General features: G+C 37.3%; 1 protein-coding gene across 2 annotated transcripts; it reads left to right on the top strand.

Moving 5' to 3' along the window:
• The first annotated feature begins 91,933 nt into the window (after positions 1-91,933).
• On the top strand, positions 91,934-245,040 carry lrfn1 (leucine rich repeat and fibronectin type III domain containing 1). 2 transcript variants are annotated; one of them, XM_034310385.2, is made up of 6 exons: positions 91,934-92,937; positions 161,372-161,504; positions 184,200-184,242; positions 202,963-203,042; positions 233,391-234,786; positions 240,782-245,040. In XM_034310385.2, the coding sequence occupies exons 5-6, from the start codon at positions 233,411-233,413 to the stop codon at positions 241,638-241,640; spliced, it is 2,235 nt and encodes a 744-aa protein (XP_034166276.2). In that variant the 5' UTR covers positions 91,934-92,937; positions 161,372-161,504; positions 184,200-184,242; positions 202,963-203,042; positions 233,391-233,410; the 3' UTR covers positions 241,641-245,040. The 2 variants fall into 2 exon arrangements, with proteins under 2 accessions (XP_034166276.2, XP_026799095.2); XM_026943294.3 differs by lacking the exon at positions 184,200-184,242.
• The last annotated feature ends 43,318 nt before the right edge of the window (positions 245,041-288,358 follow it).

Raw genomic sequence — 288,358 nt, 5'->3', positions numbered from 1 at the left:
AGTGTGTAATGTTTAGTTCATTAATATTCATTAGTTTATTAATCTTCATACTGTTTTTGTGTATATTGTGTAATACTTATTTCATTAATATTCATACTGTTTTGTGTATAGTGTGTAATGCCTTGCTCACTAATATTCATTAGTTTATTAATATTCATACTGTTTTTGTGTATATTGTGTAATACTTATTTCATTAATATTCATACTGTTTTGTGTATAGTGTGTAATGCTTAGTTCATTCATATTCATACTGTTTTGTGTAGTGTGTAATGCTTAGTTCATTAATATTCATACTGTTTTGTCTATAGTGTGTAATGCTTAGTTCATTCATATTCATACTGTTTTGTGTATAGTGTGTAATGCTTAGTTCATTAATATTCATACTGTTTTGTGTATAGTGTGTAATGCTTAGTTCATTAATATTCATACTGTTTTGTGTATAGTGTGTAATGCTTAGTTCATTCATATTCATACTGTTTTGTGTAGTGTGTAATGCTTAGTTCATTAATATTCATACTGTTTTGTCTATAGTGTGTAATGCTTAGTTCATTAATATTCATACTGTTTTGTCTATAGTGTGTAATGCTTAGTTCATTAATATTCATACTGTTTTGTGTGTAGTGTGTAATGCTTAGTTCATTAATATTCATACTGTTTTTGTGTATATTGTGTAATGCTTATTTCATTCATATTCATACTGTTTTGTGTATAGTGTGTAATGCTTAGTTCATTAATATTCATACTGTTTTGTGTACAGTGTGTAATGCTTATTTCATTAATATTCATACTGTTTTGTGTATAGTGTGTAATGCTTAGTTCATTAATATTCATACTGTTTTGTGTATAGTGTGTAATGCTTAGTTCATTAATATTCATACTGTTTTGTGTACAGTGTGTAATGCTTATTTCATTAATATTCATACTGTTTTTGTGTATATTGTGTAATGCTTATTTCATTAATATTCATACTGTTTTTGTGTATATTGTGTAATGCTTATTTCATTAATATTCATACTCTTTTGTGTATAGTGTGTAATGCTTAGTTCATTAATATTCATACTGTTTTGTGTATAGTGTGTAATGCTTAGTTCATTAATATTCATACTGTTTTGTGTATAGTGTGTAATGCTTATTTCATTCATATTCATTAGTTCATGAAGGAATGACTGGAGAGACGGAGGAATAAGAAAAGTTATGAGTAGGTGATGAGTCGGATCCATCGATAGCTACATTAGCGAGGCTGCGGCATGGCGAGTGGCTGTTCTGCTCTTTATCTCCCAGAAAGCAATTAGAGGAGTAAAGGTTCTGTGTCCGCTCGGCTTGCTCTCGACGTCACGGGTGCTGAGAATCCCTTCCCGGTTCTAGCACAAAGTGAGACGTCATCACTGGATTTTTTTGGATTGAATCTTGCATTTCTTCACAAACAGAAAACCCTTAAAGGTTCTTCAGCTGAAACTCTGGAGGAAACTCTAAAGGTTCTACGCAGAGAGAGGTTCTTCAATGGCTCTTTAAGGTTTCATGGGGTAATTAATGATAACAAAGAAGGGTTCTATTTGGAACACATTATTAGGAAAACACTTAATTGTTCTTTGGATGCCCCTCTGGAGGAAACCTTAAAAGTTCTATTACAAAGAGTAAAGAGCGCCTGAGGACACACACTTAGAAAATGTAAGGGTTCTTTGCTTCCCCCTTTGGAGTAAACCTTAAAGGTTTTCTGCAGAACCCTAAAACGGAGTGTTTCCCTATCATTTTCAAGTAGAACCAAATTTAGTTAGAACCTCTATAAGAAAAGAACAGTCCTTCAGTGGTTCTTTAAGATTTCATTAGATAATTAAGGATTGCAAGAAAGGGGTTCAACTTAGAACCAATTATGATAACATTTTGTTGTAGGGTTCTACATAGAGGTAGAGACCAAAGAAACTCTGATTGTACACTGTTAGTAAATTTCGTTCTTCAGTGTGAGTTCTCCATGACAAAACAAACCATGATGTTTATGTAAGATGGAACGTATTCCGCAGTCATCTGGCGGACATTGTGTTCTTCGTGTTCTTCGCTTATTGGTAAATTTAGCGCGCTAGAACACCACGGCGTGACAGGTAGTGTGTGTAGATAGCAGGCTGTATCAGTCAGCGCACTGTCATAAGGGAGCTCCAGCGTGATGCACCATGACACGGAAGAACGTCCCGTATATAATCTCCTACAGTTCCTGCGATTCCTTGTCAGTTACCTTCAAAAGTACCTTTTGCCTCCAGACCGCACGAACATCATCATACATGTTTCACATAATGAAAGGAATTTAGAAGTAGAATCTAATAAATAAAAAAAAGCCTTTTTCACATCTGAGAGCTCTCAAAGGAATGTCGGCTGGAACTGAGAACCTTTTTTCTCTGCAACTTCCAAAAGAACAAAGGTTTTTTTTATCACTGAGAATATATATTTTTTTCAGGCAAACTTTCTTCAGAGAGAAAACAAGAAGTCCAAGGAATGCATTCTTAGAAAAAAAATGCTCTTCAAGGGCTATTTAAGGGTTCATTTGATATTTAAGCTTCCAAAAAATTGGGTCTACTTGCAACCATGATAGGAAAAGCATTCCCCCTAAGAGAGACAAACCAAAGAGCGTTTAGAGTAAACTCTTCAGGGTTCTTTAGTTGTCCTTCTGAGGGAACCTTTAAAGGTTCTATTTAGAGCCCTACAATGGAGCGTTTCCATTTCAGCTCCAAGAAGAACCCTTTTAGGAGGCTATGTATTGTAGCTAAATGTTAAACTCCTGACTATAGTTCTACGTAGAACCTTTCATGGTTTCTCCAGAGAGCCAATTGAAGAACACTTAAGATTGCTACATTTTTTGTAAGACTGCGGGTCAAACACTACGTGTCCAGCAACCTCAGTTCTGTTTTTAACAAGATATAATTATGTTACATTCTTACACAAAAAATTGTAACTCTAGAACCTAAAGCATTTTGCAGTTTGTCCCTTTGGGGGATCCCTTAAAGGATCCTATTACGTAAGGTTCCCTTGTCACAAAGAAGCTGAGAACTCAACTATCCAAAGAAGATCCACTTTGTTTTCTTTTGTACAAACAGAGAACTGAGAAACGGTTCTAGCTCTAGCCCCGCCCCCGTGCTTTAATATTTTGTCATGTGTGATTTTTAATCAGAACCCCATGTTTTGGGTTTTGCATTTGTGAATGTTCAGATGATGTTGTTCCGGCTCTACCTTCTAGACCAGATATTCTCATGGGAATCTGAAACATGCAGCTGTGTTGAGGCACAACAACATTAGTCAGTAATGTGTGGGTGTGTATGTGTGTGTGTGTTTTATAATTTTATAACCTTGAAGGTTCTATGTAAAACCCTACAAATGACTTTCCCTATCAGAAATGGTTTCAAGTAGAACCTCTTACGATTCCTCAAAGAAGCTAAATGTTAAAACTCCTGAAGCTAAACTCCTGACAGATAATCCTCTAATAATTTGGAGTTCTTCAGGGGTTCTTTAAGGGTTCATTTGAGTAATTTCCCTCCCAAAAGTGTCCCATTTAAACCTTTTTGTTAGGAAAATACTTCTACATAAAAAGCTTTAAGGGCTCCCACAGGAGGCACAAACCAAAGAGCCCCTTTAGGGCAAACTCTTAGAAAATTTAGAGCATTTCTAATGTATGACTCTACAACAAAGTGTTTTCCTATCATGATGTGTTGGAGGTAAAAACCCTTTTTTGGACGCTGAGAACCTTTAATAATCCAAGGAGGAACCTTTGAAGAACCATTTGTTCTAAGTATGTACCAAAAGTACCAAAAAGCTAACTGTTCAACTCCTGACAGGTTCTAGATATTAAGAACCAGTCTGAGCTTCCAAAAACAGGTTCTACTTGCAACCTATTTAAGGATTCTGCTTAGATTCTTTATAAGGGTTCCTCCAAAGGGACAACTGAAGAACCCTTTAGCAATGATTTTAGCAATTCTATTTTTCATCCTTGAGGAAGAAGAACGCTTGTTGGATTTCGTGCAAATGGGGAACTGAGAAACGGTCTCAAGTAGAACCTCACTGGAAGCTACGAACTTTAAAGTAACCCATGAATCCTTAAAGAGTGAAAAATGGGTTCCTCAAGAGTTCTTTAACAATTCACTGGAAAATAAAGAGCTCTTAGCTTCCAAAAAACAGGTTCTTCTTGCAACCTAGTCTGGTAGTTGAAGGATTCTACTGTACATAGAACCTTTAAGCGTTCCTCCAAAGGGACAACCGTTACACTCTTAGAAGAAAAGGTAAAACATGAACACAAAAGGGTTCTTCACGTGTAAGCATTCTATGTAGGAACCTATTACCTATTAAAGGTTTTCTTGTTAGAAAGAGTTCCAAGAAGCTTAGAACCCTAAACCATCCATTAAGGAAAGCAGATCTATTTTGTACAGACAGGGAACTGAGAGAAGGTACGAGCTCCAGCCCTGCCTTCTCGCCTTAATCTGATTTGTTGGTAATTTTGAATAGGAACCCGACAGCATGGGTTCTTTGTGAATCGTGTTGTTTTCAGAGCGCTGTGTAGCTGCGCCTCACTCGGCCTGCCGTGCATAAATAAAATAAAAACACAGGAACACCACCGCATTCATTACATTCGCCTGGCGCTGGAGATCACAGTGTGTACCGCCCCGGGACTTTTCACTGCAGCTAGCGCTTCCATTAACATTAATGTCAAACGGAGTCCTCACATCCCTCTCCTTCTCCACCCGTCTCACTCTCTCACTGTCTCGCTCGCTCTCTGTCTCTCTGTCTCTCTGTCTGTGCTTTTTTGCGTGCAGAACAAACACAAAAACCTTAGTGCTGTTTGTTTAGTTCACGATTTCAGCTCTCTGGATCAGAATCGAATTGAGGTGAGTCGTTTTAGTGAATCATTTAAATGAATCTTTTTTAAAATATTATAATACCACAGAGCTACTAACTTTCTACTTGGTACAAAAGGGCTCCTCAAGGGGTTCTTTAAGAGTTCATTGGGTTCTTAGTTCCCTTTGTTCTAGGGAAACACTTGTTTTAGGGTTCTACATGAAACCTTTATGGGTTCCTCTAGAGGGACAACTGAAGAACCCTTTTTTTTATAAGAGTGTACATAATACCAAGAATGTTAAACATCTGATAGTATTAAGAAGAAAATAATTACATTTTGTTGTACTTTTCTACATAGCAACATCTTCAAAGGTTCTTCCAAAAGGCACAAACTGAAGAACCCTTTAGGATACACGCTTAGAAACCTGTCAGGCTTCTTAGGTTGTCCATCTTAGAGATCCCTTAAAAGTTCTATGTAGAAGGTTCTTCAAGGGTTCTTTAAGAGTTGATTATGGAATTGGATAATTAAGCTTCCAAAAAGGGTTCCGCATGAAATCTTTTCTAATAGGAAAAACAATGTGATGGAGGGTTCTACATTGAACATTTGAGCGTTCCCCCAAGAGACACAAACCAAAGAACACCTTAGGGTGCACTAAAAAAGGTAAAACACTTAAGGGTTCTTCAGTTATCCCTCTGTGAGAACCTTTAAAGGTTGTGTGCTGAACCTTAAAGTTGACATGGTAGCCTGTTAATTCCAAGTAGAACCCTTTTAGGAGGCTGAGTACCTTGAATTATCCAATGAAATGGATAATTTCACTTAAAGGAACCCTAGAAGAACAATTTCCTAAGAGTGTGTGTATTAACTGGATATGTGTTGGGTACAAACTCCAAATAATTGCTCGTTTAACATGTTTATTGGGTAATTAAGGGTTCTTAACCTCCTAAATGGGTTCTGCACACACTTATACTGTTATTACATACTGTCTTTTCTTAGAATATTGGCTTTCTCTTAGAAAAAAAAAGGGTTCTTCTTGGGTTTGTTAAGAATTTGGTGGATAATTAAGGGTTCTTAGCTTCTAAAGAAAGGGTTCTACTTAGAATCCTTTCTAAATGGAAACCGGGTTTTTGTCAGGTTCTGCGTAGAACATTTAAGGCAAATAAATAAATAAATAAATAATTTTTTTAAAGAAAATTCATATTAACTATGAGCAGAGATTTATCTTTAAAATAGGCACATTAATTAATAATACGTTCCACAGCAAAAATGTAACAATAAAAGGATAAAAAGAATGATGTGTCATTCTTTAAGAAATAAATAAATGAGAATAAAACACTCCAGAATGTTCATTTATTAGAAAATAATTGCAGTTGATTCATTTCCTATAACAGCATCCTCTACACCATGTTTTATTTTTCTACCTAATGCCAGGGAGTTTTGGCTAACCTCATCCTCCAGGGCATGGAACAAATATCAGAGTGATTTAAACCCTCTGTGCTGCAGGTTCTAATCCGGTTCCGTTCATTATCTCCTCTTAGTGCCGGTCGCTTCACAGTGGCTCCTTGCGCTGTTCGGGTGTGTGTAAAGCGCTGCAGTAGGCAAACACTACGCTTTATTAGGCAGGCTAATTGCACATAGCTGTGACCGCTAGCAGAATAAATTGCTGTATCGTTAGCTGGAAGCGGCTTAATCGAATGATTGTTAATCTGATGATTAGAGGCTGTGATTTAGCATCGTACGTTCCCTGAACACACAAAAATACCAAAACGTGTGTGTGGAGCTGATGCGGCGGTGCTTTAATGCGGTTTGGAGGAATCGTGGAATGTTTTTCCTGTCTCCTGTGCAGAATTCTGTTGGTTTCTCTAATGACACTATGGCTCGAGGTGATGTGTGTGTGTGTGTGTGTGTGTGTGTGTGTGTGAAAGGATTTAATGGAAAATTGCTTCATATCAAAGAGAATCCATTGTGGAACCAACCTGCCATGGCATGAGCATTTAATTTTCCTTGTCAGAGAGAAAGAAAATCATGAATGCACCTTTTAAAAGAAAATGTCATGATGGTGAAGAGAAACTTTTAAGAGATTTTGATGCATTTTTAAGCTTTACTGCATCCTGAAATCATAAAAAGAATTACTTTCCCAGGTCTGAAGCTACTATGGAATATACAAATTCTGGATTCTGATGACGTTCATGTAGAATACACAATAACACTCAAGCACACACACACACTCACACACTCACTCACACACATACGCACGGTCTGATATTGTGCTGTACAATCTCAGCTCTTGATCTACGCCCTCAGAGAGTAGGCTTTATATTCCCATTCATACAAAATGCATTACAATACTCGGACTCCCATTATACATCCTCGTCTATTTTTCTTCCTTATGAAGCTATATTTCCAGAGTGCGAGTTCACGTCCTTTAGCATTCATGCTATCCTATGCACAGTCATAGATGTAATCTATGCTGTGATCTGTGCTGCTGGAGAGGATTTTTTTTTGTCTTCATATTTGCAGAAATATGAAACATTTAGAGAAACGCACAAATCGATCATACATAGCACTGTCTAGACGCCGGGTCATGTTACACTTCAGACACGGCCTACTGTGTAACGTTAGCCGTTTATTGTAGTGATAAAGGTTTGTATATTTGGAGCGTGTAGATACCAAAAAACTCATATTCAGTGTGAAATAAAATAGTATTGATGCATCATACAAATGTAAAATTCATACTATTGTATTCGGGCTATTCAACAGGATGAGAAACAACACAATGAACTTATATGAGGTGCCAATATTTATGATTTAAAAAAAAAATTTAGAATAGACAAAGTCTAGAGTGCTCAGAAGATGTCTCGTTGCATATACATGTTCTTACATCTTGCACAGACACGAGCTCTTGTGAGCTTACATATGTGCTCTCACACACACACAATCATAACACACGCAATCACACGCAATCATACAATCTTGATTCATAGCGTGCAACACCTGCCAGGGCTGATGAGCGTCTCGCTGGCTCGTTCTCTCTATCTCCTCATCATCACACACTGCGGCGGAGCTTTTCATTAACCTCCGCTGATCCTCATACACTCCAGCAGCCACACGGCGTGTTGCTACACACACACACGCACACACACACACACCACAGAACACATGTGGTTCTAATTTCATTTGTATGGAGATAAAAGTCAGTCAGTTATTAATTAAGGTGAAATATCGTTCTTCCTCAAATGTGCTTAAATCAGATACAGAGTTTTCATTTAAACATCATCATCTCACAAACCAGATTTCAGGACATTCAAGACTTAATTTTTTTTTTTTTTTCAAATATCTAAGAGCTAATCTGAGCGATCATCGTATTTACTCACCACACAACAGGAAGTGGTTTAAACCACTAAACCAGAAAAGTTAAAGCAACTAGTGATCTCAAATGCTAAACCAGGAAGTGTGTTTAAATGCTAAAGCAGGAAGTTCACTAAAACACCAATCCAGAAAGTTTTCTAAAACACTAAACCAAGAAGTGCTCTAAAAAAACACTAAACCAGGAAGTGCTCTAATAAAACACTAAACCAGGAAGTGCTCTAATAAAACACTAAACCAGGAAGTGCAGAAATAAAACACTAAACCAGGAAGTGCTCTAAAAAAAACACTAAACCAGGAAGTGCTCTAATACAACACTAAACCAGGAAGTGCTCTAAAAAAACACTAAACCAGGAAGTGCGGAAATAAAACACTAAACCAGGAAGTGCTCTAATAAAACACTAAACCAGGAAGTGCTCTAAAAAAACACTAAACCAGGAAGTGTGGAAATAAAACACTAAACCAGGAAGTGCTCTAATAAAACACTAAATCAGGAAGTGCTCTAATACAACACTAAACCAGGAAGTGCTCTAATACAACACTAAACCAGGATGTGCTCTAATAAAACACTAAACCAGGATGTGCTCTAATAAAACACTAAACCAGGAAGTGCTCTAATAAAACACTAAACCAGGAAGTGCGGAAATAAAACACTAAACCAGGAAGTGCAGAAATAAAACACTAAACCAGGAAGTGCTCTAAAAAAACACTAAACCAGGAAGTGCTCTAATAAAACACTAAACCAGGAAGTGCGGAAATAAAACACTAAACCAGGATGTGCTCTAATAAAACACTAAACCAGGAAGTGCTCTAAAAAAACACTAAACCAGGAAGTGCTCTAATAAAACACTAAACCAGGAAGTGCAGAAATAAAACACTAAACCAGGATGTGCTCTAATAAAACACTAAACCAGGAAGTGCTCTAAAAAAACACTAAACCAGGAAGTGCTCTAATACAACACTAAACCAGGAAGTGCAGAAATAAAACACTAAACCAGGATGTGCTCTAATAAAACACTAAACCAGGAAGTGCTCTAAAAAAAAACACTAAACCAGGAAGTGCTCTAATACAACACTAAGCCAGGAAGTGCTCTAATAAAACACTAAACCAGGAAGTGCCCTAAAACCAACACACAACCATTATACATACATATATAATCATACATTACCATTATGGATGATCAAATAAAAATTATTTAATAAGGTTATTGTGTGCAAACTCACTTTAGGAATAAATTCACATATTTACAGTATTATTTATTTTGATTTAATTTAATTTGAATGTATTTATTTCTGTAAAGCTGCTTTGTGACAATGTCACTTGTGAATTGAATTGAATTTCCATGCATCAAGATTGACAGGAGTGTTTATTAAAGTTGCATCTCTTACCAAAGAAGGGGGAGGGGTTAGGGTGGGCGTGGCAAATGAAAATGCATATGAAACTTCTACATTGCCTCAGTTCGTCACATGGTGCTTGGACCCCTTAATTTTCTCCTATATTTAATAATTGGTAATGAGCTTTAGATGTAAGGAATAAATAAATAAAATAAGCACATTAATATAAACCTGCGATGTGCAGATGCACTACTCTCAGAGCTGCTGTTATAGAGAATTAATCAAGAACTTCTGACCAATCAGAATCCAGAACTCAAGGCGCTCTGGTATAAGGCAACAATGTGGGATTTTAAAACGTGATACAGTGTGTATCACAATATTTAGCTAAAGTTTTGCTAACATCGCTGCCATCTGGACATATTATTATTATCAGTGGCAGAAAGTGCATGCGTCTGATTATTATCCTCTCCATCTATTCACACACACACACACACACACACAAATGTAAGAGAGGATTGCATGGAGCTATTCTATATTTAATATTCAATACTTGTGTAATATTATGTTGAATATTTATTCGTTTCTGCTCTCGTTCAGTCTCCATACTGCTGTAAAGAGAGCAATAAACACTGCAATGTGGGGGTCACAAAAGTGTTCATTAAATATTCTTTTATGTAATTCTACCCCACAGTGCTAGATATAAAACTTTTCATTTAAAAAGGAAAATAATTCACACTGTGACGACTCGTCTATACAAGTCTTCTTAATTAAATTTAAAGATACAGCTTTATCTCTGACTGTTACAAAGCACTGGCACTGGAGACTCCTTCCATAAATGTTAAATAATCTCCTTAACCGTGGAGAAAACTGCCCCTTGTTGCCCCTTGTTGCCCCTGGGTCGCCTTGGGCGTGTTTGTGTTGGGGTGAAACAGCAGGAAAGCTGAGTTAATTAGCGTTCATGCACAAATGCACAAAATAAATAAATAAATAAATAAATCTTGCTGAACCACTGACAGCAGGTACAGATTCATATCTCGTGCATTGTTCCATAACAGCAGTGTTGATGTTTTTATCACGTTAGCTGGAACACCTAGCACACGCCGCTATTATTCCTCCACTCCAAAAGCTCAAAGCTTTACATGTGCTCTTAGCGGTTGCTTTGGCCCTGGAGCGAATCGTGTTAGCCAACACAAACAGGTGTGCGCCGGGATCCGAGATGTGTTTCCCACTGTAAATATATTCTCCCCTTTTTTCATATTTTCTCTGGTAATGTACGTGTAAATAATTTAGGGCGTTTCTCCAGGAGTGTTGTGTTCAGACTCGCAGTCTGGATGCTTTGACGGCACGCCCTATCAACACAGCGTAATTGAAATGGCTAAATTATTCATGCTCACAGAAAGACGAGACCTCACATAGCAGCACTGCAGCTCCCAGTGGCCTCATTACTTTCAATAACACTGCCAAAAATATAGCCGCATTCTACTTCGAAATGGAAAGAGCTACAGCTAATTTGCATGGGAATTAAAGGAATCGCAAGAACTCGCATCGTACGATCAGCTCCATGAGGTCACGGCGTGGAATTTCAGAACGAAGCGGCGTGCTTTGGGTTAAACATATCGGATCAAAAAAACACGCCTTTTCTAATAAATGAAAAATATTTACTGTATAATTTGCTAGGTTATTTAACGCTGTGGGTCTATGATGTAAAATCAGAGGATTTTATTTTATTTATATATTTATTCACTTCCTGGAGTTATAACTCTTACAGTTACCTGTTATTACAGTTTCCAGTCGCACTGCTGTGATGTTTATTTCCTATTTACACCACAGCGCTGTTGATTCTGATTGGTTGATTCATTTTCTATAACATTATCATTACCGTTTCTATAGTAACAGCTCATTCAAAGGGACTTATACGGATGACGTTCCACTAATAATAAACGGATTTGGTGAAGTTGTCAGCAGGGTAAGGAGATGTTTATTTAAACATTTATGGAAGGAGTCTCCAGTGTCAGTGCTTTATAACAGTCAGAGGTAAAAGCTGCGTTACCTCAGGTAGCTACAATAGCAGGCTAATGTTAGCACAGTGCAGCTTTAAGCAGCCGGCTAGTTTAATATTACTAAGCTAATGTGCTTAATTAGGGGTCCAAGCACTTTGTATTGTGGACAGGAATATTTTTGTTAGGATTTTTCTTTTTATTATTCATTCGTTCAGCTGTAAATCATTGATACATGAAACTCAGTCAAGTAAGATGAGCCAGATTGGCCTCATGGTGGTGCTATAGAGCAGTTGTTTTGCATGATCTGTCAGTCCTACACACCAAAAACAATTCCCCAGATTCCATAACTTGCGCCAAACATATATCATTTTTAGCCATTTAGCTCCGCCCACTAAGATTCTGAGCTGCTACAAATGTTATTGAAAGTTCGTGAAAAATGCCTGAAAGCATCTTCAGACCTTGTAGAAGGTTACTGGATTATCAGAACCGTTCTCCTGTGACATGCCTAGAACCTTTCGAACTTTTCGAGTTGTCCTTCTGATTTGAGTTTCTGAAGCTTGACATTATATTTAATTCGAAATATTCAAAAATGCTCTGTCACAAAACACCAAGAAATCACAAATATGAAAGATGAAAAAGAATTCCTGGATATGGTTCTAGCTCTCTGATGACATTTTTTGTGGCTTTACTGCTTTAGGAAAGATTAAAGCGTACAAATTTAGCATTATTATTTTCTTGGTCATGGCCTCGGTAGTTTGCAACGACTTCCCAGGACCTGGAGCTCATTTCAGTTAAATGACACAAACATCAAACATCTTCCAATGAAAATTCCAATTAGCTTAGAAAGAAATTGATCAAAAGTGTGAAGTTTGTTTTGAATTTTCACAGCACACCTTCGCTACAGGTTAGCGTGATTAGCAGCAAAGCTAAATCAGGTCACAATTCACGCACATAGCGTTGTTTGTTGGAGTAATAGCATCCGTAACGCAGTTTACGTCACGCTAGTGATTAGATTAGTTTTGCTAATCGACTCTAAGTCATGTAGGCTAGCAGTATCAGCTGGAGCGAGCGCCTCAAAGGGTGAAACACTTCCCGAGTCTCGAGCTATCTTTGTCTTTGTTTTTCTTCAGTGTGCCAGACTGAATATGAAGTGCATTTCATTTACATTTGGTGATGCAAATTAAATATGAGGAGCTCTCAAGGTTTTCTGCGCTAATTGCCGATAATGAAAACGTGTATGTTTTACATGTTCTGTTGTGTGCAATCCAGTAAAGACTATAATACTACTACGACTAATAATAATAATTGAAAATGAATAAATAAATAGATGAAATAAAAAGACGAAGGCTGGGTTTCCTTAACAAAGCTTTGAAGACTGCGGTGGCATTGAAAGAAAGACTGTGTCTGCATGTGTGGGCTGTTTAGATAAGACTATTATTGGACTCCAACAGCGTGCACTCTTTTATAATAATTATACAGACATGCAAATCGAACAGGAGAACAATTACTAATTAGTCAAATCAGATCCAAGGTTATTCGTTTTTCTTTATGTTTTAGGAATATTCCATTTGAATGGGTAATAAGAGATGAACGAGGATTTTTCTTGGCAGGCTTTGAACTTGCACGACAAAATATTAATGAGAAAATAGATGGAAAGAAGTAAAAAGTAAAAAAAGAGAGAAGAAGTAATGAGCAGAGACATCTTCAGACACTCAGGAAGATGCTAATGCAGTAGCAGTGTGAGGAAGTGAGAATATAGAGGAATACTGATATTATGAAACAGAACTAAATCTGAATTATAAATTATCGAATTATTCTAGCACAGCGTGGGTGAAATCTGGATTCTGATTGGTTGATTAATTTCCTACATTAACATACAGTATATTAATGCACTTACTGTGATGTTTTATTGTTTCTATGGTAACAGCTCATTCACAAGGAGGTAAAGCTGTAACTTTTTCCAACATAGGAAAATAATAAACTTTGGAGTAGTAAGAGTAGCTTTGATGCTACATCATTGATTATTTTTCCTTAAGCAGCATGTCGTAAAGTATTTTAATTCTCTTATACTTCAGCAGTTTTGCCAACGATTACAATTTTTTTATTTATTAAAGGACAGCTTTTCCTTACAGCATGTTTCCTGTCATAGATGATCCCATACATCTATACAGAAATAATAGAAAGTCCTTGAATAAGTGCTCAGAGTTTTGTAATTTATTCCCAGCAGATGTCTTTGTATTGCCTTCATCTACACGCCGTATAAAAGTGCTGCCTCTCACCCACGCATTTACATACATTAGACGTGACCTTTTCATTTAGACTAGCTCTTCCATTAAGCATGTCATGTGTGTACGTTCTATAGACATTGTTGTGCACATACACACACGCACATGTTTTTCATATCGGAACAGATCCTCAAGGGTTTCCTCGAATAATTAAGGGTTCTTTATTTTCTAAAGGGGTTCTACTTGGAAACCCTGTCTGCAGATGTACTGTCCTGTCTCCATGCATAATATTTTTATGAAGATTGACAGCAAGTTAAACTCCATTCACCATGGAATCAGGAAACGTGTGTTCCAGTATTTATTGTATCTTAAAGATACAACTCTACAATGAATCAGAGTGAAACTTAAAAAAAAAAAAAAAACGAGATACTGTATAAACAATCTCCAGCAGTCTCTTGACTATATATAGCTTCTGAAAAAACACCAACTGTATAGATTACTATAAGAATTCTGGATTTATGCATATTATCATATTAAAATAGTAACTTAAAATAAATATCTTTAAGAGTATTTATTTGAGTATTGTTATGAATGGCTATGGTAACATGCTACATACGCATAAGTGACAACATCTTAAATATAATTACTTCACACATTAATATATCAGAAATATTCCAATATTTGATACATAGAACACGTAAAGAACATAAACTTACAGCTATTACTTGTCTGAGTGGCAGATGTACTGGCCATGTGCTCAGCTACCTGCTTCCTGTTATACAACTACTTGCAGTTTCTCTAAGCATCCTCTAGATGGCAATAAACCCAAACCAACTTTACCTTTAACGATAGCTGTGAAACAGGATACAAAACAGTAGAGGTGTCAACATTGCTAACAAGAAATGTATCATATGTTGGTGGACGAGACAGCAATTAAAAAAAAATTGACAGAAAGAAAACAGCGAGGCAAAAGTGTAGTGTTGCAATACTTAATAATAAACAGCTCCTCCATTTTGAGGCCACAGCCCCGTCTTCTTGTTTCTTGGTCAAAGTTCACCTAGATAAAGTTAGTGAGTAGGAGTTAATGCACATTACCAGAAGGAAATGCATGGCGTATCTGGTGGTCTAGTGGCTAAGGGTTCCTCACTCTCACTGCCTCAGCCTCGGTTTGATTCCCAGGTAGGGAACCAACCCAGCCATTGGGAGTGTACTCTCAGTGCCGGTCCCAAGCCCGGATAAAATGGTTGTGTCAGGAAGGGCATCCAGAGTAAAACCTGTGCCAAATTAAACATGCGGACCAATGATCTGCTGTGGTGACCCCTAAGGGTAGCAGCCAAAAGAACAACAACAACCAGAAGTTAATGCATGTTTTTCACGTCCTGTGTCCTTTCCCCTTCGGTGAACTGGCTTGTGTCCACTGCTGTCCACTGCTTTACTGGTGTTCTCAAGTGTTTCCTGTTTATTGCCAAAAACAACAGGTCAAATATTTGAAATGCTACAGCTAGATTATAAATTGTGATAGTGATAATGGAGTTGGGCGGTATGGTGATGCAATGGGTAAGGTTGATGTCTCACAGTTCCAGGGTTCCTGGCTCGATCCAGAGCTCAGGTTACTGACTGTGTGGAGTTCCACATGTTCATCCCATGTCCACATGAGTTTCCTCCAGGTTCTCCGGTTCCTCATTCGAAAGATCATCTCTCACCAAAACCAAACCAAAACCCAAATGCAGAACTATAAAATATATATGATGTTTAGAAGAATGTCTCCAAGAAGTGATGCCCCAGGTAGAGTTCTAATTAAGTTATTAACAGGTACAGCCTACAGATATGTTATGGTTATGTGACCTATTAATGATCAAGCATGGCCACACCTCCTACAACAAGGACTTATGATCAAAACAGTCAGTTTTTATTAGAATCATGGGTGTGTTGTATGTATAGGCGTGACAAGCATGTGCACATCATGAAGACATGCCCAACTGAGATCACCAGAAACATTACTTGACATTACATTACACATGTCTGGAAAACTAATCCCTTAAAAAGTGTGAATGTGTGTGAATGATGCCCTGAGATTGACTGGGTCTATGCCCCAGTGTTCCCAGGATAGACTTCGGATCCACCATGATCCTAAACAGGATGAAGTGTTTTATCCAACTGAGATCCTTGAAGGATCCAAAGAACTACAAGTTTAGCATCCAGCTGGCATTCTGGAGGTATGCCTGTTCTCTTTAGAGATGAGCAACCATGGCCTCATCGATCCATTCTGTTGGAGAACTCTTGGTCCACATTAGCACCATCAATCAAGTGCTATAACACCAAGGGAGGTGACGATGTCTTCCATCAAGTCTATAAACAAATTGTAAGCAGTGTCTTTGGGAATTCTGAACAGATTGAATAGTCGGAAAAGCCAGGTGGGAAATCCCATGGGATCACTGGTATCAGCATGCGTGATTTTTACAACTGGTCTATGACCACCGAGAGAGATTGCAATAGGACAGCGAGGAGATCTATGGAGCGGTATAATTATGCCGTGGAACAAGAAGCTGCTCTTCTCAAATATCCAGGGATTAATCGCATTGATTTTGTTTTATGGATCAGAGTTGACTTTACATCAAAGCTCAGAGCATGTCAAAGCAAATTTTGCCCTGAGGACAGCAATGGCAGCATTCTTGGTCTAGTAGAGATAGTAATTTTCTGTGTGTATGTGTGTGTGTGTTTTAGAGGGATATCCACTCTCCTTTCACATGGCTGTCACTACAACACTGAGAGGGATTTTTAGATGATCCACTGGAAATCTTTCCGTCTCAGTCCTCACATAATAAAATCCGTGCTATATGTAAGGAATAAAACACTGGGTATGGTGCAGCTATAGGAAAAGAACCAATGAGGGGAGCTACTGTTGCCACAGTGCCAAAGTAGATTCTTATATAACAGCACATCTCCAGATGTTTTATTCCTCTTACACCACAGCAATCTGCCAACAGTTACAAATTTTAATTTATTAAAGCATGACATCATACTTTTTTCTTTTTTATCTGTTTATAGTTACAATTAATGTTTGTGAAACAACATTCTTAGCTCCTGTTCTCACTTATGTTATAGCAGCTATAAATAGTTGTTCCCTCACCAGCCTCTCTTTATTTCTTAAAGTTAATAAGACAAAAATATAAAACTCAGCTTGTCATGTTACCAAGAAACCACAAATCGTAAACTCTTCTGTCCTGAAGATGTGGGAAAGCTTAAAGCTACAGCTTTACCTCTGACCGTTACAAAGCACTGACACTGGAGACTCCTTCCCTAAATGTTACATAAACCTCTCCTTACAGAAAACTTCACCATTTGAAAGATTACACACATTTTTAAATCCATTTACATGGAGTATCTGCCGTACATGCCACTGTGAATGAGCTGTTACCATAGAAACAGATATACAGCAGATTTTTTTTCGCTAATCCAGCTGGCTTTCATCTTTTAGGCCCTAGCCATGGGAGGTCTGATTGTTTTCGCTGTGTATATTCCCTTTGCTCTGTGCCGGTTCTACGTGCTCTGTTTCTGTTGTCACTGCTGGTGTGAAGGGATTGTTCTACTTTGGAGCTTCGGTTCTTTGACACGCTGATCCGTGTCGCTGTTGTCCACAGTCCAGGCAGCTTCAATGCAGCTCAGAGGCAGAGTATGTGGTGCTTCATGTGGCTCTGGCACTTTACAGGGCAGCATTTGTGGCACTGCTGAGCGGTTCTGCTTTGGGCATTTGTTTAATCTCTGCCTTTTTCTGAATAAATGAATGATAGTTATTTTATTATTTTACTCATCTTCAGTAAGCGCTTTTTCCTGGTCAAGAATTTTTGAGTTTTGTTTCCATGGTCATATAAAGTGGCTAAGGTTGATGCATCACAGCTCCAGGGTTCCTGGCTCGATCCTGAGCTCAGGTTACTGACTGTGTGAGTTCCACATGTTCATCCCATGTCCACGTGGGTTTCCTCCAGGTTCTCCGGTTCCTCATTCAAAAGATCATCTCTCACCAAAGGAGTTAGTGTGTGTGTGTCTTGGGTAGTTGACACACTGCAATGGATGCATCACTGTAACATTTAGCGCATGCCATGCTTAGGAGGTGCTCTTTCACTGTTTAGTTTTTCTGTGAGCTTTGTCTTTTATGATGTTTGTGGGCATGGGTATGTGTAAATCAGCTAACTTTTGGCTAATTAGCATTTTTATCTCCTTCCACACAAGAGTAAACAAAGGTTGTAAATGTGTCGGTAATTTTTATTTTGGTTTGGCCACAAAAACATTGACACACAACTTTGCTGAGAGATTGATAAATGAGGCCCAGTGTCATTAAATGGACCACCCTTATTGCTCATCGCTGGTTTCTGTCATTCCAAGCTGAGTCTATGGAAAACATATTTTGATTAATATAATATAAGAAAATATCTGTCTCCAGCAGTTGTTTGTTAGTCACGTTATATGAATCATACAGAGAGAAGGGGGCATATAAGCTGAGAAAATCTGTGCTGGTGGTGGGAATGATGATGATAACGATGATGATTATAATGATGATAATGATGATGATGAAGAAGTGGTGTTGACAGTGATGGGGGAATGGGGTGAGAGCTCGAGTCAGTGAATGACAGGCCATATAACATATGTTCACGTTATCGATGGCAGATTTACTGCCACTGCAGCCAGTTCATTTTAATGAGAAATATTCTCAAAAATTAAATAGAACTGAAATCATACAATGTAAAAAAAAAAAAACAGCTTTAAACTCATTGGTACAGTTGTATAATTAACTATTTTTTGTTCAATTATGGTTGAATCTCAACTAAAGTAGAGCTTATTACATTGTCATTTTTTTGATGTTTGACTCATCTCTGTTTCCTCTGTAAGAGTTTACATCAAATCTGTTCTGTTTTTAGACCTGTCACATCACTCATCCCTGAAATTCAGCTTGGCATTCAGTGTGAGAATTCACACAGTGTTAGATAGATAGATAGATAGATAGATAGAGAGAGAGAGAGAGAGAGAGAGAGAGAGAGAGAGATTGGTTAGTCATGGCTATATGAAGGGATGTGCAGGACTTTTCTGCAGTTGGTCCAGGAATGGCACTGCTTACCCACTTCCCATCTGGCCTGGGATAAATATATCACTCGAATGCATGTATTTTTCAGCAGTGTGGGATTCTTTAACAAATTATTGTTAAATCCATTGACAAGAGGCATGGATGTATTGTTGTACAAGTGTGTTAGAGCCTGCCCTTTTAGTAGTGTACATTTACTCACAAATTCTTGACAAGATCTCCAGAACTGCCTCAAGGTCCAAGTTTTTTTAGGCTTTGTTTCTTTTCCTATTTGACATGCAGTAACCTTTTATAAACCAAATGTCAGAAATGTGAATCTGTAAGAAACCAAAAGAAACCTTGTGGATTTTGGACAGATTGCCAGTACACTTGTACTCCGTTCACATTTTTAAGCTAGTCCTCAAGCTCTTGCTGTTGCCCCTTCCTGATATTTTCCTCTTTTGCATTTCCTGTCCATTTTTTTTTTACTTATGCTTGCCGCTGGGACAAGATTACTCTGAGACCAGTCTAAAAGTGCAGCCAGGCTCTTTCCATTACAAATGAACTATTGGCAGGATTCAGGAGTGTGTTGTTGCACAAGTGTGTGATGAAGTGTAGATTTTTTTGAGAGCTTTCTCTTATGTCTTGTTCTGTAACATGGAGTACCCTTTCAGAGCGGAGCATCTCACAAACCGAACGACAGAACTACGCATTCAAACAAACCCTGGCAAATCGTTAAGACTTTTAGCTCGAGATTCTTCTCTTCATTTGTCCCCCTCTCTTGCTCTTGACCTTTCTGGGTTGTTGTGAGCACAAGAACATGCCGAGTATGCTTGTTAGTTTTTCCATTTTGTATTTCTGGTTGATGGTAAAACTATTTTCCATCATCCATTTTGACGTCAGAACTCTGGGTATTAATGTAACTTGATTTAATAACCAATCAGACTCTTTGCAAGCTTCTGCTATTCAGTTATGTGAAACATTATGAAACATCAGAATCATGATGGCAATGGGTTTGTTCTCTAGGACTCAAATAAAATTTCGTAAAGACTATCGTCTTTTTGACAAAACATATTTAAAGACAACTTGATGGCACAACATTCTATTGTCATGATGTTATAGTAAAATAATCAACAACAGAGTGGTGTGAAAAACACAATACAATAAACAGAGAACATTAATGCTTGGTGGTAAATGACATGGTATAAAAACATGGAAGCAAATGAGCATTAATAGGAAACAGGTGAGGATAATGGGCAGGCATGTCAGCGTGAGTTAATGTCCAAACTGGATTCGATTACGTATCTCTGCAGCCTGGAGCAAGCTCCAAATAGGTGGAACTAGCTCCAAATGGATGAGACTAGTTCCAAATGGGTGGAACTAGCTCCAAATGGGCTACATATGGGATTGGTTAGGGATAGGATTAGGAAGGATAGCCCATAGAATCTTCTGCTAACAAGACATGCTATCACATGTTATCATTCTCATCTGTTTGGAGCTGTAAGACCTGTTTGGAGCTGTAGGGCCTGTTTGGGGCTGTAGGGCCTGTTTGGGGCTGTAGGGCCTGTTTGGAACTGTAAGGCCTGTTTGGAGCTGTAAGGCCTGTTTGGAGCTGTAGGACCTGTTTGGAGCTGTAGGGCCTGTTTGGAGCTGTAAGGCCTGTTTGGAACTGTAAGGCCTGTTTGGAGCTGTAGGGCCTGTTTGGAGCTGTAAGGCCTGTTTGGAGCTGTAGGACCTGTTTGGAGCTGTAGGGCCTGTTTGGAACTGTAAGGCCTGTTTGGAACTGTAAGGCCTGTTTGGGGCTGTAGGGCCTGTTTGGAGCTGTAGCGCCTGTTTGGGCTGTAGAATCCATTTTGAGCTGTAGCACCCGTTTGGAGCTGTAGGGCCTGTTTGGAGCTATAATGCCTGTTTGGAGCTGTAGGGCGTGCTTGTAGTTGTAGCACTCTTTTGGATCTGTTGCGCCTGTTTGTAGCTGTAGCACTCTTTTGGATCTGTTGCGCCTGTTTGGAGCTGTAGCACTCTTTTGGATCTGTTGCGCCTGTTTGGAGCTGGCTCTAGGCTGCAGAGATATGTCTCCTTGGATTGGCGATGGAGTCAGATGTGTAACACTGGACATCAAACACTGTAAAATACAAAGCTGACAGAATAAAATATATGAAAGATATCTCAAATCCAATCCCTTAATTATCCAGCATTTCAGGCCTGTACCAGATCCTAACCCCAGACTATCATACGCGCCACACGAGCTGAATTTTTCTCCAAAGCTTTACCCTGGTGCCATTTACAGGCCTCGGTCAGAGTTCTGGCTTTAGTTCTGCTCTTGTTTGATGTGCAGTAACCTTTTAGAGTGGAGTAACTCTCACACTGACTGGCAGAACTGCAAGTGCAAAGTGTAAAGGAAACCTGCAGACTGTGGAAGGCTCTTCACTTTTACTCTTTTCATCTTCTTCCACTCTCAGTCATCGTATCTCGCAGTTCTGTCTCACTCTCCATTTCAGTTTCTTTATCCTCCACTTCCTTTCTGCATTTTTCTCTATCATTCTTGCCCTCTTTGTCTCCCCTCTGTAGAAGTTATAAGAGAGTTATATAAAGAATACGCATAAATAAGAATAAACATATGGTAAATGTAAAGAAAACCTTTTCAAATCTATGGAACCAAATATGGAACCAACTATTTTTTGGCTATATTTTCAAGAACCTATCTTTATTTTGAGGGAAATAATGTTATGAAAAATGTAACATACTATTGGTTATTAAAAATGGTATTAATAATAGTAAGCAATTTTGTAAATTTAATACTTGCTTAGCGTTTGTATTCCTTTGTATTAATCTCTGTTCCCGAACTGATTTTAGTCTGAAGCAAATCACACTGCAGGCAATCAATTAATCTATTTGCGTTGACTCCACCCACTTTTTTTTTTTTTTTTTTTACATTTTCAAGCAGAAATGCCAAATATGTAGAACATGCAAATCTGAAAAAAAAAAAAAAAGTGCTGTTCTGCTTGTGTACAGCTGCTTTCACACTTATTTTTTGTGCTGATATAAAAAAAGCAGCTGATGTGACACACACTGTAACCATAGCAATGCTTTTGCCACTCCTACTTTGGGGCGTTTCTATATAAAAGTGTAAAAGAGTGGGCGGAGTCAGAATTCACATTTCTGTAGGATTGCCGTGTGTGCAAAACGTTTGCTTGTGATTGAGAAAAAGATTACAGAATTCTCCATAAAAATTCTGCTAGCAAACCAGTTTACAGATGTTTTTTGCAGATGTTATCCAGTTTTTACACACAAGATTTTTTTTTAACAAATTATGCTCTCACTGTCCACAAAGTAGTTTATTATGACTGAGACATATTTTGCTGTAATTTGGAACTCACTGTACATTCCTGAGATTTAGTGTCTCTCTGAACAGACGTCTTTCTTTCAAAGCTAAATGATGAAGGATTGCTAACACCATCTACTCGTGTTTATTCGCCGCTCCGTGTTTGCAAACTGCTTGTGCTTTCTATTCATCGAAGCACTCACCGTGTTAGCAAACACACTTTTCGCGACGTGGCGAAATGGACTGAAATTGCATCACAAATGCACCAGCAATTTAGCTTATAAAAATGCAAAAACACCTGCTCACTTCATCATCAGCGAAACGACACCTCGGCTCAGTTATGCCACTGCAGATTTTCTTCTACAGCAGCGAGCTGGAGGGTGCTAGTGATTGAGGTTGACATTTGGTATTACAGAATCTCGCAGTAAAACAATAAGAGTACTTCTTTTGCGTAGTGTGGCGTTGGCGTGTGAATTAAAAAGCTTCATGGCTTGTTGAGAACTATCATTCCTGGCTAGTGAGTGTGTGAGTTTAGCGAAAATACAGCGGCACGGATGGAATCAAATTAGCAGAAAGTGTATCTTGAAATGTCCTTGATTTTAAACACAGAAAAAACTATTCACACCACAACATAAAAGAGTGTAGACGTGAGTGTGTGTCTGAGCATGAGCATGTAAATGTGGACAAAACGCGACGGTACGAACGTGAATATGAACTTTACCGTAGCTATAAATTCGAGAAACATCATTATTTTGGGGACATGATTTTGAGAAAAATTAATATAATACAGGTTTTAAATAATGCTATTAAGCACAATAAGCAATTTTGCAAATTTAATACCTGCCCGTCATTCATATTCATTTGTGTTATTTTGGATTAAATGTTTTTTCCACCTGCAAAATATCATACAGCAGGGGATCAACCAGCAAAGCGGTGTCTTAAAAACCCCTCGCATTATGCATTAAAAAAAAAAGAGCCAAATTCTCTCTGCTCCTGCTGGTTTCCCAAAACGCACTTTTTTGAGGAAATGAAAATATAATAATGTGGTTGAGAGAATGGAGACCACCAGCTGCTCTATTCACTCAGCTAGCAGCGGCCTCTTGAGCTTTAAAAAGCTCCGGGTCCTGGGTAGGTCCATTCGAGGCTCACTCCAGGTGAAATGAAATGTCCACTACTTCAGAGAAATGGATCTGGATAGAATACAGTGGGAAACACACACACACACACACACACAGGCTATGCTGAGTGTCAGAGCTATTTTCTTCAGTCCTAAAAGCACACACAAGAATCCCTGAGATATTTATTTGCCATCTTGTGATTGAATGTAGATAGGGTTAGACAGATTATCCTCAAAACCAGTGAAGCGTGATAAGACGGAGACAGGAAATGAGAGAGAACAAAGAAAAAGTCAAGGCTCTCTGACGCATTTTAAACCTTTTCTCAAACTTTTTTGAGCGTAAACAACCCCAAACCGGCACTATGAATTTTCTATACTCCTGAATCATCCTATATATATATTTTTGAAATTCCAGATTTATAATTTAGGTTGAATGAACGCCGACTGGTAAATCAACATTCAATAAACGTTTCTGCGTATTTTCATTACTTCTGTTGTTCCATTGACTCAGAGTCACTCAACGTTGCGGAGGAAGTAGTGGAGGTAGATAGACGGAGAAGTCTGTTCAGATTTAATTGCTGAACTCGTACGCTAGCACAGCGTATCAGGATCACCGCCATAAAACTTCAAGCAGACTTTTCAATCAAATGTGGCTTCTTTTAATGTGATGTTCAGTAACATTTCAAAATATTAGCACACAAAAAAACATTCATAAAACAAAAGAAGAGATGAGGCCAGTTATAAAGCGAGTAGCGGCTCGGCAGCTAGCGCTGTGTGAAGTGAAGAGAAAGGATTTGGATGTTCTCTTGTTCCTCACGGTTCTGAATTCACGCTCAGTGATTACAGATTTACTTAACACACATTACGCTTATTATTTAACACAGATCACGCTCTGAAAGACCCGGAAAGGAGAAATCTGGCGTGAGTGAACACTGCTGAACACGCTCAGCTTTATTAGCTTGGATTTAGCCGTGGAAAGACGATGTCATGGCCTGAAAGGTTAGAAACAAAATAAAAGACCGAGTGATGAAATAGAGTTTATTATTTTCCTACAACAGCTAATCCTTAAGTGTTTTATTTTTTTGTTTATAGTTACGAGATACACGTGAGTTCCTGTTCTCGCTTACGTTATAGCAGCTCTAAACACGCGTTCTCTTTAAGTTACAGCTTCACCTCTGACTGTGACAAAGAGCTGACACTGGAGACTCCTTCCGTAACTGTGAAATAAACATCTCCTTACCCTGAACAAACTTCACCGATTTGTAATCTGTTTATTATTAGTGAAGCGTTCGCTGTACAAGTCTCTGTGAATGAGCTGTTACTATGGAAACCATAACGTTTTCGAACACGTGCATTGATATAAACCTTCTGACCAATCAGAATCCAGAACTCAACAGCACTGTGGTTTCATATTTTACATTCATATTTTACAGAATCATTTCTTGATTTCTTGTCAATAAACATATTTATTTATTAAGTGCTGTTTTTTTCCCCCCAGTTTCTAGGTCACTACGTCTCCAGATTTAATGACAAGCTGCTGCTGATTTTTTTTTTCCAACCATTTTTTAATGGTTAGAGTCTCGGACCTGTAACCCGAAGGTGAACCTGAAGGTCGTGGGTTCGAGTCTCGGGTCCGGCAGGGATTGTAGGTGGGGGGGGGAGTGGATGACCAGCGCTCTCTTCCACCCTCAATACCACGACTGAGGTGAGACCCTTGAGCAAGGCACCGAACCCCGGAAAAGGCCACCCACTGCTCCGGGTGTGTGTTCATTACTATGTGTGTGTGTGTGTGTGTGTGTGTGCACTTGGATGGGTTAAATGCAGAGCACAAATTCCGAGCATGGGTCACCATTACTTGGCTACACGTCACTTCACTTCACATTGAAGCTGTAGAAGAAAAGAAAGGGTGGGTTTTTTTTGACAGCGACTGAAGAGCGCTGCTCCTCCTAACCACTCGGCTCACGAGGGTTCCGCAGGTTCTATTTTTATCCTGTTCTAGCTACTGTCGAAAATCAGTCTGATATCTGACCAGAAAAAAAAAAAATTGGAGGTCTGAAAGCCTGGAAATAAAAAAAAGAAAAAAACCTCTGGTTTGGTGTTCGAACACTGGTACTCGATGAATCATTAATAAGCACGACGGATGCTGGGGCCTCGCTGATATCTGACCAGCGAAAGAAAAGGAGTAGAGAGAAGAAATCATTATATCATTATTATTCAAGCACTGTATTCATGCTCTGTGCTTTCTTAGCTTTTGAGACGTATACATTAATGATATGTATATGATAAGATTTTCTTTTTCGTTGTAAAGCAGATTTTTTTATTATTTATTTTTTATTAAGACATTTTTTATGCCTTTAAATGATTAAATCTGTTTGGGATACAGCGCTAAATAAATATATTTATTTTATTCTCTAAAACTAGATTTCACTATTTATTATTTACTGTTTTTTTAGAATTATTTCACTATTATTATTTCTGTTTTTATATTTTAATTAGACAGAAATACAAAATAAAAAGAGAAGAGGTGGAAAATAAGGGCGTGGCAATGCGACGTATCCTGGTGTGAACTGATATTTACACGGAATTCGGTTTTGTAGATAAACTCTAGTGGAGTTTTTTTTTGCTCTTTTACATTTTTTATTTGTTTTTCATAAACAAAGGAGGATGCACCTTAAAGTGATGCTCGGAGAATGAATTATGGAGCTGATTTGCATTAAAAGTTTGAGGACAGAGTTTCATGTTACGTCGTGATGAGATTTTGAGATTTTTTTTTTTTTTTGATTTAACGAGAGCTTGATTTCTTCCTCGCAGTGAGGATTCGGAGACTGCAGATGTTTCATATGTGTTTTAGGAAATACAAAGCTGACGGGAGAAACAGGACACACACACACACACACACACACACAATCATGGACTGTTCAACAAAGAGCTTCACTTCACATGTCATCTCGAGAGAGAGAGAGAGAGAGAGAGAGAGAGAGAGAGAGGAATTTTTGGCTTTAGAGATGTTCTTATATGCCCAGGAGAGCTTATGCGAGCTTTAGACGAAAAGAAAGAAAGAAAAGGAATAAAGCCACCATCTTCATCCTCCATCCTGCTGCGAAGTCTCTCTTTATCTCTCCCTTTCTCACCGCCTCATGATCTTTATCTCTCTGCCTTCTCCCTTTTTCTTTCTGCTCTCTTTGAATAGCAAACACGTACACACGGACCGAACAATCTGGATCCTTTTTTAAAAAAAAACAAAAAAAAAACATTGTATTATATTATATTGTATTATATTGTATTGTATTGTTGGTCACATGAACAAAATTCTCTCAGTTATAATCCTTTTTTTTTTAAATTACTGCTAACATGCCTGCACATCTGGAAGTGATTTATTCCTCTTATACCACAGCAATTGATTAAAGAATGTCATACTTTTTATCCGTTTATAGTTACATTCAATGTCGTGGAAGCTCTCATTTATGTTACAGCAGCTCATTTTTTTCTCTCTTGAAATTAATTAGACAAAAAAATGCTGTTACTATGGCAACCGTAACATATTAGAACGAGCACATTAATATAAACCTGCACTATTGTCAGAGCTGCTGTTATAGAAAATGAATCAACATCTTCTGACCAATCAGAATCCAGAATTCAATAGCACTGTGGGATAGAAAGAGATGAAATGCACCACTGTAAACCAAATCTATGATAATTAAACCTATTTCTTGACATTTTTAACTCATTTCAAGCTTAAATCATCTTGTTCTGTCTTATAATATGAAATTTTAGATCAATTTGCTCAATTTCAAGATATTTTCGCTTCTTAAGATATCGTCTTTTACAGTGAGGAACTGCAGATCTACACACGCGAGCTCTTGTGCTTGTGTTAAAAATGCGCCGTTTGCTTTTCGTGAGTGTTTTAATGAAACGTGTGATGTGTTCAGCATTTCATCATGACCTCTACATTGCTCTCTTCCTCAGGAGAAAGCAATGATCAAATCCTCCGCTCCAAATCGCAGCACGTCCGCGTCACTCTGAGGTTCTGAAGCGCAAGAGATCGCTGTGCCAATTAACCCGAACGAGCGATTCATCCTCCGGCATTTGTACAAAGTCTGACATGGTTAAACGAGGTTATATTGGATCCATTAAGTAAAAAAAAATACATGTTTAATTTCCCTATTTATTATTCAGAATGAACAGATAATATGCACATTTAACAGACATTTATACAGAAACGAACAGCAGGAGAACTACTTGTGGGTTTTTTTTTTTTTCAGAGAGTCTGATCGAAAGTACACACGTGCATCAGGACTCGATTCTGCGGGATGTAACAAGAAACTCACGTGAGCGGGAGGTTTTTACTTTCATGCAGGCGCAAATGAGGGACAAAGACTAACACAAACATTAACACGAACATTAACACAAACACACAACATAAAAATGAATGTCTACCTTAACACACATGAACATTGTCAACATTAACACACAACATGAACATTAATGTCAACATTAACATGAACATTAACATTAATACACAACATGAAAATTAATGTCTACCTTAACACACAACATGAAAATTAATGTCTACCTTAACACACAACATGGAAATTAATGTCTACCTTAACACACAACATGAAAATTAGTGTCTACCTTAACACACAACATGAATATTAATGTCTACCTTAACACACAACATGAAAATTAATGTCTACCTTAACACACAACATGGAAATTAATGTCAACTTTAACACACAGGAACATTGTCAACATTAACACACAACATGAACATTAATGTCAACATTAACATGAACATTAACACACAACATGAAAAATAATGTCTACATTAACACACAACATGAACATTAATGTCAATATTAACACACAACATGAAAATTAATGTCTACCTTAACACACAGGAACATTGTCAAAATTAACACACAACATGAAAAATAATGTCTACATTAACACACAACATGAAAATTAGTGTCTACCTTAACACATAACATGAAAATAAATCAACATTAACACATAACATGAACATTAATGTCTTCTTTAACGCACAACATGAAAATGAATGTCTACCTTAACACACAGGAACATTAATGTCAACATTAACACACAATATGAAAATTAGTGTCTACCTTAACACACAACATGAAAATTAATGTCAACATTAACACACAATATGAAAAGTAGTGTCTACCTTAACACACAACATGAAAATTAGTGTCTACCTTAACACACAACATGAAAATTAATGTCTACCTTAACACACAACATGAAAATTAATGTCAACATTAACACACAACATGAACATTAATGTCAACATTAACACACAACATGAAAATTAATGTCAACATTAACACACAACATGAACATTAATGTCAACATTAACACACAATATGAACATTAATGTCAACATTAACACACAACATGAACATTAATGTCAACATTAACACACAATATGAAAATTAATGTCAACATTAACACACAATATGAACATTAATGTCAACATTAACACACAATATGAACATTAATGTCAACATTAACACACAACATGAACATTAATGTCAACATTAAAACACAATATGAACATTAATGTCAACATTAACACACAACATGAACATTAATGTCAACATTAAAACACAACATGAACATTAATGTCAACATTAACACACAACATGAAAATTAATGTCTACCTTAACACACATGAACATTGTCAACATTAACACACAACATGGAAATTAATGTCTACCTTAACACACATGAACATTGTCAACATTAACACACAACATGAAAATTAATGTCTACCTTAACACACATGAACATTGTCAACATTAACACACAACATGGAAATTAATGTCTACCTTAACACACAACATGAACATTAATGTCAACATTAACACACAATATGAACATTAATGTCAACATTAACACACAATATGAACATTAATGTCAACATTAACACACAATATGAAAATTAATGTCAACATTAATATGAACATTAATATACAAGATGAAAATTAATACATTAACACATACCATGAAAATGAATGTTTACCTTTAGCATCTTTAGTAACTGCCTGGTCAGAATCATGCTGGTTGAAATTAAGCTACTAGTTTGTTTATATTTTGGGAAACAGAAACTAAATTCATTAGAAAACATTGCAGACAGATACAAACAAAGTGCAGTCGGGATTCCGTAAGAAGATGTTTATTTAACATTTATGGAAGGAGTCTCCAGTGTCAGAGAGGCTGGCGAGGGAACGAACGTTTATAGCTGCTATAATATACATGACAACTGGAACTAACTTGTTTCACTGACATTAAATGTATCTGTAAACTAACTATAAAGTGTGACATGTTGTTTAATAAATAAAAATTGTAAATGTTGGCAAATTGCTGGGATATAAGAGGAATAAAACAATAATCATCTTCATGGTGTAACAGATTTTCCTCGAGCTTCATCACAGTGTTTATTCCTTACTTAATGTTGTCTAGGGTTAAGTCTAAATCTATAGCAGTGACCACACCCAGACATTTTTCTATAAACTCAGAAGTGAAACTAAACGCATAGAAGTAGCGAAACACAAAAGAAACGCAATATTCGCGTAAGATTAAGATAGCTGAGACAAAGAAATATTAAACGCCCTGAGATTTTGCAAACACAGACCCCTGAGAAAGTGTAAGTCTTCACAGCTCCTTTACAAACGCCTGTGTGTGTGTGTGTGTGGGAAGCAGGTGTTAGTAATCAGGAGAGGCGGAGCTCGGGTTCACGGTGCGCTAACAACATCGGAATTGTCCTGATAATCAAACCTCTTTTCACGAAACAGGATCAGAATGATCTCGCTGATTTTTAATCAGGTTTATTATTCGCTCGTATAATGTTCATCCAGATAGCGCAAGATAAACATTTCGAACCCTGAGTGTTAGCATTATCACTCTCACTATGTTAGCACACAAACACACTGATTATAAAAAGCTGATTTAAAATAAACAAAATGCAAAATCTCTCCATGTGTAGCTTTGTTTAGATTAGGGTGGGGGTGTGGCAAGGGAAGGCATCTCAAACGCTATTGGCTGTTCAAGCACTTCAATACGGTGTCACTCTGACTTCTTGTTTCAGAAGGAAATACGGATTCAATTCACGCCTCTCAGTAGGAAGGTAGCATCTGAGAGGGTTTGAGATCGAGTCTTAGGATAAGTCCAGTTTAAGACAAGCCACGCCCAGAAAAAGGGGACCAGGAACTCGGAAAAAGAAGTTCAAGCACCAGGTTCAGCCCACAATGGAAATCTTACTTGTTAGCATAAATAACTAGCTAAGTATGCTAAGTAACTCTAGAGTCATTACAATGCTAGATTCATAAGGTCAATCTAAATTGCTTTAAAAAAATATAATGGCAGCCACTACCATCTTTTTGGGGGTAATCTATCTCCGTAAAATAATCACAGTGCCTCTGTGGAATATTTTGTAATTCCCCAATTAACACGCAGTCAGAGAGCGAGAAAGATAACAGCTACTTGGCAAATTAAAACAAGCGAGGGTCATTAACTAGGATGATCTACACAGAGAAATGTCAACTCCGCTGTTGGTGTGAGTGTGTGTGTGTGTGTGTGTGTGTGTTTGAGCCGGCGGTGATTCTTAAAGACATTCTGCTAAGTGTGCACCGTGCATGGCGTATATATCAACCCCTCCAGCCCTAAAATGCTAATTTGAAAGCTGATTTCTGCTCAGCGGTGAGAGCTAGGGGCTAAACGAGTCAGCAGATCACTCTGCTGCAGTGTTCAGGACATAGCAGCGGTGGATGAAAGCATTTACGCATCTGTACACATCTGTACACATGCGGATGCCTGTGAAGAACATTTTCTTCGTGCTAGTGTGTGGTAAAGCTCTCTATTTCCTCATGTTGTAACTCAATTAATGCAATGTGTTACTCAAAATACAGATTTCAATGTAATAACTAAAGAAAAAAAACTGTGTAGTGAAATACTGAGCGACGGGGTGGTGTGATGAAAGGTAGTTGATTATTTTTCTACAAAAGCACATCCAGTGGTGTTTTATTCCTCATATACAATGGCAATTTGCCAAAGATTACAATTTTTTACTTATTAATGAACAGTATGTTGTCCTTACAATCTACATGATACTTTGTGTTGACTGTGTGCTTGATTGTGCTTTATATAGTGTGTGTGTGTGTGTGTGTGTGAAGGTGTGGTTGGTCAGGTGGTCAGTATTCAGGTGAGCTTGAGCATGTGTTTTGGGAGTTGGAGTCCTTGGCGGCCATGGTTTTAGGCCGCAGTGTCTCTTGGGAGATGTAGTTGGATGGCGATTCCATTGACATGACACCTGAACACTTTCTCACGGCGGAAACCATCAACAGCCAATGGTAATTCACGATGTTGTGTCTTCGTGTCATTAACCTAAATCTAAATCATAGTTTCTTGAGACGTAGTAAGTCATGGAAATGAGATCTTTATGTTTATCAAACATCATGATCATGAAGTCATAGGAACAGGATCGTTAAATCACAGGAATGAGATTGTTAAGGTGCGGGAATAAAAGCTGATGAAGTTGCAGGAATGAGATTGTTAAGTCATGGGAACAAGATGATGAAGTCGTGAGAACGAGATCGTTAATTTGTGGGAAGTTCACTGTGACAATTCTGAATATTTTGTGAGGACGAATCGAAGTCTTCAGTCTTCATAGAGCGATACTTCATATAGAGAGTCTATAGAGAGATACTTCATATAGAGAGTCTATAGAGAGATACTTCATATAGAGAGTCTATAGAGAGATACTTCATATAGAGAGTCTATAGAGAGATACTTTATGTAGAGATACTTCATATAGAGAGTCCATAGAGAGATATTTCATATAGAGATACTTCATATAGAGAGTCTATAGAGAGATACTTCATATAGAGATACTTCATATAGAGAGTCCATAGAGAGATATTTCATATAGAGAAACTTCATATAGAGAGTTTATAGAGAGATACTTCATATAGAGAAACTTCATATAGAAAGTCTATAGAGAGATACTTCATATAGAGATACTTCATATAGAGAGTCTATAGAGAGATACTTCATATAGAGATACTTCATATAGAGAGTCCATAGAGAGATATTTCATATAGAGATACTTCATATAGAGAGTTTATAGAGAGATACTTCATATAGAGAAACTTCATATAGAGAGTCTATAGAGAGATACTTCATATAGAGAGTCTATAGAGAGATACTTCATATAGAGAGTCTATAGAGAGATACTTCATTTAGACAGTCTATAGAGAGATACTTCATATAGAGAGTCTATAGAGAGATACTTCATATAGAGAGTCTATAGAGAGATACTTCATTTAGACAGTCTATAGAGAGATACTTCATATAGAGAGTTTATAGAGAGATACTTCATATAGAGATACTTCATTTAGACAGTCTATAGAGAGATACTTCATATAGAGAGTTTATAGAGAGATACTTCATATAGAGATACTTCATATAGAGAGTCTATAGAGAGATACTTCATATAGAGATACTTCATATAGAGAGTCTTCAGTTTTCAGGCTGATAAAAAGTTTCAGAAAGATTTCAACATGATTTCATGAAAAGAAAAACAGCGTAGAGATATTACCTTCACTATATCATCTATTTTTTTTATCTAGTTACTGTAAATTGTAGAACTCAGATGTTCAAGAGTTTGTATATTATATGCTATTTATATAAAAATGGATTGTTTTAGTTAAAAAAAATTACAAAATGAACATTCTATTATGTTCTTTACAGTAATTAATAAGAAAATGTGTGTAAACCCTGTATATACAGTACACACACTCCAGTTTGGGACAATGATTAACATGTGGCTCTTTCCCTTGTGTTACACGGTCATGGATACGTCGTGGCCACACATTACTTTGTTTAAGCAGGGGTGTCAATGTAGAAAAAAGTAGCAGCAGAACGTTCTGTAACTCCTGTGAATCGCTGAAACCTAGGAGACACATTTCAACCTTCTTCAGAACATCACAAACATTTCCATTTGATTATTCCAGAGCCACTTTAACTTTCACGATCATTCCTCTTTTCATTTCTTATGTAGTGGAATTTATTTCAGAGTACATTCTGCAGTCAGGCCTGGCCTGCTTCAGTCTCACACACGCACACCCACCCACACACTCTGTCACACACACACAGACACACACTCAATACAGTAGAAGGATCTGATTCATTCAGGTACTTCTCTCTGTAGAACAACTCCATACCCCCATCACACGACACAATGATGTATTCTGTATTCGATATGACCTTTAGAGATCTTACAGGGATTAAAAAAATGATCACGTCGAACGCAGGGAAGATATTTTTGAGCATGAGATTATTCTGATGTAGCATTAAGCTGTAATAATTGTATCAAATATAACAGCACGTCCCTGACTGTTTTATTTCTCACACATAAAAGAGTAACAGTTTTTATTTATTACATTAGGGGGAAAAATATGTATAGAGGTAAATATATATTACTTTCCAATATATGATTTTATTATATCAGTTGCATATCTTCAGTGGAGGTGGCTGGTTTCCTAACATACTCACAAACTCTATGACAAACCAGAGAAATGTACAGATAATGAATTCCAATCTGAGAAGTGAATTCTGCCGAAATGAGATTTTTATCCCTTTATAATGGGTTATGCTTTAGGAAATGCCTCACCGTTTACCATTAAAGCACCATTAAGAAGCATTTGAAAAGGTCCTCCATGGTCATACTGACCTATTTGTCATCATCTGAGTTTAGAGAAACTATTTCACTTCCACTCCTGTAGTGAAAAAGGAATTATGGTGCAGACCTGGCAACCTTGAGGACCAATAATGCATAAACCCATCTCGGGGAAAAAATGCAGTGTATTGTCGAGATTATTCTGGAGCGTGTGTATGTACGGGGTTTTACACTAAACACCAGGTGCTTGAGGGGAAAAGGCTACTGCTAACTAAAACAGATGTTTTAGTTAAGATGTAGTTGACACTTGAAAAGTTTCCATGCAGGAAAGCAGGACTAAAAACAGACACTTTTACTTCCCCAAGCACCTGGTGGTTAGCATAAAAACCCCACATATACCCTATATACACACACTCCAGTTTCTATACTGATGCATTTGCAATCACTTTCTAATTATATCTATATCTATCTATCTATATCTATCTATCTATCTATCTATATATATATATATATATATATATATATATATATATATATATATATATATATATATATATACATTTCCTCTTGAAGCGGAAAAAAATCAAGACAAGAGAGTGCTAACATGACACCCACTTACGCCATTATCAATATTCTAAATTGACATATCAATCTGCTATATCAAGAAGGCTGCTCTTTTGGGGTATTTGGTGATATACAGTATAAGTGATAACTTGTACGGTGATGTTAAAATCGCATAAAACTTTACAGGTCTGCTAGTGTCACGTTTATAGAGTGGACTACTGTTATGTCTTTTTTTCTGAGCCACTAAGGGAAATGAAAAAGCTCGGAATGGCTGAGTGGGACTGTGGAGCGAGGTGAATATTAATAATTCATACAGAAGCCCTGGAGAGTGAGAGATATTATATAGAGAATTCTATGTCACATGTATTTTACTGTTAAACACAGTGAGGGGAAAATATCTAGTCACAGCACTTACACTCCTGGGCAAAAAAAAAAAAAAAAAAAAAATGGGCCAAGCCCAAAATGGCAAATATTAAAGTTTTAATGGGCTTAACAACAAATCATTGGTCAGAAATTAAACAAATGCACTCCTGAGAGCTCCTGTGCCACCATTTGCTCATTTACTGCAGTGAACTGTTTGAGGAAAAGCTACAAACAGGGAAATTCACTTATATAGTCTTCTTGTATGCAAAGGTAAAATCATGATAATGATTCAAATGTTTGATGTAAAATACAAACTAACACATTTAAATTTTCTGGGTGTATAAAGTTTTCCAAAAAATATCTTCTGGGATTTTTTTCTTAAAAGACTGGACATTATTTGGTTATCTGCCACACCTGATGCTTAAACATTTAAAGAAATCAAAGGGAAAGGCTATCCCATACTAAGTTCCTTTATCCATTTATTTAATTCTTGCAAATTTCCTGACCAATGATTTGTTGTTAAGACCATTAAACCATTTTTTTGCCCAGCAGTGTACACCATCAAATTAGTTTTTAATAAGTTATTTGTTTAGTTAATTAGCTAACTATAACTAAATACTGTGCTCTTTTTACTGTGTCTTTTACTACACAAGTAAACATTCATTCGGCTAATGACGTAGCTAAGTTTAGCTAGCCGGCTTCCTTGACTCTACAGTGGCATTTTCTGGTCAATGACAAGAACAATTTTCTTTCCCAAGTTAGTTAACTCAACTGATATTTTGGGGAGTTAAAATTGGTATTAAAGAAAGTATTCTTGTCTGGCTGGTGTTAGACCAGTTTACCTCCCAGCTAGAACCAGCCTGTACCTTCCCCAAACCCCTCTACAGCCATCAAACCTGACCAGTTAGTACCAGTCTGACCAGTAAGAAGTATCCTGACCAGTTACCTGATAGCATCTCCTCTGCTCACAATGGATGTCATATGGAATAAACAACTGAGGGACCACTCAAATTCTTCAGTCCTCAAATATACCATCCACAATCTTTATGATCATGCATTAACATTAAAAATTATCTTATTCTGTTTCAGTTTTCTGTCAACTTTTCTTCCTCTTTATTATCTGTATTTATTCAGCTTTTTTTTTTTAGAGTAACACTAACTTAGGGGTGAGGATAGACTACCGTGATCCCCTGACTGTACCCATGGGGATTATTCTGCACCATTAACCTGGGTCGGTCACTAATCTAGCCTATAAATTCAGGCATACAGGAGGTCACCGCTCTCTTGTAGGATATCGGAGATCTGAAGGAACATTAGCCTTACTGTCCTTCAGTGGTGAATTTGTTGCAGGTGTTGAAGCAAAGGAAGGTGTCTTGATCCTCCAAGAGAATCTCCAAGAGGCAGCTCCGTAGGCACTAGTGGTGTCTGTAGGGGTTGATCAACATGTTTTCTCCAGACACCATAAGCAGTTTGGACAGTATAGGACGCTAGTCCAGTTTGTACAATAACAGTGGCAGGAACACTTAGTTTCGTTGCGGTAGCTCCTCGCCAACACAGATTCTCCTGAGGTGAAAACTCTGTCTTTTCCAGTCATTCTCTGTGTGTAATATGTTTTTCCTGTTGACGTTGAACCATGTCCTTCACCACTGAGGGCTTTAATATATCAAAGGTGATGCGCAGGTCTCTCTTTAGCATCAGACTAGCAGGAGATGTCTTTGTGGTTGCATGTGGGCTGTTGCAGCAGTTTAGCAAAAAGTTGTGCAGTCTCTGACGTAGTGTTCCGTGCCCTTATGATGATTTCAATGCATGTTTCATGGTCTGAACAAACCTTTCAGCAAGAACATTTGTTGCAGGGTGGTATGGAGATGACTTAATGTGTTGCAATCCAGTAGCTTGTAGAAATCCAGTCATTTCCTGTTAGACAAGTTGAAGTCAATTGTCAGAGACTAGCTGCAAAGGAGATCCAAAGCGACTAAACATTTCTCCTAGCTTCTCGATTGTCTTCTCTGTGATGGTTGATCTCATGATAGCCACCTCAGGCCATTTACTGTATGCATCAACAGCAACAAGAAACATTCTGTCCTCAAATGGTCCCGCGAAATCAATGTGCACACGATGCCATGGCTCCTGTGGGAACTCCCGGGGTGAAGAGGAGCTAGTGGCAGGTTGTTTCGGCCTTTGTGGCAAGAAGAACAGCTTTTGGCCATATCTTCAATCTGTATATCCATGCCTGGCCACCAAAAGTAGATTCTCGCTATTTCCTTCATTCTTAATATTCCAGTTTGTCCTGAATGAAGTTGCTGCAACACGTGACAAGTGACAGTGGAATAATCACCCTCCTCCCACACAGCAAACACCCAGACTGGACAGACAGGGAGTGGTAATCTGGATAAACCATCCTCATTACTTGCAATACTTGATGTCATACTAATATGCTGACAACAGCAAAGCCCACCTCTGCAGTCAGGACACATCAAGAGGCGGTATTCCAGTGTGTGGAACGAGGACCGTCGTGAGAGATCGGTGGTCGGTTAGGAGTGTAAACTTCCTTCCATAAAAGTACTGATGAAATTTTCTGACTTCAAAAACAATGCTCAGTGCCTCTCGTTCTAATTGAGCATAACTAGTTTCTGCCTTGTTCAGTGTCCTTGATGTGATTGGCTTTTCCTCACCATCTGGCAGTACATGAGAGATAACCACCCCCACTCCTTAAGGAGAGGCATCACTGGCAAGCTGAAGTGGAAGTGATGGGTCGAAGTAAGTGAGGACCTCTGATGTAGTCAGCACATCTTTTGCCTTTTTGAAAGCCTCCTGAGAGTTTTCAGTGCCGGGTCCGATGTGATGCCAAAAGGCAGTTTGAAGTATCTGAGAAGTCCCTTATGTGTGTTAGTGGTCAGCATTTTGTATGACTGTTCTTCTACATGCACTTGTAGGTAAGCCTGACTATCTTGATCTATCTTGCTGAATTTTTGTCCCCAACTAGGTCCAGCAAACAAGTCTTCAGTTAGGGGAAATGGATATTGCTCTGCTGCTAGCACAGGGTTAAGTGTTACCTTAAAGTCCAGATTCCCCCAACCTTTTGGGGTAGCAGAACGATGGGCATGGCCCACTCACTGATCATCACAGGCTCCAAAACCCCATTCTTGATCAGAGTGTCCAGGTCAGCTTCCACCTTGATTCTGATAGCACATGGCACTGGTCTAGCTTTCATGAACACAGGCTTGCTACCAGGTTTGACATGCAGCTATACTGTAATATCTTTCATGCTGCCTAATTCTTCACAGGAAATTTCTTCGTGTTTTTCCAATATGGACTGAAGGTGAGTGGAACCGTGTGACAGCTTTTTTACTGCTTGCCAATGAAGCCAGATTTTCTTTAACCATGCACGCCCCAGGATATAGCAGGATAATTTCTCTTAACATAAACTGGAAGAGTTGCAGTTTGGCCATTGCACTGAACAGTCACATTTGTCATTCAATGTCACAGGCATTCGATGTCCTGTATATGCCCTAAAAACTGTGTCTGAAGGACATAGCGGAAAGTGCCTCATGAATTTCCTGTAAATTTGGTGTGATACTAATGATGCCTTCGATCCAATGTCTATCTGCATTTTCCCCGAATGTCCTTCCAGCTTGGGTTTAGCCCAATAGCCTTCTGAGCTCTCATCCACACTCCGCACAGTATATACTGAAGCAGGCAATTCTTCCTCTAAAGAATCACTAGGTCTCTTATTACCATGATCAACTGTACGAACACGTCTTTTCTTTTTGTGTCACATGACAGTCCATATCCTAACACCAGCATACAGATGCAAGATGTCCAGATTTACCTCAGCGAAAACATGTGCCTTTAGTTTACTGCTGCTGATTTTATGCACTCTCCCTATTGCATTTAGCTGCTGGGTCTCTTTTGATGCCATTTCCATTGTTACATTAATATCAATGGCTTTTTCAAGATTCAAGTCACTTTATGTAAGTAATGTCTTCTGCTCTGCTTCATTCCTTAATCCACACACAAGCCTGTCTCTCAATGTGTCATTTAAAGTATCCTTAAATTCATATTGTTCAGCTAACTTGCATGATGCTACAACAAACATGGTGACAGCCTCACCCTCTTCCTGGTTGTGTCTGTGAAATCGGAATCTTTCTGCGATCACAAGAGGCTTGAGTGAAAAATGGTTTGTCAGTGTGACCACAATTTCTTTGTATGTTTTATTGCCTGGCTTTTTTGGCTGTATTACAGAAGATTGTGAAGCAGGTTAAAAGTCTTTGGGCCTATTATGCTAAAAAAATTGGGCACTATCTTCTCATTGTTTATTCCATTAGCCGTGACGAAGTAGTCAAAGTGCTAAGTTTAAGAGCTTCATTGCTCTATGCTCTCGTCGAAGGGGCTGATTGAGCCAGTAACTCGAGCCTTTTTAAAGCTCCTGGTTGTATGGTACTGCTTTTCCCTCACAGACGACTCCCTTTTGTACACTTTTTTAAAAGTTCTGACTGGCTCGAACTAGTCTGGCCAGTAAGAAGTATCCTGACCAGTTAAACTAGTCTGACCAGTAAAAAATACCCTGACCAGCTAGAACCAGTCTGACCAGAATGAAGTACCCTGACCAATTAGAACCAATCTGACCAGTTAGAAGTATTCTGACCTGTTAGAACCAGTCTGACGAATAAGAAGTACCCTTACCAGTTAGAACCAGTCTGACCAGTAAGTAGTATCTTGACCTATTAGAACCAGTCTGACCAGTAAGAAGTATCCTGACCAGTTAGAACTAGACTGACCAGTAAGGAGCATCTTGTCCAGTTAGAAGCATTCTGACCAGTAAGATGTACACTGACCATTTAAAACTAGTCTGACCAGTAAAAAATATCCTGACCTGTTAGAACCAGTCTGACCAGTAAGGCATACCCTGACCAGTTAGAACCAGTCTGACCAGTTAGAAGTATTCTGACCTGTTAGAACCAGTCTGACCAGTAAGACATACCCTGACCAGGTAGAACCAGTTGGACTAGTAAGAAGTATCTTGACCAATTAGAACCAGTCTGACCAGTAAGAAGTATCCTGACCAATTAGAACCAGTCTGACCAGTAAGAAGTATCCTGACCAATTAGAACCAGTTTGACCAGTAAGAAGTATCCTGACCAGTTAGAACCAGTTTGACCAGTATGATAGTATCTTGACCAGTTAGAATTAGCCTCACCAACTACAACTAGCTTACCTGGTTAAAAACAGCCTGGTCAACGAAATTGTTCATGGTTTATATTTTGCTGCTTATTCTTTGCAATAAATAAAACAAAATAACTTTGAGTCTCTTTCCTCTCAGTTTTATTAAGTGAAACACAGGATGAAAGTTAACAGGATTTTTTTTTTTTTTTTTTTTAAATATACATCACCTCACATGTCTCAGTCTGTGTGAAAAGCACACACTTTACTCTAAATAGGCAAATCATACCAACTGAAATTACGGAACTGCATAATCAGGAAATGGATAAGTACACGTTTCTTCATGAATGAACTCTTTACAAATGAAATGTAAATTATAAGCTTTTCAGACAAATTGTGGCGTTTAGCATGAGTGCATTCAGAAAAGAGCTTTACAGTGAACTTCAGCATGAAGCAGTGAAATATACTGCACATATATAACAACGCTGAGACGACTTTAGCGCAGGCTTTTAAATCAAAACAGAACACGTGATGAGAGAGGGAGAGAGAGAGAGAGAGCTACCTGTATCTGGAGAATGAAAAATAAAATTCAATTGCTTGAAAGAAGTTCGGCAAGATGAAGTTTCTTTTTCATAGTAAAACCTCATTTCAATTTTATACCTCAGCTGTGACCAGATAGAGAGATTTCTTCTAACTGCTCAAAAAAATTACTGTATGAATCATAAAGTTATTACTGAGCACCATAAATATGACACGGTAGCACAGCAGGAGTGAAAGGTCTTCTGAGCTGAGACCAACCAGAAGCGAGAGTCGAGTCTCGAGACTGCAAAGTTGATCCAGAGTCTCTAATTTCTGAGAAAACAGTGAATCTAAAGCATTATTTGAGATTCGTGTAGGACTGAAAACTTAAAACTCTTTCATTGATTCATCAAAATTGCCGTGATGGAAATGAAGTGTGTGAAGACATCACAAAAATCACCTGAGCATGGAGCTCATGGAGCTAGCACTAAATAAATGATGCAATAAATATACAAAATAATTGTATAAATAAAATCCTATGTTTAGTTTCTCCAAATCTCCAGAACATACGGCATTTCTGTAGAGCTAAAGAAAGAAAGAAAGAAACATAAAACCTATGCTTTGCATGATTCAGTTCCTGCAAGCGAGTTCATTCATTCATTCATTCATAAAGAAAGAAAGAAAGAAGGAACGACAGAAAGAAAGAAAGAAAGAAAGAAAGAAAGAACATAAAACATAAAACCTATGCTTTGTATGATTCAGTTCCTGCAAGCGAGTTCATTCATTCATTCATTCATAAAGAAAGAAAGAAAGAAGGAACGACAGAAAGAAAGAAAGAAAGAAAGAAAGAAAGAAAGAACATAAAACATAAAACCTATGCTTTGTATGATTCAGTTCCTGCAAGCGAGTTCATTCATTCATTCATTCATAAAGAAACAAAGACAGACAGAAAGAAAGAAAGAAAGAAACATAAAACCTATGCTTTGTATGATTCAGTTCCTGCAATCGAGTTCATTCATTCATTCATTCATAAAGAAAGAAAGAAAGAAAGAAGAAAAGACAGACAGAAAGAAAGAAAGAAAGAAGGAAAGAAAGAAAGAAACATAAAACCTATGCTTTGTATGATTTAGTTCCTGCAACAGAGTTCATTCATTCATTCATTCATTCATTTATTCATTCATTCATAAAGAAACAAAGAAAGAAAGAAAGAAAGAAAAGAAAACACATGGCATGTTTGGTTCGCTTCCTGCAGTCGAGTCAATTCATTCCTTTATCTCAAGTGTTTTTCTTTCTTTCTTTCTTTCTTTCTTTCTGAATGAATGAATGAATGAATGAATTGGCCTGACTGTAGGAAGTGAATCAAACATGGCGAACAAGAAAACACACAGCCTGTTTGATTCACTTCCTGCAGGTGAGTCGATTTACAGTTGAATCAGTGAATAATTCAGTAAGTGAGTCGTTTTCTGATCTGGGTCTCAGAGCGATCCTGGTGTCGTACAGATCCCTCACTGTGTTTCTCACTCTTCTTCTGCATCTTTTCTTATCAGGTACGTGTGATAACCATCTCCAAACGTCGGCGCGTTCAGCTCGGCCAGCGTTCCCACTCGCTGATACGCCGATTCGCCCAGCGGCGCTGCTCGGGCGAACACCTCCAGTGTAAATAGCTTCGTATGGAAAGCTGTCAAAACGTGTTGTAATTGCCCGAGCCTTACATGAATAAACATTCACCGCATGCTAATTGGCAGCTAATCTCACAGTTTATGGATTTGTTTGCCAGAGTCTCGTGTACAGAGGTAAGAGAGCAGCGTGGCAGCCTCCTCAGCAAAAAACCTGATGCAGCCGTCTAATCCGTGCAGAGGAATGCAGAAAAACAAATCCGACGCTGAAGAAAAAGAGAGAGAGAGATCGTTTACTAGGAAACTGCTGAATTCCTTTTTTTGTAGCACAAGCATAAAAACCGCAGGGAAATATAAAATAACACAATAAAAATAGAACGGTCGAAGAGTGCAGATATGCTGTAAAATTCCAAATATTATTTATAAAAAATGTTATGTTGATGGAAATTAGAAACGTTTCTGAATTAGATTCACCCCAGAGTTCCGTGTTGAGGACATCGTCATCGTCATCGTCACTCGGCTTCATTAGCGAGATGAAAACCCCGTCGCTATTCCGTGAGGCCTTCGCTGCATTTTTCGCTGGATTTGATGCGCAAACAGAGTTAGCCTGATGATTCAATTTCACTGATTCATGATTAGGAATTAATTTAGGCCAGAGTGGATGGTTTGGCATGTGTGTGTTTGTGTGTGTGTGTGTGTGTGTACGTGCGTGCCAAAAACAGAGAGAAAATTGAGCATCCAGCAGCACTGATTTAATAAACCTCAGCAAATCTTGCGATGCTAAATGGATGAAAACAACTCGTTTTATTCATTTTTTGACCTGATCAATGTGCTAAACGTATTTACTCTACAGCACACAAATAAAAATGGTATGTTTATTACCTTGTATTTGAAGTTAAACAATTTAAATTAAACAGTTTTTTTCCATGGATTTGGGTTGATGTCATAAAAACTACTAACTACCCAGTTAATTCGCTACGTCTTTTCTTTTTTTTTGCTATTAATGTAATGCATTTTTTTCACAAAACTGTATATTCTTACATTCCGTGATGATTAGATTATTTTGAGTGTGATCTACACCAACAAAATGGAAATGAATGCTGAAATGAATGGAAATGGATGGATGGATGGATGAACAAATAGATCTGACTGCAGGAAGTGAACCAAACAAGAAAGAAAACACACAGCATGTTTGGTTCATTTCCTCCACCTGGGTCAATTCATTCATTCATTCATTCATTAAGAAAGAAAGAAAGAAAGAAAGAAAGAAAGAAACACAGTGTGTTTGGTTTACTTCCTGCAGTCAAATATGTCATTCATTCATTCACTCATTCATAAAGAAAGAAAGAAAGAAGAAAGAAGGAAAGAAACAAGGAAGAAAGAAGGAAAGTTACTTCCTGCAGTCAAATATGTCATTCATTCATTCATTCATTCAGAAAGAAAGAAAGAAAGAAAGAAAGAAAGAAAGAAAGAAACAGTGTGTTTGGTTTAACTTCCTGCAGTCAAATATGTCATTCATTCATTCATTCATTCAGAAAGAAAGAAAGAAAGAAACAGTGTGTTTGGTTTACTTCCTGCAGTCAAATATGTCATTCATTCATTCATTCATTCATTCATAAAGAAAGAAAGAAAGAAAGAAACACAGTGTGTTTGGTTTAACTTCCTGCAGTCAAATATGTCATTCATTCATTCATTCATTCATAAAGAAAGAAAGAAAGAAAGAAAGAAAGAAACACAGTGTGTTTGGTTTACTTCCTGCAGTCAAATATGTCATTCATTCATTCATTCATTCATAAAGAAAGAAAGAAAGAAAGAAAGAAAGAAAGAAACACAGTGTGTTTGGTTTAACTTCCTGCAGTCAAATATGTCATTCATTCATTCATTCATTCATAAAGAAAGAAAGAAAGAAAGAAACACAGTGTGTTTAGTTTACTTCCTGCAGTCAAATATGTCATTCATTCATTCATTCATTCATAAAGAAAGAAAGAAAGAAAGAAAGAAAGAAACACAGTGTGTTTAGTTTACTTCCTGCAGTCAAATATGTCATTCAATCATTTATTCATTCATAAAGAAAGAAAGAAAGAAAGAAAGAAAGAAAGCCCATGGCGTGTTTGGGTCACTTCTTGTATTCTGATTGATCGACTGATTCATACGTTTATTACGAAAGGAAAAACGAAAGAAATTCCTGTAATTGGATGCAGTTGGACTTTCTGCAGTCGGATGCATTATTCATTCGTTCATTTATTCATTCAGAAATATAGATTATGCAGTTTATTTTTTTCCACAGTGATAGGGTTCATATTTAATTGAAAAAAAAAAAACAACGGGTTTAGGCCACGCCCACTTCATGTTTAAATGAAAAAGCACACACACACACACACACACACACAGAGCGTCTGATTTCTCTGTGTTCAATGGTTCACAGGAATGTGATAACTTCAGCGAGTGTGACCCGTGCAGTCCGACTCCCCACTTTCAAACGACCCGATAAAGAATTCCTGATCCCTCTGCTCCACCTCTCTCTCTCTCTCTCTCTCTCTCTCTCACAGACACACACACACACACACACACACAGAGCGTCTGATTTCTCTCTGTTCAGTGGTTCACAGGAATGTGATAACTTCAGCGAGTGTGACCCGTGCAGTCCGACTCCCCACTTTCAAACGACCCGATAAAGAATTCCTGATCCCTCTGCTCCACCTCTCTCTCTCTCTTTCACACACACACACACACACACATACACCCTATACACTGCTGCTTTGATTCACTAGTCCTTTTACATTCACACACTCACTTGATTTTCACTTGAAAAAAAAAAAAAAAAGAAAAGAAAATCCTTGACTGGTTCAGAGGACAAAAAAAAAGTCCTCCAGCGCGAGTGTGTGTAATGTGGGGACGTTCGTGTAATTGAAGTGCTGCTGGCTGAGATGGGGAACTCCAGCTGAGCTGCTCCTCATTATAACAGCGACATAATGAAATATCTCGTAACGTCTGCCGGAAGTCGCCTGCTAATGAGCACACACCCCTCACATCAAGAAATCTCGGGCAAGGACAGAGTGTGTGTGTGCTGTGAAAAGTCATTCAGGGTCAAATACCAACTAAACATGAAGATTTTATACAATGACCCTGTATTAAACATTAGAATTAATTAGTTTGCAACATCTTTGTGATGATATACCTTACTACATAACCCCTACATAAGCCCTTTATTAAAACTGACATAAACCTACATGACCATTTATAAATCATTGACCGTTGATATCTAGACAGTTGATCAGTCTTTTAGACAGTCGATGTCTGTTAAAATACGCCTTTCTACATGTTTATGTAGGTTTATGTCAATTGTCATGAAGTGCTTAAGTAGGTCTAACGTAGCCCTATGAACACTACCCTTAAGTAAAGTGTTACCCCAGCCTTTATAACAGTTGATTCTTGTTAAATTTAGCCTTTATAAATGTTTATGTAGATTTATATAGGTTGTTTGGTAACTTGACTACATAACACCTACATAAGCCCTTCATAATAACTGACATAAACCTACATAAGAATTTATAAAGGCTTGTTTTAAGAAGCTGTCAAGCTGACACCCACTGAAATAATCCCTTCTAATTTTTTGTCAGTTGTCATGAAGGGCTCAGATAGGTGTAATGTAGCCTTATGAACACTGCCCTTATAAGCCTTTATAGCCTTTATAAGTAGGTTGAAGTCAACATTATCTATGTAGGTTAACATCAACTGTCACTGTAATTACGTAGGCGTAATGTAGCCCTATGAATGGTCACCACAGCCTTTATAACAGTTGAAATGTGTTAAAATACACCTCTATATATGTTAATGTAGATTTATAAACGTTGTCATAAAGAGTTTATATAGGTGTAAAGTAGCCCTATGAACACTAGCGCTAAGTAGTGTTACCTCAATCATTACGGCAGTTAACACCTGTTAGAATCAGCTTGTTTGAATGTTTATATGGGTTTATTTCAGTGATCATCAAGTGCTTATGTAGGTGTTATGTAGCCCTTAAGTAAAGTGTTACTTCATTCACATTCTCATTCGCTTCATTTATAACAGTTGTACAGTTAACAGTCTTCATGTAGGTTTATGTCTTTTGTCATAAAGGGCTTACTGAAGTAAACTGTTATCTGTTAGAAAAAGCCTTTCTATATGTTTATGAATGCCATGAAAGGCTAATATAGGTGTTATGTAGCCTTATGCTCACCGCCCCTTAAGTATAGTGTTACGCACTGTAATTTTTTTGCGTTGGATTTGTTAACTTTTTAAAATGGTACCTTATTCGCGGCAACCTTCAAATCAATAATTTTTATTGCTTAATATTATGGAAATGCAGAGACATTGTCAGTATTAATGCTATGGTCTTTAGCAAAATTCATAGAATAAGAAGGGTTTTGTTGTATTCTGTAAGTTTATTCAGTAACCCTTTATTTAAAAAAACGCTTTATTGAAAAAAAAAACACTTCCACAATAAAATATTTGGCACTAAATACTGTATCTGGACCCTGCAGACCTTTAGTGCAGACTCATAAACCATAGGGGTTTTTATGATGGGATTCTGAAGTGTCACTGAGGGCAAAGGGCTAATGTAAACGGATAAACTATTCCACAATCTTGTTCGTAAGGTCAGTCATGCTGAATCGTTATGCGGGAACTATGGAATAAAAAAAAAAACCTGAGGAGATTAGAAATCTAAAGCAGTGCCAGGTCATGTAGAGCTTTATAAACCAATAACAAAAGCTAAAAATCAATTCTGTGTTTAATATGAAGCCGGTGGAGTGAGTCGAATGGAGGAGAGATATCACGCCTCCTTGCAGCCACAGGCAGGAGGCGTCCTGACTGCCACGCTCTCACGTACTGAGAATCAGAACAGTCAAGATGGGAAGACGGAGAAGTGTGCATGACTATTTACACGTCCTCAAACCAAAGGGAAAAATGTAATATAACAAGCTGTGAAGTGTAAGGAGCTACAGCAGAAGGTATGGTTTAGGATTGAAGAGTTTTAGGAACATCAGCAAGGAGAACTGCCAACAAGTTTAGTGTTTCTTACTAAGTTTACTAATGTGTATGCCTGAAATACTCCTTAAATATAATTCAGATAGAAAGGAAGCTATTGAAGAAAAACCATTTCAAACATTTGACCTTGAAGTGAACTTGACCCTGTTTGGATCAGTTCCAAAATCTGATCAGTTCATCTGCTGGTTAGAGTGATAGCTCGATATAAATCCTACAAACGTTCAAGTAATTGTTCTTGGGATGTGACGTTACAGAGAATATCGGATGGACGGACAGATGGATGGACAGACAACCAGGAAACATAATGCCTTCTCTTGTTTCTATCTCTTAAAATAATAAGACAAAAAAGAAAAAATGCAGAAACCGAGAAGCTGCAAAGAAGAGTACACTCCACTGTCCTGAAGATGTTGGAAAACCACAGAGAATGCCACTTGAATGCCACTTTCGAAAAAGGAATAGCGTAGACAAGTGTAGCAAAACGAACACTTCTGTCCAGGCTGAGTGATATTTTCATGTAAGAGAAAAGAAAGCTGAGAAAGTTTTCTCCAGGAACTTTGATAAAAGCACCAATTTAGAGAATTGAAGTTGTTGGACCTGGGATCGGCTTTTTGATAAGTGCCTCCATCACTACATGTTTAAGACACGAATAGACCATACCACTCAACGACGATTTGAAAAAAAAAAAAATACAGAAAATGACAGCTGTCATGACATGCATTTTTAGGTGTGTTCAAAAAAAGCAAGACAAAAGTGTGCCGAAAGAGAAAGACAAAATTCAAAGAAAAATATCTGGGAATAAATATCTCCACCTAATAGAGCATTTGTAAGTAATAATTTCGATATAAAATTGTAATTTCACATTAATCATTCGTTTACTTTGAGAAAATGGCTTCCACACATATTACTCAGCCGCACATAGAATAGCACTTGATCCAGCGCACCCTGGTATTTTACGTTTCATTATTTTTTTCTATCGTTCTCCATCAGATACTCATGTGCAGGACTGAATGAAGCCACAAGATACTAAACTGAAGTCAGGAAATAGTGATACGACATTTTATCATGTTTTCGTTCACTATTTTTATTTGTTAAATTAATAAACTAGCGTCATTGTGTTAATTCAGGAAAGTAAACATGTCCATGGTGTGAAGGATGATCTGATCTGCTATGCTTACAGAGAAACTTTAACTTCATTTACCATTTTATCTATAAAATATTCACTCCCCGAGATAAGCCATGTCTCTGATTAAGATGCGATAAAGGGACGATATTATTAACGGATGAATAGCGTCATTTTTATGTATGGCATTCCGTCGTATGCTTTTGAATGAATTTGAATTTTAAAACAAACGTAAATTTTTGTGTGACATATTGCGGTTATATCAAACTGTGCATAAATGAGACACGCCTCTGTTTTACACAAACTCCGCCCAGTGTGCGTGACTCTCACGTAACTCCTGAAGGGCGCTTAAGCCTTAAGATATTGTGTACAATATCAGTATTAACTCAACTCTTAATTGCGTAGCATTTATAGAAGAGTAAAGTCGGGACGGCTGAGTTTTGAGTCTGAGATGTCTGTAAAGTTGACCGTAAACACAACGACCAACTTCTAGACGTGGAGAAAAGGCAGTATAAGGCTCAATATCATGAAGAAACACGATGTGGATGTATGATTTAACCTGACACAGAAATATAAGGACAGAAAACTATGAGGAAGTGTATGTCTGTGCTAAGATATAAAAACTCGAAAAGGTGCATGGAAAACAAACATGATTGTAAAATTATTCAGAGAATTTGTTGGCAGCTTTTTCCCAATAAAAAAAAAAAAAAAAAAAAAAAAGTTTGTAGATGCAGGATAAGAAGATTTTGCAGAACTATAAAACTAGCTGCACTCCTCCTAGGGTCGCCTTTGGGGAAGTAAAAACACTAAGCTTATTTAAATGAGATTGCTTGTTTTGATGAAATCTTTCACTAATCCATGGTGGAGTAAATTTGAAAGAATTGAGTTGACCGTGGTGGTGGTGGTGGTGTGTAGCAGCAGATAGACATAGCAGAAAGTCAAGAAGAAATGGAAATGAATGGCGCAGTCTACTAGGGACAGTTGCCAAAAAAACCAAAGCATAGCGTTCTTAGATCTAGAAGTTGCAAAAACGCCTACGTTAGAAATACGCCTCCTCACTTGTCGCATTTTTTTGAAATCTATGAAGGGTGAAGAAGTGTAGGCGACCAGAGCGCACATTCCGTCGGCTGGGATATTTACTGTACATCTAAAACACGGCTTCATTTTTTCGAAGGAGACGAGACGTTTTGGAGGGAGAAGCTCTTGGTAGCTCTTATGTGAATCGCTGCAAATGTGTAAATGTGAGATCTCTTTGGATATGGATTCGGATTTACGTTATGATCCTTTGCTTTGCTTTGCTTTCCCAACGATCTGATCGGGTGGCTGAGGTGCGACTGGAGCGCTTGAATGTTGAGAAATGGCCGACGAGGGAAATTAACGGCATATTACAGCCCAGGGATGGAGTGAGGCCTCGGTAATAATGAAACTATGGGAACTCAATACACCCTCTAGCCAAAACACAGCCAGAGACTGTGCACATACACATATATACACCCACACTGCAGACATTTTACACACACACACACACACGCACACGCACGCACAGGGTATTGAAGTTCTCAGCTGCACACTTCCTTGCTCAAGGATCTGTTTTTCTGTTTCTAACTACATTCACATTAGCAAGAGACTAGTCACTTGTCTCGCTTGTGGGCGTGTAGCTCCTGCTCGTGTTGTCGCTTGTGGGTGTGGTCTGTCTAGTGTTTTTTTTTTTTTTAATTTTATTTCTGATGAGAAACAGTGGTAAAAGTTTACAAGTTAAACACAAACTAAATTATCTGCTAATCAGCCCAGCTTCATACTAGCTTCATTCTCAGATTGCTAGATTGCTAGATTAGCAAAGCAAGCTAAGCACACTAGCTACGTACGCTCACCTGAGGCACCAGAGATCTCTACAACTTCGATGTTAGATTTCTCACTGGAAAATGGTGAGGGAAAAAACAAAAGCGTGCAGATGAGGCAAGGATGCAGATGTGTAAAATCGTCATGTGGTTTATTTTATTTGGGGAAATCCAACAATCATAGTGACGTTTTTAGCCTCACATGTAATAAACTTAATAAGACTTTGTGACGGTATATGAAGGAACATAAGGTTTAATTAAAGACAAACTAATCAAGGACTGAACTCAGAACAGGTGCACACATTAGGTAACAGACCAATGAAAAGACAGGGGGCGGAGACATTTATGTTGGAGATCGTCGAAATGTTTTCTCTTATTCTAACTGTGTTAGCAAAAACAATGTCCAGTTGTGACATCAGTGAGACACACAAATGCAAACTTCACACAGGAAGTACGAAAATGTAGCAACAAGCAACAAGTTAGCTCCAGAATCACTAACAATTAATCACGAATATTTCACTATAAACAGATTTAATGTTTAGTTTTTTTTTTTTTTTTTTTTTTTTTTTTTTTTTTAACTTAGAACAATAAGAACAAAATGAAGCTAGTTGTGGTAAAAGGATGATGGCATCGCAGCAGGGTCGTAATTGCCGAATCCTTGCAGCAAGTGAGGAAGTAAAGACAGATATCAGGAGAGAGAGAGAGAGAGAGAGAGAGAGAGAGAGAGAGAGAGAGAGAGAGAATGTGTTTTAGTGTTTTTTATTTTTCGGTAGAAAACTGCAGAACATCTTGTTATTTGCACTGTTCCCAAGTGTCTGGAGAAAAGTTGACATGTTTTCAAAGCCACAGTTGTCTAGAACTGTGGTTCTCAAACTAAAGCATAGCCAGGGGTTTGTGATTTTTATTTTTTTTATTTTTTATTTTTTTGAACCCACCTTTATTAACGTTATTATATTTATTATTGCATTGTTAGAGTTATTCACCTGTTCATCTGGTTAAAGGGGTTTGATCCCATCGTAAATTTCCCTTTGGGATTAATAGTCTATCTATCTATCTATCTATCTATCTATCCCAAACTTCAATCTTTTAATCTAATAGGAGTTAAATCTAATGATGCCTGGAAGCCCCGCCCCCTTCCCCCATCTCACATTAGCTGAACTGGACTTGCATGACGCTCTCGATTTCTGGAGCATGCCTTGAGTTTATTAATGTGAAATATCTATCATTAGATATCATTAGAAATGCTTTTACATATTTAGTATAGTTAAGTACACTATACAGCCAAAAGTATGTGCACCCCTGACCATCACACCCATATGTGGTTCTTAACCAAACGGTTACCACAAATTTAGAAGCACACAACTGTATAGAAAGTCTTTGTATGCTGTAGCTTTACAATTTCCCTTCACTGGAACTAAGAGACCCAAACCTGTCACAGCATAACAATGCTTTTGTGCACAAAGCGAGCTCCGTGAAGACATGGTGTGTTAAGGTTGGAGTAGAAGAACTCCAGTGTCTATCTATCAGAGCCCTGACCTCAACCCCACCGAACACCTTTGGGATGAACTGGAACGCTGACTGTGCCCCAGGCCTCCTCACCCATCATCATCTCACTAATGCTCTTGTAGCTGAATGAACACGAATCCCCACAGCCACACTCCAAAATCTAGTAGAAAGCCTTCCCAGAAGAGTGGAGCTTATTATAACAGCAAAGAGAGAATAAGTCTGGACTGAGATGTTCAACAAGCACATATGGGTGTGATGGTCAGGAGTGCACATACTTTTGGTATAGTATATATAGTTATCTGTTAATTTTATATATATATATATAATAAGTATACAATGAAGTATGAAATCTAACACTTGTTGATGATAATTAGAAAGTGATTAAATATCATTTTTTTATTCGTTTGTTTGTTTTCCTGATCCAGTCAGCATTCAGATACATTCAGACATTTTAAGAGGCAGATGAACAGTGAAAATTTTCGGCCATGTGGACATTAGACAACTGATTTGTAAAAGGATTATATAGAAAATGCACTGTTTGTTTTTGGCAATGGTACAACACGAGCAGTGAATAATCAATATCGCACAAGCCTACAGTACACACATAAACAATACGCTGAATATTTAAATCGTTAGAGTGTGTTCATAAAATAAATCTGTACTTAGAGGCTCTTTTCTCTCAAACTAGACTGAGATCAGAGAAGTGTTTCTAATCAATATTTTTTGCTACTACTCAAGGAGAACGATTTTTAAAAAAAAAATAAATAACATTTCTTGTTTTGTCACCATCTGGACCTTCTGTTCCTGGGATTTGACACCAAGGTTCCTGCTTCTGTCCAATCAGGAACACAGAACCGTGAAAGAGAACCGTTCCGTGTTTTGACTGATCAGCTTGGTGGAGCTTGGAGATGACGTTTTCTCATGAGACACTACAGATGTGGGACTATAGGAGATCTTTAAAAGACGCATTGTTTTCTGAGATTCTTAGATTAATTCATTTCTAACTTCAGATGGAGGATGAGAAGACATTTTTTATGATATTTAAAAAAAAAAAAAATTTTAAACTTTCCCCTTAAGCACTGAAACGTGTTAATTAATTGAATCTTAATTGTAGAAATAACAACACACACATGCACACTTGACTTTTCATGACCTAATGAGTAACATTCAAAATGGTGGTTTAATTAAATGAAACTTGGCACCTTGGAACAAATGAATTTAATCAATTAACTATGTAATAATCCACACTGTGTGTGTTGTGCTGTTATAGTGAAATGATCAACAATGGGGTGATGTGATGAAGCAGAGTTACGGGGTACTATACAGCACGTCCCTGAGTGTTTTATTCCTCTTATACCGCAGTAACCTCCCAACATTAACACATTTTTTAAAGGACGGACACATTATATCTTTTTATCTGTTTATAGTTACACAAAACAGGTTAGTTCCTGTTCTCACTTACGTTATAGCAGCTATAAATATTCGCCCCAACGCCAGCCTCTCTTGAGGTGAATAAGAGAAAAAAAAAAAAAACGCAAAAATTGCAAAGCGTAAACTCCTTTGTCCTGAAGATGTCAAAAAAACATAAAGTTGCAGCTTTCACTCTGACACTACAGACTCCTTCCATAAATGTTAAATTAACGTCTCCTTACCCTGGAGAAAACTTCACCATATCCGCGATTACACACATTTTTTTCATCAGTTTATTATTAGTAGAGTTTTCACCATACAAGTCCCTGTGAATTATTATAGAAACGATAACGTATTAGAACGAGTGCATTAATACTGTAAAAACCGGTGATTTGTAGCTGCAGAGCTGTCAGAGCTGCTGTTATAGAAACACCTTCTGACCAATCAGAATGCAGAATTCAGCAGGGGGCCGCGGTGTAAGGCTGTGTACTTGTCTTCTCTCGGGGAAAAAGTTCTACCACTCTGTACAGCAGTAACAGAGTATAGTTGAAAATCTTTTGCCTGAGGGATCAGGGCTTTGTCAGGTAAGTGCAGCATGGATACGCATCATCTCCGGCAGACATGAAAGGTAGCGCAGCACTCGAGCTCGGCAGCAGCTGCGGAATTTGGCAGTGGAAGTGCAGAAGTTCATGGTCTGGTTCACTCTTTCCAGTTCTCTCTAGAGCGTTCCTCCCCGCCATACTGACATCCGTAACTGGAGTTTACAAGCGCCATCATCGGGACATTTAGACTTCCATGCGGTGCTCCTGATGTTCGGTGATGAATTAATAAAAATCTCACATTAATGATGGAACTAGTACTTTTTCACGTATATCATGACATCATAATATATATATATATATATATATATATATATATATATATATATATATATATATATATATATATATATATATTATATTATGTATATATAACAATGGCAATCAGAAAACAGTACTGATCAAAGGCACACACAATGTAAAAGTACTCTCAAAGGTACCACTTTGGTCCTACTAACTAAACCGTTTATTAGATTATTGCTTACTTCAGGAAAGCTTTATGTTTTATTAGAACATTAGAAATGAAAGAAAAGAATTTATATCATGTTCTGTAAGGAAATGTTTCTTATGATTCTTCCTCATTTTGCCTCATTGAGTTTTTCCTTGCCACCATCAGCCTCTGGCTTGCTCATTACGGATAAATTCACATATTTACAATATATTTTTTGTGAATCCATTTATTTCTGTATAAAGCTGCTTTGTGACAATGTCCATTGTTAAAAGCGCTATACAAATAAAAGTGAATTGAATATACAACCTGGAAGTGCTATATATTTTTTCCCATTATTCCATTAAAATAAAATATTATTATTATAAATATTATTTGTATTCAAATGTATCGAGGTATATTTGAATTCTTTTTCCATTCAACAACAGTGACGAGATGCAAACCTTGAACTCGGCTGTATTCCAGGTTGACTTTATGCTCTCGTTGCTCTGTGAATACGAATATTTATGGCTTACGTTTATCGCTTAGAAATACTCTATGCAATGTCAGACGACTGCCCCACGTCTGCCCCTCCATTTAACACAGTCTAGGACCATCACTTTACAGAGAAACAGCTTTGAGGAATTCTTTATCAAGTCCACACATTCATTTCCAGGAAATTAAATAGGATTTCCAGCTTTGGGTATAATTTTGGATACGGACACGTCGTCTCAGACATCTCTGCTCGAGTAGAATGTTCTTATATTGAGTGGAAAGTTTCTATTTCCTTAAAATAAGTGATTTTTTCCCCCCACAGCCTGGACTGATGTAAGGATTATGGCTCAGCACTTGCAGCTCCAGGATGAAATGATTTGCATGTTTTCAGTCCAGATGGTGTTGAAATGACTAATGCTAACATCTGGACTTCAGCATTTGAGTCAGAACCAGCAGATTAGACACAGCGTGTGCAGGAAAAAAAAAAAAAATCACTGATTTGCGTTTTTAAAAAAAAAAAATATTTGAACAGCTTGTTTAAAGGCTGGTAGAAAGCTGGAAGAAACGTTGAAGAAAGAGGTACTTTACATTTTAAGGAAATTTTTCTTTTCTTTTTTTTTTTAATGGACAAAGTAATTAAGTTTGAAACCTCAGGCTGGCGTCTTGATGAAGCGTTCTCCTGTTTGTTTACGCTGCGTTTGTTTTTAAACCACTTCAAAAATGGCACGGCTTTGCTCCAACAATCCTCGTATTGAACGGAATAAATGAAGCGCCGCCGCACACCTCCGTCATTACAATCTGCACGGCGGCTGTGCGGATGCTTATGATAAAGGACGACGCTAATTAATAACACAGTGCTGCGGAATTCTGATTCCTGATTGGACAGAAGGTTTTCCATAGGTTTGTATTCATTTGTTCGAATATGTCATCATTTCTATAGTAACAGCTCAGTCACAGGGACTTGGGTTTAAAAAAAAAAAACGTAAAAAAAAGTGTATAATCTGAATATGGTGAAGTTTTCTGTATTTATGGAAGGAGTCTCCAGTGTCAGCGCTAAAGCTGTAACTTTAAGTTTTCCGACATCTTCCGGACAGAAGAGTTCACGATATTTTGTGATTTTTCAGTTTTTGTGTTTGTTTTTTCTCTTATTAACTTTAAGAGAGGCTGGCGAGGGAACGCTGCCATAACGGAAGAGAGAATTGTTTACGCAACATTAAATGTAACTATAAATGGATAAAAAGTATCCAAGTATCCAAGGCATGTTGTTCTTTAATCCATAAAAATTGTAATCTTTGGCACATGGCTGTGGCGTAAGAGGAAAAAAATCATTTCACGATGGTAACAGTAACCCCGCTCCATCACACCACCACGTCGTGCTTTATTCTTTATTCGTTATCCCGTATTTTCTTGATGATGCAGCGGGTCAATCTGGGAAATGTTTTATGTAAAATGGTAAAGCAGAGCTGTCAGTTGATTTGCTAAATAAATAAACTCCCATATTTGCCATGTTTCTGGACGAGCTCCACGCTGTAATAACAGCTGACAATTTTTCTATTAGGATTGGTTTAATACTGTAAAGTGAGGAACAGTGTGAGAGATGTTGATAAGCGTGATTAAATGAGATGTCTTACTCAATTCAACTCACGGAATTTCTCTCCACACACACACACACACACACACACCCCAAATGACTCATTTCCATCCAACATTTCCTTGAGTTCTGCAGCGCATTAATCTTCCAGCGAGTTTTTCTCACTCTTGTATTAATCATGTTTGGAACATCCTCTGATGGAAAATCTATTTGCATATCGACGGAGAACTGGTGGATTTTATTTATCTTAAATATCATAAATAATGAAAGTGGGCTTGAAACGTAAACAGGAACGATAAAACGCATACACATGAATAAACTAGTACGGTTTTATTATTGGTTTGATTATTTTCCTATAAAACCAAGTCCCAAAATTCTTTTATTCCACTTTTACCACAGCAAATTGTCAACGATTACAATTTTTAATAACTATATGTATATATATATATATATTTTTTTTTTTGATTTAGTTATAATTATACATAGTTAGTTTCCAAGTCAGTTCCTTTTCTCACTTACACTATAGCAGCTATAAACATTCGCTCCCTCACCAGCCTCTCTTTTTTTCTCTCTTGAACGCCCCTTGTGTTGCTAATTCAGGTTCTGTTCTGTTTCTTACATATTTTTTCTACATATTTTAATATTTTATTAGCTCTCTCTCTCTCTCTCTCTCTGCATTAGTTGTAGATTTTGGCGTCTATTCAAAAAGCATTTTAATAGAAGAGAACTTTCTTCACCTTATAAGACCTTTAAAACTTTCAGAACTCAAAAAGTCTTTGAGTCTGAGTCCTTATTATTTTTATTATTACATTTATTATTACATTCTCTCTCTCTCTCGCTCTCTCTCTCTCTCGCTCTCTCTCTCTCTCTCTCTCTCTCTCTCTGGTACCTCATGCTTTAGAGACTATAATTGGGTCACCACCGAGTGCCTTTTAGTAATAAAAGGTTTCTTTCTTATTAAAACTCTTTATCCTACAGCTCTGTTTAATTCTGGATTCCGATTGGTCAGAAGGTGTTGATTAATTCTCGATAACACCAGTTTATATAAATGCGCTCGTTCTAAAACGTTATCATTTCCATATGAACAGCTCATTCACAGCGACTTGTACTGCAGACGCTCCACTAATAACAAACTGCTTTTTTAAAAATCGTTGATATGGTGAAGTTTTTTATGGAAGGAGTCTCCAGTGTCAACTCCGTGTTAAAATACTGTGAGGAATAAAACATGAACTGTTAGAGGAAAATAATTAGAAATAATTATTAGGGGTTCAAACATGAAGTGCTATTATTTTTGTAGGGATTATTATTATTATTATGATTATTATTATTATTATTATTACTATTATTATTATTATTCTGCCCTAACTCTTGAACGGAATGAGATATTTTCACTCACTTATTTATAATACACACTTATATATGGGCTCAATCTGAGGACACATAAAAAATTACTTAGCATAACCAGTTGGTGGCGCTCCAACAGGCAAAAACATGAAATTGACTCTAACTATGGAAGCACTGGTCCAATTGACGTGAAAATTTGCATGCAGTGTCTTTGTCAAAGGTGCCATGAATATTTATGAGGACAGTCGCGTATGTCAAAAACCATGTCCGCCATCGGCCAATTAATTTTCAGCCGCTATTAGACAAGGTTAGCAAAGGCAGATCGGAACGAAACTTGGTGGACTTGCTTGACGCTTGGCTCCAGAGATCTGTGAGAAATTTGAAACTAATCAGCCACCTGGGGGGGGGGGGGGGGGGGGGGGGGGGGGGGGGGGGGGGCTATCAAGTTTTTCATGCGCGTAAAAAGGTTTTATATACTGCAGGGTTTCAAACAAACACAAGTAATTCATACCGTTTGAACTCTGCCTGAAGAACCATTGGATTCAGTCAAATTGTTCATTAAATATTTGTGATTACTTAAAAAACTACTAAAACACTTTTGCAAACTAGTCCTAGGTTTTTCACTCAACCAAAATAAAACCAGAATAGGACAATTGGATGGACTTCTTAGATCAATAATTACATAAAAAAAAACTTTCAATTCATCGCCATGACGGCAGGCAAAAATGTTTAAAGAGGGTGTGGCCACTTTTACTGAAATGGCTGTAACTCTTGAACAGAATGAGATATTTTCACCAAATTTGGCACACTTGTGCATGGCCTCAATCTGAGGTCATATGCACAAAATGATGGAGCTTAGCCATGTGGTGGCGCTATAACAGGACAAAGCATGAAACTGGTGCTAAATGTGGAACCACTGGTCCAGTCGACTTGAAATCTTGCACAAAGTGTCTTTGTCCAAGGTCCCATCAGTGTCTATGAGGACAGTTGGGAATATTGAAAAAAATTACCTCCATCAGATAATCAATGTTCAGAAGACATTAGACAATGTTAATGAAGACCAACCAGAACAAACTTTTTTGAACTTTGTTGATAGTCATAACAGGGTTATTTAAAAATGAGTCCTTCAGGAAAACTCAACACTGCATGAAATTAAGTAAGTACATGCTACATATATGATTCATAAGAAGCATGCAACATTTTTATGGAGATTGTAAATAGATGTCAATTGAAAATAGTTGGCCCTACAACAGTTTAAATGTTTAAAAATGCTATTTCTTTATGGTAAATTACCATATATTTCTTAAAATGATCTTGCTTTTTCTCTGATTTTGGTGCTTATAGGCTTGCACAATATTAAGTAATATCTTTTTATGCATGTCCTTAAAAGCCCTCATGTGCTTGAACCCCTGATAATCGCTGCTTGCAGCTACATTTATAAATCTTTCGAAAAATGACTACAAAAAAATGAAACGCTACTTTAACAAGATCATGGATGATGATGATGATGATGGTGGTTCTGGTGAATTCTAATTTATTATTTATTTATTTATTTTAAAATAAATAAATAAATAAACTAACCAATGTGAGCATTTGAAACATCAATATGAATGTGCATATTGTTACTAAAGTGCCAATCTCAGCTGTCATACAATAGTAGAGTTATTGTGGAGGGGGCGTGGCTAGTTCAATAAACATCCATAGCAACAGCCTACATATAATTAGCATATATAATTAGCTACCCAGAATGCCTTAGTCATACAGAACAGATGACATGTAACTACAACCTCAAATACTGTAAATAATGTAATTAGCATCTAGCTGCATAGAAAATATATTGAAACCTAACATGAAGAAGATGAAGGAGAAACAGGAGCATTTCTACTTCAGGAATAGAGCTGTGTGTGTGTGTGTGTGTGTGTGTGTGTGTGTGTGTGTTATATAGATAGAAAGTTTTGTTTTTTTTTCTCCGATGTGTCTCACAGTTGCATCACCAGCTCCATCTCCATTTTCACCGCAGGTGTTTGAAGGAATCTCCGCTTTAGAAGTTTCCAGAACAATCCAGATGACAGATGTTCTGTAACTCCTGATTGGATGACAAACTCAGGCTCCTCCCACACCAGTCACAGGGTAATTAACACCTCCACCTGTTCCCTGTTGGCTGACAGCACATATTTAGCTTGTGTTCTGTTTCTGTGTGCTCAAGACACATCATATGGGTTTAACTCGGATTTTAGCGGTGAATCAGACACAGGCTAGCATTGTGCTAATCTGCGTTCGTTTTTTTTTTTTTCGAAGACGTACGAAGTCAGAGAAAATCAAATCTTTTTATTAGAGTCAGAGTGTTTATATACATATATATATATATATATATATATATATATATATATATATATATATATATATATATATATATACATATATGTTGAAAGATAATTAGTGGGTTCACCTGTTGGGAAAAATGGGTTGCCATGTCAAGGCAACAGTGGTTTGGGGAAATAAGTGCAGTCACTTGCCAACTAAATAAGTGAGTTGAGATGTTGAAAAAAAAATGTTAGCCATGTTAGGCAGTTTAAAAGTGAGTTCATATGTTGTGGAAAAAGTGGATCCCAGAGTGAGGAAAAAGTTAGTAACCATATTGAAAAAAAACAGCGTTGCCATGTTGAGTGGAAAAAAGTTGGATTCTATTCTGAGAGGAAAAAGTGTTGTCATGTTGGGTGGAAAATCGTAAGTGGATCCCCACACCTGGGTTTAACGAAGCAGGTTGCCATGTTGAGGGGATACATTGAGGTCACACACCAAAGTTGTTTTGTTAGAAGGAAATAAATGGGTTGCCAAGTTGGAACGAAATAAGCCGTACCCATATTGGGGAAAATTAGTGGGTTCCTATTTCATGGAAAAATGGCTCCCTATGTTATGTAAAATGGGTTGCCATGTTGGGAAAAATGAGTTGCCATGTTAGGGAGAAAATAATTGGGATTCTCTGTCAGGGGGAAAAAAAAGCTTGTTGCCATGTTGAGAGGAAGTAATGGGGTTGCATACAAAGAAAATAAGTGGGTTGCTGTGTTAGGAGGAAAATGATTGGGTTCCTATTTTATAGGAAAATGTCTCTTCATCTATTCATGTTTTCAGTAACCACTTTATCATGAGCAGCGTTGCAGTGGTTCTGGAGGCAATCCTGGCAACACTGGACACAAGGCAGGTCATGGAAAGTGGGTTGCCATGTGGGGTGAAATAAATGTGAACTAATTTCCTAGAAAATGAAGTAGTAGGTTGCAGTGTTGGGTGAAAAACACGGTGCCCCATATAAAGGACAGTGGGTTGCCTGCGGGGTTCGAATCCCAAAAATACTACACTTATCTGTAACCGAGCGTCCTAGAGGACATAACTATCCTGCTCTGTGGATGGGAGAGATGTTTGTCTGTTGATTTGTGTTACACTAGCCAGTCATATGTGTGTGTGTGTGTGTGTGTGTGTGTGTGTGTTCACATTAGTGATCTCCTCCAAACATGTTTAGCAAACAAGAGCAACTTCCTTTACTTTCAACTCTCATGTCAGCTTGTTAACGAGCGAGCATTCTGACAGAATACACTCACAGTGTGAAAATGACTCCATCCGACGCTCTACGATTTAATCCGATGCAGATTCTCGTGTATTTTTGACATATGTGACACTGTTTTGGAAAAACGTCCAAACAGGATGAGAGCAGATCTGCCCCATGTGTGCTAATTTGTGATATACACAGTGTCTATGTCGCTAGAACTTCAGTGTGTCTGTCACATCTGCTCCAGTTTGCTGGGCTCTGGATTCTAATAGCCACCACAGGAGGAGAAAGCTGTGTGTGTGTGTGTGTGTGTGTGTGTGTGTTGGCCGTGGAGGTGTTAGAGGATGTGTTATGAGGCAAATTGGTTGCACACTCCCGTTCTGTTTGGGCAGCTACTCACCGCTAAGCACAGCTGGTAAAATGTCAGATGTTTTTTTTTTCATCTCTCACAATTTTTCCTCTCTCACTCTCATTTCTTTAAACATTTCATCCACAGACATCCTCCATCACCTCCTGCCGTGATCCTGCTGCATTCGCCCCCTGCAGTTCCAGACCCTGTTCCCTCCTGCAGTGATGTATGTACTTTTTTTTTTTCAAGACGAGCATCGATCCATTTTTTATTCCACTTAATATTTGCTATATACACTCTCGTACTATAGTGTGAGCTAAACACCAGTTAATTAACACTAACACAAAATGTTACTTTAACAGGTTATGTAAACACGCAAACACATCAGTAACCTATTACTTGTTTACTAAACCGTTGTTAAATATATTTTATTTAAATATTAATTGTTGCAAGAGGCCACACCTTCTTTACCGAGACTGACACAGAAGCCACACCTCCTTCACTGAGACTGACCCAGAGGCCACGCCTTCTTTACCATGACAGACACAGAGGTCACACATTCTTCATTGAGACTGATACAGAGGTCACGCCTTCTTTACCGAGACTGACACAGAGGTCACGCCTTCTTTACCGAGACTGACAAAGAGGCCACACCTTCTTTACCAAGACTAACATAGGAGACCACGCCTGCTTTACCGAGACTGACAAAGAGGCCACGCCTTCTTTACTGAGACTGACACAGAGGTCACCCCATTCATCACCGAGATAGCCACAGAGGACACGCCTTCTTTACCAAGACTGACAGAGAGGTCACGCCTTCTTCACTGAGACAGACACAGAGGCCACGCCTTCTTCACCGAGACTGACACAGAGGCCATGCCTCCTTTACTAAGACAGAGGCCGCACCTTCTTAACAGAGGCCACACCTCCACCACTGGGAGTGAAATGTACAAAGGACTTCTTGTTTGAGTGGCCACGCCTCCTCCATTGGGACTGATGGAAACCGAGGCCACACCTCCTTCACTGAGGCCACACGTCCTTCATTGGCACTGGAAGGCAAAGAGGGTATGTCTTCATCACTGAAACAGGGACAGAAGCCACACCTCCTTCACCAAAAAATGACACATAGGAACCACACCTCCTTCACCAAAAAATGATACATTGGAGCCACACCTCCTTCACCAAAAATGACACACAGAGGACAATTTATTCCAGAGTTTATTTCTGACTTTATTCCAGAGTTTATTCCGGAGTGTACGCTGGCAGTTCCTGAGCAGCTGCCCATAAATCCGAGGTCGCAGGAATGTGCAGGATTTCTCAGTAATCAGGAAACCTCTGTGTCCTCCATCCTGCTGCTGCAGCTTAATGACTGTCTGAGTCTAGTGTGTTAACAATCACCTGTACACACACACACACACACACACACACACACACAAACACACACCTGTACCCACACAGTTCGGTGACCCAGGGTGCTAATTTCTATCTTCTCAGACAAGCCTGCTGATCTCTGCAGTGTGACTGACAGGCTGGTCAGTGTCCTACATGGCCACACACACACACACACACACACATACACACACACACAAACACACACACACACACACAGAACCTCTTTGTTCTAAGAGTATGTGTATTAGCTGGGTAAGTGTGCGGTACAAGCTCCAAATTATTGCTCATTATTTTCAGGAGTTGAACATTCTCGGTACTTAGGGTCCTTCAAGGGTCCTTTAAGCATTCTTAACTTCCCCAAATGGTTCTACTTGGTTCTACCCAATCTTTACAACTGAAGGATATGTAATGATTCAGTGTATCCTAAAGGGTTCTTTTAGTTTGTACCTCTTGGGCAAATGCTCGAAGTGTCATTATTTTCTTCTTAATACTTAGAACCTGTCAGGAGTATAACATTTAGCTCACGGTTCTTGGTAAATTATTTACAAAAACACTTTCCAAGGGTTCCTTAAGAGTTCATTGGAAGGTCTCTGGAGGACTAGTGGTCAGGCCATGGCACTCTTGCCGCCATAGCCTGGGTTTGATTCCCAGCCAGGGAACCTACCCCAGCCACTGGGGTTGCACATGACAGTGCCAAATGAAATATATGGACCAATGATCTGCTGTGTTGACCCCTAACGGGAGGAGCCAGAAGAAGAAGAACAACAACAACAACAACTTTATGAGTTCATTGGATAATTAAGGGTTGTTAACCTCCTGAAAGGGTTGCACTTGGTCCAAGACTTGGGCTTGATGGGTTCTCTATGATGGACACTTGGGGAAAAAAAAAAAAACACTTCAGGGTTCTAAATTTTCTAAGAGTGTGTACTTTAAAAGGCTCTCAGTTTATGCCTCTTAGGTGTGTTTAACATGTATTCTAACATGTATCTTGGTACATAGAGAGAGGGAACCCTTAAAGACTTTATGTAGAAACCTACATCTGATTAATTCCCTATGAAGAACAACCAAAGAACCGGGATAAGTGTTCTAAATTCTCTAAAAGTGTACTCTAAAGGGTTCTTCAGTTTGTACCTCCCTTAAAGCTTCTATGCAAAATGCTACAACTATGTGTTTTCGTATAAGAAAGCGTTCCAAGCAGAGCCCTTTTCGGGTTCTAAGCTAGAAAAAAACAGCTACATTTTCACAAAAAAGATTTTTTTAAAAAAAAAATATAGTTTGGGTTTTAGTAAAAAAAACAAAAACTGTCAATAATGTTTTCTTCCTGATCACCGTGGCTCTTCAGTTTCTGCTCAGAGTGTGTGTTATGCTGTCCTCATGTGTATACGTGTATATGTGTGTGTGTGTGTGTGTGTGTGTGTAAGTGGATTATCTCATAGTTTTACTCTGCTGACTGGCAAAGATAAGCAGCTGCCCTTCCATTTTTTTCTTGATCGATATCTGAAAATGAGAGGCGAATCGAATTAACCTCTCTTCACTCTGAGACCTTGGCACTAGCTAAAAACCACCTAGCACACACACACACACACACACACACACACAAACACACACATGCTTCCCGTCATTTAGCGGAGGGACTTAGCCGCTTAGTGCTCAGGGGTGATGGAGAGGGCAGGGCTGCAGCGAGGGAGAAAAAGAAAATCAGATAAATTGAGAGAGAACAAAAAAAAACAGAGAAATGAACAGGAAAAGTCACAAAAGACAGGAAGATTAAAAGAAAAATCATTATTATTATTATTATTATTATTATTATTATTATTATTATTATTTACAGTATCAACAGCAATAAAATCAGAAAAAAAAACAGATTTTTAAATAGATTTAAAGATTACAATGAGAGACTTCGAGAGATTTTATTTAAAAAACAAACATTATGGCATCAGTTTATTCTATAATTTGTTTTTTTTTGTTTTTAATGCATTAATAACTATTAGGGCACAATCATTTTGTGTCACTCTGATTTTAATTTAGACATTTCTAGACATTTCTACAAAAGTTTACATCCACGCTTTCTTACTAAATGCTTCATTTTCATCTTTTTATGCTTCCATTTAAACTAAAACAGACGAGTGGCTGCTTTTTTTCTCTCCAAGTGCCTGGTGGTTACCTTAAAACCCTGTATACACACACACACACACACACACACATATATATATATACACACTTCATTTTCTACCTTACACAAGGGATTAGTGAAAAGACTACATCGAAACTGCCCATAAATCTCACACTAATAGAATAATAATCACTTATACTTTGGCGATTATAGAAACCAAAAAAGGAAAAAAAAACAGGCAGAGCTTCATGTTTTATTTAATCAGCGCTGGTTTGTACAGGACGTGTTTTTTTTTTTTGTTTTTAACCTCCACTCTGGTCCATCAGCGTTTCCATTTAGTGTTGATTTATTCACCACTTTAACACAACGTTTCCACAAAGCCATTCTCTCTCCTGCGTCTAAATTTAAGTCCTGAAGCTTGCTCCGATCCAATAATGGATTGTCGGTGCAGAGACACACGGCGTCAGGTTAAAGCCCATTGCACATTTATCTGCTACACTCAAGCATGCAAGTTTAATCAATGCTGCTCCAACAACAAAACATCAGAGGATTTTCTTTTCTTTTCAGCGTTCACAGCTTGACTAGTCGCCATATTTATTCACAAATCCATGTGAGGAAAAGCCGAGCCGTATCGAGCCGTAACCCCTCCACCCTCAGCTGCGAAGTAATTCTGGGCCTGTCAGGAATTTTTCAATAAACTGGTAAACCAGACCTTGTAAACACCCTTTTAGTGGATCTCAGTGGGTTCTTTGTTTAAAAAAAAAAAAAAAAACCTCCGCCATGGTGGGCTCGAACTGACAGACCAATCACAGATGAATCATTAGCACAGATTCGCATCCAACTGTGGAGAAATTTCCATCATGCTAATCTGGATAGCTGCTCAACCTTTCCACATTCTCATCACCAAGATGTACTCGTGCACTCTTACGGGTTCTTCAGTTGTCTGTTAAAGGTTCTATGTAGAACTCTACAATTCAGAAGCGTTCCCAGGGTTCATGCATGGATACTTTTTCCCGCGGGAATTTTCCAATAAAATGGAAAACCAGACTTTAGCCTTGTTTCTTTATTGGGAACCAACACCTTAGTGGATCTCAGTGGGTTCTATCCCAAAAAAAAAAAAATTCACCAAGGTGGGCTCTAACTGAGGGAGAAACTCTCCAAGGGTTCTTTGTTTCTAAGAAGTAGAACACTTTTAGAAAGCTAAGAACCCTTAATTATCCAATGATCCCTTCAAGATTCCTTAAAGAACCCTTTTGGGTTATAAGACTAGAGCTAATCATCTTAAACATCTGACAGGTTCTAGATATTAAGCAGAAAATAATACCATTTTTTCCAGCTGGAACAGAGTGAAAAAAGCTGCAATAGAGAGCAAGTGCATGTTTTTTTTTATTTCTAGGTAGCTAAGAACCTTTAATTATTCAATAAACCCTTAAAGAACTCTTAAAGAACTCTTAAAGAACGCTTTTTGTATGTAAGTACAAGACAGTTTAGCTAAATGTTAACTGCCTGACAGGTTCTAATTACTAACAAGACAATAATTACACCTTGTTCTGGAGCTCTACGTTAGAACCGTTAAGTGTTTCCCCAAGAACCCTTATTTATCCAATGAACCTTTAAAGAACCCTTGAAAAAAACCTTTTTTTCTCAATGTTCCAAATAGCAAGAACTAAATATTGAAAAGTTCTAGGTATTCAAAAGAAAATAACTGCAATAATTTGGAATCTGCACTGTACACATACCCGGTTAATACTACGGAGCCCCTGAGGGGACGTGGTGATGGAAAAAATATGACACGGGAGGAAAATTTATATTTCAATGCTCGCAAAACTCGCAAAACTTTTGGGTTTCCCCAAGAAACTTTCCGTTTGCTTGCATTTTTTTGCGTTCTCACGCAATTTTTTGCGATCTCTCGCAAAACTTTTGCGTTTTCCAGTCTTTGAGTTCTTAGAAACAGTACTTCAGGTGTTCTGGAGAATTCAGTTCCCCTGTTTCCCCTTCAGCGTGCATGTGCGAAATCATGACGTTTTCTCCATCGCACGTGTTAGTTTATAGCGTTATTATTTTTCTTTTCATCAGCATAAGGTCAATTTCACATTGTTTGTTCGATAGCTTGCAATTAAATACATACTACAAAGTATAGAATGTATCAGTGTCAGAGATTTTATTACTCAATTGTTAGTCAGATAGACTTCTAATGATCCCTTAGAAGGGTGCTATACAAGTAAAACTTCTTCTTCTTCTTCTATAATTCTAGCTTTCGCCCTGTTTTAAGAGTCTCTGTGTAACAGCTAGAATTAATGCATCAAGGTTAATTAATTAATATATCCCAATTAGAACTGTAATTGTGTAGTTCTTCAGGGGGATTCTCTTGTTCGGACAGTAGTTTATATTTGTGTGTGTGTGTGTGTGTGTGTCTCTTTTTTGTCACACAACCTGAAGTTTTGTTGCAGACACAAATTAACTATATTGCACAGCACAATAAGTAGTCTGTGTTACTCTTTTAGGTTACTCATCTCAGTTACACACCAGGCTTTTCTCTTGAGAAGTGCACCTAGAAAAGTGGTTTCATTCAGCAAGTTTCATACGTCATTCCTTCACACTAGACCGCACGGAGAACTGGATTACCTGGTATTGGCGGAAAGGAGGTTTCCCACAAAAATTACAATATATTACAATTGAAATAGCTTTGAAATACTACAGTGATTATGGTAATCTCTATATCTCTTAAAATGGTACAGCGATGCTAGTACAGCAAACCCACAGAGCATTCGTTTCCACTGAGAACACACGGGGGGAACAGATTTACCTGGAGGTCTGAGAAAAGTGGTCTCCCTGTATATTACAGAGTGAGGATTTATAACACACTATCGTGCTTGTAATGTATTTTACAGTCATCATTATGTATAACTAGTTATTACAGGATTGTTAACTCACAGCAGCTCATGTTTTTTTAGGGTCCAAGCACCAAGTGTGCAAAGGACTCGCTTGTTTTGACGTGATTGTTATTTTTTAACATTTATGATGCTCAGGATGCTCAAAAACCCCACAAAACCTGGCACAAAGATGAGAAATGGTGGTCCTCAGGTTCTGGTAAAAGCTCGGATCCAGATGTGGCCCCGGGGACTCAATAGCGCCCTCGTGTGATTTTTTCTTATCCAGTTTCATCAACATGCACCAAATTTGGTAGATATACAAAACTTCTAAAGACAGACACATTTCACATTCACATCCATTAATTCTGTTCAACAGGAAGTCGGCCATTTTGGTTTTTTTGTGCATTTTGAGAGGTATCAATCTTTTAAATATTCCTCCTAGCAGATTCATCAGATTCAAACCAACTTTGGTCAGCTTGACGTCAGGTTGTTCAACTGATGCTAAATTGTGAAAGAATTTATGATAGCTTAAATGGTGTTGCCATGGCGATGCAATCAATTCACATGTTACAAACAGGAAGTGTGGCATAATTCAACTTTTTAGATTTAGTAAATGTTTAGTGAATTAAAATAAAATATTCGTTTTTGCACGCAATTCCTGAACAGGCTTTCGGGCTGTAGATCATATTGTTAGTATGATTGAATCGATCCTGTCCTCTACAGACCCTGTGAGTACACCAGCTTGGATTTTTTATTATTATTGAGTTTAGCTTTTCAGATGTATTTGTTTAGGAGTGTAGCAGTGTGTTCTTAAAATAATATAAACCTTAAGCAGATCCCAAAAAGCTGACGAGCTTACCGACGGGGTCTAGAGAATGAAGGCTGCTATTAAATTCCTGAAAAATCAGAGACATCCTCAAGGTACATGCGCATTTTGGATAATACGATGGACCTGCTGGGTAAAAGACAGGAACTTCCTTTAGCCAGAATTTTGAAGAGAAGCACCACACAAGAGACATGCCAGTTTTTAATTTCCTGTAACTCACTTTTATTGGGCTGCAGGATGAAAAAAAGAAAAAGAAAAATCCCCTCAAAGGTGGAGAACCATCATCCAAGCTGTAATTAAGTACAGCCAACACATCCTCGTCCAGCGCTGTGCAAAAGTGGTTTTTTTTTTTTTTTTTTTAATGAACTCTGCCGGGAGTCCAGCGTTACCTGGGGCTTTGGCGCAACAACTGAAGCAGCAGCAGTGAGGAGTTCCTGCTCAGATGCAGATTCTTCTTGGAGAGACAACAATATTTATCCAGAGAGCTGTTCTTTTAGATGTGAGAACCTCAGTATATTTTTGATCTCTCAATCTTGTATGCTTTGCTGTCTTCACAATGAAAAACCTAGTAGTGTATTTATTATAAAACACCCACTAAAGCCAACAGTGACAGTATTCTAATCAATAATACTCATAAGTAAAGTATAAGTAGTAGTAGTAGTAAAGTTCTTGGTTCTTGGATGTACTTGATAACACAGTCATAAAACATAAAACATCTTTTTTAATCATACAAAATATTCCGTTCGACATCATATTCTCTCCACATGAAAGTATTCATTAAGCGTCTATGTGAGGAAGTTTTAATCTCCTGATTAAGTAATAATATGTATTCGGAGAAGATATTTCACACACTTAAATTATGGCCGCCTCCTTTTACCTCTTTCATATTAACTTAAGTATAATTGAAATAAAATATGAATATATTAAATAAAAATAGATTAATATATTTGGGTTTTTATTACATATTTGTATTTAATCACTTAAAAGGTTTTTTTCCCCATTTTTCCTGTGTGTATCTGTATTTTCCACCATGTTCACACATGGTACCTTCCAATTTCTTTATTAAAACCCCATTCTATCATCATACAATATATTGAAAATTAATAAAACACATTAAATACGTGTCCTCTTTAAGACATCATGGATAAATTCTCTTTTCTTCATGAATTATTAATTTTAATTTAGCTGGGTTACATGGAGTTTTCTTTAAACTGTCAGTATGTAGTACTTTAATGTTATGGTTTAATAAATTAAACCCCGCCCACTTTGACATCACTGACTTCATATATATCAAGCGTGAACTGTTGGACAGAGTCACTTTATCTCAATTTGATTTTATTTGTCATCGCAAAATAACAGGAAACGTTTGTTAAAAAGTCACTAGTTTTTTGTTTTTTTTTGTTTTTTTACGGGTGACACATAAACCAATCAAATTTATCCATTTTCATCAGAGATACACTTTTCCTCCCTTTCTATGCACACACACGAACCTCACATTTTAATTCAGTTCTCTCTGAATACATCACACACACACATACACATACACATGCTGTGTGTCTCCATTAGCTGCAGCAGTGTGTGATGAAATATGAGTCTCTGTGTTGTTTCTGTCACTTAATATGGAATTGAAATCACCCATCAGAAAAGATGTACTTCAAACTCTCCAGATCTGCCGAGCCGAGTTTTTACGCTTTTTCAGAAACTCCAGCAGCACCACACGCTGAAGCGGAACCATTTATAAAAACAAGAACGACCCATCTGCAAGTCTCTTACAGAGAACCCTGGTGCGTCTCTGCAGGTCTGGGGTAAATATTTCTAAAGAAAAATGATCTATAAAAAATCTATACACGCTGCACACCAAATACTCCACACATCTATTGTACATACACGGCATATGGGACGACACACTCATTAAACACTTCTGCTGAAACAACCCCATCACTCTGTCTGCTCGGAGACACAGCAGAAATCAACGTCATGGAGTAAAACTCCAGAGTTCTTCTTAGAGCGATAACCAAAAAAAAAAAAAAACCAAAACAAAACAAAAAAATTCTGATGAATTGGAAATGAAAGAACACTCAGACTCACACACTGGGAAAATGTAATAATCAACTACATAGCAATCTGCCTTGATCAAAAAACATTAAAAAAATGCGGATTCAAGTGGCTTATGAGGGAAAACTGAAATGGGTCTGAATCTCAATGCAAAAAAAAAATGCTTGCTCTGACTACAACCAATTCATTCAACAAGGTAAGTTTACTTCTTTTAGGAAATGTCTGATTATTAACTCTTAATCCAGACTTTTGTAATCGGCCCCTATACAGATGCACCTAGGAATCACTTTAAGTGGTCAAACCTTTTCTATTACTCTGCTGTCAGAATCATTCATGAGCTAAATATGAACACTTTATACAGTTTTATACACTTGAATATAATTGCAATGTATTTGTTCCTACCTTTTAGCTTCTGCCAAGTCCAACCCGCCATATGGAACCAGTGTGGTCCTGAAAGACTCTGCAGGAGTTGTTGTAGATTCAGATATTTTTGACAAGTTAGTGAGATCATCGAATATGTCTTTCCAAATTTTTGATGATGATAAGTCTGGTAAGAAATCCAAACAACCTGCTGTCATGTTTTATGTGAAATACATTCAAGGTTGTATTTTGAAATGTTTTAATGTTTGTACTGTCTTGTTGAGTGCACTACATTTTTTATTTTTATTTTTTTCCAATATAATGTTCTCTCAGTGAAGAACGAGCGCTCTGAGGAATCTTACTCTGAGTCATCATTTTCATCAGTGAAATCATGCAGTTCAGAATCCACAATAATCCCTCGGCCTGCAAAGGTATGCAGAGCACAGCTGTTTGAAGGACCTCTGGACTGTAATGTGTCAAGAGATGTAAGTTTTTTTTCTCTTGTGTAGGTTGTGCATAGAATGATCACATTTTAAGGGTATGAAGCAGGGTTCTTTGCATTATATTACAGCTGGTTTTTGCAGCTCTGCAATCAAAACCAGGCATTTTGAAAGAGTACAACCACACACGAAGGAAGCTGGTCAACATCCTTGTGGCGAACATGGTAGAGAGTTACGGGTAAATAATCAATAAAATAATCTACAGTCTAGTTCATAAAATAATACATCCACCAGTTGTTAAATTCCTGGTCTATTTTTTTCATGAATTTCAACTAATAAAATTAGGTCCGGAAGTATTTGGACAATGAAAGAGTTTTTGTCATTTTGCCTTTATACACCACCACAATGGATTTGAAATAAAATAATCAAGATGTGATCAAAGTGTAGACTTTCAGCTTTATTTTAAGAGGTTCCACAAAAATATGGCATTTACCCTTTAGGAATTACAGCCATTTTCAACAAAGTACCTCCATTTTCAGGGGCTCAAAGGTATTTGGACAATTGACTGACAAGAAGTTAATTGACCAGGTGCGGTCCATTCCCTCATTACTTCAAGACATATGATGCAGATAAAAGGTCTGGAGATGATATCAGGTATTGAGTTGGCATTTGGCAGCTGTTCGAATGGAGCTACCAATATGAAGTCCAAGGAGATCTCCATGCAAGTGAAGGAGGCCATCATTAGGCTGAAACAACAACATAAATCTATAAGAGAGACAGCAAAAAGCTTAGGTGTGGCCAAATCAACAGTTGGGTACATTCTTAAAAAGAAAGAAAGCATTGGTGAGCTCAACAACATCGAAAGGCCTGGAAGACCACGGAAGACAACTAAAGTGGATGATCACAGAATCCTTTCCTTGGTAAAAAAAAAAACCCTTCACAACATCAGCAGAAGTTAAGAATACTCTGGAGAAGGTAGGCATATCATTGTCAAAATCTACAATCAAGAGACGCCTTCATGAATGTAAATACAGAGGGTTTACAACAAGGTGCAAACCACGGGTAACATTCAAGTACAGGAAAGCCAGATTAGACTTTGCCAGAAAATATCTAAAAAAGCCTCCCATGTTCTGGAATAAGATTCTTTAGACTGATGAAACCAAGATTAACTTATATTTACAATTATGTCACTTTGTCCAAATACCTTTGAGTCCCTGGAAATGGAGGTACTTTGTTTAAAATGGCTGTAATTCCTAAAGGGTAAATGCTATATTTTTGTGGAACTTCTTAAAATAAAGCTGAAAGTCTACACTTTGTTCACATCTTGATTGTTTTATTTCAAATCTATTGTGGTGGTGTATAAAGACAAAATGACAAAAACTCTGTCATTGTCCAAATACTTCTGGACCTAACTGTATAAATATGTCAACAGTAAAATACCAAAAAGCAATTATTATGAAATGCTACAGATAAAAACAAATTGTAACTACATTACATTTCAGAACTATCATCAATCCTTGTCTTGCTGTGATATAGGAGAGTCCCACCAGTTGATACCGCATAGCCTATGCTCTTGGAATTGGGACTTTTTCCCCCAATTTGAAGAATAAGTGCTCACCAACTGGTTAAGCGAGTATTAAGTAAATCGACACACTATACATGGTCTATTTTTTTTTTTTATAAAGCAGCATGAATGCCACATTTATTTGGTTCGCATTATACTGAGATGAATTATTGATGCATATAAAACTTTTGACAGGAACAGTACTATGATCCACTCAGTGGCCAGGGTTACCTTGTCTGTAGATTGAAAACCTTTCAGAACAACTCAGGAAAGAACTTGAAGAGGAGCTCAAAGTTGGTTTACCAAGATGGCGCCAAGGCTCTGCGTGAGACAAGTTTGACAGCTGAGCAGCTGTCGGATGACGAATGCAGAGAAGCGATATCCATGATGAAGCATTCAACAGAAAAAACAATCGTTACGGAGAAAATAAAGGCAACATTCAAGCACAGATAGAATATGATACATGATCCAGACAAGTTTTCGCTCATCCTGGATTATTTTCCTCGATTCTTGGATACATCAGGTTTGGTAAGAAATATTGAGATCTTGATGTTCTAATTACTGTGTTATGTAATTGTGATTGACTTGATTTGTCTGTGTGCTAGATTGACCAAGACTTCAGACTACTCTTTGTAGCGGAAATCTCAGGCAAGTTCATTGCAAAATGGCCAATATTCTACAAACCTAAGATAATTGCTGACTTCAAAAACCTATGCCCTGGTGCACATTTGGATGACCTCCTGTCTGCTCAGCAGGAGTCTGATTACGGTAAGTGTACATGGATATGTGTGTTTGTTTACTGGTGGGTTGGGGGTGTTGAAATTCTATGCCACTAGGATGGGACAGCGATGTGGCAGCTATCCTCCTGCTCATTTATCTCTTGCCTCCAACCATTAAAGGGCAGAAGACTGGGAAAATCAGTACCACTCAAGGTGTTGACCATGTGGTCAAGTTCATGAAAGTATGTCCTAGAAATCTTCTAACTTTATTTTAGCATTGCTTGATAGTCTTGTCAGGCAACATTTAATGTAGTCTAGAAATGCCTTTGAGAATACATGAGTCGGAGTACTGAAGTGTAACAGGATAAAGATGTGCCACATACTATACAAATTGCCATGCGCACTCTATCGCCATTCAACACTCACTGACAATAGGTAAGTCATCTCGGGAAGGCTAGCAAAAAATCAACTGTCTTGCTTTAGCAGAAAGAATTTTCCTATGCAGTAAAAGCCATGATCTTTTTTATGTTTACAAATTGAAGCAAACCTTTGAGCCAAAAGGGAATCATACCATCCATCTCTCAAAGTGGTGTCTGTTGGGTTATACTGAACACAGATTTCTCCTGTCTTACTCTTAAGTTGGAACGAGCATGCATGGGATGTTCCTTGACCGAGTTGGATAAACACAACCCTTCCTCTTCTGTGTTGGGGAAAAGAGGAGTAGTATCCAGAAGTTTTACATCATCATGGACCAGAGGGCCATTCCCTTGCATGATGCAGACAGCCTTTGACGAACTTTTTAAGGCACACTTTGTGTATCCTACAATGAGGCCTTGTGCACCTTCTACACATTCATCCAAACAACTGTCTATGGAATTAATATAGGCATTACCAAGGAGAGTCCAAAGGTCAAGGAAGTCCGAGTGAGAATTGATAACACTGAATATTTTTGGTGTCTTGCTGAAAAATGTACTTTTGCAAGGTACACCACAGAAGTTGTTCAACTTTATTTCAGCATCTGAAGTTTTGTCATGGTTTGTACCAAGGATGTTCATTGCATTTGAAATGTGGTGAGTATCTTACAAATTCAAGAAACATTTAAAGGTGCATGGAGAATGTGCAGCCTCCAGTACTATTGAAGATTTGGGCAGTGGTGAGATTTCTGTTTCTGACTCACTACCAAGTGCGGATCCTCCCGTCACTTTCCCAGCTCCTGTTGAAAATAGGCATCTATTAGATATGTCCAGCTCTATTATTGCTCAGTTACAAGCATCTGGAGTCACCGAAAGTATTGTGCAATGCTTAGTTGGTTCAATGGAGGAACTTGTAAGTGACATTTATGCTCAAGCACAAGATGCTGTTCTTAAACAACTTTCACTGAGGTACCTGGATGAACCCTAGACAAAGTTAAAGATTGTTTTCAGCAGCATGAAAATACCTTCTCACTCGTCAATATTGAAACAAAGAGGCAGAAACATTTTGAGAAACGATGGAAAATTATTGAACCAGTAGAGTATGTTCATGGTGTGCTCTAATATAAAACTACTGGCAAATTGCAGTCAATGACAAATTTATTTATGTGTCCATTTTAGGAACTCTCGAGTCCATGTTTACCAATTCTGAACTGTGCATCTGTTTCCAGCAAGTAAAGATTCATCAAGATGGCATTTACAAAGACATGAATGATGGTTCATACTTCAGAAATCATACATTATTTGCACACCAAGGACATGCTCTTCAGATTCAACTATATTATGACAATTTTGAAATAGAGAATCTGCTAGGATCTGAAAAGGGAAATACACAAACTTGGCTGTGTTTACTTTATTTTAAGAAATTTGAGACCCAAGCTCAATTCTGTTTTAATCACCATTCATTTTGTGGCCCTTTCCATTCAGAGGACTTGGTTTTGGTCCAATCCTTCAGCCTCTTGTTGATGACTTAAAAAATATTGGATGACAAAGGGAATCTGTGTACCCTTTTCAGACACTGCATTGAAAGGTTCTGTGATTTAGGTCACTGGTGACAACTTAGGTATACATGGCCTTTTTGGTATGGTTGAGTCTTTCTTGCTTTTGCTTGTGATTTTGCTTACTTTACAAAACAAAGTTGCAGTCAGTCTTCAGTGAGGATGACCCAGAACTGATTCTTCACACAAAGGAGCACAAAGGAAAGTTGCAATGCAGAAGACCCCACTCTAGTTTGAGTATTTGGTGTTAAGAGAACTCGTCCACCCAATTCATTACAGTTTTTCCCTTCATTGGACAATTATGCTGTTGATTTTATGCATAATTTACTTGAAGGGGTTGTATAGTACGAGCTAAAACGTACTTGGTTGCAGACTGCGTTTATTTAAACAACCTTTCAGAAAGGATTCAGAACTTTAAATATGGATATAGTGAGAGAAAGAACAGGCCAAGTGGAGTCAAAGTTGATGATAGTGTAAAGACCTTGGCCTCAATGCCATTGAAGCATGGTGCCTCCTGTGCAATACTCCCTTGATTATTGGAGATCAAGTTGATCTACTCTTCTCTGTTCTGGCACCAAGCTAGTGGAATGAACTTCCCCTAGATGTCCAAACAGATGAGTCACTGGCAGTCTTCAAACAACGTCTAAAGACTTACCTCTTCATAAAATACTTAAATTAGCACTTTCACCAAAAAAAAAAAAACAAAAAAACAAAAGCACCTCCCCAACAGAGTTTTGGACTGATGGTATTCCTAGTTTGTGACCTAGCAAGCCAATATCAGAATGTATTTTTGATAGAGTTCAAAGCACTATTGTAAGTCGCTCTGGATAAGGGCGTCTACCAAATGCCATAAATTTCAAATTTCAAATTTAGTTGAGAGGGACAACAGTTATTGGAATGTCAGACTGTGAATGTTGTATTCTCAGCAACTGTAGCAAATGGTATGACATTTTTTTGAAGCGTTTAATTTCTGACCCTCACAAACTTTTTAAGTCTGTGTTTCCAGAAAGACGGCTGATCCCAAAGCATCATGTGATGATTCATTATCCTAGGTGTATTAGGAAAATAGGTCCACTTATACTTGTGTGGTGTATGAGGTATGAAGGGATATATAATGTCTTCAAGAAGTGTGTAAAATATGTTAAAAATATAACCAAAAACCTTGGTAAAGAAACATTAGAATCAGTTGACTTTTCATTGGGAAAATTTTTATTTTAAAAGATTTCAGTTTGGTCTTGTTAACAAAGTCTAGACTAGCAGTCTGAAGGGCAGTAAGATTTTAACTGAAACTTTCAATGAGTTAACTTTCTCCACTGCATCCTGGGTAAAAAGCTATGGAATTGAATACCAAATGTATGTTTGCTCTACTATTGAAAATGAAATGCCTGTTTTCAATAAGATAAGCAATATTATTGTGTTGGATGAGCAAGCAATCCTTTTCACTAGTAAGGTTATTACAGTGTATTTAGATGAGCATTTGAATGCAGTCTGTGTTGAGGAGGTGGATGATGTTTTCACTGCCATATGTGTGTTATATTATAAACCTTATGACAGGCAGTTTTCACACAACGATAATGAGAGAACCTACATTGCTTAATTGCTGTTTTGTTTGAGTGCAACTAAATAAGTCTGAAAAAAATAAATGTGGGAAGAGTGTGCAACTTTTGTTTGAAATGTTGAATGTGATAAATGCAGTGTACTTGAATAAAGTGTTTTTACAACAGTTCTGCCATTTAGGGAGTAATTCCAGAAGTAACAACCAAAATTGGTGTTAACAACCAACAGTGCTAATATTAATTGGTATTAACACCCAACAGTGCTATTATTAATTGGTATTAACACGCAACAGTGCTATTATTAATTGGTATTAACACTCAACAGTGCTATTATTAATTGGTATTAACACCCAACAGTGCTATAATTAATTGGTATTAACGCCCAACAATGCTATTATTAATTGGTATTAACGCCCAACAGTGCTATTATTAATTGGTATTAACGCCCAACAGTGCTATTATTAATTGGTATTAACGCCCAACAGTGCTATTATTAATTGGTATTAACACCCAACAGTGCTATTATTAATTGGTATTAACGCCCAACAGTGCTATTATTAATTGGTATTAACGCTCAACAGTGCTATTATTAATTGGTATTAACACCCAACAGTGCTATTACTAATTGGTATTAATGCTCAACAGTGCTATTATTAATTGGTATTAACACCCAACAGTGCTATTATTAATTGGTATTAACGCCCAACAGTGCTATTATTAATTGGTATTAACACCCAACAGTGCTATTATTAATTGGTATTAACGCCCAACAGTGCTATTATTAACTGGTATTAACAATCAACAGTGCTATTATTAATTGGTATTAACATGCAACAGTGCTATTATTAATTGGTATTAACACTCAACAGTGCTATTATTAATTGGTATTAACGCCCAACAGTGCTATTATTAATTGGTATTAACGCTCAACAGTGCTATTATTAATTGGTATTAACACCCAACAGTGCTATTACTAATTGGTATTAACGCCCAACAGTGCTATTATTAATTGGTATTAACACCCAACAGTGCTATTATTAATTGGTATTAACGCCCAACAGTGCTATTATTAATTGGTATTAACACCCAACAGTGCTATTATTAATTGGTATTAACACCCAACAGTGCTATTATTAATTGGTATTAACGCCCAACAGTGCTATTATTAATTGGTATTAACACTCAACAGTGCTATTATTAATTGGTATTAACGCTCAACAGTGCTATTATTAATTGGTATTAACGCCCAACAGTGCTATTATTAATTGGTATTAACACTCAACAGTGCTATTATTAATTGGTATTAACACTCAACAGTGCTATTATTAATTGGTATTAACGCTCAACAGTGCTATTATTAATTGGTATTAACACCCAACAGTGCTATTATTAATTGGTATTAACACTCAACAGTGCTATTATTAATTGGTATTAACGCTCAACAGTGCTATTATTAATTGGTATTAACACCCAACAGTGCTATTATTAATTGGTATTAACAATCAACAGTGCTATAATTAATTGGTATTAACACCCAACAGTGCTATTATTAATTGGTATTAACAATCAACAGTGCTATTATTAATTGGTATTAACATGCAACAGTGCTATTATTAATTGGTATTAACGCCCAACAGTGCTATTATTAATTGGTATTAACAATCAACAGTGCTATTATTAATTGGTATTAACATGCAACAGTGCTATTATTAATTGGTATTAACGCCCAACAGTGCTATTATTAATTGGTATTAACGCCCAACAGTGCTATTATTAATTGGTATTAACGCCCAACAGTGCTATTATTAATTGGTATTAACGCCCAACAGTGCTATTATTAATTGGTATTAACGCCCAACAGTGCTATTATTAATTGGTATTAACGCCCAACAGTGCTATTATTAATTGGTATTAACGCTCAACAGTGCTATTATTAATTGGTATTAACATGCAACAGTGCTATTATTAATTGGTATTAACGCCCAACAGTGCTATTATTAATTGGTATTAACAATCAACAGTGCTATTATTAATTGGTATTAACATGCAACAGTGCTATTATTAATTGGTATTAACGCCCAACAGTGCTATTATTAATTGGTATTAACGCCCAACAGTGCTATTATTAATTGGTATTAACGCCCAACAGTGCTATTATTAATTGGTATTAACACGCAACAGTGCTATTATTAATTGGTATTAGCACATTATTAACAAATTTAAACATGTAACATTAACACTGCATAGTGTGGACACACACAGACACTTTGCTGGTGTTCAATTTGACACTGTGGGTGTTAATTTAACACTGGCGATTTGGTGTGCAGCAGGACTGTGGTTTAATTAGGTTTTATTAGACATTTTATTGAATATGTAAATTGTATGACATTCCATGCATAATGCCTCATTAACTGCTTGATTCACATTTCATGGATTTTTTTTTTCCCTGAGCATCAAAATAGCAACTGAGCACAAACTAAACCCTTAAACTGAACACAAACCACTATAACACTTCCACCTGCACCTAAATCAATCCCTTATTTTAGAAATGATTGACAGCTCAGTATCTATGAAGTGAAGAAACTCTCATGGCCAGAGGTGTGTGAATAATCAGTGCAGTAAATCATATAATTATTAGCCAGGTCCCTTAGGTGCTTCACTTTTAATAACAAGCATAAAATCTCTAAACCCCCGGCCAAACAAGACGCTTTACAGCACCATCGGCTTCGCTTTATCTGAAAAATGGGCAAATGGGCATGCAAAATGGCCTTTATAGGGACCATGAGATTTTCATTCGTTTAGTTTCAGTGATTAGTTGGGTGATGTCACTTATTTATATGTTAAAATGTGCTGACTCAAAAAGTGAACACCCATAAAACTGGATTGTAGGAAATAGCTTAAGTGAGAAAAATATTTTAGCGTTGTGTCTGCGTTATGAGATTCTCCACAGGTGAATTTTGGACAACACTGTATGACTGCGCTGTTTTAAACGTCACACCTCCTGTTGCGATGATTCACCCAGATGCAGTCATTTATAATCACGAAATAGCAACTGGGTGCAAATGAGAAAAATACAAGGAGGAAATAGCAGGTTTAGATGCGCCTTTGCTCAACAGTGTTCCATACGATTTCCCGAAGTGCTAATATCATTACCCAGGGTTGCCAGTTTTCAGCAAACTTAAGCCCAGCTACATTTCAGAAGCTACACAGAAGCACCAAAATTAGCCCAAAGAATTTGGAAAATGGGGCCACTTTTTTTCCCCCTCTCCTTTTGCATGGGGAAACCACATCACCGTGGTGTGCACGCATTTCTGATATGCCGATATTATCCACTCTATAATCCCCCTTTTCCCTCTCTCAATTTTTACAATCTTTACAAAATTTTACAGTAGAAATAACCTTGTACATCATAGACACACTACCTGCACTTACACTTTTTGTTTGCAGAAATGTATTAGAAATGTATTTTTTTTTTTGCTATAAGACAAGATAAGACAAGCTCTGAAATATTATTAAACTAGTCCAATTTGGAGTAAAAACATATGACCGTGGCAACCCTGTGATTATCTATCCTGCCCAGTACCACTACAGTGAGCACTGGGCAATGTGATTCCTGCCCTAATGGGCCTTGTTAGCACTTGTTCCCATGCAGTTCCCATGTTTGACCACTAGGTGCAATAATAACTCTATGGAGCTGAATGGGGCAGTGAGCAAATCAACAGCACATCTGCTTATTTTCTGTATTTTACATAAATACAGAATAAATACATTAGCATTTCAATTTCAGGAATTTCTAATGTATGGAGCTGTGAATAAGGACTTTGTGAAGAGGTCTTCATCATTTGCCCCTATGGGTGAGCCACCACTGATAAAACATCTTATAGACAACAAACACTTCACAATCAGAAGCGTTCATTTCAAATGCATGAGAGAGATTATCCACTTCCTCTTTAGTGGAGGTCATGTGATTAAAAATAAACTCATGTCCTTTAATTGAGTGAATACGATTAACGCAATCAGAGTGTGTTTCCTGAACAAACACCACCGCAATATCTCTCTGTTTGATCAGCTCTCTGTTTGATCTTGTTTAGACATTATATATATATATATATATATATATATATATATATATATATATATATTTATTCTCTGTAACCAGGAACAGAATTTAAGGTTGCAAATCGGCACCAGAAACCTCTGAAAATAATTTCTCCAAGCTTTCTGGACATGTTATTCTCTCAAAAATATTAATCAAGGTGGGTGCCAATACTTTTGCAAGCAGTCTTTTTGCAGTGCTGAAAAAATATTATGTTATGATTATACAAGTATACAAAACTATACAATGGCAACTTGTGTTTAAGCACGAAATAATAATAAAATATATCAAATAAAATAACAATAATATATAATAAAATAATATACAATATAATTTATTTATAATTTAATATACATTTTAAATAATTTTTACCTTTATTTTTAATTTTTATTAATTTTTTTATGACTAATTCTGGGGACAACTTTATGGAGAGAGGGGTGGAAAGAGAGATAAAGAGAGAGGTCGAGAGACAGGTAGAAGGAGACAAAAAAGGAAAAAAAGAAGAGAGATGGAAGTGAGAGAACGGGAAAGAAAAGAAAAAAGAAGAGTCGAACAAAGAGAGAGGGAGCTAGAGATAGAAAAAGAAAGGAAAAGAGAACATGGAAAATGGAAAGAAATGAGAAAGGGATGGAAAGAAAGAGAGCAAGGAAGGGAATGAGATGAGAGAAAAAAGAATATGAAGTAGTGAGGGATGAATAAACGAGTGCACTGCTGCAGCGTCCCTACTCACACATGCGCACTTCCTCTAGTGCCCTTACGTTAGCACACTCATCCTGTACACTCAGCTTTTATTCATAATCTCACCGTTTTTCTTATTTATTCTCTCACTAACCTCAGTCCCTCCTGTGTGTGTGTGTGTGTGTGTGTGTATGTGTTTGCACTCCAATGCAATCAGACTTGCTTCCTTCTTTGAATGGGCTAACAAATTGTCTTCCTTGTCATCAGCCGTCTCTCTCTCTCTCTCTCTCTCTCTCTCTTAATCAAAATTCTTGCGAATGCGCTGTTGCCATGGCAGCAGTAGAGACTTCTCCACTCTGATAGCGATTCTTTCTCTCTCTCCCTCTCTATCCCTCTTCCTGTGTCTCTCACTCTCTCTCTCTTTCTATCACTTTCTGTCTCTGTCTGTCTCTCTATCTCTCATATCTCACTTCTTATCTATCATCTTCTACATCCCTCTGTCTCTGTCCTTCTCCATCTCCATTTATCTCTTCCATCCCTCTGTCTCTCTCTCCCGGTATCTCTCAGTCACTCCGTCGCTTTATACATCTCTCTGTTTCTATCTCTTTCTCTCTGTCTGTCTCTTTCTGTTTGTCTGTCTCTCTCTCTCTCCCTGTTTCTCACTTTCTCTGTTTTTCTCTCCATCTCCCTATCTGTTTGTCTTTCCTTCTATTTCTCTGTCTACATTTGACTCTCTCTTTCAATCTTTTTTCTTCTCTCTCTATCTCTCTATCTCTCTCTGTATCTGTTTCTCTGTTTTTCCCTTTATCTTTCTGTCCATCGGTCTCTCTCTCTTTCTCTCGGTCTATCTGTTTTTTCAACTTCCATCTCCCTCTCCCATTCCGTCACTCTCTCTCTCTCTCTCTCTCTCTCTCTCTCTGTCTCTCTCTTTCTCTCTCTCTCTCTGTGGTTTTGTACACATTATTAGATAATCAAGCTATAAATTGAGTTATAGTGTAAAAAAAAACAAAAAAAAAACAAAACAGAATACACATATTGAAAAGTGTGTGTGTGTGTGTGTGTATACACCCCAGACCAAGAGCACAGACAGAGAAATGACTTTGTTAATAATAAAAGAATAAAAGTTTTTTCATTTGTTTTCTAAATTGCCTCATCTGTAAACTTTCAGGGGAAAAAGTTTCAGTTTTTTTTCCCTCACAGCTGTTTAAAATGGAGGAAAGTAAAAGCAGGTCTCACCGCCATCTTGGAGTTGTTATACAGGTAAGGAATAACCCACTGTGTGTCATGCTGTTATAGTTAAACAATCAATGATGGTCTGATGTGATAAAGAATGGTTACTGTTTCCACACCAGAGTGAATTATTTTCCCATAACAGCACTTCCTGGTTGTAATCTTTTAGGAATTAAAGAATGAACCTATTATCATTTATGATATAGCAGCTATAAACAGTAATAACCACAATATGGCACTCTAAATGTATATTTTGGCTGGAAATCCACTCATCATTTATCTTTATTTATTTTTGAATAAATTATGTATTATAAAACTATACACCGTCCCTGTGTTTAGGCTGAAAAAAAAAAAAACTTGATTATATGAAATTAATGTTCAGGAAGGGTGCCAATAATTTTGAAAACAGGGATTTGAAGAAAGAAGATGCAAAAAATATATTGTGGTAAATGTTAAACAATGTGTCACATGGGGGAAAAATCTCATATGACATACGATTTATTGCTTGCAATTATAATTATAATTTTCCTGAAGGGTGCCAATATTTCTGGAGACAACTGTAATGCGGAAATTTAAGTTTCGGCTGAAAATACACTCATAAATAAAATGATGGCATGTCATTCCAAACCAATATTAAATATATAGATTTGACACAATCCATTAATCTATGTATTGTCCCTTTAAAGTGCATTAAAATGTTATTTTATTTTATTTTATTTTATTTCCTATGAAGGACATTGAAGGAGACGCGTCTTAATCAGAGACATCAGTTATCTCGAGCAGTGAATTTTTCATGGATAAACTTATAAATGAAATTAAAGTTTCTCTGTAAGCGAAACAGATGAGCGCTTGGTCAGATTATCCTTCACACCATGAGCACATCAAATAAACCCAAACACTTGTGTTATTTTATTAATTTAACAAATCAAAATAGTGAATTAAAAGCATGATGAAATCACCTTTTATGATTTCATGACCTCGATAATTATCTTGTGACTTCATTAAGTGCACAAAAGTAACTCTTAGGGCACGATAAAATAAATAAATAAATAAAATGTAAAATAACAGGCTGTGCTGGATCAAGTGCTATTCTATATTCACGTGCTATTCTATATTCTATGTGCTGCTGAATAATGAATGTAGAAGCCATTTTGTGAAACTAAATCATTGATTAATAGGCAGGAGTATATTGATGATATACGAGGCACCTATTAGAATTATTATAACACTCGCCATCTTCTCATTCCTATATCATCATATTAGTCTTGCTTGTATGTTACATCGCAGCCTCCATTTTCTATCCCTGATTTTTTTTTTTCAGGTGTAAAGGTGAGTGATTGCGTTTAAAGATTGTGGTCTAGAGACGATTGAAAAACTTGCTTCTACTCAAGAAAAATCCAGCGACCTCGGAGGTGTGAACTACACGCAGCTGATTTTAATAATCTGAATGTAGAGCTCAGAAAATCGACTTACGCCGCTGCGTAACCCGGCTCTGAATACCTGGAATTTTCCCTGCGTAAATATTTGACTTTCGTCAGAAGCTGAAAGTTACTTAAATCTTTTTTTTTTTAACCTCTGTGCATTTGAGCTACAAACTGGGGGAAAAAAACCATGGATGCCTCCTTTTGTTAGCAACAAGCTAGCAAGATAACTGTGATAGGTATAACTCATTTAAAGGTAAGAAGTGCTGCTTTGTTTACTGCTGATGCTGGGAGCAGCCATGTTGATTTGACGTCGCTTGCTGAACTCAGGGCTGAGGAGATCCTGAGTAGGAATTCCGAGTTAAGGGTTTTTTTTCTGAGTCGAAAGTTGGAAATTACGAGTTACGTTCTTTAGTTGAACGCAGCACGAGTCTCTGACTCTGTAATTAGTGCTGCTGGGACTAAATTTATTATTTATTAATGCTTGAATGTTCCATATTTCTGATGTCTTTGGTGTTTTTGTGCCATTTTTGTTTTTTTTCCAAGAGGAGCAGATGATGTGAGATGGCCTGGCACTACTTGTTAATTATCACCCATGAACTCCATCTGTGTTTAAATAACTCGCTTTCCTAGCTGCCCAAAAAAACTGTGTTTGTGTTTCATTCTATAAAAGTGTGTGTAGTTTAGTTTTTCAGTCCCGCACTTCCCACTCCTGCTGATTTCCCCTGGTGATTTAGTCTATCGGTCAGTTTGAGTATACTTGCCTTGGAGACTCCTCAGGGCTTTTTCTCCTAATTGGCCCTCACTCGCTCTGGTTCCACCCAGAAAATACCTCCTAATTACCTCCTGTCAGCCTCAGCGGTGGTTAAACACCTCACGTTCTCATTGGCTTTTCCCGCTTTCCGAAAAATGTGGATTAATTTCATGAAAGGTTGGACTACCTATGAAGAAACAGGGTTTAAACGAGTTGAACGTTTAATGTACTTACCCTAAGGCATTTTTTTTTTCCACTTCTGTGTTTACTAATTCCGCATGGTGGATTTTCTGTTTCTGAAGAAAACCATCTCATATGAACTGCAACACAGATTTTAAATAAATTGTAAAGATTTTAATTTTTTTTCCTTCTACGTGCAGTTTCTTTATGTCTAAAAAACATAGAATAGGAAAATAAAATGTTATTTTATTTTATGTTTATGAATTTTTACCACTTTTTTGCCCATGTATATGTCCCCATGTCCCCATTAATGTATAAATAAATAAATAAATAAATAAATTCTCCTAGTTAGAACATCTTCAACAAGTTCTACTTTTTGTATTAATTGTGATAGAATTTTTTTTAATGAATTTCACTAGTAATTTTTGCTTCTTTATTTAGTCATTTCATTATAAAACACAAATATACAGTATTAATGTATTTTTTTTTTATTTCCTGCATTTTTACCACTTTTGTCTGTATCTATATGTTTTCCTCATGTCTCCATAAAATATATAATTAAAAAAAAACCTCACTCAATTCTCTTAATTAAAACATCTTCAGTAAGTTTTCTTTTTATCCTTTTCATGAACATTTTGTTTCGTTGTGTTTTTTTTTACTCTCCCAAATGTTACTTTTCTCCCTGTTAGTTGTGTTAAGAAATGAACTCCGCTCACTTTTACACCATTTTCATGAGAAAACATTACACACAGACGTGCTAAGCTGGATAATTCTTCTCCTCTTTCTCTTTATCTTCTCTCTTTTGGCGCTTTGTATGTTCCACTTTACACATGTTCTACCCTGTTAGGCGAAATGAATAAATCAATTCATTTGAATCATTTTTCAGTGGGAGTTCTAGCATAAAGGCTAATCTTGCTGAAAGCAGAGCTAATCTTGGCTCTGTATTTCCATCCTGTTATCTTCCTGTAACAGACTGCAATAAACACATGACATGTATATGTTCAGATCCTCAGATATAATACCTCAGATTAAGTGCACCATAAATTCATGAACTCGTTTTCAGCGACGAATTACATTATCAGATACATTCATCTCCATGTGTTTTGATGCTGTAGCTTTATAAACTTGTATGAAAACGTGTAAACGTGACTTATTTTTAGTTCGGCTTTTCCATGACTCAGATAAATTCATACTCAACACCAGGACAGCAGCCAGGAGACGAGTGAAACCGGGACACTATGAAAACAAACTTGGCTTGTGAACGCAGCTTTGTATTACAGTACCATTCCTGCAGAGACGGAAAAGAAACAATCAGTGCAGAATTATGATAATTATAAAGAATAAGTGAAGAATGATCAAAGCTGAGAAGTAAACAGGAAGATTGTGTGACAGTGTGGTGTGTAGGGATGAAAGCGAGTACGAGTAAATTATTCAGAATGAACAGACAGACGTAGAGATACGAATAGGAGGAGCACTAGTCAGTGTTTTTGGGTATTGTTTTCACCAGGCATCTGACTGAGACTAGAGGTGAGCATCGGGACCATGAATTCTGCAGGACGCAACAAAAATGAAAGGTTACGAGACTTAGTTACTAGTTTGTTTATATTTTAGGAAATTGAACTAAATTTGTTAGAAAATATTGCAAGAAGGTGCAAACAAAAAGTGATAAGAATAAAAATGTGAGCGGGATTAAAAAAAAAAAGTCTCTAGTTGAGAGCGATTATGAACTGGAATGATGTAGCTGAGGTCAAGGAACTGTCTGAGCCAGAATTCACACACCACTGATATTTCTACTGCTGGGGATATTTCAGTGTTAGCAAGGGCAGAGTGGTTCATATTTAATAAAAAAAAAAATCGTGCTTTAGTGTAAAAATGTTCAAGACGCTAGACTTAACACACATCGCTTTATAATCGCTTTATAACACACATCGCTTTATATTATAGCTTTTAAGATTTCTTTAAAAAATGGTTGGATTCTTTATTATTGTGTACGATTTTTTTTTAATGACCTTTGAAACCACTAAGTACTGGAGAAATGTCTTATCCCACATGCCAGCAGAGGTTTCTGAAGACATTTAAATAATATTCCTTAATTATTTTAATGTCAAATATGTAAATATGCCTTTAATAATATAAATTAAAAAAAGAACATTTGTCCCGGCATTGCTGTTTTAAATATTTTGAAATCACAGAAGTAGACCAGTAGAGTCTATTTTTTCTTGTGGATAATTTAGATGTGTCACTGGAGTTACATCTTTCAATCTTCCAGTAAAGTTTTTAACAGTTTTAAAGTTTTAAAAATTCTATTTAATAAATTTTTTATTGATGCTGGTGTGATTAATGATATGTGCTTTGAGACGCCATCTTGGAAAATAAAACTTTAATGTTAATTTGTGACTGGTGTAACCATCACTGGCGTTACCGTCCTGGTGGAACCGTCACTGGTGTAACCGTCACTGGTGTAACTATCACTGGTGTTACCGTCCTGGTGCAACTGTCACTGGCGTTACCGTCACCGGTGTAACCCTCACTGGTGCAACCGTCACTGGTGTTACTGTCATTGGTGTTACCGTCACTGGTGTAACTGTCATTGGTGTAACCGTCACTGGTGTTACCGTCATTGGTGTAACCGTCACTGGTGTAACTGTCATTGGTGTTACCGTCACTGGTGTAACTGTCATTGGTGTAACCGTCACTGGTGTTACCGTCATTGGTGTAACCGTCACTGGTGTAACTGTCATTGGTGTTACCGTCACTGGTGTAACCGTCATTGGTGTTACCGTCACTGGTGTAACCATCATTGGTGTTACCGTCACTGGTGTATCCTTGACTGGTGCAACCATCACTGGTGTAACCGTCACTGGTGTAACTGTCACTGGTGTTACCGTCACCGGTGTAACCCTCACTGGTGTTACCGTCATTAGTGTAACCGTCACTGGTGTAACCGTCACTGGTGTTACCGTCACTGGTGTTACGGTCACTATTGCAACCTTCACTGGTGTTACCGTCACTTGTGTAACTGTCATTGGTGTAACAGCCTTTGCTTGTGCCACAAGCGACAATTAATAACTCCAGTGATTTAAAGTAATGGCACCCCATTAAACATCCATAATATTGATAATTCATTCAAAAGGAATTTCATTAAAGCTAATGAAGCAGTACACAAAAAAGAAAGTAATCGTAAAACATAATAATAATAATAATAATAATAATAATAATAATAATAATAATGACCATAGTCAGGGGGCAGATTGTTTGATACAAATCCCTTTCAATTCATAACAATTTGCATTGCTTAATTACTATAAAGAGATACATAAAAAGAGACAGGGTTAGGGGTGGGGTTATGGGTGGAGTTATGCGCAGGGTTAGTGTTCATACCTTTTTTCACAACTTCATTTGTACAAAATCTAACCAACTCCAGCCACACACTCTCCCTCGTTCACATTCCTAAGAATTCCCTCCATCATCCTTCATCTGATCATTCATCCATCATTTTTATGAGATCAGGTTCCATCTACGGAACATGACGCCAGACAGCTTGTGTGTGTGTGTGTGTGTGTGTGTGCGTGTGTGTGTTTTACATGTATATCATGGCAGTTCAGCAGCACAGCAATCAGTCACAGATCTGCATTCAGTAAAAGCTCAGCTGTGCTCGTTTGCACAGCTGTGTGTGTGCATGTGTGTGTGTGTACTAATAAAGCCGGCTGAGGGAAGAAAAATCTCAGATACACAGTGTGTTTCCTCCAAACTTCACTTTACTCCACTCGCTACATCACTCACACGCCGACACACTGCCATCAGGATCCCCTGTCTGTCTGTCTGTCTCTGTCTGTCTGTCTGCCTGTCTGTCTGTCTGTCTGTCTATAAAAAGTTTGCACTGGGGTTCTTGGGTAATTAAGGTTTCTTTGCATTCTTCAAGAATTCTTCTTGAAGCCCTCTCTGAAAAGTACAAAGAACATCACTGCAGAACATCACTACAGGTTCCACACAGCACATTTCTTTTATGATTCTTCTTCTTCTTCTTTTTTAAAAAAAGCTTTTTGTACCATTTCATGAGAGAGAGAGAGAGAGAGAGAGAGAGAGAGAGGGAGGCACTATTGGCACCTTTCAAGGGAAGGAAAGGAAAGAAGTTAGGAAGAAAAAAAGTTCCACCCAGAACATAATAAGGGGTTTGTTTGTCCCTCAGGTGGAAGAGTTATAGATTGTAAGTGAAACTGTAAAACTGAGAGTTTTCTTCTGAGAAAGAGCTCCAACTAGAACACTTTAAGGAAGCAAAGAACCCTAAACTATCCAAAAAAAACAAACAAACAAACAAACATTTTTCCCCTAATGCTGGAGATGGATGAGGAAAAAAAAATAAAAATATACAACGAGGAGAAAAAAAAATATATGAAGAGGACAGAGAGTAAATGGAAAAAAGACAGTTAAACAGGTAGACAGACAGACAGTTAAACAGACAGACAGACAAACAGATTGACAGACAGTTAAACAGATAGACAGACAGACAGATGGTTAAACAGATAGACAGACAGACAAACAGACAGATAATTTTACAGATAGCCAGAGAGTTAAACAGGTAGACAGACAAACAGACAGACAGACAGACAGACAGTTAAACAGACAGACAGCCACACAGCTACAAGGACAGACAATTAAACAGACAGACAGACAGTTAAACAGATAGACAGACAGACAGACAGACAGATGGTTAAACAGATAGACAGACAGACAAACAGACAGATAATTTTACAGATAGCCAGAGAGTTAAACAGGTAGACAGACAAACAGACAGACAGACAGACAGACAGACAGTTAAACAGACAGACAGCCACACAGCTACAAGGACAGACAATTAAACAGACAGACAGACAGTTAAGCAGATAGAAAGACAGATAAACAAACAGACAGACAGTTAAACAGGCAGACAGACAGACAGATGGTTAAACGGATAGACAGACAGACAGACAATTTTACAGCTAGCCAGAGAGTTAAACAGGTAGACAGACAGACAATTACACAGAAAGACAGACAGTTAAACAGACAGACAGACAGACAAACAGGTAGACAGACTGAGAATGAGAAAAAAAACAAAAATATACAACGAGGAGAAAAAAATATATGAAGAGGACAGACAGTAAATGGAAAAAAGACAGTTAAACAGGTAGACAGACAGACAGTTAAACAGACAGACAGACAAACAGATTGACAGACAGTTAAACAGATAGACAGACAGACAGATGGTTAAATGGATAGACAGACAGACAAACAGACAGATAATTTTACAGATAGCCAGAGAGTTAAACAGGTAGACAGACAGACAGTTAAACAGATAGAAAGACAGTTAAACAGACAGTTAAACAGATAGACAGACAGACAGTTAAACAGATAGAAAGACAGTTAAACAGCCAGTTAAACAGATAGAAAGACAGTTAAACAGACAGTTAAACAGATAGAAAGACAGTTAAACAGACAGTTAAACAGATAGACAGACAGACAGTTAAACAGATACAGACAGTTAAACAGATAGAAAGACAGTTAAACAGATAGACAGACAGACAGTTAAACAGATACAGACAGTTAAACAGATAGAAAGACAGTTAAACAGATAGACAGACAGTTAAACAGATACAGACAGTTAAACAGACAGTTAAACAGACAGACAGACAGTTAAACAGATACAGACAGTTAAACAGACAGTTAAACAGACAGACAGACAGTTAAACAGATACAGACATTTAAACAGACAAACAGACAGTTAAACAACAAAATGTGAAAAAGTTTAAGGGGTTGAATACTTATGCAATTCTATAATGAAGAAAGTAGATTTATTTATTTATTTATTTAACTCTGCAGTGATGAATCAGCATGTAGGCGTTACTGAACTGATTATTTCAGTATTTGAGAGTGTTGATTTAACACAATTAACACTCAGTGTATTACACAAACAAACAAACAAACAAATCATATTATTCAGGAAGGTTAGTGAAAGTCAGAGGTAGACAGCTGTACAGTTGTGAGTGTGGAGCGAGTCTGATCTGCTAACAGCTAACAGGAAGCTAATTAAAGGGTTAATGAACACTTCCGGTGATAAATGGACACCTACTTTATTAATGGACCTCCTGCAGTAAGAGATTAACACACACAGTATGTGTACAAATAACATCTTACTGAATGAAGACGTGCACGCGCAATTAACTTTGTGTTGTTTCGAATCCCCCCCACACCCCCCCTCCCCCTCCAACCCCATTTCTCGGTGTCGCGCACGTGCACGCGCGTCATCACTTCGGGACACGACAGGAGATGCGCGTGCGTGCGTGCGCGCGGACGCTCGGCTCCGGTATCCGTGCTCGGGCAGAGCTGCACGGAGAGGAATGAAGAGAACAGAAAAGAAGAAAACATTTGCATGAGAAATCATAATAATAATAATAATAATAATAATAAAAAAGAAGAGACGAATCTGCTGCGTTACTGAGATCTGAGCTTGGCGCGTGCGTGCACGGATCGCCCTTATCGAAGAGCAGAAGAATAAATAAATAAATAAATAAATAAATAGTAATAATAATAATAATAGAAAAAACAGTAGAGACGTCCTGCTCTCCGCGTGCACGGGGATACATGAGAATTGGGGACAGGATGGAGCGCGAGGGATGACGGGCGGAGAGCGGAGGGCGACGGCACGCGCGTGTTCGGATGCGTTTCTGCGCAGGTTCTCCCGCGTGCTCATCTCCTGCACGGAGTTTTTCCTGCTGTAGACTACCGCAGAATCGCTCGAGCACATCCGGTCCATAGTCTCGCGCTGCACACGGACCGTTTTGGTGTTTTTTTTTTTTTTTTTTTTTGGGATTTGGCTTCTCCTAAATCACACACACACACACACACACACACCGCTGTCTCGTCTCAGAATCACTGGATCACATTCTTTTTTTCTCACACTGATTAGGATCGATTAAGGATTCTGGATTAAGGAGCGCGCACTGGTTTTTTTTTTTTTTTATTTGATTGTGTTTTTTTGTTAATGCAGAAGGAATTCATCTCTCCATCTCTCCATCTCTTCATCTCTCCGTCTCTCCGTTACGAGTTTAGAAGTCGCGAGGGGAAGATCCGGTGCGCATTTCTGCGTCTCTGCGGTGGAGAACTCCAGCGGATTTGTGCGGTTGCGTCTTTTTGATCTTCCTGATTGATGCGGTCCGGTTCTGTTTGGAAAATAATAATTACAAATCAGCATCAGGAGAGGAGGAAGAGGAAGAGGAGGAGGAGGAGGAGGACGAGAATCGGAACTTCAGCGGCGGAGACCGGCCTGGAGAGGTGAGTCGCGTTCTGTCTGTCTATCCACCTACCTCTTCGGGGTGCCAATAGTTTTGGGGTCTATCCATTTATCTAACCATCTATCTCTGGGAGGGTGCCAATAGTTCTGCATCCATAGATCTCGCTCTGGAAGGGTGCCAATATTTTTGAACCATCAAGCGCTCACTTCAAAGGTGCCAGTATTTCTGGATCTATCTATCTATCTATCTATCTATTTCTTGAATGGTAACAACTACTTATTTATTTATTTATTAGTTTGTTTCCATCTTTGGGCGATTATTATTATTATTATTATTATTATTATTATTATTGGGGGGGAGGGGATACCTATATCCCTGTGTGTGCACAGTTATGTTTTGGCACTCTTATAGCTAACGCTCTCTCTCTCGGGCTCACGCAGTAAATCAGGTAATGAACGGCTGAATCTCTGAGAGATATAAATCGCTCAACTTCTCCGAGGGTTGATGAAGTAATCAGGGTGGCGTATCGCGGGGTGGTGCTCTGCTCCCTAACGCTCATCATGTGCAAGCCGCTCTGACCTTGGAAATATAATCCCGAACGCTCAGCATGTCTTAGTCACACCTCTGGAATCTGATCCGGAGAGAAAATGGCATGAACATGAGGGAATCAGTGACAGTGTGTGGAATGAACGCAGCTTGTTGTTGCTTTTTATACTTCAGTATTCAGTACGATGCTTTTATACTACAAAATGTGGATATATATAAAAACACACACACACACACACACACACACACACACAAATACAAATGATCAGCTATAATTTTAAAACCGCTGACAGGTGAAATGAATAACATTGATTATCTCGTTACAGTGGCACCTGTCATGGGGTGGGATATATTAGGCAGCATGTGTGACAATCAGATCTCGAAGTTGATGTGTTGAAAGCAGGAAAAATGGGCAAGCGTAACGATCTGTGCCACTTGAGACGACTGGGTCAGGGCACCTCCAAAATGGCAGGTCTTGTGGGGTGTTCCTTATGTGCAGTGCTTAGTATCTACCAAAAGTAGTCCAAGGAAGGACAACCAGTGAACCGGCGACAGGGTCATGGGCACCCAAGGCTCACTGATGCACATGGGGAGCGAAGGCTAGTCCGTCTGATCAGAAGAGCTACTGTAGCACAAATGGCTGAAAAAGTTGACGCTGGCTATGACAGAAAGGTGTCAGAACACACAGTGCATCGCAGCTTGCTGTGTATGGAGCTGCGTAGCTGCAGACCGGTCAGAGTGCCCATGCTGACCCCTGTCCACCACCTAAAGCACCTACAATGGGCACGTGAGCATCAGAACTGGACCATGGAGCAATGGAAGAAGGTGGCCTGGTCTGATGAATCATGTTTTCTTTTACATCATGTGGATGGCTGGGTGCGTGTGCAGTGCTTACCTGGGGTAGAGATGGCACCAGGATGCACTATGGGAAGAACACAAGCCGGTGGAGGCAGTGTGATGCTCTGCACAATGTTCTGCTGGGAAACCTTGGGTCCTGGCATCCATGTGGATGTTACTTTGACACGTACCACCTACCTGAACATTGTCGCAGACCGAGTACACCCCTTCATGGCAACGATATTCCCTAATGGCAGTGGCCTCTTTCAGCAGGATAATGCGCCCTGCTACACTGCAAACATTGTTCAGGAATGGTTTGAGGAACATGATAAAGAATTCAAGGTGGTGACTTGGCCTCCAAATTTCCCAGATCTCAATCCAATCGAGCATCTGTGGGACAAAAAAGTATGATCCATGGAGGCTTCACCTCACAACTTACAGGACTTCAAGTATCTGCTTGCTAACGTCTTGGTGCCAGATACCACAGCACACCTTCAGAGGTCTAGTGGAGTCCATCCTTCAATGGGTCTGAGCTGTTTGGAGGCACAAGGGGGACCTATAAACAATATTAGGCAGGTGCTTTTAATTTTACATAATATTTATATTTTTTGCTAATTTATCTTTATAGAAGGACATTTTATAGACAAAACGTAAAATTAAAAATTCATTCATTTAAATTAAACAAAATTAAGTAATAAATTACAAGATATCATGATACAATATCTTTAAAACTTTTTTTTTTTTTTAAAAAAACAACTTTTAACAATAATTACAAACTCTGGAAGCAGCTGATTTTACATTCAAATTTTAAAAATGTAAATTGAATTAATTTGTTAGGAACCCTATCATGATGCATGTCGTGTATCGTAGAAACGTCATTAAATATTGTGATGAGAAATATGGGTCATATCATCCACCACTAAGTTCTTCAATTCTGGGGAAGCAATTCAGTTGTTTTCAGTTCCTCATCCTGTACTAGTATTATATTCATCCAATTCAATGCTTTCAAGAATGCATATGCCCCGCCTCCAGGGGCATGTCTTGCTACTCTACAGTAGCAGCTCGTTAGCAGTTAACATGGCTCGTCTGTATGTTTTCGGCTGTATGTTTTCCCGCACAATATTCTCTTTTCTAATGGAGAATAAATGTTTGGAGGTTGGACATGGGCGGAGTTTGTGTCAGGGATAAAGTGGGTGAGAAATGTGTTATAAATATAAACTCGTTACTATTCTCCATATTTAGTTAGCTCACTAAATTAAATTGGGCAGTTGCGTAGCAAAGACACTATTGGCTGTTCAAGCACGTCAACATGCCATCATTGTGACTTTCTTCTTCAAAAAGAAATATGACAAGATACAGAATCAAATCAGGAAGATAGTTCATGGTGACTTTAAGGATTGCTATGCTACTGTAAAAACTAATAGAAAACGTGCATCCGAGAAACAAGGGTGCCTTTATTTCTGAGAGCGTGCTAATTCAGCCCTGGAATATTTGTTGTGTGGATAATCACGGTCTCATGGGAGAGACACATCACAGCACTGATCCTGCTGCTGTTCAGAAACTGTGATTTACCCCCAAGCAGCTAATTCCCTGCAGACTCCTCCTGCATGGACGTCAATATCTTTTCGGTATCGTTGGAGTTTTATAGTCGTCACGTTAGAGGGTTACCGTGGACAGATGGTGTGTAGTGTTTATCTGGATCAGCTGCTTTAAGCCAGATTTACAGTGTACGTTTTTCAGCATGATGTTGCTGTCACCGACAAAAATTGCACATTGTAACTCTTTGGTAGCGTCTCTTAGGACGCGACTAAAGACAGCCACTAACAACGTTTTGCCAGTGTGAGAAGTTTGTGCTACAGCTCCCGTCTAGAATCCACCAATAGGAGGACGCTAAACTCACAGGACAGCTACAGATACGCTAGCGGTGATGAAGAAATGTAGGATTTAATAGAACAGCACTTATTGTCTCAGTATTTCATATAAATACACCTGTTCCTGGAAGAACCCAGTGTGTGTTAGATACCTAATCCAACAGCATCATGAAGACCAAGGAGCGATCAAAATCAAGTCAGGGACAACATTATGGGATATAAAACATATACTCATACTTTGAAGCATTTAATCCATTATTTACAAAAAATAATGGAAAGAATACATCACCAAAAGTCAGTGACCAGGTAAAGACGGCATTACATAGAGAACCAAGAGGCTAAGGGTAACGTTAACATGATGCTACCACCACCATGCTTCACACTCCCACTCAATTCAACTTATTTGACTTCTGATGGTAACTCGATGCATCAGAACTAATTCAGGGGATTCACAGGAAAGGAAGGGGGTTGAAAACTTATGCAAGCACAATTTTTTTTTGTAAATAATTATGCAAACTGTATATTCATTTTTCCCTCCACTTTAACATTATAGAATATTCTGTGTAGCTCCACGGCATGTAATCCCAATAAAGGGGTGAATACTTACGGAAGGTACTTTTCAGTCAGAGTGCTAAAATAATGTATTGGTGCTGCACAGTATTGGTATCGACTGCGTTTTGCATTACCTCATGCACTACTATCAGCTTTGCTCTGCGCAGTATTGATTTTTTTTTCTGCAACAGTACAGTACGAGTCATAGTAGTGATATCAGACGGCGAATGCACCGATATCAATATCAGCCGTGTGTCATCACCACGTACCAGTTTATCAGTCGATCATGCTGCACTGTTTATTATACACCAGTTAGGAAACGCCCACGCAGTCTGCAAATCATTCTAGCTTCAAATCCATCATTCGGCTGAACACGGGTTGCTAAGTAGCTGTCACGGTCACATCATAGATTTTTGTGAAATCATTTTAATAATGTAATAAATATTATATTATTATTAATAATATTGTGACAATTTATCATAATATCAGTATCATCATATAGTCCAGGCCTACGTATATGGTGCAAATTCATTTGCCGAGTTTCCAAAAAATGGTGCAAAATTTAACATCTGAAAGTTTGAGTGTGTGTGAGAGAGAAAGAGAGAGAGAGAGAGTTCTATGTGATGCTCTCTCGACCATCGACAATGGGCTTCTGGGAAAGTCGCTTATAAATGGTAACAGTCGTCACGCAAACAAAATCGAGGTATTCATAAACATTTCATAAACAGACGTGACTGCGTTTGGCGAACAGCAAACAAACCAATAGCACGACTTGGCATCGATCTCGGTTTGCTAGTTTTCGTTGTGTTTGCTTCACATCGCCTGGGAGGAGAGATTTAGCGCTCCAGCAGCTCATAGCAGGGATTCCAGCCAAGTGTCACCTGAAAACATGATTTGTTTTCTTCATCTTGTGTGTAAAGGGCATGTTGCTGTTGATTTTTTTCCCCCCTTTTCTTTCTTTAGGAAACTAACTTGAACCTGTGTAGCTGGATGAGAGGCTCAGAGCTAATCCGGACAGACAGAATAGGGTCTGAACTGGAGAGCACTGTTCGGATGATGAATTAAAAAACAGAAAACAAGAAATCGGGACAGACACAGATGAAGAACTTAAGAAGAAATTTCAATTTAGGGTGCCAATATTAATTGACTCTGCATCGTGATGGATCACGGTGTTCGAGCCTATATTGTGATTTTTATCCCAGTTGCTTGAAACCATATATCCATCATTTAAAAAAAAAAAAACACACACACACACACACAAGCTTTTGGCTTAATTAGCACTGGGTGATACAATGATATGCTACTGATTTGACAATAAATCAGGATACTTTTCTGAGAATATCGCTCCCATTGTTACATCCCAACTATCTCATGTTTGAGGTTTTGAGGTTATTGTTTTTTTCTTTCACCAGAAATGTTGCGATTTTGTTGTACAAGCCTGTGTAAAAGTCTGATCATAATGAATTGATCATTTTGCCCTTCCATATTAGAACTTCGGTGCTAATTCCATCAATCAAGACCTAGCAAAGAACACAGGAAGGCTCCGTTAACTCACGTAACCACTCTTTACAACCGTGATGAGCAGAAAAGCATCTCAGATACTTCAGCACAACACGTCAGAGATGGATGAGCTACAGCAGCGGAAGACATGTTCTTTGGTTGAGAAGAGCGGAACTTGATGTGGTCTTCTGCTGTTGTAGCTCAGTTAGATGTATTGAGATGCTTTTCTGCTCACCACGGTTGTACAGAGTGGTTCTTTGAGTCACTGTAGCCTTCCTATAGGGTTAAACTAGTATGGACATTCTCCTCTGATCTCTCTCATCAACAAGGTGTTTCTGCCTGCAGAACTAGATGTGTTTTTTTTTTTTTTTTTTTTTTTTACTGTTGTGTTTGTAAATCCCAGGAGATTTTCTGAAATACTCAAACCAGCACCAGCAACCTTACCACAGGTCTGATATTTGATGTGAAAATTAACTGATGCTCTTGACCTGAATCTGCTGCCACATGATCGGCTGATGGGATAATACAGGTGTATAGGTGTTCCTAATAATGTGGCCACTGAGCATACATAGACAAATGACGAGACAAATTATGAGGGCAGGTGATCAGGGGTGTGTTCTTCAGGGTGGAGCTGGAAAACAGGAAGCAAACTAGAAGAGTGACATCAGTACTATTATTATTATTATTATTATTATTATTATTAATATCACTATTTACATCAGCACGTGTGGATGGTGTGTCTGAACATGTGAGCATAGATCAATTTTCACTTCCTCGTGAGCTGAGTCAGTGTGTGAGTGTGTGTGAGTGTGTGTGAGTAACGTCAGACTCAAGGGTGTTAGCTGTGTCGCTAAATGCAGACAGCAGACTGATGCGCTAAAAGGTGGCGACCCGTGTGTTTCTGCCCACCGAACATGACGCACACACACACACACACACACACACACACAACATCCAATGTGTGTGCTAATGCACTGTTTCCTGCCTTAAACAGCATCATAATTTTAGGTCATGATGCAAGTTTCCATGTTTTTTAGCAACACAGGGTTAGCGTCCTTACATAAAGACTAAAGTATAGAAAGTTTGAGCTCCATGTTGTTTGATGCAATGTAAAGAAAGTGATTAGTATCTGATCTACTACTAGACACATTGCTAATAAAAAGGTAAAAGATATGCTAATGCTAAGTTTTTGTTGTATGCAAATGGATTTAATAACCCAGTGGCGTTTGATGTAACTGAAAAACAAAGAGTGTTTGTGTGCTGTTAGTGGCTTTCGCTTCACTAAAAAACAACTTGATGATGAATTCTGGATTGTGATTGGTCAGAAGGTGTTGAATAATTTTCTAGAACAGCAGCTCTGACATTAGCGCAGTTGCAAATCACAGGTTTATATTAATTCGCTCGTTCTAATGTTATCGTTTCTATAGTAACAGCTCATTCACGGTGGACGCTCGACATAAACAGATTAAAAATACGTAACCAAAAAAAAAAAAAAGTTGATTGTTGAGGAGATGTTTGTTTAACATCTATGGAAGGAGTCTCCAGTGTCAGCGCTTTGTAACACTCAGAGGTAAAGCTGTAAGTTTAAGTTTTACGACATCTTCAGGACAGAGTTGTTTACGCTTTGTGCTTTCTCGGTAACAATACGTTTTTGTCGTATTAACTTCAAGAGAGAGAAAAAAGAGAGGTTGATGAGGGAACGACTGTTTATAGCTGCTATAACGCAAGTGACAACAGGAACTAACGTGTTTTTGTTCTTTAATAAGTACAAGAAATTGCTGTGGTATAAAAGGAATAAACACACATTTATAGGAAACACATTTATATTCAACTTCTTAACAGTAACTGGTGTGAAAATTAGCCCCTCCCCTTAGTGTAACAGAGCTCCTTGGCTCCACCCCTTTTCCAGTCAATGTTTAGTTCAAAAATTAGCTGATTAACTGCTCCTTTAATTTCCGAAGTGAAAGCGTGTGAGAGTCCTCTACTTGAAAGGAAAATCGATTTCCACTTCGTGCGATGATTTCTCAGTTTACAAAGTTAGATTTGTCTCAGCTGTAAATAAAGCATTGTGGGTACTTTGTGATAATTGATGACCTTAACTGACTTTTGGATCCCCATTGAGATGAAACTTAGCTGTCAATCATGTAAAACAGCTCAAAAACAATCATTAACAAACATGAACGCTAATCTCAGGACAACAGCGGACACGAGCACAACATGACTGGGAAAACCCGCGAGTCCTCTAAAGTCCATCAGCTCAGCTTTGCTCTGACGTGATGAGAAATAAAACGTGGTCCCTGACCGTCCGTGACGAACGCCTGCTGACTGCCGAGAGGTTCCGAATTCGTCCCAACCTCTTTATTATACACGACAGGTCGATAATAAGCGCAGCCTCCCTGCGTGTTAAGCAGCTCACACGCCGTTTATGAAATCCAGACAGCCGGGTGCCATCACGCTCATCAACGCTACACCAAGATCAATATCCCTGAGACCGGGAAGTCCAAAATTCACACTCTATTTCCCAAGGATGAGATTTGAAGGTTGCGATAGTTATGGCACTGTAATTTCCAGATCAGGACTACTTCTATAAATAGATGATGATGATGATGATGGGAACAAGCACATCAGTCGTGTTAGGATATTATACAGTACAGGTAGAAAATCCGTACATCTATAAGCAATTTTTTTTTAGTATTTTGGGAACACAATTTAAAACCTTATTGTTCCAGAGAGAAAACTTTGAACCAAACACATGAACAAAGAAGCCAGAATAAACTACGAAAACAAAACCTCACAAAGAAACAAACGCGTGAAAGCGCTATAAATAGCCAGAATGACTGAAATTCAACCAGAAACAGGCGTTTTAGTGTTCAGGTGATTGTGAGATTCGTAATGTCCGGACCGGATTGGTATCAGGAGCGGGAGCTACTGGCTCAGTGGTGGAATTGAATGTGACAGTTGTTGTCTTCTTGCAGGATAAATTTCATTTTTAATTAATTTCAGTTTTACTCATTTGTAGATAATTTGTATTAAAAAAAAAAAAAAAAAAAAAGGATACATTTTCCTTTTTTCCCCATTCAAAAACCATGGGGGGTGCAAACTTTCGCACTCAGTTGAAGCAGGGCAGATGCTCAGACAGGGGTTAATGGTTAAAATAGAGTTTTGATTAAAGTGTTTTAGAAATTTTAACATTATGATTAGATTTTAAAGACTAAGCTTTGACCGGAAGTTATTATATTATTGTTGTTCCTGTTCGGATCATTTCTATCCTTGATGTGTTCATATTCAAAAGCGAGTACTTTTGTTTAAAGGTGGAGGTCTAGCCGCTGTTATCACGGACATTTCTACTGAAAACAGAAAATCTGGCAACCTCTGAGGCGTGCGCCACATGCTGGAGATTTTAATAATATGAATGTGGAGCTCAGAATATCCATTTAAGCATGTGCGTAACCCGACTCTGAATACACGTAACTTTCCCTATAAATGTTGAAGTAACTTTTACGTCCTCTTCCTCCTTTCAGCACCTCCTTCATCACCTCTGTATGTGAGTCGAGGCACAGAGCGTCTGGCCATGTGTGTGGGTCCTGTATCACAGCACAGATTGTACCGTAGCATGAATAATCACACAGAATCGAACCCCATCCATTTCGATCAGCAGAGATTAGGGCTGGAGACGCAGCGGTGATTTAGGACAAGGCCCGTAATCCCTTAGCTTAGCCGCTGATTGTGCACGAGCTGCGCGGTTGTGACTTGAAATGATACAGAGCAATTATCGCTGCTGATATTCGGCTGATGAGGATAATGAGGCAGGTGCTGAGCAGCTTTCAGATCAGAAAGAAAAAAAATATATATTTTTAAGATAATTAAATCCCTGAAGGGTTAAGCATGTTAGAGGGGTAACGTTAGCATTTGCAAATACTCACCACAGGACATTTGAGAGAGAGACAGAAAAAGAGAAAGACAGACAAAAAACAGGGGCAGAGAGAGTGAGAGACAGAGAGATAATGAGATAGGGACGGAGAGAGAGAGACAGATAGAGACCTGGAAAAAGAGAGAGAAACAAACGGAGAAACAAACTTCTTCATTTGTCTGTTTGTTTGCTTCCTTATTTATTTATTTATGTTTATTTATTTTAATTTATCTCATTATCTAATTATTAATTTATTTCAGTTGTAGTATTTTTTATACGTATATTCCATTATCATCCTTGCTATCTTGTTCTTTTTTGTGTCTTTATCCCACTCGATGCTTTGGCAACAGTCATTAACTACAATTCATGCCAATAAAGCTGCTTGGAATTTGAATTTGAGAGACAGAGAGAGAGAGAGAGAGAGAGGGAGAGTCTTTGCTCAGTAAAGAAGAGGAATTTTAATTAAGATGAAGAAGATGAAACAGGAGGAAAGAAAAGAAGCAGAAGGAAGAAGGGCAGGTTAATAATGACGGCTGGGAGGTAATGGCCACCCGCCAGCGTCGCGCTAAAGTGAACCAAGCACACAAAACCAGTGTTTAACCTCCACTTCCTCTGTGTACAGGAAGTTCAGAAGCCGTGCAACCTCACGGCTATGAATTAATCAGCAGTGAGTCAGTGTGAGACCCGAGTGTGCTCCTTTACCCTGTCAGTATACCTCCTGACTCCGAAAAGTAACCTGATCTCACGACCTGCTACTCCATTTAAGCGTAAGAATGCGAGACACGCTACGAGCTCTAACTCCGCCCCTCGCCATAATCTTAAGAGCTCAGTATTTATGCGTAATTTTGTTGACGCAGTCCTGCCGACGTTCACGCATTTTATACACAAACTCTGCATTTTAACATCAAAGTACGCTGCTACTCACTCAAAAATACGCCAGTCTGCTTTCGCTTTTTTTTTTAAAATAAAAGAACAGCAGATGAGCCAATCAACATATGAATCTGAAATGACTTACAGTTAACTGTCCCTCTGGAAGCTCCGCCCCCTTCCACCCATCTCACATTGGATGGTGGTATAGAGAGAGATCGAAAGATAGACTAAGCGGAGATATAGAAAGAGAGGCAGAGCGACAGACAGAGAAACAGAGACAGTGAGAGAGACACAGACAGAAAGAGGGTGAGAGATAGACAGAGAAAGAGAGACAGATGTAGAGAGAGTGAACGAAGGAGAAGCGTTTGGCTGTGATATGACTGGACAGAGAGAGACACAGACAGACAGGAAGAGAGAGAGAGAAAGACAGAGAGGGAGACAGACAGAGAGAAAGAAAGTGAGTGAAGGAGAAGTGTTGTGGTGTGATGTGACAGGATAGAGACAGACAGACAGGAAGTGAGAGACAGAGAGAAAGAGAGAGAGACAGAGAGAAAGAAGGTGAATGAAGGAGAACTGTTGTGCTGTGATGTGACAGAAAGAGAGAGGCAGACAGAGAGAGAATGAAGGAGAGAGAATGTTTGGCTATGATGATAGGACAGAGGCAGGCAGAGAGAAAGAGAGAGAGAGAGAGAATGAAAGAGAAGTGTTGTGCTGTGATATGACAGGACAGAGAGGTTTACAGAAGCTTTCACGCCTGTCAGAAGTGCCATTCGTGGGAAAATCGGCGTGAAAAAGAAGGAAAAAACTGCTCAGGCTTTGTCCACACAAGGGCCTGTTTTCTCCCGGCAAGGTAGAGAACGAGAGAGAGAGAGAGAGAGAGAGAGAGGGAGAGAGAGAGAGAGGCTCCATTAGATCAGAACGCCGAGATCAGAGATTCCTCCACACAGAGGAAAATGAGATGGAAGATACAGCAATGCTGTTGGAGAGAAGGAAGGAGAGAGAGAAATGGAGAGATACAGAGAGATGGGGCTAACACACAAGGGATAGAGCGAGAGAAGGAGAAGGACAGAAAGCTGAGAGAGAAGAAAGATGGAAAGAGGGAAAGACGAGGGAAATGGAGAGGAGGAAGAAAAATGGAGAAAAACGAGTAAAAAATAGATAGAGAAACGAGAGGCAGATCGATGGAAGGGTGAAATATAGAGCTGGACAGAGAATAGGAGGGAAAAAGGGAGACAGAGAGACAACGATGGAGGGAGAGTAAAGAGATGGAAATGGAGCAGGAGGAGAAAAGGGGAGTGATAACAGAGGCAGGGAAACAGAAAGATAGAAATGAAGGGAGGACAAGGAATAACAGATGGCAGACAGAAAGAAGAAGAGGGAGAGACAGATGGAGGGGGGAAATGAGAGGGAGGAAGAAAAAGTAGAGAGACAGATGGAGAGAAACAGAGAAGGAGGGACAGGATGAAAGAGAAAGATGGAGGGAGGAGAGAGAGACAGAAGCTAGGAGAGAGCTAGAGGGAGAAAAAGAAAGACAGAGACAGAAACAGAGACAGACAGACAGACATAAACAGAGAAAGACAAAGACAGACAGAGAGAGAAACAGACAGGGGGGGAGGGAGAGATAAGAAAAAAGAGCAATCGTAAAACAGAAGAAAATGATGGAGGGAAAGAGATAGAAATAGGAAGAAAGGGGGGAGAAATAAAAAAGAAATTGGTAAGAGGGAAGAAGGGAAATAGAGACAGAAATACTGACAGAGACAGGCAGACAGATAGAGAGAGGCAGGCAGATAGGAAGAGAGACAGATAAAGTGAGATAGACAGAGAGACAGACAGAAAGAGAGACATATAGACCGAAAGAGAGAGGGAAAATATAAAGAGGGAGAAAGACAGAGAAAGAGGGAAAGAGATAAAAATGAGGGAGAACAAAATGAAATGAGAGAGGAAGAGAGTCAAAGGGCAGTTGAAAAACAGAAGAAAAGGATGGAGAGGAAAGAAAGACAAATTGTTATAAAGGGGAGAAATGGAAAAGGAAAATCGGTAAGAAAGAAGGGGGGATAAAAATGGAGAGAAAATCAAACAGAGGAGGCGAGACAGAGAGAGAGAGAGAGAGAGAGAGAGAGAGAGAAAGAGAATATGACTCAGGAAATCTGACACACTGGCATGTTTTATGTTTCCTCTTTCATCACAATTCCTTCCTGTGTACATTTGAGCCTCGGGTGACCTCGACCTCCTCATCCTCTCTTCATCTCCTCCTCATCCTCTCTTCATCACCTCCTCATCCTCTCTTCATCTCCTCCTCATCCTCTCTTCATCACCTCCTCATCCTCTCTTCATCTCCTCCTCATCCTCTCTTCATCTCCTCCTCATCCTCTCTTCATCACCGCCTCATTCTCCCTCATCACCTCCTCATCCTCTCTTCATCTCCTCCTCATCCTCTCTTCATCACCGCCTCATTCTCCCTCATCACCTCCTCATCCTCTCTTCATCTCCTCCTCATCCTCTCTTCATCACCTCCTCATCCTCTCTTCATCACCTCCTTATCCTCTCTTCATCACCTCCTCATCCTCTCTTCATCACCTCCTCATCCTCTCTTCATCACCTCCTTATCCTCTCTTTATCACCTTCTCATCCTCTCTTCATCTCCTCCTCATCCTCTCTTCATCTCCTCCTCATCCTCTCTTCATCACCGCCTCATTCTCCCTCATCACCTCCTCATCCTCTCTTCATCACCTCCTCATCCTCTCTTCATCACCTCCTCATCCTCTCTTCATCACCTCCTTATCCTCTCTTTATCACCTTCTCATCCTCTCTTCATCTCCTCCTCATCCTCTCTTCATCACCTTCTCATCCTCTCTTCATCACCTCCTTATCCTCTCTTTATCACCTCCTTATCCTCTCTTTATCACCTCCTCATCCTCTCTTCTTCACCTCCTCATCCTCTCTTCATCACCTCCTTATCCTCTCTTTATCACCTCCTTATCCTCTCTTTATCACCTCCTCATCCTCTCTTCATCACCTCCTTATCCTCTCTTTATCACCTTCTCATCCTCTCTTCATCTCCTCCTCATCCTCTCTTCATCTCCTCCTCATCCTCTCTTCATCACCTCCTCATCCTCTCTTCATCACCTCCTTATCCTCTCTTTATCACCTCCTTATCCTCTCTTTATCACCTCCTCATCCTCTCTTCATCACCTCCTTATCCTCTCTTTATCACCTTCTCATCCTCTCTTCATCTCCTCCTCATCCTCTCTTCATCACCTCCTTATCCTCTCTTCATCACCTCCTTATCCTCTCTTTATCACCTCCTCATCCTCTCTTTATCACCTCCTCATCCTCTCTTCATCACCTCCTCATCCTCTCTTCTTCACCTCCTCATCCTCTCTTCATCACCTCCTCATCCTCTCTTCATCTCCTCCTCATCCTCTCTTCATCACCTCCTCATCCTCTCTTTATCACCTCCTCATCCTCCCTCATCAACTCCTTATCCTCTCTTCATCACCTTCTCATCCTCTCTTCATCACCTCCTCATCCTCTCTTCATCACCTTCTCATCCTCTCTTCATCTCCTCCTCATCCTCTCTTCATCACCTCCTCATCCTCTCTTTATCACCTCCTCATCCTCCCTCATCAACTCCTTATCCTCTCTTCATCACCTTCTCATCCTCTCTTCATCACCTCCTCATCCTCTCTTCATCACCTCCTCATCCTCTCTTCATCTCCTCCTCATCCTCTCTTCATCACCTCCTCATCCTCCCTCATCAACTCCTTATCCTCTCTTCATCACCTTCTCATCCTCTCTTCATCACCTCCTCATCCTCTCTTCATCACCTCCTCATCCTCTCTTTATCACCTCCTCATCCTCCCTCATCAACTCCTTATCCTCTCTTCATCACCTTCTCATCCTCTCTTCATCACCTCCTCATCCTCTCTTCTTCACCTCTTCATCATCTCATCACCTTCTCATCCTCTCTTCTTCACCTCTTCATCATCTCATCACCTCCTCATCCTCCTTCATCACCTCCTCACCCTCTGATCACCTCCTCATCCTCTCTTATTCACCTCCTCATCCTCTCTTCTTCACCTCCTCAGTCTCTGATCACCTCCTCATCCTCTCTTATTGACCTCCTCATCTTCCCTCATCACCTCCTCACCCTCTGATCACCTCCTCATCCTCTCTTCATCACCTCCTCATCCTCTCTTCTTCACCTCTTCATCATCTCATCACCTTCTCATCCTCTCTTCTTCACCTCTTCATCATCTCATCACCTCCTCATCCTCCTTCATCACCTCCTCACCCTCTTATTCACCTCCTCATCCTCTCTTCTTCACCTCCTCAGTCTCTGATCACCTCCTCATCCTCTCTTATTGACCTCCTCATCTTCCCTCATCACCTCCTCATCCTCTCTTCATCACCTTCTCATCTTCCCTCTTCACCTCCTCATCCTCCCTCATCATTTCCTTCATCATCCTCGTTTTCACAGAAGCGAATACATACATTACATCTCATAAACACTGAATTATTTCTGCACTGTTTATTATGGAGGCTAACGAGTGTATAAAAATGTCAATACAGCAGTAAAAGTGTTACCATCTTGTGTATTGAACGCCACAGGGGCTGAAGGAGCAGCTAGCTCTGTTAATAATGTCATCAGTGTGTAAGTGTGTTGTGGACACGCAGAGAGATCTGTCCCAAGGGTGTGTGTGTGTGCGTCTGTGTATAAGTGTGCGTGTGCATGCACGCTGTTATGAAGTGTGAAAGCTCTGTGTGTGAAGCCTCCATCTGTCAGACTGGAACTGCTAATTCACCAAACTGACCAATCCCGCTGCTGCTAATTCACAAAAATGACCAATCCTGCATCTGCTAATTCACCAAACTGACCAATCCCACTTCTGCTAATTCACCAATCTTACCAAACCTGCGTCTGCTAATTCACCAAACTGACCAATCCCACTTCTGCTAATTCACCAATCTGACCAATCCTGCATCTGCTAATTCACCAAACTGACCAATCCCACTTCTGCTAATTCACCAATCTTACCAATCCTGCATCTGCTAATTCACCAAACTGACCAATCCCACTTCTGCTAATTCACCAATCTGACCAAACCTGCGTCTGCTAATTCACCAAACTAACCAAACCTGCTTCTGCTAATTCACCAAACTGACCAATCCCGCTGCTGCTAATTCACAAAAATGACCAATCCCGCTTCTGCTAATTCACCAATCTGACCAATCCTGCTTCTGCTAATTCACCAAACTGACCAAACCTGCTTCTGCTAATTCACCAAAATGACCAGTCCCGCTTCTGCTAATTCACCAATCTGACCAATCCCACTTCTGCTAATTCACCAATCTGACCAATCCCACTTCTGCTAATTCACCAATCTGACCAATCCCACTTCTACTAATTCACCAAACTGACCAATCCCACTTCTGCTAATTCACCAATCTGACCAAACCTGCTTCTGCTAATTCACCAAAATGACCAATTCCACTTCTCCTCATTCACCAATTTGAGTAATACTGCTTCTTCTAATTAACTAAACTGAGTAATCGCACTTCTGCTAATTCATACGTGTTACCAGTGTTAAGTCATCTAACTAACACGCCCATTGCTAACTCATCCCACTATCTAATGTTATTAGTCTTACAACTAATCCCGCTAATGTGAATATATCCAAGTAATCTAACTGACCAGTCCCACTTCTGCTTATATCATCCAAACCACACATCCTGACATTCAAGTGACTAATCCAGCCTCTGATTTCTCAAACTGCTTTATCCTAGTGGTGTTCATTATCCAACCAACTAAGCCTGCTAATCTTTGTGATGCTACGGCATTCTGCTACGTAGGCCCTTTTTCACCTTTCCAAGTTTTTAACACAATTTACCGGTGTTAAATTTCTAAATAATTTACCACTATGTCATCTTTATGGCTTTATAGCCTTTGCACTGATGATGAGCAGAAGAAAAATGGGCTTGTGCAATCAGGAGGGAGGAAAAATGTAAATTATATTTAACTGTTATACGCAGTTAAAGTAGGTCATGTGTAATGTCTCATTTTTGTTGACTACACTGAAGTTTGGTGCTATTGTCAGCACTTTCCATTTACATCTTGAAAAGCTGATGCTATCTGAGAGGGTGAGAGCTCAGTGGAGAACAGATGTTTATCCTGTGGAGGTGTTTGTTAAAGACAACGCCCATGGCCAAGTCCTGAAACGGCACGTGTGCATTTTTACAGAATAGAGTTGGAAAGCGAATGCAAGCAACACACAGAAGCTAGCCTTTTCTGCCAAGTTTTATGGAAAGAAACAATAATGCAGCTGACTTTAGCTGTTTAAAGGTCTATATGAAGCTAATCTGGCAGGCCTTTAAGCCAGTCAGCAGACTAACGAAGTAAACTAATCACTAAGAGTATTGTTTAGCTAGCTAACTAGGAACACATCCATCTAACGTTAGCAATAGTATGCTATCAGTGAAATATATCCCCTATTTTATGCTTCACTATTTTATCATTCTTTAAGGAGGACAATGCAAATGAGTTGAAAACGATAAAATATAAAATATAAAATATAATACATGAACTACATCAAGTAACTACAACGCTTGGTATCATCAATGCTAACGTAACCTGATGTTTCCTTACCTAATAGCTGTGAAGAAAATCTTTTGCAAAGAATTTATATTATTTATTCAGGTTGGAGCCATGTGAGCTGAGGATCCTAATGTATTCCTGAAGTTTGGCGTGGACAAGGATAAAATTAAAACTCTTTTCTTGAGGAGTGATCTGAGAAGTATGCCAGTGTTTATTAGGTTAAAAAAAATTAGCCACAAGGCATGGAGGAAACTGTTTTACCCTGTCTCTACGTACTTCCAGTTTTTTATGAAAAGGGATCATATGCTATGCATCCATGGACCACATTGTTAAATTCATCCACACAGCTAATCAAGCCAACCAATGCTAGTAAAGTCAAGTCATCCAAGTGACTAAATCCTAAAGCTGCTAACTAATTCACCTGACCAAACATAGTGGTGTTACGTCATTCAACTGACTAACCAATGCAAATAGTGATGCCATATCTATTGCTATTGAAGTGCCAAAGAAATACTCCATTTTATGCCATGAAGGTTTTCAATACCTTTTAATTAAGTCATCTATATGCCTAATCCTGCCATTGCGAATGTCTCCAACTGACCAATCATTGTAGATTTCAATTATCCTGAACCTGCTAATCTTGTCAAGTTATTCTGACCAAGCCTAGTGGTGTTCCACCATCAAACTGAATAACCATTGCTAATAGCAATGTCATTATCATTATACCCATTGCCCTTAAAGGGTCTCAACCCTGGATGGAAGAAATGCTTCATTTTATGCTACAGAAGAGCTCGACAAAACCTTCAAAAGTTCTTTTGGTTTTCCTGATGTACAGCTAATTGCATCTTGCAGGACAGACGATAATCAACCCCTAAAGTTATGCAAGAGGAGTGATGGATGGTGACTAAAATGACCCTTTAATGGCTGTGGTAATAAATGCGCATGTAAAACATCTTGAATGTTCTCATTTTGTCAGATCTTTTCTTTCATTCTTGGTGAGCAGGTCTTTAAGATCAGTAGGACAGCAGAGCTTCATTTAAAGCAAAGCAGAGTCTAGGGATCATCCTGGGGGATTTTGAAGTATGTCTTTGGCAGCTGTTATATTGTTTGGTTGACATGTCAGTGCTAAAGGAATTCGCTCTGCCTTAGCAATGGATTGTTTATAGGTAACACTAGCTATGGCATCATCTATGATTTCTGTAGGAAATCAATCTCTCTTTCTGCCTGTGGAGGTGCCGTATCAGAATAATCTGCATCCATGCAGAGGTGGCTAAGATGAGGAAATCCCACCAGCAGATAGACAGCAAGAACAAGGTTTAACCTTAGATCAGTTGAAGCAAGGGAGTAACATATCAGACGAAAGGTGTAGTCTGCAAAGGCAATCCAGAACCTTGTCTTACAGACAGAGTGTTACAACCCCAAGACGAGCCCAGGGTTGACCCAGGGTCAGTAATGGGTGGTTTACAAGTGTGAACAGGAAATGCCTAGCTAGGCTTCTAACCAAAAATGAGAGTAAACAACTGTTATACTGGCATATAACAGAATTTACTAGGTTTTCTTTTTTTCCATTAGTGCGGTACACTGAGAGACACCAACATACAAGACATAAGACAAGGGTATTGAGGTGGATGTTTGTAAGAATGGGGCTGGATTCTGGTGGTGCTGAAGGAAAGAAAGAAATATAACAAAACAGTCTTTCTTATTCTATTCCTTATTTTTCACACATACTTACCTAGAAACAAAAATGAAACTAAATTTTCTAACTACCTGGTCTTCCCTCACTAACATAAATACAGGGGCTGGCACTCCCGTCATCCCTATGTTCTGTGTGATGTATGAGCATGCTTTTGCTTACCAGTCTGAGCCCGGATAAACAGCAACAACCCACACAATGTGGGGACTGAAGACGTGACACACACAAAGCTAAACAAGACATGAAACAATGATTCAGATGCACACAAACAAAACATTCAAAAACTCCTCATTGGTGTCATTCTCTCTCTGGTGTCAATCTCTCTCTGTCTCTGTCTTGATGCTCTCTTCACTTCCCAAAGCTCCTCCTCTCACTGGCATTGGACAATGAGGTGATGGATGAACACACCATCCAATGAGTAGTCTTCACAATCTCTGACAGACTTTTCACAGAAAAAATATGTACTCTTGCATGTAAGCCACCCCCCCACTCCAAAAAACATGACTAAACCAACATAACAGTTTAAGCTCTAGAAACAGCATTAGCTGTTTTGTTTTCAACACCTTTCTTGTGTTTCTCATCTAAATTGTATTCCTTTATAACTAAAAATTACCTCATAAGCCTTTGGTCTTGGTTGTACATCCTCAACAAAAACACAAGAGGATTGTGGTCTGTATAGACAATTACAGGTAAAGAACTTCAAAGTGTTGCCGGGCTAGAAGTAAAGCTAATGCTTCTCCCTCTATTGTAGAGTCCTTTGCCTGATACTTGTTGAACTTTTGTGAGTCGTAGCACACAGGATCATCGACCCCATTTTCATCCTCCTGCAACAGTACCACTCCAGACCCTACACCACTTGCATCAATCTCCAACTTAAAAGGCCTAGTAAAACCAGGGGCAGTCAAAACAGGAGCAGAACACAACAAGGCGTTCACGTTATCAAAAGCCAGCTGACAGTCAAGTGACCACCTAAAGGCAGTAGCAGGGCTCAGCAATGCAGTTAGAGGCTCGGCAACCATAGAAAAGTTTTTGCAAAATCTTCTGTAATAACCAACCATTCCTAGAAATTGACATAATTCACGTCGTGTTGTGGGTACAGAAAAGTGGAGAGTGGCCTTAACCTCCAAAGGGCTATCTGCTCCATGACCAGCTCTCATACCCAGATAAACTACAGTGGCCTGTGCAAACTCACACTTTGCCCAGTTCAATGTCAAATTGGCCTGATTTAACTTAATAACTTAATTAAAAGTAAATACAGCTCCAAGAGACTCAACATGACCACCCCAATCACAGGAGTATACCACCAAATCATCTAAACAAGCCGTACAATTAGGTACACCAGCAAGAACAGTATTAACAAGTCTCTGAAAGGTAGCAAGTGAGTTTTTCAACCCAATGGGCATCAAGGTATATTGCAGAAAAGCATCTGGGGTAATGAAAGCTGATAGCTCTGAAGCTCTTGGTGTCAGTGGAACCTGTCAATATCACTTAAGGAGGTCCAACATGGTAACAAAACAAGCATTACCAATAGTGTCAATGCAATCATCAATTCGTGGCAGGGGAAATGAATCAGTCACAGACATGGCATTTAGTTTTCTATAGTCCGTTCAAAGTCTGAAAGTACCATCAGGTTTTGGCACCAACACACATAGAAAGCTCCCTGGACTACAACTGGGAATAGCTAACCCATGCTTTAAGTGCAGGTGGAGGTTCTTGTAATTCCTATATATGAGGAACTACAAGTTTCCACATTAGATCAGTCAAAGTAGGGATGTATCATATCAGTAAACTTAAAGGTTCAAATCAAGTGGTAAGGCTCAAATGCAGGAATGTGTAAAAGAACTATAGGTTGGACTCAGCAATCACGATGGATGGAGCATTATCTCAAGTGACGATAATGTCCCAAGAAGTAAGAAACTTTAGATCTATGAGGAACTATGCAGTATATGAGGAACTACAAGTTTTCACATAAGATCAACTGAAGCAGAGGGGTATGGTATTGGACTTGACCTAAGGTTTAGTCTGCAAAGGCAATCCAGAACCTTGGTTTAGAGATGTCAATACACTAAAAGGCTCAAACAAGTGGCAGGGATCACATTCAGGAATATAGAGTAGTTGTAGTTCAGTGGTTAAGGCATTGGCCTCTGATTACTAGGTGGTGAGTTCAGTACCAGCATTGCCAAGCTGCCACTGCTGGGCACTTGAGCAAAGCCCTTAACTTCTGTATAAAAGTATCAACCGAGTGGGGTAAACGAAAATGTCTGTAAGAACATTGGGATAGATGCAGCAATTCCAAGCAGTGCTAAAATCCCCAAGAAAAAGAAGTAAGAAAAGAAATTAAATTACCCTTTCCTTGTTGCTTGGGTGATACCATCAAGGGTACATTTTTTGTACCTTTATCTTTGTATGTCTTAGGTACAATAATTTAAGGTACATAATTGGACTTGATGTACCTTTAAAGAGTTACTCTAAAAGCTAATTAAAGGTGCACTACATGCAATTTCCCAAGTAAAAGATGTAGGTAAAGGTACAAAAGATTAAAAAAAAAACAAACAAAATAAAAAAAACCCTGGATGGTACCACCTGGGTGTCAAGGATAATTACAGTTTGGTACCTTGATTTGGCACGGTTCTTTAGTATCTAAATAGGAGGTGGGCGGTCAAAATCAAGACTGTCTTGCTCGTAATAGAGAAGTGTAGATAATGGTTTTATTTTGTCTTCAAATGGCATAAACAGGCTTAGCCCAAATTTCACTGCAGTCATGTTTGTATAGTTATGAGAAATTGTATAATTGTATAATTATATACAATTCTTATAATTGTAGGAATACAACATAGGTGATATTTAGTTTTATTTATTTATGCTTTATTTTGCAGAAACAGGCTAATACATTTTGTCCATACAAAATCTGTTACTGAAATGGTATTCAGGCTGTGTTGCATTGTTTTTTAGGCATACCTAATTGCATATTCATTAAGGCAAACACACAAAACAGAGAACACATGTTATGTTACCTTTTGTTGAATTACCTCAAGGATCAGCATAAGGTATAGTACAAGGTGATCTAGTTATTAGTTAATCAATATACTAACCATTATTAATCTTCTTGCTAGTATTCTGATTACAACTCCTTAACTAAGCTAAACATGGCACACTGATGCCTTAGATCCATACATAACTAACGGACGAAGGAGAAGGAAATGTAAAGGAGGTCAGTGAGACAGCTTTCAAGTCCCCAGGTACCTGATATTACTCAGGCTAAGCCAAAAATGGCCGAGTTTGCTCAACACAGCTATTGCTGTTTTGAATGAGAAATGGGCCGTCATGGAAAGTGTCAGAACCTTCATTTTGACTCTGTCTCTGTGACCTGGATTCTTCAATGAACATTCCAGTTTCTAGTGTTATGGTGACACAACACCCGTATTGTCTAGTGTTACGGTACTGTATAAAGATTTGGATTAATTTGGTACAAAAAGAAATGGCAAAGTGCACGGCCGTGATCTGTTTCTTCAGTTAATAAAATTGCTTCTAATCGAAAACAACAAAACAAGCTCTCTAGTTGAAGCCAGAGGTGTTCTCCGGCTGTTCTGTTTCCCTCACCATCTCTCACCATAAGTACACAATCCATCAACCTGCAGTATCTCTCAAAGTGTCGGCGCTTGATGAATAACTCCGTAATGTTTATCTAGTGTTGAGGCATTTTAACTCTTAAATGCATGAGTGTTCCACCAACTGTTCATTTTTCGGGTTGTTAGCTACACAGCACTTATATCTAACACAGATTGATCTACAAACTGCTACAATAGCGCAGCAACGTCCTTTTATTGACTTTAACAATAAAATAAAAGTATATTGTTGTACTTTGATATATTGTGCATCACTTATTGAACACAGGAAGTATTTAAAATTTACAGGATGTGGTTAAGGTTGTATCATCTCCAGTAGATGCTATATAACATTCACAGCTGCTTGCCTATAGTTATTTTGACAGTGGTGTTGAATTCTGGAATCTGATTGGCCAGAAGGGGTTGACTAAACTCCTCTGTCCTGAAGATGTCTTGCAAAGCCCTTACACTGGAGACTCCTTCCATAATTGTTAAATAAACGTCTCCTCACAACTTCCCCATGAATGAGCTGTTACTATAGAAACAATAACGAAGTAGAACGAGCGCAGTAATTAAAAAACTATTGCGCTACTGTCAGAAATTTAGTTTGAATGGTTCCTCACCATGCATTTTACTGTTCTCTTTAGAATCAAACACACACACACACACAAACACACACACACACACTCCTTATAATTGCTATGTTAAAAAAAAAAATCACCCTATTAATCAAAGCTGATGTACAGAGATCATATTATAGAAGTGAGGTTTCGTAGAGCTTTAATGATGTAATGGTGTTTAAGTTCTGGAAAAGTTTTGGACCTCAGAGAACCATTTGTAGTAAAGGTTACTGTAGGTCAACGGATTAGCTGTGATAGCTAACAATATTCAAGGCTAAGCTCAGTGCATAGCTTGGAGATCTGCCAGACTTAAAAGCTGTGTGTGTGCGTGTGCGTGTGTGTGTGTGTGTACGTTGCAGCTCAGTGTGTGAGAATGCTAATGACACGTAGCATGTATTTATTATTCACCGAGTTGGAACATGGCGTTTGATTGGACGCTCTGACAGTGATTATTTATCTCGCAGCTGCCGACTTTTCTCTAACGGAAATCATGATTGATGGCTGGAATTTTTTACTATTCCCATGTGTATGCGTGAGAGACTGTGTGTGTGTGTGTGTGTGTGTGTGTTTTCTAAAATAATTGGCCCTTCTGGTCATAGTAGTAAGACAGCTAGACATTTGATAACTTGGTGGGAAAACAGTGATTATTTTTGTAGTTTAACAAGCTTCAGGCTTCTGAAGTTCCTTAAAGACATCCAAAACCACATAGAATTAAAAATAGTCATTTTCTATCAGCAAAGTGTCACTTTTAAACCCTTTTTTTCACAAAACTTAATGATGGTAGTGAATCGTGAATTAGCTTAAACATCAGGCAAACGATTCTAAAGTTAAAATACTAGCTGACTTTAGGATAGCAAGCTAGCTAATATTTGATTATTATGTTAAAATGAGTAGCCAAGCTTTCTGTCTAGCTAGTAAACTAGCTAACTTTGGGTAAACTCAATTAAATCAAAGTGTGACTGAATCGCAAGTTGACTAGCCGCTAACACAGGCTTGGTGTTATATTGCATAATTCCCTAAATCAAAAGGGCTGATGTCCATCATGATTGGGTTCTGAATCCACACTGGGGTTTCTATAGCTCCAGGGCATGAGCAGAACCCTACGACATAAGGGTACTACTATTACTTTCTGATAAGTGATCTAAATTTAGGTTTAAATTAAGGGTTCTTCAGCTTGTGCCACTTAAGGGAACCCTTGAAAGTTCTGTATAGAACCCTACAACATAGTGTTTTCATATCAGACATGTTTTTTTTTTTTTGGTAAGCTAAAAACCCTTAATTATTCAAGGATTACTTAAAGAACCCTTTGTTCTAAGAGTGTGTGTATTAACTGGGTAAGTGTGCAGTACAAACTCCAATATGGTACATTTAAGGGTTTTTTAAGGGTTTACTGGATAGTTAAGGGTTCTCAGGTCCCTGGAGGACTAGTCGTTAGACCACAGCGCTCTCAACATTATGGCCCAGGTTCGAATCCCGGCCAGGGAACCAGTGTGTAACAATGCGCTCTGAGTGCTGGTCCCAAGCCTGGACAAAATTGGAGAAGGTTGTGTCAGGAAGGGCATCTGGCGTAAAAACTGTGCCAAATCAAAATATGTGGACCAACGATCCGCTGTGGCGACTCCTAATGGGAGCAGCCGAAAGAGGAACAGCAACAGCAACAACTGGATAGTTAAGGGTTATTAAATTCTCATTGCATTCTTAAGGTTTATTGGATAAATAAGGTTTCTTAACCTCCAGTAAGGTTCTACTCGGAAGCCTTGAAAATGTCAAAAGGTAAAAATGTCAAATGATTGCTCATTATTTTCTTCGTATTACCTAGAAACTGTCAGGAGTTTAACATTCAGTTTCGTGGTACTTTTATTGGCATCGTATTAAAATACATTTTTACATTTTATGGTGCTTTGTATATGATCAGCAGGATTCATGAATAGAAACAGTTCGTCTACAAAGAACCGTAACAATAAATTTCTCGGAGTGGAACCGATTTCGACACCTGATTTGCTTTCAGATGCTAATCTCACCCGGTTTTCGTAATTACTTTGTGATAATAGGAGATGAGGTTCTTTTTCTCTGCTAATCAAAGCATCTCTGTCGTTCTTCATGCTGCGTTTGATCAGCGCGTGTGATTACACTTCCTCTGCAACCGCCGGTGTTCCATGCATGTTGTGAGATGAATCTTGGGCATTAAAAAAAGTAATGCGTTAATCAGTGTTTTTGCCTTGATTGTTCGGAGTGTGTGTGTATGTGTGGTTATCCTCACATGCTCAGGATGCTGTGTAGAAGATTCTGGTCCTATTTAGACCCCAGGCTTTTGCTGTATTGTATGTAAATGACGGTTTTTGAGTGACATGCATGTTACTGTGTGTATTCTTCCATACATGGAACAAACATTTGATCACAAATGTGGACAATTAATTTGCTTTAACTGTAAATCTCATCAGTCTCTGTAGTCTTTCCTTTCTGGAAAAAGTACATCCTGGGCCAGTAAACTGGATTTAGCTGGACCAACTGGTCTGGTTTGAAGGTTTTAGAGGGATTTGCAGACTGGTTCTAGCTGGTCAGGGTGGTTCCAACTGGTTAGGCTGGTTCTATCTGGTCAGGTTTAATGGCTTTAGAGGGGTTTTTAATACATGCAAGCTGGTTCTGGCTGGTCAAACTGGTTCTAACTGGTCAGCCTGGTTTTAGAGGGGCTTTGGGCACATACAGGCTGGTTCTAGCTGGTCAGGTTTGATGGTTTTTCAAAGAAACTGTCAGGTGTGTGTGTGTGTGTGTGTGTATGTGTGTGTAATACCACAATGTTCCGAGTGATTTATCACTGTCAGGTTGAGATATGAAGTCCAACTGCTGCCACTGGTGGGAGGTGAACAGGCCTGATATTTACTGCACACACACACATACACACACACACACACACTTTTCTAATTTGGTGAGGACCTGAGCCTAACCTTAGCCTCAGTAACCGGAAGGAAACCTTTTGTCTCTTTTAGGTTTCTTTTAAATAAAAGCTGTATTTCTTGTGACACTGGGATATTTGACACTGGGCCTCAGTTATCAATCTGTGTAAATGTTTTTGTGGCCAAACTGTTCAAAAAAATATCATCAGATTTGTATCTTAAGAACCAGCAGAAGCACAATGTGTTCGTCACATATATATTACAGCACAGTGAAATTTTTTTCTTCACATATCCCAGCTTGTTAGAAAGTTGGGGTCAGAGTGCAGGGACAGTCATGATACAGCACCCCTGGAGCAGAGAGGGTGAAGGACCCTGCTCAAGGGCCCAACAGCAGCAGCTTGGTGGTGCTAGGACTTGAACCCCCGACCTTCTGATCAGTAACCCAGAGCCTTAACCACTGAGCCACGACTGTCCCCACTGGGTACCTCTTAGTCAGCTGTTAGTCAGCCGTAAACGTTAGTCAGCCATAAAATGTCAAGCATCTTTACGGCACAGTTAGTTTTAACCACGATTAAACAGTAAAAGAGCACCACCTGAACCCGACATGCACTAAAACTTTCCAGTAATGCAGCTCAGCCACTTCTTCTACCATAGACCATACACTAACTCCTCCTCCTCCTCGTATAAGGTGCCATTACTTTTGTCGAATTGAGCAGCTAGTCTTATCTGTCGTAATTTATGGATTTAAATTGGAATCGCTTTCTTTCAAGGTTATCTGTATATAAAGTGATATTGTATATAAAATGATGTCTATATATAAAGTGTTATCCATATATAAAGTGATATTGTATATAAAGTTATATCTGTAAATAAAGTGGTATCTGTATATAGTGATATTGTATATAATGTGATATCCATATATAAACTGTAATCTGTATATAAAATCGCAGTAACTCATTGACAATTATATGTTTTTGAAGCCGATCAGTCAAGGTTTGCGTTAGTGAGTATCCTTGTATGCGAATTTACACAAAATCAGGAGTGAGGTGTAGGATGTGAACATTTTTTCCCAAACGACCTGGATTTTCAGGAACACCACATTTCTTGTGTAAATGCTCCTGAGAACAATTTGTTCATATCCAATGTGATAAGTGAGGCCTAATATGAGGACTATTGGTTGTTCTTGGTCCTCACGAAGGACTAAATATGTGTATATACACACACACACACACACACACACACATCTGAAAAGCCAAGGAGATTGACTCGCTTTAGATGGTAAACAAACTAATGACTTTGGATTCCTGGATTGGTGTCATCAAACCGTGGCATTGGTGGACTAATTCCCCCTGCTAAAATATCCTCTCAGGTCTATTATCTCCACACACACACACACACACACACACACACACACACACTGAATTACGATCAGGCTGCAAATTACTCATCTTGCACCAGCCCGTGTTTGATGGTTCAACCGTGCAATCTCCGAGCTGGTGATTTTGAAGCCACGGTAATTTGGAGGATTATTGTGACTATGACACGCTGACCTTTGCTGTGTTTTTCTTCGCCTTTGCTTTCAAACCCTGTCTGAATTTCAACCAGTTTCATTATAGATATACTAAATCCCGTTGACTTAAGACGATCGACTAATTAGCATTTCAGAACCGAACCTGAATATAGAATATCATTTGCTGAAATATGACTCTTAATGACTCTGAAGCTCCGTCTTTTTTAATAACATACACTGGAGGTCCAAAAGACTGAGAGTACTAGTGCGATATTGATTGTTCAAAATATTCTAAAATGTGTTGTCAGACTTTATTGTAGTTTTTATGCCTTTGCCTAAAAAAAAAAAAATCCCGTCCGTATAAACAGATTCCTAGTGCATTCACAACTTGTGTAAAACGCGCACAACAGGCATGCGCAGGTTCGTGCAACGCTTTTTAAAAAGAATACAGTTTTCCTGTGTGAAAACAGGGTTTTTCAAAAAAGCTTCATTTTCAGGGACCCGAAAAACAATATTTTCATATGAGCTAGGGGCCAAACCACAAAGCACAAAAAACCTACGTTTTCGAATAATGAACAGGAGGCTGAGGTACATTCTATTCTTGACATTGTGTATATTTACGCGAGGGTCACATGGGAAATTCCTCAGACTGCTGATTCATTTGATGTCGCTTTTGCTGATTTTAACATAGTTCTTCGTCAGCAGGCAGCTTGTGGAGTCTGGATTGAAATGAATAACAGCACGAGGCAGATTTGTACAGGAAGTGCTGAGTCCATCCCTGACTGCAACATCTGGAGAATCAGTGGTCAGCATATTTTATTGCTTGATCAGTTAAAAAATCCAGATGTATGAAGATGGTGAAGTTTCCTAAACCAAACCTCAGGAACCTTGGGGTGTGCTAACTTTTGCTAATTCAGTGGTTTGAAGGCTGTATACTCAACAGTAATGATATGATATAGTATACTATACATGGATGTATAGTATACTATAATTACTGTAAAAGGTAGTTAGCTAAGTTACACATGCTCAAAATTACATCTTTACATTAGAATATTGTAGCTAGCTTCTACAAATTTTACAACTTTCCGCACTATTAGCATGAACGTTGAAGCTTTGGAAGCTGTAGTGTAGAGATGAGGAAGTGAGAGACCTAGACAGACTATAGGATTAAAGCGCCGCTCTCTTCAGGTAGAGATGAAGCGACGTCTAAATCCCTCTGCACCTTTATCAGGTAGTTGAACAGCAGGTAGTCGAACAGCATTGTGGGTAATGTAGGAAAGTGAAAACAGGCCAACCATGTCCATGAAAGAATTTCTTCTTGGATGCTATTGAAGATCATGTGTTAATTCTAAAGATTAATAAGCAACTCAAGGACAGCGCATGCTAGTCAGCGGCCGCCGAGGGCTAGCGTGGTTATTTAAAGCCGACTCGTCCCCTGGCACCTCCTCTGAAATGTAAATGAATGAAAGCGGCCATTTTGGAGCCATTTCGCTGGATTTTAATTAATTCGTAATTGCTTGCTGCAAATGAGCAATCAAGATCGGCAAACTAGGGCCGACCCTGCTTCGATATTTGATACTTCGCCTCATTTTTCCGGCTCTAAAGCTGTCCCTGACGTCCAGACCTGTGAAAACCGTGCTACATCAGAAAATCAGTGTGTGTGTGTGAGTGAGTTTCCCCAGATTAAGACGGGAAAGCAGGAGGCGTGGGATCCGTGGACTGGTCCCTGAAGACCGTGTCCTCATTGCCTTTTAAAGACACATTTTCCGAGCTGCTGCCTGTGAAAGATGGCCGCCACTGTGGGATTGACCCAGTCATGCTAAAGGCTGAATCCGTGGCTAGCACTCTGAAGGTGGCCTAGTTTGAACTAAATCAGTGCAACTCTGCTCAAATGAATGGTAAAATCACTCATCCACACTAGGGTCATGAAAGAGGCATTGTTTTCCCTCTGCTACTTATCTCAGCCAGCGCTATCTTTCTTTCTTTGTCTCTTTAGTTCATTTTAAGGTGGTGTTTTCACCTTTTTTTTTAAAAATGTATGTATACATAATTTGCCCATTCATTAGCAGGAAATTCTGTTAGGTTAACTAATGCTAGGTATCTGGGTAAGATTAGCAAATAGGATGAATATGATTTAAAAATCCTGTCAGAAATTTACTTACCTTGGGTTAGCCAGTTAGCTAGCATTATGAGTGATTATTATGACAATTCAAGAGTACTATGATTTAAAACCCTTTGACAAATCCTCTCAGGTTAGCTCATGTAAGCTTCTTCCTAACATTAGCAGTAAGTTTTTGCTAGGTTTGCTAACTAGCTGGTTAATGTTAACAACGAAGGTTATTAAAATCAACAATATGAATATGACTAAACATCCTGTCAGAAATTTTCAATTAGTTAGTTAGCAGTTAGCTAGATGGCTGACTCTAACAGTGAATACTGTGGCTTAAAATCTTAAGAAATCTTGTCAGGTTAGCTCATGGCTAGTAACTTCAAGGCTAATGCTAATCAGCTGGCTAAAACTAATGTGCTTTCTCGCCCAACTTGCATGGCTTCGCTCACAGGAACTGATTCTCTTAAATGACTCAAGTCATTTGAGTCAGTTTAGTTAAAAGATTCATTCAAATTTATTCAGATTCATTCAGCTGCAATTTCATTATTTTTTAAATTATCATTAGCATTTCCATTTGGGTCAGAGGAGCTGCTTCACACTGAAAAAAACAACATTTTTCCGTTTTTCTATATGTAACTGATTCATGAGTCAAATTAGATTAATTTAGTTGAACTTAGGTTAGATGTTTTACATTTATCTTCTCATACATTATCATTATTATCAATGTATAGATTACTGATAGCATCAGTCTCCTAGCATCAGCATCATGATTTGAATCATTGTGGCAATTCAGCTAAAAGATTCATTCAGATTCACTTATGTGACTTTTTTTTTTATCTAACAGTAAACTTTTCACTGATGACTTCTTATCCTTATACAGATTGCTATTTGGGTAAATCTGTTTACTAAACTGCCAATTTTGCATCAAAAATACACTTTGTTCAGTGCTTCTGTGTGAAACTGATTCTCGAGTCAATTCAGCTAAGGATTAGTTCAGATTCATTTAGTTAAACATATATTAGATTTTTCAGTGTTACTCATACATACACTTCTCATACATGACTTATTATCGAGGTATAAATTACTATTTGGGTTAAATTTGAGTCTCTTAAATGACTCGAGTCATTTGAGTCAATTAAGTTGAAAGATTCATTCAGTTGCACTTACTATATATATTAGTTTCACCGTTAAAACAGACTCTATTCAGTTTTTCGATATGAACCTGATTCATGAGTTAGTGATTTTGACTCAACAGCATAATGCTATCATAGTTCAGTATGCTAATATATGCATATCATTAGAGGATAATGCCATAGTATAATTATAGTTGGATAAATTTGTTTTAAATGACTCAAATCATTTGAGTCAACTCAGCTAAAAGATTCATTCCGCTTCATTCAGTGGCACATTGTCTGATCATCTCAGCAAGTCTTTCACCTCGCACAACCGCTGCGTCTTAGCTATTTCAGCGCTATCATGTTCCTCTCTTGCTTCCTGGATCATGTTTCAGGGCCTGATGGGAAGGACGGCTCTCTGATCCGCCATACGGGGAGAAAAAAAATGATGCATTTTCAGAATTGGATGTGGTTTTTAGCTTTGATGGAAAGAAAATGTCCAGTAATGCATTGTGTGTGTGAGAGAGAGAGACAGAGTGTGTTTGTGTGTGTGTGTGTGTGTGTGTGATATTATATCTCTGTCAGCTCGGTTGGATCCTTAGCCAGCCATCACTAATGTCTCGCGCATCCCAATAAGACAAAGCTTCCTCACTAGCACCAGAGCTGCAAAAAAGTTCTGTTTTGGGAAACACGTAGCATCAAATCTGACAATCCGAAAACATAAAAACCTTTGTTTGTCGACGTGTGTGGTTTTTAAATAGCACCCTCCACCCTGGACCAGAGACAGAGGAGTAGAGACAGAGAGAGATGGAGCGTATATATAATTGATGGTGCAAAATGCGGAGTGCACTTATCACCATGGATCTGGAGACGAGGAGGGAGAAATGTGTGTGCGTGTGTATGTGTGTTTGTTTGAGTGAGCATCGTTTGTGTGGGTAGCTGTGCAGTGTTATTAGAACACTACACGATAAATAGTACCGCATGGAGCTGAAAACATTTTCTAACAGTCAACAAAGGATGAACACACACACACACACACACACACACATACACACAAACACACACACAAACACTGTGATTAGTTAGCATGTAGCAATTGGGAATCTACGTTTATACATAGGTACCTTTACGGATACCTCATTATCCGAAGCAAAAATGTAATGGTTAACTCTTCTTGGATGACTTGGTGTTTGTTATTACCGCAGCTTCGGCTGCTCCCTAGATCAGGGATATTCAGCTAAAAATTCCAGTTGGATCAAATTCCTCGCTTAGAAAGATCCGGATAAGTGGTTAACTTGTTTGTGACAGCGGTTAGCTTTTGATGCTGAACCATTAGCCATTAGTTGCACCTCTACTAGCGATGCACACCTCTGCTCTGAACAGGTGACAATAAACACACGTCTCTGTCCACTTGTTTTTAATTATTTGACTTTTATAAAAAAAAACAAAAAAGCCCTCTCTAGCTCTCTACAGCTAGTCTCTCTATGGCTAGTCTGTAGCTAGGCTTTCTGTAGCTAGTCTCTCTTTCTGTAGCTAGTCTCTCTGTGGCTAGTCTGTAGCTAGTATCTCTTTGGCTAGTCTGTAGCTAGTCTTTCTGTAGCTAGTCTGTCTATAACTAGCCTCTCTGTAGCTAGTCTCTCTTTCTGTAGCTAGTTTCTCTTTCTGTAGCTAGTCTCACTAGTCTGTAGTCTCTCTGGAGCTAGTCCCCCTGTAGTTAGTCTATCTAACTAGGCTCTCTATAGCTAGTCTCTCTTTCTGTAGCTAGTCTCTCTCTTTGGAGCTTGTCTCTCTCTAACTAGTCCCTCTGTAGATAGTCTCTCTGTAGCTAACCTCTCTGTAGCTAGCCTCTCTGCAACTAGTCTCTCTGGCTAGTCTCTCTGTAGCAGATTTCTCTGTAGCTATAGTTTCTCTGTAGCTAGTTTCTTTGTAGCTAGTATCTCTGTAGCTAGTATCTCTGTAGCTATTCTCTTTGTAGCAAGTTTCTCTGTAGCAAGTCTCTCTCTCTGTAGCTAGTCTCTCTCTCTACCTCGTCCCTCTGTAACTAGACTCTCTGTAGCAAGTGTCTCTGTAGCTAGTCTCTCTGTAGCAAGTTTCTCTGTACCGAGTCTCTCTCTGTAGCTAGTCTCTCCGTAAATAATCTCTCTGTAGATAGTTTCTCTGTAGATAGTCTCTGTATAACTAGTCTCTCTGTAGCTAGTCTCTCTGTAACTAGTCTCTCTGTAGCTTGTTTCTCTGTAGCAAGTCTCTCTCTGTAACTAGTCTCTCTATAACTAGTCTCTCTGTAGCAAGTTTCTCTGTGCCTAGTCTCTCTCTCTCTGTGGCTATAGTTTCTCTGTAGCTAGGTTCTCTGTAACTCGTCTCTCTGTTGCTAGTCTCTTTGTAGCAAGTTTCTCTGTAGCGAGTCTCTCTCTGTAACTAGTCTCTGTGTAGCAAGTTTCTCTATCACTAGTCTCTCTGTAGCAAGTTTCTCTGTAGCTAGTCTCTCTGTAACTGGTCTCTCTGTAGCTAGCCTCTTTCAGCTAACTAATTTCTATAAATGCTGCACTGGTTCACGTTCAGAAAACTGGAGTCGCTGAACTACAGCCGTTTTAATTTCATATGTCTATTATCTTTGCTACAGTACATTTTCAGGTACTTGGTTTTGGTCCACTGAAATATTTTGCGACCCCTGGATTAGATGTCAATGTCTAATGTCTCTGAATAGCAAAATGTTTCCGATTTGATTGCCTGCTACAGAAAGAAAAGTTTCAGATGTTTAGCTGTGTATTATATTTGGTCAAACTATTTCAATCAACTTCAATTTTATTGTGGTTTTGAAAAGGATGTTTTTTCTGTTTTGATCTCAAATCTAATAAATTTTATTAACAGAGCAAAGGAACAGTTCCTGAGAACTGTGCAAAAGGGGAAATAGTAAGGGGAAGTCGACAAGGGTGCACTGCAACACAGCCTTGCTTTACGTCTATCGCTAAAGGTCATCGTCAGTATTCAACAGATACACAGCGATAATGAGAACGAGTCAATTTACAAGACATCCCAATTAAACACAGGTGCATTTAACAACGTTTCCAACACTCCCCTGCAGGGAAAGACAAATGAAGAGCAATGGTGAGAAGACAGGAATTTTAAATACAGCTGAGAAAATCTATTTCTGCACAAAGACAGCATCTGACTTCTACACTCACTCACATCTTATACAAGATTATGAAAAATTTTATAAAGATATCATAAAAAAAAAATCCTGTCAGATTAGCTCAGTTAGCTAGCATTAAACTTCATAAATATGAAACAAAAATTCTCTCAGAAATCATGTCAGCTTACTTAATGTTAGCTACAAGGTAGCATTAGCCTTAAAGATCATAAATGTTTAGAAATTCAACTTTAAATCTTGTCAGAAATCTTTCCAGGTTGTCTTGCCCTAGCTTTTAGCTAGCATTAGCAGTGAGTATTATGAATATTTAGGAATATGATTGTAAAATTATCTCCAGTCAGGTTAGCTCATGTTAGCAAGCTAGTTTAGCTCATGTTAGCAAGCTCATGTTAGCAAACATGTTAGCAAGCTAGCAAGTTTCTGAAACCTTAAGAATATGACTCATAGCTAGCTAAATAATATTAGCAGTCAATACCTTATTTTTAGTACATTTGTTTATATGTTGGTGCTGAAAATAATCTTCTGGGTGGGAACAGGAACTCATCACACCATCCGTCATATTTTAGTATGTTATTTATTAATTGTTGCCATAGTAACAACTAAAGCAGCCTTAAAAGATCATATATGAATTTAAAATGATTTAATGTTCATTAAAATTTTTTAGAGAAGGCGAGGCTTTGTAAGGAGCAGCGAGCGCTCCGTATTTTTTTTTTTTTCTTTAAATATTGCGGAAAGCTTTCTCCGTCAGGAACTCGACCTCAGTTTGAACTCTACACACACACACACACACACACACACACCACAGGGTCATGGAGACCCAGAGAGAGAGAGAAAGAGAGGTAGATGAAGTGGGAGGGTGCGACAGATGAATTTTCTCCGGAGCTTCCTGAGGAGCCGCATTGTGAGAGGGAGAAATCACAACGGTGGAGCTCTTAATCTGAGAGACGGAGAAGAGAAAGAGGAGAAGAGAAAGACGGAATAAAGACGTTGAGAAGAATAAAGAACAACATGCAGAGAGAGAGAGAGAGAGAGAGAGAGAGAGAGAGAGATGGAGAATAAAGACATGTAGGGCAAGACAGTGAGAAAATAAGAGAGCTAAAGGGCAAGAAAGAAAAGAAGGAAAAACAGGAAACGATGCTGCAGCCAAGACAGGTTTCTCTCTCCACCAAATTATTTTCCAGAAATACACACACACTTACATTTTTTTTTTATATTGGCTTCAAATGATATTTTTAAAGCTCCACAAACGCTCTCATAAAAATAATTATCTTATAAGAAATTCTTTTCTGTTCCTACACTGTAAAAAACAAACCTATAGAATCTACTTAATTAAAAGTGAAGTAACAATTTGCGCTCAAGTTGTTTGGGTTAACAGCGAGGACACACTAAATCTCAAAACGTTACACAACTAATTACTTATAACAAGTGAGTAATATTCTCTTGATTGTTACTAGCTAACTGTTCATCTATTATTATTAATAATTAATCAATATGACTAATTATACATTACTCATTCAGGGAAGGTTAGCATTACTTGAAAAATTATTGTCAGACCCAGGAGATGATATTGATATATTGATATCAATTACCTTTTAATTGAGCAAATATTCATTATTATTATATTGTAAATATGTGAATTTATCCCTAATGAGCAAGCCAGAGGTGACGGTGGCAAGGAAAAACTCCCTGAGACGATATGAGGAAGAAACTTTGAGAGGAACCAGGCTCAAAAGGGAACCCTTCCTCATCTGGGTGCAACGGATAGTGCGATTATTAAATAATTCTATTATTGTATACTATATGGACAAATAGTGCAATTGTGCCACCAGTAAATTCATCACAGTTTTCGCAAGAAGTCCGGTTGGTTAAAATGTATCCACCGTCCACTGATGGAGTCCTGAGTACGAAGGTGGTTTATCATCAACATCAACGTAAAGATCAGTTCCATATTCTCCTCCAGAGGAAGGCATTATCAAAGGTCTATGGTGAAACCTGGTACACACGAATGCTTCCCACATGCTCTTCAGTGGTTTTCATATAGATCCAAATATCAAGATTTATATGAAATATCAAGATTTAGGCAGGACGTGACATCACTGCATTTTGGCTTCACACACAGTAAGCTGCATCTTGATAAACCACACTGCTATTGCATACACGATGCATAATTACATCAGCAATGCAGACGTAGAGAGCAGTAGTTAAATCTGGGTGAAATATAATGAAATATAGGTTTCTGGTTTATTTTCAGTTTTGATTTACACTGTCAGAGAGATATTAATTAAATAAACTACATGTTTATTATTGAGGTTGTAGTTTACAGTGGTGTCGAACTGGGCTGCGTTATATTGCGAGGTGTTTCTAATATTTTGGCCACCCCATTTATAAACATGAGAGGGGCAGAATATTAGAAACACTTTTCAATATATTGCACCCCAGTACAACAATATACTTATGTTATACTGTCTATTGCATAATGTACTACATCATATCTTGATTTTCATATAGACAACTCTAAGCATGAACGGCTTTACTGCTAATTTCTTCTCTGCGCCGATCGCCAACACCTGTCTGCTCTCAGTGCATCCACCATCCCTCTCTCTCTCTCTCTCTCTCTCTCACACTCACTTGCTCTCGTTTGACTACACACTTGCTACAAGCTGAGCTATTCCTTAAAGCAGCTTCTCTACACCTCTTTCACTAATTTCAGCCATGCACATCATGCTAATGGCAGCTATTTTATTTTATTCACCAATGTAGATTTTTACACGCGTTTGCAAGTGCCAGTTTTGAACCTTGCATTCCGCTATCAGCTAAATTGACTGACTACACTGACTACTCTGTAACCTGTCAATACCAGACTGTAGCGCTGACAACATAGCTAGCTAGCTAGCTTAACTTTGGAACCTGACACTAGGTTCAGCTGAGAACGCAATACTGTACAATGAAACCATCCCACTGTAAAATACCACGATATGTAGCTAGCTTGAAGTAACCAGCGTTCCTGCCATCAACCTGCATATTGCTACAGGCTTTTTTTTCCCCTGCTACATTTTAGATTTAAGGTTAAGTAGCTCACCTTGCTTGCACGTTCAGTTCTGGTGTTAGCGCTGCTCGTGTTAATTAGCTTGCTAATTATCTACAGAGTGCTAGTGCCTAGAGAAGGCTGCAAGCTTAAATTCCTGGTCGAACACAGAAGCACGCCGACTACAAATCATAAGTAAAATCATAAGTTAACATTCGCATTCATGATATGATATGATATTATATGCTATGATACACAGCAACATGTTAAACAGGAATCTTCCCAGGAGCTCGACACTCCCCGATCCCGCCACTGACTGACCCATGACGCATACACACGTTGCAGTTATTACTGTTAACAACTAGGTAGTGTAGGTAGAATTCACCCATTATTATATATTTCACTTGCTGACTAATATACTTCAGAAAAGTTTAAATGATTTGCATGGGTTGTATTTACCACCCTCCAGAACCCTTTTTTACAGTGTAGACATCTGCTTCCAATTTCAATTTCTAATCATCTTATTCTACTGAAAGATAACTCAGAATATTTACCATCTGTCTCTCTCTCTCTCTCTCTCTCTCTCTCTCCGTATGACTCTCTGTCACTGTCTCTCTCTCCATCTGTCTGCCTCTCTCTCTTTCTTTCTATGACTGTCTGTCTCTCTGTCTCTCTCTGTCTATCTCTCTGTGTCTTTCTCTCTCTCTTTCCATCTCTGTTTCTCTGTCTTTTTCTCTCTCTTTCTGTGGGTCTGTCTGTCTCTCTGCTCTGTTTTTCTCTGTCACTCTCTGTCTCTCTCTCTATCTCTCTCTATGTCTCTCTGTCTGTCTCTCTCTCTGTCTCTGTATCTGTCTCTCTCTGTGTCTTTCTCTCTCAGTTCAGTTCAGTTCATCAGTGCTTTATTGGCATGAAGGTTATAAATCACATTGTTGCCAAAGCAAATAGTGCAAGTAGATCAAACCAAAATTTATACCAAAGAAAAAACAAAAAAACAAAACAAAAAAACATATATACACATATTTAAACATTACATCATAATCAGGAACAGTAATATATATATATATATGTACATAAAGCAAATAACAACATTAACAAAAACCTGACAGGTGAGTGTGTGAATATGGTGTGTGTGTATTCAGGGTGTGTGTATTCAGGGTGTATGCAGGACACTCAGTGTCTCGCTGTCCCTCAGGCTCTCACATTCCGATACATACTTTGCTGCGAAGGCTGCAGTGTTTTCTTCTCCCACAATGATTCTTAGTTTTTCTTCATCTGTTACATTGCAGAAATTTGGAATTTTGTGTGATGTTTTTGGTGAAGATGTCTCTCCGGTGTTGATATTTTTCATAGTGGAGGAGGAAGTGCAGCTCTGTCTCGACCTCATCGCTCGCACAGTGAGCACACCGTCTCTGTTGTCTGGGCAGCCATGTTCTCCTGCGTTCCAGGTTCTCCTGTGTGGGCCCTTCTCCACGGCGAGACTGTGCTCACTCAGCCTGCACTTGGTCAGGATGTGTCTCTGCTTTATATCTCTGATGGTGAAGAGATACTCTGCCAGTTCATACTCTCTGTTTAGAGACTGACAGCAGTGTAATCTGGACTGGGTTTGGGTCTGACTGTCCCAGTGCTCCAGACACGCTCTTCTCATCTGCTCAGTAATTTGGTTGACTCTGATTAGACTTTAGTGAGCAGAGCTGGTCTGAGATTGCTGTGTGTTAGGGGTTAGTGTGTTAGTGGTTAGTGAGTCTCAGGACCAGCTGTCAGACAGGACTGGTTTAAGGGCTGAGCTCTTGGGTTTTCAATGCTTCATACTGTAACGTGTTTTCGTTACTTGATTTAAGATGTTTCCAGAATCTTTCTTTCTGTCTCTCTCTCTGTCTCTGTTTGTGTCTCTCTGTGTCTTTTTTTCACTTTGTCTGTCTGTTTGTCTCTGTGTCTTTCTTTCTTTCTTTCTTTCTGTCTCTCTCTGTTTCTGTCTGTTTCTCTCTGTCTCTCTGCTGTGTCTGTTTCTCTGTGTCTTTCTCTCTCTCTCTGTGTCTCTCTGTCTCTCTCTATCTCTCTTTCTTTTCTACTTTAGCTTGAGGAATTGATTTTCTTTAAGTTGCTTTACTGAACTCAGCGATTACTGTCTCTCTCATCTTTCTCTCTCTCTTTTCAATGAAAGCGATCAGTCTTTTAGAAAAAGTCTGCTCTATAAATCGTCTGTTCTCGCTCACTCAAACTCTGTGCTTTTAAAATTTGAATATTTAACATATTCAAACATTCGACCACTTACACACACACACACCAGCTGCCAATGTTCAGACTCTGCATATTTATGTGTTACTGGATGAATAATTGTTGAATCCCATCAGAATCATTTTTATAGTTTTTTTCTAGATTCTACTCAGTAAAGCTGTCAATCATTCTTTTCATTTTGTTACCCTTTTTTCTTTTACTCGTAATGGAGGAATTAAACACATTTATGATGTTTAAAGGCGTACTATAACTAGTAAACAAACAAACCTTAAAATAGATCTTTCCTCTTTAATTTGCCCAATAAGTGGTGATGATTTAATCAGTTTTAATATAATTAATTAATTTCCCTTAATAGTGGCTCCAAGGAAATATTCTGAAGAGAGATGAAAGTCACAAGTCTCTCTCTCTCTCTCTCTCTCTCTCTCTCTGACTCCATTATTAATTAAGCTCCTGCTGTGAGACTCTTGCCTCCACCGAAAAGCTTTGATGTTGAAATTTTCGAGCGTTCTGACATATAAAAGAAGAACTCCATTTTATAAAAATGCACAATTATCATCAGTGTGAAATGTCAGACAGTGAGATGCTGTGTCCTGATAAAAAAAGTGTTGAAAGTGTCCAGTGTCAGCACTTCGTAGGAGTCAGAGCTAAAGCTGGAACTTTGGGTTTTCAGACAAACTGCATGATGTGTCGTTATTTAATAATAAAGAAAAAAAAAAAATCTCGTAATCATTGGTAAGTTGCTGTGCTATAAGAGAAATAAAACACTTGTGGGCATGCTGTTATAGGAAAATAATCAACTCCCAGTAACTCCGCTTCGTCACGCAGTATTGTACTTTACGTAGGATTGACACACGTTGTAAGAAATTTGTAAGAACATGTGAAGTGTTAAAAACTATTAAATCACGAGACTACTTTTTTTCCCTGCCTTTCTTTACTGGGTGCGGCTCTAGCAGCGGGAAGGAGTGATTTCCCATGAGGCTTTGCCTGAAAGTAGGGCAGCACTTCCTATCGGAGCGTCATGCACCGGCAGATCGCTTGCTCGCCTGAAGCAGAACCGGAGACAGAGAGGATGAGAGAGAGGGAGCGAGGGAGGGAGGGAGTTAGGGGAAGATGACAGAATGAGAGAAAATGGACGTGGGAAAGAGAGGATGAGGGAAAGAGAAAAATGGAGGACGACGTTTACAATACATTACATTTATTTGTCTGGCAGGAGCTGTTATCCAAAACGACTTAGCACTGAAGAAGAATCCAGTCTGAACACTGAGACGTTAAAGAAGCCGACAGTGAGACAAATTTCCACCAGTACGCAATCCCAAACTACACGTCTCTCTTATTTCTCATTACTGTGTGCCCTTACTGAACCTCACCGCGAACGGGTTTGTTCAGAGCAAGATGACACACAAACAGGAGACGCAAGGACAGTCAAATCAAATCTTTCAGTGTCATTAGTTAATAAATTACTGCAAATCCAAAAATGCAACAGCAAATCCGCATACACACCAGCAAATAAAAAGAAAAAACACACACAATAACAAATCTGAAAACACACCAGCAAATTTAAAAAAAACAAATAAAAAAACAAAAAAAAAACTGGTAAATCCGAAAACACAACTGCAAATCTGAAAATGCAACAGCAAGTTACAAAAAAATAACACAACAGCAAATCCGAAAAAAAACCCAAAAAACAGCAAATCCAGAAACACACCAGCAAATTAAATAAAACAACAGCAAATCCGAAAATGCAACAGCAAATTTGCAAACACAGCAAATACAAAAAAAAACCCACAAGAGCAAATCTGGAAACACACCAGCAAATAAAAAGAAAAAACATACACAATAACAAGTCTGAAAACACACCAGCAAATTAAAAAAAAAACAACACAACAGTAAATCTGAAAACACAGATTTGCAAATCTGTGCAAATCTGAAAATGCAACAACAAATTAAAAAAACAAATAAACACAACACAAGAAAATTTGGAAACACACAAGCGAATAATGCACCAGCAAAATCCGAAAACACACCAGCAAATAAAAAAAAAAATGCAACAACAAATCAAGAAATTACACAACAGCAAATCCGAAAATGCAGCAACAAATTAAAAAAACACCCACAAAAAACAGCAAATCAAGAAAAAAATGCGCAAAAAGAGCAAATTCAAAACTGTATTAGCAAATTCAACATACAACAGCAAGTCAAGAAAATGTAATAACAAATAATAAAAAAAACACAACACAAAATGCAACAGAAAAACCAAAAACACAACAGCAAATCCAAAAATGTAACACCAAAACGTAACAAATGCAAGAACAAATCCGAAATAAGCACAACAGAAATCAGAACACGGACCAGCAACTTGGAAACGCAGCATCACTGCTTGAAAACAGAAAGGGGCAGTCCTTATTGAACATCACATGCTTGTTTCTGATTGGCTGCAGTCCCTGTCAGTCTGAGAGAGAGAGACGGTGGAAGACTATATGAGGAACTATTTTTATTTATGCTTATTTTTATCAAAGAAATTTTAATCAAAGACATTGAAACTGTATGAATTACATACGCTAACTGGAACATTCTCTGCTGCTTCCTTTCATGCTTTATTTTTGTTCGTAACATCTCTACACACATTTAATGAAAGCTCATATAAAAATATATATATATATATATATATATATATATATATATATATATATATATATATATATATATATATATATATATATATACACACTATATTACCAAAAGTATTCGGTCACCTGCCTTGACTCACATATGAACTTAAGTGCCATCCCATTCCTAACCCATAGGGTTCAATATGATGTCGGTCCACCTTTTGCAGCTATTACAGCTTCAACTCTTCTGGGAAGGCTGTCCACAAGGTTGAGGAGTGTGTTTATAGGAATTTTTGACCATTCTTCCAAAAGCGCATTGGTGAGGTCACACACTGATGTTGGTCGAGAAGGCCTGGCTCTCAGTCTCCGCTCTAATTCATCCCAAAGGTGTTCTATCGGGTTCAGGTCAGGACTCTGTGCAGGCCAGTCAAGTTCATCCACACCAGACTCTGTCATCCATGTCTTTATGGACCTTGCTTTGTGCACTGGTGCACAGTCATGTTGGAAGAGGAAGGGGCCCGCTCCAAACTGTTCCCACAAGGTTGGGAGGATGGAATTGTCCAAAATGTCTTGGTATCCTGAAGCATTCAAAGTTCCTTTCACTGGAACTAAGGGGCCAAGCCCAACTCCTGAAAAATGACCTCACACCATAATTCCTCCTCCACCAAATTTCACACTCGGCACAATGCAGTCCGAAATGTACCGTTCTCCTGGCAACCTCCAAACCCAGACTCGTCCATCAGATTGCCAGATGGAAAAGCGTGATTCATCACTCCAGAGAACGCGTCTCCACTGCTCTAGAGTCCAGTGGCGGCGTGCTTTACACCACTGCATCCGACGCTTTGCATTGCACTTGGTGATGTGTGGCTTGGATGCAGCTGCTCGGCCATGGAAACCCATTCCATGAAGCTCTCTGCGTACTGTACTTGGGCTAATCTGAAGGTCACATGAAGTTTGGAGCTCTGTAGCAATTGACTGTGAAGAAAGTCGACGACCTCTTTGCACTATGCGCTTCAGCATCCGCTGACCCCTCTCCGTCAGTTTACGTGGCCTACCACTTCATGGCTGAGTTACTGTTGTTCCCAAACTCTTCCATTTTGTTATGATAAAGCTGACAGTTGACTGTGGAATATTTAGGAGCGAGGAAATTTCACGACTGGATTTGTTGCACAGGTGGCATCCTATGACAGTTCCACGCTGGAATTCACTGAGCTCCTGAGAGCAGCCCATTCTTTCACAAATGTTTGTAAAAACAGTCTGCATGCCTAAGTGCTTGATTTTATACACCTGTGGCCAGGCCAAGTAATTAGGACACCTGATTCTGATCATTTGGATGGGTGACCGAATACTTTTGGTAATATAGTGTATATATATATATATATATGTCAGGATGAGATGAAACCATGCTTATTTCAGGAACTAACTGCAGGTAGGAACTAAAGATGTGAGCGGGGAACCGAAGAAACGTCGCACCACATGCACCATATGATTGTTCCGAGGAATCGTTCGAGCCAATCTTTGGAAACGTTCATATTGTCATAACTAATCTGTATAGAATTGAGAAAATGTCACTTTGGTGCTGAAATGGTGGCTCCATGACACGCGCTCGTAGAAAACAAACGGTCGGTTGTCGGTTGCTAGTGAGAACGTAGCCTAGCGACGCTGACGCTGCTGCTCCTGGCTTGTGCATGTCTAGCTAGCTACGTAGCTGTTACACACCTTCAAATGAGATGATATGAGACGCCTTTGAGAAGACGGAGGTGTGTGTTGTTACAGCGACTTTGTTCAGATGATCGTTATCTACAGTTGATAATTTGTTTTTGCTTATTTTAATGAAGGGTGTAAATAAAATAAAAAAACATTTTGGAGCAGAGTATCTGTCATGTCTCTTGGTAAAGATGTGTTTTCAAACGAGTATTTTAACTAGTAGTAACTTTTTTTTTTTTATGTTTCTCTGACATTTTATGGAATTTGTAATGCTCTAAATCCTCTAATGTACACCCCAGGAAGAACAGCTGTTACTTTTTGCACAGCTAATGAGGATCCAAAACCAATAAAGTAATAAAACTAGACACACACACACACACACACACATACTGAGAGACAGCGCTGAGGGTGTTACTGCATCCATATTCAAGTGTTTTGAAAGAGCCACGTCTTCAGGCAGTGCTTGAATTAATCTGCAGAGCAAACACAGCCAGACAGTTTGTTCCACTGTCACCGAACCTCCCAGTGCGAAAAAAAAAAAAAAAAAAAAAAAAAAAAGAATCTGGGCTTCTGAAATGCTAGAGAACATCAAATATTATGTAACATGACATAATGTAACATCTAATATACGTTACATTATACATGTATATTATATGTATATTAGATGTTACGTGTATACAATGTAACAGCGCAACAAAATATGTTAAATAGAAGAATAATGTACAGTAAGTAACGAATAATCAAGGACGTGGTGGCGTGATGAAGCGTTATTGTTACCATCACATTTATTATTTTCCTATAACAGCACATCCACAAGTGGACCCCAAGGAAATCGTAAGGTTACAGCTTTATCTCTGACTGTTACGAAACACTGACACTGGAGACTCCTTCCATCCATGTTATATAAACGTTTCTTTCACCATATCAACGATTATACACGTTTTTGAATCGGTTTATCGTTTTCAAAGCAGTACAAGTCACTGTAAACGTGCTGTTACTATAGAAACGATGACGTATTAAAACGAGCGCATTAATATAAACCTGCGTTATTGTCAGAGCTCCTGTCCTAGAAAAGTAATCAACACCTTCTGACCAATCACGATGCAGAATTTGGAAATAGATTATAGAAACAGCACTGTGATATAAGAAAGAGTAGTTTAGTGTTAGGAATTCTAACAAAAGGCTAGTTAAATATCACGGAAATAAATGTAGGAGAAGTGCTACAGTCATGAAACTTCATTCGTAACACGAACAGAAGATGTGATAAGTGACTCTGTGTGAGGGAAGCGAGATGAAAAGACGTGTAACACGTTCGCCTGTGGTGTTTGATTGAAGACCAGAAGCGCGGCGTCTTCTGGAGCAGGAGGAGAAGAGTGAGAGGGATGGGTGGAGGATGAGAGCCACTGTTATATAAGGAAAGGGAAAAAGGAGAGATAGAGAGAGTATGAGTAAAAGAGCACTAACCTGCAGTATGAAAATATCATATAACATGTAATTTGAAAATTTTATAATAACAGGCCTCGTTTATCAGACTGGATATGAACATCAGTTGGAGCGTACGCGCATTTACACAAGAAATGTGGATTTTTGTTGGGAAAAACGTTCGTATCCTACATTTGCTCCTGAATTTGTGTAAATTTGCGTAAAAAACAGACTCACTCATGTCGAATTGTGTAATTGTCGATGAGTTACTGAAGGAAAGCAATTCCAAAACAAATTCGTAAATTAAGACAAAAAAGATAGCCATTCAATCAGGACAAAAGTAATGGCACCCAATAAAAGGAGGAGGAGGAGTTAGCGTGTGCCTATGGTAGCCGACACGCTGCAGTGGCTGAGCCAAACTTAGGAGGCGCTCTTTGACATTTTAGTTGACATTTTGCCATCTTTCAGGTCAGTTTGCCTTTCATGGAGATTTGTGGGCGTGGCTAAATGTAAATGTGCTGTGAGTGCACTTGGGTAATTTTTGACATTGGTGTCTCTCAACATACACGTGTGAGTATGAAGAAAATCAGATACCTTTGTTAATCTGGTGGGAATTTTTAATTCAGTTTGGACACACAAACATTTACACACTTTAAACTTTAGATTTAGAAAGATTTATAAATGATGTCCAAAGAGGTTTTAATTCACAACCCTCGTTGTCACCTGCTCGTTTGGAGAAGATAGAGAGATAGAAAGTGGGGAAAAAAGAGAGGATTAGATGAGAAATGCTGTCTTACTTCATCAGGGACTCCATAAATCTGAACCTCACAACATCCTAGCACTGTAACACACACACACACACACACACACTCACACACCAGCTGCTGATGCTCATGCGTTGCATATTTCTCTGTGATTGGATGAATAATTGTCGATTGGCTGAGCTGCTTCCTGTCATATTTCAGAGATCTGTCTAAATCTGTCGATCAAACGCTCGAGTGAAGGAGGTGTGTGTATGTGTTTTAATGGATTTTTAAAAATATTTGACGACGCATAAATCTGTTTAGATTTGATGAAATATGGTGTCTTACAAATGCACCTGAAAATATTGCTCTCCTCTTCAGTTTTGCGTAATGAGAAATGATAATTTTATTAGTTTATAATATTAAGTGATTAATTTTCAATAATGATGCTGCAAAGGAAGGATTAAAAAAACCATGCAAACTCTCTCTCTCTCTCTCTCTCTGTGTGACATTAATTAAGTTCCAGCTGGGAGGCTCAGACACGAGAAGGTCTTGGCCAGAGCAGTTTTGGCACAGGTCACAATACAGCCTGTCCTCGCAGTGTGTGTGTGCATGTGTGTGTGTGTAATTGACCAGACTTGTTATGACCCAATGCAACTTGGTTCCAAAAAAAAAAAAAAAAAAAAAAATGAAATACATGGACGTGATTCACAGCTAAAGAACAACATTTAGCATCTGTGAATCTAAAACAGGAAGTCACATGGTCAGGGTTCTTGTGCAGGATTGGAAACATGTTCAGGTCTGAAACCGTTCTGTTTAGTCAAAGAACTCAATGTTCAAAGCACTTCACTTGTAAATCTGCACTAATGCAGCTTCCCTAGACCATCTCATATTCATGTTCTCCCTTTTTTATGATAGAGCTATGAGAAACAGTGATGTATTAGAAGGAGCTTATTAATATAAACCTGTGATTTGCAGCCGCACTACTGTCAGAGCTGCTGTTCTAGAAAATTTGTAAAAAATAAATAAATAAATAAATAAAAAATTTGTATAGATAAAGTTGTGAGAAATACTAAAACAGTTAACCTTGTAACCTTAATCACTCATAAGTTACAAAATTCCTATAATTTTGAGGTTGATAAACTATGTTCTTAGGTTATGATATCTTGTGATATGATAAGAAGTAATATTTTTCCACAAAAGAAATGTGAAATTTATTGTTAATGTTAGTCCAAAGGGCTAAATCAGATAAAAATAGAAACTGAATAAAGACTGTAATGTGCAGGTGAATGAAGCAGGATGCAAGTGCAGGTGCCTGGTGTGATATTTTTTTTGTTGAATACAATAATTATAATCATTTTCTTGGCATGGGTTAAAGCACAGTCAGGCAACAACAAACAAGAATAATTCATATTCCAAAATGAGAGAAACAAGTGAAATCACCAAATCCAGAAAATCACAGAATTAGGAAACACAGAAAACAAGGCTTGGACGTGATGGTACAAAAGCGTGATAACACTTTGCGACTATGCATCGATACAACAGAGTATACACAGACAAACTAATCAAGAACTAACACAACACAGGTGAACACAATCAGATAACAAACCAAAGACAGGACAGGGGTGGAGACAGGGGTAGAGCAGAAAGCCAAAAGGTTTTATCCTGATTTGAGTTGCTTACTAACACTTACTCAAATTCTTCATCACCCCATATTCAGATGTTCTGAATCCCAAATAGATTATCTTTAAAACTTTAGCAGCGAAATAGTAGCTACTTCATCTAAAATTGTGGAATAGATTAGATCTAGGCTTTAACTAGAGTCACAGCATCCTCCTGGTATCTCGCAAGGGCATTATCATTCTGCTCAGGTGAATCTAGGTGATTTTACATGTTGCCTGGTTCAGACAGGTGCTGTCTCTTCAGATACTCGTCCTGAAATGCATTACCTGGGCTAGAGAGGACAAATGGGGTCAGGAGTGCTATTACAGGAAGGACAGCACCATAGCCAAGAGGAGGAACATGATAGCAAGCAAAGCCGAGAGCCGAGAGCCTTTCATCCCATATAGAGCCGGCGTTAGAGATAATGTAGGATAAAAATATTAAACGTTGATTACATTTATTCATTTAGCAGACGCTTTTATCTAAAGTGACTTAGGTGGAATCTAGGCCATGTGTAGAAATGAGATTTCAGCTCATGGTCTTTCGGTTACTAGCATACATTGTTAGGAAAAAAAAAGAGTTCTTCAAGGCTTCTTCAAGGGCTCACTAGATAATTAAGCATAGAAATATTCTTGGATACTTGGATAAGGAAACACTGTTTTGGAAGGTTCTTCATAGAATCATTAAGGGTTGCTTCAGAGGTGCGTTTGAGCTACTAATGCTACATGATTACATGGCCACCATCATGAGGCGTAAAGGTTCTATGAAGAACCGTACTACAGAGCGTTTCCCTATCAGTAGGACACTTTTAGGAAGCTAAGAACCCTAAATTATCCAATGAACACTTGTTTGGTTTCATGTAGTAGATCTATTCATCCTGGCTAATGATTAATAGTGAATGGAAATACGGCTGTTAAACTAGCTAAACTAGCTAGCTGAGTCAGTTATGTGTGGTTTATTGGGAAAACGTAGTTACCTCAGCTAACAGCTAGCTGATTCAGCAATGTGCATGTTTTCTAAACAGCTAGTTAGTGAGTGTGGTGTCTTGGTGGAAATCTGGTTACCTTCACTAACTGCTGATTGAATACAGATTTTGGACATATGTGAGTCATATATGAGCCATCAGAGTCAGTTAAGTGTGGTTTCTTGCACTACTTCCAGTTATCCCAGAAGATATAGCTAGCTAGCTGAAATAGATCTAGTTACCCAGCTAACTGTTTGTATTAGACACATTTTGAACTATTAATACTGAGGTAAACATATAGCTAAGTAGATAAATCAGCAATATGTGGTTCTTGTAGTAGCTTGTAGTAGCTCTTGCAGTAACTCTACGTGTGGTTCTTGTAGTAGCTCAGATGGCAATAGAACTGTTAGCTAAACGTTAAACAAATTAGCTATGTAGCATTTCTTGGGGAAAATCTAGTGACTTCCAGTAACTGTCAATACTGGACAGATTTTCAACTGTTAATAAACAGTTGGAAATAAACATATAGCTAGCCAGCTAAGTCAGTTACATGTGGCTTCTTGTAGTAGATCTGTTCATCTCAGTAGATGGTAATTAAACTGTCAGCTAAACATATAGCTAATTAGCTGAAACAGATGCATGCTTTTAACCAGATAACTGTTCCTAATAGTTTTTGGACTATTAACTAAAACTAGAGCAAGCTAGCTGCATCAGTAGAGTGTGGTATAGTTACCTCACGTAACAGTTAACAGAAGGCTGATTTTGAACAGTTAGCGAAACATATAGCTAATCTAGCTGAATCAGCTATGTGGAATAGATCTAGTTATTCCAGTAGATAAACTATTAGCCATACACATAACTAGCTAGCTGAAATAAATGTGTGTGGTCTTTTCTGTAGATCTTGTTGAACTTTTAGCTAAACATATAGTTAGCCAGCCGAGGCAGTTATGTGTGGTTTCTTGATGAAAATCTAGTTACCTTAGCTAACTCTTAATAAAAGACAGATTTTGGACAGTTAGCTAAACATAGTTAGCCGAATGTAGCTTCTTGAGAAAAATCAGGTTTACTCAGCTAGAAGACAGATTTGGGCAGTTAGCTAATCATATGACTAACTAGCTGAATCAGCTATGTGTGGTTTCTTCTAGGAGATCTGTTCAGCCCTGGTAATTATTAATAGTGGGTGTCATCTGGACTGTTAGCTAAATACAACTAGCTAGCTGAGTCAGCTACATATGCTTTCTTGTGAAAGATGTAGTTATTCCAGTAGACTGTTTTTGGATTGTTAGCTAAACATACAGCTAGCTAAGAGGGTCAGTTGCATACTATACCTTGCAGTAGATTTAGCATCCCAGTTAAGCATAAGAGTACATGACAATGGCTAAATGTGTGTTAGCTAAACATTTAGCCACCTAGCTGAAATTTGGACAGAACTCCATGAATATTTTAATTTGTAAATATCAGGTTGTGCCTTGTAGCCTAAATCATGGCTTCTATTATATCCATGATCCTAGCAGAGGAGCTCAGTGTGTCATGTATCTTCAGGAAGAGATGCTTCATCCTCAGATCATCAGTCATCACCTCACACTTCTCCAAAACACCTCCTCCATCTTTCCTCTCTAATCACCACCTCTCCTTTCCTTCCTCGTCTCCTCGCCTCACTGCCACGGGTTTAATCTCACAGGGGCACTTCTTTCCCATTGCTTCATTTCTTTAGCATTTCCTTCTTCTTCTCTTTTCTATGTTCCTCCTTTCCTTTCACCATCTTCCTGTTCTTCTGTCCTGGTTTCCTGACCATCTTCATTTGCTCTCCTTCCTTCATGCTTAGAAGTTGCTCAGTTCCTCATGGGCTCATTGAGTGGTTCATCATCATTCTCCCCTGTTTCTTCTTTCTTTCTATCCTTTCTCCACCAATTCACCATCCCCCTCTCCACCTGATCCTTTTTCTTTTCTCCACCCTGTTCATCATTTTCCTCTTCTCCTTTTATCTCTTTTCTTCTCTTATTCATCTTGCTTTCCACCATTTTTCAGGATTGCTGCATCCTTTCTTCTAATTTTCTCAACTTCGCTTATTCCCTTCTTCTCTTCTCTCTTCTCCATGATTTTCTCCTCTCATCTTCTATTGTTTCTTGAACTTCTTTCTCTCTTTTTATTGACTTTGTAGTCACATATTCTTCATTCTTAACAATGTTCATTTATCTTCTCCACACCATTCTGCAGTCCTTCATTCACAATCCTTTTCCAATTCTCTTTTATCACATTTCTGATCACTCCATTCTCTCATCAATTGTTCTCACATTCTCTCCTTTCCTCTCTCCTCAATCCTTCTCTCCTGTTATCTTCTCTCCTCTTTTTTCTTGAACACCTTCTTCACCTCTCTATGGCAATGTTATATTGTCTTCATTTATCTTCTCCACCCCATTTGCCCTTTCCTCTTCCACTTTTCCTTCTTCTTTCCTTTCATCTCTTCATCATCCTGCTCTCTTCTCCTTCATCCCCACAGTGAAGTATGTTGGTGGTTGCATCATATTGAGGATTATGTTCATTATGTTCTTCTTCATCCTTATGTTCATTATGTTCTTCGCCTCTCCTTCATTAATCACCCTTTTCCTCTTCTCCCTGAGAACACCATCCCTACTGTGAAGCATGGTTGTGGTAGCATCATGCTCACTGTATCTTCTCTATCCTGTTCTCCTGTCCTTCACCATCCTGCACACTTCTCCTTTTATCCATCATCTCATTTCTCTCCTTATTACCCCTTTACCCTTTCTCACAATCACTACATTTCTGTCATCTAATTGTTCTCCCCTTCATTTTTAAACATCTTCTCTACCTCATCTCTGGTTTATTCAACTCCCATCTCTCCTTTCCTCCTTCCTCTCTCTTTTCCATCCTTTTCTCCTGTTTTCTTCTTTCCTCTTGTTTTTTGAACACCTTCCTCTCCTTTCATTGAGATTGTTGTTGCCTTTTCTTCATACAAAATGGACGTCACCATTAGAACACCAACCCCACTGTGAAGCATGGTGGTGGTAACATGTGGTGGTGTATCTTTTCTATCCTGTTCTTCTGTCCTTCATTCACAGTCTTTTTTTCCTCTTCTCCTTTAATCTTCTTTCCTTTCTTCATTTCTCATCTATTTTTCTCACCTCTCATTTATTCACCTTTTTCTCTCCTTTTCTCCTGTCATCTTCTCTCCTCTCTTTGACTTTGTCCTCTTCATCTTCACTTGATGTCCTTTTATCTTCTCCTGTCATTCATTCTCCTCTCTTTTGTTTTACTCCCTATTTTAATTTCCTCTCCTCTTTTATATCCTCCTCTCCTCTTATCCTTTCATCACCTTCTCTTTTATCTGTCTTAATCTGTCCTTTAATCTAGTTCTCATTCTCTGTTCCTCTCTGTTGAACATTCTTTCCTCATTTTGTAATCAGCCTTCTCTTTACTCATATCCTCTTCCTCTATATGTGCGATTAGCTTTTTAATATTTTCTTTTTCTTCTGATTTTGTCTCACTTACATACTTTTAGGGAAATTAAAAGATATATATATAAAACAATACATGTCTTTTAATTATCACTTTTTATTTGCTACAAAATTAACATAAGATATATGATGTAATTATCAATTAAAAAAATTTAAATGGTGTAAAATACGTTTTAAAGACCTTTTAACCAGCATGTTTGTATGTGTGTATTTTATGTACTAGGCTTTTAATCCATCCCTTTATCCATCCCTTTTTCTTTTTCGCCTCTTATCCATAGTGGTGTGACCCACATCATTTTAACGCAAACTGAAGATGACAGGGTTCTCCTACACTTCCTTTCTTTTTTACCTTAAAAACACAGATATTACAAAACACTCCTGAGAGAGAGAATAAAAGAGGAGTGAGTCATCTGTGATATCAAATTTATATACACTCTCCCCTGTGTCTTAGCAAGGAAGAAGCTCAAACATGCCGGAACACATGAAGCGTGAGATTTAATTTAGGGACAGAATTTAGCAACAGACAAGAAGAAGGATGTGTGCAAGAGAGTAGAGCAAAAAAAAAGTTAAAAAAAATAAATAAAATTATATTTATTTTGCTGTGTAATAATTTGATTATTCCACTTCATGAATATTTTTCGGGCAATTTTTTCAACTTAATTTTCTCTAAATGTTTTTTTGCAGCCAGTTCAGAAGGTAGTTAGAGATAAACAACCTAACTGACAGATGAAAAGTTACTACAACAATTAAACAAATTAAGCAAATTATGTAAAACCGAACGGTTCAGTTTCGTGATCAGTTAAAATGTCAGGGGAATAAAATTTTGTGCATTTTTGTTAAACGTTGGAGGCGTAGCATTTTCATCCAGATTGTCAGGCTTTTAAACAGTTTTACTTTTTTAAAAAAAGTTCCACTTAACATGTGGTCCAGACGAAACACATGGTCTATCACTACTTCCTGGTAACATGATTAGGGGTGTGGCAAAATATAGGTTTTTTTTTTTTGAGGCATTGGCATGAAATTATAATTTTTTAAAGAATTAATCCAATATATTATTAATATTATAAGTACTTTATATATATATATATATATATATATATATATATATATATATATATATATATATATACATATAAAGAATAATTTTAATTTACAATTATTCTATATTCTGTTATTTTTATATACAGTTATTTTTAAAACCATTCAGTTATTTTTTTTTTCTTAATTTTAAAATATTTAAAATAAAAATAAAAAAAATCCAGCAAATTATTTTCAGTTTAAATGAAAAGACATACTGGTGGAAAAAATACTGGGATTTAAAAAAAAAACAAAACACTGAGTTGTTTACACAAATTTTCCACTTCAGTAAAATGAGCAATACAATATTTTATATTTTTAGTCAAAAATACATTATTTAAAACTGCTATGATTCCGTGATGAATTGGATTGTTCTCTGTATCAGCCTGGAAATAAGGGACTTTTTCATTTTCTAAATTTTTAATAAGAATTTGATTTAAACCTTTTCATTTAATATAAATTTTATACATTTATTTGAATAGAAATTTAAAATCGAATATTTTTCACTTAAAATTATATTTTAAATTATTTTAATTAAATAACTTAATTAATAAATAAATATATGTTTTAGTAATTTAAAAAGCATCCTAGCAAAAAAAAAAAAAAATTATGCAAATTTTGCATTTCTGCAGAAGGACCTATACAAAATTTGACTCACGTTTTATTTCTGATCTGCTAACCTGTATGAATATCCTACTCACACGATCTGCTTTATTTTTGCTTTATTTTTTTTATTCACATATTAGCACTACACTCGTAACACACATGCGAACTGAGCGTTTCACTGACTGATGTGTGTTTTTTACTCTGCTGCTTTCAGTTAATGAGTGAAGATTTTATTATGGTTTGATGAAAAAGTTTGAAATGAAAAAGAGAAACAAAGGGGTTATTGATAGCAGACTCTGCGTTTTGTTCTGCGTGCACACAACAGCGCTGCTGAGATCGAGCTCTGTGTCGCTAGAGGCTTTAAAAAGCTTCAAGGGTGTGCGTTTGAACGTGATGACAGAGCCGTAATTACACGGGAGAAATTCACACGAGATCGTCTCCTCGCACTGTCACGCCGCGCTCACTTGTTTACAGTCCGGAGTGTAGGCGTCGCACGTGACATTTCGCATTCTGTACAGCAGGACAGGGGTGCCATGAGTGCATGCGGCGAGAGAACATTAATGTTGAAGGGTGAGAGGATGATGTACTTGACCTTTTTTTCCCACATTTCCTGCACTGTATGAAATGTACATTTCGGTAAACAGACTCTTGATTTGTGATTGTTGAATATGTTTGTTTTCCTTGCTGCCTCTTTGCATATGCATCAGACAAGAAGATTCAGAGGCGTTCGAAAAAAAAAGTATCAGAAAAAAGCTACAACGCTAGTGTTAACTTTTTTCAGCGTTGGCAAAGTTATGATGCTGAAATAAGTGAATGTTTTCCCTCTTTTTCATATATTTTTCTTTTCCTTGGTGTTGAACCTGAAATGACAACCAAAAGTCATGACTTGTCAATAAAATTGTTTCATTTCACGCTAATTTAGACTAATTCAGCATTTAGCTCAAAATGCGTTCATAGTCCTTGCAGTTGTCGAAAATGTAAACTTTCAATACAAAAAAGAATTACAAAAAAAGCTTGTATTTTTTAAGACTAACAATGTGCTCTCTAACTTTTTTTTTTTAAAATCACATCCAGACTTACTGACTTTGAAAGTTATTGTTTTAAAATGTTACTCACCATGTGGTCTGGATGGAGGAAATAGTTTTTACAAAAACACTACTTCCAGGTCACATGATAAGGGGTGTGGCTGTATATATATATATATATATATATATATATATATATATATATATATATATATATAATATTTCCGGTATCTGCATGAAAATTGGGGACTGCAAGTTTTATTTATTAATTTTAATTATTATTTTTTAAATGAAAAATTCATTAAAATTTTTAAATTGTCCTTTTCATTACTAATTTATATATAATTATATATATATATATATATATATATATATATATATATGTATATAAACGTATAAAGGTGTAAAATACAGAGGTGTTTTATACAAGTTTTCCACTTCGGCAGAATGACAAGTACAACATTTTGCTGAGTTGATCATTGTCATCCAATGATAAATTAAATTTAAATCTGCTGAAACAAGCAAGATATAATTACGGTCAGAAGAACAGTTATGACCGCTAGCTTTGCACCTCATAACCTCACTAAAATTAACTTTTTAATTTTGCTAACTGCTAAAACTGCTAATCCTAGTTTTTTTCCTTTGTGTTCTAAAATTGTGAATGTTTTACAAATTTGTAGTTATAAGGCCATAATTCATAAAATCAAGTGAGTTATGTAATTAATTAATAAGACATAAACACAGAAATATATAGTAACATGCTTTGTAAAGCGATCTTGGGTATTGGAAAGGCGATAAACAAAATAAATAAATGTTTACAGATACAAAGATTCAGTGTGCGGCTCCCTATTCTGCTACATTACATATTTTTTTAAAAAATTCTAAAATATATAATGTGTATAAAATTATGAAATTGTATAATAGTAGTAGAGAAAAAATATTTTTTGCAATGTACAAAGGCATCGGGATGATGAAGTGCAAATGAGATGTGCAGTATTAGCCGCTATAAATCAGTCAGTCAATCAATCAATAAATCAATCCAATCAATCCAGTGTTCTGATCTCACTTTCCACCAATGAGCTTTGCCGAGGTGTAAACAGGAAACTTGTTCACGTCTCCATCAATCACCATAAATCAGCTATCTCTCCATTCTCTTTCGCATTGTCTCTCGCTCTTCTCTCCCTCGCTGTCTAAATTAATGAATAGTCAATGTTCATCCCGAGGCTGAAAAATGTGCCCTCGCTCATCACCACTCCATCAAGCGCTGCCTCCTGTCTCCTGGATGAATGATGACCACTCTGATATTTACTCCGAATGCATAAATCAAAGATGATATCACTTCCTCCAGAGTTTCCGCCCCTGATTTAAGCGACGCAGCTATAGACGTGATGAGAAACGCCGCAGTTAGGGCAGGCTGAAAGTGGCGTGATGTTGTGATCGATTCCCTCAGCGTTGTGTTCAGGGCTCGGAGCGAGAATGTTAACTCGTGTCAGGACTCGTGATGGATGGCGTTTTGAGGCGAGGGTGTCTTTTTGAACAAATGCGTGTCTCTGAGCACTTAATTCTTTATATCCAGATTATTAACCACTACAAGCTGTCTCTGACGGCTAAATCTGTAAAACTAATACGTCTAAAGTGCTACAGCTGTAAGATATTTCAATTCTGTTCAGAAAATTGAGCCTCAGATGAGTTTCCAGTAGGAAAATAATCAGTGACAGGGTAGTGTGATGAAACACAGTTAGTGTTAACACAATGAAGTTGATTATTTTCCTATAACAGCACACCCACAAGTGTTTTATTCCTCTTATACCACAGCAATTTTCCAATCAGCATTCCAGTCATGACTGAGATGATTGACTAACTGAAATGAGAAAGAAGCAAATCTTGGTCTTGACTGAAATGATTCACTGACTTAGACAGTGATCTGAGACTCTGATTATTATGACGTCTGATTATCAAGCTGATGTGAATCTTCAGCATGACCGAAAGGATTCGCTGACTCAAGCACTGATTCGCTGTATGGCAGAGGAATGAATCACTGTCTCGACTGAAATGATTAACTGATTCATTCACTCATTCATTGAACGAAAGCAAAGCAAATCTCTGTTGTGACTGAAATGATTCACTGACTCAAATACTAATTTGTTGTAGGACAGAGATGTGAATCTCTATCCTGACTGAAATGATTCGCTGACTCAAACACAGAGATGTGAATCTCTATCTTGACTGAAATGATTCATTGATTGAAACACTGATTCGCTAAACATGATAGGAATGAATCTCTATTTTGTGTGAAATGATTCACTGACTCAACCACTGACTTGTGAGTGAGAGAGGAGTATATGTCTGTCTTGACTGAAATGATTCTTTGCCTAAAGCACTAAATCATTGTATGACAGAGAAGTGAATCTCTATTTTGACTGAAATGATTCACTGACTTGCTGAACGAGAAAGGAGGGAGTCTTGACTGTGACCAAAAGGATTCACTAACTCAAATATACTGATTCGTTGAACAAGACAGGAGTGAATCATCATCATGCCCAAAATGATTCACTGTCTCAAACATTGATTCTCAGTATGAGAGTGGAGCAAATCTTTGTCTTGACTTAAATGATTCACTGACTCAAACACTGATTCTCTGTATGACAGAGCAGTGAATCTTGGTCACTGACCATAAATAATTCACTGCCTCAAGGAATATAAATCAAGTTCAGCACACACACAATTTCAAATACGACTTCATGAATGTTTAAAACACCTTGGCAGATAAACTTATAACACCTTAGTGACTCAGAAAGACTGATTCATTTGTGCACAAGCAATTACAAAATATAGCTTGCATCTAGAGAAAAAATATGACTCTAGAACAATTACAGACTAATTCTGTCACTTGATTTCTCCTACGGTTTTCTCACAGCACGGGATTCTGTAAAACTGTAACTCTCCCTCCAGCGTTGGTGCTATTGGCCGCGTTCAATATGTTAATACTGTTGCTTCTGCCAAATAAGCATCTCTGAAACGATCTCTTCCAAAAATCAATTGCTCGAGTGATTAAATCCTGCCATGGACATCAAGCAGGAATCGGCAGAATGTGATGAACGAGAGATAGAAGAGTGGAGAAGAAGGGAAAGACAGAAATAAGTTCTTCTTTCTAAGTTCTATGAAATCTTTTCATCTTAAAACTACACTCTTACAGAAGCCTTAAGGGTTTGTTCTTAGTCCCTCTGGAGGAACCTTGAAGGTTCTATGGAGAACACTAGTAAAATGTGTTTCCCTATCGGATTCGCAAGTTCCAAGTAGAATAGTCTAAGAGCCCTTAATTATCCAGTGAACCCTTAAAGACCTATTTTTTAAGTGTATTTAGGTATTAAGAAGAAAATGATTATTAAAAATTTGAATAATTAAGGCTTTCTGACCACAAAACACTTTATTGTAGATTATTACACAGAACCTTGAAGGGTTCTTCCAAGGGTTACAAACCCCAGCACCCTTTATAGTACACTCTTAGAAAAATTGTGAACAATTAAGAATTCTTTTGGAATGTAGAATCCTACAACGAGTCAAGTCAAGTCAAGTGGCTTTGTTGTCATTTCAACCATATACAGCTAGTACAGTATACAGTGAAACAAAACATTCCTCCAGGACCATGGTGCTACATAAACCAACACAGAACTACATGAGACTACACATTGCTACATAAAGTGCACATGCAAACGTGTGCAAACAGAACAAGACAGTACAATAGCTATTAAAACAGGACAGTAAGAGACAGTGCAACACTGACCAGTACACAGTTCTAGTGTGAAAGTGTCAGATATAACAGTAGTGCAAAAGAGTAACAATATAATGAAGTGCTGTGAATGTAAACGTAACAACTATGACATAGTATTCGGCAAATAAGCTTATACCATATATGGACATAGCAGTTATTGGGGTAGCAGGCAGGTGGAGAGTATAGTAGTGACAAGAAATCATATACAATATTTTTATAAATATAGTAGCGGCAAAAAAATGCAGGTAGTAAATACAGACGTGCAAAGGGAGTGGGATGGTGTTCAGTTAAGTATGAGAGAGAGACTGTGTGTGTGTGTGTGTGTGTGTGTGTGTCAGTCCACTCTTTGAGTATTGAGGAGGCTGATGGCTTGGGGGAAGAAACTGTTACACAGTCTGGCCGTAAGGGCCCAAATGCTTTGGTACAGTTTGCCAGACGGCAGAAGGGTGAAGAGTTTGTGTGGGGAGTGTGTGGGGTCATCCACAATGCTGGTGGGTTTGCGGCTGCAGCATATGGTGTAGATATCCATGCTGGAGGGAAGAGAGACCCTGATGATCTTCTCAGCTGTCCTCACTATCCACTGCAGGATCTTGTGATCCGAGACAGTGCAATTTCCAAACCAGGCAGTGATGCAGCTGTTCAGGATGCTTTCGATAGTCCCACTGTAGAACGTGGTGAGGATGGGGGGTGGGAGATGGGATTTTCTCAGCCTTCACAGAAAGTAGAGACGCTGATGGGCTTTCAAGGTTATGAAGCTGGTGTTGAGGGACCAGGCGAGGTTCTCCGCCAGGTGAACACCAAGACCCACCATGGTTGTGTCGTTCCAGTTGTGCATTGCTACAAAGTCAAAAGTCAGCAGACTGAACAGCAGTGGACTGAGCACACAGCCCTGGGGGGCCCCAATGCTCAGTGTGGTGGTGTTGCTGCTCCCAATCCGGACTGACTGAGGTCTCCCAGTCAGGAAGTCTAAGATCCAGTTGCAGAGGGAGGTGTTCAGGCACAGCAGGTTCAGCTTTCCAATCAGATGTTTCCTTTTTGTCCTGACGAGTGACTGCCAGTGGTTGGACCGATACATGAACTGCAGGGGGTCCAGTGAGGGGGGCAGCAGGGTCTTGATGTGCCTCATGATGAGCCATTTAAAGCCCTTCATGATGATGGATGGGAGTGCAACAGCACAGTAATTATTGTAATCACAGAGCGCCTCCTTAGCATTAGCGCTCGGGGGGAGTGTACACTCCGACTATAAGGACAGTGGTGAATTCCCTTGGTAAATAAAATGGTCTGCATCTAATAGTCACAATCCAACCAGCAACGAGCAGTAACTAGAAACTAGCACAGAGTTCTTGCACCAGAGCAGTGGAAAGCTGGCTGGCTAGGGTTTATTTTTTGCCTAGCATGGACCCCCACCCTCTTGCCGAGCTTCCACTTCCTCGCACACTGCTTGCAACGTCCCTTCGTTGCAAGCAGCATCGTTGCCTTCGGCATCAGGTGTCGCTAAGGAGTGGAGGCCTGGTCCCCACAGCAAGCCGAGACTGAGTAGCATTTCCAGCAGATCATCAGGCAGGTCGGTCGTTGCATGATTTTTGTACTTTAGTAGTGTCTGGAGATGGTAGACACGAACATCGGTTGCTCCGATGTCCATGTACCATTAAAAAGTCAGGCTAAGAATAAAAATAGCACCATTTTGGATCTGGAGCAGCCGCTGCATGCTATTGCCACTGCCATCTTGGACAACCACAGCAATGTTTTTTATCAGACAGTTAAGAACTTGTAATTATTCAGTGAACCTTTGAGAAATACCTAAGAACCTAAGAGTATAGCAAGTTTCAGGAGCTAAATGTTAAATGCCTGCCAGGTTCTAGATATTAAGAAGAAAACAGTGAGCAATAATTTTGAGTTTGTACCACACACTTACCCAGTTAATACATACACTCTTAGAAAAAAAGGGCTCTTTAAGGGTCCATTGGAAAAATAAGGCTTCCAAAAAAGGGTTCTGTACACACCTACACAGTTAATACATACAGTATATTCTTAGAAAAAAATGGTTCTTTGCAGGTTCATTAAGGGTTCTTAGTCTGTCAGCACATCACTCTTAGTACAAAAGGGTTCTTCAATGGTTCTGTAGGTTTTTTTTTTTGATAATTTAGGGTCCTTAGCTTTAAAAAAATGGTTTTGCACATACTCACTTAATACATATAATCTTAGAAAAAAGGGAACTTTGAGGGTTCTTTAAGGGTTCACGGAGTAATTAAGGGTTCCTCGCTTCCAAAAAATGATATAATTGGAACCATTCTTTTAAATAGGAAAACACTATAGTGTTTTGTATAGGGTTCTAAATAGAAACTTTAAGGTTTCCCCCCTGAGGAACAACCAAAGATCCCTTAAGGGTTCTAATATTTTTCACAAGACTATGGCAGTTTTTTCCTCTGAAGCCCTGAAGCTTGTTTGCTTTTTGGATTATCTTGGTTTTGTGATCTTGATTTGTGGAAAATTCTTGAAATTTAAACTTTTTCTTATGTCCCAATGTGCTAAAACTGTTCCTTCTGAAAAATAGGAAGGAACCATCTATTTGAGAAAAAAAAAAAATTAATTGCCAAATTGACTCAATCATGCAGGAACAGGCTGGGTGTGAAGAACAAGAATGCCAGAAAGAAGTGGTGTTTTTTATCTCAGGTTCTCCAGTGTGGAGGTACAGTTATTTGTTCACGATTTTTAAATGATTGGTGGATCACGTTCAGGATTTTGACATTTTTGTCATATTTCTTTACTAAAAGGAATTCATCATGAACTTAATTACTTCTTGGGTGATCTCAGGACATAGGTTTCTTGAAAAATCGTACCGCCGTCTTTGAAGAGAACCAGCGAGAACCGAGTGAGTGAGTGAATATTCAATAGGAACGCAGTGACACTTCAGTATCTCTCTCCATCCTTGTGAGACAGTGATGGAGGGAAGAGGCTTTAGGAGTAATCCCTTCGATCGCAGTCAGAAATGTCAATGCGTACTTGGAGAGCCTGGTTTACACAAGAACCGCTGTGAGATGACACAAAACAGAGTGTGTCTGTGTTCTCTTAGAAATATGTGTGTGTGTTTTTCATTTAAGAGTGCCAAGAGGAAATATTGCTGAAATGTAAAAGATTTGTAAAACGCTTTAATTTGTGCAAAATAACTACAATATAGCTACAACATAGCTACACTTGTAGAAGAAAATGGTTCCTCGGGGGGTTCCTTAGAAAGTTCCTGTATGATATGGGTTAGTGTGAATGTAGGTATGATGTACGCAATATAGCTAGCTCATGTGTAGCTAGTTCGCTACTAACAACCTGGATAACAGTTTTTGTTTCGCAGTACTTTATCGCTTTTTTCTTTGTAGTTAGGGTAGATGGAACAAAAACTGAGGGCGCTTCTGTTTAGTTTTAATTTTAAGCCTAACAATGTAAATATATAGCTAGAGAATTTTACCTAGTTAGCTAAGTAGCTACTTACTGGACACAGCTTGTTGTCACTATACAAGCTGATTTACACTTTATACACTTTCCTTCTCCTTCTGCCGAGCTACACTCCTGAGCTGCCGGTGATCCAGACCTCCCCCCCTTCACTCTGGACCTGTCCACCGGCAATGCTTCATACTGCCACGAAAACGCTTCAGCTGTTTTCCATGGACTACACCAACACACATTGTGCTCACACACACGCACACTACAGTGTAAACCCATATGAGGATGGGTTCTCTGTTGAGCCTGGTTCCTCTCAAGGTTTCTTCCTATCACCATCTCAGGGAGTTTTTCCTTGCCACCGTTGCCCTGCTTGCTCATCAGAGACGGCACACACACACACTTCACTTTACTTTTGTTTGTGTAAAGCTGCTTTGAGACAATGACCTTTGTAAAAAGCGCTATACAAATAAAAATGAATTGAATTGAATTGAATTTATACCTGCATTCTGACAATATTAACATGATTATTTTATTCAAGTTAGTATTTGAACATGACTTTAAGAACCAGTTAATGTAGGATAAAGTTTGTCTAGAAGTTTTAAAAATTTATGTAGGTGAAAGTTTGAGTAGCCACTGGTTGCTAGCTACTTATTTTTAATGTTTTAATGTTAGATTTAATTTAAAGGCAACTACGTGAATATACAGATACAGTATGCTACATAGTTAGCTAACTAGCTTTTTAGCACATCTTTGTTTATGGATGCAACTAATTTAGCATTCTTTTGATTCATTCTTTTGTACTGACAATATTAGCATTGCTATTTTATACAATTAAGTCTTTGGACATTATTTTAAGAAGCAATTTATGTAGGCTAGTTTGATTAGTCACTAGTTGCTAGTTATTACTGTGAATGTTTTCATTTTAAGGCTAACTATGCAAATATACAGCATATGATTACAATATGTACTCTGTCTAGTGCATGTTACCTTTAGTTAAACTTAACTCAGTTTAACTCAGAAACTAACTTTAAAGCAACTAGTTGTCACCATAGAAACTGATTCTTACCTGCATAATGACAGTATTAGCTTTCTAATTTTATGTAAGTAAGCCTTTGATAATTTGAATGTTAGTTTGAATGTTAGTTTTAATTTTAAGGGTAACTACGTAAATATCCAGCATATGTGTGAATGTTACCTAGTTGGCTAAATAGCTAGTAAGTACATGTGGATTATTGGAAGCAACTACTTTAGCTAGCTTGTTAATATAACAACTGATTTCTACCTGAGTACTGACAGTATTAGCTTGGTTATTTTATTTACTAAGTAATTTGATGGAAGTATCAAATTATCTTCACGCTCAAGGCCATACTATAATTTGAATCAGCGTTAATTTTAGGGCAGTATGAGCAAAACTGAGGGTGTTTCTGTGTGCTTAAGTTAAAGAAAACCGAGCCGTCATACATCTGTCCCCACTAAAATGGCAGGTTGGATCCCGGCACCCCATCGTCATAGCAAAACTCTCAGTGGACTTGTTAGCTGAAGCCTCATCTGTTCTGAGATCAGTAACATGTAGCAGCTGTTTGTTGGTGGAGGCAGATGGAGGAAGCAGCAGGCGCTGGTCAGTTAGCGAGCTCATATCGCTTCGATGCCAGAATTACACCAAAGCAAACTTTAACATTTCATTGAGGCTTCAAATTTAGATTTGCGTTCTCCAGTTTTGTAATGAGAATGACGTGGCTAAGGGTTGAAATGTCATTTTTCCTTGATGGAGCCCCACCTGTGTAAATTGGGGACAGTTCCTCTTTAGCGTTAGCCATTTTGCATACTGTATGTTTACTGTAGTCTTTACTCTTTTTTTGTTTCTTATAATTTTTTTTAGTAATGTGTCTGGTTACTTTGTTGTTTTTGATAGTTAACTTACTGTTACTACACCCCTAAGTGTTTTATTCCTCTTATACCACAGTAATGTCATATTTTTTATCCATTTATAGTTATTTAATGTTGTGGAATGTCCAGAAAAACAAGTTAGTTCTTGTTGTCACTTATGTTATAGCAGCTACAAACAGTCGTTCCCTCTCTCTCTCTTTTTTTCTCTCTCTTGAAGGTAATAAGACAAAAAAAATCGCAACTTGTCATGTTAGTGAGAAACTGCAAAGCGTAAAAACTCCTCCGTCCGAGGATGTCATAAAACTGTTACAAATCGCTGAGACTGGAGACTCCTTCTATAAATGTTAAACAAACTTCTCTTACAGAAGGCATCACCATGATGATTATACACATTTCTTTTTTAATTCTGTAAATATTGTAACTGTAGTGTTGAGTAACAGTCTAATGAAGAATATTGTAGAAATGTCAGGAATCAGTTGAGGACACAATTGCAGGTACATAACAAACAAGACAGAGATGTAATCCAAAAATTATGTCAAAAAAAAACAGGCAAGAGTAAGGTGATGAGCAAACAACATGCATTGGACTTGGCACAATCACAAAACGAGAAAACCAGAACTAGATTTAAAAAAAACAAAAAAAAAACAGAGAAACAAACAGGAATCAAATGGTTGGTATCAGATGGTAGTAAATGACACAGCACATATACTTCGCAATGATTGTGAGAACTGAAATTCCTTTAATACTGTGAGAGTGTGCTGTGAAGGTAATTGCGTCCAGGTGTGTGTAATCAGTAATCTGGTGAGTGTGAGAAAGTTTGAATGTTGTACTGTGCGTTCAAGTCCTCCTGAGAAGTTTGTATTTATAAGTTGGGAAGTTGTAATTACGACATCAGTGCGTTCAAGTCACTTTGGTCGGTGCAAGATGAAGATATATCTTCTCTTAATTAACTACAAAAAATACAGCAAGTTTTTGTAACTACTTCCAGAAAATGGAGAACAAACGATGCACATCAGGTGTGTTTTGCTTTTTTTACTTTATTGTTACATATTATATCATAATTGTAGAATGCTGTTGTATTTTGTGCAGGCAATTAGCTTGTTTTATTGTAAATACAAACGCCTGACAAAGACATATCACTGCTAAATACCCATCCAATTTCAACAAATTTACCATCAACTCCAGATGTTGTATCCACTGATTCCACCATGTTTTCTTACTGACACGGCCCAAACTTGAAAACTTGGAGCTCAAAGAAAATCCAGAGTTTCCCACTCATAATTGCGACATTGTGGTGGCATTCATGTGCGTTCAACTCATAAATATGATCTTTCTGACATGACATGAATGCTCAGGTAGTCCTCAGCGGCCATGTTTGTAGGCCGCGCTGAATTCTGGGAATGTAGTTAGACGCTGATTCCGGTGTCGACGTGACAAGAAATGGTATTTTTTTGTACTTAGAACTTGTCAGATATATTCGTGAACATTTCGCTAGCATTCAGCAGTCTGCCATTAGACAAAAAAAAAAAAAAAAACAAGACACAATGGTGTAAAGAGAAAGCTTTTCTTAACTGCCAAAGAAAAAAAAAGTTGTACGATTATCGATGCTCTTCTTAGTTAGTATTTCGTACAAATTTGTCATGCTAATTTTTCATGAGATTGATTTGCCTTTAAGCTGTTTTTGGATCTATTAGTCTGAGTAGTGAGTGAGCCGGCGCTAAATAACTAAATTAGATCGTTATAAAAATAACTAGTTTACAACATTTTATGTGTTATATATTTTATATAATTTTTTTTGCCAGTACAAATCACAAGAATCACCTAGCTTTGCCGTTCTCAGACCTGATTGTGATTGCTGTGTTCTCACATGACTACGAACCGCACCGAGACGGAGAACACACCAGAGTTCCATTTAAACACACCAAACACTGCATATGTAACATGTACATATCAGACTCGTTTTCGTTTATTTGTTTTTGAGCTTGATTTTTTTTGTTTTGCTAACCCTTTCTGTACAGTGGGATATTACACAGCTTCATGCACACGGCTTAAAAATTTAAAATTCATCTCAAAGCCGATAAATAATTCAGTCGCAATACAGCGGCTGCTTTTTTTTTTCCCTTTTTCTTTCTTTCTTTTTTATTTTCTCTCTTCAATCTCAGCTGATGAAAAAATCCTGTAGATTTCCACACACATGCAGTACATGGTGGCAGCAGCTCAGGTTCTGCAAACAATAAGTGTCAGACAGCTTACGGAATGCCACACACACACACACACACACACACAGAGGCGCGAGTTCCTCTCGGTTGCCTACGCAGAATCCATTAAAGCAGCCTCACACCTGCCACGAGCACCGCATAAAGGATGCTTTTTATCCGCCCTAAACGCACGACACACTGCAGTGAAACATGGATGAAGGAGAGGGAGGGAGGGAACGAGGGAGGATGAATGATGGAAAGAGATGCAGAGAGAAAGATGGATGAAGAAAGAAAAGCGAGCAACAAAGAGAGCGACAAAATGAAGTGGGCATGAAATCCACCGCAAATCTGTGACTGGTTCAATGGAATTAATTTCTATAAAAGATATACTCACCGTTCAGTTGGTCATAAGAACACCGTTGCTAGGCAACGGCGAAACATGGATTCCCTGTTTCTAGCATAAGCTAGCAAATGACTGGGGTTAAGGCATAGCATAGGTTAAGAAATGAATCAAACATTTGAATGAATATCAACATTTACCTGAGATGTGTTGAAGAATTGCTAAGAAAACACTCTGAATTCACCTAAATAACTTTTATTATAAAAGCGGACCACTAAAAAAGACGACTCTGTACAACTGCTGTTGTGAAAACACTGTTAGACAACGGCTAAACATGGATTCTCTGTTTCTAACAACTAGCAAATGACTGGACATAACACATAGCTAGCTAGCATTATGCAGAGGCATGACAAAAGTGGAAATAAGTCAAGCATGTCAGGAATGTTAACATTTACCTCAGATGTGTTGAAATAATGTTAGTAAAACACCCAGAAATTACACTATAATCACTATTAGCATCAACTGCTAACCCAAATTCCATGGTTTCGGCCATATTGAGAAACATCAACACTGTCCTCAACTCATAAACTTTCACAGCAACTCAAAAACTGTGTAGTTATGTGTAGCCTTTTTAAAATCCACACTGAGCAAGACTATTTATTGTGACATAAAACACATGCTGACCTCATTAAAAAAAAGGTCCAGTATCTAGTTATTTAGCTTCTAACTCACCTAAATAACTCAGATTATTATAAAACAGACCACTGAAAAGATCACGCTGTTCAACAGTTGTCGTGAAAACACTGTTGTTAGGCAACAGGGAAACATGGATTCCCTGTTTCTAGCATAAATTAGCAAATGATTAAGGCTAACACATAGATAACTAGCATTGTGGAGATGCAATGACACTGGAAATGAGTTAAATATGTCACAATTGCTAAGAAAACACTCAGAAATGACTCTATAAACACACTTGCCTTCAACTGCTAACCCAAATTTCATGGGTTCGGCCATATTGAGAAACATCAACACAGTGTCACACACTCATTAAACCTTTTTTAATTCACTGTGAACAAGACTATTTTGACCCCATTAAAATACAAAAATTAAAAAAGGAAAAGACAGCTAATATTAGTGATTAGCATGGATATATAGGCAGCAGGGGAGCATGGATTCATGAGAAAGCTGGAAAATGTTTACAGGCTAAGACATAGCTAGCTAGCCTTGCATAGAAGCACAACAACAGTGGAAGTGAGTCAATCGTAAAAGGAATGTCGACATTTACCTCAGATGTGGTAGAAATCTGCTAATAAAATCCTTGACAATGACACTATAATCACAAGTAGTATCATTTCTGTTAATCGTTGAGCTAACAAATTAACAATATGACTAGTTATCTTGTGGCATACTAATATTAACTAGCTAATATCAAATAGCATGCTTAGCTAACTGTAAAGCAACTTGCCAATAAAGCCTAGCTGATATTGTGTAGCTGTGTAGCTCTACTACTAACCAATTTTATATTTGCATAAATTAAAAAAAATTGTTTTAATATATGCATTCAAGTTTTTCTAAGAATGTTTTTATTTGATAGAAATAGCTGCAGTGGGTGGGCATGATATGAGTGCTTGTTGGGAGGTGTAGTCAGAGTGGGTGGGCGTGGTCAGAATGTATGTGTTAGTGGGTGGGCGTGGTCAGAATGTATGTGTTAGTGGGTAGGTGTATTCAGAGTATCTGTGTGGGTGGGTGTGGTCAGAATTTGTGTTAGTGGGTGGGTGTGACTTGACTTGGAATGTATGTATTAGTGGGTGGGTGTGGTCAGAGTGTATGTGTTAGTGGGTGGGTGTGGTAATAATGTATGTATTAGTAGGTGGGTGTGGTCATAATGTATGTGTTAGTGGACAGGTGTGGTCAGAATGTATGTTAGTGGGTGGGTGTGGTCAGAATGTGTGTGTTTTTGGGTGGGTGCGGTCAGAATGTCTGTGTGTGTGATTGGGTGTGGTCAAAGTGTCTGAAGAGTGGGTGGGTGTGGTCAGAATGTATGTTCATTAGTGGGTGGCTGTGGACAGAGTGTATGTGTTAGTGGGTGGGTGTGGTCAGAATGTATGTTTTTTGGGTGGGTGTGGTCAGAATGTCTTTGTGTGTGATTGGGTGTGGTCAAAGTGTCTGAAGAGTGGGTGGGTGTGGTCTGAGTGCCTGTTTCACTGAGTGGGCTTGGTCAGAATATCTCTGGGTCAGAGTATTACAGAAACCTGGAAGTTAGTTTGTTTGCATCATTGAAGCTATGTCATCATCATCATCATCATCATCATCACTGATGTTGCCATTACAAATGAGCAAAAATTCAGAGCTAAGTTAGCTTAGTTTAGCTAATTTTACCTCAGCATTTTGACTTGGCTAAGTTAGCTAATGTTAGGCTAAATATTACTGTTTAATTAAAATCAGTAGGCTTCAGTAGCAAGCTAGCTAACATTAAAACCAGTAGGTAAGTATGCTAGCAGGTCAGCTAGCATCAGGTTATTAAAACCAATATTTACGTTCACTATTATTAGTTTAAGCTTGCTAACATTAGGCTAATTCTTAGATTGTGTGCTTAAAACCAATAGCAAAGTTTGCTAGCAGTTGTTAGAGCTATGGCTCCTCGTGTAGCTGCTGTGTGGAAGTGGTGTGTCAAGGTGTAGCTATTTTCAGATAATATTAAATTAACAAAAATGTACCTTGTTGTGTGAAAGAAACCAGTCTAATGTGAGAGAATAATAGCGACACACTTCACCACACACACTAACAAATTAGCGTGTGTGTGTGAGATTAACACCAAACAGAAAACACAGCGGTACTTAAGCGCCACCTGAAAATGTAAATAAAGACACTCGTTCATCAGGATCCTGTCCTCGTTTCTCTTTTTTTTCCCTCAGGTCTTGTGTGAGGGTAGCTAACGGAGCAAACTTCTAATTTCCACTCGAAAAGACGGACTTCCTCAAGAGCTCCTTTTTCTCCAAGCTGGAAGTTTGTGACATCATTTCAACATGGCGGCGGCTACAATGCAACGTAAGAACAAATTAGAAATCCGTTATAGAAAAGTCACGTTTCACACACATGTAGTGCATGTGTTTTTATTTCCACGTGATTCATTTGTGTGTTTTTTTTTTAATATGTAGTATTGCATTGTTTTCACACACACAATTCAATTTTATTTTTTACATGTAGTGCATGTTTTTTTATTTTCATATATTTTACATATGATTCATTTATTTACACATGTGACCTGTACAAATTATTCATTTATATTCACTTCATTTTTACACATTCTCTACCTTACAGTCATGTGATTCCTTTTTCAAATGATTTATTTATTTTCACCTGATTTGTTTACATACGATTCATAATTTTTTTAAACATGATTTTTTATTTCACGTATGATTTTTACAAATTATTCATTTATTTTACGTGTTTCCTTTTTTTCATGTATGATTTATTAATGATCACATGTGACTTTTTAAAAAATTTAAAAAATTTATTTATTTTCACGTGAGTCTTATACATGACTCATTTATGTTCACATGTGATTCTTATACATGACTCATTCATGTTCACATGTGATTCTTATATATGACTCATTTATGTTCACATGTGTCTTTTAAAAATAATTCATTTATATTGTCACATGTAATATTTACAAATGATACAAATATATTCTCATGTGCATCTATAAATGATTCACTTATTTTCATGTGTTTTTTTCACGATTCATTTATTTTCACTAAATTACATGTGAAAAACTTATGAACATGTTAAGGTTAGGGCTCTGTCGTGAATTCAGTACGTCAAAAAAGCCACCACACCACGAAAGATAACAAGCTAAGATGCTAACAAGCTAACCACACAATCCACTGGACTTCATGAAATCCAGTTTGAATTATTCGCTAATTTTTTTTGCTACTTCGCTGACGGGTGTCGAGTCCTTTCCTCCGGTCGCTGGTGCATGCTGGGTAACCTGTATGTCATGCTCTGATCTCTCTGTGCTCTCAACAGCCAGTAAAACCTGTACACACACACACACACACACACACACACACACACATACATGCTGGATGACCCCGAGTGCTTGAGATCTAATTATTGTAGCTATGAGCCCGTCTACTTGAAACCAGCGGAGGAGAATAATGATGAAACTCGTCTTCCGTTCCCTCTCTCTCTCCCTCTCTCTCTCTCTCTCTTTCTCTCTCTCTCCTCTCCCTTCACACATTTCATCATTCCCCTCACGTGGACGCTCGGGGGACGGCACCGTCATTCTCACTTGTTTTGTTCTGCTTCAAGCAATCAACGCTGCAGCGTCCGAAAAGAAAATTGGCTTAAATGAAAAAGAAAACTTGTGCACTTGATTCATTAGAGGCTGAAGGATGCGGAGCGGAAACGTGCTCGGAATGCTGAGAGGATGGAACGGAAGATCAAATCCTCGTTATGCGTGTCATTATTAATGCATTAGCAATTAGTGTTATAGATGGGATTAGATGGGATAGATTAGCAATTAACAAATGATAATTTCTCTTTTTTTGCAAACTATATTATGGTTTGAACAGTTAGTGTTCTTCGTTTGCATTTTTGTGAAGCAATATAATATTTAGGTTTTTTTTTTATTTTATATTTTATATGCTTTTGAACAATTATTAACAGTTTTTATCAAAATTATTCCCACACGCTTTTTGAACCAGTATGACATTTATTTATTTATTTAGTTAGTTTATTATTATTGTTATTATTATTATTATTATTGATTATATGATTTTTTTTCATACTTTGATTCATTGTGGGCTAGTTTAGCAATTATTTACGCTAGGTGCTTTTTTTGTTTTTTAATTTTTTAATTATCTAAATTCCAGTTATTTATTTATTTATTTATATATTTATTTATTTATTCATTTATTCATTCATTCATTCATTCATTTATTAAATAATTATTATCTTGGTTGTTTTTGAACCTGCAGGAAATTTTATTTACTTTAGTCATGTTTTTTTTTCCTCCTCCAATATTATAATTGTAGTTTATTTTTTAGTTGTAATATAGTTTTTGAAGAGTTATTATCCAGATCCTTTTTTGAGTCAGTATGACATTTAGGGTTTTTATTATTATTATTATTATTATTATTATTATTATTACTATCTATTGTTTTTAATATCATTCTGTTTTTAAATTATTATCCAGGATGTTTTTCTGTCAACTGCCAGGATGACAGTCAGTTTTTTTTTTTTTTTTTTAATTCTTATTTTTTTTCTTACCAATGTTCTTACCTAAGTTAGCATAGCAACACTAGCCATTTCCAGGAATCACCTGGAACATGTGATCACATGATGTCTTTATATAGCTCTCGCACCTCAAGCTTCTCATCTTGCTGAGTGTAAGGAGGGATTACTCGAGCCCGTGTACACGCCTCTTGCTCGGATTTCAGAGTGTCTGATCTCCTAATCAGAATTCTAGGGCCCTTGATTTGCTTGAATTTAGGATGGAACCAAAAATGGAGTCTCGCTTAGAAATATTGTATAAAACATCCTACTGAGCAGAAAAGAGTGTTTTTATTTAACTGTGTAGCTATAAAATAAATGTAACACTAGTACACTCGTAGAGAAAAGGGTTCTTCATGGGTTATTTAAGGGAATCACTGGATCATTAAGGGTTCTTAGCCTCCAAAACCCTTTCTGATAGCTGAACACGCTGTTCTACACAGCACCGTTAAGAGGCACAGCTAAAGAACCCTTAAATGTTCAAAATTTTCTATGTCTCTTGGGTACACTTAAAGGTTCTATGTGGAGCCCTACATCTAAAGTTTTCCAATTAGAAATGGTTCCATGTAGAACCCATTGTAGGAACCTAATAACCCTTAAAGAAGAACCCTTGAAGATTGTATATATTAATTGTATTGTGTGTATATTGGATAATTAAGGGTTCTTTCAGAAATTACACTAAAAGGAAAATATTTGTTGTGTGGGTTCCACACAGCTCCTTAACATGTTTCTTGAGAAGGACAACTGAAGAACTCTTAAGTCTAGATGTTGTCAAACTGTACAATAAAAGGTTCTTCAGGGAAATCTTTACAGGGTTCACTGGAGAAAAGGTTCTTAACTTCCACTTTAAGGGTTTAAACAAGAAGCAAAAACAGAAAGGTTCTACGGTTGTTCCACTGGAGGAACTCAAAGGTGCTATGTTGAATTTCTAAAAGTGTACCAAGCACCAAGAGCTAAAGGTTAAACTCCTGACAGGTTCTAGATATCAATAAGAAGATAATGAGTAATAATTTTCCACGCAATTACCCAGTTCTTACACACAATCTTACAGCAAAGGGTTCTTCATGGGTTCTTTAAGGGTTCATTGGGGAATTATGGGTTCTTAGCTTCCAAAACATGGGTTCTACTTAAAGTCTTCCATTTCTGATAGGACAACACTGTTATATGTTTCTACAAAGAAACTTTATAGGATCCTTGAAGAGCCATTTATTTCTGTGTGTATGTATTAATTGTTAGAAATATGTATTAACTCTTAGAAAAGAACGAGGTTCTTTAAGGATTCTTGAAGGGTTCATTGGCTAAATAAGCATTCTTAGCCTTCAAAAAAACAGATTTTCTTGAGTTCATACTCAGATCCAGTTGTCAGTTCTTGATTCAGAAGGTTTGTGCTGTTTTGTTTGCTTTGCTTCATCTGGAATATAAAAGAAACCTAGAATTTGTGGCTCTTTCAGGATCTTTGATGCAATTTGTCAAGTTAGAACCCAGAAGGTTGCAAGGTCAAATCCCACTGCTCTAGAGCCAGAACCTTAACCACCCTAAGACCTTTCAATCAACCTTTCGATGTCACAGAGACACTCAGTCTGCTGACTGAAATGAGAAGGAAAGAGAAGTCAGGGTTCTCCTGCTCAGTTCCTGATGGGTTCTATGCGGCGTTGGTGCTGTAATGTGTTATTCTGCTTGCTGCAGGAAGGAAACCTACTCCAGCGTTGTCGTGACTAGCTTGTGCAGGCTCGCTAACGTGATTATAACTGGTTAAGGGATGTAGATTGAAACCCGAGAGCAGAATCTGATACAGCATACTGCAGTGTTTTTCCTTTACACATAAAAAAAACCTGAATGAGAATGCTGGGAATTTGAAAAAAAAAAAAAAAGAAGGGAATAAATGATGATGTAGCGAGTGTGTGTTCCAGTCTGTCCTTGATCGAGTGTATTCAGCTGGCACTTGATTGATGATGTCATCGTCATCATACCATGCCTTTTTCTGATCATTAGTAGGACAGTAGTTGATGGGGAAAAGCCACAGCGATTCATATCGATTTTTCGGAAATGTAAATAACATTCTGGAAACGTTTTGACGGAATTGTACCTTGTGGGTGTGTCTAACAATGGGCTTATCATCTTTAGCTCTTTTTTCAGTAAATTCCTAGAAATAAACGTGAACAAAGTTGTGATTAAAGACGTTAACGTTAAACACTACGCATTTATACGCAAGTTTCCCACCAGGCGCTAATGTCGGTAACAAGGAATGGAAGTCTTTCTTATGAATGTATTTTTTTTTTCGTAACTTTGTTTTGTATTTTTTGCTATATTAATTATCTATAAATATAATGAAGAACACCAATGTTAAAGACAAATAACAAAATAAACACAACAGCTAGATCTAAACTGTCTTATTTTCGTCATCGTGCAATTTTAACTACATTAAACATACATAATGGAAGAATTTTGTAATATAGATTACCATTTTAAATTTAAATTTTAATTAAAATATATACATTTATGAAAGGCATCGTTACAGTTACGCACATTTATATTAATGTGTTCGATCTAATACGTTACCGTTTCTATAGTAACAGCTCATTCACAGGGACTTTGTAAATAAACGGGTTAAAAAAACGTACGTAATCGTTGATATTTTGTGAGATGTTTATTTATCGTATATGGAAGGAGTCTCCAGTGTCAGAGCTTTGTAACAGTCAGAGGTAAAGCTGTAACTTTTCCAAAAAGGAGTTTTCGCTTCTTTGCGGTTTCTCGGTCACATGACGAGCTGCGTTTTTGTTTTTTGTCGTACTAACTTCAGAATTTGAAATTTGCTGTGGTGAAAGCGGAATAAAACACCCAGAGTTGTGCTGTTATAGGAAAATAAGCACCTTCAGTGTGTTAACAGTAACTCCGCTTCATCACACAACCCCATCACTCATTATTTTCCTTTAACAGCGTGACACACGCGGTGTTTATTCCGTACATAATTAGCATGACTTTCTCCATGATGCTGATTTTATCTCGGAGCGTTCAGGAGAAATAACGTCCTGCCTGATATATTGCAGTAAATTATCCAGCCTGAAATTAAATAACATACCCTCAGATAATCAGTGTGACATTCAGCGTTCACTTTCGATAAACAAAGCCACACGCACATCAACTATTCATTTATTAAAAAAAAAAAAACAGTATTTAATTAACAGCAGCATTTTGACATTTTTGTCCCTGCTAGTACATCCGTGTTGACATGAGTGACTGCTGAGATCGCACACACACACACACACACACAGTCGCCACGGAGACAGCAGGTTGTCAAGTCATGATGCCAGAATTAATTAGCGCGACCTCCTTCCGTAGAGCCGACTCAAAGTTCAAAGGTCAGACAAACAAAATGTTATTTTTTTAAAGTCATATTTTGGCCAGCGTCAGATTGAATGGAGACACGCAGGCGTGTGTGTGTGTGTTTGTGTGTGTGTGTGTGTGTGTGTGCGTCCATTTCTAGCTTTTTCTCTTTAATAATGCAAAGCCACATGAGACGATGAGCTGAATTCAGGAAAAGCAGTAACAGCTATGAAGGAAAAAAGACGAAAATATCACTGTTTTTATTTCATTTACACAAGTTTGCCTTCATGAATATGCAAAACACAGGGCGGAGTCAATGCAAATCAACTCGTCCTCCGAGTTTCTCCATATGATGACTGTAATATTACTGCAGTAAATAAAAATAAGTGTAAAAAAGTCAACTATTTTCTTCACATTGACCTTATGAAGCATACATATTTCTCTTTACTCTCTATTTAATAACACATCAATAACATTAATTTTTTAAAAAACATATTCTTAATAATATCATTAACATCTTAATTTGTAACCTTCGCTGAATTATAAGTTAATAAGTTATAATTGTTTTTTTCAATAAGTAGTATATTTTTCCTTCAAAGCACAAAAATGAGCTTCAATAGATTATAAACTTTTACTGTTTTTATTAAACTAAATTAATAAATTATAATTTAGTATTATTATTATTATTATTATTATTATTATTATTGGGAACTTTTGTTTCTTTTCACAAAACTTTTAGACATTAGAGTTTGGGAACAATTCTCTTGTATAATTCTCTATTTTTGTTTTCTTTTTGTCCTTTTTTACATTCAAGATTAATAGGGATTTCAAAGACTATTAGGAATTAGAGATTGGGAATTATCTTGTTTTTCTTTTCTTTTTTTTCTTAAAAATAACATCTTGTACTGGATCATTCAGATTATTAGAAAGCGTTCATAGAATTTGGAAAGTATACTCTAAGAAAAACCTTCTTTTTAATTTTTTTTTTTAAAGATTATCAGAGCATAGATTATGGAAATGATCTTTTCTTAAATAATGTTATTTTTTTCTTTAGAACATAGTTTTAAAATGTTTCGTGATTAAAGTTTGAAAATTCTCCTCTTGTAAATATATTTTTCTTTTTAATTTTTTAATGAATATTAACATTCAGAAATTTTCCTCTTCTAAATAATGTTTTGGGTTTTTTTTTAATTTTTTAGAAAGAATTATAGAGTTCAGGTTTTGGGAATTATCTTGTAGAAAATAATATATACATATTTTTTTTATTAGAGCTTAGAGATCAGCTATTATCTTTTTCTATGTAATGTTACTTTCTTTCTTTTTTTAAACATGTTTATAGACTAAACTTTGGGAATTTTCGTCTTGTAAGTAATGTTTTGTAATTTTTTTGTTGTATTTTTTAAAGAATAATATTAGATATTGGTGTTTGGGAATTATCATTTGGTAAATAATTTTCCTTTTCTTTCAAGATTAATAGAGCTTAGAGTTTGGTCATTAATCTCTTGAAAAAAAAATATACATAAAAGATTATTAGAGCTTACTGGTTTGGTAGTGGTTATTTTGTAAATAATATTTTTGAGTATTAAAGAAACCTGGTTTAATTACAATGAAACATTTTTGACATTTTGAACGTCTTTGAAAGTCGAATAAAAAAAAAACTCGCCAATGAAAATGCCGTGATTTAATATAAGGGGATGGAGCGCTAACGTATTCACATGACTCCGTTATTCTCCAGTTGTTTAGATGTAGTTACAGTTAAATTAATGCAAGTCGAAATCTTCAGAGAGATGTTTATGCTAATTGCTGTTTGCCTAAAATATTAAATTTAAATTATGTTCAAAAACAGTCAACAGCTACTTGATCCGATCCGTCAGTCAGGATATGTAGAGCTCGGAGAGACGGAGTCGGATCAGATGGAGGTTCCATCAGTCACAACCTCTTTTGGAACGCAACAGGAGGAGACGGCGCTCCTGTCGAGATGCTAATCAAGATGGCCGCCGCAGCAATTAAAGGCGAGTGGAGAGAATCGCCGGGGCGCCGCTCTAATCACGCAACCTCATCAGCGCTGGAACGGAGTCGTCCTCATGCATCTCATCCAGCTCTAATTATCACCCAGTGGTGTGTGTATGTGTGTGTATGTGTGTGTGTGTGTTTTTCTTTCCTCCTAAACTTTGAAATGACTTCCCTAAAAGGCACCATATTGAACCACACACACACACACACACATGCTGAATTCCCCGCAGTCCTTCGCTGACCTTTAAACGATGTGAAAAAAGGACATTTTAAACACAGCGTGTGAGGAGATTTTTCCCAAAGCGCATCATGCCGACAACCTCGGATCAACTTCCTGACTAGCGCTGTTCACTAAGCGTCATTTTCCTGCAGCGCTCGTGTCAATACCGAGTTCACATCTTCGCCCTTTAAAGAGAAAAAAACAGAGACAAAAAGAAAAATATCTGAAGTCTCCCACTGCTGTGAACGCACTCGACCAGCCGAGGCACGACGCTAAACTGCGAGCCGTGAGGCTAACTTAGCTAACAAGATAGGGATAGGGCTAATAGCTTCCTGATTAGCATTGTATAAATAGCATGTATAATTTATCACACACTTATGATATATGTGAATGATGGAGTTTGGCTCAGTAGCGTCAGATTTAAAAAAACAAAAATAGAAGTCAGTATTTGTTTAAAAAAAAAAAGCAAATGAATAAAATAACGGTCAAAACTGAATTTAAAAAATATATATTCTTAAGCATTTTCATGCTCTTGACTATTTTACCATGCACAAGTTATATTATTATTATTATTATTATTATTATTATTATTAACAGAACTTTATTTATTTATTTATTATTTTTTTAATTAATTTTTTTATTTTATTTTTTAATTTTTTCATATGTATATGTTTATTGCTCCGATACAAAAAAGGAAACAAATGCTTACAGTATGGAAAATTTTTTGTACATTTAAACACTCTTCTTTAATTTCTTGGTTTCTTTCTTTTCTCCTTTTTCTCGTACATTGATTAAAATAAAAATCCTCATCACTTCATCGCTCCGTCCTTGACCTTCCACTAAAACGGGACGAGACTCCGAGCGGCGTTGAAGATTGAGCATTCATTCCAGGCTAGTTTTCCGTTTCCTTCTTAATGATGATTTACTACCTCTGTTGCCGTGGTAACAATGCTGGATGGTTGGACATTAGTTTGAATTACGCCCTGTACGAGCCCGATACTGTATGTCTGTGTTTCTGCTTATTACCCATGATGCATTAGGGCACAGTGTACTCATTTAGTATGTTAGCATTGTAGCGTTTGATGGGGAATTGATTCGGGTGTGTTAAAGTGTGTTTGAGGGAAACATTGGCGTTTCTCATTCTCCAAACCTTCACTGCTCGCTGAGGGAAATTAATTCATTCATTCTGTTCTTCCTTTAATGCAGAGACAACAGGCGTCGATTAGCTTAGCTTAGACGGACCAGTGGAGCGCTAAAGCCATCGAGCGCCTCTGAAAATGAAAAACACACTTTTTTACTTTGTTCCATATTTCCTTCTGTTTTTTCCTGTTGTCTTAAAGCATGTGGCTACTTGGAAGCAATGTCGCGGTTGCTGTAGGTTGTCGTAGCATGGTAGAGAGTAGCACTCAACTGCCAAACAACTCTTTTAATAAGCTAATGCAAAACTATTCATATGTTGTATGCTAATGAAAACGATAAAGATCATGCTAACTGAAGGCAGTGTAGCGCTACAGTCGCATGAAGGTGGATTAGCGTGTTTAGCATGGCTGTTTTGGGTGTCTCACACACAATTTTTGACTATCACTATGCTAACTGTCATTATGCTAACACAATAGTGGAGTTATTAGCCGCTAATCACTGGGCAGGCTAATACAACTCAATATTCAGTTTACAAAACATGAAAAAAAACTTTCTCTTGGTTTTGCTCTCTCTCTCTGTCTCTCTTTCTGTCTATTGAATGAAAACAAAATGAATGGTTACACTTCAAGAAATAAAGCAAGGCTGAAGCTAATCACTGTGCAGGCTAATAAAACTTAATTTACTGAGAGAGAAAAAGAAAGAAAGAAAGATTTGGAAAGAAAACCATTGCAAAGAAAACCAAACATAAGTAAAGAAAAGAAAAAAGAAGAAAGAAGAAGGGAATGCTGGGAAACAGTGCTGCATTGTTACCAACAGCACTTTTTTTTTTATATCGTATGCTTCTGGAACTTTCTGTGTTTCCATGGAGACAGGGGGCGGAGACCTTTTTATTCTCCTGAACTTCACACGTATGAAATCCAACACCATTATTCATTTATTTCCCATAATCCTATGAGACGTTTCTGCTGTGTCCGAGTGTTCCACGGCGCTGTATGACTCTCCACCCGGATGCTAAAGCGCTAGCAGTGGAAACGCTAAAGAAAAGGTTAATGATATGCGGAATTGGCCTTTACTGTCAGAGTCATGTGACTTTAATTGTCATTTTTTTTCCTCAGAGCCTCATTTTCTCGCCATTGCTCTAAAAGGAGCAGAGCAGCTAATGGAGTCAGAGTGAAAGAGGTGTAGCCTAGCGTAGCGAGTGGTTTAGAGTGATGAATAAATGCTAGTGAGGCTAAGAGAAAAGGCTCGGTGTTAGTGTTAGCGCCTGTGTGGTAAAATGCTACACCGCTAATGTTCTACTGCTAAAGAGCAGAAGTGACATCATAACTGAGCTCCAGGTTTATAAGCTTCAATCGGGATGCCGTTTCTTTCTTTCTTTCTTTCTTTCTTTCTTTCTTTCTTTCTTTCTTTCTTTCTTTCTTTCTATTTCTCTGCTTATTTGTTGTTATCTTTCCCTCCATTTGTTCTTCTTTTTTCTTTGTTTACTCTTAATTCCTAAGGAAGTCTTCCTTTCTTCCATTTTATCACCTTTTTCCCTTTTGCTATGTCCTTTACTTTCTTGTGCTTTTTTTTATTTAATTCTTTCTTTCTTTCACTCTTTCTTCCTTTCTTGGTTACATGCACTATCCAGCTCTCCATCATTCTTTTTTCTCTCTCTTTTTTCCCCCGATGTCAGCGGTTCTTCGATTAAATTGTCCCTTTACCTGATATTAGATTTAAATGAACACCTGAGCTCAGGCAGCGTTCGCTCGATCTCTCTCTCATCAGCTCACAGTGGAGGAAAAAAAACCTGTAGAGCATCCCGTGGGAATTACTCGCAGAACGCTAAGCTACATTAACATATTGCTTCTCAGAACTCAGAGTCGTACGTCAGGGTTCTGTGAGTGGCAGCTTATTTAACAAAGAAATTCTCCATCTGACTGAAGCTCTGAGCGACTAACAGGCTTCTGATATTATTCCATATCACTCTGATATAACCCTGATATAACCAATATTACTCTAATATAACCATTATTACTCTGATATAACCCTGTTCTTACTCTGATATAACCCTGATATCACTCCAATATTACTCCAGTATAACCCTGATATTACTCTGATACTACTGATATTAATTTGATATTACGCTGACATTACTCTAATATAACCCTGTTATTACTCTGACATTACTCTAATATAACCCTGTTATTACGCTGACATTACTCTAATATAACCCTGTTATTACTCTGACATTACTCTAATATAACCCTGTTATTACTCTGATATTACTCTGATATTACTCTGATATTACTCACATATAACCCTGATACTACTGATAATCTGATATTACTCTATTACGCTAATATAACCCTGATACAGCTCTGATATTAATCTGATATTACACTATTACTATAACTCTGTTATTGTGTTGATATAACCCTGATACTACTGATATTAATCTGATATTACTCTATAATCCTGTTACTCCAATATTACTCCAGTATAAACCTGATAGTACTCTGACATAACCTTTATACTACTGATATTACTCTAATATAACCCTGTTATTACTCCAGTATTACTCTGATATTACTGATGTTATTCAGATATTATTCTAATATAACCCTGTTATTACTCCAGTATTACTCTGATACCTGTTATTAGTCCAGTATTACTCTGATATAACCCTGATATTACTCTGATACTACTGTTATTACGCCGATATGGCAAAAATATTGATGATACGCCAATATTAGTGATGTTACCTCTGAGATTACTCCGATATTACAGTGATATTACTCCAATTTTGGTCCAATATTATGCTGATATTACTCTGATAATACACTGATATTACGCCAATATTACAGTGATATAACTCTGATCTTATGCTGATATAATTACGATATTACACCGATAATTCTCTGTTACTAATGTTGAACTTACTCCCATATTATGTTTGTATCAAGCTGATATTACTCCTATAGTAGGCCAATATTACACAGTTGTTACTCCAATGTTACTCTGATATTAGATTAATAGTACTGATATTAAATCAGTATTACTCAGGTATTATGCTGTTATTACTCTGATATTACATCATTATTATTCTGACATTACTCCAATGTTACTCTGATAATTCTCTGTATTATTTGTATATTACGCTTATATTACTTCTCTATTAGTCTGATATTACTCTGATACTTTATTAAAGGAATACATTTTACAAAAATGCTGCTGCAACTAAAAAATATAGCTAAATACTATCATTTTACATGACAGACTTTCAGCTATTTTGGGAAAATTCAAAATACTGCTTTAAATTGGTTAGCTAAGTGAAAAAGCAGTGTTTTTATTATACATCTTTCCTTTCTCTCCTTTTCTACCTTGGTACCCAAATTGTTTTTTCTCCTTTCCCTATTTTTCCATTTTCTCCTCCTTTTTTCTACTCGTCCTTTTCCTCTCCCTCTCTTTGTAGTGACCATAAATATGTACTTTATATATTTAGTCCCCAGAACGAGTTGTTGAACATTTGTAGCATTTCTATGAAATTATCTTTGTAATCTTGTTTCCTCAGGGAATAAATAGAATGTTGCACACATGTTAAAATCCATTTCTCATCCATCACCATTGGGGAAAAACAAAAGACTTTCCAAGTGCAAAAGTGACAGATGGTTGTTGGGTAATAAATATAAAAATACATAAGCAGGTTAAAAATACCATTAACCATTAAAAGGCTGTAATAAAAAGTTTGAAGTTGTGGAAGAGGCTAAAGGAGAGGCTTCACCAAAAATAGTAAATGTAATTAATTGGGTGCTGATAATTTTTGCAAAAAAAAAATGAATATTGTACTACTTAAGAAAAAAATGATGTTTAAGTAACACTATGCTGCATTCATGTTTAAGCTTAAAACATCACTTTTCTTCCATGTATTAATTTTGCTCATTTCCATGAAGGGTGCCAATACTTCTGGAGGTTCTCTTTATATATATATACAGGTTTATATAAAATGATTTTGAACATGGCTCCTAGAAGGCATGCTGGTAAGTGCAGTGAGCAGGATTTTGCCTTTTGGCTCTGTGCCAGCGTACTGCACGTGACACGCTGCACATGGCGGCGCTAATCGGTAGCCAGGTCACGGGGGACGTCCCGCTCTGATTGGTGGAGGAATGGACGGATGCAGTCAGGCGTGTGCCCTTCCTGTGTTTTGAGACATTCAGCTGTGCTAAACGGTTGCTAGCTCAAGGCAGAAAAAAACATGGATGGAAATAAGAATTGACTGGTAGTATGATATGATCTGAATAATGCTAACTAGCTGCAATCTAAGAAGAAAAGGTTCAGAAATGAACCTTTCGAGGTTCCTGGAGATTGTGGGGGGAACCCTGTCTTAAAGGTGCATTAACGACCCATCAGAGTTCCTTTTTGAGCCTGTTTTTAGACATCCTTACCATATTATTATTATTATTATTATTAATTGCTAATTAATCCCATTCCAAAGCATAGACACAACACCACCATTGGCCATAAAATGTTTAATACATAAATATAAACTATGAGCACAATACACCACTGAACAACTACAGACTTACATAAAACAAAGGAATATTGTCTTTCATGAAAAAAAAAATTATAATCAATTTAATTTAACATTTAACACCCCATTCCACATCAGGTATTTACAGTCCCCTCCAAAAGTATTGGAACAGCAAGGCCAATTCTATTGTTTTTCCCAGTACCTTGAAGACAATTGGGTTTGAGCTCAAAAGACGAATAGATCAGATGATGGATCAGAATTTCAGGTTTCTTTTCTTGATATTTAAGATGTGTTTTAAACAACTTCAAACATGGCACCTTTGGTGGCAGATCACCCATTTTTTAGGTGAGCAAAAGTATAGGTACAGATAGTCTTAAAGTAAATTAACACTTAAATAACTCTTAATATTTAGGTGCATATCTCTTGCTTGCCATAACTGCATCAAGTTGGCGACCCACTGACGTCAGCAAACTGTTGCATTCTTCTTTTATGATGTTTTTTTTGGCCTCATTACCACGTTGTGTGTGCCTTCTATAATTCAATGGCTCGTTGTCGATTATTCCTTATGTAACACACACACCTTAACATTATTATGACATTAAGTACATGCTATTTAAAAAGGTCATAGTTATTTTGATAGGTTATATTGCCTTACCTCAGATATCCGTGCCGCTCCACTCAGTTCCGCTGCTTGAGATTCAGTACACTGCGTCGCGTACCACTTCCACCTGGTTTAAATATATTTTTTTGTCATTCTTAGAGTCGAAACAATATGAATAATTACGTTTACTTAAGTGAAAAGAACGTTTCTAGAGAATTGTTATTAGTTATTTGTCAATATTGGCAGAAAGTGAATAAGAAATAATAAATTAAATAATAAAGAAATAATATTCCTGGGGTTTAATTTGTGTTCAGATTGTTAGTGCATGTAATAAACATTTTTACAAACCTTTTCTGGTAAAGATTTTTAGGCTATTACATGCACACACAGTCTGAACACAATAATAATAATAATAATAATAATAATAATAATAATAATCTTAAAAATAAAAGTCTTTTTGTGATGAAACCTTACACAACACATACTTAATACTAGCAAAAGTATTTCCTGATTAGAAACGTTGTCTAATAACATTAAAAGCAGAACAGTCCAAAGGGATATGGAGTTAAAGGAGTGTTACAGAGTGACACGATGGTGGTTCCTCCCCCTTTAATAAAAACCCATGTGTCAGTCTGTGATCTATATGATCTTGTGTGCACCACCTGATCATGTCAAGAAAAAAAGTATTTTGCCAACCAGATTAATTTACAATTATTTATTGTCACATTTTCCCCATTCAACTTGCCATTTTTTTTGACTAAAGGCTTGATGTCTGAAGGTGGAATCCGGTATTCTGTGGTTCTTGCTATAAGGGTCTCTTTAGCAGCAATGTCTGCTTGTTCATTAAAAAAGAAAAAAAAACACTACGACCCAGAATCCAACAGACAATGCTGTAGTTTTGCTTTTGTAACAGGTCTACTTTAAAATATGTTGCAGTTATCAGTGATCAGTCTTTAACGATTCAAGTGATCGAAGGCATGAATCAGTAAAAATGAGAAAAGTTCCATTCTTGTGCATGTTCAATATGTTCCAGGGCTAAAAGAGCTTTGCTTTACGGGCCTCAGCTTATAACGAAAATAGTAATAAAATCTTTACAGTCCAACTTAGAAAAGGTTCATAAATGAACCCTTTTGCCACGTCGAGTGTTCTATAAAAGTACAGATACCATAATATATAATCAAGGGATCGTTATAAAACCTATAAGTTCCATGGTGAACCTTTCTGATAGTCAGAAGTTCATATTTGCACTTTCATGTTCTTTTTTGAACTCCAAAGGTTCAATCTCTTCTAAGTGTGTAGGTTGAAAATTATACACCATAGCACTTAGCAGATGTCCTTAGCGGCTGCTTTAAAGTCTCTCCTCATGCTAGTACACACACGACAGAGTCTAAGTTTAAGACCTTAAGATCCTTTCTTGTCTTTTTTTGCTTCTGATTCATTTTTTTCTGGCTAATAGACTACTAAAAAACTAGCTAGCTAGAACCAGCATAGCTGATTACACATTCTCAGTTACACATAGCATAAAATTCGCTAAGGAGCTGCAGAAGTTTCATTTAGCCAATACACACTGGATGATTTCTGGGGGAAAAAAAATTAAAGAACAAAACGAACATAAAACTAAGATTGAGTTTCACGGCTCAGATTTAGTGACTAAATTTGCTATTTTTTTTTTTAATCAATTAAATCAAATAAATATAAATGCAAATTATTTTTATTAAATTAAATTAACGTTGCATTTTACCTGCCTTCCTCAATTAAGCTCTAATTACAAGAAACCCTCCATTTTGTATTTTTTTCCCCACAAGTTCTTTTGTTTTTAATGAAAATAATTTGGCGTTAATCACAATGCAAGCCAGATTGTGTTTTGATCGCAGTGTGCTCCGTGTTTATTTATACCTAGATTTAGAAAGTGGTTTGATTTGATCATCATTTGCTTGTGATATTTTGGTTTTAGATTCACTACTAGACTATTTTTTTCCCCCCTTTCTGGTCTCATCTCTTCTCTTTCCTATAAGAAGCCGATGTTGGCTGAGAATAGCTGCAGGGCTCACTCAGCATGGTGGAACATAATGATGGCATGAACTTCTCTCAACTTCACATCAAAGCCTGATGGGTTTCCACAAACGACACCAGATTGTGGATTTGGCCGTGAGAATTCTGGCATGCTTGTTAGTGGATCAAGCCTTGATTATGCTCCAGAGAGGGAAAAAAAAAATGTTTCTCCATTTTGCCTACAAAGAGGTTTGACCTTCCGTGCATGTGAATCAGCTACTTTTTATATGGATGAATTTTTTTTATTTTTTAGCTATGCTAATCATGGAAGGAATTTAGTACGCGGCATGGTACTAAATGGTTGGTGTGTGTGTGTGTGTGTTTTTCCCGTAAAGACACTATCAGGAGAACTTGTCCTTCCAGAGTTCTCACAGCTTTCTGTCCTTCCCGAGCAAGGAAAGGAAAGGTCAACATGTTATTTGCAGAAATTCCTCCATCGCTCTGGTGCAGTAAAACCCCGAATGATGATAATCGGCAGCACTGACACGATGTCAGTGAAAAGTTTACCTGAGGGTGTGAAGACATTGTGAAGAGCATGATTTAATCAGCGTGATTTCATCTCCGGAGATCGCTAAATGCATTACACCAGCAAAGCTGTCCTTTTTCAGAGCTACTCCAGTGAATCGGGTTGTTAGAATAGAATTCGGTAGAAGTGAGTGCAAAAGTTTGCATCGCTCCATGGTTTCTAGGTGACAAAAGGAAGATATACGCCTTAAGGCTATAAAAAAAAAAAGTCTCAGGAGGTAGGGATGTTGTTGAAAATGAATATATTATTTGGAATGAACAGATATTGCATTCAGAATAAATACAGATACAGATATGAATAAAGCAGACTACTCAGGGTTTTTTTTTTTTTTTATTTCTTTGTATATTTCCAGGTTCACAGGGCATCAGACTGAGACTAGAGGTGTGTAACATGGGATTAGGCATGCAACAAAAAAGTTTTTACTTTCATGTTAGCAAATGGTCAGAGATGAAACTTGTAGGACAAAAAAAAAAAAAAAAAAACACCTTCATTAACATGAGCATATGGCACTGCATGACACATTTACAGCGTTCATTTATTCATCCTTAGTAACTGCCTGGTCAGGGTCACGCTGTATAAATGAGCTTACTATCACTGAAAAAGGTAGTTGATGGATCAGTATATTTAAATTAAGTGCAGAATTTCCACTTAAGTAAAATATGTAGCTTTTACATATTGATATAATGTCCACCTTACCACAATATATAAAGTATTTAAATGTACATAATTCTATTTATTGAGTTTAACATAAATTTGCCATTATTTATCTATTGTCTTTGTTGAACTTATGTATTTTACTTCAATATTCAAGATCTTTTTTTTTTTTTTGCAGTGTAGTTTGTTTATATTTTGGAAGCAACTAAATTTATTAGAAAATATCGCAAGTAGGTACAAACCTACTTTTTGGGTTTATATACAACTACAGATACAAATACAAAGATTTAACCCAAGCCCTAGCTAAACACATACAGATACAGTTAGAGGCATTGTGTTACAACTCTACCAGGAAGTTACAAGTGAACTGACGGTGTATTCTGGATAACTAATTCTCAACATTTATTTTAAACTATGAAACAAGAAATTCCAAGCCTATAAAAACAATAAATATATAAAAAAAAACTACAAAACAATATTTTCAAACTATTAAAAAATGAGGCACACTATGTAAACAATAATATTTTGCCTGTTTATTCAAGAGTTTTTTAAAATCACAGATCTCACACTTGAAATCATGGAACCAACATTTCGAGCACAACAGCACTAAATAGTTGGAATAAACATTTTCTTTTGTACAGACTTTTTTAAAAAAAGGAATATTTCCATTTTTAGTATTATTTACACTGATAAGTCAGTCATTTTTTGCACATGTACAATTTTACAGAATTTTTTTAATTTTTATTTTATTACTTATATACTGTATGTTTCTATCAGTATTTTTTTTTTACCAGATATATCCATTGTCAAATTTTTACATTTTTTTTTGTGTTGTCTTGAGCATGCTTATCTTAATCACACAATAATTCATTTGAAAAGTGATAATTCATTCAACTGATTTTTTTTACGTGAATAAAATGAACAAACAATCTTACCCACTGTTTTAAAGGGTGCCAATAATTCTGAAGTCAGATAATGAGATGTAAAGATTACCCTTTGTTTTCTAGATCTTCTAATGGACCTCAATGCACAGACTCTTTTTTTTTTTATTCCTTTATAACATTAGTGACGAAAACGTGACGGGGCTCATGCTGATTACAGTCCAAGCCATTACGCCAATTTGAAACGTCATCGTTGCCACTAAACCGCTGACCTGAGATCTGTAATAACCGGACATTATGGCATATGCTTTATCCTTCTTCATGTGTGTGGTATTAAGGGGAAAGTAAGCTAAAGTGAGTGTCAGGATCACAGGAGGATGAGATGTACTTTACAGTGGTTATTTGAGGTTATTTCAGGTTGGCAGCTTTCCCGGAAAAGATAAACTGCAAAATAAAATAAAAAAAAAAAAAGTGCTGACACGCACTTCTACGGTTCTGTGAATTTTAATTCGAGTCCAGTGGGAGATTTGTAGGCCACAGCGGTGAGCTTGGATTCTTCGCAACTTCGTCATTGTACATCATCCACGCACTTCACTCTGTAGTTTATTCGTATGCGTAAAACACCATCATTCTTTCATACATTCTAACTCCTTTTTTTGGTCTTTGGTTTCCTGGATCCTGATTGGTTCTCTCCTGTCCAGCTACCACATAGGTCATTTTGGAGATGTACAACTACTGACTGTAGCCCATGTCAGGGGCTTTACAAAGTATTGGCACCCCTTTACGCCATCCAACAATGGAGAGCATGACTGAAAGGATATGATTCAGATGATGGACTTTTCTCAGCGTGTTCCCGTTCGAAGGTGTACAGTTAGGCCCCACCCACAGCAATTTATGAAAATATATAGTATATTGTTTTTTTTTCTCTGTGTTATGGCTTCTGCTGAAAAGAAAAAAAAAAAAAACTTTTTCAAAAATGACCCCCCAAGTGGAGAAATTTAAAAAATAGTTTCTGAAAGATGTCACAGCATGAACCTGAGCATGCCCACGGCGAAGTGATTTCAATGGCTGCTGATTTTATGCTGTCTACCTTCTTATTTGAAAACGTGTTTGGCCTTGATGGTGATTTCCACACTTCTCCTTCTCACTCGCCAAATCTGCAAGTCTTAACACTATTCTTACGGTATTTAACATAACCGTTTTTGACGGCCTGTCCAAATGGAATTTGTGTTTTCCTGTGGATTTGCTGTTCGTATAGATGGAATTGTTTTTGAGCCGAGGGTTAAAAACATCTGTGGACATTTTCAAACACACCTATTAGTTGGACTTTTTAAAGTCTAACGCTTATTTTTTTATGCACAGTGTTTGTTATTCATCCTCTAGCCCTCATCAGTTTCGAACCGGCTGTTGGAGGATTGTTTCTCACCACAGCAGTGACACCGAGGTGTTTAAAACCCCAGCACACTCACTGCTATACCTCACACACTCCATCCATCATGTCACTATAAATGAATATAGAATATAATATCAACTTGCTTGTGTAATAACATTCTAAACCTACTTCATGTGTATCGGATCTATTGCTTGAAATAATCCAGGATATTGAATTTTCTAGTATCAAATTTTTTTTTTAAGATTATTATTACAAAAGTCTATTCCCTCAATATTAGACTACGCAACTGTTTTTCTAACCCAGTGAATATATTTAAATGATGGAGACTTTTTTTGTTGTTCTATTTTTATTTCAAATTACCTCACAAAAAGAACTCTTAAGCACTCTTGAAGTTGCACACCAGTTACAGGTCACTTATAAGAAGTCTATTTAGTAATAGATCATTTCACTCTTTGCAATTTTCTGATTTTTGAATAAACAGAAAAATTGCAGTGTAGAATTGAATAAAAAGTTGAATTATTAGAATAATACGACATATAAGTTAGAAAAATGTGGGATTATCATGCAGTTTTGATGGTCGAACTGAATGAAAATATGTTCCATTTTTGTAACTCTGTGTCGTATTTAATTCAGTTTTTGAAAATTTTGGATTCAAAATTTGGAGTGTTTTTTTAAATCACCTTGAACTTACAATCTCAATCGTCTAGTTAATCAAGATGCATCGACTAAGCAAAGTCTGCTTAGTGATCGAAGAAAAAACGAGTAAAACAAGTAAAAATTTTTCCATTATTTTTCCATAATTTTTCCATTATTGATTAAAAATAAGTATTTCATGCATTTCATTACTAGGTGACTTTCTTTAATTTTTTTGTGTGTCTTTCTTGGTTTTAGATATTATCACTTAGCAACTTATTTTAAAAAAAAGAAAGTTACAGGTCATTCTAGCGACAATGTTTAAGTTGTTGTAAATATACAAGAAGTTCTGTGAGGAAGAAATCTACAATGTGATATTAATCATTATGTAGAAGAACTTCGAAAGGCTTTATATCACACAAACTGACAATTAGCATAACATAACAAAGCTAGCTAGATAGTAGGGTTTGAAGGTGTTTAGGATCAGGACCTAGTGTTATTAAACTCATGATAGCTAAAAGATATAATGACAGCTTAACAAAAAAAATGATAATGGGAGAAAAATGTCTGATGATCAGCCTAGGTCAGGTGAAGTGCAAGCTTTTTATTAACAAAAAAAGACAAAGCGACACAAAGAACGTCAAACCAAACATCATAAGTCGAGAGAAAGGAAGAGAAAGACAAACCAGATGAGCATGATTAAGCAGGGCGTTTGACAGGGTCATGTGATCTGATGGGGCTGATGGGAAATGTTCAAGTCGGCTATATCAAGGCCATGACAACCTAAAAGTGGTGGAAATTTTTATTTATTTATAGTTTCAATTAAAAACAGTTTTGTTAAATATTTTAGAAATATAACAAATCACCTGCATTTTTTAATTTTGAAAAAAAAAAAAATTCTGTAAAAAAACATTATGATTATTTTTAAGCATAAGAGTTGGAAAACACTATAGTTGGTCATTTTATTGTAGTTTTTTTTTTTTAGTCTATTTTAGTGTATTTTCCACTTTTGTTATATTTCCTACTCTAGTAATTTCCCATTCATGGATTTTTCCATGGTTTGTCTCATTTTGAACTCTTTAGACTGTTATTCATAATGAGAAAGAAATCATCCACGTACAGACATCCGACATGCACCATTACACCTTCCCTCGATCTACTCTCGCTCGGTCTTTACTGCAGTCCGAGAGACTCTTTGCCATTTAATTGGGTTTTATTCTCCATTAAGGTGCATTATCCGGACCGTTCCATCCCCGGCTCATCTGTAACGCGGCGCTAACGGTGTACGGGATTAGCCTGCAGCTAAATCACTCGCTACACCATGCCGTCTGTAGGGAGCTCATAAACACTGCCCTGTATACTGTAAAGCACAAATGACACCCTCTCACTTTTTCTGCTCACTTCCTGCCCATTTTCAGACCATTCTCTGTCCGTTTCTGTTCCCGAGCACTGTTTTTATTAGCATAATGTTCTTTTGTTCTGACACAGAAGTATCATTAACACCGAACGAAATCATCAACAGCAATTCATGTATCAACAGAAAAAAGTTCGGCCACCAGACGTTTCCCCTTTTTGAGTCGAAAATGTAAAAATGTTGAAAATCATGACTGAAAAAAGTGACGCTGCTTTGTACCAACTAAAAGCATTTATATTTTATTCGTTTTATTTGTTGCTAGTTCAATAAATGTAGTTTTTTAAGCATGATCAAATAATTTGAATTTTTTATTTGTCTTGAAAAATCCTAAAAAGCTATGAATAAATAAATAAATAAATGTAATAAAGGCTAATTTTTTTTAAAGTGCTGTTTTATTTATTTTACTGATTCCTAGTTCTTTGTTTTGTTTTATTTTTTGTTTTTTGGTTTTTTTTTTGTAGTGAAAGGATGCACTTCTTAATAATATAGTCCTTTTTTTATTACCTTGTAGATCTTGTTTTAATTTAAGCATTATTATTGAATTAATTTTATGTTATATAATTTATTATTTAATTTTTTTTTTAAGCAAAAAAGGCTAAATTATGAATGCTAAAACATTACAAAAACATTTAAAATATTTTATTATTAAAATTATTATTATTATTATTATTATTATTATTATTATTATTATAAATACGTATATGCATATTGTAAATAAAGTAGTCCTTTTTTTTTAACAAATCACAAATTAATCGTAGCGAATGTAATTAAAGGTTATTCTGTGCTAACAAACTAGCATGCTAGCTGTAACATTATAATCATAAAACCAAAATATTTGGAGTATTTTATTTCCCTTGCTTTCAGGAGACACAGAAATTACGCAGTAATAAATAATCGAAGATGGCAGTTAGATGCGAAAGAGTGCAGCCCGTGTACATTTACACTGAACAGATGGCAAAATAAACATCAAGTGGAAGGAACGAGGGAAAGGAAAACCAGTGCATGATGGGAAGTGGAGAAGAGGAGAACACTAGCATGAGGCAAGAATGTGGCCGATTTGACAGAAATCTTCCTGTTTGTTTTTGTGTGTTCGTGTTTGCAGGAGCTCACATGGTTCCCTCAGGACCTTCGCTCCATCTGAGGAGGTAGGAGAAGTTTTTCACACGTCCTTTAGGAATGAACGATGGATGGATTGAAAGATGCTGGAACTGGATGTGTGTCTGTGCATTTCGATATTTCGCATGTACGATATGAAATGTAACATTATTAGCATTCTTCGTGATTAGCGCTTCCAGAGATCCACAGTATGGAACAAAGGTTTGAGACTAATGCTGCCTTCACATGCTATCGGAATTATCGTAAATACCAGTTTCCCACTAGGAGACCATTTTGATACCCGAGTTTCCGAGATGGGAGGAGTCCTAAATTTCCAACATGGCGGAGCAGAGTCCAGTTTCTGTATGGAATGACAGGTTTTGTATATTTTTCTAGATGAAGTTAATTGTTAGCGCTTGCCGTTTTGGTCATATTCATTTATGTATATCAGCAACTATTTAATGCATGTTGTACATTTTTACACCATGAAAATAACTTGTATTTGACCAAAATTCCATTATCGTCACCAGACTAGCTAACTGAGTAATATGTGTTATGGTGTCAAAATAAAAGTAATATAAGAAAGAAAAACAAAAAAGAAATATGTCTGAATGAACCTGACGCCGTCCATGTTTCATGTTCTTGCCGACAACAAAGCATGTGAACACGACGTACTCGTAATTACCACTTCAGAATTGGGATGTAGAATAATTCCTGCAGCACGTGAAGACAGCATAAAACCAAGGGGTCTGAAATCACGAGTTATCAAAAATAAATGATCTCTAAAAAAAAAAATATTTTTTTAAATTAATATCCTGTTCACATATTTGTTTTTACGATTAGTTTTATAAAATTATTGGGTACATTTACTATTAAATACAATCACAAAAACAATGTTGGTTCTTTACTGGAAGTCAGTGAAAATCATAAAAAGCTTTAATTAAATAAATAAATAAATAAATAAATAATAAAAATAAAAATAACAGTAAGAAAGGCTAATCAGTTCTTTTAATAAAATGCCATTTTATTTGATTTACTGATTTTTTTTTTTTTTTTTTTTTTTTTTTTTTTTTTTTTTTAGAATATTGTCGAATATAGTGAAAGGATGGACTCGTCAATAATAAAGCACTTTTTTATTACCTTGTACGTTTTTTTTAAAGCATTATTAATGTATTAATTTTATGTTAAATAATTTTATTCTTTAATTTTTTTAAGCAAAAAAAAAAAAAAAAGCTAAATTATGAATTGAAACATTACAAAAACATGTAAAATATTTTATTATTAAATAACATTAAAGCATTTACAATGTATTTATATTCTGGTGCATCAGTACAGTTCGCTTCTCTGGATCGGATTGCTAACTGCCTAAAAGTAACTTACAAAAGTTACTTTTGTTTGTGTAAAGCTGCTTTGAGACAATGACCTTTGTAAAAAGCGCTATACAAATAAAAATGAATTGAATTGAATTGAATTAGCTAACCGTATGTTTGAATCTGAATTAGCCGTCTGCTTTAATCTCAACCACCAACACAACTGAAGTTCAGCAGCTTGCATTTTTATCTAATTAACCTGCTTTAAAACTCATTAATAAACTGATTAAAAAATGCGTATAATTGTTGATACGTAAGGAGATGTTTATTTAGCAGTTAGGGAAGGAGTCTCCAGTGTCGGCGCTTTGTAACAGTCAGATGGTAAAGCTGAATGTTTTCCGACATCTTCAGGACAGAGGAGTTTTTACGCTTTTGTGGTTTCTCAGTTTCTCCATCTCATTGTAACTATAAATGGATAAAAAGTACAGTGTGTTGTGCTATAATAAACAAAACAATGCAGTCGTTGTCAAATTGCCGTGGTGTAAGAGGAATAAAACACGTCATGAGCTTCTGTTATAGGAATATAGTGAACTTTGCAGTATTATTTACATTTGATTGAATTAGGTCAATTAGCGTCTAGCTTAAGGACAACTAAACAACGAGACGTGCTAATCCAAGGTTTCCGTAGAATGCTAGGCTAATCAGTGTAGCTTTTTTTACACTAGCAGGAAAACAGGAGGCATCAATCCAGCGCACAAACGTCGATCTCATCTTATCTTTTCGCCACTTTCCATTTCCAGGACCATGACGCTAGTAACATTTGTACGCTACCATTCCATCATTCCATCACACTTATCCAGCAGTCGCACTGTCTACGAGTTGTCTGTGTTGCCATGGAGACGGTGCTGTCAATCATTCTGCTTTCTGACACGCCCATTTATAGTTCCAGCTAACGAAGTGACGCCGTTTTACACATGCTGTAAATAAAACCCATTCTTGTGTGTAATCTTTATCTAGGGCTTCACCTACATCCCAGATCCATCCGTCTCCGTAATCCGTGTTTTCCCTTCACTTCTCCCATTCCCGATGGAGTGATAGTCTCCATCATTTCCACTCTGAATACTGAAGCGAGTCCTTCGTTACCACTGCAGCAGGCACTACAGCTTCGTAAAGGTGACATTTTCCTGCTCTCATGCATTATAAATGGCTCTGATGCGGCAGAAGAGAGCGCACACACCGGGTGTAAGTAGTCCTCCGGGACTTCCAGACACTCGGACAGGTCGTTTTTTTTTTTCTGACAGAGTGTGTTATTCCGCACTGTGTTATTCACCCTCACAGTTAATTACGGATTTAAGGCTCTCCAACAGCCTGCTGTTAGTGTCTCAAGATGCTGTGCGTCATAAATCATTCCTGATGTATAGATTTCAAATTACATTGGACATTCTGGCTCTTTTGGCTTCCCAGAATTCCCCACCATCTGTCCATCTTTTGCTTCCACTTTCCTGATATGGCCCTCGTTTTATGATCTTGTTAATCCCGTTTATTGGGTCTGTTTCTGGAGATACGAGGCTAACGCTGCTAACAAGTGATGGAAGCCTATGGCTCGAGGTTTAGCACGGTGCACTAAATCTATATGTGTCAATTATCACACAGCGACGTCTCTGAACGGGGCTTTTAAAAATCACACCCGTTTATACAAATGAGGCTTCATCTAATTAAAAATGCATCAATTTGCATACTCAAGAAAACTAAAAATCTACTCCTTGGATGAACATTATTTAATAGATTTTTTTTTTCACTGTGAAATAACTTTTCAGAACAGTTGGAAAATAATTTTTTTAAATCAAAAAAATAAATAAATTATATATATATATATATATATATATATATATATATATATATATATATATATATATATATATATATTCATTTATTTATATATATAAAATCAAGCACTATAATAACTTCTTTTCAATATAAAATCTTGTAATTATTTTATTTTATTAAATAAAATCATATATTTCTTATTCCAGGATGTATGACATGAAGTTTCATGAAGTGAAAACCAACAACATTGTGACAAACATATTTCTGTTAAGTTTTGATCATTTTATTTCTACAGTTTAAAAGTAGAGATGCAGTTTATCCACAAATCTGAAAAACAAAAAAAGACGAAAACATGTTCACCTGTAACATCTCACTGTGAGCCATCTCTCTCTCTCTCTCTCTCTCTCTCTCTCTCTCTCCCTTGTGTATTTTTCTCTGGAGGTGGAGGAGCCTGAGAACGGATAATGAGTTCATAAGGGTGACACAGTGACAGGACTGTTCATTAGTGCTCACGACATGATGCAAACACACACCCACCTGGAGAGAGAGAGGGAGAGAGAAAGAGAGAGAGAAGGAGTAATGAAATCATGGACTCACGCACAGCTCAGTGTATTCAGGTTGTGTGCAGAGTGATGTCATGATGTCATCACACTTTTTTTATGGAATAAAATACATCAGTGTTTCAGATCTGATCCACCATTTCAGACCTGTGTTGTGTTAGATCTTTCATTTCTGTCTAATTACACACACACACACACACACACACAGCATCCTGGAGCTCTGGCAGTGCAAATGGCAATAAATGACTCTTGACTCTCTTGGGCGATTTACACGCTCAGCTGTCATTAAAGTAAGATTAGAGTTTCGGCTTGTTAACTACTTTAATAGCGAGCAGAAAAAAAAACAAAAAAGCTGTAGCTAGTTCTGACTAGCTAACTCACTCACAACAGTCATGTATATCTATCTATCTATCTCTCTATCTATCTATCTATCTATCTATCTATCTATCTATCTATCTATCAAAGGGGGCCAATAGTTCTGATCTATCTGTCTACTTGTTTGTCTGTTTATCGAAGTGTGTCAATAGGTCTGGTTCTATCAAAGGGTGCCAATAATTCTGTGTCTATCTATCTATCTATCTATCTATCTATCAATCTATCTATCTTTTGAAGTGTGCCAATAATTCTGGATCTATCTATCTATCGAAGTGTGTCAATAGGTCTGGTTCTATCAAAGGGTGCCAATAATTCTGGATCTATCTGTCTGTCTATCTATCTATCTATCTATCTATCTATCAAAGGGTGCCAATAGTTCTGGATCTTTCTATCTATTTGTCTATCTATCGAAGTGTGCCAATAGTTCTCTATCTATCTGTCTATCTATCTATCTATCTATCTATCTGTCTATCTATCAAAGGGTGCCAATAGTTCTGGATCTATCTATCTATCTATCAATCAAAGGGTGCCAATAGTTATGGATCTATCTATCTATCTATCTATCTATCTATCTATCTATCTATCTGTGTGTATATCAAAGGGTACCAATAGTTCTGGATTTATCTATCTATCTATCTATCTATCTATCAAACGGTGCCAATAGTTATGGATCTATCTATCTATCTATCTATCTATCTATCTATCTATGTGTATATCAAAGGGTACCAATAGTTCTGGATCTATCTATCTATCTATCTATCTATCTATCTATCTATCTATCTATGTGTATATCAAAGGGTACCAATAGTTCTGGATCGATCTATCTATCTATCTATCTATCTATCTATCTACCTATCTATAAAAGTGCCAGATGAAAGTAAACCCTTGTCATTTCTGGGATACTCTCAGGTATAATAAATGTGTAATAAATGATGAATAGAGCGGACTAGCATGATTATCAGATTGTTATAAAACACTCACCCTCATGTTCAGAAGTGTTCAGGAGTGTTGAGGAGTAAAGTGTGAAGGCTCACAGCTGAGCAGCTGCACTGCACCCAGCGTTTCAGAGCGCGTGTAACGTGTGATTTATGATTTTGATGTTTGAGCGGTGGGTGATGGGATGCGATTGATTTCGCCTAGTCGAGCTGAATGTCAATGACTCGCTGCTGGAGTTCAGCGCTCACACGTCTGAGCCTCAGACTTTAAACAGCGCAAAGCCTTGCATAAATAAAGGTCAGACACACACACACACACACACACACACACACAAACACATTCATCCAGACAAGCATAGATGACACACTGACACACAAGCATTTTGCAAAAGATAAGTAGTAGATAGGGTAATAAATGCTAAATATTTATATCAATAACGTAAAGAAAGAAAGAGAGAAAGAAAGAAAGATAAACAAACAAATGAATGCTATTCTTTAAAATATAAATTCTAAATATAAATTCTCTTGCTTTTGACCAAAATGTAAATATATATATAAAAAAACACTAGAAAATTATACAATTTTTGTAATTTTGTTTGCATATTTTTATAATTTTGTAGTATGATTGCAATAAAAAAAAAAAATTTGTAATTAAAAAAAAAAGGATTAAAAAGGTGCCAATAATTCTGGATCTATCTATCTATCTATCTATCTATCTATCTATCTGTATATCAAAGGGGACCAATAGTTCTGGATCTGTCTATCTATTTGTCTGTCTATCTATGTATCTATCTATCAAAGGGTGCCAATAATTCTGGATCTATCTATCTATCTATCTATCTATCTATCTATCTATCTATCTATCTATGTGTATATCAAAGGGTGCCAATAGTTCTGGATCTATGTAGCTATCTGCACCTTTTTTTAATACTTTTTTTTTTTTTTAATTACAACAAATTATTATTTTTTTCATTGCAATTATACTACAAAATTATAAAAGTATGCAAACAAAATTATAAAAATTGTACTTTTTAAAGTGTTTTTTTATATATATATTTACATTTTGGTCAAAAGCAAGAGAATTTTTTGTAGTATGATTGCAATAAAAAAAAAAAATTTGTTGTAATTAAAAAAAAAAGTATTGTTCAGCTTCTTACTTTGAAAGGCTAGTCTAATAAAACCATGAACTGGACATTTCCGACAGAGTGAAATTTTGAGTTTAAATTGTCAGGCTAAAGGAGAAATCGAGTTTAATGGTCATGTGATCTCGGTTTAATATTGGACGCCTTCATAAGCTGCTAAGATAAAAATGAATTTAGCTGACGAGACGATTCCACAGAGCTGCTCGCTAAATCACATGCTGAGCCTCACCTGCATGCCGTATCAGTGATGGATCTTGTGTGTGTGTGTGTGTGTGTTATGCAGCTCCAGCAGGGTGTGACATGAGACAAATTCTCAATAAATCTCATTTCGTGCTGAGACGCACGTCACATTGTGCTGAGGGAGAGGAATTTCATCAGAATAGCGATCAATGTTTTGGAGATGGAGAGAGAGAAAAACGGAGAGAGAGAAACTGAGAGAAAGAACGGGGAAAATGAGAGGAATATTTTATAAACGCAAACAATTTTCATGCCTGAAGAAATCAAATGTATTGAGAACACATTACAGAAATGCAGCTGCTGCCTGCTCCTATGTGGAGTTATAAATGGTTAAAGGGTGGGGTTAGTACTCACCCTATTCACTTAAAGGATTTAAGGTCAGGGGCTTAAGTGCCTAGGCTGAATGATCTGGTCTCAAGTTTGTGGTCTAAAAGTTCCTGGGTGAAGTTCCTGGTCTTAAGTGTCAAGTCTGAAGTTCCTGGTCAAAGTTTCTGAGCTATAGTTCCTGGGATTAAGTCTCAGGGCTGAAGTTTTTCTAGTCTGAAGTTCCTGGGCTATAGTTCCTGGGATTAAGTCTCAAGGCTGAAGTTTTCTAGTCCAGAGTTCCTGGGCTATAGTTCCTGGGATTAAGTCTCAGGGCTGAAGTTTTTCTAGTCTGAAGTTCCTGGGCTATAGTTCCTGGGATTAAGTCTCAAGGCTGAAGTTTTCTAGTCCAGAGTTCCTGGGCTATAGTTCCTGGGATTAAGTCTCAGGGCTGAAATTTTTCTAGTCTGAAGTTCCTGGGCTATAGTTCCTGGGATTAAGTCTCAAGGCTGAAGTTTTCTAGTCCAGAGTTCCTGGGCTATAGTTCCTGGGATTAAGTCTCAGGGCTGAAGTTTTTCTAGTCTGAAGTTCCTGAGCTATAGTTCCTGGCCTAATGTGCCTGGGCTTAAGTGTCAAGGCTGAAGTCTCTGGACTAAAGTTCTTAGGATAAAATCTGTGGTCTGACATTTTCCCGGGCTAATGTTCCTGGTCTCAAATTCCCTGGCTAAAATTCCTGGTGTAAAGTTCCAGGTCTAAACTTCTTAGGCTTAAGTTCTTGGTCACATATTGTTTTGATTGTTGCAAGTGTGATGTTAGCAGCTGTGGCTGTACAGTGGAAACACAGTTGAACTTCCCAAGTTTAGACCTGTAGCCCAAAGTTGAAGTGCTTGAGATTAAGTCCCTGGATTTGAGTTCCTGAATTGGAGTTGATGAGTTTGAGTTTATAGGTTTGGGTTTATGGATTTGTGTGCCTGGGTTTGAGTTCTTGGACTCAAGTTCCTTGGTTTGAGTGCCTAGGATTGAATTTCTATGTTTGATTTCCTGGAGTTAAGTGTGTGGGCTTGAGTTCCTGGGTTTGACTTCCTGGACTTGAGTCCCATTGTTTCTTCCTGGGTTTGATTCCCTGGCTTTGAGGCTCTAGGATTGAGTACCTGGGATTGAGTTCCTGGATTTGAGTCCCTGGATTAGGGTTCCTGACTAAAGTTCTAAAGTTTGAGTGCCTGGGTTTCCATGCCTGGTATTGTGGTCCTGGGTTTGAGGTTTTGGACTCTAATTCCTGAATTTGAGTACCTAGTATTTAGCCCTAGGTTTGAGTTCCTGGGTTTGACTACCTGGGCTTGAGTTCATAGGTTTGAGATGTGGTTTGGGTGTGAGAGTCTGGCTTTGAGTTGCTAGGTTTGTGTTCCCAAGGTTTGAGTTCCTGAGCTAAGGTCCTGTGGAAAGTTGGCTAATGAGGGGGAACAGGAATGAAACTGAAGTATAAGGCTGGTATGTATTTGGGTCCTACCACTGAAAATGGAGTAAAGCATTCATGTAGTGCGAGAGGGGAAAATAGTTTTCTGATGGATTGTAAATGGTAGTGCATAGTGAAAGAGTGATAAAGATAAGGGGAGGAGGAGACTAACTGACAGCACAGTCTCTCTCTCTCTCTCTCTCTCTCTCTCTCTCTCTCGCTCTCTCTCGAGTCTTTAATCAGGTTAAAAGTGCTCAGTAACCACTGTATTACTGTAACACTGACCTCAGTACACATTAGCCTCTCATCTTCTTGTACCTGCTCATGCAGAAAGATACTGCATGTGTGTCTATTTTTAGTTGTGTGGTGTGTTGAGTGATGGTTGAGGAACACAGTGACTTCATTTCCTTTATGTAATCTGAGAAGCTTGCTTGATTGATCAACATAATGAGCTTTTTCACATGGGCATGGCCTTGTTTTGTCTCCTGAGATATAGTGCTGTGTATGACTGAAATCATAACTAAAACTACAATGACTAGCACCTCCAAATTTCTTAAATCTAGTCAGAGCTTATTAAGTGATACAGTTAACTTTTTCCTAAAAGAAAGGAAAATCAGATGAACATCAGACAATTTTAGACAGAAATGTTTGCTAGAAACAACATGATTTTAAAATTTAAGTATGCACACTGGATCTGAAGTTCCTAGTGTGAACTTCTTAGGCTAAATATGCTGGGCTAAAGTTGTATTCTTAACTCTCTGGGCAAAATTTCCTGTCTAAAATTCCTGGCCTAAAAATCCTAAGCTTAATGGTCTAGGCCAAATTTCCTGTACTTAAGGGTCAAGGCCAAAGTTCTAGACCTAACCTTCTGGGTCTGAGGTTCCTAGGCTTAACTGTATAGGCCAAATTTGCTGGACTAACATTACTGGGTTTAACTGTCTAGACCAAACTTCCTGGTCCAGAGTTCCTAGGCTATATGAAGTTCCTGGGCTTTATTTCCAGGATTTAAGTGCCTGGGCTTGAGTGTCTATGCCGTAGTTCCTGGTATAAAGTTCCTGGGCTAAAGTGTCTAGGCTATATTTCCCAGATTTAAGAGTCTAGGCCAAACATCTTGGGCATAAGTGTGTAGACCAGAGTTCCAGGTCTAAATCCCCTGTACTTACGTGCCAAGGCAATACACTATATGGCCAAATGTATATGTACACCTGACCATCACACCCATATGTGCTCCTTCTCCAAACTGTTGACACAGAGTTGGAAACACACAATTGTATAGAACGCTTTTGTATGTTGTATCATTAAGATATCCTTTCACTGGAACTAAGAGGCCCAAACCTGTTCCAGCATGACAATGCCCCTGTGCACAAAGCAAGCTCTATGAAGACATGGTGTGCCAAGGTTGGAGTAGAAGAACTTGAGTGGCCTGCACAGAGCCCTGACCTCAAAACCACTGAACCCTTTTGGGATGAATTGGAATGATGGCTGCGAACCAGGCAACACCATCAATTGCACCAGCATCAGTGCCTGATGTCTTGCAGTCTTGTGGCTGAATGGACAAATCCCCACAGTCATGCTCCAAAATCTACATTACATTACATTTATGGCATTTGGCAGACAGCCTTATCCAGAGTGACTTACATTTATGTCATTTATACAACTGAGCAGTTGTATAAATGATGTGAGTTTAAATCCTGGTACTGCCAGGCTGCTACTGCTCAAGGGCCTACACTGGCAGCTTAGCAGTGATGGGATTTGAACTCACAACCTTCCAATTAGTAGGCTAACATATTAACCATTGAGCTACCACTGCCCTGTATCTACTGGATAAAATCTAGTAGAAAGCCTTCTCAGAAGAGCAACAAAGGGCGAACAACTTAATTTTAATGCCCATGGTTTTGGAATGGGATGTTCAATACTCAGACGTCCACCTACTTTTGGGCATATGGTGTAGTTCCTGGTTTACAGTTCATGGTTTAAAGGCTCAAGGCTTAATTCTGTAGGACAAAATTCCTGGTCTAATGTTCCAGGACTTAAAGGTCTAGATCAATATTCCTGATGTAGAGTTACTGACCAAAGGTACCTGGGCATAAATCCGTAAATAGGCCGAAGTTATTGCTTTGAGGTTCCTGGAGAGACCTAGACACTAGATGCTAAAAAACCTATCAAGTTTTATGCAATTGCAAAATATTATGCCACTATTATACTATATTGCGACAACTTAAGCTTAGCTAGCATAAGCTAATAATAGCAAGGTTAATACTAAAGTTAATAATCCCACACTCTAACAAGATTTTGACATTTTTAGAAGATGTTTTTGAACACTGTATCTATGTGCCTGGCTGTGTTCTGCACTCGGTTTTGCATTTCCTACTCTGCTGGAATCCCGCTGAGCGCCTCATGCATGCTGGGAAAGCGTTCGGATTTCACCCCTGCATTTCCAGTGCGCCACTTTAAAAAAGCTATTCCGCCACGCACTCACGCAGCGTTACTGAGAGACTCGGCTCAGACGCCGACACGGACTTATAAAAGACAGCGAGAAAGAAGCGAGAGAGCGAGAGAGAGAGAGAGAGAGAGAGGGTTCCCAGGGTGCTGTCTGGGACTGAGATTGACAGATAACTTTAAAGTCAAGGTAAAGCTTTAGAAAACTGTGATGCTTCTCTTTGATCTGCTGTGGAATTGCATATTGGGAGAATTTTACAGAGAAACCATCCATTCAAAACGTAGCAAAATAATGTTAAATTCGATTAGCATTTCATTATTATGCAAATTATGTGAATACATTTCAGCTCTCATTTCATTTAAAATGACTGAAAAGCATCACAGCATCCCAAACGATGTTTATTCTCATAATGCCCAAATTCGTAATAATTTATTATTATTATTATTATTATTATTATTATTATTGTCACCAACTGCACATGATTATTCATGATTGCATCACGGTTTCCATGGTGATAAGTGCTATTCCATCATGTGCTTTTGGGTTGGTCTACATCCTTGATTATATTCACTTGCATTCCTTGTCAGCGCTGTTGAACTCTGGATTGTGATTGGTCAGAAAGTGTTGATTAATTCTCTATAACAGCAGCTCTGGCAGTAGTGCAGCTGCAAATCACAGGTTTATATTAATGCGCTCGTTCTAATACGTTATCGTTTCTATAGTAACGGCTCTTTCACAGGGAATTGTATGGTGGACGCATCATTATAATAAACTGATTAAAAAAAAGTGTCATCGTTGATATAGTGAAGGAGATATTTGCTGTATTTAACATTCATGGAAGGAGTCTCCAGTATCAGTGCTTTGTACTGTAACAGTCAGAGGTAGAGCTGTAATTTTAAGTTTTCAGGACAGAGCAGTTTACGCTTTTTTTTGTGGTTTCTCGGTGTCTGTGTGGGTATTTTTGTCTTATTAACTTTAAGACAGAGAAAAATGAGAAGCTGTGAGAGAATGAAAGAGAAATAAAACACTAGGGGACATGCTGTTATAGAAAAATAATCATCACAGTGGTAACAGTAACTCCGATTCATTACACCACACCGTCACACAATATTTTTTACTATAACACACACACACACACACACACACACACACACTGTGATTTATTCTGTATCTTAATGACAGTTTGGCACATTGCTTTGTCGTGGCAGCTAAGCATTTATGACTTTAGTGTGTGTGTGTGTGTGTGTGTGTGTGTGTGTGTGTGTGAGGGAGAGAGAGAGAATGCGAGAGAGAGAGAGAGAGAGAGAGAGAGAGAGACTCAATGAAGGAAAGAGGGATGAGCAGAAGGCCGCTTTGATGAGATGAGTCAGACACTTCGGCAGATAAAAATGTCGCTAGCTCGTCCTACACTGACCCTGAAGTTATCTCACTATAGCAGGTGTGTGTGTGTGTGTGTGTGTGTGTGTGTGTGTGTGTGTGTGTGTGGGCACTGATGTACACCTCAATTCACTGTGATGGTGGGCTCTTTTTTTCATAAATGAGCGTTAAATAAATGTTTTGTGTGAAAATACATTGACCTTAAATGCTGTTAATAAATAAATGCTATTGTGAAGCAGTAATTTATTCATCTTTTACAAAAATTAGGATGATCTCATGAAATGTACATCTAATGCAACAGATTAGCTAATGCTTAACTAAAATTAGCTCAAAGAATATTAGCTTCCTATCACACACTTTGTCCGACTTCAGTTCTCCGACTAGCATTAGCATACACCACATCCTACATATATCAGTAACAAATAAGCTTTAAATAAATTCCTGAACATAAAGCTATAAATAAAAGCTATTCTTCACTGACCTGCACGTCATTGTTAATCTCGGCTGTATATTTATATTTTCCTGGAGCTCATCACCATAAAAACGAGGTGAAAAGGTCTCAAAATCAATCGCGCAATGCTTTAGGAGAAGAAATGAGGATGAGGACAAGGACGAGGACGAGGCTCAGGTAGCTGCTGAGAGGGTTCAATATACCAGCAGTGTTATATAACTGAACCGGCTGTAGATCAGACGGTTACATGAATCCTGTCGAGTTCTCTCAGCGTGCATTCCTCAGATTTGAAGATCATGGAAATAGTACACGTCATTTCTTTACGTTTCTGAATCATTTCCTGATAATATAGGTTAAAAATTCAGAAATCTGAATCACCTAAAAACAAAAACAAACCTGAAAATCGTTTAGATTAAAAATTAAATTTATGGGGGGAAAAAAGTAACGCAGGAATAATCTTAGAATTTCAGAAATGAGGCTGAAATAAAAAAAAGTAAGCGAATTTGTGAAAAATCGTTTTTCACCCTTCAGGGATTCCATACTTTACATAGCAAATATTATATATAGTCTGCCTTTACATGTACATGAACTTTAATGACATCCCATTCTTAATCTGTAGGGTTTAATATGGAGTTGGCCCACCCTTTGCAGCTATAACAGCTTCAACTCATCTGCGAAGGCTTTCCACAAGGTTTAGGAGTGTGTTTATGGGAATTTTTGACCATTCTTCTAGAAGCGCATTTGTGAGGTCAGGCACTGATGTTGGACGAGAAGGTCTGGCTCTCAGTCTCTGCTCTAATTCATCCCAAAGGTGTTCTATCAGGTTGAGGTCAGGACTCTGTGCAGGCCAGTCAAGTTCCTCCACACCAAACTTGCTCATCCATGTCTTTATGGACCTTGCTTTGTGCACTGGTGCGCAGTCATGTTGGAACAGGAAGGGGCCATCCTCAAACTGTTCCCACAAAGTTGGGAGCATCAAATTGTCCAAAATATCTTGGTATGCTGAAGCATTAAGAGTTCCTTTCACTGGAACTAAGGGGCCAAGCCCAATCCCTGAAAAACTACCCCACACCATAATCCCCCCTCCACCAAACTTTACACTTGGCACAATGCAGTCAGGCAAGTACCGTTCTCCTGGCAACCTCCAACCCCAGACTCGTCCATCGGATTGCCAGACAGAGAAGCGTGATTCTTCACTCCAGAGAACACGTCTCCACTGCTCTAGAGTCCAGTGGCGGCGTGATTTACACCACTGCATCCGACACTTTGCATTGCACTTGGTGATGTAAGACTTGGATGCAGCTGCTTGGCCATGGAAACCCATTCCATGAAGCTCTCTATGCACTGTTCTTGAGCTAATCTGAAGGTTACACGAAGTTTGGGGGTCTGTAGCTAATGAATCTGGCCATGGAAGTGATTGGAACACCTGAATTCAATGATTTGGAGGGGTGTCCCAAAACTTTTGGAAATATAGTGTGTGTGTATATATATATATATATATCATGACTATATGTAATAATTGCTATGTAAATGTGTGTGTATATATATTCATGAAATATAAAAATAAACAAATACAAAGTAATGATACAAATTTAAAATGAAATTTCAGACAAATAAGCTCAAAAAAGCTCAGAATTAGGGACTAATGAATTTTTTACAACAGTCTTATGCTTTTCAGTCACATGAAAAGCCACAACATTCCATGTAACTATAAAGGGATAAAATGTATGATGTGTCATTGTTTAATTAATAAAAGCGTGTTAGTGCTGGGAAATTGCTCTGTGCTGATTTATTTTGCTATAACAGCACCACACAGTGGTTTATTACTTCCATAAAAAGGAAAATGTTAATCACTCACCCATACTGCACTGTATCTGGATATTTATTAGCACTGAGCTCCTTTTTTATGGTGGATAGTGGCCTCCTCATGAGGGGCAAGGACGCATTAACATATCGCTTTATGAATCTTGCATTGGCTGCATGAATGGAATTGTGCTCAGAATTCCAAATCAACGTTAAGTTTATGGGAGGCTGAATCGGCGCGACAGGCTTTATGCAGGAGGTCTTCTCCAAAGAGAAGAAAATGAGAGAGGAGAGTTGAAAGTGAGCGAGAAACCACCAACAACGTGACTCGGCTGACCTTGACACCCTCACACCTTGTATTTTTTTGAAAGATGTTTGTCATGAAATCCGCAGAAGGAGGTAGAAGTGTTAAGAACGACGTTTTTTCAGATATAATTAATCTCATCAGCAGCAAATTAGTCCTCATGGATGTCTTTTATGGTCCATCAGACCTTGTGGTGAATTGATTTCTGGAACGTTCTTTCATGACAGAAAAAAAACAAATCTTGTTCTTTCAAAAGAGTCTGAAACTTAGGATTTCAGTATTTAGTGTACAAGCATATTGAACATTCCCATTTTAGGGTATCTTTTAAAAAACAACAATAACAACATAGCCTTTTGATTATGATGCCCTTGGTGTTTTTTTTTTTTTCTGATTTGAGTCCACCTTGAAACCATTCTTTGTTCTTCTTGTTAATTGAAAAATAAATGGTTGTTATGAAACCAGCAGAAGGAGGTTGCATTGTTACGAACGATGTCCTTCGGCATTTCATCTCAGCAAGGACAGATTTCAGCTCAGGAATTTTTGCATCAATCACGACAAGACAATACTAAATTAAAAGTAAATCCAGAGCTCAAAGAACATTCTCATAGGTTTTATGGTGTGCAGCGTATCGTTTTCAGGGATGTACCGCTCTCTGTACTGGCTCTGCTCATTAGAAATTGTTTTTTTTCTTTACAGTAAATCAAGTTTTAACAATTCTTAGCAGTTCCCACTCCATTATCTAGGACTAGCTCATCTTGCTATCAAGCCTGGAAATCGAAACTTCAAAACCAGCTTCAACATCGTAACAAATTTCCACATGGGCACACCAGGCAAATCTAATTTTTCGTTAAAATTTGTTGCAAAATACTGTGGCAGAAAAAAACCGAACAAATCCAAGGTGCCAGTACTTTCTACAAAAAAATGTTTTGTTGCAAACATAATCATAAGACATTACAATACAACAAAAAAAAAAACAAGTCACATGTTCAATAGAATCTCAAGTAGTGCTCTACACCATGCGTCTAGTGCCCTAGGTAGTGAAGGTGTACAGGCACTGTTATGTTATACCCTATGTAGGGAGCAAATACAGTGAACAGGAAGCTTGGAGATGGTGAATTTTAACTTGGAATCTGGTTAGGAAATGTAAAATTAAGATATAAATATTAGCAATGCAGAAACATTAATGTGACTAAATGCATTTTAAAAAGTTAAATTGTATGATCAATTCTGTCCACAAGCTCCTCTTCAGCTCAAACGGTACCTGGGCAAGAAGGGGAAGTGAATTCGGGATGGGTTCTTAGACACATGGCTACATTGGTGGTGAAAATGGTGACTAAAGGCTTTATTCAGAGTCGCAAGTCACTTCAAGATATATAGTTGGAAAGTTCCTTGTATTCAGAGTTGGGTTACGCGCATGCTTACATTAAGTTGAAATCTATACGCATAGATTTCAGCGTGAAATTTTGTGGTTACATCAAACTGTCAGACAATGGTGCTGGACTTAATACTGCTCCTCACTCGAGCCGATCTCATGCAAGAACAGCGTGCATAAGTTTGTACCTCTTATGTAAATTCTTAACAGTGTGTAAGTATGCCTGAGGTGTGAATACTGATGAAGCTATAACTCAACTGAACATGGCCATAAATGAGGAATCACAGTTTTCTAAACCAAGTCATGGAAAGGCTCTGTTCGGCTCTTGGCTGTGGAATTATTGAGATTTGAATTTGTGACTTTCTGATGATGAGGTGAGACCTTAGACATTGGTTCTGTTTGGGAACTTAGCATTCAAATTCACTTCAATTTTATTTGTATAGCACTTTTAACAGTGGACACTGTATGGACACAAAGCAGCTTTACAGAAAAATATAAACTCAGAAAATTTCAGGATAAATTTTAAATTTATACATTTATAAATTTATCCCTAATGAAGAAGTCAGAGGCGATGATGGCAAGGAAAAACTCCCTGAGACGATATGAGGAAGAAACCCTGAGAAATAAATTTTGAATTTTGTGTAAATGAATTTTGTGTAAGATTTGGACGGGTGTTTGATTTTAGAAGAAGATGGTGATCGGATTCTCGAATGGCACAATAGAAAAGTGTTTGTCCTATCGTTGGAAGATCGGGAGTTCGATTTCTGAGCATCTTTCAATCATGGGCATCTTTTAGCTCGTGTATGCAGAAGAGGGCAGTCTGCACTTTCCTCTGAACAATTCGAAAAGATGTTTTTTGACTTCATGTATCTCAGAGAAAGCATGTACTAGCGTTAACCCTTCCCAGTTCGTCGCTGTCATATGATAAGAGTACGAGAAAGCTAGCTAGAGGTGACCAAATTGGGAGAAAATGGGATAAAAACTCCTCCCCGCAAAAATAAATAAGATATTTACTGTTATTATAAATATTGACTTAGGTTGAGGGTCAAGATCTTGGGTCAAGAGTGGAGGTGGAGACTTGATCCCTCAGCCTTATGATCAATAGGGCTGATTCTTATACTGCTGAGCTATGTATTGTATTGCATTTTCAAGAAAATCTATGAGCAGCGCTTTACCCTGTGCACGAAGCTCCAACGATTCTTTTTCATAATATAGTTAATTTTTCATCACATTCCACTTTGCAGTCCCTCAGGTCGGAGTGATGAAATATGGATGATGAGATGTTATTGTCCTGACATTGAGACTGATAGCGCCTCGCCGTAGTTTTGTTATTGTGCCGTCGCATTATGATGTTTTCTATTATGTTCGGTTGTAAGCACAGCTTGTACTCTTAAAAATGATGTTGCAATGAGCGTCTGAATAATATTGTTAGCATCTCATCTCTCTTTTCCTTTTCTTCTTTCTCCTTTACTTTACTCTCCCATCAACAGAATTATAGTCTAGAGCCTGGCATTGTTCTATGCCACTGCATATAATACAATTAGCTCCACATTACAATAGGCAAATAAGCCAGAACAAGAAGAGAGCTATAAGAAAAAAAAAGCTGCTCAATAGGGGAAATGAAGAATAAATATGGAAATTACAAAAGAAAATCTAGAAATAGCATATAAATCTCAGCTGAGTTGGAGGAAGATGCAGAGAAAGTAATAAAGGTGACAAAGCTTATACATGGGAATATAGGAAACACTGCAGAGTTTAATAACGAAGATCCAATATATGTACTCAACAAACTGTCCAAGGTCCAATAAGAGCAAACATAGCAATAAAAGAAGTCCAAAACTCAAAAACGAACACAGAGACAGCAGAAGTGCCTAGAATTAGGACAAACAAGAAAACTAGGATAAGCAGTGAGAAAAAGTAAAGCCAGGAAAAGACAGGAAATCTCAGAGAACACTTTCTGAATGCAGACCACAGGAAGTGTGTCACTGAGGCCTTTTACAGACATGTGGGTATGGTATTGAATGCATATATTTAAACATAGGGCTGTATCAGTCCATATATGGAATTGTAGGTGTGTCATTTTGGCCTTATATGGAAATGTAGGTGTGTACATTGAATATAGATAGGTAAATGTAGGGCTAGTGCTGAATCTGTGTGACACTGGATTCATATAAGGACATGTGTGTGTGGCACTGAATCCATATATGGAAATGTGGGTGTGGCAGTGAATCTATATATGGAATCATGGGTAAAAGATTGAGTAGGTGTAGCACTGAGCCCACATACGGAAATACGTGACACGGAGTCTATGTATGTAAATATGGGTGTGAAATAGAATTCATATATAGACAAGTGGGTGTGGCATTGAATCCATATATAGATATGTGGGTGTGGCATTGAATTCATGTGGTGAATATGGGTGTCATTGAGTCTTTATATTTGAATGTGGGCCTGGCATCGAGTCTATATATAGAATTGTGGGTGTGGCTTTGAATCCATGTACATGGCAATGTGGGTGTGGCATATATTTGGACATGTGGGTGTGTAAGTACATGGATATATGGACATAAGACTTTGAGTGGGTGTTCCTTAAAGGTCATAAATAGGAATATGGGTGTGTCATTGATCAATAATGTCATTGGCATTTAATTTATTGGCCTTGTGGCAAACATTAGCTAACCTAACAGACTTTTTTTTTTTTAATTTTGCCATATTCACAAATATAAATATAATGTCCATAAAAACAGGCTATAAGAGAATGTAGTGAACTTGCTAAGAGCAAGAAATATGGTAAGCAAATAAGGTCAAACGTGAAGGCCCATTAGATAGAGGTAACAATGTCAAGGCTAGACATTAATATCTTTCTCTCTGTGTGTTTCAGGTGGCATTGATCTTATTACCCAGAATTCCTTAGGAGAACACATGATGAGATGAGTGACACAGGAAGAGCCTTCATCTCTGGTGAGTGTTAGCAATGCCGCAATTCAACAAAGCCAAAGTCAAACATTTTCATTGAGATTTCCATAGGTGACAGGAGGATTGGGACCAATAGTGAGGTAAAGTAGGAGTGGCTAAGGCAGGTGATGTGCTAAAGTGGGCGGGGCTGAGTGCCATGCTAACACTGACAATTTAGTTTAATGTAAATCAAAAGCAGATATTCTTAGACTGCCTGAGCTTTACACAGTAGCTTGGGTAGCTACAAAGCAGAGTATTTCAGAATTTAATGAACATCAATAACTGATTTTTCCCCCATTCTAAGTGTTTCGAAAAACTGTTTATAATAAAACTGTCTTTTTTTCTGCATGATTTGAGTTCATTTCACAGCAAAAGCTACTCAAAGTTACTCAGTGGACCAGTTTCACCTCCTGCAAACAAATCGTGGTGCTTGACCAGTGAACTGACTTTGGTTCAGTGATTCAGTCATTTTACACCCCAAATGTCTGGAATGGTAATTTTCTTAAATGGCCATCTTCCTACTGATGGGATTGGAACAGTTCCCAGAGCAAAACAAAGTGATTAGAGGACCTGGCTTTGACAATTTAGCCCAGCAATCTGGACGGAAAACGCTTGGCCATAGGGAATTCCACAGTGATACACCACCTGTCAAATTAGCATGTATTTATTTATTTATTTATTTCAAATTTGAAATTATAAGGGAAGTAAAAAAAAAAGTAGTTTACATTTTAAAGCTGTAAAGTAGAGTGCTTAAATGCTGTTTCTTGGTTGAATAATTTTTTGTTGAGTATTAGCATTTCTGAATAATGTATAATAATAGATATCATAGATCGTTAAGCTTTTTTGCCATATTGCACTTAGCATAAACATAGCTAGCTTTGGAAATGCCAAAAGATGACAAAAAATAACACAGAAATGTCTGTAATATCAACATTTTCCTCAAATATGATGGTAAATTATTTAAAAAAGCTCCATACTCAAAATGTTACACGTTAATTACGCTTAACAGTAATTGCTAAACGTCTTGTAAACATAGTGAACCTGTGATAGGAGCAGCTAAGTAATAATGCAATTTTAACCTCAGTGTGTGTGATAATAAGGGAAGTAAAAAGTTGTTTGAGCAATAACGCTATAAAGCAAAGTGCTTAAATGCTGTTTCTTGGCTGACGAGTTTCCATCGGAAATCATTGCTCTATGCTAGTCGCGCAAAGGCACACAATATCCAGACCAGTGGGCAGCATTTCAATTTATGTTGCTAATGTTTTCTGCATTAGCATGCTCAATAGTCTGGAAATCTGTTTTCGACCGCGCTGCGGAGGGTAATGAGGCAATCGATGGATTGCTAGGCTGCATTTTTAGCATCTTACTTAGCCTGTCAGCTAATGCAGACTTCATAAATATGTTGTTTATTGACTGGTATGTGTGTCAGTCACTAGTATTGGAACATCCGTCTGCATTTTTGCCAATCCATGAGAGTGTGTGTATGTCACTGCTAATGGGTTCAAATTGGTATGATATGGTTTGGGATTGGGATATTAATCCTGTAGCACTTAGAGTCCCATGACAGGGATAGTGGTTATTCATGCTATTGACCCGAATTACTTATGTAGTCACTGTACCGTAGCATCATGTCTTTGTATTCTAACATGATATTGAAAGAAAAAAACGACCGGAAGCTCTCCGATCGATGATCATGCCTTTTCACGGCTGATTGTATGGACAGAAAGAAAAGATTCTGCATCAGCACTTTGCCAGACTCGTTATACAGAATGAGAAAATGAGATCGAGAATTAGTAAATGTTACTAACACTAAATAAGATCATGCTGAGTGCTCACTCGCCATGTTAGCATTTTTGGGGGAAGCGTCACTTGAACTTTAGATTTTATATGAATTCTAAATTAATTAAACCTTTTTTTGTGGATCGGAGATCCATAAATTAGCCTTTATCAGTGTTTTGTGACCTAAACAAGCCAGCTGAATCCTGGGAGAGACAGCAGCTTGACTTTTGTTTCAATTCTATGGATGGACATACAGCTTAGCATAACATACCAGATTTAAACATACAACAAAACTTTAGCTAGCTAGCTAGCTTGCTAGCAACATAGGATGTGGATTATAGTTAACTTAATATTAGCCATCATACTAGCAAACTTGTTTTTAATTACAGAATATGATGGATAAGTTCATGTTAGCTAGCTTTTTATGTTTTTTGTTTGTTTGTTTTGTTTTTGAGTTAGCTAGTTTTGCAGTTTACTTATGCTAACACTATCCAGCTAAAACTAGCCAAACATTTTTGACAGGCTGGAGAGCAAAATACACAGTTAAGATAATAAAATATACAGAAAACATAAAAATAGATAATAAAAAAAATACAAAAAAAAAAAAAAAAACTAAAGTAACCAGAGGCTTTCACAGGTTTTCAATTGCATTCTGAAAATCTTGTTTCTTCATGTAACATTTCGATATGCAAATTATCATAACAATTAGGTGAATATCAAAATTAGTTTTGATGTCGTCTGGTGACTTTTTGTACATCTACGTGGTACTTTCCCCTGAACAGAGGTGGCAACACTACTACTGTTTTACTCATAATCAATTAGCAATTCTGAATATTGTGATTTATCATACTTATGTGTTATAAAAACACATTGTTTTTTGCTAATATCTGCTAGAATTTAGACATACAAGACCAGAGACTTGTCCTTTGGACCTCTGCTGTTCAATGGTTAGTGTCAAGAAAACAAAAGCACTGTTGCAGTTTAGCATAAACCGTTTAGCTAGCTAGTATGTAGCTGTTAAGTCTTTGGAAGACTTTGGAAAGGTAGAATGACAACGAAAATGACACAGAAATGTCTGGAATATCAACATTTTCCTCAGATGTGTTAGTAGAATATTAATAAAATGCTCCATATGAGAAAGAATAAACTTTAATTACAATTAGCTTTGACTGCTAAAGATTTCAGAAACATAGTGAATCTGTAACAGGAGCGGATGTACAATCATACAATTCTAACCTGTGTGTGTGTGTGTGTGTGTGTGTTTGTGTGTGTGTGAGTGAGTGTGTGAGAGAGAGAGAGAGAGAGAATCTGTATTGAATTGTTGCATTACTGTAAGCAGTGTGTGTCCATTTCAGTTACCTGCAGTGTGCGTAGGACAGGTGCTGCTGAGTAATGCCAAAACTCTGCCTTCCTGTATGTGTGTGTGTGTGTTCCCGAGTGTGTGTGTGTCCTGGCTCCTTATCTCCCCAGTGCCAGCAGGATTCTATCGTACTGAGCCTCTCTGCACACACACGATGACAGCCAGCTACAGTGCCTACACACACACACACACACACACACACACACACACACGCTTCATTCAATGAGTACTTGAATCATCAATGAATAGTCAATTTTAATACTTCATTTTCTTGGTTGAGTACAAAAATGCAGTGGCTAATTGTGGTGTATCAATACTCATTAAGTATAATTGTGTAATTGGTGTGTAATTATCGTGTAAAATTATGTCATTATTGTAATCCACTATACAATATTCATCAGATTCATGGAAATAAAGCGCACTCAAAAGAGCGGGGCAAACAGGGCTAAACAAATAATCTCTCACTCACAAAGTTTGTTTATTTATTTATTTGCTTGCTTACTTATTTGTTTATTTACTGTTGGGCTTCATTGAGTCCATATATGGAAACGTGAGTGTGTCTTTGACTCCATATATGGAATGTGGGTGTGTCTTTAAAGGTATTTGTGAAGGTATGTGGGTATGTCACTGAGTCTATAGATGGAAACACGAGCATGACATTGAGTATGTTTTTGGAGATGTGAGTGTGTCATTGAGTCCATATATGGAAATGCGAATGTGTCATTGAGTCCATATATAGAAATCTAGACATGTCCTTAAAGGTGTTTGTGAAATTGTGAGAATATGTGGAAATATGGGCGTGTCATTGAGTCTGTACAATTTTTATTCTTTTTTATTTAATTTTTATAATTTCTCCATCAAATATAATTTTTAAAAATGATATATTTTGTACCTTAATAGGGCCTTATATTGTGGAAAATAGAATTCGTACAATTTATTTTATTCATAAAATGAACAAAATGTTCTTTTTTTTTTAATCTTGGAAGCCGAACTGAACCAAGAAACATCATTAAATAATTAGTGCTTTTTTAAGGGCTACAATAAGCTTTACAACATGTTTTTACAAAGCATAAAGAGACGGCATGGGTCATCGCTAAGTAGTGAGGGTTTAAGTCACTTAAACACACACACACACATACACACACACACTGTGTTTCTCTGATTGCAAAACGTTTGCCAGGGGCCTCTAATTACAAGCCGATTGCCAATACATATAATTACAGTGATCATGGCATTTGTTATCGGGTATTATCTCCGGCTTGACGTCGTGTTTATTCATGCTGTGCTCATAATTATATAGTAAGTGTAGTGTCCAGATAATTGGGTCAGATGTCTGACACACACACACACACACACACACACAAACACACACACCGCCAAGATCATAAAAGACCATTCTTTCATTCCCGAGAACTATTTTTCTCTCCTTTTTCACTTTTTCACGCTATGATTTTTTTCTTTTTTTGCCGAAGGTATTACGTTTGATGGATGGCGAATCCATGAAACCGTAGACGGGAAATTAGATCCATTTAGGATCCGTTTGATTTACCGTATCCACACTTCTCCTCCTCTTTTGTCTCTGTCTAAGAGTCTTCGACTCTTCCTCTTTCTTCAGCCTGCAAGATGTGCAGTGTATAAACACTTGCATTTCATTTCTTTATTTCTTTACTTTCAGTTTCTTCACTGCGAAGCACTTTTGCTGAGCATTTGTAATTGTAAATGTGAATTATAAATAAGCTTGACATTTACGGCGGTGTCCATGAGCTGATGATCCCTTTTCTGTTTGTCCCAGAAGTTTGTAATCGATATTTCAGAAAGTCACCTCGAGTGTATTCTCACGAGACAGACTTCGGGCTGTCATTAGAAAGATTTAGCAGCTGGTTGAGGCAGTAGAACGTAAGTTCTGTTTCAGCCTAGTTTGAATGTAATTAGCTGCGACGTTCGAGTTCATGAGTTTTTGCCAAATAACGTAACCTTAGGTTATACCTGCCCTTCACAATATAGAGTAACAATTCACTTGTAGTCTGTTGTATGTGGGTGTCTAGTGTCTGCTACGGTTGTCAGTTGTGGGTGTGGCCTGTCCAGCATGTTTTTTAAATTCCAGTGAGGAACACACTACTGTACACACTACTTTTTTTTTTTTTTTTACATGTTCCCTGCTCAGCTTCATCCTAGCCTTGTTCTCAGCTTAGATTAGCAAAGCATGCTAATTGTTCTAGCTACATACACTCACCAGAGGCACCAACGATCTCTGCTACTGCCTTCCAAGCATTATTTTTTCTTTTCTCGTTAAAGAAAATGATCAAAACATCAGACCAGGCGTGCTATGGGATTGGTCTGAAGAATTATTTGGGCCAGTCATTTGGATTTGTTGCTTTACACTGAGAATCGAGAAAATCACAATTCAGATGTCGCTTGTTGCTGAAATAGCAGCTCTGTATGTATAAAACGAGTAAAAAGAGCATTCGTAAACCTGTAAACTCATTTGGATTTCTTTGTATTTACTTGGATTTCTTGTGGTCTACGATTGCTGGACATGCAGAAGTGTAGTTTCTGTAGCTGAACATGTAAACAAGAAGGATTATATGATACAAGCTTTTACGTGTTTGATACGGTCACATTTTACATTTTTTGTGTATGTGTGTTGTCAAATTTAGGCTAAATAACAAATATGTTTGTGTCTCATCAGTGTAGGAGGGTAAGCCCATATTACTGTATGTTTGTGAATTATCAGTGCAAGAGAGTGGCTATAACAGGAATAACAGAAATTTAATTGGCCTAAAATGAAACCTGGTGGGGCACCATATTGATCTTTGTAGACTATTAAATACGCCACACTGTTAGGTGCCAACTTTCTCCAAGTTTTGAACCAGTAATTGGAAAGATCAAAGGAGTCAAGAAATTCATCAAAACGTCCTATTGCTGGCTGTCATTTTCAGTCTTTTAGTTGTGTGTGAATGTTTCCAATGTGGCCAAACTACACATTCCTGCCAAATTTACTGCAAAAAATGAGTGCAAACCATTAAAGACGCCCACAAAGCTCCATAATAGGCAAAGCTCACAAAGCTGAAAAGTCACCTAAACAGTGAATAAGTGCCTCCTAAACATGGCGTGCGCTAAAATCTTCCAGTAATGCAGCTCAGCCACTGCAGCGACACTAACCTAGACACACGCTAACTTTTCCTCCTTTTATAGGGAGCCATTACTTTTGTCCTAAGGAAATGCTTAGCTTATTTGTATGCTTACTTAATGTATGGAATTTTTTTTTTTTATTTGGAATGGCTTTTTTCAGGTCATTAATATGGAAGCGACTAAGTTTGTCAAAATATTAATTACTTTGGTGTGCAGTTGAAATATATAAGTGATTTAAACATGACGGCGTAATCCGTATATAAAATCGCAGTAACTTGTGAACATTTATACAATTTGGAGCCTATCAATCGAAGGTTCTCATTAGTGAGTCTTATACTGAAATTTTCACAAACTCAGGAACAAAACGTAAGATATGAGCATTTTTCTGAACTGGATTTTCCTGTGTAAATGCTGCTACGAACAATTTCCGAATAAATACATTTGTATCCAGTGCAATAAACGAGGCCCAATGGCTTTTGTCCAAAACTTTCTATGCCTCTGGAAACTTTGTTCTACTTGGCAAATTTTAGCTATCTAACTAGCATTAACCATAACACCAACTCGTAGATGTTTTTATTGTTAGTAGCATGCGTTTTTATTGCATTGTTTTTATTATCAAAATCCGAAAAAGTCTTTGCGTTCTTCACATTAGTACGGAGAACGAAGCTCCCCAAAAGTGAAGCAACATAGTGTTGTGATCTAAAATTCATAAAACTTTGCTAGGGCAAGGGGCGGAGTTAGAAGTCCTAGTAAATCAGTCTTGGTTGTTACAGTTCCTATGAGTTCCTCGCACACCTACTTTTGTCCAAAGCCCATTTTGTATTTCCTCGTTGTGTGTTTCTTGGCTTTGCTTCCTTGGATTGAAGTTCTTATTTGTGCTCTCTTAGCGTTCAGAGCTCTAATGACATTATAATTACTATCTACATGGTCAAAAGGCTATATCTAGCGTAGCTACATATTATTTGCGATTGAGCTTTGATGCAGTGACTCGTGTCCTGATTAGTTAATTACAGTAACTATTATATAGTTAATTATATGAATAATTGTAACCTACTCTAAGTTACAGTGTGCTTTATCATTAATTCGGTCTGCAGAGATTCCCGAGTCATTGAGCTGTTTCTGCTTATTTTCTGTCCTCTGTACATCCTTCATTTCCTGACATTGCTGTCGGATTACTTCACGCTGATGCCGTTCGTTCCCTCGTGTGCGTTTGAAGTGTTGCGTATTTACAGAGACGCAAACCCAAGTGTTGTAAATTAGCGTTTTAAATTACCGTCATCCTGGATGTGGCAAGAAAGTCATTTATCAAGGGGGAGAATACTAAACAAACAATGATAAATTAAAATAAAATGAGTTAAAATAACTTTCATATTGCAGCCTTTTGCTAGACGTCAGAATATTTGGGTTGCCAGATCCGTTTTCCTTCTATCCTACTTCTGCAAATGGATGACTGGGCATTCTGAATACATTAAAATAAATTTATACATTAATTAAAATGAATTATAAATTGAAATGTAATGCTTTGTTGTTAAACCGTAAATTAAATAAGTGCAATTATTTTTTATGAAGATTTTTTTTTTCTTTCTGATTTATAACAAATCATTATTAGAGAATATTTGTTCCAAAATTCAAGGGTAAGGCAAACTTTTAAACTATACATGAATTAATAAATTGTATGAAGGGACTAGCCATAAAAGTTAGCACACTAAATATTTTGTTGTTAAATTAAATGTATTCATCTTTCACATTTTGTCCTAAAGGCATACAGACGTACGCACGTAGCTTGAATGATCCCGAGGGCTTCGAAAACACGGGTTGCCATGGGAATGGCAAACACAGCTTTTCTTTTGAAAATACATGTAATAATATGAGACCGTAATTAAATAATTTGAGATTTGTGTTTTAATATTGCATTTTTTTGTCTTGCAGGATGATATTTTATAAATAATTATATTACAGTTCGCTCTTACTGTCATGACAGTTGCGCACTGACCATTGGCAGAAATGAAACTAGTAACACCGAGGTCACATTAGGCCACATACTACTCAGTTCTTATTTCACCTGTTGTTTGTTTTGTAGGCAAAATGCATGCTCGGATTTTCCTCAGTGCTCGTGTTAGTAGTTTGTCATCATGGGAAAGCACCACCCAGTGAGTTGTGAGGTATTTGGTTGGATTTATTTCGCTGCTGGCATTGCATTGGCATTGTGTCACATCATCAATAAAGAGAAGGAGAGCAGTTGTATTGGCAGCCGTACAGACCCAAAGCACCGTGTCACATCTGGGAGATTAATGTGGAATATGAGAAACAATAAATAAAGCACATATAACCTGTTACTGTTAGCAAATAACTGCTGTTTTCACTATATGTATGTGCAATTACTAGCTGTGAATTAATATGTGTGGATTAATATGCGACTCTGCCATATGTAAGTGTTACTAAACATTTTACAAACTGTAAATTTACACATCCTCATACTGGATACACGGAGCCCATAAACAAAAGAAAGATGGCGGACTTTTATTATTTTTGTATATTTATATTTTATTTTCTCATTATTAGTTATTATTAAACCTTTTTTTTTAGAATGCTTATTAAGGCTCCAAGTGCAGAATGAGCCACATAATAGTGGAGTGTTTCTGAACAAACTGTAAATAATTTACACAATATTTACACAATATTGTCCAAACCAGATATATCAAGTCTGCAAAGGAAAGTTTTTTTATTTATTATTTTTTCTTGATTTTTTTTTCTTATTCTTATTTTTTTTTTTACAAAGTGCTGATTTATTTATTTATTTATTTACATTTATTTTAGAATTTTTTTTTTATTATTACTTAATGTTAAACCTCTTGTTTTTGGATATTTTAATATTATTATTTAGGATCTAGTTAGGATATTTTAATATTATTTAATTAGGATATAATAAATATCACTGATTGAACTGTAAATGAACTGTAAATGTTTTATTTTATTTTATTTTTATAATTGTTCTCCTTATTAGAGGTCCAAGCAAGCAAGGAAGTTTAGACATCATCAACCAAACTGGATACATCAAGCAGTCAATAAGATAAAGGTGGTAAAGTTATTTTATTTGACTTTTTATCATTAATAGGGGGGGCCAGGCTACTGATACAGTCATAATCTCTGTTCAAGATGGGGCAACAATTCAAGGGCAGATATTCACAAGACAGCGGTCTGTTTCATGCTATTGCATGTTATTATCTGCGCTAACTTTCTTTTCTTTCTTCTGCGTTGCTAAGTCTGCATTAAAGTAGCATCTCTTTTCTGTTATCATTACGGTCACTAGATGTAAATGCAGCCGTCTGTGTTGTAAGAAAAGAAGCAGACACAGCTTCTTCTCGATTCAATAATAGCGAGTTGGGGCACACAAGAAACTAGCATACAAAGGACCAGGGAACAAGATAAATGCATTAATGGTGCTGAAAATAGTGGCATTAAAAAGGAATCGTGTTAACGTGTTATTAATGTTTCCCATTCTTTTCAGCAAGATATAAGGCTTACTTTCCTCTTTTCTATGCACAGCCGTGCTTTACATCGTGTGGTGAACTCTGGATCCTTTACGCATTTCCTATTTATGCTAGTTTTTTGGAGATCTGAAAGTGTTCTTAATGTTCTACAGGTTTTTTTTTCCTCGCAAGTTTGAAGGTTTTGTAGATATTCATGATCTTCATTCAGGTCTCTTATTGTTGAAATCTTTACTCCTAACTTTCCTGAGGTGTTTTTTTTTTGTCTTTTTTTTTACTGTGCCTCTATGCCAGATGGACAGTTTCCATTTCTTCTTAATAGCAGAACATCGGAATAAAAGAGACACCACCATGGGCATTTTTGCACAGGTGTGTTATTTCCATATTTCCTTCTCTCGGTGTGATTTCTGAAGTGCAGCTCTAGCTCCAGAGTTTGCTCCATTAGCAACATCAGCGTGACGCACATGCTGGCGGCCATCTTAGTCATCCTCTAAGCTGCGAGTTTCTGATATGCTTCATCTGGCACGGTGGGATGTTCCCTGAAAAATGAGCCCCATGTTTTGCTAAAACGTTTGCGGAGAATGTAACTACGACAGAGTTTTAACCCATGATTTCATTCTATTTTATATTTGATCTAAAATATATTTAGAAAATGGTCAATTGAGCATTGCGTTGAACTCTCTCTGTATGTCAGTTAAGAACATTTAACAGTTGACCTTGGCTTGGCTATATGGATCATTTAATTTTTTATCCAAATTTAATTGTTCGCTTATTAATTTGACCCAGCAAGCACGTGGAAAACACAAATAATTCCAACAATGCACAAGAAAGTGCACAAGCCAAAGCTTATAAAACATTAAGCTTGGGGTGATGGGAATGCTTCTGAAAGCATATGAAATTGTTTTCCATGAAAATTTACTTTGGACTTGCTGTTTAAATCATTAATTAATCAAAAGTTTCCTGTAATGACACTCAGAAATGGTCATACATGGGTTTCTAAAGTGTGTGTACACGTTTGAAAGATTTCTGTCATTTAGAATTCTAATGATGTAAAGCTATTCTCACTTTATTTAAAACTTTCCCTTTAAGACGTTCAGTCAAATTCACATCAATGTCAAAAGAAACTGTGCACAACTGTGCTAACTGGTCTTTTAGCTCAGGTTCACTTTTCCTGCATTTACGAACAACTCATGTCTCCTTAGTCTCCCAAGTAAAAACAAATCAAAACAATCAAATCTTAAGAAGCATGCTCAGGTAAGCTAGCTTTAAGTTCGGTAAATTTGCTAGCTAGTTTTGTTTTCATTGCTAATGCCATCTCATTCATTCCCAACCAGCAAGCAAAATTCTAGGTTTGTTAGAGTTAGCAAAATTTTTAATAAATATTTGACACGATAAATACAAATTTAAGTCTGACCTCAGTTAAAAAATATTTATTTTTACTTTTGGTTAAACGTAGATACTTTTTGACTTTGACTCAAGTAGATATTTGGCTCTGTACTTCTACTTTAAATTGAGTAAGACTTTGACACAGTACCTGTACTTTTACTTAAGTAAAGTATACCTTGCATAGCTCAGGGAACAGGTAGATCATGGAATAACAGATTAAAGTCGAAAACAAGGCTTAGAAGTCAGAAATATGTGATAAGACTTTGCAACAAACAGAACCAACAGAAATCAGAAAAAAAGGGCTAAACATGGAACAGGTGCACACATTAGGAGAACAAACCAAAGATAGGACAGGGCAGGAGACAAGACTAGACCCAAAACAAAGGCACATGGGAAAACAAATAAAAGATATAATATTCAAAGAAAAGTGCAAACAAACCTTTCTACTCTCAGAACCCAAGAAGGGTCATTTGTGACAAAATATACAAGTGTACCTTAAATTATTTTCGAAGAAGAAACAACTTTCAGGTTTGTAGTAAAAGGTACAGAAGTGCAAAAGAGGTTCCCTTAACTGTATCACCCAAGTGACAAGTGATGAAAGGTATTGTACTTTTTATCTGAGAGGGAATAAGAACAATGCAAATACATGCACATATGCACTTTCAGAAAAAAAAGGTATTAAACTGTACTTTTCCTTGTCATTGGGTTGGTACACGTGTTGTACCATTAGTGTGTATCTTTGAAAAAAGAAAAAAGGTGCATATAGTGTATCTTTAAAGCTTTCAAGGAAACCTTTAAAGGAAATCACAGTCCAATTATGTACCTTAAATCATTTTTAAATTTGCGCTATAATCCACATTTCCAAGTGAAAGATATATATTAAAGCTACAAAAGCTAAGGAACAAGAAAAGGTACAGTTTATACCTTTTTTTCTGAGAATAAAGCTGTGTGAAGTTACTGATACTGATACTATATTCTCTGTGTGTCAGATATTCATAGAATAGAACATCAAGAAAAGAAAAAAAGAATCAGGTTGAAAAGACACTTCTTCAGATTCTGAATACGAACTGAGTTACACAATACACACAATCATGAATAATGCAGAATAATATACAAATGGTTTAACTTCCACTAGAGGTACATTTCTCACTTTTATTTCATTTTGCCATACTGTCAGTTCCTCAACATCTGGAGCTTATGATCTTTCTCAAAAAACTCGACATCCAGTGGTTTTTTTTCCTCATTTATCTTATACAGCAAGCTTCAGCCTTGTAGACCAGCCAGTCCTTAACAACAATTTAATTGTTAAAATAATAAAATTACTATAAAAATGTTTATATGTTTACGATGGTAAGTCAGGGTGTCTTCACCACCCACTTTTCTTAAAACAGTCTCATTCTTGTACATATCTGCCAGCCAAAGTAACATCTCTCAATCCCACTCTTCCATACTGTCTTCCTTCCACGCTTTCCTGTCATTCATTCAAATCACTCCTGTCTTTAGTTGAAGTCTGAGTGTCTGGGTGGATGTGGCACTCCAGCATGTCTCCTGTCTGTTATTCTGTCTCAGGCATGCTTACACTGAATAACAGGTATTTGCATCTGCCTCTCAATTGGTAAAAAACTATAAAAATTGTAAAAAAAAAAAAATAACCAGCAAAAACTGTGTTTCCTAACCGTTATTTAAATTTAATAAATGTTTTCATTTAAATCAAAAAGTGTTTGTTACTTTACTCATACTTCGTGGTGTGATTTTTTCCCTATTTCCCTATTTTAAAAATATATAATTTTTATTTTATTTTAATATATTTTTATCTTTATTTTTTTATTTTCTCAGTGTTTCATCTGTTATTTTTCATCTTTTCCATAATTTCAATTTAAATTAAATGAACATTTTTTATCAGTAAGAAGCTTCTTGTTAATATCTTTTTAGCTTCTTGTTAGATTCTTTGCAGTTTTGATTTACATTCTTTAAATTTTTTGCTCTATTTCAGATGGTTAAAAATCATTTTTATTTTTTATTTTTTCATTTTCCCCAGTGTTTTATTCAATTTATTTTCCCTGTATTCCATAATTTAAATTAAATAACACAAATAACAAATAAATTTATCAATAAGTGGTTTGGTGGCTGTTACTTGACCGATACCTAATGGTTCCAGTCTTCAATTTTTCTCTTTCAAAACTGAATTTTTATTTTCAATTTATTTTCCCTTCTTTTTTCCATTTTTTTTTTAGGTAAAATAATAATGAAAACCTACACCCTCACTCTTCTTCCCTTTGCTACAGCACATAAAATGACTGAGTGCACTTTAGTCCAGATAAAATGTTTATAGGAATTTCTCTAATTAATTTAACCGTAATGAATGTTACGCGTATAAAACGACGCTTTAACTACCTTTCCTCAATTGTTCCCGGTGATGGAACATCTGAACACATGCGTAACGTCAGAGATGAGTGGAGTAATGTCTCCATAAAGCTTTATGATGATTACAACAGTGAGGTGTGTAATGTGAGGCTGAGGCTGGATGAAAATGAAATTTTATTATATATTTTTTTTTAAACAGGCAGTATTTGAAGTATTTCCTGATCTGTGCTTCTGCCTTCTTAAAAGAGGTGCAATACAAACATACCAGGAATTAAATTTCTAACCTGTTTTATACAAGGGGTGTAGAATTCGAATTCTGTACAGTTAATATGTTTAAATTTCCTGTAATCTTACAATAACTAACTCCTCATGCTAACTCCTCATGCTAATCTTGTTTTACGAATTGGCTCATCTCATGCTAACGTTACTATAATCTTAATCTTAATTTTTTCAAATAGTTTCATGAACTGTTTTACTAATCAGTTCAGCTTGTATTGATTTCACACTGATCTTAATCTTATTGTGTCTTACAACTTGTTTTACGAACTGTTTTACAAATCTCTGCTCATTTTGTGCTATTTTCATGCTAATTTTAATGTTTTACAAATTGTTTTACAGATTGTTTCTGTAAATTCATTTTACAAATAGTTTTACAAATTGATTCATGAATTGTTTTACTATCTTGTAACTTCACACTTAAATTAAATTAAGTTAAATTCTTTTACAAATTCTTTTATGAATTCCTTTAGAAATTGTCTTCATCAGCTCATCTTGCTAACTTCACAGTAATCTAAATCTCAACTTGTTTTACGAATTGTTTTACAATTTCTTTTTAACAATTGTTTTATGAATTGTTTTACAAATGTTTTTTCACGAATTGTTTTAATTAAAACGTTTCACGCTAATCTTAATCTTTAAATTTTAACTTGTTTTATGAATGTACTTGTGGAAATTGTACCAAAAAAGATTTTTTTTAGAATTGAAGATTCTTTTTGAGAAAGATCATAAGTAAATGTTTTGAATGTCAAGGTTAGGGGTGGGTTATCCTTTGTATGTACAGTAATCTAACAGTGAGTAAGCATGGGCTTGTGTTACTAGCCTATGTGGTTCTCTGAGCTCAGTAATATCACATGTACAGTCTACACTGACAGCCAGTGTAGCGGCTCAGCGTCTGTTGGATACAGGGTGTAATTTGTGGGTTTAATAGTGTGTTACTTCTTTGTGAGTTAACACCAAGTATAAGAATAGAGCCTATTCCACTGTGCTAACCCCCTAAGGCCATGTTCTACATTACTTATATATATATATATATATATATATATATATATATATATATATATATATGTAGTGTGTGTGTAACCCCACCTGTTAGCCATGAAAGTCTTTTCGTAGAATGTTCACAGCTTCATCTTCTGTAGTCCTTTCGATCAGAACAGCATGAGAGGAATGTTTTATATCTTTTAATGTATTAAACTGTTTTAATTAAGACAGATGCATATTAGCATGTTTTTATATTTAAGTTTACTCATTTCCCAGATCCAAAGCAGGATTTAGGGTTAATCTCACTGGATTAATGAACATTATGTGATCCAATACAGGGCTATTGCATGTTTATAATATTTATAATATTTGTAGATATCTTCACATTGTATATTTATTACACTAGTGCAGCACAGAAATGAACGCTTGACAGCTGAACACATTGCTATTGCTATAACATTTTTTTTTTTTTTTACGAATGCCCTACATGAATCAGACAAAAACACTGCTAGAAATTATTTATTATTGTGACACAGGGTTCTACATGTGTGTCGAATCTGGGTTAAATGTAAGGGCCAAGAGTGCTGAATACATCTTATGATTTTAATACGCTGCAGTGCACCGCACAAGCCCAGTCCTCTCATTAGACGTGGAGAATGCAGAGTGTTAAAATAGGATCACTGGCCCAAATCCCTCAACAACAAAGCGAACAGCAAGAAGACTTGTTGCCTGGCGGCATTAAGCAGCGAAAACATTAAACTACATATTACGTAAGTTATTATATACCGTAAGTAGCTTGGTTAGCTAGATAGTTAGCTTAGTTTGTGTTTTTCCCCCTATGGTTTTAGCTCATTTCCAATGAAACCCAATCTGCTCTGTGATACACGCTCACTACTACTCACTAACAGATGCTTCTGAAAAGATTTTTAGTACCTATTAGCACAAACAAGCCAGAATCCTATGGTAAAAATCACACTATGAAATCTATTTCAACACTATTGTGGAAAATGTTAGTGGGAAAAAAGTGGTGGTTGGGGTTAATACTTATGCTAGGTACTGTAACCTTCTGGGGCTTAATCGCTGAGCCACCGCTGCCCTGTACATTATTTAAAATGTGACCATTATAAGAATTTAACATCACTGCTAGGACAGATAAACTAGTACCCTTCTATAAAAGTGCTTAAAAAAGAAAAAGTGAAAAATTGAGAGAAAGCGAGGGAGAAGGAATGAGATTAAAATTGTTTAAAATGGCTTAAAATGGCTGGAGAGCAAGCAAGATTACATTACCTGCCCATCAGTCAGACAACTGAAAGCCAATTTCCCATTTCACTGGTGAGAAAAGGAAGCAAAGGAAGCAGCTAAGTTCGAAACGAAACTTTCAAAGTGGACGAGTCATCATTTCTGGCCTTATCGATCATTTATTTCCTGAAATTCAATGTTAGGTCTTTATGTGGATAATGAGACTGAACATAAGAAAGGGTTCATTGTTGAGTTTGTTAGCATTTAGCAAAACCAACCACACACTGTGTCTGCGATTTAGAAGACGTGACTGCTGCTGCTCTTGTACCACTTTAGCACAACTCATTTATCACATGCTAATAGCCGCCATCCACGCTGAGCAGTTCAATAAAAGCATCTCAAGTGCTGCATTTCAGACTTTATCCTTCACCGCTATCTGAATTTCTCCTGAAATTACTACTCCAAAGTCCTGCCTTTCAATCCTCTGACTAATTCTAAAGCCTAATTAGGAAAGCCACCGTCTGGCAGATGACATAATGCTTAAGAATTTGGTGCATGTTTAGCTTTTTTTTAGTTAGAGATGAGAACATATTGAGAGGCAGCTTGAGACTGAGACTATGTGCCTTCCAGATCGGTCATCAGACACCGAGCTGTTAAGCAACCACATGACCAACGACAATAATCAGTGATGCGCATCGAGCCTTATCACAACAGATACAGATATTTTAAAATGTGTACGTGGCACAAGTGTGCTTTAATCCCTTCCTTTTTAGGTCTGCTATTCCTGAATCTCTAAATGAACAACATTTAGCACTTTCAAAGAACATGGTTTAAAGACCAATGTGACTTGTACCTCTGTCTCCATTTCCTTACTACTTTTGAAATCTCTTGGTATTTAAAAATGGCTCAAAGTCAGAATAATAATCTGATAGCAGACCACCAGGTGTTACCATGATAGACACATTACCACATTGGCAGATGTGTTAGCAAGCCGGGTAGTATCTAAGCAAACCTCCAGGTGTGTTAGCAGCTCACAAGGTGTTTAAGAACTTTGTTAGGAGTGTTAAGAGTGTATTAGCACATTTCAGGTGTGTTAGCAGACGACCAAATTTGTTACCAGGCTACCAGGTGTGTTAGCAGACCAAAAAAACATGTTTAGCAATTCACCAGGTGTGTTAGAATAGAACCAGGTGTTTTAGCACATGCTCAGGTATATCTGCACATTGTCAGGTGTATGACCAATCCACCAGGTGTGTTAGCAGACCTTCATGTGTGTTACCCTGGTCTTCCAGATGTGTTAGCAGACCTTCACGTGTGTTACCAGTCTTCCAGGTGTGTGGGTGTCCTAGCACATTGCCAGGTGTATTAGCAGATTTTTAAGTATATTGGTAGATTGCCAGGTTTGTTAGCAGATCAACTGGTGTGTTAGAAGTCCTCCAGGTGTACTGAGAGATTGCCAAGTGTGTTGCCAGATTTCCAGGTGTGTAAGCACAATGTCAGATGTCATAGCACATTGTCAGATGTGTTAGCAGACAAGCAGGTGGATTAGAAAACAACTTCAGATGTGTTAGCAAATTGCTAGGTGTATTAGCAGATTGCCAAGTGTGTTAGCCGATTGCCAGGTGTAATAGTAGATTGCCAAGTATGGTAGCAGATCGCCAGTTATTTTTTTATTTTTTATTTTTTGTATTTTTATACAGATCGCCAGGAACCATTGTTTATGCAAAAAACTAAAAATTTTCAGGTTCGTACACTTTGTAGCATCAGAGTCCCTTATTGTAGGAAGTACCATTAGATAGCTTTGACATTGAAATGTGAAAAAGGGACTTGAAAATCTTTCATCTACAATTAAGACAACACACCATTAACAGACTTTAATTAATACAAGCACCTCGGTGTTGTGCTTGAAATTACCAAAATGCACATCACTAGCTGGTAGGTGTACAGAATTTAACTTGATACATGACATACGTCACTACTTTACAGCAAAAACAGATGTAAATGAAGTCCACAGTGAAATCATACTAACTACAAGCACATATTCAGTCTGGTGTTTTCTTAAAGGAAAACAATTACGCTTCTACTCGCTGGTTGTTTGGAGGCATACTGATGTCTAAGTACTTCAAAACCACATTTTCCTAAAGATCAAGATTTATATTTTAGCTTTAGGCTAGTGTGATTCTCACCCACTGCATGCTGGTGCACTGAAGTACATTTTTTTCCTGTTGCTGGGCATTTGTTTAAAACTAAAAAAAGAAGCCAAGTCTTTTTTTTTTTTTTTTCACTTCTGCTACTTTCTTTGCCTGAAGCAGATTCGAAGTACAGAAAAGTAAATATAAACTTTTTTTTTTTTGTTTTTAATCCACAGTCTATTTCTAGCCATCCTGTAGGCTCAGCATATGGCTGGTTTTCTGGATGTTTCTGTCAAATATGTGTTTGTCAAAGATAGTGTATCTTTCAAATCATTAGAGAAATCCTGCTTTAGAAGAGAACTGTGACTGATTGAATAGAACATATTATTTTCTTCACAAAAGCATATTTGAAGGTTGTGAGAAACTGATAGTGTTGGTGTTTCTCCTTCTCCAAAAAAGAGCTTGTAAACATTTTTACTGCTTTAGAAAAGAATTGCAACTGATTGAGTAGAAAGTCATTTCTTTCTACACAAAAAGCTCAATGGACCATCACGTTTCTTTATTTGATGGTTTTGAGAAACTGATAGGGTTGGTGTTCCTCTTTTTCCAGAAAAAAGAGCTTGTAATCATTTTCACTGCTTCAGCAGAAAACTGTGACTGATTTCTCATTTCTTTCTACGTGACTCGTTTTTTTCTACACAAAAGCGCAATGTGCCATCACGTTTCCATATTTGACAGTTTTTCAGTCCAGACGACTTCATGATAACCTCCTCTTTGAACAGATTGGCTGGAACCTTTCCAGGTAATACTTCTTTTTCTTGGTATTTAATTGAGGCAAACTGTGCACAATATACTTCTTGGGAAGATTTACTCGTAGGTCTTCTGTTACGTGGACCATGGATGAGCTGGTTGCTGTGATACTTTAGGAATAATGTCATCAAGAGGTCCTTATACCTTCCTGTCACAGTCTCTCTCCTGCACTGTTCATCCATGTCTGGAGACTATCCCTTCAGATTCACTAGGAATGGAACATGGATCCATTGGATGTTGTTGATTAGCACTCTGGGATAGGGTCTCGTCACCACATCTGATGGAGGAGCTGGTTGTTGATCTGGGCACTCTTACATCTTAGCTGCTGTCAGGAGGGCCACTATCATAATCCATTGCTACATCTTTGTTTCTTTTGGTTAGGGGATACTGAAAAACACATGCAAACAGAAAGAACTGTCCCCCCTTTTGGTCCCACACAACACAGCAAACAATCTAATATCAGTCAACTAAAGAGATAGAAATAAAACATTACAAACATATACACTCACTTGCTTTTAAATACATGGCTATGTAGGATTGCCATCTGAATTTTTGTATGGTTTTAACTGATCGATGTGGAACCATTTCTTCCTGAGTTGTCTGTTTTTAGTCTTGTGACAGATCTTATAAACTGAGCCTCCACATTTGTCAGTCACTGTGTATGGTCCCACCCAGTTAGCAGACCATAGGCCCTCATGGTGGTAGTTCTTTTTTCATTCCTTCATCACCATGCTTAAATTTGTGATTGTGTACATCCTGATCATAATACATCTTGTATTTCTGAATGAGCCTGATTTGCTGAGTGGCTTGGTGATACATGGTAGGCAAAGAGTTACACAGATTCTTGAGAAATGTTTCAGTTGTCCATCCTTCAATCATAGGTTTGGGGACTTCAGGGAAATGGGGTTCTGGTAGAATCATAGACTCACAATTCCCCACACTGACATTAATGTACTCAGAAGGTTCTGAACCCAATTGGGACCATTCTCCAACACAATTTTTTCCAAGGCTGTCTTCAGAGTCCTGTTTTATCTTTCTACTACTCTTGATGATTGAGGGTGATGTGCTATATGAAGCCGATGCTTTATTCCAAGCAGTTTTTTCTGTGAAATGGGTGCCTCTATCACTTGCTGTCACTTCATTGAAATCATGTATTCAGAGTGTGACATTGCCCAGTGAATGGACAAGACATGTCTTGTACAGGAGTCGAAAGCCTTTTCAGCTGGAGAGAACACTCAAGAAGCATAAGCAATTGGACACAAATTTCCCTGTACTTCCTGGAGGAGGACAGCCGAAAGGGCTTCCTCTGTTGCAGCTGTCTGCAAAATGAACGGTTGTGTTCTGTCTGGATTACGCAATGCTAGAGCTCTAATCGGAGTTGCTTTTAATTTTTCAAGTGCAGTCTGATGTTCTGGACCCAAATCTAAAGAATCATTCTTTTTCTTTTTTTCCCAAAAGGACAGATTTCAGAGGTTTTGCAATATCTGCAAAGCCTTCAGTGAATTCTCTACAGAATCCAACTATTCCTAGAAATGACCTCAAAACTGTCACTGATACAGAAACTGGAAGTCTCTGAATAATTTCCACCTTGTGCAGATCAGGGACACGCCCTCTTTATCTTGTTGCGTAGTGACCTCTGACATAAGCAACTGAGCTTTCATAGGATTCAGTTTGAGTCCTGTCCCTTCCAATAACTGAAGCAATTCTGCCAGCAAAGTGAGATTTTCAAGGCAAGGCCTAAAAACACCCTGTTCTAACAGGGTGGGTCACATCCCTGAACCTTCACTTCCATCCCACTAGTACCAGCATGGCCACAATCATGCTTTGAATTAGCAAAAATACCTCTGTTTTGATCCAACAGTTCTGATAGCTCAGAATCATCCACTGATAACAATGTATCTAAATCATAATCCTCTGACTTCTTCATGGCATGTATAGGAGGTACCTCAGAAATCTCCACAACCTTGTCTTCACTCTGAGGATTACGCCAAATACAGTTGTTGCCATAGTCAATGATATAACCACACTTGGTCATAATATCTGAACCTAAGATACTGTGACCGTCACCAGTTCTACTGAGCCAGGCATTGTCTTTGAAATCATCTTTTCCGATTTGGAATGACAGATTTTCTGTCTGGGATGCAAGGGAAATTGTACCATCAAAACCTTCTAGTGTTATTGTGTTTTTACCATTCTGTGGGGATGCACGGAATGAAGAGTTGTTAATGAACTAACCAATCATTACATCGGCCTCTAACAGCAATATTTACAATTGGTCTACCATGGTTGTCTCGCAACAGGGGTGCTACATGTGAAATGAAGTCCTGGGATCCCTATGCTGAAGGATACATGGCTTTAGAGCTCTGCTTCTCCATGTGAGCACATAGTTCCTCATTCTCTTGCTCAGTCTGTTTACCGTAGCCTGTAATTGGCTAAAATCAATTTTAGGAGCTGTTCTCCTATGGAAAAAACTTGCATTCCTTGGAAATATGTCCCTCTTTGTCACATGAATAACACACTAGAAGGTTATTGGGGTAAGGAGGTGGTCTCTCCTCTCTATCTCCAGTAGCATGGGCCAAGTTTTTCCAGGAAACCTTGCGGCCTCCATTCTAGAAGGGCTTTTTAATGCTGACACAGGATGAAATTTCTTTGAAATAGCATTACAGTTTTGCCACAGCAGAACTGGATATATTTAGTCATATTTGCTAATTAGGGCAGATTTGAAGCTGACGTCATTCTGAGTCATATCAGGATTGCCAATGAAAGTTTTAAATGCCTCCAATAACCGTTCAGAAAAGGTCACCGGGTGCTCCCTTTTCTCATGGTCATCTCAGCTATTTTATCCCAGTTGACTTCAAGCAACGTCTGCTTCCTTTCCAATTTACTTGCAGTTCTGTCTTTCACTTTCTCAGTTAAGGCTCCAGACAGAGTATAAAATCAAAATCAAATTCTGGAGAGGAGTGGAATCTGCTTAGAGGCAGTCTGTAATTTCTTACAACTTATACTTCTTTTGCATTTTGCATGAGATTTATATACAAGTTCCAGCATTTTCACTCATTTATATAAGAAGTATATATAATAATATATAAAATAAAATACTTATGCTAATAATAAATTCAAGCTAAAATGTGTTGTTTGTACTTGAACCAAGACTCAAACCAGCCCTCATCCTTCTGTCTCATGGCAGCTAAATATGGATTCAGCCAGGCATGAGAGAAAGGCCTCTGCATCGAATTGATTTCTGTGCTAATTAAAGGAGCCGTGAAGGGAAACACAGTTTGTTCTCCCTCTTTCTTTCTCTCACGCCCTCTCTCGCACACATCTCTAATTTTGTCCTGCTTGGGAATAATTAGGACTGGCTGCCAGAAAACATGAAGCGGCACTGTTCGGTAATTTCGGTCATTCAGATTTGTGGATGACATTTTCACATTTTCTACAATGCTTCTGAAAAGTGGCGTTCTTGTCCCACTCTCCATGGCGACCCCCATGATTCATAGCTTTGAATTACCACCCGTAATGGGCCGTGACTAATAAGCAGCAGCACATAAGGTCTGATTTTAAAAATGGTTTGCTAACGTTCACAGGAAGTCCGTTCACGAGAACAGAACCATCTAAGCGAGAGAAAAGCTCTGAATCATTGGGTGGACTGGCAGTGTTATTTTTCCTTTGTTGTTTAATTGAAAGAAAAAGAAAAATAGTTGTTATTAAAGGACTCTCTGCTAAGCAGAGAGTCAGCACTCCACAACCTTTGGGAGGCCTTTAGCTTAGTTGTGTGACCGTAGATCTTTCTGTAAAATGACGGACAAACACCTGGTCAGTCAATAACTGTTCAAAAGCTCAGAGAATTTGAATCGGCAAGGTCATCTGGAGTTCTGGAGTGTATAATTGCTATTTATTCTTCCAAAGAAGAAAGGTCGCCAAAGCATTTGTACACATGAATAGTGAGACAAATAAGAGGAGGCCATGACATCACTCTCTCTCTCTCTCATACACACACACACACCATGGAAATAATAGTTTTAATAACTAGTATTTGTAGGCACTTCGCATTGTTTTAAATAACAACTCAGAAATAGGTCTAAATACACCAACACAAAACCTTTATCAGTCACAGCGAGGAGGCGTGGCCTCTGTGCCTGTAAGCAAGGCATGTAACCAGTGAACCAGGTGTGATATCTTTGTCTGTCAGTTCCAAAGAAGGAGGTGTGGCTTATTTGCCAGTCAGTTCCAGTGAAGGAGGTGTGGCTTCTCTACTCATCAATCCCAGTGACGGAGGCGTGGCCTCTCTACCCATCAGTCCCAGTGAAGGAGGTGTGGCCTCTCTATCTGTCAGTCCCAGTGAAGGAGGTGTGGCCTCTCTATCTGTCAGTCCCAGTGAAGGAGGTGTGGCTTCTCTACTCATCAATCCCAGTGACGAAGGCGTGGCCTCCCTACCCATCAGTCCCACTGAAGGAGGTGTGGCCTATCTATCTGTCAGTCCCAGTGAAGGAGGTGTGGCCTCTCTATCTGTCAGTCTCAGTGACGGAGGCGTGGCCTCTCTACCCATCAATCCCAGTGACGGAGGTGTGGCCTCTCTACCCATCAGTCTCAGTGAAGGAGATGTGGCCTCTCTATCTGACAGTCCCAGTCAAGGAGGTGTGGCCTCTCTATCTGTCAGTCCCAGTGAAGGAGGTGTGGCCTCTCTACCCATCAGTCCCAGTGAAGGAGCTGTGGCCTCTCTATCTGTCAGTCCCAGTGAAGGTGGTGTGGCCTCTATATCTGTCAGTCCCAGTGAAGGAGGTGTGGCCTCTCTACCCATCAGTCCCAGTGAAGGAGGTGTGGCCTCTCTACCCGTCAGTCCCAGTGAAGGAAGTGTGGCCTCTATATCTGTCAGTCCCACTGAAGGAGGCATGACCTCTCTATCTGTCAATCTCATTGAAGGAGGTGTAGCCTCTGCACCTGTCAGTCATAGTCAAAGAGGCATGGCCTCTGTGTCTGTCAGTTCCAGTAATAAAGGAAGCGTGGCTTTTCTGTCACTTGTGACAAAAGAGGCATGGCCTCTGCGACTGTCAGTTCCAGCATTTCACTATATCATTTTGTACTTTTGATTAATTGGTGAATGTAATAAGGAAACAGACTGTAGTTCCCTCCCCAATGGTGCTGTAACCAATCATATAGCATTTTCCTCCCCCGAAATGCTGCTGTAACCAATCAGACTGCAGTTCTCCCTCCCGTGAGCCCACTCTAACCAATCAGACTGGTGTAGTTTGTGACATCTGTTCCTCCAGTTTGGTGTGTACACAAAAGCAATTAGAGCTTCATTTTTCATTTGAACTCATTATGAAATATGAATGAAGCTGCATTATTAGTGGTAGTACTCATTATTCATACTCTCTCCTATTATATTTTAATCCACCATTATGCATGAGCGTCTGTAATGCTCAGACATTATGACAGCATGTTCAGCTTTTATTAATGATGTGCAGTTTAAAAAATTCATGAAGCCACACGCTTTCTGTGATTGATGCTAATGCTCACTGCCCGGACAGGCAGCACGCCAGCCAGGGCATCAGACGGCCAATCGCACCAGCTGTAGGCAGCTAGTGGACATTTTCAGTGATGCAATCTCCTTGTAACAGAGAACTAGACACTTCGACTGATGAGCATGGAAACTGTCATCTTGGCTCCAATTCGTGACCTTTGGTGTGATCTGTGAAACAGATGGTGATTATAATGGATTTGTGCGTGTGCAGGTGCTGCTTTAGCTTTTAGTGATATTTAAAAGCCTGGTTAAATCACTTGTAAATATTCAGTGCCTACCTCATCTCCATCAAGATTGAGACCTCCATTTCTCTGGCAGCTTAACAGCATCTTAATGTGATTCAAGGACCCACATTCTCCCACAGAGTTGCCTTGGCAACAAAGTTCTCCATTCGGCTGATTATTTTATTTATTTTATTTATTTTTGTCCTGTGATGTAGGAAAATCAATAGTAAAAACCCTCAAGGAAGCATTCCAGCAGTTTCAGACAAGTCATTTTTGTGTCCTAGTTAGTACTCTGGGACCTAAATGGAGCCAATAACGTGTTATTATTGACAGAAACCATGACATTTTACAAACATTGGCAGCATGATCCCGACAGTCAATGTCTGACTTGTGTGCGTGTGCGTGTGCGCATCCGGAAACAGATTTGTGATTCTTTGACAGTTGTGTAAAATTGAATTAAGCCTGCAGAGGGATGTGTTAATTACAACATCCCAGCAGTCTAAGAAACAGTTACTTTGCTGATAAATGACTAAAGCTTGGGATTAAAACGGTGCATCTTTGGTCTAAATCGGCTCTCCACACGGAGTGGTAAAAATATTTGCCCTTTTTTGTCAGGGTCTCTCCTTCTAAGACAATATGATGTGCATGATGTCTGAATGTGGTCAGTGATGTATAAAATATTTAAAGATAAAATAAAATATGATTTAGAACTGTTACTGAAGGCCACATGCTTTAGTATAATGCAAACAAGTCCATTTAATATGAAACAAGGCCACACCTGCTTCAGGAAGACTGACAGGCACAGAGGCCATGCCTCCTTTCCTAGATTTCAGTCACAGAGGCCACACCCACTTCCCTAGATGTCAGTCACAGGGCCACACCTACTTCCCTAGAGCTCTGTCACAGAGGCCACACTAATTTTCCTATAACCAGAGGCCACACCTCCTTTCCTAGTATGCAGTCACATAGGCCACACCTCCTTCTCTAGAGCTCAGTCTCACTGGCTACACCCAAATCCCTGGAACTGTCACACAGGCCACACCTTCTTTCCTTGAACTTTCATTGGAACTGATGCCTCCTTCAGTGAGACTAACTGGCACAGATGCCACACCCCCTTCCCTGGAACACACAGAGGCCATGCCCCCCTCCCTGGAACACACAAAGGCCACGCCTCCTTCCCTGGAATACACAGATGCCACACCCCCTTCCCTGGAACACACAGAGGCCATGCCCCCCTCCCTGGAACACACAAAGGCCACGCCTCCTTCCCTGGAACACACATAGGCCACGCCCCCTTCCCTGGAACACACAAAGGCCACACCTCCTTCCCTGGAACACACAGAGGCCATGCCCCCCTCCCTGGAACACACAGAGGTCACGCCCCCTTTCCTGGGACACAAAAAGGTCACACCTCCTTCCCTGGAACACACAGAGGCCACGCCTCCTTCCCTGGAACACACAGAGGCCACGCCCCCTTTTCTGGAACACAAAAAGGCCACACCTCCTTCCCTGAAACACACAGAGGCCACGCCTCCTTCCCTGGTACTCGCAGAGGCCCCACCTTCACCATTTGAATTTCTCAGCAATAAGCACTAGCAATAGAGTCTCCAATTTGTGAATCACTCATTTCGTAAATAATTTAGTAATCTTTATGCTCCTGTTCATTTCCATATGCACTATATAAATGATTCTCTCTCCTGTTTGATCTCAGACTATTCACAGCTTTTTTTTTAATCTCCCATTCTCACCTTTCAATCAGGAGAAAAAGAGCGTGACGGAGCTATTATTGAATAACGGCGCCTTTATAAAGACCCGCTGTCTTTATTGTCACGTTCTCTCCTGGGGGTTAAAATGAAAGAGCGAGGGCACTATATCTGAATGGATCACAGTGCGGATTCATGAGGTGTGAACTCCCTTCTTATTTCACTACCTTTTATTCTCGGGAGACAGCGGCGCACAGAAAGTGGTTATTTTCAAGGACATAGCAGCTAGCAGAAGTGTTTTGAAGAGGTTAGACTGAGACAGAATAGATGTTGATTTGTTTATAAATCTGCTACACGATATGCGGCTTCGTGCTCATTATTTTCTTATTTACCTTTTCTAACATACAAGTCTTCGATAATAAATTCTACAAGGTTTGTGGTAATAAATTCTCAGAACAAAATTCGGGTTTGCAATCACAATGTGTCACAACTTAATGACTTCTCTATAGTCATTTGCATAAAAATATGCATTTCGTCTCACAGAACTGTAACTAAGTAGCCACTGTAACTTTTTTTTGATAATCGTCACACCATTTCACCATTTTTTGAGTCAGCCAAGGAGAGACAGGAATGCGTTTTGTATCTGAGAATGTTTCTTGGAGGAATATGCTCTCATTTGCGCTGTAACGTCAAGAAAAGTGACAGTTCTTTCTTATCACTTCCCATATTTACGGAATTTATTGCTCCGGTGTGTACGGTGACGATTCTGCAAATCATGTTGAGGGGACTTGATGAGCCGTCGCTTCTTTAGTCACCATGTATTTAAATATTGCTGCTTAAGCGGCTTGTCGTTATTGCGCTACGACTCGGTGACTTGAATGGGTAATGATGCTCATCTCTGTCACTTATGTGCCACTTCCAGAAATGTATTTCAGGTGACATAAAACCACAAATTAGCACAGCATTGCAGAATTGCAGAGGATCAGTTACACGTCACGTTAAGTTGCTCGCCTTATCTTGCCATACATACATTAAAAAAAACGTTTTTAGACACCTTAAGGGTCACACATTTTTCACATGTATTGCATGTGCTTGTATTTTTACACGTAATGTTTTTCCTGCTATGTGTTTTTTTTTTCCACGTGTTTTCAAGTGATTTTTCCCCACCTTTAAAACTTTTATGTGTTTTTATTTTCACATTTTGATTTTTACACATTTATTTTCATACAAAAATAAAAATACTTTTTCACATATACTGCATGTTTTTATTTTCATGCATGATTTTATACAGTATATCAATTTTCCACGTGAATTTTATACATGATTTATTTCCTGTCACATGATTCTTACACACTGATTTATTTATTTTCACGTGATTTTTTTGACATTATTCATTTATTTTTTTGTTTTTTAACTGATTCATTTATTTTTAACATGATTTATTTAAAAACTGGTTCATTTATTTTTACATCTTCATTTTTTTCATTGTCTGTGTAGTTTTATTTTCACATGAGATTTTTCCACATGATTCACTTACTTTTACATGTGATTTAAATAAATATTCATTAATTTTCACCCATTATTTTTTTTACAATTCATTTTTCAAATGTTTTTTTCACATTATTCATTTACTTTGATATATATGACATATATTCACATAATTTCCATGTAATTTTTTACATGTAGTACAAGTGTGTTTATTATTACGTGATTTTTGCCCCACATAATTCATTTAGTTTCACATGACAACATGTCAAAAGTGTTTTTATTTTCACTCGCGATTTTTACACACAATTAGTTTATTTTGACTTGAGCTCATATTGATGTCACATTTGTTACGTGAATTCAGCAATTTCAGGTCATAACATTCACAGTTTTTACATAATGACATGTGAAAGGTTGCATGTCATTTTCCTGTAAGTGTTCCTAGTAACAATGTGTTCTAGATCCAAAAGATCATTTTAGCTAACATAATGATACAAAATAGCAGTATTTGTCCTGTAATCTGCTGTTCGCTATTTAACCATCGACATGTCCAAACCTTCAGCATCATGCCCTTGAGCTTGCCTACAGCAGAGTCATAGGAAGTGACTCATCAACATTTGGCCGGAATGTGTACCTTCATAAGCAGCAGGGCCTGAAAAGCTCCATCTGAGAAAAAAACAGGGAAAGATGGAGCTTCAGATTCCGTTGAGGATCTTGGTTATTACACCCGAGAAATTCATTTCTTTTTTTCCCTCTTCCTGGCGATGTAGAGAAATCGATATGGCTGACTGGGGATCAGACAGAGAGACTGTCAGCAATCGGCACATTAGACCTATCAAACCATATCACAGTCTGAGTTGAGGGCACTTCACGTCCCTTTGGGTGTACTGCCACAATCTGTCGTATAATTAAGCCTCTCCACCAACTGAAATTTCACTGGACCATTTACTCTAAAATCCTATAGAACTTTTCAGAAGGCAACCTTGTTTCCCTTTGGAAATCTTCCTGCCATTTTTGGGTGACGTTAATACTTCATACGTTCCTATGTGTCAAGTTTAAGCACCGGGTTTGTCCTTTAATTGGGGCATCAGTGATACCTGAGCAGGAATAACACTTGTGTATTTCTCAGGAGGGCTATAAAGTGGTGGAAGTGTATGAGGTGTGTGTGATGGCTCTCTTTTCTGCTGACTTTCTGCTGAGTTGAGATTTAACCCCTTATTTCTTAAGAAGTCACCAGGGCAAGGGTTTGTTAAAGGTTCTTTATTTAGCAAAATTCTTTTCACATTTATTTAAAATGACTTAACAAGATATTGTCCCACAGTGCTCTTGATTTCTGGATTTTGATGGTGTTGTTTCTGAAGGTGAAGGTTGATTAATTTTCTACTGACAGTAGCATGGATTTATATTAACATGCTCATTCTAATACATAGGTAACAGCTTATTCACAGGGCCTTGCATGGAGGATGTCTTCCGTCATCTTCAGGACAGAGAAATTTACACTTTGTGGTTTCTTAGCAACATGACATGCTGCATTTTTTGTCTTATTAGCTACTATAACATATGTTAGAAGAGGAACTAAATTGTTTCACGAACATTAAATGTAAGTATAAATGGATAAAATGCATAATGTGACATTTGTCAGATAATGGAGGTGGGTGCAAGTGCAGGGTTTTTATTAAACAAAAGACAAACAAATGAAGAATCATAAGTTGAGCAAAACAATAGTTAGGGAAATGTGCTATGAAACACACAGCAGGCCACAAGCAGCAGAAGCTTAGCATATAAACAGAGAAAACTCAGAACTTAAACAGACACGCTAATCAAGGGTGAGACACAATACAGAGGGAATATGATCTGTTGTAGGCTGATGGGGCTGATGGGAAATGAAGTCCAAGGCAGCCATATCATGGCCAAAACTAATGAGATTGTTACAATATTATTTAATAAAAATATTGTAAGTGTTGCCAAATTGGTATAAGAGGAATACAATGCTTCAAGACATGCTGTTATGGGAAAAAAACAACTTTGGGGTGGTAACAGTAACTCAATATCAGGTCACACACAACACTGCGTGTTTTATTCCATAGTTAGGTATGAAATACAAAGGCAGAAAATTGTTATTTGAGATTGTCATGTTGTGTCAAGTTATATAGCAGTTGGACTTCAATGGAAATAAATTGGAAATCTTGTTTGTTTGCTTAAATACACAACAATAGATCAATTGTTATGTCACCTTTGTGGCCTATGAAAAATCAACCACAATTCTATCAGCATTTGTGAGAATGCTATTTGATTAATTATGGTAATGGTAATGTCAACATTGGAAAACAGAGACAACTTACTTATCTCCTTAAATGTTATTTGATGAGCTCACTGTCCACTGCCCACGTATGCATTCTGTCAGGAAAGTTGAAGGCTGCACCTGTACTGATGGATATCTTTGTTTGTGTCCTGGTTTGTGTGATCTGCAGGACGAGGAAGCTGATAAACCATGGAGCGGTTCATTTTGTGCATGATGCTGTTTGGGGTTCTGGTGAGAGGACAGCAGTGCCCAGGCCGATGTATCTGCCAGACCATCTCTCCCACCCTGACCTTGCTTTGTGCCAAGACTGGACTCCTATTTGTGCCGCACACTATTGACCGCAAGACCGTAGAGTTGAGGCTCACAGACAACTTCATCACGGCTGTCCGTAGGAAGGACTTTTTAAACATGACAAGCCTGGTGCACCTGACACTATCCCGCAATACCATAAGCCAGATTGCACCTCATGCCTTTGTTGGACTCAAAGCATTAAGGGCGCTTCATATGGATGGCAACCGACTGACTGATATAAAGAATGACCAGCTGAAAGGTTTGGTCAACCTTCGGCATCTCATCCTGGGGAACAACCAGATCCACCATATTGACCCTTCCTCCTTTGACGAGTTTGTATCCACTATTGAGGATTTGGATTTGTCTTACAACAACCTGAGGACGTTGCCGTGGGAGGCTATAGCCAGGATGACCAACATCAACACGCTAACATTGGATCATAATCTTATCGATCACATAGAAGCTGGGACTTTCACGCTACTCACCAAACTGGTCCGCTTGGACATGACGTCCAACCGTTTGCAGAAGCTGCCTCCAGACTCCCTCTTCCAGCATGCTCAAGTGCTGTCTGATCCTAAGGGTTCCTCTGGTTCCTCTAGGCTGACAGTGAGTTTTGGTGGGAACCCACTGCACTGTAACTGTGAGTTGTTGTGGTTGCGCAGGCTCACCCGAAAGGATGACCTGGAGACTTGCGCCTCACCTGATCATCTTATGGACAAGTACTTCTGGTCTATTCAGGAGGAGGAGTTTATCTGTGAACCCCCTCTCATTATCAAGCACCACGTTACTAAGCCGTACGTGATGGAAGGCCAAGGCGTCACGCTCAAGTGTAAGGCCATGGGTGATCCAGATCCTGCCATTCACTGGCGCTTTCCTGATGGAAAACTGGTCCACAATAACTCACGTACCATCCTGTACGATAACGGCACTCTGGACATACTGATTACAACCCTGAAAGACAGCGGGGCGTTCAACTGTGTCGCCTCGAATGCTGCAGGAATAGCCACGGCAGCCGTAGAGATAAACATGATCCCACTGCCGTTGTTTGTCAACAACACCAGTCACATGAAGGAGGCTGACCCTGGCCTGTCTGACATCACCACCTCCACTAAATCTGGCAACAATGACACCAAGCAACAGGACAAGAGGGTGGTGGTGGATGAGCTGACTTCCAATTCAGCCATGATCCACTGGCCTTCAGAGAGACATATTCCTGGAATAAGGATGTACCAGATCCAGTATAACAGTACTATGGATGACACTCTCGTCTATAGGTAAGGAAAATGGAGTATTATTTTTTATGGCAAAGTGATTGCTGACTTTATATACTACTATTTGTCATCATTTAAACATGGTGTTATAAGTCAACTGTTGCCAATGAAATGATACCAATGGCCATGTGCAGACCTCACATGTGTTGTTATTGACAACTTGTTCTAGGATTTCCTGAATAATGGAGTTAACTAGGAATTAGGGGTCTGCTAAATTATTTGGATTGAACACATAGTATGTTCTAAACACATACAAATACAGATATGAGGCTTACAGGACAAAGAAAGAATACTGCTAGGGATCTTTCAGTGTTGTCTGCAGGTAGGCAGGTAGTAACATGCTAGATTTACACCATTTAATTGAACCATGTACCTCTTTGCATAAAGTGCTTTTATAAGATTAGTTTTAATGGAGACATTTTTCATCATTAATACATTTTCAGTAAGTACTTTTCCTGGTTACGAGCCCAAAAATACTAGGTGTGAACTGGATAAAACATCCTGAATTAGATGCCAGACCAACACGGAGTCCATATATTTTTGTCTTTACAAATTTAATCCCTGGTCGACATGGTGGTGCAGTGGGTAGCGTTGCTGCCTTACTGTACCAGGGACCTGGGGATCTATGTCGAGTTTTGCATGTTCTCCCTGTGTCTGTGTGGATTTCCTCAGGGTTCTCTGGTTTCCTCCCACCTAAAAAAACATGCATGTAGGTGGATTGGCTATGATAAATTGCCTCTAGGTATGAATGTATGTGTGTGTGTGTGTGTGTGTGTTGATGGGTGGTATCCAGCGATGGACTGGTATCCTATCCAGGATCCATTTCTGCCTCAGAATAGGATCCATGGATCTACTGCCCCATCCTGACCTAGATAAAGTGCATACTGAAAATCTGATGAATGAATGAATTTGTGAGATTAGTTCTAATGGGGACTTTTTTATTCAGCTAAATTTGTAAAGACAAAAACATGTTTATTTCCCTTCATTTGGCTACTTCGATTAAGTAACCACTGTCATTATGCATATACAGTGAGTATACAGTATATATACTCACTATATAATTACTGTATAATTATACACTGCATGATTTTTATAGTGAAAGGGTAAGTGAAAGATGATTTAAAAGATGTAAGTGAAACATGATGTGGGAAAATGAATAAAAATATAAAATTATGATTAAGATATAGAATGTTGCCACCTTGTAAAAATTTGTTACATATATCCTTTTGTGGATAGAGATAAAAAAAATTTAGTGCATGCAAACACTTAGTGAGTACAATTCTGTTTAACAAATAAGACACTTTTTATTGAATTTTAATTTTACCCGAGTCATTAATTTGATGTTAATTTTACTTGAGGAATATTTTAAGTTGCTCGTGCTTGTCCTTCATTTCCATGTACTTTTGTTTGTTTTGACATGGTTTGGGTTTGGTCCTGTCTCCGCCCCTGCTTTGTCATTGGTCTGTTACCCCACTGTGTTCACCTGTTAACTGTTAGCCTTTAATTAGAGTGTCTATTTAAACCCTACTGTTTCATTGCCAAGTCTTATCATGCATTCAGTGTATTAAGTCCTTGTTTTCTAGATTTCCGTGTTTCCTGGTTTTGACTTTCATCCATTTACTAATTTTTTAATGCTAGTATCAGGTCTAAATGAGATTTAGGTGTTTAGTTATATGCTTAAGTGTATAGAATATTATAGAGCAAAGGGGAATTGTGCTGGACTGCACTATGCAGGGATGTTTACATGGTTTACTAGCTGTAAAGAACGTCTAGAGTGTTCATGATTCAGCAAAATGCACTGCATATGTGTCAGGTATATTGTATATATAGTCTGTAACTTGAAGAGTGTTAGATGTATAGAAAAAAATACATTGCTTTGGAATATTTTCAGAAAAAAAATTCAATTTACAAAAGCCACCCAGCTATTAATCACAAATTTTTTGGTTCATTAGCTGCTTGGAGTAACCTTAGATCAGACACAAATCAGACGATATGTCATAATTAAACATTAGCAAGGCTTGAACTTAAGGGCAAATCACATCCATTCTGCTGAAATGTGACATACACTAGTGTATTTCAAGGATAATAAAAATAAAAATAAACTAAAAAAGAAAGATGTGAAACCAGTAAAGTGTCTCTGGTGTAATGAAGCCAAAATGACTTTGTGGCCCAGAAGTATAGCATAGCATCTGTGGGGAAAAAAAAAACAAAAAAATGAGAGAAAATACCTGAGAGGAAGAAGCGTACTTCTCATAAACCAGTGTAAGTTGAGCAAGGCCACAGTCGTAAAATTACTGGCAAGCTTCAGTTTTTGAACAAAGGGATTTATATAGAAACAGGTTTCATAAAGAACGAGGCAGATTTATTAAATGAGAACATGCTGGTCTGTCAGAGTAATTCATAAATATAAAAAGGCAATAAATCTGTAAATCAAAATAATGTACATCTTTATGTACTATATAATAGTGTACTAGATTTAAAAGTGTTATTCAAATATTCCCTTAAATTTAGCTTGGTTTATGGTTTATAATTAAGACTAGACTCTACAGGTGGATAAAGAATAATTTAATAACATTATATTTATAATTTTTTAAACAGTAAATATCAAACTTTTTTCATTTACATATTCTTTTATGTAAATGAAGCTTTGTCTCATTAAACATGCTTAAATTTGGTTTTGAATAAAACCAACAGTCTAGTCTGTTGATGATGTTAGAATTAATATATATAATTTAACAATTAGAGAGTGAAATCACCCTCAAGAGAAAAGAGAAAAAAATGGATGGAAAATCATTTCTATATTGTTAAAGCGAGAAAATATCACAGTTTTTAATGTCAGTTTTCAGTATAGAATCTTATCATTTTTAACCACTGTATTAATATTTTTTAACAATAGATATAATCAGTAAATCTTTGATCAGTCGATTCCTGATATTTTATTATTTTTTAAAACCTTTTTCAAAATATAGATTTTTCTATGCAGATGAAGTTACATCTAATTAAACATGCATAAATTTCCATACTTAATAAAAACTTTGAATTAATTTTGATGAATTTAGAATTAAAATTTTTTTTTCAGAAAAAAAGAACGACTTTCAAAGAACATTTTGAACAATTTTTTTATTGTTTAAAACAAACAAAAAAAAGATTTCAGATATAATTAAGTTTGGCAGTTGATTGCTGATATTCTTATTTGTTTTTGTATGGTAACTTTTTCATAAAATCATATTTATTTTTGCAAATTAGGCTTACAATTAAAATGGTGACTTCAGATCAATACTTTTTTATGGAAATTTTTTTTTTCTTTTTTGTTTAATCAAGAAAATGCACTGTTATATTTTTGCCATTTTTAGTGTAATATCGAACATAAATCCAACAATAATGAACAGTTTGAGAAATTCCACTGTTATAAGCTTCTAATTAGGGATAAAAAACAATTTTAAAAATAAAATGTGTTCTGATAGTGTGGTTATAATGGAAGGATACTTAAATCGACATATAAAACATGACGTAATTGTGAAGTGGGCGGACTTTTTTTAAAGTCAGTTAAAAAAAAACACATTTCTGTTGAGTTTTATGTCATATTTTTTATTTTTGCATTTTAAGAGAAGACATTTTATAGATGCAGTTCCTCCAAAAATATGAAAAATGACTACATTTGTCATTTCTACCTGTTGTGTCTTACCTGAAATGTGCAAACAGAGAGGTCTGTGGCATCGTAAATTTCCAAAGCTAGTTTTACAAGCAAATTACCATGAAATGATAAATTGATGTGTCATAAACATTAGCATGATGGATGAAGTTTGCTGCACATCCTTGAGATCACACAATGCATCTTACATCCTTGATTGCTCACATGAGTCCCATTATAAACAAGTACTAAAATGGATTGACTCTTTGGGATGGAAGCATATGGGAGATAAAAAAAAAGATGCTAATTGTGTAGCTTTTCCTTAGATGAAATGTCCTGTGTTTCTCTCTCTAAGCTAAGAAGGATGCAGCACACTCTTTTTTACATTTTGCCCAAATGTCAGAGAGCTGGGAAGCCGGGAGTGTGTGTGTGTGTGTGGGTGGAAATGCCAGAAATTCATGTACGAGCGTGTTAATCACCAGCATCTCAATATTGGCAGTTGTGAAGTGTTAGCCGATGTGTGAATGTGGAAAAAACTCATTTATTGAGAGTCTTCTTGTAGGAGGACTTTTATAAAGCAAACGCAAATGCAGGGTGCTTTTGAGAGATTAGCATAGAAAAAATGCATATATATTAGCTTTAAACGAAAATGGGGTATAATTTGCTTACATTGGCATGCTTGACCGGATGTTTGTCATGATGTCTTCTCACAAGATGTGTTAATTGCCACATATAATTTAGATGATGCACTTAAGTCCAGTTAAAAGTGAAGATCTGCGCCATTTTTTTCATCTTGCAATGGGGTCGTTCTAATAGGTCAGTGATTTACTTCGATGAAAAACGCACTCACTGCTAAAAGAAGACCCCTTGATGGGAAAGTTCAGCCAGTTTCAAAGAGCTATGTGTATGAGGAAAGTGTGTCCAAGACTGTGTAGGAGAGGTCTTACTTACTTGAAGTAATGCCAAACCATGTAGGAGGACACATATAAGCAGCCTACGTATAGTCGTAAGCTAGTGAGAGCTTATATTTGCATGCAGCTTATGTTAACACATTGGCAAAAAGATAAGTATGATTTCTAATTTGATTCTAATTTATAACCAGTACATTACAATGCCATCTCAGGGTCCCTGGAGGACTAGTGGTTAGGCCTCGGCGCTCTCACTACTGCGGCCCAGGTACGATTCCCGACCAGAGAACCAACCCCAGCCACTGGGGCTACACACGACAGTGCACTCCCAGTACCAGTACCAGTCCCAAGCCCAGATAAAATTGGGGAGGGTTGTGTCAGGAAGGGCATCCGGAGTAAAAACTGCACCAAATCAACTATGTGGACCAGTGATCTGCTGTGACACAGCATCTCTGTTCGATCCTGAGCTTGGGTTTCTGCCAGTGTGGAGTTTCAAACATTTCCTTGTGAGTCCTCTGGTTTCCTCCCATCTCCCAAAAGGTGGCTTGACTATGCTAAATTACCCCAAGGTGTGAATGAGAGTCTGCATGCTGCCCTGTGATGGACCGGCATCTCATTGTGGGTATCTTTCTGCTTCATGTCCAGAGTTTCCAGATTCACCATGACCCTAACTAGTATAAAGATCTTACTGAACATGAATGGAAAATATGTCAAATCCAATTTGATAGCAACCCGGTATCTGCCTCAATGTAATACTGAGTATCTCATCAGGTTATCACTAGTCCAGACATGTAATATTCCTCCTGTGCAAAATTCATGGGATTTCTACCAAGCGAGAATGAGTGCTAACCCTGCCCCTGCCCTTTCCCCCAAACATTAACCATTCATTACCATTTTTGTACAAACCAGCACATCAGATGTCCTTATATCAACCATAGAACATGCTCCTTTGTTCTTGTGGATAATATGTGATCTCCATGTATATCTTCTGACCTCTTATTCTCAGGACATCACTCACACTGACATGCTGCCAATTCTTCAGGTGACACCTCCCCATCCCCCTCAGACTTTTCTATAGAGATTCATGTGTCTTCAGTTTCAGAAAACTATGAATCATTGGGAACAGACCAGAGGCATTTTTTTCCGGAGAGAGGAAGATTATTTAAACAAACTCAAGCTTAAAAATCCATTTAATTGTTATTTAATCAGAGCACAACCAGGACTAGTCAGAACTTTGGAGATTGGTAGAAAAGCCAAAAACTTATATAGATTTCTAACGAGATTATGATTAGAATTACAAACTTCCAGCTACGGAAATTTGTACCAATATCAGATGTGCCAATTTACAGCTGTATGCACTTGTGTCAGCATCATAAACAGATTTTTTTTTACTCATAATTTATTTCTAATCCAACTTTCTGTCCGGACTCTGTCTCTGTTTCTTTCTCTATCACTCTAGGATGATTCCCTCTGAGAGCAAGACGTTCCGGATCAACGACCTGGCGGCGGGACGTGAGTACGAGTTGTGTGTCCTTGCCGTGTACGATGATGGCATCACGTCCCTCACTGCCACACGTGTGGTGGGCTGTGTCCACTTCCGCACCGCACCTGAGACCGGCCAGTGCCAGTTTGCTCAAGCACAGTTCCTGGGTGGCACCATGATCATCATCATCGGTGGCGTCATTGTGGCCTCTGTGCTCGTCTTCATCGTCATCCTGATGATCCGATACAAGGCATATGGCACGGCCGATGCCTCCAAGGTCAAAGGTGGAACGTCTGTAAGCATCCACCAGTCGGGCCGTGCTACATCAAAGAAACAGGAGCATGTAGGCGAGTCTCCGGTTGGTACAGATAGCCATGCTATTGCGCTACTTAGCCTTGAGAATGAGACTCAGCAGGAAGAGAAGGCATTGACACCTCCGGTTAACTCAGAGGTGGCGGCTTTGGCTCTCGTACCTGCTCCACCCATTCCGCCATCCCGCAGGGCAAGTTTAGGAGCCCCACCTTCAGATGATGCCCAGACGGACAGCAGCCTGACAGGCTCCACCATGTCGCTTTGCCCCATGGGCACCAGCACAAGCGACAGGGACAGGAAGCGGACGGCAGCGGCCATTGGGTTGCTGCCAGGTGAGCTGGCAAGGGCGAGGCACCGCTTCTCCTTTGATGGGGACTACACGCTCTTCCAGAGCCACAGTTACCCGAGACGGGCCCGTGCCCGCCGCCACAAATCCAGCTCACAGCTTGATGTCTCGCCTCCGACTGAACGCCGCATCACGTTCAGCAGCAGCACTGAATGGATGCTCGAGAGCACAGTGTGAACAAATACATATACATTGGGGTCCCAACTATCTTTATTTCATCGGTTATCATAGGTGAATTCAATTTTACTAAATTTCTCAAACAAAATCACTAATATTGCTTATTAGTGTTTACTAATTCACTAGTATAATTCCAGACTAGACTAAGACTGGAGGTGAGGGCAATCTTGCCTGCTCCCACAGTTTTCTGACAAATTCCTTGATCTTGACCAGGAAACTGCAGTTACTGATGAGGGGTTAATGAAAGTAGTAAATCTGTCATGCATTGTAAACATGCTCGTGTTAAGAAATGTGACTAGCTTCATATCCAACTGCACTCAACAAGTTAAAAACTTCCCCCTGCCATGACATTTTTGTTGGGTCCTGCAGGATCCCAGTCCCAATACGCACCTCTAGTATAGACTATAACACTCCTGGAACACCAGTTCAATTTTATGTCATTTGTGTGTTCCTCTTATTCCTGAGCCACCTGAAAATTCCCTCCAGGCATACTCTGCACACTGGCAGCCATTTTTCACCTTGTGGCAGTCAAATCCCTCTCCACTGGTATCTCGCAGAACTTACTATGTTTACTTTACCGTCAGTTGCCATGGTTTCAGAGTGATATCCACACAAGCTAGCTTGAGAATGGATAAAAAAAAACGACACATTTGACCACAAATCCTTCATCCTTCACTTAAAAATAGTAATTCTGAAAGGACATGCTTGTGTATAAAATGCAACTGTGTAATGTGTCACTCTCTCCTAGTGTCAGGGTGACCTTCAAAAACAGGCTTAAATGGTTTAATGTACAAAAATAAGATGGCAAAAACACTGATGCTGTTCAAACACTTGAAGCTTTTAGCAGTAAAGTGAGTCTCACTGACAGGCTTAGGATCTCAGAGTAGGAGTGAATATTTGGAACAAAAAAAAATCTTTCACAATTGGGGGAAAACAAATACACCACTGTCACTGTTACGTTGAACTTTGCTGAACTTTGTCGCATCACTTGCCCTGCCCATTTCCCATCACTAACAGTAGTGGTACAGTTAGCATTTGTGGATTTCTAATGCTCCAGTCAGATTTCTGAATGCTACCGCAGCCACTTGGTCAATATTCACAGCATGTTTTCAGTTTTAATCAACTAAAATCTGAAATGTGCTGGAATGGGATTGGTGCATCTGGAGGGGGTGTTTAAGTGGCTCTGGAGTGGGAGGAGTCAGAGGTGTGCATGATGAAACAGACGTGAAACAGACCTGCCAACCAGGAAGAGGAATAATGCAAAGTCCAACAGAAGTGAGGGATTAAAAAAAAACACAGTAAACTGTAAAAGAGTTTGATCCTTTGTAGAAACTGAGAAATGTTTGCACATGGCTGACATTTTCACTGTTGATCTGCTTAAAATGCAGGCGTACCAAACAGTGTTTTTACTTTCTAATTATCACTCCCATTAAAATTACTTGTGAAATGTTCGAGCTGACATTTTGTTGTAGGTCTAATCTTTTTTCTGTCTGTTTTGTATTTCAGACAGTGCACTAAAGCTTTTGGTGCATGTCTCATAAATCTAGCTGATTGATGTTAACTGTAAATGTGTATAATGTTAGCAAAGTCAGACATACGTTGATAGATTTGATTTCATGTTAATGAACGCAAAACATTCTCTACTCACCGTGACAGAAAGCAAGGACACCGCGTCAGTTCATCTCGCAAGTAAGAAAAAGTCAAGATGAAACATTAGTATAGTGAGATGGAGGGAAGGGAGTGGGGTTTCCAGAGAGTGAGCTGTTAGCGGAGAGTTCAAAACACTTACGCAACTGTTCATCGTTCCAAATTTGTATAACGATTGGTTTATATGACATTTTATCGGGGAATAAAGATGATGTTCTTTATAGCGATAACTTGTAGCTACTTAGATGTTAAAATGCGGAGCTTGTATGCGAAATGGATAAAGGTTGACAGATGTTGCTCTAGAAGCAATAAAAAGAGGTTCCGTCAGAAAAAAAAAACGTTTACCAAATTGGGAGCATAAAGCGATACTATTTGGATTAAACATTCACCCTGAAAATAATTTGAAATTCAATTTGAGACCAATTTCAGGTTTATATGTTGGTGTTATTGGCATTTTCATGATTAAAACAAAATATTCGATAACTGATGGAAATAAAGTTTCAGATTTTGGGATCCTGATATAAACACACACACACACACACACACACACACACTTTTTTTTCCCTCATGTGTCATGTGTTGTCCATGTTCAGTGTTTTATTTGAAAGCACAGTCTGGCTCCGTTCTGCTTCAGACACAGAGAGAGATGGTGATAAAGAGAAAGAAACGGTCGCCACGCCCTTTCCCATAATGCAGCGGTGCCTTATTCCTGAACGTGTACCAATGGAAGATGTGCTGCTATGTGTTCATCCACTCTTCATACATGACATCCATCCTTTTGTTTAATGCTTATTTTTCTATGTGATGCCACGGCGAGAGGTTGGTGGATATGTGACTGCTCTGTTTTCTTTGTAATACTTCATAAAAAAAAAAAAAAACGATGAAGATGATGATCGCGATAATGAATGATAAAAGTCCAAACGTGAGAGTCCAGAGTCACGATGCTCACGTGGGTCTGATCATTTTAGATGACTGAATGCACAGAAGACACGAGATGCAGAACATCGGACATGCATCGGACCAGTCTATACGACGCAGATAAATTTTAAAAAATAAAATAATATTAATAATTCATACAAATACCGATTGCATTCATTAGAAAAGGAAAAAAAAAAAAAACTGAGCCTGGGAATTTCCTTGGACTCTCTCAGCCAGGATGGACTACGTTGTGATGAAAATCAGAGAAATGACTGTACGATCGTCATCGGTATTGTATCTGGCTGGTCTAGATTAAAACAAAAAAACAAAAAAATCTGCAAATGCAAAATACATATATGAATATATTCCGAACTATCTCTGTATGTGTTCCAAATATGTAAAGTCATAGGTGACGTGACTTTTTACACAGCATTCTGGGTGATGGCTGCCAGTTTTTTACATTAAAAATCTGCGTCGTCACATCCTCCTCCTGATTTAGTTTATTAAAGTTTGGACCACTTAACTCGTGTGGAATTTCAATGTGTATGTGAGCGCGTGTGTGTGTGTGTGTGTGTGGACGTGTCTGATTGGATTGATGGGAAAAACAGAGAAATAAAAAACATTCCTCAGTGTTCATTTTATTTGAAATAAAAATGATGAAAAAAAAAATCATAAAAATTAAAAATGTAAAAAAACAAATACGTATTAAAAAGCAATTATAAACAAACAAACAAATAACACAAAATGCTAATAAATAAATAAATAAATACATTTCTTTTTACTTCTACCTTATATTATCCTTTATAGTTACTTATACTTTACACTTATACTACATATACCTTTTACTTATTTTTACTTGTATATGATATTCATATATAAACTGTTCGTAATATGTATCATACGTAAGTCATTTCATTCCTCAATGCCAGTTTTGTTTGAGAGCAAAAAAGTGTATTTTTCACGGAAATCAAACCCACAAATTTAAACAAACAAGCAAACATAAATAGTAATCAAATACAGAATATAAACAAAACAAAAAAATGAAAAGAATGAATAATAAAAATATTTATACCCAAAACAAATAAGACAAAAGTGAAATAAACAAACTGACAAACAAATAAAACAAAATATGAATATTAGTGAATTTAACTCATGCAGAAATTTATTTGAAATGTAAATAAAATTAATTTAATAAATGAATTAAAGTGACATTTATAGCATAAAAAAATTAAATACTAGTAAATCAATTTGTGTGTATATATATTTTTGCCATTTTTCGCTGCATGTATGTTGTTCTTAAACGCAGCTTGAACTTAAAGCACATGAACACAAGTTGGAGCTAATTAACATGCTAAGCGCTCCTCGCTAATTACCCACTCACTCACTCACAGAGCGACGAGGCGAAATGAAAAGTGTTTACTGAAGAGCAGAAACCATTGCATGTTTACAGCATCTCCACTTCATGAGTGCTAATCCTGCGCCACTGTAATTAATGAAAAATCCTAAAAAAAAATAATAAAACAGCCTTCAGTGTGGAGGTCCGTGTCGCTGAGGGTGGGCTGCTAACGGCAGCGCTGATTTGTCAGAGTTTTTATTATTAAATTATTATTCATTTGCATATCAGTTGGTACTCAGTAACACTGAAAATAAAGCATGTTAAGAATAAACAGATATCATCCGAAATCAAACAATTTCTTTAATATGGTTTACAATTAAGACACAAAGCAAATAAAAATAAATGGCAAAAAGAAGAACAAAACAGAGGATAATAAATGGATGATTTTGAGTTTTGAGCTTTAATAATTTTTTTTTTTTACAAATTTATTTATTTATTAATTATTATTTGTTTGTTTGTGTGGAAATCCTGAAGGGTGAGGACACAAGATGCATCAATTTTCCAAGAAAAAGAAAATAAAAAAAAAAATCATCATTAAAAAAAATCACAAAAAGAAAAATCCATTTGACTGACACTCAGTGAGCATTTACAATTAATAATTATATTTAAGATTAATAATACATTAACTAACATTTAAGTAAAAATGTATATTTAATTTATAATAATTAGGTAATTATTTGGTATGAATTCATTAATAGCAATTAAAAATTTCATTTCTGATTAATAAATAACTGATATTTATATACATATGTATATCTAATCCATATTAATTAATAATAAGTAATATTAATAATCACTATTATATCTATTTTTTTAAATATAATAAAAATAATAATAATAATAATAATAATAATAATAATAATAATAATAATAATAATAACAATTATTATGAATTAATAACAATGAATAATTTCAATGAATAATTACAATTAAGAATACAAAATGATCAAAAGAAGGTAATTTCTCATATAAGTATATAAATCTAAGATAAATCAAAGCGATTAAAAAGATTATTGATGTATTTATTAATATATCAGTATTTTAAGCATTATTAGGAAAAAACTGAGAGAAAGATCGAGAGAAGCAGAATAACAAACAGCAGCAAACAGTGGATAAAATAAATATTAATAATCACATCAGATTAAATAAAACAAACATTATTAAAAACCACAACAAAGAGAAAATAAGCACAGAAAAATAAGATGAATATTTAAATAAAATAAACAATAACTGAATAAATGAATTTATGTAATATAGAAATTAAGAAGACAAAAAATGTAATAAAAAATAAGAAGATGGAAATGGATGGATTCAGTGTCCTTGCTTTTGGGAATCTATGATTTGGTTGGACTTGTTGGACAACTAATCAGAATTCTACTTTTTTCCAGTTTTCAGAAGAACCTCTAAAGAACCCCATCCATCCCTCCATCCATTCTCTGTACCGCTTATCCTACACAGGGTCACGGGGGGCCTGGAGCCTCTCCCAGGGGACTCGGGGCACAAGGTGGGGGAGACCCTGGACAGGGCACCAACCCGTCGCAGGGCACAATCACACACACTCACACTATGGACAATTTAGAGATGGCAATCAGCCTACAGTGCATGTCTTTGGACCGGGGGAGGAAACTGGAATACCCCTGAAGCACGGGGAGAACATGCAAGCTTCACACACACAGCGCAGAGGCGGGATTCGAACCCTCAGCCCCTCAGGTGCTAACCACTAAGCCACTGTGCCCATTTCTCACTAAAGAACCTTGGGAATCCACATCTTCTGACCCACCAATGCGAATACAAGCCGAGCTTTCTGCACTCTGACCTTTAGTTGGAGCAGGGGTCATGACCTTATGTGGAGTCGCTTGATTTACAAATTCATTTATTTTACAAATTAATATTGGAAATATCACTCTGCGTATGAAACTGGATTTTGTATTATAAAATGTTGCCAGGCTTCACATTCCGTCAAGCCACATTTCCATGAAGAGTGTACATGCTAGTTTCTTTTTTTTCACTACCCTGACAGCACTAACACTAGCACTAACACTAGCACTAGCACTAGCTTAGGAGTTCAACAATACATAAAGACAAATTTCCCCTTTCATCTCCCTCCACTAAACACACACGCTAGCATTGTGTCTGAAATTGCTTCAGACTGTTATCGAGCACTAACTGGGTTTTTCTATTCCAGTTAGTGGATTTGGATGTGATAGCAGAAAGAGATACACCCTTTCAAATGCACCTCCTGCTAGACTGGAAGCCAGGGCAAAGAATACTGTTCGTTTTTTTAGTCACTTAGAGAGACGCAATAAAAGATAGAAAATTCATAATGTCCAGTTGGGGTTGTTTACCCAAAAAGTTTGGGAACCTGATTTAGAGTTTACAACTCATCTTTAGTGTAAGTGTGTGTGTGTGTGTTTGTGTCTGTGTGTGCTTTAATTCCTACAGGATCGATTAGTCAGACACTCGTGTACTTGACACGAGCTGGTCTGTGTCACAGAATTGCAGCACTGACACACTCAGTGGTCCAGATGATTGTGTGAACATCCAAAACCATTAGTGCAGAATCAGGAGTGTGTGTATGTGTGCATATGTGTGTGTGTGTGTGTGTGTGTGTGTGTGTGTGTGTGTGTGGTCTCTATAATCATACCATACCAATATGGTGGGTAAAATGCTGCTGTTCTGCACTGTTGATTTCTCGATTGTGATTGGTCAGAAGATGATGATTCATTTTCTAAACCAGCAGCTCTGACAGAAGTGCAGGTTTATATTAATGCTCTCGTTCTAATACGTTATCGTCTCTGTAGTAACGGCTCATTCGTGAGACTGAAAAATAGTCGCTGAATAATTAGCGAATAATAAACGGATTTAAAAATGTGTGTAATTGTTGATAATTTGTAAGGAGAGGTTTAAGTAACATTTATGGAAGGAGTCTCCAGTGTCAGAGGTAAAGCTGTAATTTTCTGACATCCTCAGGACAGAGGTGTTTATGCTCTGTAGTTTTCTATTTCTGCATTTTTTTTATTAACCTGAAGAGAGGGATAAAAGAGAAGTTCGTGAGGGAACGAATGTTTATAGCTGGTGCCTTCTTTTTTTTGCCATTTTTGGTTCTTTCTACATTGTATTGCGTTCACTGTGTAGAATAGTTTAAGGCAGCAAAAACAATGACTATAATAATAATAATAATAATAATAATAATAATAATAAAAGCTGCAAGCAGCATTTTCGGGGGCCAAGCACCCAGACTCGGTGAGCCTCACATTCACAGATGCACTACAGTTGTTGCCTAAGCAATCACAGAAAAGCGGAGTCATAACTTTAGGCAAAGTGATTCAAGAGTGATTTGTAGCTTCAATCATGATGTGTATGTTTTGACCACGGACAGTGCTGGAATTCTCTGACTGTGGAGTTGTCTGTTGCTACTTTGAACTTTGGTCATGATTGCTACTGCTCTGACCTAAAAGTCTATTTCTTTTTGCAATTTAAAAACATCTACGGTATTTTTTTTCTGAACAGTCTGGGCCTGTTTCCCCACTTTGTGCAAGTTTAGACCAAATTTGAGCCAAATTTAGTGAAGATTGGACAAAATTTGGAGGAGGAGTAGCAAAAATGGCAGTTAGATGGAAGCAATTTTTAGCATATTATTGCAACTTTTAATCAGTGAGTGGTGCTGCCACAAAATTTGTTGCATAGCCTCAGGGTATGGTCCTGAAGACATCTACCAAGATTTGGGCCAGTGTGCAAGGTCCTTCCTGAGATACAGCCTCGCTTCCTGTTTGGCGGCTTCGCCATCAGATTTGTTGGCATATTATGGGCAAACCATTTGGAATATCAACATTGTTTTGATGACTTTTGTCCAGGTTGGACCAAATATGATGTATGCCAAATTTGGTGTTGATTGGACATAATTTGTAGGAGGAATACCCAAAAAAACATTTTTGAAAAAATCCAAGATCCAACAGTAGAAGTACACTTGAATTTCGGATGCTGGTGTGTGTTCACTTCAGCATACCCCAGAGAATTATTGGAAAAAAAGAACTGTGAATTTAGCACAAACTCTTCAAATGACATAAGGAAAAAAAAAGTTGTTACAGTTCTTGAACACAAGGTGGCACAGTCACAAAATGTCTTGGGTAAAGTCAGGGCATGGTCGCGAAGATACTTACCAAGTTTTGTGATGATAAATAGATGCATTGCTGAGATACACCCTCACATTTTTTTTTCATTTGCCAGCACATTACAGGAGAAGAGTTTGAATATCAATATTCATTGAGAACTTTTGTTCAGACAGGTCTCAAACCCAATGACCCAATGGTGGTGCTAGAGCGTTGGCAGCCCAAATTTGGTCAGAATGTTCCTTAGACCCTCCCCAATCAGTGTACCAAATTTCACAACTTTTTACCAGACGGTTCTATGGGCTGCCATAGACAACCTAGCCAGAAGAAGAAGAAGTAGAAGAAGAAGAAGAAAAGGTAGAATAACAATAGGGTGCCTATGCACATTCAGTGCTTGGCACCCTAATAATAATAATAATAATAATAATAATAATGATAAAAAGAAGAAGAAGAAGAAGAAAATCCTAAAAAAATTGTAGAGTGCTTGGACCCCTAATAATATGGGTGAGTGTTTGTCATCCAGTACTCCAGTGAACACTAGCTTTATCACTAGCATTCACTTGCATTCTAATTCCAGATGTTTTGGTATAAGAGTGCACTACACAGATGTTATGTAAGTGAAAAGGATAGATTTATATTTTTATGGAACACAACAGGAAAATAAAAGTCCAGTAAATATGAATATCTATGTCTGAACCCACAGCATCCACACAAACACACACATGTTTTGAAAGGCTGCCAGTTAAACCGCACACAGCCTGTAATTTTCTAGCATTAAACAAAACTTCGGCTGCCATGTTGTTTAAACTGTCCGAGAGAGACAGAGAGAGAGAGAGAGAGATTTCATGTCATGAGTAGTTCTCATCGAAGCATATCATTTGGGTCTGTCGTTTTTCATGCATTCGGTCGCCTTCCATATCATCACCCTCGGTACACAGTCCGCTTGACTGAATCATTCCATTCCAGCGTGTAAATATGATTAAAGTCTGCTCACTCCTGCCCTACTCACTATTCCCTACAGCAGAGGGGTCAGGGACACTCGCTAGCAGGCTAATACAGAAACAAAGCTTTCACTTTAAGCATCACTAACGTCTCATTATCGTCAGTACACTGGGGGCGTGTCCCAAACCATTGTATAAATATATATATATATATATATATATATATATATATATATATATATATATACAGTATATATATTTAATATAATACTCAGATATAAAAGATTGTTTTCTTGGAGGTTGTTGTTCATGTAATGATTTCGAATAATAATGAAAATAAGGACACGTTGTTTATTACATTAATTTATTTTCGTGCCAGTGTGAGATTTCATTAATGAGAGCGCTGTCTTAATCAAGGTCAAACTAAATGGAACAGAAAACACACTAACACACACACTTACACACACTAACACACACTAACAACTCCCCCACACAATGATCTCTAATGCTTATTATTCCTCTTGCTTCTGCCATCAGTTGTACAGTGTGTGCATAATTATTCACCCCCCTTGAAATTTTCACATTGTGTAGTTTCACAATGTGAAAATTTCAAGGGGGGGGGGGTGGTGAATAATTATGCACATTGTGTAGTTTCACAACCTGGAACTGAATTATGGACTTATGGACTTAATTGCAATTTTTACATCATGAAATACATGAATACATGAATGCATGAAGTTCTATAATCCTGAAGTGGAGGAAGAAATCTACATTGTTTGCAAAATTAGTTTTAAATAAGATGAATGAAAGCTATGATTACATAAGTATTCAACCCCAATCACTGTGAATTAACCCCATCACCCCTAAATTGGCTCTCATCAGAATCTCAATATATCTACACCTGCTCCTGGGTTAAAAAGCCAGGATTTGTTAGAGAACGTACCTAAACACACAGCATCATGAAGACCAAGGAGTGATCAAAACAACCCCGGGACAAAGTTCTGGAAAAGTATCAATCAGGGTTGGGTAAATTCCTTATTAAAAAAAGAAAGATTATGGCAGAACAGCTGAGACTCTTCCCAGACGAGACTGTCCACCAAACTTCAGTGAATGGGTAAAGAGGGGATTTGCCAGAGAAACACCTGAGAGGACCAGGCTAACACTGAACACGATGCTCCCACCACCATGCTTCACAGAGTGGATGGTGTTCTCAGGGTGATGGGTTTTGTAGAGTTTTGTATCAAGAAGTTACATTTTGTTCTCATTAGACCAGAGAACATTTCTCCACATGTTTCAAGTCTCCAGATTTCAAACAGGATTTCATACAGCTTGCCACTTTTCCATTAAGCCCAGGTATATAATCGAATTGGAAAATTTCTCTTTCAAAAGTATTAGGAAAATGAATGAATGAATAGTGATTTTTTTTGTTGTACCATTAAAAACAATGTTGTACAAGCCATGCTAACTAAATTTACTCTTTATTTCAGTACATATGAAATTCTGCATTATGACATTGGATCAGTAGCTAGTCAAACTTTCTAACTAGATTCATCTCACTTCTCTCTGTCACTTACACTAAACTTTTTACTGTAGTGTAAATAAAGAAGCTAAGCATTAGCATTCCTTTGTTGTATTCTTCATATGATTTTTATATTTTTTCCTCTTTGTCCTGCTGAGTAATTGGTTCTAGTTGCCTTGTGTTAAAAAAGTTTCTACACAAGGCAAGAGTAGACACAACAGATTTGACATGCAGATGGTTAATGTGTGTTAATGTGTGTTTGTGTCTGGTAGTGTGTGTTTGGGTTTTCCATTCCATTTAGTTTGACCTTGAATAAGACAACATTCTCATTAATGAAATCTCACGCTGGTGCAAACATAAATTAATGTAATAAACAACGGATGCTGTCATTATTTTTCTGTTGTCTTGCAGCATAATAGGCACAACAACCTCCGAGATTTGTGAGTAAATTGCAAAAATTTAATCAAACAACAACAACAAAACAGGTTTCAAAAACGTTTCACTGCTAATGTTTTCCCTGTGACAATTATTTTAGTTTAGTTTCTTTTTTCGTTCCTCTGTGTGCATGTGAGAAATTGTTTTAAATTACATTCATTCGTTTTTACTATGTGCATAAAATTAATAATTAAAAACCAAAATAGTTTACCTCTTACAACAATTTTATTGTTTTGTTTTGTTTTATTTTATGTTATCTTTTAATTTTGTTATTCTGTGTGCCTGTGCGACAAATTTGAATATGCAAATTTATGTTCAAATTATTTTACTTTATTTGGTCATGTGTAACTGTGGGACTAATTTTAACAAGCAATATTGTATTCAAAGTAAAATAAAATTTAAAAAAAAGAAAACCTCTTAAATCTCTTAAATAAATTATAATTATATTATCCATTTTTTATTCTGTGTGTACATTAAAGGATAAATAAATATACTTCCCTTTTACAACAATTTTATTTATATATTTGCATTATATTATATATTCGTATGTTTTTTTTTTTTTTGGGGGGGTGAGGGTAGGGGGGTCAAGCACTGAAAGTGTGTAGGCAACCTATTGGAATTGTATGTTTTCTTCTTCTTCTTCTTCTTCTTCCACAATAGGAGTCTATGGCTCAAATAGAACGCAAATAGAATGCTTTTATGAAATTTGGCAGGACATTCTCAGCTACCTTCACCGAAATTTTGGTGTACGCCACTCAAGAACTCTAGTGCCACCATCACGGCAGACTTATTACGGTTATGATAACTCCAATGCAACCCAATTCCACTTTTCCTCTGATCATGATACCATGATGTTAATTTCTATTGGATTTTCAGCCATTTTTCCAAAAACAGCAAAAAAAACACTTTTTCTCTGATTTTTGTGTGACATTTTGTCCATAATGTACAAACATATTTAATGGCTAAGTCACCAAACAGGAAGTGAGGCCAATATCTCAGCAATGTTATGTATTGACATCAAATCACATATATTTAACAACATGATCTGACCTTAAGATCTGACTTCATTTACAAGTTGGGAGGGCTACTGAAAACAGGTAGTGAGGCAATATCTTGCCTTCAAATTTAGTACATCTCTTTGGGAGAAAGAGCTGATGGTCACAGAGGCTTCTGTTCTTCCTCCAATGCTAAGGGTTGGGGACAGAAAGTGCTTGGCCCCCTTAATCGCTGCTATATATATATATATATATATATATATATATATATATATATATATATACTTTTGTTATAGTCTGTGTGCCTGTGAGACAAATGCAAATTTATATTTAAAACATTACTACAGAATAACAAAGGGAAAAAAAAAACGGGCCTAATATTTCCCTTTGACAACCTAAAAATAAAAATATTTTTTGTCTTTTGAAAATGACAAGGAAATGTTTAGCTTGAATTATCAACCCAAACCTTAATATCATTTATATACTTATATTTTATCATTTAAATATTTTAAATTATTAATGTATTAATGTTATATTTTTTATTTTATTCTTTAGAAATTTCTAAAATATGATAGAATATGTTGTAATAATCATTTAATAAATAATAATAGTTTTAAAAATAGCTATATATTAAAATCTCTTTAAGAGAAATAAATGTGTGGCTTTGAGACAAAAATGCAAATTAATATTCAAATTAATATAGAATTTTTAAAAAAGGAAATTAATGAATGTTAATATCTTCCTTGTCTATATGGGGCTTTTTTTCAGAATTGTTCTGTTGTTCTTCAGCTGTGAAAAACTAAACCCCCCCCCCCTCTCTTTCTCTCTCAGCGTGTGTGTGTGTGTGTGTGTGTGTTATTTGAGAGCGAATGATGTCCTCTCTCTGACGGTCATCACTCTGTCTCTGTGATTTGTACGAACCGTTAACACAAGGTTTTGTATGCAGCACAAAAAACGGCTGCAATAAAACCAACATTAAATTTGTATGGATTTTAATTCTCTCTGTTCATGGAGAGAGAGAGAGAGAGAGAGAGAGAGGCATACTTGAGACAGGTAGTGTGAGTTTTTGTCAAACTTTTCAATCAAAAAAATGGATTTCTCTCCAAATATGTGACATCACACCACTACAGTCTCTCTGCATGTAATTTAATTTCACAGTGGTGTTAAATTCTGGATTGTGATTGGTCAGAAATTATTGATTCATTTTCTATAACAGCAGCTCTGACAGTAGTGCAGCTACAAATCAGCTACAGGTTTATATTAATGCACTCGTTCTAATATGTTACCATTTCTATAGCAACAGCTCATTCACAGGGACTTGTACAGCAGACGCTCAACTAATAATAAACAAATTAGAAAATATGTAAATCATTGATATTTAGTGTAGAGATGTTTGTTTAACATTTATGGAAGGAGTCTCCAGTGTCAGCACTTTGTATCAGTCAGAGGTAAAGCTGTAACTTTAAGTTTCAGGACAAAGGAGTTTATATTTCTTTGTGGTTTCTTAGTTTCTGCATTTTTTTGTCTTATTAACTTCAAGAGAGAGAAAAAAGTAAGGCTGATGAGGGAATGATTGTTTATAGCTGCTATAATGTAAGTGAGAACAGGAACTAACTTGTTTCACGGACGTTAAATGTAGTTATAAATGGATAAAATTTTGATGCCCCAGGTGGCACTTGCGACACCAACTTGGGTTGGTGGTCAGTCCCGCTTTCCGGAGTTCTCCCAGGAATTCCCTGGGGTCTGATCAGGTGTAGGAGTGAATGATAACATTGTCCATGTAGGTGGCAGTGTAGGGGTGGTGGGGCTGCAGGACGATGTCCATCAGCCGTTGGAATGTGGCTGGTGCCCCGTGCGGCCCAGAGGGGAGGACCTGGTATTGCCAGTGGCCGCTGGTGCTGCTGAAGGCGGTCTTGGGCCTGGCGTCTGGAGCTAGGGCCACCTGCCAGTAGCCCTTGGTCAGGTCGAGGGTGGAGATGAATCGGGCCCTCCCCTGATTCTCCACCAGGTCATCCACCCAGGGAAGGGGGTAGCTGTCAAACTGGGAGACCTAGTTCAGCCTCCGGAAGTTGTTACACAGGCACAGGCTTCTCTCAGGCTTTGGAACTAGCACTATGGGGCTGGACCAGGAGCTGTGGGACTCCTCGATGATCCCGTCCCACCCTCATTCTCCATCAGTGTAGCAACTCCGGGATGCGAGGGGCTGAACACAGACACTAGAGACAGAGAGATCAAAATAAGTGCCAAGGTTGGTATTTATTTAACAAAAAGGAAGAGGTGTAGGTGAAGGGTGTGAGGTGTGGAAGTAGCTGGCGGAAGCCGGGCAGTGTGGTCAGCGGGTCAGCAAGACGGACCTCGGTGTATCAGGCTCAGGAGGCGTCGCTGCTGTCAGTAAAGAGAGAGAGAGAGAGACAGACACATTAGTTGGGAGCCTCTCTGGAGCCGCTGATGGTAGAGAGCCACGGCCACAGCAATTGGCTGCCAGCTGTGCACGATTGATCTGCCCCGCCTTAGAGCCATGTGTGTGTCGGCTGCTGAAGTGGCGCTGTCCGTTCAGGATTCGGGCCACAGCTGAGTTAGGAGCACTTTTTCTTCTTTGTGCGTGGCAAAAATCAGATTTGAATCAGATTTTTTTTTATTAAACGCTCACTCCTCAGTGTGTGACACACAGATCTGTGTAAATACAAGCTGCTGCTTTTTAAAAAACAGCCAAAGCTCTACACAGCACTTTTTATTCACTTTCTCACCTGTGATCATAAACAGTGTGGGACTGACTCTCACACACACACACACATATCGACACCCACCCACCCACACACTCACACACACACACACACACAGAACAAAATGAGACATGCAATGTGAACCTAGACATATATTACATCTATTAAAATAGAAAAGTATAAAATCCTATTAAATCTCTTTTGTAATATATTTCTTATGAAAAATTCAAAATACAAGGATAATATTTTAAATAATATAACTATATTTCTAAACTCTAATTTAATAATTAATTTTAATAATAAATTTAAAAATAATACTTTTTCACATTTTTAAATCCAGATGAAATTATCCAAATATGCAGACAGTATTTTTAACATTATAACAATATTTTTGCATATTATAATAAAATTGTAAAAATTAATAAATATAATAATAATTGTATTAATAATATTTTATGTTTTTTTTAATTCTTGATGTAAATTTCAAAATATAAGGGCAATATGCTTAATATTACACCAGTATATTTTGTATATTATAGAATAGTTTAAATTTTCTTTAATAATAAAGTTAATAAATACTTTTTCACAATTTTAATTTTGATTATATATGAAACTTCAGAGGACAAGGACAATATCTTTAATGTTATAACATTCCATGTGAGGCTTTCAAAATGCAGTGACAAAAACATAATATTTATGTATATATGAAATAAACTATTTATTTATGAAAAGAAAATGTTTCTTTTGAATTATCAACCCTAAGCCAGCTATATATAACTTAAAAAAATATTATTATATAAACAGTGAACAGTGAATTTTAATTATAATGACATAAATGTTATTTAAATAAATGATTACATTATTTATAAATTTAAAAGCATAATTTATGGTTATGTAACATACTCTAAAAATAGTGCACAGTAGAGATTGAATGATAGATAGATAGATAGATAGATAGATGTAAACTTTTTTAACTGGTTTTGGACAGATTTATTTTTACTTATTACTCATTATTTTTGGAACTAATGCTGCTTATTTGTCACTTATCATCCTGACATGAAGCAGAAATCAAATAATTCAGAAGGGCAAAGATTTTATCTTAACGCTGAGCCACTACAGATTTGAGTTTAGCGCTAACGTTAGCGGTTGGTTAAATATCTCTCTTCTTCTCTCTGTTTCTCACCGTCAGCCAGCAAAGGATTTATTTAATTTCATTTTATTTAACTCCACCACTTTTCTTTTTTCTTTCTTTAACCTGTGGGTTTCATTAAAAGGGAAAATGAAGCGGCCCCATTAGAGGCCCGTGTTGTAGCCCTCGGCCTTCGCTCATTTCTTCACGCCTGTGATCATATTCCTCCTCATAAAGTCACTATAGCAACAGGAAGGACGAAATTACTCACCTTTCAGAGGAGAGACGGAAAGAGAGACGGAGAGAGAGCTTTCCTTTTGTTCGTGCATTAGAGGCTCGCAATTTCACTAAACACTCAGGCTGATGGAATCAATCACGGCCTCGCAAAATTTCACTCCTCCATCCATTCCCACCTCCTTTCTCTGGCTCTGTCCTTTATACACCACAATCCCAGCCACGGAAATTAAATTAATATGAATAATAAATTCATATAATAAAATAATGGCAGTGGCATGTCACGGCTTTTTGAGCAAGGTTGATGTTTAAAAAAAAAAAAACGTAAAAAAAATGTAACTAGATTTAATATGATAGACTGCGCTGTATAGTTATTTAATATTTATTAATAAATTTATTAATTATATATATATATATATATATATATATATATATATATATATATATATATATATATATATATATATATATATATATGATCCAAATGGTATATATTTAAAAGTCTTAACAACCCTATTTTTTATACACAAACGTTGTTATAGATTTTTATTTTATGACTTCTACATTATCTAGTCATATTCCATAAGAGACCACCTTTCAGACAAAGACATAATGAAAGCTGCTGGGTTTTTCTGCAAAAATAAGAAGCAAGTGCAACAAAGTCTCCAGAAGAACTATGGCTGCTTCTGCAAGATGCTCAGTAAAAGAGTCGTCACACCAAATATTGACTTTGTTTAATTTATTACTGTTTACTCCTGTATTTTTTAATGTAGAAACATATAATTTCATTATTTTTTATTTTCATTATTTCTTTGCATATGCCTTTTGCAAGACTTTTGCATAGTACTATACACACACACACACACGTATATAAATATATAAATATACATAATACATATACATATATACAGTCAGGTCCATAAATATTGGGACAGTGACACAGTTTTGGTAATTTTGCCTCTGTACACCACCACAGTGGATTTGAAATGAAGCAGTCAAGATGTGACTGAAGCGTAGACTTTCAGCTTTAATTCAAGGGGTTTAACAAAAATATTGCATTAACCGTTTAGGAATTACAGCCATTTTTTACAGAGTTCCTCCATTTTCACAGGCTCAAAAGTAATGGGACAATTGAATGATAAGCAGTTTCATGGCCAGCTGTGGCCTGTTTCCTCCTTATATCATGATAAATTAAGGAGATAAAAGGTCTGGAGCTGATTCCAAGTGTTGAATTTGCATTTGGTAGCTGTTCATGGGAACTCTCAATATGCCATCCAAAGAGGTGTTGATGCAAGTGAAGGAGGCCATCATTAGGCTGAAAAACCAAAACAGAACTATCAGAGAGATAGCAGAAACTTTAGGAGGGCCAAATCAACAATTTGGTGCATTCTTAAAAAGAAGGAATGCACTGGCGAGCTCAGCAACACCAAAAGGCCTGGGAGACCACAGAAAACAACTAAAGTGGATGATCGCAGAATTCTTTTCTTATTGAAGAACAACCCCTTCACAACATCTAGCCAAGTCAGGAACACTCTGGAGGAGGTAGGCCTATCATTGTCAAAGTCTACAATCAAGAGCCACCTTCATGAATGTAAATACAGACGGTTTACCTCAAGATGCAAACCGCTGATAACACTCAAGAATACAAAGGCCAGATTAGACTTTGCTAAAAAACCTCTAAAAAAAGCCTGACCAGTTCTGATGCAAGATTAACTTGTACCAGAATGATGGGAAGAGAAAAGTATGGAGAAGGAAAGGAAGGGCTCATGATCCAAAGCATACCACATCATCCGTCAAACATGTGGAGGCAGTGTTATGGCATGGGCATGTTTGGCTGCCAATGGAACTGGGTCACTGGGGTTTATTGATAATGTGACTGTTGATAGAAGTAGCAGTATGAATTCTGAAGTGTACAGAGCTATACTTTCTGCTCAGATTCAGTCAAATGCTGCAAAACTGATAGTACAGCGCTTCACAGTACAGATGGATAACATACTGTGAAAGCAGCCCAAGAGCTTGGAAATTAATTGTTCTTAAATGGCCGAGTCAGTCACCTGACCTCAACCCACCTGAGCTGCTTTTCACTTACTGAAGACAAATCTGAAGGCAGAATGACCCACAAACAAGCAACAACTGAAGATGGCTGCAGTAAAGACCTGGCAAATCATCTCAAGGGAGGAAACTCAGCATTTGGTGATGTCCATGGGGTCCAGACTTCAGGTAGTCATTGACTGCAAAGGATTTACCTCCAAGTAATAAAAATAATCCTAATATTTATGATTATATTACTTTGTCCCATTACTTTTGAGCCTGTGAAAATGGAGGAACTCTGTAAAAAATGGCTGTAATTCCTAAACGGTTAATGCAATATTTTTGTTAAACCCCTTGAATTAAAGCTGAAAGTCTACGCTTCAGTCACATCTTGACTGCTTCATTTCAAATCCACTGTGGTGGTGTACAGAGGCAAAATTCCCAAAACTGTGTCACTGTCCCAATATTTATGGACCTGACTGTATATATATATATATATATATATATATATATATATATATATATATATATATGATCCAAATGGTATATATTTAAAAGTCTTAACAACCCTATTTTTTATATACAAACGTTGTTATAGATTTTTATTTTATGACTTCTACATATATATATATATATATATATATATATATATATATATATATATATATATATATATATATACATATATATATACATATATATATATATATATATATATATATATACACGCACACCGATCAGCCATTAGGCAGCATATTTGGCAGCAAGTGAACAGTCAGTTTTCAAAGTTGATGTGTTGAAAGCAGGAAAAATGGGCAAGCGTAAGGATCCTTGGGACTTTGACTAGGGCCAAATTGTGATGGCTAGACAACTGGGTCAGGGCATTTCTAAAACAGCAGGTCTCGTGGGAGGTTCCTGGTATGCAGTGGTTAGTACCTACCAAAAGAAGTCCAAGGAAGGACAACCGGTGAACTAGCGACAGGTCATGAGCACACAAGGCTTATTGATGAGTGTAGGGAGCGATTGTTAGCCCATCTGGTCCGATCAGAAGAGCTCAGAAGAGCTACTGTAGCACAAATTGCTGAAGAAGTTCATGCTGGCTATGATAGAAAGGTGTCAGAACACACAGTGCATCGCAGTGTATGGAGCTGTGTAGCTGTAGACCGGTCAGAGTGCCCTTGCTGACCCCTGTCCACCACCTAAACCACCTACAATGGGCACATGAGCATCAGAACTGGACCATGGAACAATGGAAGAAGGTGGCCTTGTCTGATGAATCATATTTTCTTTTACATTTGGACAAACAAGTCAGATCTATGGAGGCCCTACCTCACAACTTACAGGACTTAAAGGATCTGCTGCTAATGCCTTGGTGCCAGATACCACAGCACACATTCAGAGGTCTTGTGGAGTCCACGCTTTGACGCGTCTGAGCTGTTTTGGTGGCACAAGGGGACCTACATAATATTAGGCAGGTGGTATTAGGCAGATTTATATTAATGTAACCATATTGCAGCATACAGATTTAAATATCTAGCATCAGTATTGATACACAAGCTAGCTAGCAACCTGAGCTAAGTCATGCTGTCATTAAAGACGTGTTGATTTTACTTTCATTCTTTTATTTCTTTAATCCATATTTTCCAAAATTGATGCAAATATTCTTCTTTCAGACATGACACCATCATGCTAGTCATGTCCAGTTGTTGCTAATCATCCTCACTTTGAATTAGCCATGATTTATGGCTAGCTCTTTTTTTTTAGCTTACCATTTTACAATATTTGAAAGAATACAACAACAAATACCATTCTTCACTTCTAAGCAATATTCTTTCAGGGATATATATATATATATATATATATATATATGTCTATATATTTTTTTTTAATTCCAGTAGACTGAGAGGATTGCCTGCAGCCTTCAGTGCAGAAATATAATTTTTCCCAAAATGTCAGCTTTACCTCTGACTGTTACAAAGTGCTGACACTGGTGACTCCTTCCATAAATGTTAAATAACTTACAGAAAATTCACTATGTCAATGATTATTGATATTGTTACTAGAGCATCTGCCATACAAGTTCCTGTGAATGAGCTGTTACTATAGAAACGCTAATGTATTAGAGCGAGCACATTAATATAAACCTGTGAGTACAATCTACAGTTAATAGTACAAGCTAAACATCTCCTTTTTGTGTTTTATGATTAAAAAAAAATTGCACTGATTCAGAAGTAATAGCAGCCCGGTTGGGTAATGAGCGCTCCGAACTGATTGATGAAGACCCAGCAGCCATCATTAAGCTTTCTAACATAAAAATCTTACTCTAAGTGTTAGCAGAATCAATCAGGATGTTGAAAAGCATAAAGGTCGATCTTGTGCGAAGGAGAAGCTGTCGATTATGATGCCGGACACCAATTTTTCAGCATATCAGATCAATTGGTAATGATTAGTGTTGTTAAAAAAAAAAAAGGATGAGTCAGAGACGTCGTCCAGGCTCGGAGCTGTTTTGTATCATTCTGAGAAGACGAATGAAACTAAAGAGAGTTGGCGCACTTTGCAGCATGCTAATGATACATGATGTTAAGCTAAAGAGGGTCAATTGATATAGTGACATACTGTGTGTCTATTCCAAAATTCTCCATACAAAGGGGAAATGAACGCTTTTTAGCAAAATGTCTCCCAAAATTTTTCATAAATTCTTTATATATATATATATATAAAATACGTACATATATATATATATATATATATATATATATATATATATATATATATATATATATATATATATATATATATATGTACGTATTTTTTCCAGATACCCTTTATGAATGTCTTTGACACAAGAAGAACGTATTGAAATCATTCTCACAGCTGAATCAGGAAACTGTCGCAAGGTTGCGATGGACTGTAACAGGAAACATGGCAAGCGCATCACACCCGACACTGTTGCCAAACTGGGAGCCAAAGTTGGGAGAGACGCCTCCGTGTGTGTTTATAAAGAAATGGCAATCATGTAGAGGACGTCTTGTAAATAAAGTTACATTTTGCTAAAAAAAAAAGTGTTAATTTCTCCTAAGTATGAAGACTTTAAATTAATATTAAATTTGAATATGCTTAAGACTTTTGTACAGTGCTATACACATACACACACACACACACACACACACTGATCAGCCATCAGGCAGCATATTTGGCAGCAAGCAAACAGTCAGTTCTTGAAGTTGATGTGTTGGAAGCAGGAAAAATGGGCAAGCATAAGGATCTGAGGGACTCTGACAAGGGCCAAATTGTGATGGGGACATGGGCCAAATCGTGATGACTAGACGACTGGGTCAGAGCATCTCCAAAGCGGCAGGTCTTGTGGGGTGTTCCAGGTATGCAGTGGTTAGTATCTACCAAAATGTCCCCTATGTATGGAGACTTTTGGCACACCCTGTAGAAAAGATATTAAACTTTCTGGGTCAGTCCATGATTGGGGTGCCATTATATTTGCAAATATATATGTAAAGTAAATGCAATAGACATTTTACACACAGAGGAAAAGGTCCTACATGTGCATATGTCAGATACATCACTTAAACACTAATAAAACTGCATTCCCAGCTCAATATACAGTATTTACACGTTCCTCGTTATAATGATTTTAAATTATTTCATCATAAATGTACCATATTATTTTTGTTTTAAAGCATAAAATCATGCATTATCAGTTATGAAAAGTAAAATGCTGTTACCTGAACACATTCACCCCTATGAAATATTTGGAATATTCCACACATTCAACAGGAAGTTGCATCATCCAAATTCCATCCGAGAAGAAAAGTAAGAAAAGTTCTCTTGGGCTTGTTTCTTCATTTTGCAAGCTGGGCGATAAAAATACCTACAGATGATGCTAGGTGAATGAAAATAAAAGAAAAACAGCTCTTAAATAACAGCACGTTGTTGTTCTTGATGATTAGCGGCTATCAGTTATCAACAATGAGGAATTGAAAAAAAACCCACTTTACTTACAGCTGTACAGAAACACTGGAACAAAAACACTCGCTCTTCTCCCAATATAGCTACCTAATATAGCTAGCAAATACACTTATGGCTGCTTTTTAAATGGGGGAAACATAAACAGAGGGAAATAAAATGTACAGTAATTGACTGATACACAGTAAGTTACTCATTTCAGTATCAATGAGTTCCATATCGATGCATCGATGCATCCCTGATTTTAAGTAGAAAGTTGTCATTGGAATGGAATCTAGCGAACATTTTGTATATTTGCTAATTTTATTCTCAATCAACCCTGCTATTCATTTAATAGCAAAGAAAAACAAAAAGATATTGTTGATGGGTTTACATACAGAATTCTTAACAGTTAAATAAATGTTTTATTTGTTTCATTGTTGAAAATGTATCAAAAAATAACGTCTAATTTTTTAGAGTTACAAAAGGGCTAAATGGGACCCCAGTCGCATAATCACACTCTGGTTAATTCAAACTTTAGTGTCTTATAAACAAGGGCTAATATAGACATGTAAATCTCAGAAAGTGCACATGGAGTGTGAAATAAATGTGTTAAGTGGGTCAGATGGCGGTCATTAGCAGCAGACATCACACATCACTAACGGCGACGCTGTAGTAACTCCCAGCTGACTAGAACACCAACGCCATCCTGGATTCATGATTCCTGGAGCTTTCTGCTCAACCCTGCTGCTTAGATCTGATTTATATTCCACCGTCATAGTATTCAATGTGGGTAGATTTTATATTTATATAGCGAACAGGCTCTCAGGATGTGTACGCCTTTCCAATTTCACATTTCATGTTGATGGCTATCAGACAATGTGACCCAGGGAGACGTCTGCAAGATAAACATAGAGACTTTAAGCAATATTACAAAAAGTACAAGCCGAGGATCAAAATCAGGGAAAGAAAAAAAAAAATGGAGCAGGGGTCATACACAGAAGCGAAAACACACAAAAAGGCAGGAGGCAAGGCTTAGCAACGTGTAATACATGTAACATGTAATACCAATAATAACATGTAATAAGCCAGTAGGCATGGAAGACAGTGGGGAATTCTGGGAGTTGGAGTTCCTAGAGAAAGCAGTGGATATGACAATGGACAGACTGGGTCAAGCTGACAGGAAGGCTACTCAGATAACCACTCTTTACAACCGTGGTGAGCAGAAAAGCATTTCCAAATGCACGACATGTCAAACCTACGACAGCAGAAAACCACATCAGGTTCCACAGGTTCCTGTCAGGCAAAGACCAAGAATCTGAGGCTCCAGTGAGCTCGGAGTCACGCAAACTGACCAGGTGAAGAATGGAAAATACGTTGTTTATCTGATCCTTGTCCAAAACCGTCCAGACTCAAGTGAGTTGAAATCCACTGAACGTCCAAACTCGGAAAGTCGCAAGTAGATTTTGTCCCATGTTCCAATGCTTCGGCTCAAAAAGTCGATGCCCGGAGCAGGATCGTATTTTTTATGACTAATCTCTGAATTTGATCAACATATACAGTAAATAATATCCACAGGAATTATTATTTTTGCGTGATTAGCCATGAGAAACGTCTTACATGACAGGTCAACTCATCAAAACGATCCGAAACTCAATGGTGTTAGCATATCATGTTAGCAAAATTGGGCTGAAATCAATGGAATTATGATACAAATCTAAACTTACAAAGCTGTTAAAAGGTGTTTTTCACAACACAAGAGCTACAGATCAGGACAAATCAAGTCTTACGAAGTAGAAAATGCTGACTGCGTGTGCAACACTGTTTTATTGTGAGTGTTTACGTCAAAGAATTTGGGCTAGGTGGATGTTGTCTGGGTTAGTGACTGGGAATTCCGAGATAAATGACCATTTCCTTGGACTTTTCCATGTTGGAGGTGGGGTTTTTCCGAGTTTCAGGTACAGTGGATTGCAGTGGCCAGTGAGTGTGTATGTATAATGGAATAACAAGGTTAGTGCTGTGCTCTGTTCTTACAGCTTTCACTCAATAAAAACACACCTGTTTGCTTTTAAATTAGCTAAGAATGATTGAGTCTTGCCTTATTAGCTGGTAGATTTTCTGATCTTGGTAGTGGACTTGGGATTTTATATTCTGCTGTAAGTAGACGGGTGCTTGAAGGCTTTTGTGACCCATTGATTTCTTTAAGCTTAATATCCCAAAAGGACTTCAGCTCTAATCATGTTCACTTCCAATCTCAAAAAAAAGGAGCTTGATCCCTTGATGTAGCAGGAAAAGCCCATCAAAAAACATCCTAAATCGATGAAACAAACTCGATGCATTACCTGAAGGATGAAGCACCGGTATTACCTTTACTTTCATTAATGCATTCCCATTCACACAGAGAAAATGAGTTTGCGTTATTGATGTCTGCTCAATTCAGTATAAACAGGCCAATTTGTTTGCTTTTAAAGCCTCTCTTTCAAATGAAATAAAACACAAAGTTATTTAAACCCATTATCATTCCATCATTCAGAAAGAAAAAAAAAAACAAACCTCAAACGAGTGAGTACAAAATGCAAAATTCACAATTTTACTCTTGCTATTTAGCACAATAAACAGAATGGTTATGTATTATTTATTTAAGTGTAATCTATTTATTGAACGTGAAAAAGTGCAAGGAAAGTATTTTCCTGTTCCTAAAAAGCTTTAAACCTATTAAAATTATACTCAGGTAAACAAATAAATAATAAACAATACTGAATTATGCTCAAGTCAACAACAACAACAACAAAAATCCATTCTAGTAGTAAGACCATAATGAAATTGTAAAGCCGTAATAAAGCATAGCAACAACAATGTAGCAGTCAAGCAAATGGAAAATATCATTATTTAATGAATATTCAAATAAATTCTCTGTACAACATCATACATTTTAGACTGAATCCATCGGAATATACATGGAAAAAGCCTCACATGACCCTAGCGTGGCTCTGCGGAGGTCCGAGTCGGTCGGCGTGCACCAAACACATCGTATTTTAGAGATAAAGAACACAAATTTTCAAAAGTGGAGGTAATGAGTTTTCGAAATAATCTTTCCACCCCATTAAACAGATAATGATCAAGAACTGAGTGAAGCAGCTTTCGTCAGCCGCATCACATTTCAGTGCTGTGCAAGTACCTTGTAACACGAAACCTGTAATATTTTACATTATCCGCTAGCATGATTAGCATGTTTCAGGCCTTATAATGCTAAAAAAAGGTAGTAATGAGTTGCTTATAATATTGCTTACAATAAAGCTGCTTTTACATGCAAGTGTTTATCTTTTCTTTTTGTGCTGATATGAAAACGCGGCACATGCAATGTCCAGACCGTAACAATAACAACGTTTTCACGTGTTCTAGCTAGTATCGGCTAACTAACTAGCCTAGCTTGCGCTCTAGATTAGATGTATTATTCTTAGTAATGCAGCTTGAACATGAAAAAGATTTGGAATTTTGAATATTGGCGATTAATTCTCCTTATACTTGCTCACTAACGTGACTCATTTTTCACTCACTTTGTCCTCCAGGTTTGTTTTTCTTGCTCGTCCTTCAGCTAGTGATCTGATTAGCCAGAAGGTTAAAAAGGACTTTTCCTGAAAAGTTGACCTTTTTAACTTTTGGAAAGTCCACTGAGAAAAAAAAAAAAAAGTCAGCACTTTTAAAAGTCAGCACTTCACACTGTAGGATGGTAGTTATATATAAAACATGCGCTGATGGGTAAGGAATAATCCGTGTGTGACAGCAGCAGCACAAACAAAGCGACAGACAATTTCATCATCGGCGTCAAACGACATTTGAGTTGAGATTTTCTCAATTCTATACAAATGAACTGTGACTCTTTTAAGAAATGTGGTCTGCCCTGACCCAGCTTCCACTCCGAAGTAGGTGAGAGAACAAAGCTTGTTACCAAATCGGCTTAATTAACATAAAGACAGTGTATTTTGATATCAACGAAACCAATTGTAGAATGGGAGCGGCAGTAGGACATCGAGAACCATCACTTTTTGAGCAAAAAGTATTAAATCGTGATTGCCGGTCAGCAAGACAGATGTCTTTCTGACTCTATATAATCCTATCACCCTACCATTTGGGTAGGAACATCTGGAACAATAGTAATGGGTTGGCAATGGAAGGATATCACCTTGGGTGTTATTCATAATTTACATTAAGCTGAAACCTTATTTACATTGTGAGTGGAAAGATTAGGGTTAAATAGTATCAAACGCTTGAGTAAATGATGATCGGCATTCATTCCGACTCCGGTGCTTCATGTACTTTGTTACTGCTGTGCTACAAATAAACCTTTTCTTCATCAAGATCTTCGAAGCCTCTTCAATTTTTCTTACAAAGCCACAAATCCAACGTTAGCTTGAATGATTCCTCAGACCAAACCTATGTCACATGTGGGCTGACAATTAGTTTCGCTTTGCTGTTTGACGCACACAGATCTTATCCTGTCATATATGAGATCTCGTTAAACGTGTATAGACATGCTACGAAGAGAAATAAAGCTCGGAAGGAAGGAAGTAGCAGAGATCGGTGGTGTCTCTGGTGAGTGTACGTAGCTTCTACGGTTAACTTTGCTAATCTAATCTGCGAACCAAGCTAGTACGAAGCTGAGCACATAACACGTCAATCACACAAGCAATTTTCACACTGATTAGTGCGTTATTTCATTTAATTAACTAATTAATAGCCACGCCCACAACAGACAAACTACCAGCAATACAAGTGACTTGTCGCCTGCTAGCGTGATTGTAGTGTTCAGCATCGCCTTACTATTAGAATATCTACTGTAAAAATGTCAAAATCAGCTTGTACTTTTGTAGTTTTTTATATACTTTAATGATTTTTTTTTCCCATTTCGAGTACAGCACTCCAGCCAGACCGAATCAGCATCAAGATTTCGTCGAGATGATGACCATCACTAGTGAGAATGCTGCTTCCTACAAGACGCTGGGAAAGCAAGGCATGCGTTTAGTCTCCAATCAAGCAAGTAAAAACCCTCAGCAATGCTCTTGCCTCAGAATCAGGAGGAAATGCGTGCCCCTGTTTTTGGTTGAATTTAAAGATATCTGATTGTACAATGATTTAAAATATCCTAAATGGTATTGCTCATTGTTTTTTTATCCAAGTAAAACCAAATGGATGGAAATTGAGGCAAATTTATATATATATATATATATATGTCAATGAAACAACTAAAGTACTATATATATATATATATATATATATATATATATATATATATATATATATATATATATATATATATATATATATATATAGTACTTTAGTTGTTTCATTGACATTCCAGAACATTAAATGTAACTACAAACAGATAAAAAGTACAAAGTGACATACTTTGATCAATAAAAATTGTAATTGTTGGTAAATTGCTGTGGTGTAGGAGGAATAAAACATTCTAGGATGTGCGGGTAGAGGAAAATAATCAACTATTCTTTTTTTCAGATAAAATTATTATTATTATTATTATTATTATTATTATTAATATTTAATTTAAAAAAAGCAAAGCTTCAAATAAATTCTCTATGTACAAAACCTTGTGTAAAATAATTAGAATTATTTAAATCAATTACTTATTAATATTTGAATTTTATTATTTATTATTATTATTATTATTATTATTATTATTCACTGTTTGTAAAACTGATATAAAATAAAATAAAGTTGATTAACGTTCTCACAACAGTGAAAATGCTAAATCACACCTAAATTTCTTTTGTCACGTGAAGTAAGAACTTCCATCTTAACAACGTAGCTTTCTTTTTTATTATTTTTTTATTTTTTTATGCAAGAATGTGTGTGTGTGTGTGTGTGTGTAGCGCTTCCTCAGAATTCTTTAGTCATGACTTGACATTGGTGGTCAATTTAGCATCAGCGAGCGTGACCAAGTAATGTCAGTGTGAGAAATCGCGTAAGAAATTCAGTGTGAGCTAGCATGACTATGACACTCGTCTGAAATCCACCAATAGGAGGACAGCAAACTCAAGGGACAGCTACAGATATGCTAGCAGAAAACTAATGAAGAACGGGAATTCAACAGAGACGTGGCGTAAAGTTACGATAACTTATACGCCACGTAATTTCTTATTTATATGACCTAACGGATTTCATCTGCTAATCAGGACATGGAAATCAAAACCACGTCACATTTATATAGATTACAAACCATAAGGTTGCCATTTGTATTAAAATTAAAGTCAAGCGTGACCCAATTTGGCACAACAATATAGGATTCGCACTTATATGGTCCGTCGCATCGTCCTGTTTCATTAAACACAGTTAAACACAGTCTTAGCTACTTTCAGCTACTTCTAAAGAAACTAGCAGCTTGCGTAAAGATTTACATCAACAGATATGATGTTTTTTTTTTTAATTATAGCAAGTAACCTGAACTCTCCCTATGCTAGCTAATATTATTAATAGCTAAAAAAAAAAATCGAACGGAGCATCAACAGAGTGAGCAGGTAGCGTTAAAAGTTAATGAAGAAGAAGATTTTAAGAGTCTGGATGAAGAAATCATTCCTTATTCTTGTTTTATGTCTTATTTACGAACCGATTTCTACAAGAACCTAGCCAAAATCATAGTCAGTATGATTAGCAGCACGCACACACACACACACACACACACACACACACACACACACACACACAGGATTTGATCTGGGATTTTGTTATTATGCTTCTCTTCAATCTTCAACATTCAGTCGATGCATTTCTTTGTTAGCGACATATTTCACTGTGGCAGCGTTCACCTTTAGCATCTGCACTAAAAGAATATAAAACAATAGAGGCTCATTTATCAAGATCCGAAAAAAAAAAAACGCAAACACACACACACACACACACACACAAACACACACACAAACACACACAAATCCAATTCTCAGTGTTACACTTCAGCGTCGGATTTCATGCTCAAAGTCAAAGGAAGAAGGTCGTCTGTAAAATGGAGTGCACACACACACACACACACACACACGAGCGCGCACACACATTCTCAGATAGAAAAAATAAAAGAAATAAAAAAGAAAGCTACGCTGTTAAGCTGGAAGTTTTTACTTCAAGTGACAAAAGTAGTTTAGGCGTGATTTAGCATTTTCACTGTGGTGAGAACGTTAATTAACTTTATTTTATTTTATATCAGTTTTACAAACAGTGAATAATAATAATAATAATAATAATAATAATAATAATATTTATTGAATTTTATTATTATTAAGTAATTAAATTAAATAATTCTAATTATTTTACACAATGTTTTGTACATAGAGGGTTTATTTGAAGCTTTGCTTTTTATAAAAGAATATTATTATTATTATTATTAATAATAATAATAATAATAATAATAATTTTATCTGAAAAAAAGTTGATTATTTTCCTCTACCAGCATGTTCCAAAATGTTTTATTCCTCCTACACCACAGCAATTTACAAATTTAAACAAATACAATTTCTGTTAATCAAAGTACGTCACTTTGTACTTTTTATCTGTTTGTAGTTACATTTAATGTTCTGGAATGTCGATGAAACAAGGAAAGTACTACAACGTGAATCTGTATGTTGTTTTTTTTTAAATAAATTTGGAATATTGTTCTTATGAAGTTGAAAATTTTTGGAGGCTTAAAACATTATTTGAATGAATTTACCAGTGTATTTTATTATTCATTAAATCTGTGATTTATAGATATTTTAGATGTTTGTGCATTAGCTGCATTGGCTGTAATGTATATTTAAAAAAAATTTTTTTTTTTGATAATCTGTCCAGCTTCTTTGCTAGCAAGCTAGCTAACTGATTACAAACCACTGCCTTTTTTCTTTTCTTCTTATGCTAAATATTTTAGTTGAGATGCGACAGACATGAGATTTTATAATAAATAAACTCCAAATTGTTAAAATTAGCGCTTCCTCCATTTTAGATTTTCTGCAGTAAGCAGGAACTCTCTTTTAGACGTCATCACAGCCCGAGCAGTCGTGCTATTGGTTAAAAATGTAAATTCCTGAGTCACACTGAAAAAATGATATCTTAGCAAGTGGAAAGATTACAAAAAACTATATATATATATATATATATATATATATATATATTTTTTTTTTTAGACATTTTTACTCATGTTACGCTTAAACTACTCTTGTCCTTTTAGCATTTTTTTAAATATAATTTTAAGCATTTATTTTTTAAAAAGAAGCAAAATGATCTGCCATTAGAGCGAGAAGATTTAAAACCTGAAATATGTAAAAGTATCAGCCTGAATAATATTACATTTGATTTAGAATATTCTCATAACAAGAAACATTAGATCAATTTCTCATTTTCGTGTGAAGATACGTTCACTCGCTAAGAGTTCGGTAATTATTCGCACTGGATACAGCTGAAGCGCCCTCTCTGGTGGAAAACTGCTATTACGAGCAACTGGCTCATGAAAAACAATTCATTTGACGTGTCTGAGCCGCCGAACGACACACGAGGAGAAATTTTTACACCAAATCTGAATATTACAGGAAGAGTCAGGATAACTCACTGCATCTCAAAAACACCAGATTATACTTAACACACATTTTTAAAAATTGTAATAAAAAACTACACACTGTAGCTTCTTTAATAAATATTTTTAATGTAATTTCATTTAAAATAGACAACAAAAGTGATTGTAACTAGGTCTCTATTACAGCACCCAATAGCATGCCTCCTAATGTCTATTCAACTATTTAATACCTTAAAATGGTTCAAAATCCTATAAAATAACAAAATGTTATTATCGCATCGAGATCTTGACTTTCTAATGGTCCAGCAGGTTCATTAACATCATTCTCAGGTATGAAAAGTGATAATAATTCAGGGTCAGCTCTAGTTTTTTGCGTCTGCTTGTCATATTAAACGCGCCGGCGGGCCGAGCTCCAACACCAGCGGCTGTTTGCGAGGGATTTCCACGCTGTCAGTTTGTTTTGTGGATAAAGATTAAGTGTATTTAAGGTTCTCTTGAAGTCTTTTACAACAGCAGTTAGGATTTAGCATTAATTTTTTTTTTTTTTTGTGGTTGTTGTTCAGGATGAGGATTAGTCCATGACTTGAAATCTGTTAATTAATTTTCTGTATAATAAACACTTCTCTAAAGGTTTAGATGAGTTGGTTAAACAAACACACTCACTCTGACATCTCTAACATTCGCTCTAAAAGTGAAAAGTCCTCCAGTCAGGGGCTTGTAATATAATAATAATAATAATAATAATAATAATAATAATAATAAACATTTCATACATATAAATGTGTCTCAAAGTGTTTTACAGTGTGAAGTAAAAAACAAAAAAATAAAAGATTGACAGAAATAAAGTAGAAAAATAGGCAAATAATAAAAAAAATGAATAAATTAAAAAAAAAACCCATAAAAATAACAAAATATATAATAACTATTAGTGATGAATAAAAAAATACATATATAAAATAATATAAAATTAACATGGGAGTAAAAGTAAGAAAAAATGTAAAATCTAATTAGTCAATTAATTATATAAATATATAATTTTATTATATAAATATAAATATAGTCTAATATAAAATAATATATATTACATAATGTAATAACCAACATAATTTATGACCAACCATAAAATGATTAATTAATTGGTTAAATAGGTTAATTCTCTTAACTAGTTCATCTATTAAGAATAAAAATAATGTATTACCTTAAACGAGATACTTTTTTTTTCCTGCTCAGGGTCAAAAAAAGGACGAGGAACTCCAAGTGGCTAAAATTTGCATAATATCATCTTTTACTAAAATTACTGGCCACTTTTTTTTATCAGTTTTTTTTACCTGCTAAACCTTCCTCCCCTTTTCCTGCAAAGAGGAAAAAAGAAAAAAAAAAAGAAAAACAAGCACATTTTGTGGTCAAATTTGGAAATTTTGTGTTATAGCCTAATTTTTTAGCAAGTAAATTAGTTTTTTTCACTTGGTCATATCAAAAGTCTTTTAAAAAAATCAGTAGTCAAGTCTATTTTCACATCAACAGTAGAAAAAAAATGAATAATAATTTTAGGAACAACGTGCTTTAGTTTTGAAGCCAGTTTTTAGTTTAATTTTTTTTATTTTTTTTTAAACAACACTTTTTTTTTTTTTAAATGCTTCCGGAGTTCTGTACATGAATACATGTGAATAAAATACTTGTGAATAAAACACAATAACGTGTTTTAGCTGTGCTAAAGCAAGAGCAAGCATTAAAGCTCGGTGAAGTTTAAGGGTCAGGGAAATCATTAGACGAAACAAATACAGCTGTAAAGAACGATCCTGCTGTTTCCAGATGTGGTTATCATCACCCGTGTAGGAGATGGATCAAGAAAGAGAAGTCTGGATGGTCGGTGCTGTGTAAGTGTACTCGTTTTTTCACTTCATTCCCGAGACAGACTCAGCTTCTGTGTTTTTTTTGTCTTATTAACTTCAAGACGGAGGATTAAAGAGAAGATGGTGATGGAAAGACTGTTTACAGCTGCTATAACATAAGTGACAACAGATTAATAATTGTTCTGCAGACATTAAAAGTAGCCATAAATGGCTAAAAAATATGATGTGTGAACGTTTTGGTGTAAGAGGAATAAAACACTTCACGATGTGCTGTTATAGGAAAGAAATACTTCATTGTGGTGTTGTTTTAATGTTGTGTAGAAGAGCCGGTTGTGTTTGTGTCTGCTGCAGACGTTATGTAAAATTCATAAGCCGCACTCCAGTGTATGATTCACTTTTAAAATTCTTGTGTTAAGATCAATTCAAACTTTGGGGAAAAAAAAAAAAGTTCCAGGACAAAATGTTCTCTTTCCTTTTTTGTTTTTATCTTCTCCTTCATTGTCCATCTTACAAATTTGTAACACTCCACGGCAGGCTCAATCCATTTCCGTGTTATGAATGTGATCTCTGCGTTCTTTTTTCGGCGTGAATGTTGTGAATGCTAATGCGGCCTCCGCACAACACGCTCGCAGTCGATCCATTATTGTTTCGTGTCAGTCCAATTTAGATAAGGCAATAATCTGCCTAATGCCAAATATCGAGTTAATCTGAGCGCCTCTGATAGGCCTCTGAGGGGGGAAAGAGAGAAGGAGTGATGGGATTAGAGAAGACAACAGTGTCGCCGCTGCTCTCCGATGGAATTTCACGCAAGAGCTCGTCTTCCAAACCTGGTCTCCAGCCAAATCGCTATGAATTTTAATGAGCACGAGATGTTCTGTCGCATTTTATATTAATAAAGTCGCAAAGAAAGCTCTGAGCTCTAACCTCAGCCGTTACACGAAACCTAGCTACTCATACCTTTAACTTTTCATGAACGGTCTCATGAGATTGTGTTGTCCAGGTTCCTGAAAGCCTTGAAATGGAAAATGCTTTGAAAGGTGCTCAATATTTAATAAATGACGGGTAAATACATGAGTTGTTTTTGCCAATAAAACTGAACTAAAATAACATTCGATAGGAAACAAAATATTCCAGAGTATGTGTGTTTGTATATATATATATATATATATATATATATACATATATATATATATATATATATATACATATATATGTATATATATATATATATATATATATATATATATATATATATATATATATATATATATATATATATATATATGAGTGTTGCAATAACATAATAATCTGTACATTATGCACTGAGAGTTATTATAGCATTAGATACTAGCTAGTGCTTGATCAGTCACGTCTCAGCTCTGAATGAAAGGTTCTGAGTTCGGTACTCCTGGTACCACTAAGCTAATAGTGTCAGACCCTTGTGCAAGGCCTTTAAACTTCAGATCTGTTTGACAAAAGAGAGTGAAATAAATAAATGTAAATGTTTAAAGGCATTTAGTATCAGGACTTCATGTTATTCTTCCAATGTAGCCAATCAGAGAGCAGTTTCCTCCTGCAATGACACTGTAACCAATCAGATGCAAGTTGGACAGAAGTTCCCACCTACAATGGCAATGTAACCAATTGGACCACACTCACACAATGGCACTGTAGCCAATCAGATGGCAGTTCCATCCCACAATGGCACTGTAGCCAATCAGAGAGCAGTTGGACAGACGTTCCCAGCCACAACGGGTCTGCAATTCCCTCCCGCAATACGTTGTAATTATTTGGACAGAAATTCCCGCCCACAATGGCAGTGAAGCAAATCAGACCACAGTTTCCTCCCACAATGGCACTCTAACTAATCAGACAAGAGTTCCCTCCCACAATGGCACTGTAACCAGTCAGACAGGAGTTCCCTCCCACAATGGCACTGTAACCAGTCAGACAGGAGTTCCCTCCCACAATGGCACTGTAACCAATCAGACAGGAGTTCCCTCCCACAATGGCGCTGTAACCAATCAGACAGGAGTTCCCTCCCACAATGGCGCTGTAACCAGTCAGACAGGAGTTCCCTCCCACAATGGCGCTGTAACCAATCAGACAGGAGTTCCCTCCCACAATGGCACTGTAACCAATCAGACAGGAGTTCCCTACCACAATGGCGCTGTAACCAATCAGACAGGAGTTCCCTCCCACAATGGCACTGTAACCAGTCAGACAGGAGTTCCCTACCACAATGGCGCTGTAACCAATCAGACAGGAGTTCCCTCCCACAATGGCGCTGTAACCAATCAGACAGGAGTTCCCTCCCACAATGGCGCTGTAACCAGTCAGACAGGAGTTCCCTCCCACAATGGCGCTGTAACCAATCAGACAGGAGTTCCCTCCCACAATGGCGCTGTAACCAATCAGACAGGAGTTCCCTACCACAATGGCGCTGTAACCAATCAGACAGGAGTTCCCTCCCACAATGGCACTGTAACCAGTCAGACAGGAGTTCCCTCCCACAATGGCACTGTAACCAATCAGACAGGAGTTCCCTCCCACAATGGCACTGTACCCAATCAGACAGGAGTTCCCTCCCACAATGGCACTGTAACCAATCAGACAGGAGTTCCCTCCCACAATGGCACTGTAACTAAATGTTATATTGTGTAATTAATATCAGTAACCAAGTTCACCTACCATGCTGGCTAACATCAAAACCAGTAGCTAGCTAATAATAATATATTACAATAATTCATTAGGCTAATGTGTGTTATTATCCATGCTAGCTAACATACGGTTACATTGTGTGATTAAGACCAAAAGATTGTCCACCATTAGGGTCGTCCTTTTCATGCTAAATTGCATTAGTTTTGAAACACGGTTGTGGAGAAACAACTGTAATTCAATCTAATCAATTTCCGCAGACATAGCCTATGACAAACAAAGGGAAAGTGTAAGTGCAGACTGTGTGTCTATGATGTACAGAATTGTTTCTGTTTAATGAGCTTTTGCAGAGATTGGTAGAGGAAAGTGGGATTATGGAGTGGATAATGGCTGTGTATTAGCGATAGTGCAAATCAGAAATGTGTGCACACCACGGTGAACACACAAAGGCTAAGAAACAGAAGAAGAACAAAAAAAGCATTTTCCTTTTCCAGTGTCTGGACTTTTCAGGCTTTAGGTTTCGAGTGTGTATGAAATGTCGAGATCTGGGAAAGCTGTTCATAAGTGTTAGTCCCCTAAGGTTCCCAGGTTGGTGGTTACCGTGTGTTAGCGGGAGACCTATCAACAGGTAGGAATACATCTGATGAAAGCAGGATATATTTCTGTTTTGGTGAAAATGGGATCTGCCTTTAGTAAAAACACCCAGCAGGATAAACAGACACCAATAGACATTTTATTTTCTTTCTTCCAGCGAGAACTCCTCGGTTGTCACACAGCAGAGAGAGACAAAAGAATGGGACGCAGGAGAGACAGACAGAAGGGTTTGGATTACAAAGACGGACTGACAGGTTGGCAAGACAGCGAGGCAATGAGTGAAAGATTGAGACTGAAACAGAGACAGACAGACAAATGTAATAGTGAGAGTGAGACAGAAAAGTGAGACGGGTTGTCGTCTGGTGGTTGTTCATCGCTAGCTGTCTCGCTCTCGCTGCACTCATTAGCCACACCAGTGCAAATGTACATGAATAATTCATGAGGTGCTGATTAATTCCTCAATCCATCAGAGCAGCTGCTCTCATCCGAGGCAGTGGAGGAAGGCCAGCGGCCTGATGACCCATAATGCTTGGTCTTGTGGTCACATGACCGAGAAATGTGATTGTGAAAGGGAAAAAAATGTTAACAGCAATATCTAGGTGCAAGAGAGTGTGCATTTTAACATTTTGTGTTTCTAATTTTATGCTAACATTTGATTCATGCGTTTAGCGTTTATGCAGTTGTGTACATTGTGTTCATTCATATATATATATATATATATATATATATATATATATATATATATATATATATATATAGGTTTTTTTAAAAATGATACGCAAATTAAGTTATCGCAGTTATTAAACAAAAAAACATTGTTTCCTTGTTCTTCCATTTTAATTTCAAAACCAAAATGTACACGGATAATTAGTTTATAGATTTATTCATTGTATTATTTTCCTTTATGAGATACAGTATGTGCATCTAAATTATGATCTAATCTTGCTCATTATCCTGCCCAGGGAAGTGTGTAGAGATGAGTGTGTTAGTAAAGATGATTCACCATCGATTAAATTATCATTATTATCATATAAATAGAAAACATAGTGACTTGTAAACTCAGTATGAGATAATAACTGAACTGCATCGTTATTGTTATTGTTATTATTAGTGATAGTCATAGCATTAGTATTAAATCCAAAACTATTATAAAAAGATCTTCGAGTATAGTGAGCTTTATTGTTTCCTACACCACAGCACTGCTGAATTCTGGATTCTGATTGGTCAGAAGGTGTTGATTAACCAGCGGCATGGTTTATATTAATACGCTCGCTCTAATACATTATTGTTTCCATAGTAACAGCTCATATCTGCTATAATGCAAGTGAGAACAGAAATTAGCTCATTTCATGGAAGTTAAATGTAACCATAAATGGATAAAAAAAATGACGTTGTTTAATACATAAAAAGAATGTAATTGTTGGTAACTTGCTGTCGTATAAGCGGAATAAAACACTTCAGAAAATGCTGTTATAGGAAAATAATCAACTTCAGGGTGGTAATAGTAACTCAGCTTTATCGCACAACAACACACAGCTAGCAAGTTTGAAGCTAGCTATTTTTGATAGCATGTTTCCATTGAAAAGCAGAATTCCATTCAAAGCAACAATAAAATAAAATGATATACAACTTTAACAAAATTCACAGCATTATTATTGTATAAAATGTTAAAATTTTGGCTGCTATTGTTATCATGGAAGCACAGAAAGCTGATCATGATGATGGTGATGAAAACTGCAAAAAACTTGTTGAAAGACTTTCACGCCAGCTCCGAGGAAGTCTGTATTTCTTTATTTTCTTGATTTTATTTCCGAGTGAAGCTCCATCTCTGCGGCCGGCGTTTCCTGGTAGCTGCCGGCTCACAGGCTGCACCTGATAAATGCTTTACTCTGCAGGGAAACACACCAGAGGAACAGACGCGTGAGAACAGAAAATGTGTGTCTCACTGATAAAATCTGTAAGTAATGTAAATGGAAATAGAAATATGGCATGGAGCTCCTCATTCCCATCGTGCCCGAAAGGAATCATCCGAGGGAGACAACTCGTGGTCTGAATTTAAACCACTATCCATCACACACTATATAATATAATCGTTTAGTGACATTAGCTAAGCTAGCCTGCTACCTAACACGTGGCACTGCGCTAATATTAGCCAGTCAACCAGTTAGCTTAGTTAACATTAACGATAACTCTCTAGCATTGTAGCTTGTGTTATTGCATAATTGCAGACATTAGCCATGATTGCTAGTATGCTAGCTAAGGCTATTTAGTGTGTAATTAAAACTATTGTATACTTAAATAAATAAATAAATAAATAAAATTTAACATAATAGTAATAATTAAAAATAAACACATTTAGAATTTCCTGTGCATAAATTAGAATTTCCAGTAAAATATTTAAATATTGTTTCTTTTGATTTTTGTGAACTTGTCATTTTTATTTCTTTTAAAAAATAGCATAAAATTGTGTAAAAAAAAACAAAACAAAGAAAATAAAGAAAGAAAACATAAATTACTGTATGTTTTTACACATAAAGACATTTGATCCATAAAAAAAGTATGGGAATGTTTTATTCAAAATAAAAATAATAAGAATTGTTTAAAAATGAATAAATAAATTGATTTCCTGTACATAAATTTCAATCACCAAAATATAGACACGTAAAAATGTTTTTTGAAATGAATTTCACTTTTTTTTTCAAAATTACTTTTAAAAAATAGTGCAAAATTGTGTAAAAAATAAAATAAATTATAATAAAATAAAAATAAATAAATTTCTGTTCATAAAAGTAATTTTCCAATAAAACTTTAGATTTCTTTTTTTTATGAATTTCTCATTTTTATTTCTTTCAAATACAGTGTAAAATTTTGTTAAATAAAGGAAGAAAGAAAAAGCCCATAACTCGTGTTTTAATAAATAAATCAGAAATAAATCAGACATAATAAAAATAATAAATAAATTTACAATTTCTTGTAGGTAAATTTCAAATGTCTATAAAACCTCTCAGAACATTTTTTATAGTTTTTATTCATTTCTCATTAATTTTAGATATGTAAATATTTCTTTGAGACTGAGCAGCTTGAGTTTGGTGATGATGTAATCGGCGCTGTAGTGTAGGGAAACACAGTTGTAGGGTTGTTTTTTTAATGGCTCTGTTTTAAATAATAGAATGTGAATAATAATGATGGACAGAATTATAAACTGCATTACGATTAAAAGAATAGAGAAAAGTGTGTGTTTTTTTACCCCCCGAGCTCATCTCGTTATTCGAGGTGAAATCAGGCGGTTATAAAGCGATGCTGCGGTGTTTGATTAGTAGATAAAGGCCTGAGGAATGGCGCATTAGCACAGTGTTTTTCTAAAACTGATGCCAGGGTCTGTAAAAGTGTGTGATAAACACTCAAAAATAAAAGAAATTCAAAAGTCTGATCATGATCCAAGGGTCATTTGTTCCATTTGCTGAATAAAATATTCAACCTGAATGGTTCTGTATGTTTACATTTAGAGAAACACCCTCATGCTAGCACACGCTGTTCACGGGCTAAGGCTAGCATCATGCTAAACAGGCGTTAGTACAGCTAGTTAGTACAGGAACAACAACAGTACAAGTTTTTTTTACTGCTTGGTGAACAGATATTCAGTCTTCAGTCATCCAAGTTCACACAAAATATGAAAACGTTCACACATATTTCACACACATAACACATGAAGGCGCTTTTCGCCTTAAAATTGCACGTGTCCTCAAATAAACACCATGTGACATCATGTGATCACACGGGAAAATAAATGAATCGTGTCAGATCATCACATTAGAAAACAGATAACATAAAATATTGGTTTCAGGACATCATATATAATACTTCAGTAGCATTAGCTAGGTAGCTAGGTAAACAAAACACTGAGCTAACATAATCCAACCAACTAGCTAATTTAGCTAATATTAGCGATATGCTTGTTATTGCCTAATTACAAGCAGTAGCCACATTTGCTAGCATGCTAGCTAACATTACTTATATATTTTCACATTAAAACCGGTATTTCTTTTAAGCTTAGCGTGACACTGAGCTGTAAAACGGAAAACAACAAAAATGAGTAGGAGCGATAGAGTGGTCGCACGCAAACACTGAACAATTTGTATGTCGGTTGCAATCGATCAAACAAACAACAATTAAATAAATACATAAAAATGATTTTGTATAAAATAAATAAATTATATATTTTAATAAATACATAATACATTGTAAAATAATAAATGTTGAAATAATCCAAAAAGAATAGTAACTAAATAACTAACCCACTAGATAAATAAATAAATAAATAAATAAATACATTTTATGCATATGAATAATAATGAATAATACATTTTAAAATTAATTAATTATTTAATTAAAAGGAAAATAAATATATTAACAAATTAACCAATTAACTGATTATTTTTGTGTATGATAAATGGTATACTTTTAAAATAATAAATGTTGAATAAATAAAAGTATGCAGGAACAATAAATAGATCAAATAAATAAATAAATAAATAAATAAATAGTCATTTAGGATTTCCTCTGAATAAAGCATTACAAAAAGTACCTTTTACCTTTATTTATTTTGTAACTGAATTCTTCCTTTGAGTAACTGAATTTTATAAATTTGTGATATTAGTCTATTAATCATTAAATCAATCAATCAATCAATCATTAAATCAATCACTTGCTTATTAAAGATGTTTTGTTTTGAAAAGAAAATGCTAAGAGATTAGAAGAAATCATTTTGTTTTGTGATTTGTGATTTGTTTTTTTTACGTGAGAGTTTATTACTTTTTTCTTTTTTATACAATGTTTATATAGAAATATTAAATCGACTCCCTGAGGACCATTATGCTCCTCTAATGAGTTTTTTTTTTAATTCTCTGAGCTTTAATACAGTTCTCTCAGACACAAATTCAATTTATTATTATTATTATTATTTAGTTTTTTCATCTTTCTGTGTCCTGGATATCTCATAACCTCAAACTGCTCTGAGATGAAATTCTGTCTCGCTCTTGTCCTTTCACGCTAAAAACACAGTTCATGTGCCATCAGTTACGCCGTGAAGAGGATAAGCGTTTCGGCGTGATGAGGTTGCTCTGCCGGTTGCGGTGTTAATAACGCAGAATAAACACGGCCTGATGAGGAACGGTCAAATAGCACACAGGGGGTTAATGGCTTCAGAGAAAATTCTGGAAAAATAATAAACCTATTTGTATTTCTGATTACATCAAGGATTAATCAAGGACTGCAAAAAAGCATTTAAGTCACTGAAATAATTAGAGAGATAACACTCAGATATTCTGAACTCAGAGTTCAAAGACTAGCATAGAGCTAAGACTCAAGAAAAAAACAAAAACAAAACTAGCATAGAGATAAAACTAGAGCAGAAAACAAAACTAGGAAAAATGCTGGAATATACAGAGTTGAAAGACTAGCATAGAGCTAAAACTCAAGAAAAAATAAAACTAGCATAGTGCTGTAATAAACAGAGTTGAAAGACTAGCATAGAGCTAAGATTTGAGAAGAAAAAACTAGCATAATGCTGGAATATACAGAGTTGAAAGACTGGCATAGAGCTAAGACTCGAGATGAAAAAAAAAAAAACTAGCATAATGCTGGAATAAACAGAGTTAAAAGACTAGCACAGAGTTAAAATTCAAGAAGAAAACAAAACTAGCATAATGCTGGAATATACAGAGTTCAAAGAATAGTGCTGAGACATTAGAACAAACAAAACTAGCATAATACTGAAATATACAGAGTTAAAATACTAACATAGAGCTAAGACTCAAGAAGAAAACAAAACTATCATAATGCTGGAATACACAGGATTCAAAGACTAGCATAGAGCTAAGACTCAAGAAAAAAAAACAAAGTTAGCATAATGCTAGAATATACAGAGTTCAAAGACTAGCATAGAGCTAAGGGTTGACAGAAGAAAAAAAAAACAAAAACAAACTAACAAAACTAGCATAATGCTGGAATGTATAGAGTTCAAAGACTAGCATAAGGGTAAGACTCGAGGGAAAAAAAACTAGCATAATACTGTACAGCATTACACAATACTGTACTGTACAGCATTTAAAAACTAGCATAGAGCTAAGACTTGAGAAGAAAACAAAACTAGCATAATGCTGGAATAATTCAAAGACTAGCATAGAGCTAAGATTTTCAGAAAGTACATGTCTAAAGTGTTGGATTTTGTAAGGAAGCATTTTGTTACTGCTGTGTTAGCTGTATGTATGTGTGTGTAGCTTATGCTGCCATTTTTAGTGTTTTGTTCAGAACATATCCTCTTTGTCACCATGTAGTAGCACTGTGATTTATTTTAGTCTCTTATTTTAGTCTTGTTTCAGTAACTGATGACAGTATAGTTTTTTTTGTGTGTGATGATGGATGGTTCTAATCAGTCTTACAGTCTCACCGTGGTTCTTGCTCTCCGCCTCTGTAAAATGGACCCCCTGTAACGCTGCCATTATTTTAATGGCTCTTTCCTGAGCCTTGTCCGTGATGACTCATGCTACAGCTCGCACCACAGGCCACAAAACATGTATAGGCTAAATTAATCTCAAATTTCTTATAATGAGATGATTATAAAAGAATTACAAGAATATTAAGCCTATTTCTAGATGATCTAACTCATTTCATGTTTGAAATTGCCTCACTGTGTTGGCAGATCATCTTTGCTGGGAGGGGGAAGAGATAATCTTTCATTTAGATGGGAGAATTGCTAATTTGAAATTAGGAAAGAAAATGTCAAGAGATAGGTTTAGTGTTCTAATAATTCTTTTAGCTCATAATAAGTAATATTACACAAACTCACCGGTGTTAAGATATTTTCACTAGTAAGATATTTTCCTGCAGTATAAAGTGTATACATTTATGGATTTGTGTTACACATCTATATGTAGTATAGAAGTTTATATATTGTGCTCTACTATGTGTATTTATAGCAGTTTATACAGCTGTATATGCAAATTATAATGGTTTTATACATCCATATGTATAATACAGCATTTACATCTATATATATATATATATATATATATATATATATATATATATATATAGTAGAATAGTTTATACGTCTGTATATAAGTATATGTAGTATTGCGGTTTATACATCTATACAGTATATCACATAGCATTTTATACAGCTATAAAGTAGTATATAGTATATAGTAGTATATAATAGTATATAGTATTACATATATATATATATATATATATATATATATATATAGGTAGGTAGGGTCTTTAACTGTTTGGACAATGACACAATTTTCATTATTTTGCCTCCGTACACCACCACAATGGACTTTAATTCAAGAGGTTTAACAAAATCGAAGACAGAAAGACCCACAAACAAGCAGCAACTGAAGGCGGCTGCAGTAAAGGCCTGGCAAAGCATCTCAATGGAGGAAACTCAGCATTCGGTGATGTCCATGGGTTCCAGACTTCAGGCAGTCAGTGATTGCAAAGGATTTCCATCCAAGTATAAACAATAATCCTTATATTTAGAATTATGTTTGTTAGTCCAATTACTTTTTAGCCTGTGAACATGGAGGGACTCTATAAAAAAATGGCTGTAATTCCGAAATGGATTACAATAAATGTAATATTATTGTTAAACCCTTTGAATTAAAGTTGGAAGTCTACACTTCAACAATCACATCTCAATTGTTGTTCTTCTTTCGGCTGCTCCCGGGGTCAGGGGTCACCACAGTGGATCATTGGTCCGCATATTTGATTTGGCACAGGTTTTATACCCGGTGCCCTTCCTGATGCAACCCTCCCCAATTTTACCCAGGCTTAGGACTGCACTGTCAAGCTGGGGTTAGTTCCCCGGCCAGGATTCGAACCCGGGCCGTTGCAGTGAGAGCGCCGAGGCCTAACCACTAGTCCTCTAGGGACCCTTCAAGCACATCTTGATTGCTTCATTTCATAATATATATATATTGTGTGTGAACAAAATGCTAAAATACTTATACAGCATGCATATATATATATATATATATATATATATATATTTTATGGAATTTTATGCATCTATATACAGTATATACCTCAGTGAGTTACATTACTGATATATAAACCATGGCCTTTAGAAAATGTAGTCTCTTACAGGACATTTTCCACTTTCCCACATGCTCAATATGGATGTCATCACTGAGGTCATCGTCCAGGTGGAAGCCCAGTTTTTTTTGTTTTTTTTTTTAAGGTAGCTGTGGATGAATCCTCTTCCCTCATAAACCGCTAGTCCAAGTACCAGTGCAGAAATGAACATTAATATATTATGATGCTTTGAGAGTGCTACTTCTTCTTATTATGCAGAATATTCATGCAGAAATTCATTTCATCCACTTTTTTATGGAGTCTTTAAGAAATAAACTTATGCAAATGCACTGTTTTATGCAGCTTGTAAGCAAGCATACAAGTAAATCATGGGAAATGAGGGTTTTGCACAACAGAGCCATATTGTACGTGTGAAAATAAACTCCCACTCGTCTCCGGGCATCAGGCCACTCGTAGCTCAGAGTAGACCACAGCTAAGAAAAGCTGAGACAGATAAACTGCTCAGAAATCTCGGAGGTGGTTATGATAACCAGGACTCGCTTGACATATGGGCTCCTTCTGCAAAAAAAAAAAAAAACGTCATTCATATTTATATGAAATTGTCATGTGGGTAATAAATTGTATGGAAATATTTTTGTAATGCATGCACCGGTAAGAGTCATGAACGTTTATGTGAAAGTTATGTGTATTCAGAGTCGGGTTACGCGCACACTCAAGCTGATTTCACGAGCTCCATGTTCAGATTATTAAAATCACCTGCATGGCGTGCAGACGGTTCACAACATTAATCGTAATTCTAAATTACAGTGTGTTGTTCTATAATGAATAAAAAAATTCAAATCATTGGCACATTGTTGTAGTATAAGAGGAATAAAGCACTCGGTGCAGTGATGGGAAAATAATCAGCTTCTGTGTGGTAACAGTAACTCTGCATCATCACTCCACAGTCGTTGATGATTTTCCTATAAAACTCTAACCCCAAAGTGTTTTATTTCTTACTTAAAGCAGATTTTGGCTGCTATCTCAGATGACATGTGGCCACATCCCACCACCCCTTGGTTGATTATTTTTCTATAACAGCACAACATGCTGTGTTTTATTTCGCAGAGCTAACAGTTGTATTTGTGAACTTTGTTTACCGCTTTTTATGAATGTTTATGAAGCTAACTAGATTACTGTTGACTCCATAACACCATAGCTAGCTAGATAGATAGATAGATAAATAAGTTTGACTTGCTAGTTACTAGTAAGTTAGTCATATAAGCTATCTGCTTTATGTTAGCTATTTATTTTGTGAATTGTGACAAAATTCAACACAAAGAGAAATTAGCTTATGCTTCTAAATTAATCCTTGGACAGAGCAATGGTTTCGTCCACAATGTTTAATGAAACTTTCATGTAGTGTACTAGTGTAGTGAGGTAATGCTGCATGAACATGCTGCCTACGTAGGGAGCTTCTCTTTGATTAGAACACGATGGTCAGTGTGAATTTCAAAATGAAAGTTTGGCTCATTTATACCAGGAAAGTTTTTAAAAGAGATTTCATTTCTCGGTAACGTTTCCATTCGGAACTTCTAGTTCACTTTTCAAAATCAACTTTTTTTTTTCCTCCCAGAAGAAATACATCCAAATTAATTTTCCAAAGCAGCTGCTAGTTCAAGGCTAGCTTTATCAGCCTTGAGTGGAATTTCTTTTGTTGGTTTTCTTTTCTTGTTTTATGCCTTCTCTAACCAAGGACAGCAGCTCGTGTTAAGGCTCAGTGTGCAGGCCACCTGGGAATATTAATTTTTAAAAAATTAAATAAATAAATAAATAAATACATTTATCAGCCTCAACAAGGACTATAGAGTATAACAGAATAAAACGAGTCGCTCTATGTTCTGGTGAAAATAAATCAAATTGTTAGTTTCTTGAAACTTACTTATGTGTATATACATATATATATATATATATATATATATATATATATATATATATATATATATATATATAAGATTGTTCTTTAAAGGTTTGTTAAGTGTTCATTAGAAAACTAAGGGGTCTTAGTTAGAAAAGAGGGTTCTGCAGAGGTTCTTTAAAGGCTCATGGGATAATTTAGGGGACTTGTCCTCCTAAAAGCGCTCTACTCGGAACCCTTGTCTGATATAGAAACACTCAGCTGTTGAGTTAAATACAGAACTCCAAAGAGTTTCCTACATGTCTTGTACTTGAAACATTTTTTTGACTGGGAAATATTCTTTGGCGAGAATTTAAGGGTTCTCCCAGCGGGACAACCAAAGAAACCTTAGGATTGTAAAGCACACATTTAGAAAAGAGGGTTCTTCAAGAGTTCTTTAAAGGTTCATTTTAATTAACGATAGTTGCTAGCTTCCTAAAATGGTTCTACTTGGAGCATATTCTGTTAGGATAAAACACTGTTCAAGGGTTCTACATAGAAACTTTCCTCCAGAGGGATAACCGATGAACTCTGAGGGCTCTAAAGTGTGTAGCATTTACACCAAGGGTTCTTTCAGGGTTCATTTTGATAATTATCTCTTAAGAATGCCTAATTAAGCTTCTTAAAAGGGTTCTATTTGGAATGATGTTGAAACACTCCGTATGGGTTTCCCCAGAGAGGCAACCAATGAGCTGTTAAGGCTTCAAAATGTTGTAAGAGTACAGGAAAACTACAAACACTCCTATTTAATGTGTTTTGGATGTCATTTCTGAGCTCTGTATCAGAGAAAGCGCACGTCTCTGTCACCTTCTGCCATCCGTCGTCTGTACTATTTCATGGTTCTGATCAGCGCAGGCCTGAGCGGAGAACCTTAGCCACCGCAGCGTGTTCCGCCCACACCGGTTCGAGTCGGCCATGCATGCTCTAGCTGAGTAAAGGTGATAATTAAACTCATGTTTCTTTAAATTGGGTTTGAGCGGCGGAGCAGAACA

Source organism: Pangasianodon hypophthalmus, chromosome 14, assembly GCF_027358585.1.
Source record: "Pangasianodon hypophthalmus isolate fPanHyp1 chromosome 14, fPanHyp1.pri, whole genome shotgun sequence".
In the NCBI taxonomy this organism is placed as follows: domain Eukaryota; kingdom Metazoa; phylum Chordata; class Actinopteri; order Siluriformes; family Pangasiidae; genus Pangasianodon; species Pangasianodon hypophthalmus.
Note: the sequence above shows the minus strand (reverse complement) of the source record. Positions and strands in the feature narration are given on the sequence as shown.

Bases quoted from the DNA above. Each gene is read 5' to 3' on its own strand.
- lrfn1 (XM_026943294.3), top strand. From the start codon at position 233,411: ATGGAGCGGTTCATTTTGTGCATGATGCTGTTTGGGGTTCTGGTGAGA. The intron at 234,787-240,781 runs GTAAGGAAAATG...CTATCACTCTAG, and splicing joins GATGACACTCTCGTCTATAG to GATGATTCCCTCTGAGAGCA.